The following is a 288,358-nucleotide window of genomic DNA, read 5'->3' as shown; positions in this document are numbered from 1 at the left end:
TAGGGAGCACAGGTGGTGCGGCTAGCACCATGAAGGACATATTATGCTGCCGCAGGGGGTGCGACCAGTGCTGAGGTGTATAGGGAGCACAGGTGATGTGGCTAGCACCATGAAGGGCATATTGTGTGCTGCCGCAGGGGGTGTGACCAGTGCTCTGGGTGTATAGGGAGCACAGGTGGTGTGGCTAGCACCATGAAAGGCATATTGTGTGCCACCGCAGGGGGTGTGAACAGTGCTGTGGGTATATAGGGAGCACAGGTGGTGTGGCTAGCACCATGAAAGGAATATTGTGCCGCCGCAAGGGGTGTGACCAGTGCTGAGGTGTATAGGGAGCACAGGTGGTGTGGCTAGCAAAATTAAGGGCTTATTGTGTGCTGCCGCAGGGGGTGTGGCAAGTGCTGTGGGTGTATAGGGAGCACAAGTGGTGTGGCTAGCACCATGAAGAGCATATTGAGCCACCGCAGGGGGTGTGACCAGTGCTGTGGGTGTATAGGGAGCACAGGTGGTGTGGCTAGCACCATGAAAGGAATATTGTGCCGCCGAAGGGGGTGTGACCAGTGCTGTGGTGTATAGGGAGCACAGGTGGTGTGGCTAGCAAAATTAAGGGCTTATTGTGTGCTGCTGCAGGGGGTGTGGCCAGTGCTGTGGGTGTATAGGTAGCACAGGTGGGGTGGCTAGCACCATGAAGAGCATATTGTGCCGCCGCAGGGGGTGTGACCAGTGCTGTGGGTGTATAGGGAGCACAGGTGGTGTGGTTAGCACCATGAAGGGCATATTGTGCCGCCGCAGGGGGTGTGACCAGTGCTGTGGGTGTATAGGGAGCACAGGTGGTGTGGCTAGCACCATGAAGGGCATATTGTGCCACCGCAGGGGGTGTGACCAGTGTTGTGGGTGTATAGGGAGCACGGGTGGTGTGGCTAGAGCCATGAAAGGCATATTGTGCCGCCGCAAGGGGTGTGACCAGTGCTGAGGTGTATAGAGAGCAGAGGTGGTGTGGCTAGCACCATGAAAGTCATATTGTGCCGCCGCAGGGGGTGTGACCAGTGCTGTGGGTGTATAGGGAGCACAGGTGGTGTGGTTAGCACCATGAAGGGCATATTGTGCCGCCGCAGGGGGTGTGACCAGTGCTGTGGGTGTATAGGGAGCACAGGTGGTGAGGCTAGCACCATGAAGGGCATATTGTGCCGCCACAGGGGGTGTGGCCAGTGCGGTGGTGTATAAGGAGCACAGGTGGTGTGGCTAGCACCATGAAGGGCATATTGTGCTGCCGCAGGGGGTATGACCAGTGCTGAGGTGTATAGGGAGCACGGGTGGTGTGGCTAGCAAAATGAAGGGCTTATTGTGTGCTGCCGCAGGGGGTGTGGCCAGTGCTGTGGGTGGGTGTACAGGGAGCACAGGTGGTGTGGCTAGCACCACGAAGGGCACATTGTGCCGCCGCAGGGGGTGTGACCAGTGCTGTGGTGTATAAGGAGCACAGGTCGTGTGGCTAGCACCATGAAGGGCATATTGTGCCGCCACTGGGGGTGTGGCCAGTGCGGAGGTGTATAGGGAGCACGGGTGGTGTGGCTAGCACCATGAAGGGCATATTGTGCCGGCGCAGGGGGTGTGACCAGTGCTGTGGTGTATAAGGAGCACAGGTGGTGTGGCTAGCACCATGAAGGGCATATTGTGCCGCCACAGGGGGTGTGGCCAGTGCGGTGGTGTATAAGGAGCACAGGTGGTGTGGCTAGCACCATGAAGGGCATATTGTGCTGCCGCAGGGGGTATGACCAGTGCTGAGGTGTATAGGGAGCACGGGTGGTGTGGCTAGCACCATAAACAGCACATTGTGCCGCCGCAGGGGGTGTGACCAGTGCTGCGGTGTATAGGGAGCACGGGTGGTGTGGCTAGCACCATGAAGGCCATATTGTGTCACCGCAGGGGGTGTGACCAGTGCTGTGGAGTATAGGGAGCACAGGTGGTGTGGCTAGCACCTTGAAAGGCATATTGTGTGCCACCACAGGGGGGTTATCAGTGCTGTGGTGTATAGGGAGCACAGGTGGTGTGGCTAGCAAAATTAAGGGCTTATTGTGTGCTGCCGCATGGGGTGTGGCCAGTGCTGTGGGTGTATAGGGAGCACAGGTGGTGTGGCTAGCACCATGAAGAGCATATTGTGCCGCCGCAGGGGGAGTGACCAGTGCTGTGGGTGTATAGGGAGCACAGGTGGGGTGGCTAGCACCATGAAGAGCATATTGTGCCGCCGCAGGGGGTGTGACCAGTGCTGTGGGTGTATAGGGAGCACAGGTGGTGTGGTTAGCACCATGAAGGGCATATTGTGCCGCCGCAGGGGGTGTGACCAGTGCTGTGGGTGTATAGGGAGCACAGGTGGTGTGGCTAGCAAAATGAAGGGCTTATTGTGTGCTGCCGCAGGGGGTGTGACCAGTGTTGTGGGTGTATAGGGAGCACGGGTGGTGTGGCTAGAGCCATGAAAGGCATATTGTGCCGCCGCAAGGGGTGTGACCAGTGCTGAGGTGTATAGAGAGCAGAGGTGGTGTGGCTAGCAAAATGAAGGGCTTATTGTGTGCTGCCGCAGGGGGTGTGGCCAGTGCTGTGGGTGGGTGTATAGGGAGCACAGGTGGTGTGGCTAGGACCACGAAGGGCATATTGTGCCGCCGCAGGGGGTGTGACCAGTGCTGTGGTGTATAGGGAGCACAGGTGGTGCGGCTAGCACCATGAAGGACATATTATGCTGCCGCAGGGGGTGCGACCAGTGCTGAGGTGTATAGGGAGCACAGGTGATGTGGCTAGCACCATGAAGGGCATATTGTGTGCTGCCGCAGGGGGTGTGACCAGTGCTCTGGGTGTATAGGGAGCACAGGTGGTGTGGCTAGCACCATGAAAGGCATATTGTGTGCCACCGCAGGGGGTGTGAACAGTGCTGTGGGTATATAGGGAGCACAGGTGGTGTGGCTAGCACCATGAAAGGAATATTGTGCCGCCGCAAGGGGTGTGACCAGTGCTGAGGTGTATAGGGAGCACAGGTGGTGTGGCTAGCAAAATTAAGGGCTTATTGTGTGCTGCCGCAGGGGGTGTGGCAAGTGCTGTGGGTGTATAGGGAGCACAAGTGGTGTGGCTAGCACCATGAAGAGCATATTGAGCCACCGCAGGGGGTGTGACCAGTGCTGTGGGTGTATAGGGAGCACAGGTGGTGTGGCTAGCACCATGAAAGGAATATTGTGCCGCCGAAGGGGGTGTGACCAGTGCTGTGGTGTATAGGGAGCACAGGTGGTGTGGCTAGCAAAATTAAGGGCTTATTGTGTGCTGCTGCAGGGGGTGTGGCCAGTGCTGTGGGTGTATAGGTAGCACAGGTGGGGTGGCTAGCACCATGAAGAGCATATTGTGCCGCCGCAGGGGGTGTGACCAGTGCTGTGGGTGTATAGGGAGCACAGGTGGTGTGGTTAGCACCATGAAGGGCATATTGTGCCGCCGCAGGGGGTGTGACCAGTGCTGTGGGTGTATAGGGAGCACAGGTGGTGTGGCTAGCACCATGAAGGGCATATTGTGCCACCGCAGGGGGTGTGACCAGTGTTGTGGGTGTATAGGGAGCACGGGTGGTGTGGCTAGAGCCATGAAAGGCATATTGTGCCGCCGCAAGGGGTGTGACCAGTGCTGAGGTGTATAGAGAGCAGAGGTGGTGTGGCTAGCACCATGAAAGTCATATTGTGCCGCCGCAGGGGGTGTGACCAGTGCTGTGGGTGTATAGGGAGCACAGGTGGTGTGGTTAGCACCATGAAGGGCATATTGTGCCGCCGCAGGGGGTGTGACCAGTGCTGTGGGTGTATAGGGAGCACAGGTGGTGAGGCTAGCACCATGAAGGGCATATTGTGCCGCCACAGGGGGTGTGGCCAGTGCGGTGGTGTATAAGGAGCACAGGTGGTGTGGCTAGCACCATGAAGGGCATATTGTGCTGCCGCAGGGGGTATGACCAGTGCTGAGGTGTATAGGGAGCACGGGTGGTGTGGCTAGCAAAATGAAGGGCTTATTGTGTGCTGCCGCAGGGGGTGTGGCCAGTGCTGTGGGTGGGTGTACAGGGAGCACAGGTGGTGTGGCTAGCACCACGAAGGGCACATTGTGCCGCCGCAGGGGGTGTGACCAGTGCTGTGGTGTATAAGGAGCACAGGTCGTGTGGCTAGCACCATGAAGGGCATATTGTGCCGCCACTGGGGGTGTGGCCAGTGCGGAGGTGTATAGGGAGCACGGGTGGTGTGGCTAGCACCACGAAGGGCATATTGTGCCGGCGCAGGGGGTGTGACCAGTGCTGTGGTGTATAAGGAGCACAGGTGGTGTGGCTAGCACCATGAAGGGCATATTGTGCCGCCACAGGGGGTGTGGCCAGTGCGGTGGTGTATAAGGAGCACAGGTGGTGTGGCTAGCACCATGAAGGGCATATTGTGCTGCCGCAGGGGGTATGACCAGTGCTGAGGTGTATAGGGAGCACGGGTGGTGTGGCTAGCACCATAAACAGCACATTGTGCCGCCGCAGGGGGTGTGACCAGTGCTGCGGTGTATAGGGAGCACGGGTGGTGTGGCTAGCACCATGAAGGCCATATTGTGTCGCCGCAGGGGGTGTGACCAGTGCTGTGGAGTATAGGGAGCACAGGTGGTGTGGCTAGCACCTTGAAAGGCATATTGTGTGCCACCACAGGGGGGTTATCAGTGCTGTGGTGTATAGGGAGCACAGGTGGTGTGGCTAGCAAAATTAAGGGCTTATTGTGTGCTGCCGCATGGGGTGTGGCCAGTGCTGTGGGTGTATAGGGAGCACAGGTGGTGTGGCTAGCACCATGAAGAGCATATTGTGCCGCCGCAGGGGGAGTGACCAGTGCTGTGGGTGTATAGGGAGCACAGGTGGGGTGGCTAGCACCATGAAGAGCATATTGTGCCGCCGCAGGGGGTGTGACCAGTGCTGTGGGTGTATAGGGAGCACAGGTGGTGTGGTTAGCACCATGAAGGGCATATTGTGCCGCCGCAGGGGGTGTGACCAGTGCTGTGGGTGTATAGGGAGCACAGGTGGTGTGGCTAGCAAAATGAAGGGCTTATTGTGTGCTGCCGCAGGGGGTGTGACCAGTGTTGTGGGTGTATAGGGAGCACGGGTGGTGTGGCTAGAGCCATGAAAGGCATATTGTGCCGCCGCAAGGGGTGTGACCAGTGCTGAGGTGTATAGAGAGCAGAGGTGGTGTGGCTAGCAAAATGAAGGGCTTATTGTGTGCTGCCGCAGGGGGTGTGGCCAGTGCTGTGGGTGGGTGTATAGGGAGCACAGGTGGTGTGGCTAGGACCACGAAGGGCATATTGTGCCGCCGCAGGGGGTGTGACCAGTGCTGTGGTGTATAGGGAGCACAGGTGGTGCGGCTAGCACCATGAAGGACATATTATGCTGCCGCAGGGGGTGCGACCAGTGCTGAGGTGTATAGGGAGCACAGGTGATGTGGCTAGCACCATGAAGGGCATATTGTGTGCTGCCGCAGGGGGTGTGACCAGTGCTCTGGGTGTATAGGGAGCACAGGTGGTGTAGCTAGCACCATGAAAGGCATATTGTGTGCCACCGCAGGGGGTGTGAACAGTGCTGTGGGTATATAGGGAGCACAGGTGGTGTGGCTAGCACCATGAAAGGAATATTGTGCCGCCGCAAGGGGTGTGACCAGTGCTGAGGTGTATAGGGAGCACAGGTGGTGTGGCTAGCAAAATTAAGGGCTTATTGTGTGCTGCCGCAGGGGGTGTGGCAAGTGCTGTGGGTGTATAGGGAGCACAAGTGGTGTGGCTAGCACCATGAAGAGCATATTGAGCCACCGCAGGGGGTGTGACCAGTGCTGTGGGTGTATAGGGAGCACAGGTGGTGTGGCTAGCACCATGAAGGGCATATTGTGCCGCCGCAGGGGGTGTGACCAGTGCTGTGGGTGTATAGGGAGCACAGGTGGTGTGGCTAGAGCCATGAAAGGCATATTGTGCCGCCGCAGGGGGTGTGACCAGTGCTGTGGGTGTATAGGGAGCACAGGTGGTGTGGCTAGCAAAATGAAGGGCTTATTGTGTGCTGCCGCAGGGGGTGTGGCCAGTGCTGTGGGTGGGTGTATTGGGAGCACTGGTGGTGTGGCTAGCACCATGAAGGGCATATTGTGCTGCCGCAGGGGGTGTGACCAGTGCTCTGGGTGTATAGGGAGCACAGGTGGTGTGGCTAGCACCATGAAGGGCAAATTGTGTGCCACCGCAGGGGGTGTGACCAGTGCTCTGGGTGTATAGGGAGCACAGGTGGTGTGGCTAGCACCATGAAGGGCATATTGTGTGCCGCCGCAGGGGGTGTGACCTGTGCTGTGGGTGTGTAGGGAGCACAGGTGGTGTGGCTAGCACCATGAAGGGCATATTGTGTAGCACCGCAGGGGGTGTGACCAGTGCTGTGGTGTATAGGGAGCACAGGTGGTGTGACTAGCACCATGAAGGGCATATTGTGCCGCCATAGGGGGTGTGACCAGTGCTGTGGGTGTATAGGGACTACAAGTGGTGTGGCTGGCACCAGGAAGGGCATATTGTGTGCCGCCGCAGGGGGTGTGACCAGTGCTGTGGGTGTATAGGGAGCACAGGTGGTGTGGCTAGCACCATGAAAGGCATATTGTGCTGCCGCAGGGGGTGTGGCCAGTGCTCTGGGTGTATAGGGAGCACAGGTGGTGTGGCTAGCACCATGAAGGTCATATTGTGTGCCGCTGCAGGGGGTGTGGCCAGTGCTGTGGGTGGGTGCATAGGGAGCACAGGTGGTGTGGCTAGCAAAATGAAGGGCATATTGTGTGCCGCTGCAGGGGGTGTGGCCTGTGCTCTGGGTGTATAGGGAACACAGGTGGTGTGGCTAGCACCATGAACGGCATATTTTGTGCCGCCGAAGGGGGTGTGACCAGTGCTGTGGGTGCATAGGGAGCACAGGTGGTAAGGCTAGCAACATGAAGGGCATATTGTGCCGCCGCAGGGGGTGTGACCAGTGCTCTGGGTGCATAGGGAGCACAGGTGGTGTGGCTAGCACCATGAAGGGCATAATGTGCCGCCGCAGGGGCTGTGACCAATGCTGTGGGTGTATAGGGAGCATAGGTGGTGTGGCTAGCACCATGAAGGGCATATTGTGCCGCCACAGGGTGTGTGGCCAGTGCTGTGATGTATAGGGAGCACGGGTGGTGTGGCTAGCACCATGAAAGGCACATTGTGCCGCCACAGGGGGTATGACCAGTGCTGAGGTGTATAGGGAGCACGGGTGGTGTGGCTAGCACCATGAACGGCACACTGTACCGCCGCAGGGGGTGTGACCAGTGCTGTGGTGTATAGGGAGCACGGGTGGTGTGGCTAGCACCATGAAGGGCATATTGTGTGCCGCCGCAGGGGGTGTGACCAGTGCTCTGGGTGTATAGGGAGCACAGGTGATGTGGCTAGCACCATGAATGGCATATTTTGTGCCGCCGCAGGGGGTGTGACCAGTGCTGTGGGTGTATAGGGAGCACAGGTGGTGTGGCTAACACCATGAATGGCATATTGTGCTGCCGCAGGGGGTGTGACCAGTGCTATGGGTTTATAGGGAGCACAGGTGGTGTGGCTAGCACCATTAAGGTCATATTGTGCCACCACAGGGGGTGTGACCAGTGCTGTGGTGTATAGGGAGCACAGGTGGTGTGGCTAGCACCATGAAGGGCATATTGTGCCGCCGCAGGGGGTGTGACCAGTACTGTGTGTGTACAGGGAGCACAGGTAGTGTGGCTAGCACCATGAAGGGCATAATGTGCCACCGCAGGGGGTGTGACCAGTGCTGTGCGTGTATAGGGAGCACAGGTGGTGTGGCTAGCACCATGAAGGGCATATTGTGCCGCCACAGTGGTTGTGTCCAGTACTATGTGTATAGGGAGCACAGGTGGTGTGGCTAGCACCATGAAGGGCATATTGTACCGCCACAGGGTGTGTGGCCAGTGCTGTGCATGTATAGGGAGCACAGGTGGTGTGGCTAGCACCATGAAGGGCATATTGTGCCGCCACAGTGGTTGTGTCCAGTGCTGTGGTGTATAGGGAGCACAGGTGGTGTGGCTAGCACCATGAAGGGCATATTGTGTGCCACCACAGGGGGTGTGAACAGTGCTGTGGTGTATAGGGAGCACGGGTGGTGTGGTTAGCACCATGAAGGGCATATTGTGCCGCCACAGTGGTTGTGTCCAGTACTATGTGTATAGGGAGCACAGGTGGTGTGGCTAGCACCATAAAGGGCATATTGTGCCGCCACAGGGTGTGTTGCCAGTGCTGTGCATGTATAGGGAGCACAGGTGGTGTGGCTAGCACCATGAAGGGCATATTGTGTGCCGCCGCAGGGGGTGTGGCCAGTGCTCTGGGCATATAGGGAGCACAGGTGGTGTGGCTAGCACCATGAAGAGCATATTGTGCCGCCGCAGGGGGTGTGACCACTGCTGTGGGTGTATAGAGAGCACAGGTGGTGTGGTTAGCACCATGAAGGGCATATTGTTCCGCCGCAGGGGGTGTGACCACTGCTGTGGGTGTATAGGGAGCACAGGTGGTGTGGCTAGCACCATGAAGGACATATTGTGCCGCCGCAGGGGGTGTGACCAGTGCTGTGGGTGTATAGGGAGCAGAGATGTTGTGGCAAGCACCATGAAGGGCATATTGTGTGCCGCCGCAGGGGGTGTGACCAGTGCTGTGGGTGTATAGGGAGCACAGGTGGTGTGGCTAGCACCATGAAGGGCATATTGTGCTGCCGCAGGGGGTGTGACTAGTGCTGTGGGTGTATAGGGAGCACAGGTGGTGTGGCTAGCACCATGAAGGGCATATTGTGTGTTTCCGCAGGGTTGTGACCAGTGCTGTGGGTGTATAGGGAGCACAGGTGGTGTGGCTAGCACCATGAAGGGCATATTGTGCCGCCACAGTGGTTGTGTCCAGTGCTGTGGTGTATAGGGAGCACAGGTGGTGTGGCTAGCACCATGAAGGGCATATTGTGCCGCCACAGTGGTTGTGTCCAGTGCTGTGGTGTATACGGAGCACAGGTGGTGTGGCTAGCAAAATTAAGGGCTTATTGTGTGCAGCCGCAGGGGGTGTGGCCAGTGCTCTGGGCGTATAGGGAGCACAGGTGGTGTGGCTAGCACCATGAAGAGCATATTGTGCCGCCGCAGGGGGTGTGACCACTGCTGTGGGTGTATAGGGAGCACAGGTGGTGTGGTTAGCACCATGAAGGGCATATTGTGCCGCCGCAGGGGGTGTGTCCAGTGCTGTGGGTGTATAGGGAGCACAGGTGGTGTGGCTAGCACCATGAAGGGCATATTGTGCCGCCGCAGGGGGTGTGACCAGTGCTGTGGGTGTATAGGGAGCAGAGATGTTGTGGCTAGCACCATGAAGGGCATATTGTGTGCCGCCGCAGGGGGTGTGACCAGTGCTGTGGGTGTATAGGGAGCACAGGTGGTGTGGCTAGCACCATGAAGGGATTATTGTGTGCCGCTGCAGGGGGTGTGACCAGTGCTGTGGGTGTATAGGGAGCACAGGTGGTGTGGCTCGCACCATGAAGGGCATATTGTGTGTTGCCGCAGGGTTGTGACCAGTGCTGTGGGTGGGTGTAAAGGGAGCACAGGTGGTGTGGCTAGCAAAATGAAGGGCTTATTGTGTGCTGCCGCAGGGGGTGTGGCCAGTGCTGTGGGTGGGTGTATAGGGAGCACAGGTGGTGTGGCTAGCACCATGAAAGGAATATTGTGCCGCCGCAGGGGGTGTTATCAGTGCTGTGGTGTATAGGGAGCACAGGTGGTGTGGCTAGCTAAATTAAGGGCTTATTGTGTGCTGCCGCAGGGGGTGTGGCCAGTGCTGTGGGTGTATAGGGAGCACAGGTGGTGTGGCTAGCACCATGAAGGTCATATTGTGCCACCACAGGGGGTGTGACCAGTGCTGTGGGTGTATAGGGAGCACAGGTGGTGTGGCTAGCACCATGAAGGGCATATTGTGCCGCCACAGGGGGTTCGACCAGTACTGTGTGTATAGGGAGCACAGGTGGTGTGGCTAGCACCATGAAGAGCATATTGAGCCACCGCAGGGGGTGTGACCAGTGCTGTGGGTGTATAGGGAGCACAGGTGGTGTGGCTAGCACCATGAAGGGCATATTGTGCCGCCGCAGGGGGTGTGACCAGTGCTGTGGGTGTATAGGGAGCACAGGTGGTGTGGCTAGAGCCATGAAAGGCATATTGTGCCGACGCAGGGGGTGTGACCAGTGCTGTGGGTGTATAGGGAGCACAGGTGGTGTAGCTAGCAAAATGAAGGGCTTATTGTGTGCCGCCGCAGGGGGTGTGACCAGTGCTGTGGGTGTATAGGGAGCACAGGTGGTGTGGCTAGCACCATGAAGGGCATATTGTGTGCCGCTGCAGGGGGTGTGACCAGTGCTGTGGGTGTATAGGGAGCACAGGTGGTGTGGCTAGCAAAATGAAGGGCTTATTGTGTGCTGCCGCAGGGGGTGTGGCCAGTGCTGTGGGTGGGTGTATAGGGAGCACTGGTGGTGTGACTAGCACCATGAAGGGCATATTGTGTGCCGCTGCAGGGGGTGTGGCCAGTGCTCTGGGTGTATAGGAAGCATAGGTGGTGTGGCTAGCACCATGAAGGGCATATAGTGTGCCGCCGCAGGGGGTGTGAGCAGTGCTCTGGGTATATAGGGAACACAGGTGGTGTGGCTAGCACCATGAACGGCATATTTTGTGCCGCCGAAGGGGGTGTGACCAGTGCTGTGGGTGCATAGGGAGCACAGGTGGTATGGCTAGCACCATGAAGGGCATATTGTGCCGCCGCAGGGGGTGTGACCAATGCTGTGGGTGTATAGGGAGCATAGGTGGTGTGGCTAGCACCATGAAGGGCATATTGTACCGCCGCAGGGGCTGTGGCAAGTGCTGTGCATGTATAGGGAGCACAGGTGGTGTGGCTAGCACCATGAAGGGCATATTGTGCCGCCACAGGGTGTGTGGCCAGTGCTGTGGTGTATAGGGAGCACGGGTGGTGTGGCTAGCACCATGAAAGGCACATTGTGCCGCCGCAGGGGGTATGACCAGTGCTGAGGTGTATAGGGAGCACAGGTGGTGTGGCTAGCACCATGAACGGCACACTGTGCCGCCGCAGGGGGTGTGACCAGTGCTGTGGTGTATAGGGAGCACGGTGGTGTGGCTAGCACCATGAAGGGCATATTGTGTGCCGCCGCAGGGGGAGTGACCAGTGCTCTGGGTGTATACGGAGAACAGGTGATGTGGCTAGCACCATGAACGGCATATTTTGTGCCGCCGCAGGGGGTGTGACCAGTGCTGTGGGTGTATAGGGAGCACAGGTGGTGTGGCTAGCACCATGAATGGCATATTGTGCCGCCGCAGGGGGTGTGACCAGTGCTATGGGTGTATAGGGAGCACAGGTGGTGTGGCTAGCACCATGAAGGGCATATTGTGCCGCCGCAGGGGGTATGACCAGTGCTGAGGTGTATAGGGAGCACGGGTGGTGTGGCTAGCACCATGAACGGCACATTGTGCCGCCGCAGGGGGTGTGACCAGTGCTGCGGTGTTTAGGGAGCATGGGTGGTGTGCCTAGCACCATGAAGGGCATATTGTGTCGCCGCAGGGGGTGTGACCAGTGCTGTGGTGTATAGGGAGCACAGGTGGTGTGGCTAGCACCTTGAAAGGCATATTGTGTGCGACCACAGGGGGTGTGAACAGTGCTGTGGTGTATAGGGAGCACAGGTGGTGTGGCTAGCACCATGAAAGGAATATTGTGCCGCCGCAGGGGGTGTGACCAGTGCTGTGGTGTATAGGGAGCACAGGTGGTGTGGCAAGCAAAATTAAGGGCTTATTGTGTGCTGCCGCATGGGGTGTGGCCAGTGCTGTGGGTGTATAGGGAGCACAGGTGGTGTGGCTAGCACCATGAAGAGCATATTGTGCCGCCGCAGGCGGTGTGACCAGTGCTGTGGGTGTATAGGGAGCACAGGTGGTGTGGTTAGCACCATGAAGGGCATATTGTGCCGCCGCAGGGTGTGTGACCAGTGCTGTGGGTGTATAGGGAGCACAGGTGGTGTGGCTAGCACCATGAAGGGCATATTGTGCCGCCGCAGAGTGTGTGACCAGTGCTGTGGGTGTATAGGGAGCAGAGATGGTGTGGCTAGCACCATGAAGGGCATATTGTGTGCCGCCGCAGGAGGTGTGACCAGTGCTGTGGGTGTATAGGGAGCACAGGTGGTGTGGCTAGCACCATGAAGGGCATATTGTGCTGCTGCAGGGGGTGTGACCAGTGCTGTGGGTGTATAGGGAGCACAGGTGGTGTGGCTAGCACCATGAAGGGATTATTGTGTGCCGCTGCAGGGGGTGTCACCAGTGCTGTGGGTGTATAGGGAGCACAGGTGGTGTGGCTAGCACCATGAAGGGCATATTGTGCCGCCACAGGGGGTGTGACCAGTGCTGTGGGTGTATAGGGAGCACAGGTGGTGTGGCTAGCACCATGAAGGGCATATTGTGTGCTGCCGCAGGGGGTGTGACCAGTGATGTGGGTGGGTGTATAGGGATCACAGGTGGTGTGGCTAGCAAAATGAAGGGCTTATTGTGTGCTGCCGCAGGGGGTGTGGCCAGAGCTGTGGGTGGGTGTATAGGGAGCACAGGTGGTGTGGCTAGCACCACGAAGGGCACATTGTGCCGCCGCAGGGGGTGTGACCAGTGCTGTGGTGTATAAGGAGCACAGGTCGTGTGGCTAGCACCATGAAGGGCATATTGTGCCGCCACAGGGGGTGTGGCCAGTGCGGTGGTGTATAGGGAGCACGGGTGGTGTGGTTAGCACCACGAAGGGCATATTGTGCCGCCGCAGGGGGTGTGACCAGTGCTGTGGTGTATAAGGAGCACAGGTGGTGTGGCTAGCACCATGAAGGGCATATTGTGCCGCCACAGGGGGTGTGGCCAGTGCGGTGGTGTATAAGGAGCACAGGTGGTGTGGCTAGCACCATGAAGGGCATATTGTGCTGCCGCAGGGGGTATGACCAGTGCTGAGGTGTATAGGGAGCACGGGTGGTGTGGCTAGCACCATGAACGGCACATTGTGCCGCCGCAGGGGGTGTGACCAGTGCTGCGGTGTATAGGGAGCACGGGTGGTGTGGCTAGCACCATGAAGGGCATATTGTGTCGCCGCAGGGGGTGTGACCAGTGCTGCGGTGTATAGGGAGCACGGGTGGTGTGGCTAGCACCATGAAGGGCATATTGTGTCGCCGCAGGGGGTGTGACCAGTGCTGTGGTGTATAGGGAGCACAATTGGTGTGGCTAGCACCTTGAAAGGCATATTGTGTGCCACCACAGGGGGTGTGAACAGTGCTGTGGTGTATAGGGAGCACAGGTGGTGTGGCTAGCACCATGAAAGGAATATTGTGCCGCCGCAGGGGGTGTGACCAGTGCTGTGGTGTATAGGGAGCACAGGTGGTGTGGCTAGCAAAATTAAGGGCTTATTGTGTGCTGCTGCAGGGGTTGTGGCCAGTGCTGTGGGTGTATAGGGAGCACAGGTGGGGTGGTTAGCACCATGAAGGGCATATTGTGCCGCCGCAGGGGGTGTGACCAGTGCTGTGGGTGTATAGGGAGCACGGGTGGTGTGGCTAGCGCCATGAAAGGCATATTGTGCCGCTGCAGGGGGTGTGACCAATGCTGTGGGTGTATAGGGAGTACAGGTGGTGTGGCTAGCACCATGAAGGAAATATTGTGCCACTGCAGGGGGTGTGACCAGTGCTGTGGGTGTATAGGGAGCACAGGTGGTGTGGCTAGCACCATGAAGGTCATATTGTGCCACCACAGGGGGTGTGACCAGTGCTGTGGGTGTATAGGGAGCACAGGTGGTGTGGCTAGCACCATGAAGGGCATATTGTGCCGCCGCAGGGGGTGTGACAAGTACTGTGTGTGTATAGGGAGCACAGGTAGTGTGGCTAGCACCATGAAGGGCATAATGTGCCACCGCAGGGGGTGTGACCAGTGCTGTGCGTGTATAGGGAGCACAGGTGGTGTGGCTAGCACCATGAAGGGCATATTGTGCCGCCACAGTGGTTGTGTCCAGTACTGTGTGTATAGGGAGCACAGGTGGTGTGGCTAGCACCATGAAGGGCATATTGTGCCGCCACAGGGTGTGTGGCCAGTGCTGTGCATGTATAGGGAGCACAGGTGGTGTGGCTAGCACCATGAAGAGCATATTGTGCCGCCGCAGGGGGTGTGACCACTGCTGTGGGTGTATAGGGAGCACAGGTGGTGTGGCTAGCACCATGAAGGGCATATTGTGCCGCCGCAGGGGGTGTGAAGAGTGCTGTGGGTGTATAGGGAGCAGAGATGTTGTGGCTAGCACCATGAAGGGCATATTGTGTGCCGCCGCAGGGGGTGTGACCAGTGCTGTGGGTGTATAGGGAGCACAGGTGGTGTGGCTAGCACCATGAAGGGCATATTGTGTTGCCGCAGTGGGTGTGACCAGTGCTGTGGGTGTATAGGGAGCACAGGTGGTGTGGCTAGCACCATGAAGGGATTATTGTGTGCCGCTGCAGGGGGTGTGACCAGTGCTTAGGTGTATAGGGAGCACAGGTGGTGTGGCTAGCACCATGAAGGGCATATTGCGTGTTGCCGCAGGGTTGTGACCAGTGCTGTGGGTGGGTGTAAAGGGAGCACAGGTGGTGTGGCTAGCACCACGAAGGGCATATTGTGCCGCCGCAGGGGGTGTGACCACTGCTGTGGTGTATAGGGAGAACAGGTGGTGTGGCTAGCACCATGAAGGGCATATTGTGCTGCCGCAGGGGGTGTGACCAGTGCTCTGGGTGTATAGGGAGCAAAGGTGGTGTGGCTAGCACCATGAAGGGCATATTGTGTGCCGCCGCAGCGGGTGTGACCCGTGCTGTGGGTGTGTAGGGAGCACAGGTGGTGTGGCTAGCACCATGAAGGGCATATTGTGTAGCACCGCAGGGGGTGTGACCAGTGCTGTGGGTGTATAAGGAGCACAGGTGGTGTGGCTAGCACCATGAAGGGCATATTGTGCCGCCATAGGGGGTGTGACCAGTGTTGTGTGTGTATAGGGAGCACAAGTGGTGTGGCTAGCACCATGAAGGGCATATTCTGCTGCCGCAGGGGTTGTGACCAGTGCTGTGGGTGTATAGGGACTACAGGTGGTGTGGCTGGCACCAGGAAGGGCTTATTGTGTGCCTCCGCAGGGGGTGTGACCAGTGCTGTGGGTGTATAGGGAGCACAGGTGGTGTGGCTAACACCATGAAAGGCATATTGTGCTGCCGCAGGGGGTGTGGCCAGTGCTCTGGGTGTATAGGGAGCACAGGTGGTGTGGCTAGCAAAATGAAGGGCTTATTGTGTGCTGCAGCAGGGGATGTGGCCAGTGCTGTGGGTGGGTGCATAGGGAGCACTGGTGGTGTGACTAGCACCATGAAGGGCATATTGTGTGCCGCTGCAGGGGGTGTGGCCAGTGCTCTGGGTGTATAGGAAGCATAGGTGGTGTGGCTAGCACCATGAAGGGCATATTGTGTGCCGCAGCAGGGGGTGGGAGCAGTGCTCTGGGTGTATAGGGAACACAGGTGGTGTGGCTAGCTCCATGAACGCCATATTTTGTGCCGCCGAAGGGGGTGTGACCAGTGCTGTGGGTGCATAGGGAGCACAGGTGGTATGGCTAGCACCATGAAGGGCATATTGTGCCGCCGCAGGGGGTGTGACCAGTGCTCTGGGTGCATAGGGAGCACAGGTGATGTGGCTAGCACCATGAAGGGCATAATGTGCCGCCGCAGGGGGTGTGACCAATGCTGTGGGTGTATAGGGAGCATAGGTGGTGTGGCTAGCACCATGAAGGGCATATTGTACCGCCGCAGGGGCTGTGGCCAGTGCTGTGCATGTATAGGGAGCACAGGTGGTGTGGCTGGCACCAGGAAGGGCTTATTGTGTGCCTCCGCAGGGGGTGTGACCAGTGCTGTGGGTGTGTAGGGAGCACAGGTGGTGTGGCTAGCACCATGAAGGGCATATTGTGTAGCACCGTAGGGGGTGTGACCAGTGCTGTGGGTGTATAAGGAGCACAGGTGGTGTGGCTAGCACCATGAAGGGCATATTGTGCCGCCATAGGGGGTGTGACCAGTGTTGTGTGTGTATAGAGAGCACAAGTGGTGTGGCTAGCACCATGAAGGGCATATTCTGCTGCCGCAGGGGTTGTGACCAGTGCTGTGGGTGTATAGGGACTACAGGTGGTGTGGCTGGCACCAGGAAGGGCTTATTGTGTGCCTCCGCAGGGGGTGTGACCAGTGCTGTGGGTGTATAGGGAGCACAGGTGGTGTGGCTAGCACCATGAAAGGCATATTGTGCTGCCGCAGGGGGTGTGGCCAGTGCTCTGGGTGTATAGGGAGCACAGGTGGTGTGGCTAGCAAAATGAAGGGCTTATTGTGTGCTGCAGCAGGGGATGTGGCCAGTGCTGTGGGTGGGTGCATAGGGAGCACTGGTGGTGTGACTAGCACCATGAAGGGCATATTGTGTGCCGCTGCAGGGGGTGTGGCCAGTGCTCTGGGTGTATAGGAAGCATAGGTGGTGTGGCTAGCACCATGAAGGGCATATTGTGTGCCGCAGCAGGGGGTGGTAGCAGTGCTCTGGGTGTATAGGGAACACAGGTGGTGTGGCTAGCTCCATGAACGCCATATTTTGTGCCGCCGAAGGGGGTGTGACCAGTGCTGTGGGTGCATAGGGAGCACAGGTGGTATGGCTAGCACCATGAAGGGCATATTGTGCCGCCGCAGGGGGTGTGACCAGTGCTCTGGGTGCATAGGGAGCACAGGTGATGTGGCTAGCACCATGAAGGGCATAATGTGCCGCCGCAGGGGGTGTGACCAATGCTGTGGGTGTATAGGGAGCATAGGTGGTGTGGCTAGCACCATGAAGGGCATATTGTGCCGCCACAGGGTGTGTGGCCAGTGCTGTGGTGTATAGAGAGCACGGGTGGTGTGGCTAGCACCATGAAAGGCACATTGTGCCGCCGCAGGGGGTATGACCAGTGCTGAGGTGTATAGGGAGCACGGGTGGTGTGGCTAGCACCATGAACGGCACATTGTGCCGCCGCAGGGGGTGTGACCAGTGCTGCGGTGTTTAGGGAGCACGGGTGGTGTGGCTAGCACCATGAAGGGCATATTGTGTCGCCGCAGGGGGTGTGACCAGTGCTGTGGTGTATAGGGAGCACAGGTGGTGTGGCTAGCACCTTGAAAGGCATATTGTGTGCCACCACAGGGGGTGTGAACAGTGCTGTGGTGTATAGGGAACACAGGTGGTGTGGCTAGCACCATGAAAGGAATATTGTGCCGCCGCATGGGGTGTGACCAGTGCTGTGGTGTATAGGGAGCACAGGTGGTGTGGCTAGCAAAATTAAGGGCTTATTGTGTGCTGCCGCAGGGGGTGTGGCCAGTGCTGTGGGTGGGTGTATAGGGAGCACAGGTGGTGTGGCTAGCACCACGAAGGGCATATTGTGCCGCCGCAGGGGGTGTGGCCAGTGCTGTGGGTGTATAGGGAGCACAGGTGGTGTGGCTAGCACCATGAAGAGCATATTGTGCCGCCGCAGGGGGTGTGACCAGTGCTGTGGGTGTATAGGGAGCACAGGTGGTGTGGTTAGCACCATGAAGGGCATATTGTGCCGCCGCAGGGTTTGTGACCAGTGCTGTGGGTGTATAGGGAGCACAGGTGGTGTGGCTAGCACCATGAAGGGCATATTGTGCCGCCGCAGAGGGTGTGACCAGTGCTGTGGGTGTATAGGGAGCAGAGATGGTGTGGCTAGCACCATGAAGGGCATATTGTGGTGCTGCAGCGGGTGTGACCAGTGCTGTGGGTGTATAGGGAGCACAGGTGGTGTGGCTAGCACCATGAAGGGCATATTGTGCCGCCGCAGGGGGTGTGACCTGTGCTGTGGGTGTATAGGGAGCACTGGTGTTGTGGCTAGCACCATGAAGGGCATATTGTGTGCTGCCGCAGGGGGTGTGGCCAGTGCTGTGGGTGGGTGTACAGGGAGCACAGGTGGTGTGGCTAGCACCACGAAGGGCACATTGTGCCGCCGTAGGGGGTGTGACCAGTGCTGTGGTGTATAAGGAGCACAGGTCGTGTGGCTAGCACCATGAAGGGCATATTGTGCCGCCACAGGGGGTGTGGCCAGTGCGGTGGTGTATAGGGAGCACGGGTGGTGTGGCTAGCACCACGAAGGGCATATTGTGCCGGCGCAGGGGGTGTGACCAGTGCTGTGGTGTATAAGGAGCACAGGTGGTGTGGCTAGCACCATGAAGGGCATATTGTGCCGCCACAGGGGGTGTGGCCAGTGCGGTGGTGTATAAGGAGCACAGGTGGTGTGGCTAGCACCATGAAGGGCATATTGTGCTGCCGCAGGGGGTATGACCAGTGCTGAGGTGTATAGGGAGCATGGGTGGTGTGGCTAGCAAAATGAAGGGTTTATTGTGTGCTGCCGCAGGGGGTGTGGCCAGTGCTGTGGGTGGGTGTACAGGGAGCACAGGTGGTGTGGCTAGCACCACGAAGGGCACATTGTGCCGCCGCAGGGGGTGTGACCAGTGCTGTGGTGTATAAGGAGCACAGGTCGTGTGGCTAGCACCATGAAGGGCATATTGTGCCGCCACAGGGGGTGTGGCCAGTGCGGTGGTGTATAGGGAGCACGGGTGGTGTGGCTAGCACCACGAAGGGCATATTGTGCCGGCGCAGGGGGTGTGACCAGTGCTGTGGTGTATAAGGAGCACAGGTGGTGTGGCTAGCACCATGAAGGGCATATTGTGCCGCCACAGGGGGAGTGGCCAGTGCGGTGGTGTATAAGGAGCACAGGTGGTGTGGCTAGCACCATGAAGGGCATATTGTGCTGCCGCAGGGGGTATTACCAGTGCTGAGGTGTATAGGGAGCACGGGTGGTGTGGCTAGCACCATAAACGGCACATTGTGCCGCCTCAGGGGGTGTGACCAGTGCTGCGGTGTATAGGGAGCACGGGTGGTGTGGCTAGCACCATGAAGGCCATATTGTGTCGCCGCAGGGGGTGTGACCAGTGCTGTGGAGTATAGGGAGCACAGGTGGTGTGGCTAGCACCTTGAAAGGCATATTGTGTGCCATCACAGGGGGTGTGAACAGTGCTGTGGTGTATAGGGAGCACAGGTGGTGTGGCTAGCACCATGAAAGGAATATTGTGCCGCCGCAGGGGGTGTGACCAGTGCTGTGGGTGTATAGGGAGCACAGGTGGTGTGGTTAGCACCATGAAGGGCATATTGTGCTGCCGCAGGGGGTGTGACCAGTGCTGTGGGTGTATAGGGAGCACAGGTGGTGTGGCTAGCACCATGAAGGGCATATTGTGCCACCGCAGGGGGTGTGACCAGTGTTGTGGGTGTATAGGGAGCACGGGTGGTGTGGCTAGAGCCATGAAAGGCATATTGTGCCGCCGCAAGGGGTGTGACCAGTGCTGAGGTGTATAGAGAGCAGAGGTGGTGTGGCTAGCACCATGAAAGGCATATTGTGCCGCCGCAGGGGGTGTGACCAGTGCTGTGGGTGTATAGGGAGCACAGGTGGTGTGGTTAGCACCATGAAGGGCATATTGTGCCGCCGCAGGGGGTGTGACCAGTGCTGTGGGTGTATAGGGAGCACAGGTGGTGTGGCTAGCACCATGAAGGGCATATTGTGCCGCCGCAGGGGGTGTGACCAGTGCTGAGGTGTATAGGGAGCACAGGTGGTGTGGCTAGCACCATGAAGGGCATATTGTGCTGCCGCAGGGGGTATGACCAGTGCTGAGGTGTATAGGGAGCACGGGTGGTGTGGCTAGCAAAATGAAGGGCTTATTGTGTGCTGCAGCAGGGGGTGTGGCCAATGCTGTGGGTGGGTGTACAGGGAGCACAGGTGGTGTGGCTAGCACCACGAAGGGCACATTGTGCCGCCGCAGGGGGTGTGACCAGTGCTGTGGTGTATAAGGAGCACAGGTCGTGTGGCTAGCACCATGAAGGTCATATTGTGCCACCACAGGCGGTGTGACCAGTGCTGTGGGTGTATACGGAGCACAGGTGGTGTGGATAGTACCATGAAGGGCATATTGTACCGCCGCAGGGGTTGTGGCCAGTGCTGTGCGTGTATAGGGAGCACAGGTGGCGTGGCTAGCACCATGAAGGGCATATTGTGCCGCCACAGTGGTTGTGTCCAGTACTGTGTGTATACGGAGCACAGGTGGTGTGGCTAGCACCATGAAGGGCATATTGTGCCGCCACAGGGTGTGTGGCCAGTGCTGTGCATGTATAGGGAGCACAGGTGGTGTGGCTAGCACCATGAAGGGCATATTGTGCCGCCACAGTGGTTGTGTCCAGTGCTGTGGTGTATAGGGAGCACAGGTGGTGTGGCTAGCAAAATTAAGGGCTTATTGTGTGCAGCCGCAGGGGGTGTGGCCAGTGCTCTGGGCGTATAGGGAGCACAGGTGGTGTGGCTAGCACCATGAAGAGCATATTGTGCTGCCGCAGGGGGTGTGACCACTGCTGTGGGTGTATAGGGAGCACAGGTGGTGTGGTTAGCACCATGAAGGGCATATTGTGCCGCCGCAGGGGGTGTGTCCAGTGCTGTGGGTGTATAGGGAGCACAGGTGGTGTGGCTAGCACCATGAAGGGCATAGTGTGCCGCCGCAGGGGGTGTGACCAGTGCTGTGGGTGTATAGGGAGCAGAGATGTTGTGGCTAGCACCATGAAGGGCATATTGTGTGCCGCCGCAGGGGGTGTGACCAGTGCTGTGGGTGTATAGGGAGCACAGGTGGTGTGGCTAGCACCATGAAGGGATTATTGTGTGCCGCTGCAGGGGGTGTGACCATTGCTGTGGGTGTATAGGGAGCACAGGTGGTGTGGCTAGCACCACGAAGGGCATATTGTGTGCTGCCGCAGGGGGTGTGGGCAGTGCTGTGGGTGGGTGTATAGGGAGCACAGGTGGTGTGGCTAGCACCACGAAGGGCATATTGTGCCGCCGCAGGGGGTGTGACCAGTGCTGTGGTGTATAAGGAGCACAGGTGGTGTGGCTAGCACCATGAAGGGCATATTGTGCCGCTACAGGGGGTGTGGCCAGTGCGGTGGCGTATAGGGAGCACGTGTGGTGTGGCTAGCACCACGAAGGGCATGTTGTGCCGCCGCAGGGGGTGTGACCAGTGCTGTGGTGTATAAGGAGCACAGGTGGTGTGGCTACCACCATGAAGGGCATATTGTGCGGCCGCAGGGGGTATGACCAGTGCTGAGGTGTATAGGGAGCACGGGTGGTGTGGCTAGCACCATGAACGGCATATTGTGTCGCCGCAGGGGGTGTGACCAGTGCTGTGGTGTATAGGGAGCACAGGTGGTGTGACTAGCACCTTGAAAGGCATAATGTGTGCCACCACAGGGGGTGTGAACAGTGCTGTGGTGTATAGGGAGCAGAGGTGGTGTGGCTAGCACCATGAAAGGCATATTGTGCTGCCGCAGGGGGTGTGACCAGTGCTGTGGGTGTGTAGGGAGCACAGGTGGTATGGCTAGCACCATGAAGGGCATATTGTGCCGCCGCAGGGGGTGTGACCAGTGCTCTGGGTGCATAGGGAGCACAGGTGGTGTGGCTAGCACCATGAAGGGCATAATGTGCCGCCGCAGGGGGTGTGGCCAATGCTGTGGGTGTATAGGGAGCATAGGTGGTGTGGCTAGCACCATGAAGGGCATATTGTGCCGCCACAGTGGTTGTGTCCAGTACTGTGTGTATAGGGAGCACAGGTGGTGTGGCAAGCACCATGAAGGGCATATTGTGCCGCCACAGGGTGTGTGGCCAGTGCTGTGGTGTATAGGGAGCAGGGGTGGTGTGGCTAGCACCATGAAAGGCACATTGTGCCGCCGCAGGGGGTATGACCAGTGCTGAGGTGTATAGGGAGCACGGGTGGTGTGGTTAGCACCATGAACGGCACATTGTGCCGCCGCAGGGGGTATGACCAGTGCTGAGGTGTATAGGGAGCATGGGTGGTGTGGTTAGCACCATGAACGGCACATTGTGCCGCCGCAGGGGGTGTGACCAGTGCTGTGGTGTATAGGGAGCACGGGTGGTGTGGCTAGCACCATGAAGGGCATTTTGTGTGCCGCCGCAGGGGGTGTGACCAGTGCTCTGGGTGTATAGGGAGCACAGGTGGTGTGGCTAGCACCATGAACGGCATATTTTGTGCCGCCGCAGGGGGTGTGACCAGTGCTGTGGGTGTATAGGGAGCACAGGTGGTGTGGCTAGCACCATGAAGGGCATATTGTGCCGCCGCAGGGGGTGTGACCAGTGCTGTGGGTGTATAGGGAGCACAGGTGGTGTGGCTAGCACCATGAAGGGCATATTGTGCCGCCACAGGGGGTGTGACCAGTACTGTGTGTATAGGGAGCACAGGTGGTGTGGCTAGCACCATGTAGGTCATATTGTGCCACCACAGGGGGTGTGACCAGTGCTGTGGGTGTATAGGGAGCACAGGTGGTGTGGATAGCACCATGAAGGGCATATTGTACCGCCGCAGGGGCTGTGGCCAGTGCTGTGCGTGTATAGGGAGCACAGGTGGTGTGGCTAGCACCATGAAGGGCATATTGTGCCGCCACAGTGGTTGTGTCCAGTACTGTGTGTATAGGGAGCACAGGTGGTGTGGCTAGCACCATGAAGGGCATATTGTGCCGCCACAGGGTGTGTGGCCAGTGCTGTGCATGTATAGGGAGCACAGGTGGTGTGGCTAGCACCATGAAGGGCATATTGTGCCGCCACAGAGGTTGTGTCCAGTGCTGTGGTGTATAGGGAGCACAGGTGGTGTGGCTAGCACCTTGAAAGGCATATTGTGTGCCACCACAGGGGGTGTGAACTGTGCTGTGGTGTATAGGGAGCACAAGTGGTGTGGCTAGCAAGATTAAGGGCTTATTGTGTGCAGCCGCAGGGGGTGTGGCCAGTGCTGTGGGTGTATAGGGAGCACAGGTGGTGTGGTTAGCACCATGAAGGGCATATTGTGCCGCCACAGTGGTTGTGTCCAGTACTCTGTGTATAGGGAGCACAGGTGGTGTGGCTAGCACCATGAAGGGCATATTGTGCCGCCACAGGTTGTGTGGCCAGTGCTGTGGTGCATAGGGAGCATGGGTAGTGTGGCTAGCACTATGAAAGGCACATTGTGCCGCCGCAGGGGGTATGACCAGTGCTGAGGTGTATAGGGAGCACAGGTGGTGTGGCTAGCACCATGAACGGCATATTTTGTGCCGCCGCAGGGGGTGTGACCAGTGCTGTGGGTGTATAGGGAGCACAGGTGGTGTGGCTAGTACCATGAAGGGAATATTGTGCCGCCGCAGGGGGTGTGACCAGTGCTCTGGGTGTATAGGGAGCACAGGTGGTGTGGCTAGCACCATTACGGAAATATTGTGCCACCACAGGGGGTGTGACCAGTGCTGTGGGTGTATAGGGAGCACAGGTGGTGTGGCTAGCACCATGAAGGGCATATTGTGCCGCCGCAGGGGGTGTGACCAGTACTGTGTGTGTATAGAGAGCACAGGTAGTGTGGCTAGGACCATGAAGGGCATATTGTGCCGCCACAGGGGGTGTGACCAGTACTGTGTGTGTATAGGGAGCACAGGTGGTGTGGCTAGCACCATGAAGGAAATATTGTGCCACCGCAGGGGGTGTGACCAGTGCTGTGGGTGTATAGGGAGCACAGTTGGTGTGGCTAGCACCATGAAGGTCATATTGTGCCACCACAGGGGGTGTGACCAGTGCTGTGGGGGTATAGGGAGCACAGGTGGTGTGGCTAGTACCATGAAGTACATATTGTGCCGCCACAGGGGGTGTGACCAGTACTGTGTGTATAGGGAGCACAGGTGGTGTGGCTAGCACCATGAAGGGCATATTGTGTGCCGCCGCAGGGGATATGACCAGTGCTGTGGATGTATAGGGAGCACAGGTGGTGTGGCTAGCACCATGAAGGGCATATTGTGTGCCACCGCAGGGGGTGTGACCAGTGCTGTGGGTGTATAGGGAGCACAGATGGTGTGGCTAGCACCATGAAGGACATATTGTGTCGCCACAGGGGGTGTGTCCAGTACTGTGTGTGTATAGGGAGCACAGGTGGTGTGGCTAGCACCATGAAGGAAATATTGTGCCACCGCAAGGGGTGTGACCAGGGCTCTTGGTGTATAGGGAGCACAGGTGGTGTGGCTAGCACCATGAAGGGCATATTGTGTGCACCGCAGGGGGTGTGACCAGGGCTCTTGGTGTATAGGGAGCACAGGTGGTGTGGCTAGCACCATGAAGGGCATATTGTGTGCCACCGCAGGGGGTGTGACCAGTGCTCTGGGTGTATATGGAGCAAAGGTGGTGTGGGTCGCACAATGAAGGGCTTATTGTGTACCGCCGCAGGGGGTGTGACCAGTGCTAAGGTGTATAGGGAGCACAGTTGGTGTGACCAGCACCATGAAGAGCATATTGTGTGCCGCTGCAGTGGGTGTGACCAGTGCTAAGGTGTATAGGGAGCACTGGTGATGTGGCTAGCACCATGAAGGGCATATTCGTACGGGGTGTGACCAGTGCTGTGGGTGTATAGGGAGCACAGGTGGTGTGGCTAGCACCATGAAAGGCATATTGTGCCGCCGCAGGGCGTGTGACCAGTACTGTGTGTGTATAGGGAGCACAGGTGGTGTGGCTAGCACCATGAAGGGCATACTGTGCCACCGCAGGGTGTGTGACCAGTGCTGTGGGTGTATAGGGAGCACAGGTGGTGTGGCTAGCACCATGAAGGGCATATTGTGCCGCCACAGGGGGTGTGACCAGTACTGTGTGTGTATAGGGAGCACAGGTGGTGTGGCTAGCACCATGAAGGAAATATTGTGCCACCGCAGGGGGTGTGACCAGTGCTGTGGGTGTATAGGGAGCACAGGTGGTGTGGCTAGCAACATGAAGGTCATATTGTGCCACCACAGGGGGTGTGACCAGTGCTGTGGGTGTATAGGGAGCACAGGTGGTGTGGCTAGCACCATGAAGGGCATATTGTGCCATCACAGGGGGTGTGACCAGTGCTGTGGGTGTATAGGGAGCACAGGTGGTGTGGCTAGCACCATGAAGGTCATATTGTGCCACCACAGGGGGTGTGACGAGTGCTGTGGGTGTATAGGGAGCACAGGTGGTGTGGCTAGCACCATGAAGGCATATTGTGTGCCACCGCAAGGGGTGTGACCAGTGCTCTGGTTGTATAGGGAGCACAGTTGGTGTGGCTAGCACAATTAAGGGCATATTGTGCCACTGCAGAGGGTGTGACCAGTGCTGTGGGTGTATAGGGAGCACAGGTGGTGTGGCTAGCACCATGAAGGGCATATTGTGCCACCGCAGGGGGTGTGACCAGTGCTGAGGTGTATAGGGAGCACAGGTGGTGTGGCTAGCACCATGAAGGGCATATTGTGTGCCACCGCAGGGGGTGTGACCAGTGCTGAGGTGTATAGGGAGCACAGGTGGTGTGGCTAGCACCATGAAGGGCATATTGTGCAGCCGCAGGTGGTGTGGCCTGTGCTGTGGGTGTATAGCGAGCACAGGTGCTGTGGCTAGCACCATGAAGGGCATATAGTGTGCCGCCACAGGTGGTGTGACCAGTGCTGTGGATGTATAGCGAGCACAGGTGCTGTGGCTAGCACCATGAAGGGCATATTTTGTGCCGCCGCAGGGGGTGTGACCAGTGCTGTGGGTGTATAGGGAGCACAGGTGGTGTGGCTAGCACCATGAAGGGCATATTGTGTGCCGCCGCAGGGGGTGTGACCAGTGCTGAGGTGTATAGGGAGCACAGCTGATGTGGCTAGCACCATGAAGGGCATATTGTGTGCCACCGCAGGGGGTGTGACCAGGGTTGAGGTGTATAGGGAGCACAGGTGGTGTGGCTAGCACCATGAAAGGCATATTCTGCAGCCGCAGGGGTTGTGGCCAGTGCTGTGGGTGTATAGGGAGCACAGGTGGTGTGGCTAGTACCATGAAGGGCATATTGTTCCGCCACAGGGGGTGTGACCAGTACTGTGTGTGTATAGGGAGCAGAGGTGGTGTGGCTAGCACCATGAAGGGCATATTGTGTCGCCGCAGGATGTGTGACCAGTGCTGAGGTGTATAGGGAGCACTGGTGGTGTGGCTAGCACCATGAAGGGAATATTGTGCCACCGCAGGGGGTGTGACCAGTGCTCTGGGTGTATAGGGAGCACAGGTGGTGTGGCTAGCACCATGAAGGGCATATTGTGCCGCCGCAGGGGGTGTGACCAGTGCTGAGGTGTATAGGGAGCACAGGTGGTGTGGCTAACACCATGAAAGGCATATTGTGCAGCTGCAGGGGGTGTGACCAGTGCTATGGGTGTATTGGGAGCACAGGTGGTGTGGCTAATCATCATGAAGGGCATACTGTGCCGCCGCAGGGGGTGTGACCAGTGCTGTGGTGTATAGGGAGCACGGGTGGTGTGGCTAGCACGATGAAGGGCATATTGTGCCGCCGCAGGGGGTGTGACCAGTGCTGTGGGTGTATAGGGAGCACAGTTGGTGTGGCTAACACCATGAATGGCGGGGTGTGACCAGTGCTGTGGTGTATAGGCAGCACAGGTGGTGTGGCTAGCCAAATTAAGGGCTTATTGTGTGCTGCCGCAGGGGGTGTGGCCAGTGCTGTGGGTGTATAGGGAGCACAGGTGGTCTGGCTAATCATCATGAAGGGCATACTGTGCAGCCGCAGGGGGTGTGACCAGTGCTGTGGTGTATAGGGAGCATGGGTGGTGTGGCTAGCACCATAAAGGGCATATTGTGCAACCGCAGGGGGTGTGACCAGTGCTCTGGGTGTATAGGGAGCACGGGTGGTGTGGCTAGCACCATGAAGGGCATATTGTGCCACTGCAGGAGGTGTGACCAGTGCTGTGGTGTATAGGGAGCACGGGTCGTGTGGCTAGCACCATGAAGGGCATATTGTGCCGCCGCAGGGGGTGTGACCAGTGCTGTGGTGTATAGGGAGCACAGGTGGTGTGGCTAGCACCATGAAGGTAATATCGTGCCACCACAGCGGGTGTGACCAGTGCTGTGTGTGTATAGGGAGCACAGGTGGTGTGGCTAGCACCATGAAGGGCATATTGTGTGCCCCTGCAGAGGGCGTGACCAGTGCTGAGGTGTATAGGGAGCACAGGTGGTGTGGCTAGCACCATGAAGGGCATTTTCTGCCGCCACAGGGGGTGTGACCAGTACTGTGTGTGTATAGGGAGCACAGGTGGTGTGGCTAGCACCATGAAGGAAATATTGTGCCACCGCAGGAGGTGTGACCAGTGCTGTGGGTGTATAGGGAGCACAGGTGGTGTGGCTAGCACCATGAAGGTCATATTGTGCCACCATAGGGGGTGTGACCAGTGCTGTGGGTGTATAGGGAGCACAGGTGGTGTGGCTAGCACCATGAAGGGCTTATTGTGTGCCGCCGCAGTGGGTGTGACCAGTGCTGTGGGTGTATAGGGAGCACAGTTGGTGTGGCTAGCACCATGAAGGGCTTATTGTGTGCCGCCGCAGTGGGTGTGACCAGTGCTGAGGTGTATAGGGAGCACTGGTGATGTGGCTAGCACCATGAAGGGCATATTGTGCCACCGTAGGGGGTGTGACCAGTGCTGTGGGTGCATAGGGAGCACAGGTGGTGTGGCTAGCACCATGAAGGGCATATTGTGCCGCCACAGGGGGTGTGACCAGTACTGTGTGTGTATAGGGAGCACAGGTGGTGTGGCTAGCACCATGAAGGAAATATTGTGCCACCGCAGGGGGTGTGACCAGTGCTGTGGGTGTATAGGGAGCACAGGTGGTGTGACTAGCACCATGAAGGTCATATTGTGCCACCACAGGGGGTGTGACTAGTGCTGTGTGTATACAGGGAGCACAGGTGGTGTGCCTAGCACCATGAAGAGCATACTGTGTGCCGCCACAGGGGGTGTGGCCAGTGCTGTGGGTGTATAGGGAGCACAGGTGCTGTGGCTAGCACCATGAAGGGAATATTGTGTGCCGCCACAGGTGGTGTGACCAGTGCTGAGGATGTATAGGGAGCACAGGTGGTGTGGCTAGCACCATGAAGGGCATATTGTGCCGCCGCAGGGGGTGTGACCAGTGCTGAGCTGTTTAGGGAGCACAGGTGGTGTGGCTAGCACCATGAAGGGCATATTGTGCCACCGCAGGGGGTGTGACCAGTGCTGTGGATGTATTGGGAGCACAGGTGGTGTGGCTAGCATCCTGAATGGCATACTGTGCCGCCGCAGGGGGTGTGACCAGTGCTGTGGTGTATAGGGAGCACGGGTGGTGTGGCTAGCACCATGAAGGGCATATTGTGCCACCGCAGGGGGTGTGACCAGTGCTCTGGGTGTATAGGGAGCACAGGTGGTGTGGCTAGCACCATGAAGGGCATATTGTGCCGCCGCAGGGTGTGTGACCAGTGCTGAGGTGTATAGGGAGCACAGGTGGTGTGGCTAGCACCATGAAGGGCATACTGTGCCGCCACAGGGGGTGTTACCAGTGCTGAGGTGTATAGGGAGCACAGGTGGTGTGGCTAGCACCATGAAGGGCAGATTGTGCCACCACAGGGGGTGTGACCAGTGCTCTGGGTGTATAGGGAGCACAGGTGGTGTGGCCAGCACCATGAAGGGCATACTGTGCCGCCACAGGGGGTGTGACCAGTGCTGAGGTGTATAGGGAGCACAGGTGGTGTGGCTAGCACCATGAAGGGCAGATTGTGTTGCCGCAGGGGGTGTGACTAGTGCAGTGGGTGTATAGGGAGCACAGGTGGTGTGGCTAGCACCATGAAGGTCATATTGTGCCACCACAGGGGGTGTGACCAGTGCTGTGGGTGCATAGGGAGCACAGGTGGTGTGGCTATCACCATGAAGGGCATATTGTGCCGCCACAGGGGGTGTGACCAGTACTGTGTGTGTATAGGGAGCACAGGTGGTGTGGCTAGCACCATGAAGGAAATATTGTGCCACCGCAGGGGGTGTGACCAGTGCTGTGGGTGTATAGGGAGCACAGGTGGTGTGGCTAGCACCATGAAGGTCATATTGTGCCACCACAGGGGGTGTGACCAGTGCTGTGGGTGTATAGGGAGCACAGGTGGTGTGGCTAGCACCAATAAGGGCATATTGTGCCACCACAGGGGGTGTGACCAGTGGTGTGGGTGTATAGGGAGTACAGGTGGCGTGGCTAGCACCATGAAGGGCATATTGTGTGCCGCTGCAGGGGGTGTGACCAGTGCTGTGGGTGTATAGGGAGCACAGGTGGTGTGGCTAGCACCATGAAGGGCATATTGTGCCGCCGCAGGGTGTGTGACGAGTGCTGAGGTGTATAGGGAGCACTGGTGGTGTGGCTAGCACCATGAAGGGCATATTGTGCCACCGCAGGGGGTGTGACAAGTGCTGTGTGTGTATAGGGAGCACAGTTGGTGTGGCTAGCTCCATGAAGGGCATATTGTGCCACCACAGGGGGTGTGACCAGTGCTCTGGGTGTATAGAGAGCACAGGTGGTGTGGCCAGCACCATGAAGGGCATACTGTGCCGCCACAGGGGGTGTGACCAGTGCTGAGGTGTATAGGGAGCACAGGTGGTGTGGCTAGCACCATGAAGGGCAGATTGTGCTGCCGCAGAGGGTGTGACCAGTGCTGTGGGTGTATAGGGAGCACAGGTGGTGTGGCTAGCACCATGAAGGGCATATTGTGCCGCCACAGGGGGTGTGACCAGTACTGTGTGTGTATAGGGAGCACAGGTGGTGTGGCTAGCACCATGAAGGAAATATTGTCCCACCGCAGGGGGTGTGACCAGTGCAGTGGGTGTATAGGGAGCACAGGTGGTGTGGCTAGCACCATGAAGGTCATATTGTGCCACCACAGGGGGTGTGACCAGTGCTGTAGGTGCATAGGGAGCACAGGTGGTGTGGCTATCACCATGAAGGGCATATTGTGCCGCCACAGGGGTTGAGACCAGTACTTTGTGTGTATAGGGAGCACAGGTGGTGTGGCTAGCACTATGAAGGAAATATTGTGCCACCGCAGGGGGTGTGACCAGTGCTGTGGGTGTATAGGGAGCACAGGTAGTGTGCCTAGCACCATGAAGGGCATATTGTTTGCCGCCACGGGGTGTGTGGCCAGTGCTGTGGGTGTATAGGGAGCACAGGTGCTGTGGCTAGCACCATGAAGGGAATATTGTGTGCCGCCACAGGTGGTGTGACCAGTGCTGTGGATGTATAGGGAGCACAGGTGGTGTGGCTAGCACCATGAAGGGCATATTATGCCGCCGCAGGGGGAGTGACCAGTGCTCTGGGTGTATAGGGAGCACAGGTAGTGTGGCTAGCAACTTGAAGGGCATACTGTGCCGCCGCAGGGGGTGTGATCAGTGCTGAGGTGTATAGGGAGCACAGGTGGTGTGGCTAGCACCATGAAGGGCATATTGTGCTGCTGCAGGGGGTGTGACCAGTGCTGTGGGTGTATAGGGAGCACAGGTGGAGTGGCTAGCACCATGAAGGGAATATGGTGCTGCCGCAGGGGGTGTGACCAGTGCTGTGGGTGTGTAGGGAGCACAGATGGTGTGGCTAGCATCATGAAGGGCATATTGTGCCACTGCAGGGGGTGTGACCAGTGCTGTGGGTGCATAGGGAGCACGGGTCGTGTGGCTAGCACCATGAAGGGCATATTGTGCAGCCGCAGGGGGTGTGACCAGTGCTCTCGGTGTATAGGGAGCACAGGTGGTGTGGCTAGCACCATGAAGGGCATATTGTGTGCCGCCACAGGGGGTGTGACAAGAGCTGTGGGTGTATAGGCAGCACAGGTGGTGTGGCCAGCACCATGAAGGGCTTATTGTGTGCCACCGCAGGGGGTGTGACCAGTGCTGAGGTGTATAGGGAGCACAGGTGGTGTGGCTAGCACCATGAAGGGCATATTGTGCTACCGCAGGGGGTGTGACCAGTGCTGTGGGTGTATAGGGAGCACAGGTGGTGTGGCTAGCACCATGAAGGGCATATTGTGCCGCCGCAGGGGGTGTGACCAGTGCTGTGGGTGTATTGGGAGTACAGGTGGTGTGGCTAACATCATGAAGGGCATACTGTGCTGCCGCAGGGGGTGTGACCAGTGCTGTGGTGTATAGGGAGCACGGGTGGTGTGGCTAGCACAATGAAGGGCATATTGTGCCGCCACAGGGGGTGTGACCAGTGCTCTGGGTGTATAGGGAGCACAGGTGGTGTGGCTAGCACCATGAAGGGCATATTGTGCCGCCGCAGGGTGTGTGACCAGTGCTGAGGTGTATAGGGAGCACATGTGGTGTGTCTAGCACCATGAAGGGCATATTGTGTGCCACCGCAGGGGGTGCGACCAGTGCTGTGGGTGTATAGGGAGCACAGGTAGTGTGGCTAGCACCATGAAGGGCATATTGTGTGCCACCGCAGGGGGTGTGACCAGTGCTGTGGCTGTATAGGGAGCACAGGTGGTGTGGCTAGCACCATTAAGGTCATATTGTGCCACCACAGGGGGTGTGGCCAGTGCTGTGGGTGCATAGGGAGCACAGGTGGTGTGGCTATCACCATGAAGGGCATATTGTGCCGCCACAGGGGGTGTGACCAGTACTGTGTGTGTATAGGGAGCACAGGTGGTGTGGCTAGCACCATGAAGGAAATATTGTGCCACCGCAGGGGGTGTGACCAGTGCTGTGGGTGTATAGGGAGCACAGGTGGTGTGGCTAGCACCATGAAGGTCATATTGTGCCACCACAGGGGGTGTGACCAGTGCTGTGGGTGTATAGGGTACACAGGTGGTGTGGCTAGCACCAATAAGGGCATATTGTGCCACCACAGGGGGTGTGACCAGTACTGTGTGTGTATAGGGAGCACAGGTGGTGTGGCTAGCACCATGAAGGAAATATTGTGCCACCGCAGGGGGTGTGACCAGTGCTGTGGGTGTATAGGGAGCACAGGTGGTGTGGCTAGCACCATGAAGGTCATATTGTGCCACCACAGGGGGTGTGACCAGTGGTGTGGGTGTATAGGGAGTACAGGTGGTGTGGCTAGCACCATGAAGGGCATATTGTGTGCCGCTGCAGGGGGTATGACCAGTGCTGAGGTGTATAGGGAGCACAGGTAGTGTGGCTAGCACCATGAAGGGCATACTGTGCCGCCACAGGGGGTGTGACCAGTGCTGTGGGTATATAGGGAACACAGGTGGTGTGCCTAGCACCATGAAGGGCATATTGTGTGCCGCCACGGGGGGTGTGGCCAGTGCTGTGGGTGTATAGGGAGCACAGGTGCTGTGGCTAGCACCATGAAGGGAATATTATGCCACCGCAGGGGGTGTGACCAGTGCTCTGGGTGTATAGGGAGCACAGGTGGTGTGGCTAGCACCATGAAGGGCATATTATGCCACCGCAGGGGGTGTGACCAGTGCTCTGGGTGTATAGGGAGCACAGGTAGTGTAGCTAGCACCATGAAGGGCATTCTGTGCCGCCGCAGGGGGTGTGACCAGTGCTGAGGTGTATAGGGAGCACTGGTGATGTGGCTAGCACCATGAAGGAAATATTGTGCCACCGCAGGGGGTGTGACCAGTGCTCTCGGTGTATAGGGAGCACAGGTGGTGTGGCTAGCACCACGAAGGGCACATTGTGCCGCCGTAGGGGGTGTGACCAGTGCTGTGGTGTATAAGGAGCACAGGTCGTGTGGCTAGCACCATGAAGGGCATATTGTGCCGCCACAGGGGGTGTGGCCAGTGCGGTGGTGTATAGGGAGCACGGGTGGTGTGGCTAGCACCACGAAGGGCATATTGTGCCGGCGCAGGGGGTGTGACCAGTGCTGTGGTGTATAAGGAGCACAGGTGGTGTGGCTAGCACCATGAAGGGCATATTGTGCCGCCACAGGGGGTGTGGCCAGTGCGGTGGTGTATAAGGAGCACAGGTGGTGTGGCTAGCACCATGAAGGGCATATTGTGCTGCCGCAGGGGGTATGACCAGTGCTGAGGTGTATAGGGAGCATGGGTGGTGTGGCTAGCAAAATGAAGGGCTTATTGTGTGCTGCCGCAGGGGGTGTGGCCAGTGCTGTGGGTGGGTGTACAGGGAGCACAGGTGGTGTGGCTAGCACCACGAAGGGCACATTGTGCCGCCGCAGGGGGTGTGACCAGTGCTGTGGTGTATAAGGAGCACAGGTCGTGTGGCTAGCACCATGAAGGGCATATTGTGCCGCCACAGGGGGTGTGGCCAGTGCGGTGGTGTATAAGGAGCACAGGTGGTGTGGCTAGCACCATGAAGGGCATATTGTGCTGCCGCAGGGGGTATGACCAGTGCTGAGGTGTATAGGGAGCATGGGTGGTGTGGCTAGCAAAATGAAGGGCTTATTGTGTGCTGCCGCAGGGGGTGTGGCCAGTGCTGTGGGTGGGTGTACAGGGAGCACAGGTGGTGTGGCTAGCACCACGAAGGGCACATTGTGCCGCCGCAGGGGGTGTGACCAGTGCTGTGGTGTATAAGGAGCACAGGTCGTGTGGCTAGCACCATGAAGGGCATATTGTGCCGCCACAGGGGGTGTGGCCAGTGCGGTGGTGTATAGGGAGCACGGGTGGTGTGGCTAGCACCACGAAGGGCATATTGTGCCGGCGCAGGGGGTGTGACCAGTGCTGTGGTGTATAAGGAGCACAGGTGGTGTGGCTAGCACCATGAAGGGCATATTGTGCCGCCACAGGGGGAGTGGCCAGTGCGGTGGTGTATAAGGAGCACAGGTGGTGTGGCTAGCACCATGAAGGGCATATTGTGCTGCCGCAGGGGGTATTACCAGTGCTTAGGTGTATAGGGAGCACGGGTGGTGTGGCTAGCACCATAAACGGCACATTGTGCCGCCTCAGGGGGTGTGACCAGTGCTGCGGTGTATAGGGAGCACGGGTGGTGTGGCTAGCACCATGAAGGCCATATTGTGTCGCCGCAGGGGGCGTGACCAGTGCTGTGGAGTATAGGGAGCACAGGTGGTGTGGCTAGCACCTTGATAGGCATATTGTGTGCCATCACAGGGGGTGTGAACAGTGCTGTGGTGTATAGGGAGCACAGGTGGTGTGGCTAGCACCATGAAAGGAATATTGTGCCGCCGCAGGGGGTGTGACCAGTGCTGTGGGTGTATAGGGAGCACAGGTGGTGTGGTTAGCACCATGAAGGGCATATTGTGCTGCCGCAGGGGGTGTGACCAGTGCTGTGGGTGTATAGGGAGCACAGGTGGTGTGGCTAGCACCATGAAGGGCATATTGTGCCACCGCAGGGGGTGTGACCAGTGTTGTGGGTGTATAGGGAGCACGGGTGGTGTGGCTAGAGCCATGAAAGGCATATTGTGCCGCCGCAAGGGGTGTGACCAGTGCTGAGGTGTATAGAGAGCAGAGGTGGTGTGGCTAGCACCATGAAAGGCATATTGTGCCGCCGCAGGGGGTGTGACCAGTGCTGTGGGTGTATAGGGAGCACAGGTGGTGTGGTTAGCACCATGAAGGGCATATTGTGCCGCCGCAGGGGGTGTGACCAGTGCTGTGGGTGTATAGGGAGCACAGGTGGTGTGGCTAGCACCATGAAGGGCATATTGTGCCGCCGCAGGGGGTGTGACCAGTGCTGAGGTGTATAGGGAGCACAGGTGGTGTGGCTAGCACCATGAAGGGCATATTGTGCTGCCGCAGGGGGTATGACCAGTGCTGAGGTGTATAGGGAGCACGGGTGGTGTGGCTAGCAAAATGAAGGGCTTATTGTGTGCTGCCGTAGGGGGTGTGGCCAATGCTGTGGGTGGGTGTACAGGGAGCACAGGTGGTGTGGCTAGCACCACGAAGGGCACATTGTGCCGCCGCAGGGGGTGTGACCAGTGCTGTGGTGTATAAGGAGCACAGGTCGTGTGGCTAGCACCATGAAGGTCATATTGTGCCACCACAGGCGGTGTGACCAGTGCTGTGGGTGTATACGGAGCACAGGTGGTGTGGATAGTACCATGAAGGGCATATTGTACCGCCGCAGGGGCTGTGGCCAGTGCTGTGCGTGTATAGGGAGCACAGGTGGCGTGGCAAGCACCATGAAGGGCATATTGTGCCGCCACAGTGGTTGTGTCCAGTACTGTGTGTATACGGAGCACAGGTGGTGTGGCTAGCACCATGAAGGGCATATTGTGCCGCCACAGGGTGTGTGGCCAGTGCTGTGCATGTATAGGGAGCACAGGTGGTGTGGCTAGCACCATGAAGGGCATATTGTGCCGCCACAGTGGTTGTGTCCAGTGCTGTGGTGTATAGGGAGCACAGGTGGTGTGGCTAGCACCATGAAGGGCATATTGTGCTGCCGCAGGGGGTGTGACCACTGCTGTGGGTGTATAGGGAGCACAGGTGGTGTGGTTAGCACCATGAAGGGCATATTGTGCCGCCGCAGGGGGTGTGTCCAGTGCTGTGGGTGTATAGGGAGCACAGGTGGTGTGGCTAGCACCATGAAGGGCATAGTGTGCCGCCGCAGGGGGTGTGACCAGTGCTGTGGGTGTATAGGGAGCAGAGATGTTGTGGCTAGCACCATGAAGGGCATATTGTGTGCCGCCGCAGGGGGTGTGACCAGTGCTGTGGGTGTATAGGGAGCACAGGTGGTGTGGCTAGCACCATGAAGGGATTATTGTGTGCCGCTGCAGGGGGTGTGACCATTGCTGTGGGTGTATAGGGAGCACAGGTGGTGTGGCTAGCACCACGAAGGGCATATTGTGTGCTGCCGCAGGGGGTGTGGCCAGTGCTGTGGGTGGGTGTATAGGGAGCACAGGTGGTGTGGCTAGCACCACGAAGGGCATATTGTGCCGCCGCAGGGGGTGTGACCAGTGCTGTGGTGTATAAGGAGCACAGGTGGTGTGGCTAGCACCATGAAGGGCATATTGTGCCGCTACAGGGGGTGTGGCCAGTGCGGTGGCGTATAGGGAGCACGGGTGGTGTGGCTAGCACCACGAAGGGCATGTTGTGCCGCCGCAGGGGGTGTGACCAGTGCTGTGGTGTATAAGGAGCACAGGTGGTGTGGCTACCACCATGAAGGGCATATTGTGCCGCCACAGGGGGTGTGGCCAGTGCGGTGGTGTATAAGGAGCACAGGTGGTGTGGCTAACACCATGAAGGGCATATTGTGCGGCCGCAGGGGGTATGACCAGTGCTGAGGTGTATAAGGAGCACGGGTGGTGTGGCTAGCACCATGAACGGCACATTGTGCCGCCGCAGGGGGTGTGACCAGTGCTGCGGTGTATAGGGAGCACGGGTGGTGTGGCTAGCACCATGAAGGGCATATTGTGTCGCCGCAGGGGGTGTGACCAGTGCTGTGGTGTATAGGGAGCACAGGTGGTGTGACTAGCACCTTGAAAGGCATAATGTGTGCCACCACAGGGGGTGTGAACAGTGCTGTGGTGTATAGGGAGCAGAGGTGGTGTGGCTAGCACCATGAAAGGCATATTGTGCTGCCGCAGGGGGTGTGACCAGTGCTGTGGGTGTGTAGGGAGCACAGGTGGTATGGCTAGCACCATGAAGGGCATATTGTGCCGCCGCAGGGGGTGTGACCAGTGCTCTGGGTGCATAGGGAGCACAGGTGGTGTGGCTAGCACCATGAAGGGCATAATGTGCCGCCGCAGGGGGTGTGGCCAATGCTGTGGGTGTATAGGGAGCATAGGTGGTGTGGCTAGCACCATGAAGGGCATATTGTGCCGCCACAGTGGTTGTGTCCAGTACTGTGTGTATAGGGAGCACAGGTGGTGTGGCAAGCACCATGAAGGGCATATTGTACCGCCACAGGGTGTGTGGCCAGTGCTGTGGTGTATAGGGAGCAGGGGTGGTGTGGCTAGCACCATGAAAGGCACATTGTGCCGCCGCAGGGGGTATGACCAGTGCTGAGGTGTATAGGGAGCACGGGTGGTGTGGTTAGCACCATGAACGGCACATTGTGCCGCCGCAGGGGGTATGACCAGTGCTGAGGTGTATAGGGAGCATGGGTGGTGTGGTTAGCACCATGAACGGCACATTGTGCCGCCGCAGGGGGTGTGACCAGTGCTGTGGTGTATAGGGAGCACGGGTGGTGTGGCTAGCACCATGAAGGGCATTTTGTGTGCCGCCGCAGGGGGTGTGACCAGTGCTCTGGGTGTATAGGGAGCACAGGTGGTGTGGCTAGCACCATGAACGGCATATTTTGTGCCGCCGCAGGGGGTGTGACCAGTGCTGTGGGTGTATAGGGAGCACAGGTGGTGTGGCTAGCACCATGAAGGGCATATTGTGCCGCCGCAGGGGGTGTGACCAGTGCTGTGGGTGTATAGGGAGCACAGGTGGTGTGGCTAGCACCATGAAGGGCATATTGTGCCGCCACAGGGGGTGTGACCAGTACTGTGTGTATAGGGAGCACAGGTGGTGTGGCTAGCACCATGTAGGTCATATTGTGCCACCACAGGGGGTGTGACCAGTGCTGTGGGTGTATAGGGAGCACAGGTGGTGTGGATAGCACCATGAAGGGCATATTGTTCCGCCGCAGGGGCTGTGGCCAGTGCTGTGCGTGTATAGGGAGCACAGGTGGTGTGGCTAGCACCATGAAGGGCATATTGTGCCGCCACAGTGGTTGTGTCCAGTACTGTGTGTATAGGGAGCACAGGTGGTGTGGCTAGCACCATGAAGGGCATATTGTGCCGCCACAGGGTGTGTGGCCAGTGCTGTGCATGTATAGGGAGCACAGGTGGTGTGGCTAGCACCATGAAGGGCATATTGTGCCGCCACAGAGGTTGTGTCCAGTGCTGTGGTGTATAGGGAGCACAGGTGGTGTGGCTAGCACCTTGAAAGGCATATTGTGTGCCACCACAGGGGGTGTGAACTGTGCTGTGGTGTATAGGGAGCACAAGTGGTGTGGCTAGCAAGATTAAGGGCTTATTGTGTGCAGCCGCAGGGGGTGTGGCCAGTGCTGTGGGTGTATAGGGAGCACAGGTGGTGTGGTTAGCACCATGAAGGGCATATTGTGCCGCCACAGTGGTTGTGTCCAGTACTCTGTGTATAGGGAGCACAGGTGGTGTGGCTAGCACCATGAAGGGCATATTGTGCCGCCACAGGTTGTGTGGCCAGTGCTGTGGTGCATAGGGAGCATGGGTGGTGTGGCTAGCACTATGAAAGGCACATTGTGCCGCCGCAGGGGGTATGACCAGTGCTGAGGTGTATAGGGAGCACAGGTGGTGTGGCTAGCACCATGAACGGCATATTTTGTGCCGCCGCAGGGGGTGTGACCAGTGCTGTGGGTGTATAGGGAGCACAGGTGGTGTGGCTAGTACCATGAAGGGAATATTGTGCCGCCGCAGGGGGTGTGACCAGTGCTCTGGGTGTATAGGGAGCACAGGTGGTGTGGCTAGCACCATTACGGAAATATTGTGCCACCACAGGGGGTGTGACCAGTGCTGTGGGTGTATAGGGAGCACAGGTGGTGTGGCTAGCACCATGAAGGGCATATTGTGCCGCCGCAGGGGGTGTGACCAGTACTGTGTGTGTATAGAGAGCACAGGTAGTGTGGCTAGGACCATGAAGGGCATATTGTGCCGCCACAGGGGGTGTGACCAGTACTGTGTGTGTATAGGGAGCACAGGTGGTGTGGCTAGCACCATGAAGGAAATATTGTGCCACCGCAGGGGGTGTGACCAGTGCTGTGGGTGTATAGGGAGCACAGTTGGTGTGGCTAGCACCATGAAGGTCATATTGTGCCACCACAGGGGGTGTGACCAGTGCTGTGGGGGTATAGGGAGCACAGGTGGTGTGGCTAGTACCATGAAGTACATATTGTGCCGCCACAGGGGGTGTGACCAGTACTGTGTGTATAGGGAGCACAGGTGGTGTGGCTAGCACCATGAAGGGCATATTGTGTGCCGCCGCAGGGGATATGACCAGTGCTGTGGATGTATAGGGAGCACAGGTGGTGTGGCTAGCACCATGAAGGGCATATTGTGTGCCACCGCAGGGGGTGTGACCAGTGCTGTGGGTGTATAGGGAGCACAGATGGTGTGGCTAGCACCATGAAGGGCATATTGTGTCGCCACAGGGGGTGTGTCCAGTACTGTGTGTGTATAGGGAGCACAGGTGGTGTGGCTAGCACCATGAAGGAAATATTGTGCCACCGCAAGGGGTGTGACCAGGGCTCTTGGTGTATAGGGAGCACAGGTGGTGTGGCTAGCACCATGAAGGGCATATTGTGTGCACCGCAGGGGGTGTGACCAGGGCTCTTGGTGTATAGGGAGCACAGGTGGTGTGGCTAGCACCATGAAGGGCATATTGTGTGCCACCGCAGGGGGTGTGACCAGTGCTCTGGGTGTATATGGAGCAAAGGTGGTGTGGGTCGCACAATGAAGGGCTTATTGTGTACCGCCGCAGGGGGTGTGACCAGTGTTAAGGTGTATAGGGAGCACAGTTGGTGTGACCAGCACCATGAAGAGCATATTGTGTGCCGCTGCAGTGGGTGTGACCAGTGCTAAGGTGTATAGGGAGCACTGGTGATGTGGCTAGCACCATGAAGGGCATATTCGTACGGGGTGTGACCAGTGCTGTGGGTGTATAGGGAGCACAGGTGGTGTGGCTAGCACCATGAAAGGCATATTGTGCCGCCGCAGGGCGTGTGACCAGTACTGTGTGTGTATAGGGAGCACAGGTGGTGTGGCTAGCACCATGAAGGGCATACTGTGCCACCGCAGGGTGTGTGACCAGTGCTGTGGGTGTATAGGGAGCACAGGTGGTGTGGCTAGCACCATGAAGGGCATATTGTGCCGCCACAGGGGGTGTGACCAGTACTGTGTGTGTATAGGGAGCACAGGTGGTGTGGCTAGCACCATGAAGGAAAAATTGTGCCACCGCAGGGGGTGTGACCAGTGCTGTGGGTGTATAGGGAGCACAGGTGGTGTGGCTAGCAACATGAAGGTCATATTGTGCCACCACAGGGGGTGTGACCAGTGCTGTGGGTGTATAGGGAGCACAGGTGGTGTGGCTAGCACCATGAAGGGCATATTGTGCCATCACAGGGGGTGTGACCAGTGCTGTGGGTGTATAGGGAGCACAGGTGGTGTGGCTAGCACCATGAAGGTCATATTGTGCCACCACAGGGGGTGTGACGAGTGCTGTGGGTGTATAGGGAGCACAGGTGGTGTGGCTAGCACCATGAAGGCATATTGTGTGCCACCGTAAGGGGTGTGACCAGTGCTCTGGTTGTATAGGGAGCACAGTTGGTGTGGCTAGCACAATTAAGGGCATATTGTGCCACTGCAGAGGGTGTGACCAGTGCTGTGGGTGTATAGGGAGCACAGGTGGTGTGGCTAGCACCATGAAGGGCATATTGTGCCACCGCAGGGGGTGTGACCAGTGCTGAGGTGTATAGGGAGCACAGGTGGTGTGGCTAGCACCATGAAGGGCATATTGTGTGCCACCGCAGGGGGTGTGACCAGTGCTGAGGTGTATAGGGAGCACAGGTGGTGTGGCTAGCACCATGAAGGGCATATTGTGCAGCCGCAGGTGGTGTGGCCTGTGCTGTGGGTGTATAGCGAGCACAGGTGCTGTGGCTAGCACCATGAAGGGCATATAGTGTGCCGCCACAGGTGGTGTGACCAGTGCTGTGGATGTATAGCGAGCACAGGTGCTGTGGCTAGCACCATGAAGGGCATATTTTGTGCCGCCGCAGGGGGTGTGACCAGTGCTGTGGGTGTATAGGGAGCACAGGTGGTGTGGCTAGCACCATGAAGGGCATATTGTGTGCCGCCGCAGGGGGTGTGACCAGTGCTGAGGTGTATAGGGAGCACAGCTGATGTGGCTAGCACCATGAAGGGCATATTGTGTGCCACCGCAGGGGGTGTGACCAGGGTTGAGGTGTATAGGGAGCACAGGTGGTGTGGCTAGCACCATGAAAGGCATATTCTGCAGCCGCAGGGGTTGTGGCCAGTGCTGTGGGTGTATAGGGAGCACAGGTGGTGTGGCTAGTACCATGAAGGGCATATTGTTCCGCCACAGGGGGTGTGACCAGTACTGTGTGTGTATAGGGAGCAGAGGTGGTGTGGCTAGCACCATGAAGGGCATATTGTGTCGCCGCAGGATGTGTGACCAGTGCTGAGGTGTATAGGGAGCACTGGTGGTGTGGCTAGCACCATGAAGGGAATATTGTGCCACCGCAGGGGGTGTGACCAGTGCTCTGGGTGTATAGGGAGCACAGGTGGTGTGGCTAGCACCATGAAGGGCATATTGTGCCGCCGCAGGGGGTGTGACCAGTGCTGAGGTGTATAGGGAGCACAGGTGGTGTGGCTAACACCATGAAAGGCATATTGTGCAGCTGCAGGGGGTGTGACCAGTGCTATGGGTGTATTGGGAGCACAGGTGGTGTGGCTAATCATCATGAAGGGCATACTGTGCCGCCGCAGGGGGTGTGACCAGTGCTGTGGTGTATAGGGAGCACGGGTGGTGTGGCTAGCACGATGAAGGGCATATTGTGCCGCCGCAGGGGGTGTGACCAGTGCTGTGGGTGTATAGGGAGCACAGTTGGTGTGGCTAACACCATGAAGGGCGGGGTGTGACCAGTGCTGTGGTGTATAGGCAGCACAGGTGGTGTGGCTAGCCAAATTAAGGGCTTATTGTGTACTGCCGCAGGGGGTGTGGCCAGTGCTGTGGGTGTATAGGGAGCACAGGTGGTCTGGCTAATCATCATGAAGGGCATACTGTGCAGCCGCAGGGGGTGTGACCAGTGCTGTGGTGTATAGGGAGCATGGGTGGTGTGGCTAGCACCATAAAGGGCATATTGTGCAACCGCAGGGGGTGTGACCAGTGCTCTGGGTGTATAGGGAGCACGGGTGGTGTGGCTAGCACCATGAAGGGCATATTGTGCCACTGCAGGAGGTGTGACCAGTGCTGTGGTGTATAGGGAGCACGGGTCGTGTGGCTAGCACCATGAAGGGCATATTGTGCCGCCGCAGGGGGTGTGACCAGTGCTGTGGGTGTATAGGGAGCACAGGTGGTGTGGCTAGCACCATGAAGGTAATATCGTGCCACCACAGCGGGTGTGACCAGTGCTGTGTGTGTATAGGGAGCACAGGTGGTGTGGCTAGCACCATGAAGGGCATATTGTGTGCCGCTGCAGAGGGCGTGACCAGTGCTGAGGTGTATAGGGAGCACAGGTGGTGTGGCTAGCACCATGAAGGGCATTTTCTGCCGCCACAGGGGGTGTGACCAGTACTGTGTGTGTATAGGGAGCACAGGTGGTGTGGCTAGCACCATGAAGGAAATATTGTGCCACCGCAGGAGGTGTGACCAGTGCTGTGGGTGTATAGGGAGCACAGGTGGTGTGGCTAGCACCATGAAGGTCATATTGTGCCACCATAGGGGGTGTGACCAGTGCTGTGGGTGTATAGGGAGCACAGGTGGTGTGGCTAGCACCATGAAGGGCTTATTGTGTGCCGCCGCAGTGGGTGTGACCAGTGCTGTGGGTGTATAGGGAGCACAGTTGGTGTGACTAGCACCATGAAGAGCATATTGTGTGCCGCCGCAGTGGGTGTGACCAGTGCTGAGGTGTATAGGGAGCACTGGTGATGTGGCTAGCACCATGAAGGGCATATTGTGCCACCGTAGGGGGTGTGACCAGTGCTGTGGGTGCATAGGGAGCACAGGTGGTGTGGCTAGCACCATGAAGGGCATATTGTGCCGCCACAGGGGGTGTGACCAGTACTGTGTGTGTATAGGGAGCACAGGTGGTGTGGCTAGCACCATGAAGGAAATATTGTGCCACCGCAGGGGGTGTGACCAGTGCTGTGGGTGTATAGGGAGCACAGGTGGTGTGACTAGCACCATGAAGGTCATATTGTGCCACCACAGGGGGTGTGACTAGTGCTGTGTGTATACAGGGAGCACAGGTGGTGTGCCTAGCACCATGAAGAGCATACTGTGTGCCGCCACAGGGGGTGTGGCCAGTGCTGTGGGTGTATAGGGAGCACAGGTGCTGTGGCTAGCACCATGAAGGGAATATTGTGTGCCGCCACAGGTGGTGTGACCAGTGCTGAGGATGTATAGGGAGCACAGGTGGTGTGGCTAGCACCATGAAGGGCATATTGTGCCGCCGCAGGGGGTGTGACCAGTGCTGAGCTGTTTAGGGAGCACAGGTGGTGTGGCTAGCACCATGAAGGGCATATTGTGCCACCGCAGGGGGTGTGACCAGTGCTGTGGATGTATTGGGAGCACAGGTGGTGTGGCTAGCATCCTGAAGGGCATACTGTGCCGCCGCAGGGGGTGTGACCAGTGCTGTGGTGTATAGGGAGCACGGGTGGTGTGGCTAGCACCATGAAGGGCATATTGTGCCACCGCAGGGGGTGTGACCAGTGCTCTGGGTGTATAGGGAGCACAGGTGGTGTGGCTAGCACCATGAAGGGCATATTGTGCCGCCGCAGGGTGTGTGACCAGTGCTGAGGTGTATAGGGAGCACAGGTGGTGTGGCTAGCACCATGAAGGGCATACTGTGCCGCCACAGGGGGTGTGACCAGTGCTGAGGTGTATAGGGAGCACAGGTGGTGTGGCTAGCACCATGAAGGGCAGATTGTGCCACCACAGGGGGTGTGACCAGTGCTCTGGGTGTATAGGGAGCACAGGTGGTGTGGCCAGCACCATGAAGGGCATACTGTGCCGCCACAGGGGGTGTGACCAGTGCTGAGGTGTATAGGGAGCACAGGTGGTGTGGCTAGCACCATGAAGGGCAGATTGTGCTGCCGCAGGGGGTGTGACCAGTGCAGTGGGTGTATAGGGAGCACAGGTGGTGTGGCTAGCACCATGAAGGTCATATTGTGCCACCACAGGGGGTGTGACCAGTGCTGTGGGTGCATAGGGAGCACAGGTGGTGTGGCTATCACCATGAAGGGCATATTGTGCCGCCACAGGGGGTGTGACCAGTACTGTGTGTGTATAGGGAGCACAGGTGGTGTGGCTAGCACCATGAAGGAAATATTGTGCCACCGCAGAGGGTGTGACCAGTGCTGTGGGTGTATAGGGAGCACAGGTGGTGTGGCTAGCACCATGAAGGTCATATTGTGCCACCACAGGGGGTGTGACCAGTGCTGTGGGTGTATAGGGAGCACAGGTGGTGTGGCTAGCACCAATAAGGGCATATTGTGCCACCACAGGGGGTGTGACCAGTGGTGTGGGTGTATAGGGAGTACAGGTGGCGTGGCTAGCACCATGAAGGGCATATTGTGTGCCGCTGCAGGGGGTGTGACCAGTGCTGTGGGTGTATAGGGAGCACAGGTGGTGTGGCTAGCACCATGAAGGGCATATTGTGCCGCCGCAGGGTGTGTGACCAGTGCTGAGGTGTATAGGGAGCACTGGTGGTGTGGCTAGCACCATGAAGGGCATATTGTGCCACCGCAGGGGGTGTGACAAGTGCTGTGTGTGTATAGGGAGCACAGTTGGTGTGGCTAGCTCCATGAAGGGCATATTGTGCCACCACAGGGGGTGTGACCAGTGCTCTGGGTGTATAGAGAGCACAGGTGGTGTGGCCAGCACCATGAAGGGCATACTGTGCCGCCACAGGGGGTGTGACCAGTGCTGAGGTGTATAGGGAGCACAGGTGGTGTGGCTAGCACCATGAAGGGCAGATTGTGCTGCCGCAGGGGGTGTGACCAGTGCTGTGGGTGTATAGGGAGCACAGGTGGTGTGGCTAGCACCATGAAGGGCATATTGTGCCGCCACAGGGGGTGTGACCAGTACTGTGTGTGTATAGGGAGCACAGGTGGTGTGGCTAGCACCATGAAGGAAATATTGTCCCACCGCAGGGGGTGTGACCAGTGCAGTGGGTGTATAGGGAGCACAGGTGGTGTGGCTAGCACCATGAAGGTCATATTGTGCCACCACAGGGGGTGTGACCAGTGCTGTAGGTGCATAGGGAGCACAGGTGGTGTGGCTATCACCATGAAGGGCATATTGTGCCGCCACAGGGGTTGAGACCAGTACTTTGTGTGTATAGGGAGCACAGGTGGTGTGGCTAGCACTATGAAGGAAATATTGTGCCACCGCAGGGGGTGTGACCAGTGCTGTGGGTGTATAGGGAGCACAGGTAGTGTGCCTAGCACCATGAAGGGCATATTGTTTGCCGCCACGGGGTGTGTGGCCAGTGCTGTGGGTGTATAGGGAGCACAGGTGCTGTGGCTAGCACCATGAAGGGAATATTGTGTGCCGCCACAGGTGGTGTGACCAGTGCTGTGGATGTATAGGGAGCACAGGTGGTGTGGCTAGCACCATGAAGGGCATATTATGCCGCCGCAGGGGGAGTGACCAGTGCTCTGGGTGTATAGGGAGCACAGGTAGTGTGGCTAGCACCATGAAGGGCATACTGTGCCGCCGCAGGGGGTGTGATCAGTGCTGAGGTGTATAGGGAGCACAGGTGGTGTGGCTAGCACCATGAAGGGCATATTGTGCTGCCGCAGGGGGTGTGACCAGTGCTGTGGGTGTATAGGGAGCACAGGTGGAGTGGCTAGCACCATGAAGGGAATATGGTGCTGCCGCAGGGGGTGTGACCAGTGCTGTGGGTGTGTAGGGAGCACAGATGGTGTGGCTAGCATCATGAAGGGCATATTGTGCCACTGCAGGGGGTGTGACCAGTGCTGTGGGTGCATAGGGAGCACGGGTCGTGTGGCTAGCACCATGAAGGGCATATTGTGCAGCCGCAGGGGGTGTGACCAGTGCTCTCGGTGTATAGGGAGCACAGGTGGTGTGGCTAGCACCATGAAGGGCATATTGTGTGCCGCCACAGGGGGTGTGACAAGAGCTGTGGGTGTATAGGCAGCACAGGTGGTGTGGCCAGCACCATGAAGGGCTTATTGTGTGCCACCGCAGGGGGTGTGACCAGTGCTGAGGTGTATAGGGAGCACAGGTGGTGTGGCTAGCACCATGAAGGGCATATTGTGCTACCGCAGGGGGTGTGACCAGTGCTGTGGGTGTATAGGGAGCACAGGTGGTGTGGCTAGCACCATGAAGGGCATATTGTGCCGCCGCAGGGGGTGTGACCAGTGCTGTGGGTGTATTGGGAGCACAGGTGGTGTGGCTAGCATCATGAAGGGCATACTGTGCCGCCGCAGGGGGTGTGACCAGTGCTGTGGTGTATAGGGAGCACGGGTGGTGTGGCTAGCACAATGAAGGGCATATTGTGCCGCCGCAGGGGGTGTGACCAGTGCTCTGGGTGTATAGGGAGCACAGGTGGTGTGGCTAGCACCATGAAGGGCATATTGTGCCGCCGCAGGGTGTGTGACCAGTGCTGAGGTGTATAGGGAGCACATGTGGTGTGGCTAGCACCATGAAGGGCATATTGTGTGCCACCGCAGGGGGTGCGACCAGTGCTGTGGGTGTATAGGGAGCACAGGTGGTGTGGCTAGCACCATGAAGGGCATATTGTGTGCCACCGCAGGGGGTGTGACCAGTGCTGTGGCTGTATAGGGAGCACAGGTGGTGTGGCTAGCACCATTAAGGTCATATTGTGCCACCACAGGGGGTGTGGCCAGTGCTGTGGGTGCATAGGGAGCACAGGTGGTGTGGCTATCACCATGAAGGGCATATTGTGCCGCCACAGGGGGTGTGACCAGTACTGTGTGTGTATAGGGAGCACAGGTGGTGTGGCTAGCACCATGAAGGAAATATTGTGCCACCGCAGGGGGTGTGACCAGTGCTGTGGGTGTATAGGGAGCACAGGTGGTGTGGCTAGCACCATGAAGGTCATATTGTGCCACCACAGGGGGTGTGACCAGTGCTGTGGGTGTATAGGGTACACAGGTGGTGTGGCTAGCACCAATAAGGGCATATTGTGCCACCACAGGGGGTGTGACCAGTACTGTGTGTGTATAGGGAGCACAGGTGGTGTGGCTAGCACCATGAAGGAAATATTGTGCCACCGCAGGGGGTGTGACCAGTGCTGAGGTGTATAGGGAGCACTGGTGATGTGGCTAGCACCATGAAGGAAATATTGTGCCGCCGCAGGGGGTGTGACCAGTGCTCTGGGTGTATAGGGAGCACAGGTGGTGTGGCTAGCACCATGAAGGGCATATTGTGCCGCCGCAGGGTGTGTGACCAGTGCTGAGGTGTATAGGGAGCACATGTGGTGTGGCTAGCACCATGAAGGGCATATTGTGTGCCACCGCAGGGGGTGCGACCAGTGCTGTGGATGTATAGGGAGCACAGGTGGTGTGGCTAGCACCATGAAGGGCATATTGTGTGCCACCGTAGGGGGTTTGTCCAGTGCTGTGGCTGTATAGGGAGCACAGGTGGTGTGGCTAGCACCATGAAGGTCATACTGTGCCGCCGCAGGGGGTGTGACCAGTGCTGTGGGTGCATAGGGAGCACAGGTGGTGTGGCTAGCACCATGAAGGGCATATTGTGCCGCCACAGGGGGTGTGACCAGTGCTGTGTGTGTATAGGGAGCACAGGTGGTGTGGCTAGCACCATGAAGGAAATATTGTGCCACCGCAGGGGGTGTGACCAGTGCTGTGGGTGTATAGGGAGCACAGTTAGTGTGGCTAGCACCATGAAGGTCATATTGTGCCACCACAGGGGGTGTGACTAGTGCTGTGTGTATACAGGGAGCACAGGTGGTGTGGCTAGCACCATGAAGGGCATATTGTGCCACCGCAGGGGGTGTGACCAGTGCTCTGGGTGTATAGGGAACACAGGTGGTTTGGCTAGCACCATGAAGGGCATACTGTGCCGCCGCAGGGGGTGTGACCAGTGCTGTGGTGTATAGGGAGCACTGGTGGTGTGGCTAGCACCATGAAGGGCATATTGTGCCACCGCAGGGGGTGTGACCAGTGCTCTGGGTGTATAGGGAACACAGGTGGTTTGGCTAGCACCATGAAGGGCATACTGTGCCGCCGCAGGGGGTGTGACCAGTGCTGAGCTGTTTAGGGAGCACAGGTGGTGTGGCTAGCACCATGAAGGGCATATTGTGCTACCGCAGGGGGTGTGACCAGTGCTGTGGGTGTATAGGGAGAACAGGTGGTGTGGTTTGAACTATGAAGGGCATATTGTGCCACCGCAGGGGGTATGACCAGTGCTGTGGATGTATTGGGAGCACAGGTGGTGTGGCTAGCATCCTGAAGGGCATACTGTGCCGCCGCAGGGGGTGTGACCAGTGCTGTGGTGTATAGGGAGCATGGGTGGTGTGGCTAGCACCATGAAGGGCATATTGTGCCGCCGCAGGGGGTGTGACCAGTGCTCTGGGTGTATAGGGAGCACAGGTGGTGTGGCTAGCACTATGAAGGGCATATTGTGCCGCCGCAGGGTGTGTGACCAGTGCTGAGGTGTATAGGGTGCACTGGTGGTGTGGCTAGCACCATGAAGGGCATATTGTGCCACCGCAGGGGGTGTGACCAGTGCTGTGTGTGTATTGGGAGCACAGGTGGTGTGGCTAGCTCCATGAAGGGCATATTGTGCCACCGCAGGGGGTGTGACCAGTGCTCTGGGTGTATAGGGAGCACAGGTGGTGTGGCTATCACCATGAAGGGCATATTGTGCCGCCACAGGGGGTGTGACCAGTGCTGTGTGTGTATTGGGAGCACAGGTGGTGTGGCTAGCTCCATGAAGGGCAGATTGTGCTGCCGCAGGGGGTGTGACCAGTGCTGTTGGTGTATAGGGAGCACAGGTGGTGTGGCTATCACCATGAAGGGCATATTGTGCCGCCACAGGGGGTGTGACCAGTACTGTGTGTGTATAGGGAGCACAGGTGGTGTGGCTAGCACCATGAAGGGCAGATTGTGCTGCCGCAGAGGGTGTGACCAGTGCAGTGGGTGTATAGGGAGCACAGGTGGTGTGGCTAGCACCATGAAGGTCATATTGTGCCACCACAGGGGGTGTGACCAGTGCTGTGGGTGCATAGGGAGCACAGGTGGTGTGGCTATCACCATGAAGGGCATATTGTGCCGCCACAGGAGGTGTGACCAGTACTGTGTGTGTATAGGGAGCACAGGTGGTGTGGCTAGCACCATGAAGGAAATATTGTGCCACCGCAGGGGGTGTGACCAGTGCTGTGGGTGTATAGGGAGCACAGGTGGTGTGGCTAGCACCATGAAGGTCATCTTGTGCCACCACAGGGGGTGTGACCAGTGCTTTGGGTGTATAGGGAGCACAGGTGGTGTGGCTAGCACCAATAAGGGCATATTGTGCCACCACAGGGGGTGTGACCAGTGGTGTGGGTGTATAGGGAGTACAGGTGGCGTGGCTAGCACCATGAAGGGCATATTGTGTGCCGCTGCAGGGGGTGTGACCAGTGCTGAGGTGTATAGGGTGCACAGGTAGTGTGGCTAGCACCATGAAGGGCATACTGTGCCGCCACAGGGGGTGTGACCAGTGCTGTGGGTATATAGGAAACACAGGTGGTGTGCCTAGCACCATGAAGGGCATATTGTGTGCCGCCACTGGGGGTGTGGCCAGTGCTGTGGGTGTATAGGGAGCACAGGTGCTGTGGCTAGCACCATGAAGGGAATATTGTGTGCCGCCACAGGTGGTGTGACCAGTGCTGTGGGTGTATAGGGAGCACAGGTAGTGTGGCTAGCACCATGAAGGGCATACTGTGCCGCCGCAGGGGGTGTGACCAGTGCTGAGGTGTATAGGGAGCACAGGTGGTGTGGCTAGCACCATGAAGGGCATATTGTGCTGCCGCAGGGGGTGTGACCAGTGCTGTGGGTGTATAGGGAGCACAGGTGGTGTGGCTAGTACTATGAAGGGCATATTGTGCTGCCGCAGGGGGTGTGACCAGTGCTCTCGGTGTATAGGGAGCACAGGTGGTGTGGCTAGCACAATGAAGGGCATATTGTGTGCCACCACAGGGGGTGTGACCAGTGCTGTGGGTGTATAGGGAGCACAGGTGGTGTGGCTAGCACCATGAAGGGCATATTGTGCCGCCACAGGGGGTGTGACCAGTACTGTGTGTGTATAGGGAGCACAGGTGGTGTGGCTAGCACCATGAAGGAAATATTGTCCCACCGCAGGGGGTGTGACCAGTGCAGTGGGTGTATAGGGAGCACAGGTGGTGTGGCTAGCACCATGAAGGTCATATTGTGCCACCACAGGGGGTGTGACCAGTGCTGTAGGTGCATAGGGAGCACAGGTGGTGTGGCTATCACCATGAAGGGCATATTGTGCCGCCACAGGGGTTGAGACCAGTACTTTGTGTGTATAGGGAGCACAGGTGGTGTGGCTAGCACTATGAAGGAAATATTGTGCCACCGCAGGGGGTGTGACCAGTGCTGTGGGTGTATAGGGAGCACAGGTAGTGTGCCTAGCACCATGAAGGGCATATTGTTTGCCGCCACGGGGTGTGTGGCCAGTGCTGTGGGTGTATAGGGAGCACAGGTGCTGTGGCTAGCACCATGAAGGGAATATTGTGTGCCGCCACAGGTGGTGTGACCAGTGCTGTGGATGTATAGGGAGCACAGGTGGTGTGGCTAGCACCATGAAGGGCATATTATGCCGCCGCAGGGGGAGTGACCAGTGCTCTGGGTGTATAGGGAGCACAGGTAGTGTGGCTAGCACCATGAAGGGCATACTGTGCCGCCGCAGGGGGTGTGATCAGTGCTGAGGTGTATAGGGAGCACAGGTGGTGTGGCTAGCACCATGAAGGGCATATTGTGCTGCCGCAGGGGGTGTGACCAGTGCTGTGGGTGTATAGGGAGCACAGGTGGAGTGGCTAGCACCATGAAGGGAATATGGTGCTGCCGCAGGGGGTGTGACCAGTGCTGTGGGTGTGTAGGGAGCACAGATGGTGTGGCTAGCATCATGAAGGGCATATTGTGCCACTGCAGGGGGTGTGACCAGTGCTGTGGGTGCATAGGGAGCACGGGTCGTGTGGCTAGCACCATGAAGGGCATATTGTGCAGCCGCAGGGGGTGTGACCAGTGCTCTCGGTGTATAGGGAGCACAGGTGGTGTGGCTAGCACCATGAAGGGCATATTGTGTGCCGCCACAGGGGGTGTGACAAGAGCTGTGGGTGTATAGGCAGCACAGGTGGTGTGGCCAGCACCATGAAGGGCTTATTGTGTGCCACCGCAGGGGGTGTGACCAGTGCTGAGGTGTATAGGGAGCACAGGTGGTGTGGCTAGCACCATGAAGGGCATATTGTGCTACCGCAGGGGGTGTGACCAGTGCTGTGGGTGTATAGGGAGCACAGGTGGTGTGGCTAGCACCATGAAGGGCATATTGTGCCGCCGCAGGGGGTGTGACCAGTGCTGTGGGTGTATTGGGAGCACAGGTGGTGTGGCTAGCATCATGAAGGGCATACTGTGCCGCCGCAGGGGGTGTGACCAGTGCTGTGGTGTATAGGGAGCACGGGTGGTGTGGCTAGCACAATGAAGGGCATATTGTGCCGCCGCAGGGGGTGTGACCAGTGCTCTGGGTGTATAGGGAGCACAGGTGGTGTGGCTAGCACCATGAAGGGCATATTGTGCCGCCGCAGGGTGTGACCAGTGCTGAGGTGTATAGGGAGCACATGTGGTGTGGCTAGCACCATGAAGGGCATATTGTGTGCCACCGCAGGGGGTGCGACCAGTGCTGTGGGTGTATAGGGAGCACAGGTGGTGTGGCTAGCACCATGAAGGGCATATTGTGTGCCACCGCAGGGGGTGTGACCAGTGCTGTGGCTGTATAGGGAGCACAGGTGGTGTGGCTAGCACCATTAAGGTCATATTGTGCCACCACAGGGGGTGTGGCCAGTGCTGTGGGTGCATAGGGAGCACAGGTGGTGTGGCTATCACCATGAAGGGCATATTGTGCCGCCACAGGGGGTGTGACCAGTACTGTGTGTGTATAGGGAGCACAGGTGGTGTGGCTAGCACCATGAAGGAAATATTGTGCCACCGCAGGGGGTGTGACCAGTGCTGTGGGTGTATAGGGAGCACAGGTGGTGTGGCTAGCACCATGAAGGTCATATTGTGCCACCACAGGGGGTGTGACCAGTGCTGTGGGTGTATAGGGTACACAGGTGGTGTGGCTAGCACCAATAAGGGCATATTGTGCCACCACAGGGGGTGTGACCAGTACTGTGTGTGTATAGGGAGCACAGGTGGTGTGGCTAGCACCATGAAGGAAATATTGTGCCACCGCAGGGGGTGTGACCAGTGCTGAGGTGTATAGGGAGCACTGGTGATGTGGCTAGCACCATGAAGGAAATATTGTGCCGCCGCAGGGGGTGTGACCAGTGCTCTGGGTGTATAGGGAGCACAGGTGGTGTGGCTAGCACCATGAAGGGCATATTGTGCCGCCGCAGGGTGTGTGACCAGTGCTGAGGTGTATAGGGAGCACATGTGGTGTGGCTAGCACCATGAAGGGCATATTGTGTGCCACCGCAGGGGGTGCGACCAGTGCTGTGGGTGTATAGGGAGCACAGGTGGTGTGGCTAGCACCATGAAGGGCATATTGTGTGCCACCGTAGGGGGTTTGTCCAGTGCTGTGGCTGTATAGGGAGCACAGGTGGTGTGGCTAGCACCATGAAGGTCATACTGTGCCGCCGCAGGGGGTGTGACCAGTGCTGTGGGTGCATAGGGAGCACAGGTGGTGTGGCTAGCACCATGAAGGGCATATTGTGCCGCCACAGGGGGTGTGACCAGTGCTGTGTGTGTATAGGGAGCACAGGTGGTGTGGCTAGCACCATGAAGGAAATATTGTGCCACCGCAGGGGGTGTGACCAGTGCTGTGGGTGTATAGGGAGCACAGTTAGTGTGGCTAGCACCATGAAGGTCATATTGTGCCACCACAGGGGGTGTGACTAGTGCTGTGTGTATACAGGGAGCACAGGTGGTGTGGCTAGCACCATGAAGGGCATATTGTGCCACCGCAGGGGGTGTGACCAGTGCTCTGGGTGTATAGGGAACACAGGTGGTTTGGCTAGCACCATGAAGGGCATACTGTGCCGCCGCAGGGGGTGTGACCAGTGCTGTGGTGTATAGGGAGCACTGGTGGTGTGGCTAGCACCATGAAGGGCATATTGTGCCACCGCAGGGGGTGTGACCAGTGCTCTGGGTGTATAGGGAACACAGGTGGTTTGGCTAGCACCATGAAGGGCATACTGTGCCGCCGCAGGGGGTGTGACCAGTGCTGAGCTGTTTAGGGAGCACAGGTGGTGTGGCTAGCACCATGAAGGGCATATTGTGCTACCGCAGGGGGTGTGACCAGTGCTGTGGGTGCATAGGGAGAACAGGTGGTGTGGTTTGAACTATGAAGGGCATATTGTGCCACCGCAGGGGGTATGACCAGTGCTGTGGATGTATTGGGAGCACAGGTGGTGTGGCTAGCATCCTGAAGGGCATACTGTGCCGCCGCAGGGGGTGTGACCAGTGCTGTGGTGTATAGGGAGCATGGGTGGTGTGGCTAGCACCATGAAGGGCATATTGTGCCGCCGCAGGGGGTGTGACCAGTGCTCTGGGTGTATAGGGAGCACAGGTGGTGTGGCTAGCACTATGAAGGGCATATTGTGCCGCCGCAGGGTGTGTGACCAGTGCTGAGGTGTATAGGGTGCACTGGTGGTGTGGCTAGCACCATGAAGGGCATATTGTGCCACCGCAGGGGGTGTGACCAGTGCTGTGTGTGTATTGGGAGCACAGGTGGTGTGGCTAGCTCCATGAAGGGCATATTGTGCCACCGCAGGGGGTGTGACCAGTGCTCTGGGTGTATAGGGAGCACAGGTGGTGTGGCTATCACCATGAAGGGCATATTGTGCCGCCACAGGGGGTGTGACCAGTGCTGTGTGTGTATTGGGAGCACAGGTGGTGTGGCTAGCTCCATGAAGGGCAGATTGTGCTGCCGCAGGGGGTGTGACCAGTGCTGTTGGTGTATAGGGAGCACAGGTGGTGTGGCTATCACCATGAAGGGCATATTGTGCCGCCACAGGGGGTGTGACCAGTACTGTGTGTGTATAGGGAGCACAGGTGGTGTGGCTAGCACCATGAAGGGCAGATTGTGCTGCCGCAGAGGGTGTGACCAGTGCAGTGGGTGTATAGGGAGCACAGGTGGTGTGGCTAGCACCATGAAGGTCATATTGTGCCACCACAGGGGGTGTGACCAGTGCTGTGGGTGCATAGGGAGCACAGGTGGTGTGGCTATCACCATGAAGGGCATATTGTGCCGCCACAGGAGGTGTGACCAGTACTGTGTGTGTATAGGGAGCACAGGTGGTGTGGCTAGCACCATGAAGGAAATATTGTGCCACCGCAGGGGGTGTGACCAGTGCTGTGGGTGTATAGGGAGCACAGGTGGTGTGGCTAGCACCATGAAGGTCATCTTGTGCCACCACAGGGGGTGTGACCAGTGCTTTGGGTGTATAGGGAGCACAGGTGGTGTGGCTAGCACCAATAAGGGCATATTGTGCCACCACAGGGGGTGTGACCAGTGGTGTGGGTGTATAGGGAGTACAGGTGGCGTGGCTAGCACCATGAAGGGCATATTGTGTGCCGCTGCAGGGGGTGTGACCAGTGCTGAGGTGTATAGGGTGCACAGGTAGTGTGGCTAGCACCATGAAGGGCATACTGTGCCGCCACAGGGGGTGTGACCAGTGCTGTGGGTATATAGGAAACACAGGTGGTGTGCCTAGCACCATGAAGGGCATATTGTGTGCCGCCACTGGGGGTGTGGCCAGTGCTGTGGGTGTATAGGGAGCACAGGTGCTGTGGCTAGCACCATGAAGGGAATATTGTGTGCCGCCACAGGTGGTGTGACCAGTGCTGTGGGTGTATAGGGAGCACAGGTAGTGTGGCTAGCACCATGAAGGGCATACTGTGCCGCCGCAGGGGGTGTGACCAGTGCTGAGGTGTATAGGGAGCACAGGTGGTGTGGCTAGCACCATGAAGGGCATATTGTGCTGCCGCAGGGGGTGTGACCAGTGCTGTGGGTGTATAGGGAGCACAGGTGGTGTGGCTAGTACTATGAAGGGCATATTGTGCTGCCGCAGGGGGTGTGACCAGTGCTCTCGGTGTATAGGGAGCACAGGTGGTGTGGCTAGCACAATGAAGGGCATATTGTGTGCCACCACAGGGGGTGTGACCAGTGCTGTGGGTGTATAGGGAGCACAGGTGGTGTGGCTAGCACCATGAAGGGCATATTGTGCTACCACAGGGGGTGTGACCAGTGGTGTGGGTGTATAGGGAGTACAGGTGGTGTGGCTAGCACCATGAAGGGCATATTGTGCCGCCGCAGGATGTGTGACCAGTGCTGTGGTGTATAGGGAGCAATGGTGGTGTGGCTAGCACCATGAAGGGCATATTGTGCCACCGCAGGAGGTGTGACCAGTGCTCTGGGTGTATAGGGAGTTCAGGTGGTGTGGCTAGCACCATGAAGGGCATATTGTGCCGCCGCCGCAGGGGGTGTGACCAGTGCTGAGGTGTATAGGGAGCACAGGTGGTGTGGCTAGAACCATGAAAGGCATATTGTGCCGCTGCAGGGGGTGTGACCAGTGCTGTGGTGTATAGGGAGCACAGGTGGTGTGGCTAGCACCATGAAGGGCGGGGTGTGACCAGTGCTGTGGTGTATAGGGAGCACATGTGGTGTGGCTAGCAAAATTAAGGGCTTATTGTGTGCTGCCGCAGGGGGTGTGGCCAGTGCTTTGGGTGTATAGGGAGCACAGGTGGTGTGGCTAGCACCATGAAGGTCATATTGTGCCACCACAGGGGGTGTGACCAGTGCTGTGGGTGCATAGGGAGCACAGGTGGTGTGGCTATCACCATGAAGGGCATATTGTGCCGCCACAGGGGTTGTGACCAGTACTGTGTGTGTATAGGGAGCACAGGTGGTGTGGCTAGCACCATGAAGGGCATATTATGCCGCCGCAGGGGGAGTGACCAGTGCTCTGGGTGTATAGGGAGCACAGGTAGTGTGGCTAGCACCATGAAGGGCATACTGTGCCGCCGCAGGGGGTGTGATCAGTGCTGAGGTGTATAGGGAGCACAGGTGGTGTGGCTAGCACCATGAAGGGCATATTGTGCTGCCGCAGGGGGTGTGACCAGTGCTGTGGGTGTATAGGAAGCACAGGTGGTGTGGCTTGCACCATGAAGGGAATATGGTGCTGCCGCAGGGGGTGTGACCAGTGCTGTGGGTGTATAGGGAGCACAGGTGGTGTGGCTAGTACCATGAAGGGCATATTGTGCTGCCGCAGGGGGTGTGACCAGTGCTCTCGGTGTATAGGGAGCACAGGTGGTGTGGCTAGCACAATGAAGGGCATATTGTGTGCCACCGCAGGGGGTGTGACCAGTGCTGTGGGTGTGTAGGGAGCACAGATGGTGTGGCTAGCATCATGAAGGGCATATTGTGCCACTGCAGGGGGTGTGACCAGTGCTGTGGGTGCATAGGGAGCACGGGTCGTGTGGCTAGCACCATGAAGGGCATATTGTGCAGCCGCAGGGGGTGTGACCAGTGCTCTCGGTGTATAGGGAGCACAGGTGGTGTGGCTAGCACCATGAAGGGCATATTGTGTGCCGCCACAGGGGGTGTGACCAGTGCTGAGGTGTATAGGGAGCACTGGTGGTGTGGCTAGCACCATGACGGGCATATTGTGCCACCGCAGGGGGTGTGACCAGTGCTCTGGGTGTATAGGGAGCACAGGTGGTGTGGCCTGCACCATGAAGGGCATACTGTGCCGCCACAGGGGGTGTGACCAGTGCTGAGGTGTATAGGGAGCACAGGTGGTGTGGCTAGCACCATGAAGGGCAGATTGTGCTGCCGCAGGGGGTGTGACCAGTGCTGTGGGTGTATAGGGAGCACAGGTGGTGTGGCTAGCACCATGAAGGGCGTATTGGGCCGCCACAAGGGGTGTGACCAGTACTGTGTGTGTATAGGGAGCACAGGTGGTGTGGCTAGCACCATGAAGGAAATATTGTCCCACCGCAGGGGGTGTGACCAGTGCTGTGGCTGTATAGGGAGCACAGGTGGTGTGGCTAGCACCATGAAGGTCATATTGTGCCACCACAGGGGGTGTGACCAGTGCTGTGGGTGTATAGGGAGCACAGGTGGTGTGGCTAGCACCAATAAGGGCATATTGTGCCACCACAGAGGGTGTGACCAGTGGTGTGAGTGTATAGGGAGTACAGGTGGTGTGGCTAGTACTATGAAGGGCATATTGTATGCCGCTGCAGGGGGTGTGACCAGTGCTGAGGTGTATAGGGAGCACAGGTAGTGTGGCTAGCACCATGAAGGGCATACTGTGCCGCCACAGGGGGTGTGACCAGTGCTCTGGGTGTATAGGGAGCACAGGTGGTGTGGCCAGCACCATGAAGGGCATACTGTGCCGCCACCGGGGGTGTGACCAGTGCTGAGGTGTATAGGGAGCACAGGTGGTGTGGCTAGCACCATGAAGGGCAGATTGTGCTGCCGCAGGGGGTGTGACCAGTGCTGTGGGTGTATAGGGAGCACAGGTGGTGTGGCTAGCACCATGAAGGGCATATTGTGCCGCCACAGGGGGTGTGACCAGTACTGTGTGTGTATAGGGAGCACAGGTGGTGTGGCTAGCACCATGAAGGAAATATTGTCCCACCGCAGGGGGTGTGACCAGTGCTGTGGCTGTATAGGGAGCACAGGTGGTGTGGCTAGCACCATGAAGGTCATATTGTGCCACCACAGGGGGTGTGACCAGTGCTGTGGGTGTATAGGGAGCACAGGTGGTGTGGCTAGCACCAATAAGGGCATATTGTGCCACCACAGAGGGTGTGACCAGTGCTGTGGCTGTATAGGGAGCACAGGTGGTGTGGCTAGCACCATGAAGGTCATATTGTGCCACCACAGGGGGTGTGACCAGTGCTGAGGTGTATAGGGAGCACAGGTAGTGTGGCTAGCACCATGAAGGGCATACTGTGCCGCCACAGGGGGTGTGACCAGTGCTGTGGGTATATAGGGAACACAGGTGGTGTGCCTAGCACCATGAAGGGCATATTGTGTGCCGCCACGGGGGGTGTGGCCAGTGCTGTGGGTGTATAGGGAGCACAGGTACTGTGGCTAGCACCATGAAGAGAATATTGTGTGCCGCCACAGGTGGTGTGACCAGTGCTGTGGATGTATAGGGAGCACAGGTGGTGTGGCTAGCACCATGAAAGGCATATTATGCCACCGCAGGGGGTGTGACCAGTGCTCTGGGTGTATAGGGAGCACAGGTAGTGTGGCTAGTACCATGAAGGGCATTCTGTGCCGCCGCAGGGGGTGTGACCAGTGCTGAGGTGTATAGGGAGCACAGGTGGTGTGGCTAGCACCATGAAGGGCATATTGTGTGCCTCCGCAGGGGGTGTGAAAAGTGCTGTGGGTGTATAGGGAGCACATGTGGTGTGGCTAGCACCATGAAGGGCATATTGTGTGCCACCGCAGGGGGTGTGACCAGTGCTGTGGGTGTATAGGGAGCACAGGTGGTGTGGCTAGCACCATGAAGGGCATATTGTGTGCCACCGCAGGGGGTGTGACCAGTGCTGTGGCTGTATAGGGAGCACAGGTGGTGTGGCTAGCACCATGAAGGTCATATTGTGCCACCACAGGGGGTGTGGCCAGTGCTGTGGGTGCATAGGGAGCACAGGTGGTGTGGCTATCACCATGAAGGGCATATTGTGCCGCCACAGGGGGTGTGACCAGTACTGTGTGTGTATAGGGAGCACAGGTGGTGTGGCTAGCACCATGAAGGGCATACTGTGCCGCCACAGGGGGTGTGACCAGTGCTGTGGGTATATAGGGAACACAGGTGGTGTGGCTAGCACCATGAAGGGCATATTATGCCACCGCAGGGGGTGTGACCAGTGCTCTGGGTGTATAGGGAGCACAGGTAGTGTAGCTAGCACCATGAAGGGCATTCTGTGCCGCCGCAGGGGGTGTGACCAGTGCTGAGGTGTATAGGGAGCACAGGTGGTGTGGCTAGCACCATGAAGGGCATATTGTGCTGCCGCAGGGGGTGTGACCAGTGCTCTCGGTGTATAGGGAGCACAGGTGGTGTGGCTAGCACCATGAAGGGCATATTGTGCCACTGCAGGGGGTGTGACCAGTGCTGTGGTGTATAGGGAGCACGGGTCGTGTGGCTAGCACCATGAAGGGCATATTGTGCCGCCGCAGGGGGTGTGACCAGTGCTCTCGGTGTATAGGGAGTACAGGTGGTGTGGCTAGCACCATGAAGGGCATATTGTGTGCCGCCACAGGGGGTGTGACCAGTGCTGTGGGTGTATAGGCAGCACAGGTGGTGTGGCTAGCACCATGAAGGGCTTATTGTGTGCCACCGCAGGGGGTGTGACCAGTGCTCTCGGTGTATAGGGAGCACGGGTGGTGTGGCTAGCACCATGAAGGGCATATTGTGCTGCCGCAGGGGGTGTGACCAGTGCTGTGGGTGTATAGGGAGCACAGGTGGTGTGGCTAGTACCATGAAGGGCATATTGTGCTGCCGCAGGGGGTGTGACCAGTGCTCTCGGTGTATAGGGAGCACAGGTGGTGTGGCTAGCACCATGAAGGGCATATTGTGTGCCGCCACAGGGGGTGTGACCAGTGCTGTGGGTGTATAGGCAGCACAGGTGGTGTGGCTAGCACCATGAAGGGCTTATTGTGTGTCACCGCAGGGGGTGTGACCAGTGCTGAGGTGTATAGGGAGCACGGGTGGTGTGGCTAGCATCATGAAGGGCATATTGTACTGCCGCAGGGGGTGTGACCAGTGCTGTGGGTGTATAGGGAGCACAGGTGGTGTGGCTAGTACCATGAAAGGCATATTGTGCTGCCGCAGGGGGTGTGACCAGTGCTCTCGGTGTATAGGGAGCACAGGTGGTGTGGCTAGCACCATGAAGGGCATATTGTGTGCCACCGCAGGGGGTGTGACCAGTGCTGAGGTGTATAGGGAGCACGGGTGGTGTGGCTAGCACCATGAAGGGCATATTGTGTGCCTCCGCAGGGGGTGTGAAAAGTGCTGTGGGAGTATAGGGAGCACAGGTGGTGTGGCTAGCATGGCAAGCCGATGGTCACCTATGCTGGTATTGCTGCCTGAACATCATCCACCACCCATCAAAATACATCTCCCCCATCAATCAATGGTGTATAGTGCCTATAACCAACTACTACTCACAGATACTGTATCATCCCCTCAGCCACAGAAATATCGGTAGTGTCTAGATGCCCTTCACTGAGCGGGCCCTGACATACTCAATTACTGTCCAATGTCACTTCCTTACTAGCCACGTAGACATAGAGGGTGAACATAAACCTGTGGCGAGCGAAGAGTCTGCGAGGGGAGAAATGTATTTTTCTGGGGGCCTTTTTGAGCATGGAACCGTACTTCTACCCTCACTCCACGTCACTTCCAGGTCCTTAGGATGAAAGGGTAATAAGTTCTACCCTGAAATACCCCTCACTCCCAACCCCAGCCTCAGCTACTGAAATACCCCTCACTCCCGTCCCCATACCTCAGCTACTGAAATACCCCTCACTCCCGTCCCCATACCTCAGCTACTGAAATACCCCTCACTCCCGTCCCCATACCTCAGCTACTGAAATACCCCTCACTCCCGTCCCCATACCTCAGCTACTGAAATACCCCTCACTCCAAAACCCCATACCTCAGCTACTGAAATACCCCTCACTCCAAAACCCCATACCTCAGCTACTGAAATACCCCTCACTCCAAAACCCCATACCTCAGCTACTGAAATACCCCTCACTCCAAAACCCCATACCTCAGCTACTGAAATACCCCTCACTCCAAAACCCCATACCTCAGCTACTGAAATACCCCTCACTCCAAAACCCCATACCTCAGCTACTGAAATACCCCTCACTCCAAAACCCCATACCTCAGCTACTGAAATACCCCTCACTCCCAACCCCATACCTCAGCCACTGAAATACCCCTCACTCCCAACCCCATACCTCAGCCACTGAAATACCCCTCACTCCCAACCCCATACCTCAGCCACTGAAATACCCCTCACTCCCGACCAAATACCTCAGCCACTGAAATACCCCTCATTCCCGACCAAAAATACCTCAGCCACTGAAATACCCCACTCCCGACCCCATACCTCTGCCACTGAAATACCCCTCATTCCGACCCCATACCTCTGCCACTGAAATACCCCTCATTCCGACCCCATACCTCAGCCACTGAAATACCCCTCACTCCCGACCAAATACCTCAGCCACTGAAATACCCCACTCCCGACCAAATACCTCAGCCACTGAAATACCCCTCATTCCCGACCCCATACCTCAGCCACTGAAATACCCCTCACTCCCGACCCCATACCTCAGCCACTGAAATACCCCTCACTCCCGACCAAATACCTCAGCCACTGAAATACCCCTCACTCCCGTCCCCATACCTCAGCTACTGAAATACCCCTCACTCCAGTCCCCATACCTCAGCTACTGAAATACCCCTCACTCCCGTCCCCATACCTCAGCTACTGAAATACCCCTCACTCCCGTCCCCATACCTCAGCTACTGAAATACCCCTCACTCCCGTCCCCATACCTCAGCTACTGAAATACCCCTCACTCCCGTCCCCATACCTCAGCTACTGAAATACCCCTCACTCCAAAACCCCATACCTCAGCTACTGAAATACCCCTCACTCCAAAACCCCATACCTCAGCTACTGAAATACCCCTCACTCCAAAACCCCATACCTCAGCTACTGAAATACCCCTCACTCCAAAACCCCATACCTCAGCTACTGAAATACCCCTCACTCCCAACCCCATACCTCAGCCACTGAAATACCCCTCACTCCCAACCCCATACCTCAGCCACTGAAATACCCCTCACTCCCAACCCCATACATCAGCCACTGAAATACCCCTCACTCCCGACCAAATACCTCAGCCACTGAAATACCCCTCATTCCCGACCAAAAATACCTCAGCCACTGAAATACCCCTCACTCCCGACCCCATACCTCAGCCACTGAAATACCCCTCACTTCCGACCCCATACCTCAGCTACTGAAATACCCCACTCCCGTCCCCATTCCTCAGCTACAGAAATACCCCTCACTCCAAAACCCCATACCTCAGCCACTGAAATACCCCTCACTCCCGACCAAATACCTCAGCCACTGAAATACCCCTCATTCCCGACCAAAAATACCTCAGCCACTGAAATACCCCACTCCCGACCCCATACCTCAGCCACTGAAATACCCCTCACTCCCGACCCCATACCTCAGCCACTGAAATACCCCTCACTCCCGACCCCATACCTCAGCTACTGAAATGCCCCTCACTCCCGACCAAATACCTCAGCCACTGAAATGCCCCTCACTCCCGACCCCATACCTCAGCCACTGAAATACCCCTCACTCCCGACCCCATACCTCAGCCACTGAAATACCCCTCACTCCCGACCCCATACCTCAGCCACTGAAATACCCCTCACTCCCGACCCCATACCTCAGCCACTGAAATACCCCTCATTCCGACCCCATACCTCTGCCACTGAAATACCCCTCATTCCGACCCCATACCTCTGCCACTGAAATACCCCTCATTCCGACCCCATACCTCAGCCACTGAAATACCCCTCACTCCCGACCAAATACCTCAGCCACTGAAATACCCCTCACTCCCGACCAAATACCTCAGCCACTGAAATACCCCTCACTCCCGACCCCATACCTCAGCCACTGAAATACCCCTCACTCCCGACCAAATACCTCAGCCACTGAAATACCCCTCACTCCCGACCCCATACCTCAGCCACTGAAATACCCCTCACTCCCAACCCCATACCTCAGCCACTGAAATACCCCTCACTCCCGACCAAATACCTCAGCCACTGAAATACCCCTCACTCCCGACCCCATACCTCAGCCACTGAAATACCCCTCACTCCCAACCCCATACCTCAGCTACTGAAATAGCCCTCACTCCCAAACCCCATAGCTCAGCCACTGAAATACCCCTCACTCCTGTCCCCATACCTCTGCCACTGAAATACCCCTCACTCCCAACCCCATACCTCTGCCACTGAAATACCCCTCATTCCGACCCCATACCTCAGCCACTGAAATACCCCTCACTCCCGACCAAATACCTCAGCCACTGAAATACCCCTCACTCCCGACCCCATACCTCAGCCACTGAAATACCCCTCACTCCCGACCAAATACCTCAGCCACTGAAATACCCCTCACTCCCGACCCCATACCTCAGCCACTGAAATACCCCTCACTCCCGACCCCATACCTCAGCCACTGAAATACCCCTCACTCCCGACCAAATACCTCAGCCACTGAAATACCCCTCACTCCCGACCCCATACCTCAGCCACTGAAATACCCCTCACTCCCAACCCCATACCTCAGCTACTGAAATAGCCCTCACTCCAAAACCCCATAGCTCAGCCACTGAAATACCCCTCACTCCTGTCCCCATACCTCTGCCACTGAAATACCCCACTCCCGTCCCCATTCCTCAGCTACAGAAATACCCCTCACTCCAAAACCCCATACCTCAGCCACTGAAATACCCCTCACTCCCGACCCCATACCTCAGCCACTGAAATACCCCTCACTCCCGACCCCATACCTCAGCCACTGAAATACCCCTCACTCCCGACCCCATACCTCAGCTACTGAAATGCCCCTCACTCCCGACCAAATACCTCAGCCACTGAAATGCCCCTCACTCCCGACCCCATACCTCAGCCACTGAAATACCCCTCACTCCCGACCCCATACCTCAGCCACTGAAATACCCCTCACTCCCGACCCCATACCTCAGCCACTGAAATACCCCTCACTCCTAACCCCATACCTCAGCTACTGAAATACCCCTCACTCCCAACCCCATACCTCAGCCACTGAAATACCCCTCACTCCCAACCCCATACCTCAGCCACTGAAATACCCCTCACTCCTGTCCCCATACCTCTGCCACTGAAATACCCCTCACTCCCAACCCCATACCTCAGCTACTGAAATAGCCCTCACTCCCAAACCCCATAGCTCAGCCACTGAAATACCCCTCACTCCTGTCCCCATACCTCAGCTACTGAAATACCCCTCACTCCTGTCCCCATACCTCAGCTACTGAAATAGCCCCTCACTCCCGTCCCCATACCTCAGCCACTGAAATACCCCCCACTCCCGACCCCATACCTCAGCTACTGAAATACCCCTCACTCCCAACCCCATACCTCAGCCACTGAAATACCCCTCACTCCCAACCCCATACCTCAGCCACTGAAATACCCCTCACTCCCAACCCCATACCTCAGCCACTGAAATACCCCTCACTCCCAACCCCATACCTCAGCTACTGAAATACCCCTCACTCCCAACCCCATACCTCAGCCACTGAAATACCCCTCACTCCCAACCCCATACCTCAGCCACTGAAATACCCCTCACTCCTGTCCCCATTCCTCAGACACTGAAATACCCCTCACTCCCAACCCCATGCCTCAGCTACTGAAAGACCTATGTGCAAAGGAGGGGATGAGAGGGGTCTGTGAAGCCTTCCTGCTCCGAAGTTTGAATGTATTCCCGGGATTCAGGGGATGGTGAGGGTTTTTGGGTGGGGGTGCATGGGTGGAGAGTTGGGTGAATGGGTGGGCCTTACAGTTAACACCGTCTCCAGCTGATCCTTGTGGTGTGGGCCAATTTTCATGGGGGGGCTGGAGCTGTAGCTCCAGGTGCCCCATTGTTAATCTGGCCCGATGTCAGGTGTATATGATGAGTATAAGGGTAAATGATGCTGTATTGCCAACGTGAGTTCCCAACTATGGGCCTGATTAATGTAGTCCGTCACCATCATAAGTTCCATATTAAAATCTATATAATTTATTTCCGGTTTCCAAATTTTGACCAGTGAAACCTGCGAGCAGCCATGGTGCTTGTGTTGTATACAGTAATAAAGAAATATATACAGGTGTATTATAACCTTAAATTGTACAGTAACAACACAGAAGATGTGATAATGGGGGAGATGTATCAAGAAGCTGATTGGTTGCTATGGGTAACTTCTCCACTCCTTGATACATTTCCCCCTATATTCCTAATCCCCAACAGCAGGGCTGTCTCTTCTGCAAAACAGGAAGTCTTGTGTGCGCAGAATAATGTATCCCCCCCTCCATAAACAATGATTATTACAGATATTACTGTTCTCGGGCTTTAGCTATCCAGGAAACGGCTTTATAATTAAACAAGAATAAATTAATGACAAAATGTTGAACAAGTTTATTACCATGGATAAAAAAGCTACAGTAGGATGTCTGTCCTGCCTATTGCAGCGTGTAGGTCTGGGTCACGTCCTGCAGAGTAAGGGTCACAATGAGAGAGCGCGGGTCCTTCCGGTTCTTACACACCGTTATCTTGCCATCCAGGGTCTGACCTGCACGGAGGAGAGACAATGATTGGTAACGCGATACTATGTAGCACAGGTCTAACGCTGATTACACGCTGGTATATGGGCAGTGCCATTGCAGCATCTGTGGCTCTAACACCTCTGTGACACCCAATAATACAGCTCGTTATTGGCACGTTGGTAAATGAGGTTGGAAGGAGATTGGTCTGTAGTGAACGCACTGACAGCCTCAGAAACGATAGCGTCATCTGGTCCAAGTTGTGGTCAATTTGGTCACATCCATTTATGGCCAAGCTGGACGTTAATACTGGCAGATAGGTCAGTGTGGTGGGGTCAGATGTACAGACAATGCTGTATGACCCAGAGACGGGAGCCATGTGTCTGTGTGTGGGTCCATGGCGCACACAGTGTACTGGCTTATACAGTCATTATGTACATCATATACTAAACACCTAAATGCATTAATTCATGTAAGAAGAGCTTAATACGTTTTATATACATTTTATTCCTGTGTAGCCAGAAGTAACCTGGGTCACCCCCAGATTAGCGCTGAGGTAGAGTCACCCCCAGATTAGCGCTGAGGTAGAGTCACCCCCAGATTAGCGCTGAGGTAGAGTCACCCCCAGATTAGCGCTGAGGTAGAGTCACCCCCAGATTAGCGCTGAGGTAGAGTCACCCCCATTAGCGCAGAGGAAGAGTCACCCCCATTAGCGCAGAGGTAGAGTCACCCCCATTAGCGCAGAGGTAGAGTCACCCCCATTAGCGCAGAGGTAGAGTCACCCCCATTAGCGCAGAGGTAGAGTCACCCCCATTAGCGCAGAGGTAGAGTCACCGCCATTAGCGCTGAGGTAGAGTCACCCCCATTAGCGCTGAGGTAGAGTCACCCCCATTAGCGCTGAGGTAGAGTCACCGCCATTAGCGCTGAGGTAGAGTCACTCCCATTAGCGCTGAGGTAGAGTCACCCCCATTAGCGCTGAGGTAGAGTCATCCCCATTAGCGCTGAGGTAGAGTCACCCCCATTAGCGCTGAGGTAGAGTCACCCCCATTAGCGCTGAGGTAGAGTCACCCCCATTAGCGCTGAGGTAGAGTCACCCCCATTAGCGCTGAGGTAGAGTCACCCCCATTAGCGCTGAGGTAGAGTCACCCCCATTAGCGCTGAGGTAGAGTCACCCCCATTAGCGCTGAGGTAGAGTCACCCCCATTAGCGCTGAGGTAGAGTCACCCCCATTAGCGCTGAGGTAGAGTCACCCCCATTAGCGCTGAGGTAGAGTCACCCCCATTAGCGCTGAGGTAGAGTCACCCCCATTAGCGCTGAGGCAGAGTCACCCACATTAGCGCTGAGGTAGAGTCACCCACATTAGCGCTGAGGTAGAGTCACCCACATTAGCGCTGAGGCAGAGTCACCCAGAATAGGACTGAGGTTCAGGCACCCTACGACCAATGAGGTGCCACAGAGACTCACCCAAATATAAAAATGTAGTGGAGGCAGCCATTTTGTGGGCTGTAACCAAACAGACTAACACTAATGTCTGGTCAAAAAAGAAAATTACAGGTTTTAAACAACATTAAAGCTTCTCATTTTGTTTTTATACTCACTGAAACAGAACAGCCAAATTAGAAAGAAAAAGATAAAAATAGAACAATGTACTCGCTGAGGAACCGCAAAATATTTACTAGATGTGAAAAATAAAAAGTAATAGATTTTAAAAAATTACAAAAAACATATCTGTAAGTATTTATTCACACATTACATTTCTGCCTTCACACGATTAGGGCTCAGCTGTATATTATAACTGTATGTATGTATGTATGTATATGTATATATATATATATATATATATATATATATATATATATATATATTGCGCCACAAGTGTTCCGCAGCGCCTTACACAGTACATAAACAAATAAGTGACCAGTGACATACATGTACAATACAGGACAAGGACATGGATAATATACATTCCTACACTGGTGACAATAACACCCAGATATGCAACAGAACATAAGCAGCCAAGTGTTCGTTGCCCTGGTGGGGGGTAAGAAGTAGATGAAAGTAAAGTTAGGAGAAGCACAAGAGGGGAGAGTGTGAGAGTTATTTACCAACATTGGCTAAAGAGTGTAATTACCCGCTAATCTGTAACCAATAATCAGAGATTTGCTTTCATTGTCTTGCACTAGACAGATATAAGCTGCTTACTGATTGGATGCTAGAGGACACATTTGTACCACTGACTAAATATCACCGTTTGCTCTAATGGAGATAGAAGGAAATGATAAGATCACATGAAGACGTAGGATACACGCTAGAATTTAGCGGTGGGCAATCAACTGTTGTACTACTACACATCCCAGCATGCTTTGCCTCAGTTTTGCTATTTGGCCATGCTAAAACTGTGGCAAGGCATGCTGGGATGTGTAGTTCAACAACAGCTGGGGGGGGCCACTTACTGCTCACACCTGCTGCTAGATACACTTATTTTAGATAAAGCTGTGATCATGGTGGGGGGTGTTCATTTGACAATGCACAATGTACGTCTTGCCAGTATAACTATAAAAGGACAATGGGAGCCGTTCCTTGTACACCTGGGAATATTATACCGTCCTTTACATATTGGATCAGCCTATGCTCTATATGTGAGGGCTCTTTAAATCTCTGCCCTGAAAGCCAGTGTAGTAATACAGAGTACAGGGGGCCGGGGTGGTAATCAATGTATAAAGAAGCAGCAGCTAAATCCTCAATCTGCTTTGTGCAGTTTTATCCTCACAGCTGAAGTGAGCCGGGCGCTTCCTAACACCTCGCTCCATCGCAACAATTAATCAGTGTCATGTAGATATCAAATGACTGATGTTTTCAACCACTCGACTAGCCCCTGAGCTGGGGAGAGAGCCTGTGTGTGTGAGAGCTACTTCACCTTGCTCCCATCAGCCCCCTTCCCTGGCTGCCAGAACAGTGCTCCGCGGCACCGCCGGGAGATTAGGACAGAATTCATTTCATTATTACCCCATTATGCACTTTTATTTATCCCTTTGAGACTATTTAAGTCAGCTAACAAACAAACTTACAGTGAGTCGTGTGCCATCTGCTTACTGATTACCCCAAATAAACACATGTACACAGATAAGAGCTGTAAGACTACCGCTAAGGGCAGGCCAGGCACACTGTAACTGCACGGGGGGACTAGTTAATATCTTAGCACAATTATGAGAAAAAAAAAATGAAGTTCTAGGACATAATAAATACATCTTAGGAGCACAGGACGGGCAGAGTGGGTACAGTTTGTCTTCTGTTTCCTCCTGCTGTTACTAGCTCCCATATATCATATATCTCACACCCCCCTTTCCTTCTCCTCTCCTTACACGTTCCGTTTGTTTCTACTTTTATCAGTAATTTTTTATATTAGATTCCTCCTAAACCTTTAGCTTTTTTTTTTTTTTTTTTTTTTTTAAATCTTCCACCATATAATTTTCTAATCAATTTTATTTTTGGAAATAAAGACTAACAATACAGCACTGTGCAAAGTCATTCTCTCTCCTCATCAACTCCCTCTTCTCCATTACTCCTGGTTCTCTTCCATGAACTCTCCCATATTATCATCTCCCTCCTCCACCACCATCAACTCTCCCATTTTATCATCTCCCTCCTCCACCACCACCAACTCTCCCATATTATCATCGCCCTCCTCCACCAACTCTCCCATATGATCATCGCCCTCCTCCACCAACTCTCCCATATTATCATCTCCCTCCTCCACCAACTCTCCCATATTATCATCGCCCTCCTCCACCAACTCTCCCATATTATCATCTCCCTCCACCAACATCAACTCTCCCATATTATCATCTCCCTCCACCAACATCAACTCTCCCATATTATCATCTCCCTCCTCCACTAACATCAACTCTCCCATATTATCATCTCCCTCCTCCACCAACTCTCCCATATTATCATCTCCCTCCTCCACCAACTCTCCCATATTATCATCTCCCTCCTCCACCAACTCTCCCATATTATCATCTCCCTCCTCCACCAACTCTCCCATATTATCATCTCCCTCCTCCACCAACTCTCCCATATTATCATCTCCCTCCTCCACCAACTCTCCCATATTATCATCTCCCTCCTCCACCAACTCTCCCATATTATCATCTCCCTCCTCCACCATCACCAACTCTCCCATATTATCATCTCTCTCCACCAACATCAACTCTCCCATATTATCATCTCCTTCCTCCACCAACTCTCCCATATTATCATCTCCCTCCACAAACATCAACTCTCCCATATTATCATCTCCCTCCTCCACCACCAACTCTCCCATATGATCATCTCCCTCCTCCACCAACTCTCCCATATTATCATCTCCCTCCTCCACCAACTCTCCCATATTATCATCTCCCTTCACCAACAACTCTCCCATATCATCATCTTCCTCCTCCACCAACTCTCCCATATCATCTCCCTCCTCCACCAACTTTCCCATACATATGATCAACTCCCTCCTCCACCAATTCTCCCCTATTATCATCTCCCTCCTCCACCAACTCTCCCGTATTAGCATCTCCCTCCTCCACCAAATCTCCCATATTAGCATCTCCCTCCTCCACCAACTCTCCCGTATTATCATCTCCCTCCTCCACCAACTCTCCCGTATTATCATCTCCCTCCTTCACAACTCTCCCCTATTAGCATCTCTTTCTACCACCAACTCTCCCATATGATCATCTCCCTCCTCCACCAACTCTCCCATATTATCATCTCCCTCCACCATCAACTCTCCCATATGATCATCTCCCTCCTCCAGCAACTCTCCCCTATCATCTCCCTCCTCCAGCAACTCTCCCCTATCATCTCCCTCCTCCACCAACTCTCCCATATCATCTCTCTCCTCCAACTCTCCCATATTATCATCTCCCTCCACCACCAACTCTCCCATATTATCATCTCCCTCCACCAACTCTCAAATACATATGATCATCTCCCTCCTCCACCAACTCTCCCCTATTATCATCTCTCTCCTCCACCAACTCTCCCATATTATCATCTCCCTCCTCCACCACCACCTCTCCCATATTATCATCGCCCTCCACCAACATCAACTCTCCCATATGATCATCGCCCTCCACCAACATCAACTCTCCCATATGATCATCTCCCTCCACCAACATCAACTCTCCCATATGATCATCTCCCTCCACCACCACCAACTCTCCCGTATTATCATCTCCCTCCACCAACATCAACTCTCCCGTATTATCATCTCCCTCCACCAACTCTCCCATATTATCATCTCCCTCCTCCACCAACTCTCCCATATCATCATCTCCCTCCTCCACCAACTTTCCCCTATTATCATCTCCCTCCTCCACCAATTCTCCCCTATTATCATCTCCCTCCTCCACCAACTCTCCCGTATTAGCATCTCCCTCCTCCACCAACTCTCCCCTATTATCATCTCCCTCCTCCACCAACTCTCCCCTATTAGCATCTCCCTCCTTCACAACTCTCCTATATTATCATCTCTTTCTACCGCCAACTCTCCCATATTATCATCTCCCTCCACCACCAACTCTCCCATATTATCATCTCTCTCCACCACCAACTCTCCCATATTATCATCTCCCTCCACCAACTCTCAAATACATATGATCATCTCCCTCCTCCACCAACTTTCCCCTATTATCATCTCTCTCCTCCAACTCTCCCATATTATCATCTCCCTCCTCCACCACCACCTCTCCCATATTATCATCGCCCTCCACCAACATCCACCATATTATCATCGCCCTCCACCAACATCAACTCTCCCATATTATCATCTCCCTCCTCCACCAACTCTCCCATATTATCATCTCCCTCCACCAACTCTCCCATACATAGGATCATCTCCCTCCTCCACCAACTCTCCCCTATTATCATCTCTCTCCTCCACCAACTCTCCCATATTATCATCTCCCTCCTCCACCACCACCAACTCTCCCATATTATCATCTCCCTCCTTCATCAACATTATGTTCTCCCTTTTTATAATTTCCCTTCTACCATTATCAAATGTTATCAGCTCACTCTCCATCATCTGAATTCCCCTCATAATGAGATCTAATTTTCTTCTATTTCCCCTTATAATCAGCTTAGGACAGGTTCACAGGGAGTAGACGATATGTAGAGCCCTGAATAGATCCTAGCTTTATGCGAGTGGTGTTATTTTGTTGGAATAGGTAACTGGCTCCCACAGTGGTCTCACAAGTGCGGTTTACATGAATAAAAACAACATTTCGGATGATCTATGGTATACACACAAATCACACTATGAGGCAGGAGTAACGTGAGGCGGACTGTGCTATTATACTGTAATAGTGAAAAACTGGAAAGTCTGCGTCTATAGCCATACAAGCTGCCATTTAGTGGCCAATGACTGCAACGTCTGCACCAATTTACACTTCAGCACAGTATGCCTGGCCAGGCTAGCACATAATCCCGTGTCTGCACTATAATAAATGTCAGTGAGCAGGATTATTATCTGTGAGATAATGGTAGAACTCTGATCTGGCATTTGCTACCTAGGTGGCGCCATTATTACAGCCTTTCACTGCTGCTTCAGGATACCTGACATTTACCTTGTACAGGATGAGTCTCCCATATCCAAAATGCTTGGGACCAGTGGTATTTTGGATATCTGAATATTCCGTGTTTTGGAATATTTGCATACAATAATGAAATATCTCGGGAATGGGACCCCAATATACACACAGAATGCATTTATGTTATATACACAGCCTGCAGATGTTACACAATATTTTTAATCTTTTTGTGCATCAAAAAAAGTTTGTGTACATAAATGAAATTCATTTATGTTTCATATACACCTTATACACAGAGCCTGAAGGTTGTTTTATAGTATATTTTTAATAATTTTGTGCCTTAAAGTTTGTGTACATTGAACCATCAGAAAGCAAAGGTGTCACTATCTCAGTCATGCTTACAAAATTCCCTATTTCGGATAATTTGGATATGACTCAACCTGTACCATTTGTATCACACACATATACAGAGAGGCAATTTACCCTCTCAGTGCAGGACAAGTACCCAATACAGCAACAGCTATATGACAAATGGTAACTGATGCCCCCTATACAGTGCCGAATTACCAAATAGGCAGAGTAGGCACTGCAAGAAAATATTTACCAAGGTAAAAGATTAGGCGCACTGGCCCATGGGCCCCGTAGCCTTCAGGGACCCCGCGACAACGGATCAAAATAATATTGATTTGATCTTGAAAGAAAATTACAACCAAGCTTTCTGATCCAAAAGATTGAAAATGAATCAACTCAAAGAAACGAAAACTTTACATTAAAGATTCTATAGAGAAATGACATTAATACACTAATGTTCCCATTAACAACGCAAAGTACATAACCCACAGACATCACATTACAGTTGGTCTCTTATATGCTCATCCACTGTCAGCTATCAGTCTGTAACCTACGTACGGTTTATTAATATTGTTGGTTGGTAAAATTAAAAACGTATAATTTTATTTATTTATTAACAGTTTCTTATATGACGCAGCATATTCCGTTGCGCTTTACAATTGTAAGCATTAATAGAACAAAACTGGGTAATAACAGACAGATATATAGGTAGGAAGGCCCTGCTCGCAAGCTTACAATCTATAGGGAAATAGGCATTGATACACAAGGATAGGTGCTATATATTGCATTTTGGTCAAAGCCAGAATGCAGAGTTTCTTGGTTGGCTGCATGATCCAGTCACACCGGAATGTCGACCAAATGCCATGAGGATGTGAGAGAAAGACAATGTGTGAGATTGTGTGTGGACTGTAAAAGGGGATTTAATTAGATATGGAAGCTATGAAGGTTATGTGGGAGGTTCTGGAATCTCATAAGCTTGCCTGAAGAGGTGAGTTTTCAGGGAACGCTTGAAGGATTGGAGACTAGAGGAAAGTCTTATTGTGCGAGGTAGGTCATTCCATAGAGTGGGTGCAGCGCGAAGAAAGTCCTGTAACCGTGAATGGGAGCAAGTAATGCATGGGGATGAGAGACGCAGTTCTTGTGCTGAGCGGAGAGGTCGGGTTGGGAGATATTTTGAGATGAGTGAAGAGATATATGTTGGTGTGGTTTGGTTAATGGCCTTATGTGTAAGTAACAGTATTTTGTATTGAATACGGTAGAAAACCGGCAACCAATGGAGGGACTGACAGAGCGGAGCAGCAGATGATGAACGTTTCGCAAGGAAGATACGCCTTGCAGCTACATTCATAATGGATTGTAATGGTGATAGCCTCCTTACTGGTCTTCCCAAAAACAGCCTATCGCAATAGTCAATGCGGGAAATAGTAAGTGCATGGATTAGAGTTTTTGCAGTGTCTTGTGTGAGATATGGTCGAATTTTGGATATGTTTTTTACATGTATGTAACATGATTTTGAGAGTTCAGAGTCAAGGATGACACCAAGGCAGCGAGCTTGTGGGGCGGGGCGGATGGTCGAGGTATCAACAGTGATAGAGAGATCAGGTTGGTAACTGTTATTGGCCGGTGGAAATATAATTAATTCTGTTTTAGAAATATTAAGTTTCAGGTAGCGAGATGACATCCAAGATGAAATAGCAGAAATACATTCAGTGACACGGACCAGTAACAGATGGTGATAAATCTGGAGAGGATAGGTAGATTTGAGTATCATCCGCATACAGATGGTACTGAAATCCAAAAGAGCTAATTAGTTTGCCAAGAGAGGTGGTATAGATTGAGAATAACAGAGGCCCTAAGACAGAGCCTTGCGGTACTCCAACTGATAGAGGTAGCGAAGAGGAGGCAGAATCAGAAAAACGAACAGAAAAAGAGCGATCAGATAGGTAGGAAGAGAACCAAGAAAGAGCTGTGTCCTTAAGACCTGGGGATTGCAGTGTTTGTATGAGAAGAGAGTGGTCAACAGTGTCAAAAGCAGCAGAGAGATCTAGAAGAATTAGGAGTGAGTAATGGCCTTTAGCCTTGGCAGTGACCAGATCATTTACTACCTTAGTCAGTGCTGTCTCTGTGGAGTGTTGGGAACGAAAGCCAGCCTGAAGTGGGTCCAATAAGTTGTGTGAGTTAAGAAAGTGTGTGAGGCGAGTGTAGACAAGTCTCTCCAGTAGCTTGGAGGGGCATGGGAGCTGGGAGATAGGACGGTAATTTGAGAGAGTATTAGGGTCAGAATTTTTTTTTTTCAGAATGGGAGTAATCACTGCGTGCTTGAACAGTGATGGAAAGATACCAGTACAGAGAGAGAGAGAGATTACAGATTTTAGTTAGGGTTGGGATGAGCACAGGAGACAGTGCTTTACTGATTTGTGAGGGTATAGGATCTAGAGGAGAGGTAATAGAGTAGGAGGATGAGAAGAGTGTAGATACTTCATCTTCATTTGTGAGATCAAATGAAGAGAATGTGCCAGAGGGTTCAGGTAGGGAATTGAGTAGGTCACTAGCTGAGGAAGAGCATACCTTTTCATTTCGGATCTTATCAATCTTGTCCCTAAAATAGGAAGCAAGATCTTGTGCACAGATAGTAGCAGGTGGTTTGGGTGATGGAGGGGTAAGAAGCAGTTTAAATGTATTAAAAAGTCGCTTGGGGTAGAAGCTTGAGCAGAGATAAGAGATTGGAAATATGTTTGTTTGGCAGTGTCCAGAGCAGTACGATAAGAGTTGTAGATAGACTTATATGTGAGGAAGTCACTTGGAGTACGAGACTTTCGCCACTGACGTTCTACTTTACCTGAGAGTTTTTGTAGATGCCTTGTTAAGCAAGAATGCCACGGTTGACGTCTAACTCTACGTGGTGTGTGATGGGTAGCTGGAGCTACTTCATCGAGGGCTTTTTATTAGGTATTAGGAGATCATTTGTGAGAGGGTCCCCGAGATTTCTACTGCATAGGAGCCTCCACAGGGTTTAATCCGGCACTGCTCCTATATGTCAGCTATGTAGGTAAGACAAGGAGTGCAGGGGTTACAAGCATGAACACAATGAGGAATAAAAGAGGCTGTGCTGAGGGTTAGGGTAAAGCTGCCTGGGGGCTGGGGCGCCCCTGTATTCAATTACTCTGGGATGCTGCAGAGGTTAGAATTCCTCTCATAGGCATCTTACTGTATACATAGGCATGTCACTGTACACACAGGCATGTCACTGTACACAGATACCTGGCCACTGACATCATCGTAAGCTTGAAGGAAAATTACACACTCGGCTAGAATGGGCGTAAAATGACTGGTACAGTATATCCCCACATATGCTGTGCAGTACACATTGGCAGCAATGTACCTGATTTACACCAGTCATTAGCATCAGCCTTCTCTGTAGTTGGTGCGACCCTTAGCAGGTGTACATCCGTGCGCCTGCCGGTCAGGTGTACATCCGTGCGCCTGCCGGTCAGGTGTACATCCGTGCGCCTGCCGGTCAGGTGTACATCCGTGCGCCTGCCGGTCAGGTGTACATCCGTGCGCCTGCAACCACAGCTGCGTGTACACACACACACACACACACACCTTACTCTGCCTATGTTAGGTCACTTCCTTCCTGTAATACCCAGCACAGATGTGCATGACAGAAGTGCGCAAACCTGGACAGGCGCACATACGTGACTTCCACTTTCCAGACATGAGCAGAAGGATTTGACACAAGACGTGTTAGCACACTAGCATGTAACCTGCCCTGCGTCAGGCCTATTGTCATTTGTTTATCTTTGTTAAGAAATTACAATCCCCTCACACAATAGTCTTCTACAGCAAAGTGACCCGGATTCAGCTTCATTTCCTAATGCTAATGTTATAACAGTCGTTAAAAACTTTCCACCCAGACACATACGTTCCTTCTTTCCTTTCTGATAATGTATTTAACAACGTGAATTAGACAGAACAGAGCCGTGTGATGAAGAGCTGACTCCGACATGTAACCTGGGTCTCCCAATATAAAACTACAAAGAAGGACAAACACTACAGTAATGTGATTAGCACTGGGTGCTGCCTTGTTATATTCCGTCTGTGTCAGAATAGGAGGAGCAGAAGGGGGCATTGGTGATCCCTAATTACAGCATCTTTGCACAACGCTGGACGGATATGAGTGTGAGATAAAGTAAACGGACATTTATTTTCCTTATCGTCCATGTTTATCCTGTGCTACGTGATAGTACATGTGCACAGACAGATGTGTTTTAGATAGGGATCACGAATCCCTACATCAGATGGGTAAATCTTCCACGTACTGGTAGAATGGAGGGACGCAGCGCAGGCAGAATACGAGGGTGGTTCAATAAGTAAGGTAACAAGACCTCTGGTGTGTAATGTTCCCCCCAGGCCAGCGCAGATAGACCACAGCTCCCCCTCACGGCCATTGCACTGCGCCTCATATCGGTCATACTGTCCTAGCATCAGCTGTAAGATGGCGCGGCGGGCGGAAACATTGAGCTGCGTAGTGTGATCAGATCTCTGCGTCTAAAGGGCACATCCGCAGCTGAAACTCATCGGCAACTTGTAGAGGTGTACGGTGATAGCGTCATGCCATAAAACAGCTCGCTACCGAAACCTTGCGGCGTGCTACAGAAAACAGTTAGTGTTACAGATGCTGGAAAGAAATGAAGTGATGTGAATGACAAATATTCGCTGTACAGCGCCGCGTTACTGGTGGTGCCATATAAACAATAACTATCACCTAGCTAAGCAATATGTGCGTCCCACTCTACTTCTACAGGGAACGGGGGAGGTGCCCGCCGTCACAGGGAACGGGGGAGGTGCCCGCCGTCACAGGGAACGGGGGAGGTGCCCGCCGTCACAGGGAATGGGGGAGGTGCCCGCTGTCACAGTTAGTGCCGACCAAAAGGACATATGCGCCGTTCAGGCGGTGTATCACTTGTGGCTGCTCGCCTCTGGTGCAAGATGACGACCATCGACAGCTGCTTCTGATTGGATGAGAGTGTCTTGATCCCTCACGCTGATAATATACAAGTTATTAGTGCGGCAGGAAAGATGATTCCCATTTCATTTTGGATGTTTATATTTAATTGAATTTCATTATTGGTTTAATTTTGTTCTCGTCTCTTTATTGAAATGCATATTACATGGTAAATGCAAGTTAGTATTTGGGCCACCCCACAACATGTAACATACATAACAGATACAAAATGACGTGTAATCTGCTGCAGCATTTACTATAAAGCAATAGGACAGTATTGTTGGTATAATGCAGTGCTTCCCAACTCCAGTCCTTAGGGACACCTAGCAGTGCATGTTTTCCTGATTTCCTAGTTGGTGCACAGGTGTTCTCATTACCAACTGACACATTTTAAAAATATCCACAGGTGGAGCTAATTATTTCACTAGGTGATGTGTAGAACATGCACTGTGAGGGGTCCCTGAGGATTGGAGTTAGGAAACACTGGTGTAATGGTTAGAATTACCTCCTTATAGCATTGAGGTCTTGGGTTCAATTCCCAACCACGGCCCTATCTGTGTGGTGTTTATATGTTCTCCCTGTGTGTGTGTGGGTTTCCTCTGAAAATCCAAAAATATACTGGTAGTTTAATTGGCTCTTGACAAAATAAACCCTAATGCATGTGTGTGTACATGTGGTCAGGAATATCATTTGTAAGCCGGACATTCTCTGTACAGGCCTGTGGAATGTGTGCGCACTATATAATAACTGCTGATATATACAGTGTGCAGTGTAATATGAGGCTGCATGACAAGTTTCTATTTAGAGCATAATCAAATGAAGGATGTTATTTTTTTCTGAGTGTCACATCCATAATCATGGCTCACTTCTCACTAATAACGCCTAGATGTGCACTGACTGTCTTATGTATGTAACACATCATTACAATACTGTGGGCCCCATCCCAGTTGTACCCAACACCGATGTTTTACGAATGGAGCGATTGTTTGCCACTGCGCATATTACCGTGTCTGATCCTGCGATCCCGTATGCTACTGTGCAAGCTGCTGGCCATTGCTATCGGTCACTGAGGCTGCATGCAGGCTACTAGAAGATGCTTACAGGCAGGAAGTATGGTCTGCAGAATCAAAGCTTCCTGCCGGATATATATGACATTATATATGTATTTATGAGCCCACGACGCTCTGTAGTATACAGCAGCCTGTATTTTAGGTTTAGGTGTCTCCTAAGGACACGCTGGCCGGGGGTAAAGCTCAGCACACTGAGATGACAAAGTATATTTGCAGGAGGGTAATTTGTTAGAGGAGATGTGTGAGAAGCCAGGCCCGGTATCTGCCTGCAGACTGATAGGATCTATAGGATGAAGGAGAGAGTTGGGGGCAGTCTGTACTGAGCTTTACTACTGCAATGCGGAATCGCTATGTGCAATGAACACATTGCGCTTCCCCGGCATACTCCATAAACTTCTACATCACATCACTCCTCTCTTACTGTGACAGGCAGACGCCACTGAAGCACTGTATCTAAGACTGGGCTCCCCCATAGTGTAATAGACAGGGCAGGAATTGTCAGGCATCTTACAGAGGGACACTCAGATTGATGAAAAGAGACAAGCTGGGCTTATGTTCCTGGCACCGGCAATGATGACAGGTAGTAAGGAGAGCGGTACGGGGGCAGGAGGAGGATGGGGGGAGAGCAAGAAGAAATAAAATAAAAATGTCAAGATAGGAGGGGGAGAGAGAGGGGGTAGTGGGACAGATGGGGGGGAAAGGCAGGGGTGGGAGGGGGGGGGGAAAGGCAGGGGTGGGAGGGGGGGGGGAAAGGCAGGGGTGGGAGGGGGGGGGGAAAGGCAGGGGTGGGAGGGGGGGGGGAAAGGCAGGGGTGGGAGGGGGGGGGGAAAGGCAGGGGTGGGAGGGGGGGGGAGAGGCAGGGGTGGGAGGGGGGGGGAAAGGCAGGGGTGGGAGGGGGGGGGAGTGGCAGGGGTGGGAGGGGAAGGCAGGGGTGGGAGGGGAAGGCAGGGGTGGGAGGGGAAGGCAGGGGTGGCAGGGGAAGGCAGGGGTGGGAGGGGTGGCAGGGGAAGGCAGGGGTGGGAGGGGAAGGCAGGGGTGGGAGGGGTGGGAGGGGAAGGCAGGGGTGGGAGGGGAAGGGCAGGGGTGGGAGGGGGGGGGGAAGGGCAGGGGTGGGAGGGGGGGGGGAAGGGCAGGGGTGGGAAGGGCAGGGGTGGGAGGGGGGGGGGGGGAAGGGCAGGGGTGGGAGGGGGGGGGGGAAGGGCAGGGGTGGGAGGGGGGGGGGGGAAGGGCAGGGGTGGGAGGGGGGGGGGGGAAGGGCAGGGGTGGGAGGGGGGGAAGGGCAGGGGTGGGAGGGGGGGGAAGGGCAGGGGTGGGAGGGGGGGGAAGGGCAGGGGTGGGAGAGGGGAAGGGCAGGGGTGGGAGAGGGGAAGGGCAGGGGTGGGAGGGGGGAAGGGCAGGGGTGGGAGAGGGGAAGGGCAGGGGTGGGAGGGGGGAAGGGCAGGGGAGGGAGGGGGGAAGGGCGCGGGAGGGAGGGGGGAAGGGCGCGGGAGGGAGGGGGGAAGGGCGCGGGAGGGAGGGGGGAAGGGCGCGGGAGGGAGGGGGGAAGGGCGCGGGAGGGAGGGGGGAAGGGCGCGGGAGGGAGGGGGGAAGGGCGCGGGAGGGAGGGGGGAAGGGCGCGGGAGGGAGGGGGGAAGGGCGCGGGAGGGAGGGGGGAAGGGCGCGGGAGGGAGGGGGGAAGGGCGCGGGAGGGAGGGGGGAAGGGCGCGGGAGGGAGGGGGGAAGGGCGCGGGAGGGAGGGGGGAAGGGCGCGGGAGGGAGGGGGGAAGGGCGCGGGAGGGAGGGGGGAAGGGCGCGGGAGGGAGGGGGGAAGGGCGCGGGAGGGAGGGGGGAAGGGCGCGGGAGGGAGGGGGGAAGGGCGCGGGAGGGAGGGGGGAAGGGCGCGGGAGGGAGGGGGGAAGGGCGCGGGAGGGAGGGGGGAAGGGCGCGGGAGGGAGGGGGGAAGGGCGCGGGAGGGAGGGGGGAAGGGCGCGGGAGGGAGGGGGGAAGGGCGCGGGAGGGAGGGGGGAAGGGCGCGGGAGGGAGGGGGGAAGGGCGCGGGAGGGAGGGGGGAAGGGCGCGGGAGGGAGGGGGGAAGGGCGCGGGAGGGAGGGGGGAAGGGCGCGGGAGGGAGGGGGGAAGGGCGCGGGAGGGAGGGGGGAAGGGCGCGGGAGGGAGGGGGGAAGGGCGCGGGAGGGAGGGGGGAAGGGCGCGGGAGGGAGGGGGGAAGGGCGCGGGAGGGAGGGGGGAAGGGCGCGGGAGGGAGGGGGGAAGGGCGCGGGAGGGAGGGGGGAAGGGCGCGGGAGGGAGGGGGGAAGGGCGCGGGAGGGAGGGGGGAAGGGCGCGGGAGGGAGGGGGGAAGGGCGCGGGAGGGAGGGGGGAAGGGCGCGGGAGGGAGGGGGGGAAGGGCATGGGAGGAGTAAAAGCCCCCATACATCAGCAATTGATTGCAGCAATTCTGCAATTTGCAATCGATTGTGTATAAAAATCTTTCCCTTTTTAATTGATCGAAGAATTGCCACAATCGATTGAAAATGGGAAAAAAATGTATACACAATCGATTGCAAATTGCAGAATTACTGCAATCAATTGCTGACGTATGGGGGCCGTAAGGTTGTAAAGAAATAGTGGGGGAAGGAGGGGGGAAGTTAATTTAGGAAGAAAGGTATGAATGGGAAGGTTGAATGGAGCATTGTAGAAACAAGAAATAAAACATAGGGAAAGAGAAGATTTAATTGTGATATAAATTCCAAAGGATTGCTTGAAAGTAGAGAGGCAATATAGAGACGGCCGAGGAATGGACAAGAACAAGATGACACATTTAGCAGAGCAAATAATGGTGCAAACAGGGTGCAAGTATCAGGGGGTGCGGGATAGAAGGAACATTAAATGACACTGTTCATTTTCCAAAACACGAAATGTAAAATCCCTGTACTATTACCTGCGCTAACCACAATGGGCTTCTCCAGAAGGAACACAGTCTGCTTCCAGTGGGTTTGGGCGCACGTGGGGCTGGTGGAGAATGAGACCTATTGACACAGATGGAGAGCAATATTTGTAATATCACGCTACATTACTTTATTACATGAAATACACGCACTTTAAATGCTTACAACAACAAAAAAACACTGCATTCCCTAACACCCCAGGGCACAGAACACAAAACAATTTCTCCCATAATTAATTTGGACTGTGTCTGAATGTACTTACTGGTGTATGACAACCATTCTCGAATAACACGTCAAAATAACCAGCTACAGCCTAGAAAAGGCAACAAGAAGATAATCAGTCACTGACGGGTTCTATGGATGAGACAGAATAAAAATAGAACATATTCTATACACATATATATATATATAATCAACAGAACGGAGATACATGGCAAGGCTTTTACTCCTCACACTCAGTGCTTGGCATTTCAGTTTTGAAACAAATAAATTTGACCCTTCACTAATCCCCCCCATCCCCTTTCAGGTTAAATGGATCTGGTTAAAGGACGATGACAAAACATGACAAATATTTCAAGTAAATAGTTCAAAAGTAGCTGTAACCTCTCCTGATGCAGGTACTATATATGAAGGAACAGACTTCGGGGGTACAGAAAGTCTCTGTATTGGTTACACAGGCAAGAATTACATTTTCCCTAATAGCAGCCTATGTATGCAAGATGCCGTCATTCGTCTGTGCCAATAACCAACAGGACCTAACCCAGTACCGCAGCGCAGCGCCCAAATGATGGTCCGATTGTGCCGTTCTAGTCATGTGACACAGGATGACATTTGGTGGGTCGTTCGTAGCCACACATGGCGATGTCATAAACAACCAAATTACCAAACTGCACCATAAGTGACCAACACTGGCCTGGGAGACCCTCCCCAATGTGCCCACAGACAATGCAATACTGCGGGCCAACTTGGTTGTTTTACAACTGCCTGGTTGCAAACTGTGGCATCTAAAGCTGGGGACACACCATACAATATATCGCCCCCATGCGGATGGGAGCGATATATCGGACATATTGTACAGTGTGTACATCTGATCCGCTGTTACTTGCATCAGCCCATCTGCTGTCCTGTACGTCAGATAGGACGAAGCAATGAACGGCGTGGTGCTGTTACATGCAGTTATGTTAACGATACATCGCACCATCGTACAGGGGATTGTGCAGTGTGTGCGGCGCACGCAGTGAATCCTGCGTCGCTGAGTTTCACTATCGAATTTACCCAGCTTAAACCAAAAGAACTGGTGGAGGAGACTCCAATTGTAAAGTAGGATTACACCACAAACAAAATCATTCCAAGGGCACGAGCGGAACGGCGGCCATCATTACTCTTCAGCGTAGACAACCTCACCACGTTCTCTTTCTGTAGTAATGACCATGTCACTTGGGCGACCTCCTCTCACACAGAGGGCTTCTCGTGGCAAGTTTGCCATACTCAGCCTAGAACTAAACATTTTTTGAATGTCCCTTTAAATCTGCATGTGTGACACAAATCTCCTGTATATGTACATTTGGCAATGAAAGCTGAGAGCTCATTAGGCTCCAGAGTGCATTATTTGTTCCACATTACAAACGGCGCATACAAGGAACTCTCAGCATCGCTTTGGAGGTTAAACGAGAGCTTGAGAAAAAAAACAAACTGAGTCTGCAAATCCCAAAATCATTTCTTCCCCTGCCAAGTAATTATTGCAGCTTGTAGAAGCTTTTTCTTTTCTGCGCGGTTATAGAGACCCAGAGAGAAGAATTTAATGTCGGCGTGTTCGGAACGTATTGTCTCCAAGTATTGCATCAAGGTTTATTTAAAACAAGACGACAGAGAGTATGTGATCAAACACTGTGCAGGTAAAAGAGGAAATTGTGTTTTTTTTTCTTTATCCCTCAGCGTATTATTCTCTAACCCGATTCTCCATTACCAGCGTCCTGGCAGTTGTAAAATCATTGACTCGTTAAAGGCGTTGGACTGGAACTAATTACTTTTACTCTAGAAATTGTATGCGTCCACGAAAAGGGGGGAAAAAAAAAATCCAGATGCAACAAAAATCCACAGTCTGGTCCAAGATAAGAGCATCTAACAAACACAAAATATAAAGCACTGAGAAACCATTTCCAAGGCGGCCGCCGGTACTGACTGCAGGGTATATACCCCGCACTGCATTCTGACCACCAATGGTTAATAAATTCAATTAGAACAACACAATAAAAGGGATTTGTTTTTAATTGCACATTACAGGCAGATACATAGCGATATATTTATTTTATCCTCTTCCCCCATTTACTTTGAACTATTTATAACATATGAAAAATGATACATTTCCGCATATCAATGTTCTGAAAAATGTCATTGAAATTTGCAGATAATATGAAGGATTTTATTAATTATTCTATAAATGTTCAATAAGGCATGGTGCTAAATCATTGTTATTAACAGTTGGGAGCTGTCTTATGTGGGGTATATACATGTACTTGTACAATAGAGTTAACGACGGCCGATGCAATTACACATCTTTGCTGCCATTGCGCTAAAAAGCCCCTCGGGGCGTCAGGTCCAGTGGCTCTCTGCCAGCACCGGACGTCTATTTATGCAGAAAAATGCGTCAAAGTCGCAATACAATGTGACTAGTACGCGCCAGCAGACTGGGCTGATTAATTTGACATGTCATCCCGTGTCACATGTCTGTGTGCATCGCATTGCGACTTATGGTGCCTACACACACACACATAGCGATGTGCTCACGATCAGCCGATGTGTACGATTTCCCCTGAAACTCTCCCCGGAAGCTCTGCACACGACCTGGTGTCCAATCTTCATACGATCTCTCCTGCATCCAGACTATCACAGTGCATCGCGTCCTAGAATGTCAGATCTGCCCTACAGCACGGCAGATCTGACGATGCGATGTACGACCAACGGGGACGCGCATCGTATCGTGAGTGGGGACTCACGATTTGGGCATTTTTTACACGAACTGTCGTTACGATGCGCCGAAATCGGCCAGATCAGGTAAAGAAAATCGGTGTGTGTGTAGGCACCTTTAGACTCATCGTCTGCAAAAAAAGACGCCACACGCCAGCAGAGTAGCACGGGATCTGGCAGCTCGCTCACTCCAGGTAAGTCGCGCAGTGTGGTGTATTCAGGCTAGATGTATCTGTGTATCTGTGAAAGACGTATATTGAGTGTAAACACGACCAGATCGTGGTCACAATAGATCGTTCATCTGCTGTATGAATGATATATCATCTGATGTGTACCCAGCATTACTCATACTGCCTACCCAGCCAATGTAGAATGTAATGCCCATCTGAGGGGAGTTTGTATGTTCTCCACATGTTTCCATGGGTTTTCTGTGGTTGCCTCTTACAATCCAAAAACATATCAGTAGGTTAATTCAATTCTGGCAAAAAAATTTTTTTACGTAACCCTAGTGTGTGTGTGTGTATGTGGTAGGGAACACAGAGGCCACAGGGGCAGGGACTGGTGTAAATGACTATTCTCTGTAAACGCTGCAGAATAGGTGTGCGCATATAAATGGACGTATGCTGAGTTATGCGCATACGGTCGGTGCCCCCAGGTTTCTCTAGGAGACCTTATCTTGGTGATAATGTACTGGCAATACTAACATTACCACGCAGACTGACAAGCAATGTAATATCATCTATACATTGTGTGCATGAGGCTACCATGCTAGGGATAACATCACCGCTCAGACTGACCAGCGATGTAATATCATCTAAACATTGTGTGCATGAGGCTACCATGCTAGGGATAACATCACCGCTCAGACTGACCAGCAATGTAATATCATCTATACATTGTGTGCATGAGGCTACCATGCTAGGGATAATATCACCGCTCAGACTGACCAGCAATGTAATATCATCTATACATTGTGTGCATAAGGCTACCATGCTAGGGATAACATCACCGCTCAGACTGACCAGCAATGTAATATCATCTATACATTGTGTGCATAAGGCTACCATGCTAGGGATAACATCACCGCTCAGACTGACCAGCAATGTAATATCATCTATACATTGTGTGCATAAGGCTACCATGCTAGGGATAACATCACCGCTCAGACTGACCAGCGATGTAATATCATCTAAACATTGTGTGCATGAGGCTACCATGCTAGGGATAACATCACCGCTCAGACTGACCAGCAATGTAATATCATCTATACATTGTGTGCATGAGGCTACCATGCTAGGGATAATATCACCGCTCAGACTGACCAGCAATGTAATATCATCTATACATTGTGTGCATAAGGCTACCATGCTAGGGATAACATCACCACTCAGACTGACCAGCAATGTAATATCATCTATACATTCTGTGCATGAGGCTACCATGCTAGGGATAACATCACCGCTCAGCCTGACCAGCGATGTAATATCATCTATACATTGTGTGCATGAGGCTACCGTGCTAGGGATAACATCACCACTCAGACTGACCAGCAATGTAATATCATCTATACATTGTGTGCATGAGGCTACCATGCTAGGGATAACATCACCGCTCAGACTGACCAGCGATGTAATATCATCTATACATTGTGTGCATGAGGCTACCATGCTAGGGATAACATCACCACTCAGACTGACCAGCAATGTAATATCATCTATACATTGTGTGCATGAGGCTACCATGCTAGGGATAACATCACCGCTCAGACTGACCAGCAGTGTAATATCATCTATACATTGTGTGCATGAGGCTACCATGCTAGGGATAACATCACCGCTCAGACTGACCAGCAATGTAATATCATCTATACATTGTGTGCATGAGGCTACCGTGCTAGGGATAACATCACCACTCAGACTGACCAGCAATGTAATATCATCTATACATTGTGTGCATGAGGCTACCATGCTAGGGATAACATCACCGCTCAGACTGACCAGCAGTGTAATATCATCTATACATTGTGTGCATGAGGCTACCATGCTAGGGATAACATCACCGCTCAGACTGACCAGCAATGTAATATCATCTATACATTGTGTGCATGAGGCTACCGTGCTAGGGATAACATCACCGCTCAGACTGACCAGCGATGTAATATCATCTATACATTGTGTGCATGAGGCTACCGTGCTAGGGATAACATCACCACTCAGACTGACCAGCAATGTAATATCATCTATACATTGTGTGCATGAGGCTACCATGCTAGGGATAACATCACCGCTCAGACTGACCAGCAATGTAATATCATCTTTACATTGTGTGCTTGAGGCTACCATGCTAGGGATAACATCACCGCTCAGCCTGACCAGCGATGTAATATCATCTATACATTGTGTGCATGAGCCTACCATGCTAGGTATAACATCACCGCTCAGACTGACCAGCAATGTAATATCATCTATACATTGTGTGCATGAGGCTACCATGCTAGGGATAACATCACCACTCAGACTGACCAGCAATGTAATATCATCTATACATTGTGTGCATGAGGCTACCATGCTAGGGATAACATCACCGCTCAGACTGACCAGCAGTGTAATATCATCTATATATTGTGTACATGAGGCTACCATGCTAGGGATAACATCACCGCTCAGACTGACCAGCAGTGTAATATCATCTATACATTGTGTACATGAGGCTACCATGCTAGGGATAACATCACCGCTCAGACTGACGAGCGATGTAATATCATCTATACATTGTGTGCATGAGGCTACCATGCTAGGGATAACATTACCGCTCAGACTGACCAGCAATGTAATATCATCTATACGCTACCATGCTAGGGATAACATTAATGGGTTGGTAATATTGTTGTGTACTGTAGCTCTGTGTGTATTCTGGGCATAACCCTGAGGACATCACAATGTGTAAGTAGTATAGTACCTGAAGGCACCTTTGCTCCAGGTGTTGCGCAGTACAGCCGAGCCCCATAGAGGACAGATCTGAGCATGGATAAAGGAAGAAGCTATGAGCAGGTAACAGGACATTGTCCCAGCACTAGTAATGGAATACGCTCGGCTCAGCTATGGCTGACTTACTATATTGATTTTCAGTCACCCACAAGTGCAGCTTCTCACCAGCATAAAACACATCAAGGTCTATCAAGACTGACTGTCATACATAATCAATTCATAGCCCTTATTTATTCCTACAGAAGGCATTCTGCAAGATGGACGACAATCCTCTTTGAGGTGCTGAGGAATTTTGGGGAAATAGAGATAAACAAAACACTGAAACCAACTGGACCGAGCTTTGGGCAGAACTGACATCAATACTGTGCGAGTGTTAAAGGCAAATTAAGAAAAAGCCGCTCCAGTCGTCTTTACATCTGAATCTGCACAAATATAAAGCTAGCTGTCACTCATTTAGAGGTTTAGCCAATATTAATGATTATATATATATATATATATATACATTTATTTTTCTAATAACTAAACGGTTCCACATGACAACTGAGGGGACCCTTCATCCTGAAATCAGCATTATGGAACACTAGTTGGGATACCCGGCATTGCCCGGGTTGAAGAATGGACCTTGAAGTAGCAGCCTTCATTGTTTACATTGCAGACCAACACTGGAGACCATGGCATATGACAATGTGCTTGGAGGACAATAGTAACTGTCAGTGCAGGTGCAGTGTGACAGTTGATCCTCCGACTCACTGTTCTTCCGTTGGAGCTCTGCCTGCCCCCCTACTGGTACAAATCAGCCTGCGCCTTCAAATTGGTGCAATCTTGCTTAAAGCAAAATTTTAAATCAGGGACTCCACGGCCTACTTGGTGGGCACCATGTAGACCACCATGGCCCTGACAAGCTTCAAACATAGACAAAAAACACACACTGGTCAAACTACACCACCATGCCAAATCTGGTGGGTACAAAACTACGGCTGTGCAAAAATTTAGGAGCTGATTGGCTGGTACTTTATCACTCTCCAAGGCTTAGTACATCTAGCCCAGAGCACTTTATTACACAAACTGTGAAAAACAGAGCGAGGGACACACATATATGAAATTACGTTTCGGGGTACAGACTCATAGGGCGGTATTCAATTGATTATTCCCCCCTTCGCACCCGACGGAGCTATTCTATTGTTGCTCCTGTCGGGTGCGATCAGCTGCTAGCGCTCAATTTCAGCTCGCAGCCCCAGAGGGGTGCGGGCTGAAATCGGCGAAAAGTGTCTTGTTTGGGCGCCCAAACGGCACTTTTCGCGATCGCGCCCAGCACTTTGGTCGGGGTTAGCCGTTTTACGCGGCTAAACCCGACCACTTTGGGTGCGATCAGCGTGAAACGCTGGCACAATTGAATAGTGGCCCGCGATCTCCTGTCACTTTAGACGGGAGATGCGGGCCGCGAAATCAATTGAATTCCGCCCATAGTGTTGCTGTGATTCTACTGTCTATAGCAAATAATGTATACATGTAAATCCTATGTACAGACAGCAGTTCTGGGAGTTTTAGTTCCTGCCCTTATACCAAAGGTTCCCCAACTGTTCGCCGTGGCAGCCTGAGGTGCCTCGGGACACTTGCAGGGGTTCCTCAGGGTCAATGTAATGTAAATATGTGGACAAAAAGCAGCACAAACCTGTCCCCACCACATACTTGAGCCTAGGGATGACAGGGGAGCACAATTTACTTCACTTTACTTCATTTTTTCAATAACAAACTTTTGGCCTAGGGGTGCCCTGAAGACCAATGCTGATATTCTAGTGCGCCGTGATTCAAAACGGTTTGGGAACCACTGCCTTACACAGATCTGTAACACTGGCCAGGAATTGTTCTCCCCCAGAAGCCATTAGGGACACCGATAGCAATGATTATTTCTGCTGCTTTCCTTTGACGGAATGGCATTCTCCGAGACACGCGTTTAGCAGTCCCGGTGGGGAGGAGGGGGGACTTGTTCTCCTGCTCTATGGGACCCCTTTATTCAGAGACAATCAACTTTTACAAGCGGCTCCCGGGAGCAGCACAGAACAGCCGGCAGAATCATCAGTTCTATGGGAAGAAAGGAAATTAAAAATGATGGTTGTGGCTTTTATCAGAGGGAGTAATTTGTCATTGTGATAGTCCCGCTCTCCTGTGTTCTGCTGGAGATACAATGAAGCAGTTGGCCACACAAAGTAGGAGGATAATGTACTCATGATGGGGTTTAGCCAAGCATGAAGGATCAGTGATTATAAACCCTGCAGCGGCTTTAGCGCTTCCCTGTAATCCACCAGCAAATCCTATGGACAAACTGTCACAAAATATCACACAAAATGTAGAAGCAGCGCTACAAGGAGGTATCCGGTCCCCAGATATTATACAATGGATTTTACAATCATTTGTTTCAGATTCTACCAGCGCCAAGAGATCGTTTCCCATTATCGCAGACAGCGCTGTCTGTGTGCTGGGAATCCAACTAACAAACTGATCTACTGAGCTACATTCAGGCGATGGCTTGGCCCTGCTTATTCACTCTGCCAGGAGATGAAAGTTTAAGGAGTAAATCTAAGCACAACAATAATATAGCCATTTTGTAAATAACTTACTAAAACAATGTACGTTACACAATGCATCTACTGCAATAATTGCTGATATTCCCCCGTGTGACTATCCCAATGTACTGTCAGTGCACTCAGTGCTCATAATCTCCATTCATTGTCATTGTCAGTGGCGGTGGATTAATAAAGTTCGATTTATCCACCTCCCAGAATTTCACTGGCTCAAACTTCTCCCCGTGTTTCAGGTTAGAAGGATCCAGGCGATACATTTCTTCTATATTAATACATAGCGTTATAGATCCTGGGTCCTGGCATGAGATGAGATGTCCGTTACAAATATACAGAAGAATTTTGGTTGATATGCCTGGATACCTCTTAAGATGGGAACATGCAGCAATCCTGAAGCAAAGTGCAACCCCGCATCTGATATTTTCAGATATGTGGAGGTAAGATACTGAGATTGCAGTGATTTGAGCTGCTGTGACATCACTGTATGGACAAATCCTATATATATATATATATATATATATATATATCTCTAGCTGAAGTATCCGGCGTTGCCTTGGTTTAAATCTTCAAGTTATTGAGTTTTATTATGTGATGTCATCCAAATCCCTTCAATGGAAGACCCAGAACAGGCTCCTTGGATCAAAGTTCTGCCCGGCGCCCTCCTCTGTGAGGTCTGACCGGGACCCTAACCACTCCATTAAAAATCCCAGGCCGATTGCCATCCCTCTGTGAGGTTTTCATCCAAATCCATCCAGTGGAAGACCCAGACAGGCTCCCCGGGTCACAGTTCTGCCCAGCGTACACCAACAGTAGGTCAGACCGGGACCTCAACCCCCTAGTATGTCTTCTGGGATCAAATGATACCACTCTGTGAGGTTTTCATCCAAATCCATCTACTGGAAGGCCCAGAACAGGCTCCCCGGGTCACAGTTCTGCCCAGCGTACACCAACTGGAGGTCCGACCGGGACCCTAACCCCCCCCCCCCACTGAAAACCTGGCCAGGATCCAACTGGACATCCTCGCATTGGTTTCATCACAATCGGAGCAGGGGTGTCCGGATGCATAACCAATTAATTTTATACACAAGATACAGGTCAGCATTTCAAATATACTAAAGGCAAATGTTGTCTTTACTGGCTCTATAAAGAGAGGGATGATGCATATATTGCAGCACATAATGCAAAGAGTATACACAATAACTTCCCATAGGCAAACATACTGTAAGTCATTAGCAGGCTTAATAGCCTCATAAAATAAAATCAGCACACATGGCACTGAATTTCCAATACTGACCATGAAAAGAAAGGTTACAGGTTGTGACCGAGGGGGCCTTTGTTACTATGCGGACAGTCATTTTCACGTCTAGTGAAGAACCATTACAAAGTAATTCAGCTGGACTGGGGCTCAGTGTCCCGTCATTGGTCCTGATGTGTCCGTATAGGAACAGATAAGATTCTCCTGCAATGCAGCGGGGAAGCTAATCACAGCGTACGTACAATGAGATCCTCTTATTACTCCTGACACTTCATGCAGAGAAGCAGATAAGACTCTTCTCTAGCGCAGCAAGGAACCTAATCGCTGCATCGCAAGGACTACAAATAGAATCCTGGTTGCGGACATAGAACAAGTCACTATCACATGGAGGGTTGTATAACAATAAAAAAGGGGTGAGCTAGATTTGTTAGTGGGTCATACCCCAAGACGGGCAAGTTTTATGTCCAGCGAGTCTGCGATACATAGAGCCCCGGATTCACAATACGTTATTTTATAATAGTGAAAGAACACTGACGTCCATTGGCCTTGTACAGAGCATGCGGAAAGTATTCACAGCGCTTCACTTTTTCCACATTTTGTTGTTACAGCCTTATTCCATGGTTTGGCCTGGTGATGAGCGGTGCCTGGTTTCCTCCAAACAGAACGCCTGGTATTGTCTCATCGGACCAGAGAATTTTGTTTCTCATGGTCTGAGAGTCCTTCAGGTGCATTTTGGCAAACTCCAGGTGGGCTGCCATGTGCTTTTTACTAAGGAGTGGCTTCCGTCTGGTCACTCTACCATACAGGCCTGATTGGTGGATTGCTGCAGAGATGGTTGTCTTTCTGGAAGGTTCTCCTCTCTCCACAGAGGAATGCTGTAGCTTTGACAGAGTGACCATCGGGTTCTTGGTCACCTCCCTGACTAGGGCCCTTCTCCCACGATCGCTGAGTTTAGAGGGCCGGCCAACTCTAGGAAGAGTCCTGGTGGTTCCAAACTTCTTCCATTTACGGATGATGGAGGCCACTGTGCTCATTGAGACCTTCAAAGCAGCAGATATTTTTCTGTACCCTTCCCCAGATTTGTGCCTCGAGACAATCCTGTCTCGGAGGTCTACAGACAATTCCTTGGACTTCATGCTTGGTTTGTGCTCTGATATGCACTGTCAAATGTGGGACCTTATATTATAGACAGGTGTTTGCCTTTCAAAATCATGTCCAAACAACTGAATTTACCACAGGTAGACTCTAATTAAGCTGTAGGAACATCTCAAGGATGATCAGTGGAAACAGGATGCACCTGAGCTCAATTTTGAGCTTCATGGGAAAAGCTGTGAATACTTATGTACATGTGATTTCTTTGTTTTTGTTTTTTGTTTATTAAATTTGCAAAAATCTAAAAAAAAAAACGATGTAATTATGGGGTATTTTGTGTAGAATTTTGAGGACAAAAATTAATTTATTCCATTTTGGAATAAGGCTGTAACATAACAAAATGTGGAAAAAGTGAAGCGCTGTGAATACTTTCCGGATGCACTGTAGTTAGGGAGAATAGACCGACACGGTATAGGAAGGTGAGAGGGGCCTATGAATTATATAGAAGATTCTACAAGAGTAGATAAAACTAAATGATGAAGGAAGAGCTAGAAGAAGAGAAAATAAGATCAGCATGAAGGAGAAATGGTCAGACCTAGAACTCACAGGGGGGGGGGGGGGGGGGACTGGATATAGGATCTACACGTAGGATGAATGAACGTCATAGAAAGCGGGAGCGATGAATAATAGGCGTCTAATATGATCCCACAAAGGCCAATGCTGGACCCTCCCTGCTCAGACGCCTGCTGTCTCCTGAGCCAATGTCTCTGGGATGTAGGTAATATGTCGACGCTCAGTGATGACACGGTCAATGCGGACAAGGGAATGATTTCGCAGAAATCTGCTGCAGAAGGCTAATTACCTCTGCATATCGCAGTCCCCATTTTATTAATAGGGACCCCTGTGTTTGGCCCCGTTAGTTATGGTGTAAGCCGCTTTAAGGCTACGGACGCTTTACTCGCCGGAGAGAGGTCTTACACCCCCTCTTCCGCAGCCACTGGCCGGTAGCGGGATCTGACAGTGTGCGCTTGCGCCGTGCCAGATTCCCCCGGAGAGTCTTTCACAAACATGAAAGACTCCTCCAAAATGCCGGGGTAGTAACTCACGTGGACGGCGGTTATCGCTAGCGCTGTCTCCTACAGGTTCAGTTTAGTACAAAACAAGAATCATTTTCATTCAAAATTAAAATATCCGCCGCGATACAGATTTTGAATAATCCGGACAGTGCTGTGATTAATACATAGGCTCCCAGAGCTAAATAATAATTTCCTCTCCCTATAGAAGCTAGCTGCCTGGTAACACAACAGTAAACGGTGCCTCGGTATCATCCATGGCTCAGAGATGTATCATCTTCTCTACGTCCCATCTATATCCTGTTACATACATTTACCATATCTCACATAAAGACAAAAACATAATAAACGCACAATCTTCCCCACTGACTACAGCAATTTCCAGCTTTCTGGTCTTCCCCTAACCCGTCTTCCTCCGGTACAATCAATGCTGAATGCAGTAGTTACACAAATTTCATGCACAAACCGTTCTACTGCTGCCCCCTCTCTGACATTTTATACATCGGTGCCTATATTCCAGTATAAAATACTTACACTCTTAACCAACTTGCGTGGCACAAACGCATGAGATGCATCTGCAGCCAGGAGCAGTTCACCTAACACGGCCACACCCCATGCGTTCCCCATCTGCATGGAGGAAGTCTTAAGGGATGCTCTGCGCTACCGAGTTACGCCACGGCATGGCACGGCTAGAAAGGTTGTTTAACGCGCAAGGAGGCTAGATGTATGTGGCCACATCTGTAGGACTCTTATGCTGGGTACAATCTAGACCAAAAAATATCTGTGGTCAAGTTGAAGAGCCGATAGCTGTCACAAGGCCACGTCCCATTTCTGTGCGCACGCCTTTGGTATGACATTCGCAGGAGCATGACCTTGTGCAACCCCCCGTTTTTAGTCACGCTAGCGGTGAGCCCAGCACATTGAAAACACTCAATTTACATAAAGTTCCCAATATAATTTTTTCACTGTTGAAGTGAAAGAAAAAGCCAGAACAATATAGAAAACATTGACACGTTCACATAAACTACACAGAAACAAGCCACATCCACATAAACTACACAGAAACAAGCCACATCCACATAAACTACACAGAAACAAGCCACATCCACAAACTACACAGAAGCAAGTCAGATCCACATAAACTACACAGAAACAAGCCACATCCACAGAAACTACACAGAAACAAGCCAGATCCACATAAACTACACAGAAACAAGTCAGATCCACATAAAATAAATAGAAACAAGCCAGATCCACATAAACTACACAGAAACAAGTCAGATCCACATAAACTACACAGAAACAAGCCGAATCCACATAAACTACACAGAAACAAGCCACATCCACATAATTTACACAGAAACAAGTCAGATCCACAGAAAATACACAGAAACAAGCCAGATCCACAGAAACTACACAGAAACAAGTCAGATCCACAGAAACTACACAGAAACAAGCCAGATCCACAGAAAATACACAGAAACAAGCCAGATCCACATAAACTAGAGAGTAACAAGCCAGATCCACATAAACTAGAGAGTAACAAGCCAGATCCACGTAAAATACACAGAAACAAGCCAGATCCACATAAACTACACATAAACAAGCCAGATCCACATAATTTACACAGAAACAAGCCACATCCACATAATGTACACAGAAACAAGCCAGATCCACATAAACTACACAGAAACAAGCCAGATCCACATAAACTACACATAAACAAGCCAGATCCACATAAACTACACAGAAACAAGCCAGATCCACAGAAACTACACAGAAACAAGCCACATCCACATAAACTACACAGAAACAAGCCACATCCACATAATTTACACAGAAACAAGCCACATCCACATAATTTACACAGAAACAAGTCAGATCCACAGAAAATACACAGAAACAAGCCAGATCCACAGAAAATACACAGAAACAAGCCAGATCCACAGAAACTACACAGAAACAAGCCAGATCCACAGAAAATACACAGAAACAAGCCAGATCCACAGAAAATACACAGAAACAAGCCAGATCCACATAAACTACATAGAATCAAGCCAGATCCACATAAACTACATAGAATCAAGCCAGATCCACATAAAATACATTTAAAATACACATACAAATAAAATACTTATTGAAATCCAGAACCACATAAAATACATTGAGAAAGCCAGTGACTATTATGCTGTGCCCCCCTGTAGTTGTGCCCATTAAGCAATGCCCCCTGTAGCTGTGCCCATTATGCAATGTCCCCCAGTAGTTGTGCCACTTCTGCAATGCTCCCTGTAGTCGTGCCCCCTAAGGAAGTGCCCAGAGTTCTAGCTCCCCCTCCCCGCCCACACCCCTATGAAGAAACTTACCTGTCTTCATGCTGGCAACGCTCCACGCAGTCAGGGCTCCAGAGTCCCGTCTTCGCTGCTGCTGCTGCCACTACCTGCTAGATCCAGCAGGCGTGCAGGCTGGCCTCTGAAGTGATCAGAGGCTTCTTTAGTCTCTGATCGCTTCAGAGACCAACATTCTCAATACAAGTGGGGGTCTGATGCGCTGCGTGCCGCATTGGAAACTCAAAAGAGCTACATGCGGCTCGAGAGCCGCATGTTGGCCACCCCTGCACTAGATGATATCTCGTCCGGCGGAATAGAGCGACATAGCAGGCACATCGTCTAGGGTGTACCTGCTATGTCGCTGACGATGCAAGCTCCTGCGTGTTGTCAGTGACATCCCCGTCGATCCTACATGCAGGGCCGACAGGGGATGTCGTTAGCGAGGGCCATGCTGCCGAATGCAGAATGGCCGTCGTTCCCGGCATCAGAAGGATATCAGGCTGGGTACACATAGTCTAGTGTGTACCCAGCCTTACCTGTGAATGCACAGTCTTGTTTAATAACAGTGTCTGTGCCCAACTGCAAAGTGCTGATGCTACAGAAATAGATACTAATAAATAAAATAAGAGGTAATAATACAGCAATTGTTTTGAAATCATGGAAAATAAAAGCAGAAACACAAACGTCGGATCTATTACATTTATTTCCGTACAAGTTCTCTGCAGCAAATTAATGCAGATTATTCTGTAGTGAGACAGTAATGTCTCCTCAGATTTGTATTTTGTACTAAATATCTACGGGACCGAGGTTTTCTCCCAAGATACAAAAACATAACGGTAAGTGAATTGGCTTCTGACAAAAATGAACCATAGTGTGTGTTTCTCTCTCCATGGGGTATGGAATATAGATTGTAAGCTCCACTGGGACGGAGACTGATGTGACTGACTAAATAGGTCTCTGTAAAGGGCTGCGGCATATTTCTGAGCTATATAAATAACGCTTAATAAACAAATCCGCACAATATGCAGCAAGCCATTGGCTGGAACCAGCTTTTGCGGTTACCAGAAATATTTGCCTAAGCCATGTTTTATTTTATTACAGGAACGCCTCCTTTATCAGACAGCTCCTACTTCCCCATTCTTGGGTCTAATAGGAGTAGTAGTACTTCCCGGAGTGTGCTCTGCCTATTAAAATATCCCGGAGTCATTATACCTATTAAGGAGAGAATTACATTTCAGCCAATGGCGTTGCAGTATTTCATTTCAAGGTATCACTTATCATCCATCTGCCAGGAAGTAATTTTAGGGCCGGTTAGTTTACTGGATTGAATTTGCAGGGTCAAAATCAGGGCAATGCGACAAAAAAAAAAAACCCTGGGAGAGGGATGTGACTGGCGCATAATATACCCCGGCTCTGCGCCGTACGTTCTGTTTAATTCCATTCACAGAAAGAACACAGTGATGTTCCTGTGAGAAGAACTTCTGTGGGTAATGAGAACAGCGGGATAATGGAAGATGGGAAAAGTCTGAACACACGACCGGAATGCAGAATAGGCGATGGGCCGCGCTCAGGATCTCGTCAGCCCTGAGTCTTGTACTGCTAAATTGTATCAGTCGCCTAAACACCACGGAGACAGCCATGGGCTCCTCTGACACATGATATTTTCTTGGAATGATACTGTTGTCATCCAATTTATAAAAGTACAATTCCGCCAAACCCAGGTTTAAATGTTTTACTACCGTACGCCATGTCTGTCACATCTCCGCGCCCCTGTCTTCATTCCCAAGAGCTAACGCCCCCCCCCCCCCCATAGACCATGAGAAAAACAAATGAATAAATGCATCGTACCAGTAATAAAACAACAAACAGGTGACACAACAAGATGCTGACTGCCGCCCTGCGCAATTTCGCTGTCTATCACCATGCCGACCGTACCAGCGCCAGTCTGGGACAATACATATCAACTTTCTACACACCCGGGCCTTCTGACTGCCAAACAACGTCCCATCTTCTGACAGGTAATTTATCTGACGAATGAGAAGAACTTCGGAACCTCCGTTAACTCAACTGCGATTTACTTTAAGGACTAAGACCCTGAAGGCTACAAATCTGTCAGGAGGACAAATGTTTCTTCCGGGAGACTTGACATCTGATGACTGAAACTGGCAGCTCACCGCGCGCGTCACACGTCAGAACTAAACATCGCTCAGATGATGATCTTTCAATATTACACCAGATCAGGCTGCAATAGCGCTAATGACATTGGTTATGTTCGTCTTTTAAAGCAGAAATTGCAGACTGCCGATTGTTTTACACCTTCAACATCCTTTGGGTCGTCAGGATTAAAATTGGATCAATTAACTCTTGTTCTGCCAGGCTCCACTGATCCATACATACGCCACACGGGAGAAACATGCTAAACATCCCGCACTGACATGGCACAACATGCGATTGTTACCACTACGGGGACTGATGTGTAAGTACAGACAGGTCTGAGCCAGAAGTAATACTGAGGCCAATGACTGGGAGAACGACTTGCAGTCTCCCTGTGTATTGACCCTTACAGACAGTGGTTCTGAGCTGTACGCAGTTTGCGCTACACCTGGCCCTATACATACGCTTGGTTTGATAATCATCATATCAAGCGCACTTACACCAGCCCTGCATGAAGAGCAAATGACACCAGTTATTTATATAGCGCACACATATTCCGCAGCGCTTTTACAGAGAATAGTTGGCCATTCACATCAGTCCCTGCCACAGAAGAGCTTACAATCTATATTCCCTACCACATGCTCACACACAAATTAGGGTTAAATTTGTCTGGAGCCAATTAACCGACCAGCATATTTTTGGATTGTGGGAGGAAACTGGCGTACCCCACACAAGCACAGGGAGAATATACAAACTCCACACAGTTACGGGCGAAGTGGGAATTGAACCCACGAACCTCAGTGCTGTGAAGCAGTAATGCTAACCATTACACCATCTGTGCTGCCAAATGCTAACCATTACACAGTCTGTGCTGCCCAATGCTAACCATTACACCGTCTGTGCTGCCCAATGCTAACCATTACACCGTCTGTGCTGCCCAGTGCTAACCATTACACCGTCTGTGCTGCCCAATGCTAACCATTACACCCTCTGTGCTGCCCAATGCTAACCATTACACCGTCTGTGCTGCCCAATGCTAACCATTACACAGTCTGTGCTGCCCAATGCTAACCATTACACCCTCTGTGCTGCCCAATGCTAACCATTACACCGTCTGTGCTGCCCAATGCTAACCATTACACCGTCTGTGCTGCCCAGTGCTAACCATTACACCCTCTGTGCTGCCCAATGCTAACCATTACACCCTCTGTGCTGCCCAATGCTAACCATTACACCCTCTGTGCTGCCCAATGCTAACCATTACACAGTCTGTGCTGCCCAATGCTAACCATTACACCCTCTGTGCTGCCCAATGCTAACCATTACACCCTCTGTGCTGCCCAATACTAACCATTACACCCTCTGTGCTGCCCAATGCTAACCATTACACCCTCTGTGCTGCCCAATGCTAACCATTACACCGTCTGTGCTGCCCAATGCTAACCATTACACCGTCTGTGCTGCCCAATGCTAACCATTACACCGTCTGTGCTGCCCAGTGCTAACCATTACACCCTCTGTGCTGCCCAATGCTAACCATTACACCCTCTGTGCTGCCCAATGCTAACCATTACACCGTCTGTGCTGCCCAATGCTAACCATTACACAGTCTGTGCTGCCCAATGCTAACCATTACACAGTCTGTGCTGCCCAATGCTAACCATTACACCCTCTGTGCTGCCCAATGCTAACCATTACACTGTCTGTGTTGCCCAATGCTAACCATTACACCCCCATAACACCGTCTGTGCTGCCCAATGCTAACCATTACACCGTCTGTGCTGCCCAATGCTAACCATTACACCGTCTGTGCTGCCCAATGCTAACCATTATACCCTCTGTGCTGCCTAATGCTAACCATTACACCGTCTGTGCTGCCCAATGCTAACCATTACACCGTCTGTGCTGCCCAATGCTAACCATTACACCATCTGTGCTGCCCAATGCTAACCATTACACTGTCTGTGCTGCCCAATGCTAACCATTACACCCCCATAACACCGTCTGTGCTGCCCAATGCTAACCATTACACCCTCTGTGCTGCACAACGCTAACCATTACACCCTCTGTGCTGCCCAATGCTAACCATTACACCCTCTGTGCTGCCCAATGCTAACCATTACACCCTCTGTGCTGCCCAATGCTAACCATTACACCCTCTGTGCTGCCCAATGCTAACCATTACACCCTCTGTGCTGCCCAATGCTAACCATTACACCGTCTGTGCTGCCCAATGCTAACCATTACACCCCCATAACACCGTCTGTGCTGCCCAATGCTAACCATTACACCCTCTGTGCTGCCCAATGCTAACCATTACACCCTCTGTGCTGCCCAATGCTAACCATTACACCCTCTCTGCTGCCCAATGCTAACCATTACACCGTCTGTGCTGCCCAATGCTAACCATTACACCGTCTGTGCTGCCCAATGCTAACCATTACACCCTCTGTGCTGCCCAATGCTAACCATTACACCCTCTCTGCTGCCCAATGCTAACCATTACACCGTCTGTGCTGCCCAATGCTAACCATTACACCGTCTGTGCTGCCCAATGCTAACCATTACACCCTCTCTGCTGCCCAATGCTAACCATTACACAGCACAGAGGGTGTAATGGTTAGCATTGGGCAGCACAGAGGGTGTAATGGTTAGCATTGGGCAGCACAGAGGGTGCTGCCCAATGCTAACCATTACACCCTCTGTGCTGCCCAATGCTAACCATTACACCCTCTGTGCTGCCCAATGCTAACCATTACACCCTCTGTGCTGCCCAATGCTAACCATTACACCGTCTGTGCTGCCCAATGCTAACCATTACACCCTCTGTGCTGCCCAATGCTAACCATTACACCCTCTGTGCTGCCCAATGCTAACCATTACACCCTCTGTGCTGCCCAATGCTAACCATTACACCCTCTGTGCTGCCCAATGCTAACCATTACACCCTCTGTGCTGCCCAATGCTAACCATTACACCCTCTGTGCTGCCCAATGCTAACCATTACACCCTCTGTGCTGCCCAATGCTAACCATTACACCGTCTGTGCTGCCCAATGCTAACCATTACACCCTCTGTGCTGCCCAATGCTAACCATTACACCTTCTGTGCTGCCCAATGCTAACCATTACACCCTCTGTGCTGCCCTGTTACTCCTCCTCACTCTTAAGTGTAAATGCAATCAAAATGAGCCCCCTGTACAGGCATGTGCACAGTTACAGATCATGCGCAGTGTACACGAGCATCGGCCTAAGCGTCAGTCTGCGCAGCTTTCACATCATATGTCGCTATTGTCTGTCATACTGTGACCCTAATCCCAATGACCCCCCAGGAATCTATATGCCATAGCCCCTATTCATGCCGTACTAGCTCTGACAGATCAGTGATGAGCAATTGAACCTCTCATCTGGCGATTACTGTGGCCTCCTGGGGAGCGACAGCTGCCGCCATAACCTCCAATTTCATGCCTCAATTCTCCACTGTCCATCACCATTCCAACGGTAGCACAAGAGCGGAAGCTGTGCACACACCGGGGGCTGGGAATGTTCCTGCGTTACAGTAGCAGCACACACTTCCCCCCCACTTACAGCTACGGCGGTCATTCCGCTACGTTACGCATCACCTTTTCCGCACATCTCGAAGACTATATGATCATTTGGGCAAGACCGTCGGTCGTCTAATGTTACATGGCGCTGAGCAGGTGTGCGGCCACAGGTCGGCCATGCTCTGAATGATCTGGTAGTAGAGTGGGGATCACTGATCCCTATGTGATTATAGTCCATTCACGTGAGATTTCTGAGAAAATTCAGCAAAGGTTCTATTTTATGGTCTCGGGGGGGATGTAGGAAAACGCGCCAATATGGATGGTGCCAGGAGACTGTGTAGGGAAATGGATATTGTTCCTCATCAGTATGTAAATATTAAACGTTCCTTGTTGGACTTTCAACGGTCGTGGAAGACTAAAAACTAGTAGAAAGAATTGATTACAGAGCTTCCTATAATTAGTAAATATAATATGGATATATAGGTAAATATCCAAATTCTCCAAATCTATAAGCCACAACTTTTCCTAATGAAATGACGACATCAGAAACCACTACTTACATGTGTGTGCTATGCTGTATGTAACAATTAATAACCTAAGATTTCAGCATTCAAATATCAATGGAAGCCTCTCTTTTTCTCCCATAAATCTGTCCAATTCAGATAAACAGGTCGTATTATGACTTTTACGCCACATTACACAGGTGCCGCTATATACAGAGAGGAGAGAGGCGCTGGCTTGCAAGGAACAGAGCGAATTAATAGATTTAAAGTGCACATAAGTAATAAAATGTTCTTTTTATGTACTTATCAGTCCTGTCATTCATTCCATTATACATGACAAGTGGGGACGTAGACAGCACTGACCTAAAAACTGTTGCAATAGGCACCTGAACCTCTATATAAAGCACTTTAACAAAAAAGAAAGTGTTCATTTGGCTATTAATAAAGCAGAGAACATAGACTGCAGGGTTACACAATACATGCATGTTTCCAGCAGGGATTAATCATTCCCTCTGACTTACATGTAATGACAGTTTGATTTTCACCGAATCGCTCGGGCATCCCGCCATCACTCCCATTAATATAAATCTATTACTGCCCTGGAATTACATATCACCAGATCAATTTTCATTCCATCGGCTTCCCGGCAAGATCACTAAAGCCGGGTAATGACAAGATAGGAACAGCACAGAGGAATTTCACACATTATAGGCGGACGGAGAGAAAACTGCGCCATTATTATAAGAGGGCGCCAGAACGCCACCAATTTTAGAAACATGTGTACAAAATAAACAGAAATCTATCCGTCATTTCTTCTTACAATATCTCCAGTTGTTATTGGCACAGAGAGAAACGTGCCCCCCTTTCCGGTGATGGAGTGGATCTGTTTAGTTAGTGTCTGACAGTTCATTTATCATCTCCCGCTGCCCAACCTTGCAGTAAATGAACAATAAACCACATCATCCCCGTTGAACAGTTTTTTTTTTTCTTTGCACGAGCCCAAGAATTGTACCATGTGTGCAGATAGACATGCAAATGTAGCACATCCCTGCAGCGAATACAGGGGCAGCGGTAACAGCCTGTGCTTTTCATTTGTACAGGAGATGTCCTAGGGAGCGATGCGTGCAGCCTGGGGAATAGCCATGTTTAGTTTACATCCCGGAGGAGGAGGTTTATTTTGGCTTTGCTGGGATCAGGGACGATTTACATTTGTGGGCCTGGGGCTAAGGTAACATCATTGGGCTCAACTCCAATTTCCAGAAGACGTAGGGGGTAAATTGCAACTGATCCCGGGAGCAGAGTGTATACAGCGTTCCTGAGAGCAGCACATAGAAATATATTGATTTCCTTACATTTTCCCACTGGTACAAATGACGCTGTGAGGGGGCTTATTGCGGTATTACCACTGTAACATCACAGCGCAGGTTTGGATCTGGCACTAGATGTGTGGCTAGAATTGAGCTTGGGGTAATCCTATATCTGGAATCATAACGAAGGGTCATTTCAGATTTGGGACGCTGCAATGTTTAAGATCAAGGCCCCTTTCCACTGTATAATGCCACCTCAAATAACCGCGAATATACTCTGTACAATAGCGCAATAAAATGTCTGCACCCCACCGCCACCGCCTATAACGCCAGCTCTGGCCTGTCAGGTCACCCCCAGATCTCCTTTCCCACCCTTCATCCATTCATTATATTATTAAAATAGGGTTACATTGTACTACCATAGAGTCTCCCTGTCACACTTTACCACCGCTGTCTGTATCTTTTATTAACCACACCAGACCTTGGGGTCTATGTACTAAGCCTTGGATGGAGATGAAGTGAATGAAGTTAAAGTATCAACCAATCAGCTCCTGTCATTTTTTCAAACCCAGCCTGTGACATGGCAGTTAGGAGCCGATTGGCTGGTACTTTCTCTTCTTAACTTTAACTCCATCCAAGGCTTAGTAAATAGACCCCCTAGTGCTCCAAATTCTGTGCCACGTACTGTACTTAATGCCTAAATGTCACACCGGCTGGTCAGGAATCTACCGGCTACCAGTGAACTCGACCGTTTCCTCAGCGACATCCTGCATTCCCGCCTTTTATCCTTCTTCTCTGAGACAATGTTCTTTTAATATCCTATTTAGTTTGTTTGATATAGCTTATAATACCACAACCATATTGTATTTGTTCAGCTGGAGCCTCGTATCACTACTATGCTGCTGGGGACCCTGCTCCTCCCACTATATAACGCTCAGTCTGTGACTTCCTGCTGTCCCTATTCCCCTCCTCACATCATGTCACTGCCCCTGTCACATGCAGCCCTGTCTTCACTAACACATCACTCATCTCCTGATATACTCTGTGCTGCTGGGGACCCTGATCCTCCCACTATATAACTTTCAGTCTGTGGCTTCCTGCTGCCTCCATTCCCCTCCTCACATCATGTCACTGCCCCTGTCACATGCAGCCCTGTCCTCACTAACACATCACTCATCTCCTGATATACTCTGTGCTGCTGGGGACCCTGATCCTCCCACTATATAACTTTCAGTCTGTGGCTTCCTGCTGCCTCCATTCCCCTCCTCACATCATGTCACTGTCCCTGTCACATGCAGCCTTGTCCTCACTAACACATCACTCATCTCCTGATATACTCTGTGCTGCTGGGGATCCTGCTCCTCCCACTATATAACTCTCAGTCTGTGGCTTCCTGCTGTCTCCATTCCCCTCCTCACATCCCGTCACTGCCCCTGTCACATGCAGCCCTGTCCTCACTAATACCCCTTTTACACCAGAGCAAAAACCTGGGTTTTTGCTGGGTCTACCCGGGTTGCAGCTCAGTGTAAAAGGGTCCCTGAAAAATAACCTGGGTCAAGTGACCCTGCAATCCAACCCAGGTAGCTACCAGGGTTGGACCCAGGATGGACCCAGGTAATGGTGCAGTGTAAACGGTGCAACCCGGGTTATCTGACCTGGATCATGCCTAAAATGAGCGGATTGGTGGTTGTGGAGCATTCACCTCCCACTTTTTATGACCTCACAGGTTTAGCAGGGCAGACCTGAGTTCAGTGTGAACAGGGCTGACCTGGGAGTAACCCAGATCAAAGGTGCAGTGTAAATGGGTCTGACCAGGATTAGAACCATATCCAAAAACCCAGGTCGGACCTGGGTTTTTGGTGGAAAAGAGGTATAATACATCACTCATCTCCTGATATACTCTGTGCTGCTGGGAGACCCTGCTCCTCCCACTATATCTCTCAGCCTGTGGCTTCCTGCTGCCTCCATTCCCCTCCTCACATCCTGTCACTGCCCCTGTCACATGCAGCCCTGTCCTCACTAATACATCACTCATCTCCTGATATACTCTGTGCTGCTGGGGATCCTGCTCCTCCCACTATATAGCTCTCAGTCTGTGACTTCCTGCTGTCTCCATTTCCCTCCTCACATCATGTCACTGCCCCTGTCACATGCAGCCCTGTCCTCACTAATACATCACTCATCTCCTGATATACTCTGTGCTGCTGGGTGACATTACTGCTCACACACAGAAACTTCTGAGTACTCGGGACTCTTGCCACTGGCACCAGTTAGGTGACCGCAGATATACATTGCACTGGTTACACAATATACTGTATTAAGATGTCACTTCCATAACGGACAAACACTATACATATAGCACCTTCCATATACATCACACTGCAGCCTGGTCATTCGTTCTCCCTGACTGATGCTATGGCCTCATATACTGTACATTAACCTTCTCTCTGCTGGAAGTTCCCAGCTGATCAGGCTTCCTACCTGTTTTGACCAGGATGAGGTTAATGTATGAAAACGAGGTGATTGTGGAGCACAAATATCATATAATGATGCTTAATACTTACCGTACAGAGACATTCCCTTGTTACTGACAGCGAGAAACCCGAGGAAAAATCCAAGTCCTTAATGGTTGTTGTCTGACAATTAATATCCTGCAATAGATGAAGAAGGGACTTTAGTGCAGTGTGTGAGGGGGGACTTTAGTGCAGTGTGTGAGGGGGGACTTTAGTGCAGTGTGTGAGGGGGGACTTTAGTGCAGTGTGTGAGGGGGGACTTTAGTGCAGTGTGTGAGGGGGGACTTTAGTGCAGTGTGTGAGGGGGGACTTTAGTGCAGTGTGTGAGGGGGGACTTTAGTGCAGTGTGTGAGGGGGGACTTTAGTGCAGTGTGTGAGGGGGGACTTTAGTGCAGTGTGTGAGAGGGGACAATAGTGCAGTGTGAGAGGGGACATTAGGGCAGTGTGTGAGAGGGGACATTAGGGCAGTGTGTGAGAGGGGACATTAGGGCAGTGTGTGAGAGGGGACATTAGGGCAGTGTGTGAGAGGGGACATTAGTGCAGTGTGTGAGAGGGGACATTAGGGCAGTGTGTGAGAGGGGACATTAGGGCAGTGTGTGAGAGGGGACATTAGTGCAGTGTGTGAGAGGGGACATTAGTGCAGTGTGTGAGAGGGGACATTAGTGCAGTGTGTGAGAGGGGACATTAGTGCAGTGTGTGAGAGGGGACATTAGTGCAGTGTGTGAGAGGGGACATTAGTGCAGTGTGTGAGAGGGGACATTAGTGCAGTGTGTGAGAGGGGACATTAGTGCAGTGTGTGAGAGGGGACATTAGTGCAGTGTGTGAGAGGGGACATTAGTGCAGTGTGTGAGAGGGGACATTAGTGCAGTGTGTGAGAGGGGACATTAGTGCAGTGTGTGAGAGGGGACATTAGTGCAGTGTGTGAGAGGGGACATTAGTGCAGTGTGTGAGAGGGGACATTAGTGCAGTGTGTGAGAGGGGACATTAGTGCAGTGTGTGAGAGGGGACATTAGTGCAGTGTGTGAGAGGGGACATTAGTGCAGTGTGTGAGAGGGGACATTAGTGCAGTGTGTGAGAGGGGACATTAGTGCAGGGTGTGAGAGGGGACATTAGTGCAGGGTGTGAGAGGGGACATTAGTGCAGGGTGTGAGAGGGGACATTAGTGCAGTGTGTGAGAGGGGACATTAGTGCAGTGTGTGAGAGGGGACATTAGTGCAGTGTGTGAGAGGGGACATTAGTGCAGTGTGTGAGAGGGGACATTAGTGCAGGGTGTGAGAGGGGACATTAGTGCAGTGTGTGAGAGGGGACATTAGTGCAGTGTGTGAGAGGGGACATTAGTGCAGGGTGTGAGAGGGGACATTAGTGCAGGGTGTGAGAGGGGACATTAGTGCAGTGTGTGAGAGGGGACATTAGTGCAGTGTGTGAGAGGGGACATTAGTGCAGGGTGTGAGAGGGGACATTAGTGCAGTGTGTGAGAGGGGACATTAGTGCAGGGTGTGAGAGGGGACATTAGTGCAGTGTGTGAGAGGGGACATTAGTGCAGGGTGTGAGAGGGGACATTAGTGCAGTGTGTGAGAGGGGACATTAGTGCAGTGTGTGAGAGGGGACATTAGTGCAGTGTGTGAGAGGGGACATTAGTGCAGTGTGTGAGAGGGGACATTAGTGCAGTGTGTGAGAGGGGACATTAGTGCAGTGTGTGAGAGGGGACATTAGTGCAGTGTGTGAGAGGGGACATTAGTGCAGTGTGTGAGAGGGGACATTAGTGCACATCACAGTTCTCTTTGACATCACTTTGTACTGCATCACTGATGGCAACATTATACTCACACTCTCCTAAACATCTCAGTATCCTTACCTGAGAAACCAATTCACACTCAAATGAGGTATTTATTTACCTCTTGTAGTTTTAATATGTACATAACCTGGATGTCTTCCTGTACGTACTTTACCTTTTCATCTCGTGTCTGACCAATTAACTGTGAACATAATTTTTACTGGTAAAATTCTAGCCAAGTAAATAACAGTATTTACCTAGTCCCAACCTAGATGCTCCCCCATAATGCCACCTGACCTCCACCCCATGTCACACCCTGTCACCTGGTCCCTCCCCATACTGTATCTGGTCACCTGACCCCTCCCCATACTGTATTTGGTCACCTGGTCCCTCCCCATACTGTATCTGGTCACCTGACCCCTCCCCATACTGTATTTGGTCACATGGCCCCTCCCCGATACTGTATTGTCACCAGACTGCTCCCCTATATTGTATTTCAACATCTGACCCCTCCCCATACTCTACTGTCACTTGACCTCTTCCCCATGCCACAATCTGTCACCTAGCCCCTCCCCCATGCTGTATTCCATCATTCGTATCCCATGCCATATCCGGTCACTCGCCCCACTCTCCCAATCTGCACCCTAAACACCCAAACCCTCCCACAGAGAAGAGACAGAGAAAGCCAGGGAAAGGGGGTAGTAGAGAGACCCTGGACAGAGAAAGACAAACTCTGCAGAGGGGAAAAACATAAAAGCTAAGGAACAAAAGAGAAACAAAAACCCCGTCTGGGCCCAAAACTAGTAATATTATACTAATGCCCATCGTATATGATGCCTGTCGGAATCAGTATGTAATACCGCCGGCCGCATAGCCGGCAGTTCTATTCCCGGCAGCGTTAGGCCGACAGAGGAGCAGATCCCGGAGGTGGCAGTCCGACAGCGCTGGAGATCCCGATCGTCCCCAGGTAAGTATGAACTAACCTAACCTACCCCCCCAACCCTCCCTTAGGCGTGCCTAACCCTAACCTCCCCCCCAAGTGCCTAGCCCTAATCCCCCCACTAAGTGCCTAAAAACTTAACCCCCCCCTTCCCCGCTGCCTGCCTACACCTAAGTCCCCCGGGGGGGTGCCTAACCCTAACCCTCCCTCCCCTAGCCCTCACCTCCCGGGGGGGGCCCAACCCTAAGTCCCCCCGGGAGCCCTAAACCTAACCCTCCCCCCCCCCGCGGCTGTCCGCTCGCGGCATCCGGCGTCAGTGAAATGAGCATCGTCTACATCTAGACGCCGGTCATTTCACCCTCGCCGGGATATGACAGTCTGGAAGCCGGCTGTCGGTATAATGTCAGCCGGCTGTCGGTATAATGTCAGCCGGCTTCCCGATTGCATCCCTGCCTGTCACAGAGGGACGGTCACCTATAATGCACTGGGCGGGTAAGTGTTCTTGTTACGCTACAAATATGGCGCCAATAGCTCCTTCCGCTCATCTGCCACATGCGCTGTAATGTGCACCAGCTCTGGCCAATCCCCAGCTAGAGCACTGGTAATCCGGATTTGGGACTGGTGCTAGAGAATAGAGACAGGAATCGGGGACGGAGGGTAGGGGTCCGAATGTATGATTCATAAATGGGCAGAGCCTAAACGATGCAAACATACATTTAATAGACCTACACTGGAACACAAACAATATATTTTAGATCATATGTAAGAAGCCGTGACTATGGCGCATATATATATATATATATATATATATATATATATATATATATATAAAATACACCTGAAATCATAGGCGGCACTCGGAGACTGGTGAAATACGTGATACCCTCTGCCGAGGGACTTTTAATCAATCAGTCAACGTTTCGGGGTCTTCCACCCCTTCCTCAGGACAACTGTTGTCATTTTATTTATTAACCTGAAATAAAATGAAGACTCGTACAATGTAACAATAATTAAAAGGCCTATCTGTCCAATAATATGGAAGTGTAACAGGAGGTACTGCTCAGGTCCCGCTGTGGTCTCTGGGGACTTCTTCAGGAGTGGATATAGCGATAAAGGTAGTATTTCTCCTCCTGTTGCGGGCAGCACGCAGCGTGGCCCTCCCGGGGTAGACTCACTGACCCAGGCCGGCCTATAGCATCACCTCACCAACCGCAGCAACAGCACCCCAAGTGAGCGTGGGAGGAAATACTGTGAGCACTTCCAACAGGAAGTATTTCCTCCCACGCTCACTTGGGGCGCTGTTGCTGCGGTTGGTGAGGTGATGCTATAGGCTTTTAATTATTGATACATTGTACGAGTCTTCACTTTATTTTCATTAAAGTGTATGTGTTATTTAAACGTACTACACTATTGGAGGCCTTTTTCTTGTTGTATCTTTATTTGGACCCGGTCCCTGGTTCTGGAAAGAGGAAAAAAGGAGAGATCCTATAGATAGTGACATATGAGAGGCTATCGCTGGTGCCAGGCTATTTCTTACTCTGGGTGCTGGAGTTTGAACACGAGTGGAGTGCTTCCAACACACGTTTGTGTGTCTTTCCCCCATCCATGCATGCTAGCACTTTAATTATTTATATATATTGTTTCAGACTACACTATGTTTGTTTTTGTTTCTTTTGAGATTTGCATTGTGGGGACCACATGAAGATTTTTGCAAAGACTCATCTATAGACTCATTGGGACTTGGTCTAAAGATCTCTGCTATATAGAGCACTGATCAGCACTGGTACACTGAAGGCACCGAACCTTCACCTTTTGTAATCAATTTCTTTTTGTGATTTGTTTGAATAGATCAGGTGTTGGAAGGTCTGGCAGCCACCTAACATAGGGAGCGTTTACAAATAGTATTGCACAAGTTACGTGTTCTATGCTCTTTTGTTTTTACACATGTATTATTTATGAAATTTGTATCATATATAGATATATATACATACACACCCACAAACTGTATATATATATATATATATATATATATATATATGGTTTACCGATTTTGAACAGCCTCCAGAGTGCCGCCTGTTTCCCTGTGTTGTGTATATGTGTGTATATATATATATACATACATATACACAACACAGGGAAACAGGCGGCACTCTGGAGGCTGTTCAAAATCGGTAAACCACCAACGTGTTTATTCAAAATTTCACAGTACAGCGACCCCTTCTTTAGGAACACATATAATTAAGAAGAGGTCACTGTACTCTGAAACATTGAATAAACACGTTGGTGGTTTACCGATTTTGAATAGCCTCCGGAGTGCCACCTGTTTTCTTTCTATATTTGGTATGGCATTGTCTTATGAGGAGGGCATCTGGAGCAAGGTAATGGCCCGCTGAGGCCAGCAGAGTGCCAGACACAAGTTTGTATATATGTATACATGTGTGTTATACATATATATATATATATACACACACACACACACACACACACACACGTGCATGTACGTGTGTGTGTGCATGTATATTTATATAATACACACTTATAATATTGATAAATGTGTGTTAAAGCCATTACAATCTTGTCTGCAAAATAAAAAAAATAAAAAAAAACGCAAAACGCTTCCCCATAAATGACATATTTGTTGAAACTAAAATCTATACAGGATGTTTTGATGATTAATTTTATTGAATGGAGGGAAAATGTTCAGCATGGACAATTTCTAAATAAATTCAATAACTATTTTTTTCCTATGAAAAACATGATTAGATTAACGCTTTGTTGCATCGCCCCAGGAGCTAAGATGCTGGTAATAGACGACATTATAAAGTGAGAACAGGACAATTAATGGATATACTGCTAATGAACAAAATCAGTTGGGAAAGGACAGTTCACATCTACAATGAGATCCCCGGTAACTGCACTCAGTGAGTGTCCGCTAATTCCCTCACATCATGAGAGCTTTGTGTTGTCTTTTAGCATGTGAGCTCATATGGACCAGGATTTGCTGGTGCCTATGAATCTGCAGGGTTTTAAAGCACAGTGGAGTATGATAGTGCCAGGAAACAATAACTACATGAATTTAATTTGTTTGAAATTAACTGCAAAATGGCATGGCACTATATACTTAGCCTGTACTGTAAGGCACTATATACTTAGCCTGTACTGTAAGGCACTATATACTTAGCCTGTACTGTAAGGCACTATATACTTAGCCTGTACTGTAAGGCACTATATACTTAGCCTGTACTGTAAGGCACTATATACTTAGCCTGTACTGTAAGGCACTATATACTTAGCCTGTACTGTAAGGCACTATATACTTAGCCTGTACTGTAAGGCACTATATACTTAGCCTGTACTGTAAGGCACTATATACTTAGCCTGTACTGTAAGGCACTATATACTTAGCCTGTACTGTAAGGCACTATATACTTAGCCTGTACTGTAAGGCACTATATACTTAGCCTGTACTGTAACAGAGGACCCTGTAACGGCATGGCACTATATACTTAGCCTGTACTGTAACAGAGGACCCTGTAACGGCATGGCACTATATACTTAGCCTGTACTGTAACAGAGGACCCTGTAACGGCATGGCACTATATACTTAGCCTGTACTGTAACAGAGGACCCTGTAACGGCATGGCACTATATACTTAGCCTGTACTGTAACAGATGACCCTGGTAACTGCATGGCACTATATACTTAGCCTGTACTGTAACAGAGGACCCTGGTAACTGCATGGCACTATATACTTAGCCTGTACTGTAACAGAGGACCCTGGTAACTGCATGGCACTATATACTTAGCCTGTACTGTAAGGCACTATATACTTAGCCTGTACTGTAACAGAGGACCCTGGTAACGGCATGGCACTATATACTTAGCCTGTACTGTAACAGAGGACCCTGTAACGGCATGGCACTATATACTTAGCCTGTACTGTAACAGAGGACCCTGGTAACTGCATGGCACTATATACTTAGCCTGTACTGTAACAGAGGACCCTGTAACGGCATGGCACTATATACTTAGCCTGTACTGTAACAGAGGACCCTGGTAACTGCATGGCACTATATACTTAGCCTGTACTGTAACAGAGGACCCTGGTAACTGCATGGCACTATATACTTAGCCTGTACTGTAACAGAGGACCCTGGTAACTGCATGGCACTATATACTTAGCCTGTACTGTAACAGAGGACCCTGGTAACTGCATGGCACTATATACTTAGCCTGTACTGTAAGGCACTATATACTTAGCCTGTACTGTAACAGAGGACCCTGGTAACTGCATGGCACTATATACTTAGCCTGTACTGTAACAGAGGACCCTGGTAACGGCATGGCACTATATACTTAGCCTGTACTGTAACAGAGGACCCTGTAACGGCATGGCACTATTACTTAGCCTGTACTGTAACAGAGGACCCTGGTAACTGCATGGTACTATATACTTAGCCTGTACTGTAACAGAGGACCCTGGTAACGGCATGGCACTATATACTTAGCCTGTACTGTAACAGAGGACCCTGTAACGGCATGGCACTATATACTTAGCCTGTACTGTAAGGCACTATATACTTAGCCTGTACTGTAACAGAGGACCCTGGTAACAGCATGGCACTATATACTTAGCCTGTACTGTAAGGCACTATATACTTAGCCTGTACTGTAACAGAGGACCCTGGTAACGGCATGGCACTATATACTTAGCCTGTACTGTAACAGAGGACCCTGTAACGGCATGGCACTATATACTTAGCCTGTACTGTAACAGAGGACCCTGGTAACTGCATGGCACTATATACTTAGCCTGTACTGTAACAGAGGACCCTGATAACGGCATGGCACTATATACTTAGCCTGTACTGTAACAGAGGACCCTGGTAACGGCATGGCACTATATACTTAGCCTGTACTGTAAGGCACTATATACTTAGCCTGTACTGTAACAGAGGACACTGGTAACGGCATGGCACTATATACTTAGCCTGTACTGTAACAGAGGACCCTGGTAACGGCATGGCACTATATACTTAGCCTGTACTGTAACAGAGGATCCTGGTAACTGCATGGCACTATATACTTAGCCTGTACTGTAACAGAGGACCCTGGTAACGGCATGGCACTATATACTTAGCCTGTACTGTAACAGAGGACCCTGTAACGGCATGGCACTATATACTTAGCCTGTACTGTAACAGAGGACCCTGGTAACTGCATGGCACTATATACTTAGCCTGTAATGTAACAGAGGACCCTGGTAACGGCATGGCACTATATACTTAGCCTGTACTGTAACAGAGGACCCTGTAACGGCATGGCACTATATACTTAGCCTGTACTGTAAGGCACTATATACTTAGCCTGTACTGTAACAGAGGACACTGGTAACGGCATGGCACTATATACTTAGCCTGTACTGTAACAGAGGACCCTGGTAACGGCATGGCACTATATACTTAGCCTGTACTGTAACAGATGACCCCGGTCGAGGCATGGCACTATATACTTAGCCTGTACTGTAACAGATGACCCCGGTCGAGGCATGGCACTATATGCTGAGCCTGTACTGTAACAGATGACCCTGGTAGAGGCATGGCACTATATGCTGAGCCTGTACTGTAACAGATGACCCTGGTAGAGGCATGGCACTATATGCTGAGCGAGCCTGTACTGTAACAGATGACCCTGGTAGAGCCATGGCACTATAGTATAATCAGAAATATCACCTTTATAATGAAAGGACTGGAAATGATGGTGTCTTGATTCACAAACTCCACTAAGGCTTCGGGTAGGACTGCCTTCTTCATACATGACATATTAAAGCCATAAACATTGTCCCAGAACGCCAGCTTTCCCGCGTGCTTGTCCGGATCGCACAGGGCCACGATGCTGATGTTACACCTGTCCGGGTAAACTGGAAGACAGAGTGGGTCAATGTTGATAAAGAACATATAGAAGCTGCGGTACGTTCATGGACTGGTGAACAGTCACGTCATACTTCCGCTCTGCTATAACATACAGACGCTTCATGGGATCTCCCAGGTCTGCGAGACCATGCAGCAAATGTGGGCTAGACCATACAGTGCGAGAGCGCAGCATATATGTGCCAGACCATGCAGTGACAGTGTGAGAGTGCAGCGCACGTGTACCTGACCATGCAGTGACAGTGAGAGTGCAGCGCACGTGTACCTGACCATGCAGTGAGAGTGTGAGAGTGCAGCGCACGTGTGCCATAACATGCAGTGAGTGTGAGAGTGCAGCGCACGTGTACCAGACCATGCAGTGAGTGTGAGAGTGCAGCGCATGTGTACCATAACATGCAGTGAGTGTGAGAGTGCAGCGCACGTGTACCAGACCATGCAGTGAGAGTGAGAGTGCAGCGCACGTGTACCTGGCCATGCAGTGACAGTGTGAGAGTGCAGCGCACGTGTACCTGACCATGCAGTGACAGTGTGAGAGTGCAGCGCACGTATGCCAGACCATGCAGTGAGAGTGCAGCGCACGTGTGCCAGACCATGCAGTGAGAGTGTGAGTGCAGCGCACGTGTGCCTGACCATGCAGTGACAGTGAGTGCAGCGCACGTGTAGCAGACCATGCAGTGACAGTGTGAGAGTGCAGCGCACGTGTAGCAGACCATGCAGTGACAGTGTGAGAGTGCAGCGCACGTGTACCTGACCATGCAGTGATAGGGAGAGAGTGCAGCGCACGTGTACCTGACCATGCAGTGATAGGGAGAGAGTGCAGCGCACGTGTACCTGACCATGCAGTGACAGTGAGAGAGCAGCGCACGTGTACCTGACCATGCAGTGACAGTGTGAGAGTGCAGCGCACGTGTACCTGACCATGCAGTGATAGGGAGAGAGTGCAGCGCACGTGTACCTGACCATGCAGTGATAGGGAGAGAGTGCAGCGCACGTGTACCTGACCATGCAGTGACAGTGAGAGAGCAGCGCACGTGTACCTGACCATGCAGTGACAGTGTGAGAGTGCAGCGCACGTGTACCTGACCATGCAGTGACAGTGTGAGAGTGCAGCGCACGTGTACCTGACCATGCAGTGACAGTGAGAGTGCAGAGCACGTGTACCTGACCATGCAGTGACAGTGAGAGTGCAGAGCACGTGTACCTGACCATGCAGTGACAGTGTGAGAGTGCAGCGCACGTGTACCTGACCATGCAGTGACAGTGTGAGAGTGCAGTGCACGTGTACCTGACCATGCAGTGACAGTGTGAGAGTGCAGTGCACGTGTACCTGACCATGCAGTGACAGTGTGAGAGTGCAGCGCACGTGTACCTGACCATGCAGTGACAGTGTGAGAGTGCAGCGCACGTGTACCTGACCATGCAGTGACAGTGTGAGAGTGCAGCGCACGTGTACCTGACCATGCAGTGACAGTGTGAGAGTGCAGCGCACGTGTACCTGACCATGCAGTGACAGTGTGAGAGTGCAGCGCACGTGTACCTGACCATGCAGTGACAGTGTGAGAGTGCAGCGAACGTGTACCTGACCATGCAGTGACAGTGTGAGAGTGCAGCGAACGTGTACCTGACCATGCAGTGACAGTGTGAGAGTGCAGCGCACGTGTACCTGACCATGCAGTGACAGTGCAGCGCACGTGTACCTGACCATGCAGTGACAGTGCGAGAGTGCAGTGGATGTTGGTACTAGACAGAGTAAAATTAGCGATTGCTATGAGCACAGTAAAATAGCGGATGTACCTGTGGGTACAGGTAGGTAACAATCGTGTACAGAGGAAAGGGAACATACAAGGGCAGTTACACACAGTCATGTCTCCTACATATACAGAGGCGCTGACAGCTGTTGTCCGATGCTGCGCAGGGAAGAGACTGCGCTTTCTATAGGTCGCACCACGATATTTGCTATTTTCTGCATCGTAAACACTTTATCATCATCTCACCTGCTGAAATGAATGATCGGAAATGTACAGGAAAGAGCCAGGAAAAACCCAAACAGACTTGTTATCATGCTGAATGTAAATGTCGGGACTGGGATGAATTCAGAACGTGTGTGTGCGAGGACGGAGGCTGGACGGACTCCCATATAACAGCATAGAACAACTTCTCAGTGTAGCATTTCACTGACTTTTACATATTTAGCATTATCTGGAGGTAAATTCTGGCATTGGGGCATTATGGACTAAAACGGAATCCTTAATAATAAAAACCTTATTTCACAACATAAAGGGAGTTTAGAAGACACACTGTGCGCTTTATGTCCTGATGATGACAGAACGTGGCGTGACAGAATTCGGGAGTCTCCTAATAAACCTGGGGCACACTGGAGCCTTCCAGCACTAGGCGAGCATTTCAGCAGACATCTGCAGTCTACAATTAGTTATTCGGGTGCCCTCCTGAACACCTTTCCTTCCGCTCTTTCATTATTAAGACATTTTAGAGTCCTAAAACTAGGTCACGGAACACGTCGCCGCGCTGATGTACAGCTCTTTGCTGCGAACCAGTACTGGACGTCGCGGCCTGCTGATTGCAGCTGGCATCTGTTATTTAATTACAACGTCAGCCCAAACCGAGGGGACAAAAACGAATCCTTCTCCCTCGCAGGTAAAATTAACAAAGTGCTGATTGGACAGAAATCGCCCCACGTCGTCCATTTAGAGATTCATAGCTTTGACATCTGTGTCCTTCTCGGTTCGTTGCCCCAGAATCATTTGTCACCGGTAACAACTCACGTGGAGGAAGCCCCAAGACAAGGGGCCTTTTATTCTCCAGAAACACATTACAACTCCAGGGCCATAAACGGACCAAAAGGACAAGAAGATAAATGCCATCCTGAGCGCCAACCTGGGGTTTTCATCTTATCGGATCTTTCCTGCAAACACGTCATAAGGAAACCAGACCTCGGCGCTCAAGTGTCTGATTTCATGCAAAGACAAAATATTCCAGCCATTCTTTATGGGGTAGCGGGAGTCTTAGGCACCACCAAATACAGCAAAGGGGTACAAGCGTTACCTGACCTCCTGCCCCTGTATAGTAACTAACCATTACCTTTTCTTAAAAGTCCTTTCACAGAATTAGAATTGTGGATACGATGACCAATCAGAAAGCTCTGCACACATTAACCCCTTCATTTCTGCTCTAACAATTACAGATTCAGCTACTAAACTCACAAGAGGTTGTCAAAATGTTGCCAGCTAACACACTGCCATACATGATACATTTGTGTTACTCATTCACACGTTCAGCCACAACACATGTGATTATTTTGAACCCTAAAGCTGCATACACACACGCAACGATTTTGTTACCAACGATTTTATGAACGATTTTCTGTCAGATAATGGTGCATACACACGGTCAGATTTTTCTTCAGATCTGAATGATAACGATTTAAAAAATCGTTCAATCGTTCATATCTGAAGGAAAATCTGACATATCTGACATGTTTGAACGATGAACGTTCTCGATGGTCAGATAACTATATCTGACATCTGATGTGTTTGCAGTCAGATTTGGACGATTCTGTTCATTTTAATGCAGTCAAAAATCGTTCGTTGGTCAAATCGTTCATCAAATCGTTCATCTGACCGTGTGTATGCACCTGTCAGATTTTTTTAAGTGTAATGAACGATTTTTTGAACTACAAACGATTTTTGTAACTTCCCTTAATGAAAATCGTTCAGTTGGTCAGACAGAATGAACTACAATCCGGAACGCGCATAAACGATAATCGTTCATCGTTAAAACTGAACGATGTTTTCAACGATTGAACGATAACGACGTCGTTATAGTTAAATCGTTCAAAAAATCGTTACGTGTGTATAAACCTTAACCCTAAAGGTGCATACAAACAGCGATTTTTTGAACGATTATGGATAACGATATCGTTTAATCGTTGAAAAAAATCGTTCACTTTCTGAGTTAAGACTGACCAACTGAACGATTTTCATTAAGGGAATATGCAAAAATCGTTTGCACTTCACTTTAAAAAATCTGACATTAAATCTGACAGATAATATGACAGAAAATCGTTCATAAAATCGTTGGCAACAAAATCGTTGTGTGTGTATGCAGCTTTATATTTAAGGTTTTTCAGAAACTCCTTTCCGGTTAATGATTTGCTTCCGCTAAGGAGTAATATGTGCTTATCACTACTGTACACTATAGCGGAGAATAAAATCTACATCCCAAACCAAGGTCATTGTACTGGGCCAACAGAAGAATACTGAGCATTGCACACAGGGGACAGAGAGAAATACTATTCATAGCAGCACACGGGATAAGTGGCCACATAAAGGATAATAACCAGATAAGGAACATTTGCTAAGACTTAGATTGTTCTGTGCACAATAAGACTCTGCATATGTATAAATACACAACGTGATGAATTATCTGGTATTTAGCAATAACCCTACGTAATTCCAGCATGGAAACAGGCTGAACGGAGATTCAGTTTGGTGCTTTTGCTCACTGAGCTACACCGCCGTTTACGTATCTGTTTCATAAATCTGCGCAATAAGTCATTCGTGCCGGCATTGTCTATTTATTCTGACACAAAGCACCGGTGACTGTGCGCTGCCGGCTCAGATGCGGCAAGGCACGCGTCTGCACCATTACACGTCTCCCACATGGCGCTGACTGATAGATATGAGAAACACAATGGCCAATTATGAGCTTCTGCGTAATGTTCGAGTGTTTAATTGAATCTCTCGCATAATTCCAGCCGGCTGCCTTTGTTCTGCGGCTGCCTGAGAGCCCTTTATAGCACAATGGCACTGCAGTGACGAGCGTGCGCAGAGAATCATTAAACCTGTGCAGTGAGACATGGCAGGAGAGCAGGGAAACCGTGCTGGGGGAATGGAATAACTGCATTGAGACGTGTCAGCATTAAGTGAAACACAGCCAGCCCCACCGTCATCCCAGAGACACGGAACCAGCAGAGATCTGACACATAGCACACTCCACCAGCGGGGAAAGGGGGGGGGGGTGCAATATATCGGGGGTGCAATATGTCTGCTCCATTCATAATAAATATAATCTTCCAGCATACCCAGGAATATCTCTCTACAGTGACATCATTGCAGATAGAGGACAGCGGTATAGAGTGTGGAGAGTGTAAGGAGAAGACACACACTGTGTATAGCACGCTGACATGACATAGAATCACCACGCATGTGATAATGGGCCCTCATATCTCTAGTAACGGGTTGATAATGAACGTTTGATTGCACATTATAGTCATTATAGTAGTGGAAGATTTCTTCAAAGTAAATGTGGATCCCCAGATTCTTTTTTTTCCGGCTTCCTGAACTATTTGGCGTCTCCAAAACTCAACCTGCGCAACTGACATAAATCAGGCGTGAAGTGGATTCTGGGAGCTGGATCTAGGCAGCCAAGCACCACTGTGAACCACGGCTCAGTCACTAATGGTTACATTATATAACTTCATTATCTCGCTGACTAAGAAAATATAGCGCAATATACCTGGACTGAAATTGGGAAAGTATTTAAAACGATGTTAATGTGATTATAAAGCGCATCGATTGTAAATGGCTGTACAGTGAAACGGCAAGCTCCGCTACAGATGTTACGCGTGCGCGCCATGTGGCTCGGTACCGCCGAGGGTCTTTTTCCCTTCAAATGAGTCTTATTCGCACAGCGATGGTTTCTGCTGAGTAAAATGATATGCGGCATGGCTATATTCTGTGTGCCGCTGTGGCTGTATCTGCATGCGAAACGCTACGTTACACTGTCACAGCCGCAGATACCCTCGCAGTCACAGCCGCTGACAACGCAACGTAGCATTCTACAAGCAGATACAGCCGCAGTATAAGATGCATTTGAAGGGATAAAGTCGCACGGAAAAACGCTCGCTACTGGCAAGTCACGCCACGGCATGGCGCGACTAGCAGGGCTGTTTAACGCACAAGGAGACTAGATGCATGAGGACACATCTGTGTATAAGAAACTGATCATAAATAAGAAAATGTAGGGACTGTGAAGCCCGTATGTACTTATTTACTGCAGAACAGTCTTTTCAACCCAAAAGATTTTTTTTCGTGTATTATCGACAAATTTAAATTCTTCACACTTTGTAAATGGCTTAGGTACTTATTTTCTATCTTTTCTCCTCATGCAATGTACTGTTGTGTTATAAATATGCAAAAATAAAATAAATAATACACAGATCATTTCCACCCCAAATAAAACGGTCGCCCGTCTGACTCCCGGATACCCAGAGCTAAAGGTGGACGTAAGAAGGTCATGTATTTATATACAGGTTATGTAAATGTGAGGGGGTTTGATTAATAGCTTGCCAGCCGTAGCACTTTATCCTAACACTGTACATCAGGAAGCAGAGGTATACGAAATAATGTAACTTGCCGAAATGGCAACTTTAATGGAAACTGTGAGTGCAGAATAAATTGAGTTCTGCGAGTATTTCTGCCTTGCAAGAGAGACAATACAGAGAACTCGTATATCAATATATAATATAAACGTCTGTAGAGAATATTTGTATAAACAGTAACTCTGATACCATTTGCTTGTGTTCTATATAAGGAATAATGTGACCACTACTGTAAATTATTACAGCTATTCGGAGACGCCTCAAATTTCTGTGACCTGTATAAAAGTACTCGACGTACAAGCTGACACTCTAATATAGTCACTGTGCTCCCCGGTGCCTCCAAATAGCCATGTATTTTACAGTAGGGAACGCATTAGCACCTATTTGCAAAGGTACATATGAGACACGATAATGTTTTGCAGTATCTCTAGAGCGGACGGTGATCTGCAAAATGTTGGAAAAATGAATGAACTGAATGCTCTGCACAAGGACAGACGGCTCTAAATGCTACAAAATATGTTTCTGGGATTCTGTCGTGAGGTTCAAAATAGGACATGTTTTCTGGAATTCTTTAATTATGTACAGGTACTGTAAGTTCATTTATTTTGCTGGGTCACTATTAATCACACCTGTGTCCACAGACAGAAATCCTGAAAACATAACCTGTTGGGGTTTACTTCAGGCACTGAAGCCATTAACCATAATATACTTTCAGATATTAATCATACACCTTGAAAGTGTGTAGACGTCAGCAATAATCCTGGCTCAGGGGCAGGAAGCCTTCAAGTCAATGTCCTGGAAGTTTGTGTGGGACAGAGGTTATGTCCTTGAAGTCGGTGGAGAGAACAGTCAGTACACTAGAAGTAGACAGGGCAGGAGAACAGTTCCCTGGAAGAGAGTTGGGTGTAGCAGTGGTTATTGCCATGTAGGTCAGTGGGGCAGGTGGTGAGTGACCAGCACGTTAGTGGGTACATGGTGACCTAGAAGTAGGCAGGGCAGGAGAACAGTTCCCTGGTAGAGAGTGGTGTGTAGCAGTGGTTATTGCCATGTAGGTCAGTGGGGCAGGAGGTGATAGTGGGTACATGATGACCTAGAAGTAGGCAGGGCAGGAGAACAGTTCCCTGGAAGAGAGTGGGGTGTAGCAGTAGTTATTGCCATGTAGGTCAGTGGGGCAGGAGGTGAGTGACCAGCACGTTAGTGGCTACATGATGACGTAGAAGTAGGCAGGGCAGGAGAACAGTTCCCTGGAAGAGAGTGGGGTGTAGCAGTAGTTATTGCCATGTAGGTCAGTAGGGCAGGTGGTGAGTGACCAGCACGTTAGTGGGTACATGAAGACCTAGAAGTAGGCAGGGCAGGAGAACAGTTCCCTGGAAGAGAGTGGGGTGTAGCAGTAGTTATTGCCATGTAGGTCAGTGAGGCAGGAAGTGAGTGACCAGCACGTTAGTGGGTACATGATGACCTAGAAGTAGGAAGGGCAGGAGAACAGTTCCCTGGAAGCGAGTGGGGTGTAGCAGTAGTTATTGCCATGTAGGTCAATGGGGCAGGTGGTGAGTGACCAGCACGTTAGTGGGTACATGGTCACGTAGAAGTAGGCAGGAGAACAGTTCCCTGGTAGAGAGTTGGGTGTAGCAGTAGTTATTGCCATGTAGGTCAGTGAGGCAGGAAGTGAGTGACCAGCACATTAGTGGGTACATGATGACCTAGAAGTAGGCAGGGCAGGAGAACAGTTCCCTGGAAGCGAGTGGGGTGTAGCAGTAGTTATTGCCATGTAGGTCAATGGGGCAGGTGGTGAGTGACCAGCACGTTAGTGGGTACATGGTCACGTAGAAGTAGGCAGGAGAACAGTTCCCTGGTAGAGAGTTGGGTGTAGCAGTGGTTATTGCCATGTAGGTCAGTGGGGCAGGAGGTGAGTGACCAGCACATTAGTGGGAACATGGTGACCTAGAAGTAGGCAGGGCAGGAGAACAGTTCCCTGGAAACGAGTGGGTTGTAGCAGTGGTTATTGCCATGTAGGTCAGTGGGGCAGGAGGTGAGTGACCAGCACATTAGTGGGAACATGGTGACCTAGAAGTAGGCAGGGCAGGAGAACAGTTCCCTGGAAGAGAGTGGGGTGTAGCAGTAGTTATTGCCATGTAGGTCAGTGAGGCAGGAAGTGAGTGACCAGCACGTTAGTGGGTACATGGTGACCTAGACGTAGGCAGGGCAGGAGAACAGTTCCCTGGAAGAGAGTGGGGTGTAGCAGTAGTTATTGCCATGTAGGTCAATGGGGCAGGTGGTGAGTGACCAGCACATTAATGGGTACATGGTGACCTAGAAGTCGTCAGAATATGACCTTGCTGTCATTAGAGGCACAAATGCTGATGACCTAGAAATGAGTGAGACATTCTGTCATGTTAGCTGTAAATCTCTTTGGAGTGAAGGGAAAGGACATAAACGGGACATTGGCACATAGGGGGCACAGTGTCCAGGGCTGAATACAAAGACTTAGGAGCTGCTAAAATCACAGGCACACAAAGCATAAGTTACCAGGGCGCTGCAGATTCAAGGGTCTGAAAGGGTTACTCCCAAAATTTAAATACCTCATTTAATGCCACCCGACTAGAAGTGTTTTAAATGAATGCCTTAAAGCAAGCACTAATAGCACCATCGCTCATCTGTAGAAGGAACAATCTCAACCACGCGGAACGCGCTCTAAAGCACAGAGTTCATGTGGGCTCTGCAATGTTCTGTTATAGGAAGGAAATTTCCATACAAACCTGCTCCTCCAGCCGTTAGGTACTTGTCCTTCGCATAAATAACGGAATCCAGCATAGACTCAAACAGGAGGAAGTAGCCCTGCGGGAGGAGACGTAACCTGGTTAGGAAAGGTGCATCAATTTCATGCAGTACAATGGCTTCAGGATACAGCACAAGAGCGGAGGCTGCCTATGGACACACAAGTGACACTAATTCTAGACACATCGTCATAAAAGGAACTTCAGAAAACTCTCCTGAGTGTTACTGTATATGAGCAAATGTCTGTATAAACAGGGAAAGCAAAAGTAGTTAAATAGCTAATATTTGCAGGCTCCTGTTGTCAGTTATGTATCTGTGATACCCCAATAAAGTCTCCATAAAACATCTGCTTTCAGAAGCACTGCCGCCTGCTACACACGATGGTGCCAGCCAAATTGTAAGCGGAATACAGCCTATTACCCAGGAATTAGTGACACCACTGCGGCGCTCCATGAAAGCTTAAGCTGGGTACACATTACACAGCCTCTGTACCCAGCCCACGCATGATGCGATGAACGACATACCGCGCGGTCTGTACAAACCACACTGCCTGGTAAATGACCGCACGATAGGTCGTTCACCCACCGCATCCAAATGCATGGGGTCGTCAGTCACATCCTCAGATTGAGCAGCATGTGCGGCAGATCTGATGACGCGATGAACGACACCGCGGGGGCTCATATAGTGCATACACAATGGGTGATTTGAACATTCCAATCCTTTGGAAAATGACAAATCGTTTCAAAAATTGTCTAGTGTGTACCAGGCTTTAGACTGCATTGCAGAGATCAGATTGCTTGGCAATGCAATTGTACAACCTTGTGGCCAGGCGCTAATATCTGCAACCACTCAGAAATGCAAGTACCACTAAGACACGCCACGTACTGGGCACTGAGATACGTACTCCATCATAAAGCAACACTCAAAACTGCAAATACCACTAAGACACGCCACGCATTGGGCACTGAGATACGTACTCCATCATAAAGCAACACTCCGAACTGCAAATACCACTAAGACACGCCACGTACTGGGCACTGAGATACGTACTCCATCATAAAGCAACACTCCGAACTGCAAGTACCACTAAGACACACCACGTACTGGGCACTGAGATACGTACTCCATCATAAAGCAACACTCAGAACTGCAAGTACCACTAAGACACACCACGTACTGGGCACTGAGATACGTACTCCACCATAAAGCAACACTCAGAACTGCAAGTACCACTAAGACACACCACGTACTGGGCACTGAGATACATATTCCATCATAAAGCAACACTCCGAACTGCAAATACCACTAAGACACGCCACGTACTGGGCACTGAGATACGTACTCCATCATAAAGCAACACTCAGAACTGCAAGTACCACTAAGACACACCACGTACTGGGCACTGAGATACATATTCCATCATAAAGCAACACTCCGAACTGCAAATACCACTAAGACACGCCACGTACTGGGCACTGAGATACGTACTCCATCATAAAGCAACACTCCGAACTGCAAGTACCACTAAGACACACCACGTACTGAGCACTGAGATATGTACTCTATTGCTCACACACACAAACACAGATCTATATTCTATGGTCTTGTGCTGTAATTTATGTATTGATTTACGGGACAATGAAAATAAGCTCAGGTACCAGATTGTGGATAACCAGAATGCTAAATCAATATTAGATATAGGTTTTCTTACTGGTATAGTTTACATATTGTACATACATACACACATACATACATACACACATACATACATACATGCTTCATTCATCAGCAGAGGCGAGGCGTTAGTATAACAAATACAGAACTAAAATGCAGTGAAACAAATATCTTAAATCACTTATACTGGAATTAACCCATTTACACAGTGAATGTATAGGGGCTCATCCTCATATACACGTGTGTTTTGCCTGTGATAATTTAATGCATTGCACTGTGGATCACAATTGAAATGAGTATCATTTCTTGCATCACAAGTTTGCGGATACATTTGCAATGTGGATGTGATAAATTATTGATTGCTTATGAGAAATGGAAGTAAAGTTTTCTGTACATTCGGACAGATGAACAAAGCCGGCGAGAGCAAGGTTTCGGGTTTTTACATTTGTTTTGTTTGCTGAAAGTTCTGCAACAGAAGTTTGTAGTTATGTCAAGGAAAGAGGTTATAAAGTACGGGCTGTCAGGGAGAGAAATATTCCTCTGTGGTCATTAAACTTCGTAATGAAGTGAAGAGCAAGTTACGCAGCCGTACTCCATCTCCCCAAACCCCCTATTCTTCCCTCAGACCACAATCATCACACATTTCCCATCCGGCCTTAGTACAAGCTGCGCAGTGCGGGAACATGGGACGAGAACGGCGGAGGTGATATATGTGCCCAATATGCAGCAGCGCTAATCACCTCCAGTGCCAGAAAATACACAGCAAGGACCTCGACAAAAAGACGCTCAGGTCTGTGGTCATCAAGTATTTATAGATGAATTTTATTTGCAGAGATCATTAAATAAGGAAAACAGTATACACAGGGACCTTGCTGAGCTTATAGTGCGTCCTCCATTGTGTCTCATTGAGCACCTATAGCCAGACTCAGAGACCCCCGACTTGTGTCACACAGTGCAATATTGTAAGACATACACTTGTTATAATATTAATAGGCTTCATTATTATTTAACCCATAAAAAGGTAGGAAATTGGTGTCTATAGCACATCTCATTTAAAACTTGTATCCCAAAAAGGAACTGAAGGCGTCTGTATAAACTGGGGTGGATTCTGTTGTGATACCCTGACTCTAATAGAGCCAGTTACTGTGCCCCTGGGTAACACCATGCTGCACTGCAGGGGGCAGATGTACAATGTGCAGAGAGTTAGATGTGGGAGGGACGTATCCTAGCTCAGAGCTACATTACAGTGTAAGGATAAAACAAAAGATATGGTAATAACTTACCTTTGTTATCTCTGTTTCTACGAAGTCCATAGGGTCCAGAGGGTTGACCTTGGGGGTATAGCTGGATCTGGATCCACGGGCACCACGCAGTTAAAGCTTTGCTGCTCCCAGGATGCACTTGGGTCCATCCTCCTCTATACCCCGCCCCCGGCCACAGGCACCTCAGTTGGTAAGCAGCTAAGGCCGGAGGAGGAGATTAAACAGAGAGAAGGAAGACTGGAACACACAAGAAACCATACTCACAGAAATGGGAGATGGAAAACCGGTGACCAGCCACACAGCCCATTTGAAGCCAGGTGCGTCAGGGCGGGCGCCCTGTGGACCCTATGGACTTCGTAGAAACCGAGATAATAAAGGTAAGTTCTTACCATATCTCTTGTTTTCTACTTCAGGGTCCATAGGGGGTCCACAGGGTTGACCTTGGGGATGTCCCAAAGCAGTTCAACTAAGGGCGGGGACGCTCCTGTGCTGAAAGGAGTACCCGGCGCCCAAAGGATGCATCCTGAGAGGCGAAGGTGTCAAACGCATAGAACCTCAAAAACGTTTGAATTGAAGACCAAGTGGCCGCCTTACACAGCTGAACAGCGGAGGCGCCACGTCTAGCAGCCAAAGAGGGACCCACAGAACGAGTGGAATGAGCCTTAACAGAGGCTGGCACAGGTAAACCCTCCTGTGCATAAGCCTCACAAATAATGGAACGAAGCCAACGGGCTAACGTTTGCTTGTTGGCAGGCCAACCCCTCTTGTGAAAACCGAAGAGGACAAACAAAGAATCCGACTTCCTAACCGAAGCAGTCCGATCCACATAGATTCTAAGTGCCCGGACTACATCTAAGGAAGCCTCACCAGCTGAAAGATCAGGCGACTGAAAAGCTGGCACAACAAGTTCCTGATTAATGTGGAACTTTGAGACCATTTTGGGCAAAAACTCAGGACGAGTGCGGAGCACCGGTCTGTCCTGATGAAAAATCAGAAAAGGGGAGCGACAGGAAAGCGCCCCCAACTCTGACACCCTCCTGGCAGAAGCAATTGCTAGGAGAAAAACGGTCTTGAACGTCAGCCACTTGAGGTCCACCACCCCAAGAGGCTCAAAAGGAGGACCCTGCAAGACCCGTAGCACCACCGCCAAGTCCCAAGGAGCCACAGGAGGCACGAAGGGTGGCTGGATCCTGAGAACACCCTGGAAAAAGGTGTGAACATCCGGTAGTGTAGCAATCCGTCGCTGAAACCACACGGACAAAGCAGACACATGAACCTTCAGAGAGGCCAGGCGTAAGCCGAGGTCCAAACCTGATTGAAGGAACTCCAAGATTCTGGAAACCCGGAACACCTGAGGATCATAGTTTCTGGATTCACACCACTGAAAGTAAGTGCGCCACATCCTGTGGTAAATCCGTGCGGAGGCAGGCTTGCGTGCCCTAAGCATGGTACCAATGACCGAACTGGAGAAACCCCTAGACCTCAAGACGGCTGTCTCAAGAGCAGCCGACCCAGATCCGGGTAAAGGCAGGGCCCTTGAGACAACAGGTCCCGACGCTGAGGAAGAAGGTACGGAGCGTCGATGGAGAGACACCTCAGATCGGAGTACCAAGGACGTCTGGGCCACGCCGGAGCAACCAGCACGAGCGTGCCGCCGTCCTGCTTGAATTTCCGCAGAATCCGAGGAAGTAAGGATATCGGAGGAAACAGATACGCCAGGTGAAACGTCCATTTCACCGACAGCGCGTCTACCAGACTGGCGCCTGCGTCTCTTGTCCTTGACCCGTAAACGGGCAACTTGTGATTGTGACGGGAGGCCATCAAGTCCAGCTCCGGCAGCCCCCACCTGTCTACGAGTAGCTGAAACACCTCTGGGTGAAGCGACCATTCCCCGGGATGCACGTCGTGACGGCTGAGGAAGTCCGCCTCCCAATTGAGGACTCCTGGAATGAAGACTGCCGAGATCGCTGGAATGTGACACTCCGCCCAAGCAAGGATGCGAGACACCTCCGACATCGCTGCCCGACTGCGAGTTCCTCCTTGGTGGTTGATATACGCCACCGTGGTGGCGTTGTCAGACTGCACCTGAACCGCCCTTCCGTGAAGAGCGGGACCGGACGACTGCAGGGCCCGATAAACTGCCCGCAGTTCCAGAATGTTGATGGGAAGAAGAGCTTCTTCCGCAGACCAACGACCCTGAAGTGACAACAAGCCGGTCACTGCCCCCCAACCCCGAAGACTGGCATCCGTCGTGAGCAGGACCCAGTCCGGGATCCAAAAGGGGCGCCCCTCGACCAGATGAGCTGTCTGAAGCCACCAAGCCAAAGACTGCCGAACCTCCGGGGACAACACCAGCAACTGAGAGCAGATCCGGTGAGGTAACCCGTTCCATTCCGATAGAATCAGCCCCTGCAGGGGCCGGGAATGGAACTGGGCAAATTCCACCATGTCGAATGTTGACACCATGGAGCCCAAAACCCTCATAGCCGAATGGACCGACAAGCGGCAACTGCTCAGGCAACTGTGTATCCTCAGCTGCAGAGAGGAGACCTTCTCCGGGGTCAGGAAGATCCTTTGCTGACGAGAATCCAGCAGGGCTCCCAAATGAACCATCCGCTGAGATGGAATCAGGGAGGACTTTTTCCAATTTATCAGCCACCCATGCGCTTGCAGGCAAGCGACCGTCAAGTGGAGATGTTGAAGCAGTACCTCCGGGGAACTCGCCAGCAACAGGAGGTCGTCCAGATACGGTAGTAGCCGTACATTCTGGTTCCGAAGATGTGCGGCCATGACCGCCATAATCTTCGTGAACACCCTCGGTGCCGTGGAGAGACCAAAGGGTAGCGCCCGGAACTGGTAATGGTGTTGAAGGATAGCGAACCTCAGATACCGCTGGTGCGAAGGTGCTATCGGAACATGGAGGTAGGCGTCCTGGATATCCAGGGACACCATGTAATCCCCCGGTTCCATCGCCAGAATGATGGAACGTAACGTTTCCATCCTGAACTTGGGAACTCTGAGGAATTTGTTCAGAGACTTCAAGTTGAGGATAGGGCGATGAGAACCATTGGGTTTCCGCACCAGAAACAGAGAAGAATAGTACCCCGTCCCTCGTTGTAATTGAGGAATGGGAACAATGACACCTGCTGTCAGCAAGGACTGTATAGCTTCCTGAATCTGTAAAGACTTGGTCGTATCCTGAGAAGGACTCGTGCAGAAAAACTGGTGGGGCGGTCTGTGCCGGAAAGACAGGGCGTACCCCTGGGAGACCACTTCTCGAACCCAGGCATCCGTGGTGGTATTGTGCCAGCACTGGGCAAATAAAAGAAGTCGGCCTCCCACTCTGGGGTCCCCCAGAGGGAGGCCCGTCCCATCAGGCAGAAGGTTTATCCTCCTGTTTGGAAGAAGGACACCTGGCACTCCAGGCCTGCTTCTTGGGCTTAGAAGCGGCCTTGGACGTCGACTGCCTCGGGAAGGACTGACCTTTGGCCTTGCCCTGAACCCGAAAGGACCGAAAGGCAGAGCTCCGTACCTTGGTAGGTGCAGAAGCCGAAGGGAGAAAGGCTGACTTAGACTTAGCCAGAGTGTCTACAATTTTGTCCAAGTCTGGACCAAAAAGCAACTCCCCATTAAAAGGTAAGGCCTCCAGTCCCTTCTTGGAATCAGCGTCAGCTCTCCAAGATCTCAGCCACAAGGACCGACGTGCCGACACCGCTGCAGCCGACACCCGAGAGGTCAGCAGGCTTGCATCTAACGATGCTTCTCCAATGTAGGAAGTCGCATCCCTCATTTGGCCTATCAACGCTCTCTGGATCTCCGGAGAATCCTCCGGAAAGGTATCCTCCAAAGCATTGGCCCAGCTCTCGATGGCCTTAGCCACCCAAGAGATGGCCATGGACGGACGGGCCACTGCCCCCGAGAGTAGATAGACTTTAAACAAGTCTCCACTTTCCTGTCCGTGGGATCTTTCAGGGAGGAGATCGACGGCAAAGGCAGAGTAGCGCTTTTAATCAAGCGGGTAACGTGGGAATCCACCGCAGGCGGAGTTTCCCACTTCCTGCAATGAGCCTCCGGAAACGGATAGTTGGAAGGCAATCGCTTCTGCGGTTGGAACCTCTTGCTGGGCAACTGCCAGGCCCCTGCCATATGATCAGTTAACTGGTCAGACAGGGGAAAAACCGTCGAAGTCACCTTGGCCTTCTTAAAGTTAGGGTACTTCGACCTGGGAGCCGGCACATCCTCCTCAATATGAAGGATGGCCCGCACTGCCCGAACCAACGCCGGCACATTGATGGAGGACTTAGCCTCCACCTCCTGGGCCCCGGCATCCGAGTCAGAGTCTTCATGGATCTCCCCGTCATCCGAAGACACGTCCGTGTCCGTGAACTGAGTCGCCAGTGAAGCCGGAACGGGTCGCTTGGACGCCCGTGGGGGCAAATCACTGTGCAACATAGATTGAAAGGCCGATGACGAAGCCGCCAGACTCTGAACAGAGCTGGAGAGAACGTCCACCCAAGGAGGGGGTACTGCCTGAGGATACCCCTGAAAAGGTACCATCGACTGCTGCGGCACCATGGGGGATTGCACGTATACAGGCAAACCCGCATAAGGAACCACAGTCTGAGACCCGGGAGGAGACTGCACCAGACGCGTCACACCCGGGGAACGGGGGATGGTAGGCAACGCCCTAGAAGGGGCCGCAGCCAGGACCGCAAGCCGGTCCGCGATCGACGCCAGGACTTGCGTAAACATCGCCCACGGAGGATCCTGCGCCACCGGGGGTTTAGAGGGACCAGGTACCAGCTGGCACCGCCCGCACAGACCGTCTTGAGACAAATCTGCCCCTGTCAACCCCTGCCGAACAGCGTCGGCAGGAAAAAAGCACAGGAGCCTCGGAGCGCACATTCATCAGACATGACACAAACTTCTCGCAATAAAAGCGTATCACCGAAACGAGGTAAGGCGTATAACACCCACGCACTCCCACGTATGCAACACAAACAGCCCACAATATGGTACTGAGGAGCACACCGCAGTATGTGACGGACCTCACAAATACGTAGATTTTTATAAGTGAGGTACACAGAAAGAACACCCCTTCCCCACGCACCTGCGGGCCGTAGGAGAAGGAAAGGGATAGGTAAAAAGCTGACAGTAAGTAGAAAAAGCACAGACAGCAGCACTAGCAAAAGTCACATACCATGCAGAGAAGTTATACTCACTGCACCTTCCGCTACAATCAACCTCCCAGATTCAGTGTCTGGGAGGGCTATAGCGCTGCGAACACTGTCCTGTTCAGGGGAGAGGTACGCAGGGGGACTGGTCCACTGTAAGCCTGCCTGGGAGCTCTGCGATGCTGCATGAAGATGGCCGCCGGAGAGCACAGAGGAGGAGTGGCCAGGAGAGCACAGCCCAGCGACGCCAGCACACATGAGAGAAGGCGCGCTGGGCTGAGGAGAGGAGCGCTGAAGCAGGGAAGGCTGCCTCCCCTGCTAGTATGAAACCCCCAGGGAAGCCGGTTCCCCGCCGGTCTTACACCCTGGAGGTCAGCAGACACGCGGGGTATTCCACAGAGGGGGGAGCCCACCGCCGGTCTGTCCCCAGAGACCGGCGGCTACAAGACTGCATAATCCCCGCGCACAGCGCAAAGCGCTGCACGCGGCTTACCTGGCCCCTTCAGTCCGGCAGCAGTCCTTGGGAGGTCCCGGAGCCACGCTAGTACTGACTCCGGGGTCCCGCTGCGATCCCCGGATCAGTACCAGAGTCGCAGCGCCAGCGGGGCTTGGTGGAGCGGCAGCGTGGACGTCCAGATGGACAGTCCCTTGCTGCCGCTCTGAAGAGTAAAAAATAAAATAATAAATCTTCTATCTTCTTTTTTTTTTTTTTAAATAAATAAATAAAGCTTAGGGGCTGCTTATGCAGCCCCAATGCGCAGGGTGACCCGACTCCGGCCGGGCACCAACTTAAACTGAGGTGCCTGTGGCCGGGGGCGGGGTATAGAGGAGGACGGACCCAAGTGCATCCTGGGAGCAGCAAAGCTTTAACTGCGTGGTGCCCGCGGATCCAGATCCAGCTATACCCCCAAGGTCAACCCTGTGGACCCCCTATGGACCCTGAAGTAGAAAGCTGCCCAGCATGTGTGATACCCTGACTCTGATAGTGCCAGTAACTGTGCCCCTGGGTAACACTATGCTGCACTGCAGGGGGCAGATGTACAATGTGCAGAGAGTTAGATGTGGGAGGGACGTGTCCTAGCTCAGAGCTACATTACAGTGTAAGGATAAAGCTGCCCAGCATGTGTGATACCCTGACTCTGATAGAGCCAGTAACTGTGCCCCTGGGTAACACCGTGCTGCACTGCAGGGGGCAGATGTACAATGTGCAGAGAGTTAGATGTGGGAGGGACGTGTCCTAGCTCAGAGCTACATTACAGTGTAAGGATAAAGCTGCCCAGCATGTGTGATACCCTGACTCTGATAGAGCCAGTAACTGTGCCCCTGGGTAACACCATGCTGCACCGCAGGGGGCAGATGTACAGTGTGCAGAGAGTTAGATGTGGGAGGGACGTGTCCTAGCTCAGAGCTACATTACAGTGTAAGGATAAAGCTGCCCAGCATGTGTGATACCCTGACTCTGATAGAGCCAGTTACTGTGCCCCTGGGTAACACCATGCTGTACTGCAGGGGGCAGATGTACAATGTGCAGAGAGTTAGATGTGGGAGGGACGTGTCCTAGCTCAGAGCTACATTACAGTGTAAGGATAAAGCTGCCCAGCATGTGTGATACCCTGACTCTGATAGAGCCAGTAACTGTGCCCCTGGGTAACACCATGCTGCACCGCAGGGGGCAGATGTACAGTGTGCAGAGAGTTAGATGTGGGAGGGACGTGTCCTAGCTCAGAGCTACATTACAGTGTAAGGATAAAGCTGCCCAGCATGTGTGATACCCTGACTCTGATAGTGCCAGTAACTGTGCCTCTGGGTAACACTATGCTGCACTGCAGGGGGCAGATGTACAATGTGCAAAGAGTTAGATGTGGGAGGGACGTGTCCTAGCTCAGAGCTACATTACAGTGTAAGGATAAAGCTGCCCAGCATGTGTGATACCCTGACTCTGATAGAGCCAGTAACTGTGCCCCTGGGTAACACCATGCTGCACCGCAGGGGGCAGATGTACAGTGTGCAGAGAGTTAGATGTGGGAGGGACGTGTCCTAGCTCAGAGCTACATTACAGTGTAAGGATAAAGCTGCCCAGCATGTGTGATACCCTGACTCTGATAGTGCCAGTAACTGTGCCCCTGGGTAACACTATGCTGCACTGCAGGGGGCAGATGTACAATGTGCAAAGAGTTAGATGTGGGAGGGACGTGTCCTAGCTCAGAGCTACATTACAGTGTAAGTATAAAGCTGCCCAGCATGTGTGATACCCTGACTCTGATAGTGCCAGTTACTGTGCCCCTGGGTAACACCATGCTGCACTGCAGGGGGCAGATGTAACATGTGCAGGGAGAGTTAGATGTGGGAGGGACGTGTCCTAGCTCAGAGCTACATTACAGTGTAAGGATAAAGCTGCCCAGCATGTGTGATACCCTGACTCTGATAGTGCCAGTAACTGTGCCCCTGGGTAACACTATGCTGCACTGCAGGGGGCAGATGTACAATGTGCAAAGAGTTAGATGTGGGAGGGACGTGTCCTAGCTCAGAGCTACATTACAGTGTAAGTATAAAGCTGCCCAGCATGTGTGATACCCTGACTCTGATAGTGCCAGTTACTGTGCCCCTGGGTAACACCATGCTGCACTGCAGGGGGCAGATGTAACATGTGCAGGGAGAGTTAGATGTGGGAGGGACGTGTCCTAGCTCAGAGCTACATTACAGTGTAAGGATAAAGCTGCCCAGCATGTGTGATACCCCGACTCTGATAGTGCCAGTAACTGTGCCCCTGGGTAACACTATGCTGCACTGCAGGGGGCAGATGTACAATGTGCAAAGAGTTAGATGTGGGAGGGACGTGTCCTAGCTCAGAGCTACATTACAGTGTAAGGATAAAGCTGCCCAGCATGTGTGATACCCTGACTCTGATAGTGCCAGTAACTGTGCCCCTGGGTAACACTATGCTGCACTGCAGGGGGCAGATGTACAATGTGCAAAGAGTTAGATGTGGGAGGGACGTGTCCTAGCTCAGAGCTACATTACAGTGTAAGGATAAAGCTGCCCAGCATGTGTGATACCCCGACTCTGATAGTGCCAGTAACTGTGCCCCTGGGTAACACTATGCTGCACTGCAGGGGGCAGATGTACAATGTGCAAAGAGTTAGATGTGGGAGGGACGTGTCCTAGCTCAGAGCTACATTACAGTGTAAGGATAAAGCTGCCCAGCATGTGTGATACCCTGACTCTGATAGTGCCAGTAACTGTGCCCCTGGGTAACACTATGCTGCACTGCAGGGGGCAGATGTACAATGTGCAAAGAGTTAGATGTGGGAGGGACGTGTCCTAGCTCAGAGCTACATTACAGTGTAAGGATAAAGCTGCCCAGCATGTGTGATACCCTGACTCTGATAGAGCCAGTAACTGTGCCCCTGGGTAACACCGTGCTGCACTGCAGGGGGCAGATGTAACATGTGCAGGGAGAGTTAGATTTGAGAGTGGAGTGTCCTTGTCCAAATCTAAATTGCAGTGTAAGGATAAAGCTGTTCAGCGTCTGAGGGCTACATGCAGAATCAACTGGTATTTACCCTGCATGCAAATATAGTTACTGTACTTGCTTTTTTTTTGCTTTGCTCTCAACTTGGAATCAGTCCCATTATGTGCAACAGAAGAGCCATACAATACAGAGCAGACCCCTATTAATTGTATTACTATGTTTCACAAATTAGTCAATAAGAAAATCTCCAACATAACTAAATCCTGCTCAACTTGCTACATAACTCGGTCTGTGATTACCTGCTGCCTCCATTCCCCTCATCACATCATGTCACTGCCCCTGTCACATGCAGCCCTGTCCTCACTGACACATCACTCATCTCCTGATATACTCTGTGCTGCTGGGGACCCTGCTCCTCCCACTATATAACTCTCAGTCTGTGGCTTCCTGCTGCCTCCATTCCCCTCCTCACATCATGTCACTGCCCCTGTCACATGAAGCTCTGTCCTCACTGACACATCACTCATCTCCTGATATACTCTGTGCTGATTTGTACGGCTTTTCTAACCCCATCACAAGCCTCACAGAGGAACAGGGGAGAGGACAATACCCCTAAACCAAATTCATCCCAAAATAACATGAAATCCTGTTGCTGGTCTCTCCGTGTCAGACGCAGTGAGACGCTCCCTTGGCACAATGTTAGGTAAGTGACGCTGTTCGTGGTGCTGAATTGAGCCGACTTCTCCCACATGTGGCGTCAAACAGAATGTGATTTCACAGGCTACTACCCCAACCTGTAGGGGGTGCCAGCTCAGATGTGAATTATACCTGACTGTTTCCCAAAATGCTTAGGGGCATCATCCCACTCCCCAAATAAAGAGCAGTATACAGATTTCAAAATTAATTACTGCAAATATTGTGCTCTAGCCAGGTATGCGAGGAATGGTAATAGGCAGGGAAAGGCCGGAGCGTTATCAGGTTCCTGCAACATCAAAGTACACTAATTACAGAGCGACGTGATAAGTTACACTACACAGGAAGATTACGGTGCATGGGCCGGTATAGCGCTGAGACACACGTACACATATCTCTATGTTATACATGTGACATATTCTCTATCACCATCACGCTATCTGGTGGGTCCCCGATGGCATTTTACTCTCCTGACAGGAATGAATAAAGCTACGAAGCTGATAGCGAACAGCTGCCGGCACATAAACACGAGCGCTAATTCCACCAATGGTCCTAAAAGCAGCATCAAACAGACCGCCTGCGCAGGGAAAAACAGCCGTATATCACCGTAGTGACCGCAATTTACAATATGGCAGCTCGAAAACAAAGCAATCGTGAAAGTTTAATAGGTAAAATAATTTTCTTTTTATTTCTTTATTTAAATGCTTCAGTTTGGGATGAAAATACAAGTTCTGCTGCTTTAATATCAGTAATGCAAAAGCTCTCAGGGCATGCTGGGACCTGTAGTGCCAAAGCAAAAGGACAGCCTTATTCAGTGTACAACAGGGATTGTGCAGGATCCGTATTGCGCATGTGCAAGTCTCCCTCTGCGAGATCGCTCGCAGTTTCCCCAAGCCAAACTTCGAGGGACAGGCTGCGGGCTTGGCCTCCGTTCCAGGAAATGGGGGAGTCTTCCGGGTACTGAGCTGCGAGGGTATGCAATCGGGAAGCCGACTGCCTAAATACCGGCAGCCGGCTTCTCAACTGTCATATCCCGGTAAAGGTGAAATGCCGGGCGTCTAGATGTAGATGCCCGCATTTCCCCGACGCCGGGAGACCGGGGCCCGGCATCCCGATCGAAGAGATGCCGGGCGCCGCAGGCGGACAGCTGCGGGGGGGGGAGGGTTAGGTTTAGGGCTCCCGTGGGGTACTTAAGGTTAGGCACCCCCTCGGGAGGGTTAGGCTAGGGGGAGGGAGGGTTAGGCACCCCCGGGGGGATTTAGGATTAGGCACCCCCCCGGGGGACTTAGGTTTAGGCAGCGGGGAAGGGGGTGATTAGGGTTAGGCATGCCCCCGGGGGACTTAGGTTTAGGTAGCAGGGAAGGGGGTGGTTAGGGTTAGGCACAGAGGGGGGATTAGGGTTAGGCAGTTGGGGGGGAAGTTAGGGTTAGGCACCCGTAAGGAGGGTTAGGGTTAGGGGGGTTAGGTTAGGTTAGTAGATACTCACCTATCCACGATCGGGATTTCCAGCGCTGTCGGGCTTCCGCTGCTTCGAACTCTGCTCATGTCGGGTTGCCGCTGTATTTCATACCCATTCCAGCTGCGAGGCCTGAGGGCTACTCAGATGGCCGATGGTCTCTGAAAGATCCGATGCTACATTTTAGGATGCAGCACTCGGATCTGCGATGAAGTCGGGATGCGTCTATTTGCAGAAGATATTAGTTGTATGTGCAATACCGTTCAATCTGAATCACAACCTATAATCCCAAAATAATTTTGTCATTCCGAAATTTGGGGATTACCGGGCTCCAATCTCGGGATTCCGAGATGCATGTTAGGATTGAGATCAAGGGAAAATAGGATAATAAACTAATTCTATTTATACATCCTCTCTGCCGTCCCTCTCCCCCCTCCTGTCCTCTCTGCCCTCCCTCACCCCCCTCCTGTCCTCTCTGCCCTCCCTCTCCCCCTCCTGTCCTCTCTGCCCTCCCTCTCCCCCTCCTGTCCTCCCTCTCCCCCTCCTGTCCTCTCTGCCCTCCCTCTCCCCCTCCTGTCCACTCTGCCGTCCCTCTCCCCCTCCTGTCCCCTCTGCCGTCCCTCTCCCCCTCCTGTCCCCTCTGCCGTCCCTCTCCCCCTCCTGTCCCCTCTGCCGTCCCTCTCCCCCTCCTGTCCCCTCTGCCGTCCTTCTCCCCCTCCTGTCCCCTCTGCCGTCCCTCTCCCCCTCCTGTCCCCTCTGCCGTCCCTCTCCCCCTCCTGTCCCCTCTGCCGTCCCTCTCCCCCTCCTGTCCCCTCTGCCGTCCCTCTGCCGTCCCTCTCCTGTCTTCTCTGCCGTCCCTCTCCCCCTCCTGACATCTCTGCCGTCCCTCTCCCCCTCCTGTCCTCTCTGCCCTCCCTCTCCCCCTCCTGTCCTCTCTGCCCTCCCTCTCCCCCTCCTGTCCTCCCTCTCCCCCTCCTGTCCTCTCTGCCCTCCCTCTCCCCCTCCTGACATCTCTGCCCTCCCTCTCCCCCTCCTGTCCTCTCTGCCGTCCCTCTACCCCCTCCTGTCCTCTCTGCCGTCCCTCTACCCCCTCCTGTCCTCTCTGCCGTCCCTCTACCCCCTCCTGTCCTCTCTGCCGTCCCTCTACCCCCTCCTGTCCTCTCTGCCGTCCCTCTACCCCCTCCTGTCCTCTCTGCCGTCCCTCTACCCCCTCCTGTCCTCTCTGCCGTCCCTCTACCCCCTCCTGTCCTCTCTGCCGTCCCTCTACCCCCTCCTGTCCTCTCTGCCGTCCCTCTACCCCCTCCTGTCCTCTCTGCCGTCCCTCTACCCCCTCCTGTCCTCTCTGCCGTCCCTCTACCCCCTCCTGTCCTCTCTGCCCTCCCTCTCCCCCTCCTGCCCTCTCTGCCGTCCCTCTCCCCCTCCTGCCCTCTCTGCCGTCTCCCCCCCCCCTCCTGCCCTCTCTGCCGTCCCTCTCCCTCTCCTGTCCTCTCTGCCCCCAAATACTGTCACTTAATTTACCCCTGTACAGCGCTGCAGATATCCTGTGGTGTCATTTAATAATATCATGATTGGACACGTGTCGTGTTTATCGCCAATACCGATGCGAGTGCTGTCATTGTGGACAGATTTGCGCTAAGGTCTGGGTACAAATATAGCAACAAAGCAGAACAGTTATTGCACAAGAACTATACAAATAAGCAAATGCACTCGGAAGCTAAAGCTGCCTGAGGATGAGCTCCCCCAAATCTCCATTTTTACCAGCAGAGTACACCGTGCGCAGGATTTTGTGGACTGAAGTAATATACCTGAGAATACAGCCTAACAATGCAGCAGGAGACCGGGATGCCAAAGAGAAATTTAGTACCCGACGCGGAGCTGAACGCAGATCGGACGTATATTCTCCCACGTTGCGTGCGTGGAAATGAATCCGCGTATTCGCCGCCTGTCTGCAGCGCTGTAAGGATCCGTGCGGAGCAACTAACCACAATCCGTACACTTGGCTACATCAGGATCGGGTGCACTTACACCAAGCAATAGTTATGTAGCTGGAGACATACCTGTGCTTAAACCCAGCTCCGCACAGGCCGCTGTTCCGTCACCACATCCGCGCTGAGAACGCCCCAACATGCCCCGCCATCACAGGCAGAGATGCGACACTACATCACTCACGCTTGTGTGCACTCAGCTCTGGAGAATATTATGTGTGAGGACACGATATATACAAGTGAGAGTACCTTCAACTCAGCATCAGGCCCTTAATTGGATCGGCGGCCACTGATTCCTAGAAGTTCCTAGGGGTATATTTACTAAAGTGCTGGTTTATAGAAGTGGAGATGTTGCCCATAGCAACCACTCAGGTTTTACTTAACATTTAACTAGCACCTTATAGACGATAATAGCTAGAATTTGATTGGTTGCTATGGGCAACATCTTCACTTCTAAAAACTCTCACTATAGTAAATATACTCCCTAGTCTCTATCGGTGCGACAGATCCCCCCAATGCTGCTGAATTCACACGAGCAAGACACTAAGGTACCAATAGTGAGCTTAGACAACTCTGTGATGAGTGTGACCAGTTTTATGTCCATAATGGTGCGTGGAAGTTTTACACCCATCTAAAAACAATACAAAATAAACCCTGCAGTACGAATTCTGACAAGTAATGATGTAAAGAAGCTTTTTCCTAAGAATTCGGTATCGGGACAGGAACTCGCAGCGCAGACAACAATACTGCGAGTAGTCGGTAACCTGTACAAAAATCAGGCGCCGATATCACAGCTACCTGAGCTCTGACACTAGAGAACCACGTGGGTCTCGTAGCGGAGATAAAATGTGCAGAATAATGCAGATGTATTCCGCAGCTAGTACAGACCCTGACACAACACCCAATATTCACATTGATATTCAGAAGATAAGAAGATTAATGGACCCTGCGAAAAGGCTCATTGCAGAACAGACGTACGCCAGGGATAACAGCTCGCCGAGGAGACGACAAGACAATGTTCTGTAAGCTCAGGAAAGGAATATTAAACAGACTCAATATCAATATACTTCGCATTCACCATATGTTTTAAAGGGGTTTATCACCTCTTTTGGGGGTTATACCAATGTCCTATCACCCGTTAAGCACATTGGTGGAGTAGCTTCCCTGGGACCACCATCATTTACCCCCAACATTCGCACATCAGGTACCAAGGTAAAGAAAGCCCTAGCTCTGATCTGCTGAAATCAGACCCCCAACTTCCCATTTCTGGCCAAAGCTCTGCACATTGCCATGTGCGTGAAGCCCCTTTTTCCAGGTCCGATGTTTGGGACACTTGGGAGGTCTATGTCTGTGACCTGGAAACTCTCCTGGGGAGTTTTATTTAACGGAGCAAACTAACAAGTGGTTCCCGATTGCGCAGCCATGGCACACCTCCAATCATGCGCCAGCTGGCATTATGACATATGGCTCCATCTACGGATTCACAAATGCCATCCGACAAAGGGCGCCGCAGCGCTGTAAGTACAGGACCCTGTTCCATTGAGCAAACGGTATCCCAGAGATGTCCACATCACCTCCCGCACTAACATCAGATTTCACTATAATCTGCCTGGGAGAAGCCACTATCCCCAGTCTCATCACGCTGCACAGCACAGAGGCGAATAGACGGACACAGAAAACTTACCATGACGTTGCGCAGTAACCTGACTGCAACAAATGCTATCGAGTTGTGGTACTACCAGTCTCAGCAAATGCTACCACAAATTGTAGTGCCAAAACATCTTGAGAGCCACAAGTCGCCTAACCCCATACTTGCCAACTTCAGAGAAACCGCATTGATCGGCAGGACTTGAATAGAGCGTAGCTTGCAGCGCAATGGGTGGGGCTTTGTTCAATGAGTGGGTGTATAAGTTAATACTTGTATAACATTTTATAGACAACTACGGAATGTACAGATTGCGCAGTATAAACCTGTGCTCAAAATACACAATTCGTTACCTCTAATTCCCATTTTTAATAATCCAGGTCTCGGTTTGTGGATTCAGCTAGAATAATGTGAAAATTCCCTGTACAATCCGACTTACCATCCATTCAGATATAATTATATCCACGTTCTCAACCGGCAGAACAATCTCTTCTATTCTTCCTTTAATCAGCAAGATTCTATCTTCCAACTTATTCAACCTGAAAGCAACAATCAAACATTGCACAGTGTTAGTTTCAGACAGCGAGTACATTTATGCAGTATGGCTTTCCACTGACAGGGGAGATATAGGTTATTGTAAAGAATTACTAAACCTGAAATATTACTTACCTTACATTAAACTGATATTAATAACATTCAGCACTGTAGGGATCTTAGTGGATTCTCAGAAGCGGAGCAGTTTCCATGTAGACATTTATTAGACTTTAATACATAGCACAGTCATACTCCTCAATGCAATGTTAGTGGACATCAGTTGGGTAGGGGTATTCACACGGCCATAGCCTCTAACCTCAAATCCAATGTTTCACATATGCTTCCCAGCCTCCATGCCCATAAGGGAGATGACTCAGTCTCCTAGTGATTTCTTTTTGACCTTGACTTCAAGGTTATACAATGTTTAATGACGTGTCCTCTACATTATTGTTGATCAACGGAACCCATACTGACCCTACTGTGACACTCATCATGGACATTTCTCCGTTGCGGTTTAACATCTCCCTAGATCCTCTGTACAGGGCGCTACAAAACTGGTCCGCATAGGAGACGCACAAGTTATCCTTATGGCGGTTGCATATGATGCTAATTTGTCTCTATAATGCTAAATCTTTTTTACGACCACTTATGGATAGATTGGTATATTATGCCCATATCTCATTAGTTTCAATAAACCAGGGGTCCTATATCAAAGAAAAAAAAAAGACCATACTGGCGCACCAGGTCCTGTGAGACGCTATCAGCGATGAGCGTCTTTTTTTGTGAAAAATGAACCAAAGTCGCAATGCACTGCGACTAGGGCACAGCAGCAGACTGCGCTGAGTAATGTGATATGTGACACCTGTATATCTGTGTGCTCCTGAGTCTGTACATAGGAGACTGTGCTGAGTAATGTGATATGTGACACCTGTATATCTGTGTGCTCCTGAGTCTGTACATAGGAGACTGTGCTGAGTAATGTGATATGTGACACCTGTATATCTGTGTGCTCCTCAGTCTGTACATAGGAGACTGTGCTGAGTAATGTGATATGTGACACCTGTATATCTGTGTGCTCCTGAGTCTGTATATGGGAGACTGTGCTGAGTAATGTGATATGTGACACCTGTATATCTGTGTGCTCCTCAGTCTGTATATGGGAGACTGCGCTGAGTAATGTGATATGTGACACCTGTATATCTGTGCTCCTGAGTCTGTATATGGGAGACTGCTCTGAGTAATGTGATATGTGACACCTGTATATCTGTGTGCTCATGAGTCTGTATATAGGAGACTGCGCTGAGTAATGTGATAGGTGACACCTGTATATCTGTGTGCTCCTGAGTCTGTATATGGGAGACTGCGCTGAGTAATGTGATATGTGACACCTGTATATCTGTGTGCTCCTGAGTCTGTATATGGGAGACTGCGCTGAGTAATGTGATATGTGACACCTGTATATCTGTGTGCTCTCCTGAGTCTGTATATAGGAGACAGCGCTGAGTAATGTGATATGTGACACCTGTATATCTGTGTGCTCCTGAGTCTGTATATGGGAGACTGCGCTGAGTAATGTGATATGTGACACCTGTATATCTGTGTGCTCTCCTGAGTCTGTATATAGGAGACTACGCTGAGTAATGTGATATGTGACACCTGTATATCTGTGTGCTCCTGAGTCTGTATATGGGAGACTGCGCTGAGTAATGTGATATGTGACACCTGTATATCTGTGCTCCTGAGTCTGTATATAGGAGACTGCGCTGAGTAATGTGATATGTGACACCTGTATATCTGTGTGCTCCTGAGTCTGTATATGGGAGACTGCGCTGAGTAATGTGATATGTGACACCTGTATATCTGTGCTCCTCAGTCTGTATATGGGAGACTGTGCTGAGTAATGTGATATGTGACACCTGTATATCTGTGCTCCTCAGTCTGTATATGGGAGACTGCGCTGAGTAATGTGATATGTGACACCTGTATATCTGTGCTCCTGAGTCTGTATATGGGAGACTGCTCTGAGTAATGTGATATGTGACACCTGTATATCTGTGTGCTCATGAGTCTGTATATAGGAGACTGCGCTGAGTAATGTGATAGGTGACACCTGTATATCTGTGTGCTCCTGAGTCTGTATATGGGAGACTGCGCTGAGTAATGTGATATGTGACACCTGTATATCTGTGTGCTCCTGAGTCTGTATATGGGAGACTGCGCTGAGTAATGTGATATGTGACACCTGTATATCTGTGTGCTCTCCTGAGTCTGTATATAGGAGACAGCGCTGAGTAATGTGATATGTGACACCTGTATATCTGTGTGCTCCTGAGTCTGTATATGGGAGACTGCGCTGAGTAATGTGATATGTGACACCTGTATATCTGTGTGCTCTCCTGAGTCTGTATATAGGAGACTACGCTGAGTAATGTGATATGTGACACCTGTATATCTGTGTGCTCCTGAGTCTGTATATGGGAGACTGCGCTGAGTAATGTGATATGTGACACCTGTATATCTGTGCTCCTGAGTCTGTATATAGGAGACTGCGCTGAGTAATGTGATATGTGACACCTGTATATCTGTGTGCTCCTGAGTCTGTATATGGGAGACTGCGCTGAGTAAAGTGATATGTGACACCTGTATATCTGTGTGCTCCTGAGTCTGTATATAGGAGACAGCGCTGAGTAATGTGATATGTGACACCTGTATATCTGTGTGCTCCTGAGTCTGTATATGGGAGACTGCGCTGAGTAATGTGATATGTGACACCTGTATATCTGTGCTCCTGAGTCTGTATATAGGAGACTGCGCTGAGTAATGTGATATGTGACACCTGTATATCTGTGTGCTCCTGAGTCTGTATATGGGAGACTGCGCTGAGTAATGTGATATGTGACACCTGTATATCTGTGTGCTCCTGAGTCTGTATATAGGAGACTGCGCTGAGTAATGTGATATGTGACACCTGTATATCTGTGTGCTCCTGAGTCTGTATATGGGAGACTGCGCTGAGTAATGTGATATGTGACACCAGTATATCTGTGTGCTCCTGAGTCTGTATATAGGAGACTACGCTGAGTAATGTGATAGGTGACACCTGTATATCTGTGTGCTCCTGAGTCTGTATATGGGAGACTACGCTGAGTAATGTGATATGTGACACCTGTATATCTGTGTGCTCCTGAGTCTGTATATAGGAGACTACGCTGAGTAATGTGATATGTGACACCTGTATATCTGTGTGCTCCTGAGTCTGTATATAAGAGACTGCTCTGAGTAATGTGATATGTGACACCTGTATATCTGTGTGCTCCTGAGTCTGTATATGGGAGACTGCGCTGAGTAATGTGATATGTGACACCTGTATATATGTGTGCTCCTGAGTCTGTATATAGGAGACTGCGCTGAGTAATGTGATATGTGACACCTGTATATCTGTGTGCTCCTGAGTCTGCATATAGGAGACTGTGCTGAGTAATGTGATATGTGACACCTGTATATGTGTGTGCTCCTGAGTCTGTATATGGGAGACTGCGCTGAGTAATGTGATAGGTGACACCTGTATATGTGTGTGCTCCTGAGTCTGTATATGGGAGACTGCGCTGAGTAATGTGATATGTGACACCTGTATATCTGTGTGCTCCTGAGTCTGTATATGGGAGACTGCGCTGAGTAATGTGATATGTGACACCTGTATATCTGTGTGCTCCTGAGTCTGTATATGGGAGACTGCGCTGAGTAATGTGAAATGTGACACCTGTATATCTATGTGCTCCTGAGTCTGTATATGGGAGACTGCGCTGAGTAATGTGATATGTGACACCTGTATATCTGTGTGCTCCTGAGTCTGTATATAGGAGACTGCGCTGAGTAATGTGATATGTGACACCTGTATATCTGTGTGCTCCTGAGTCTGTATATGGGAGACTGCGCTGAGTAATGTGATATGTGACACCTGTATATCTGTGCTCCTCAGTCTGTATATGGGAGACTGTGCTGAGTAATGTGATATGTGACACCTGTATATCTGTGCTCCTCAGTCTGTATATGGGAGACTGCGCTGAGTAATGTGATATGTGACACCTGTATATCTGTGCTCCTGAGTCTGTATATGGGAGACTGCTCTGAGTAATGTGATATGTGACACCTGTATATCTGTGTGCTCATGAGTCTGTATATAGGAGACTGCGCTGAGTAATGTGATAGGTGACACCTGTATATCTGTGTGCTCCTGAGTCTGTATATGGGAGACTGCGCTGAGTAATGTGATATGTGACACCTGTATATCTGTGTGCTCCTGAGTCTGTATATGGGAGACTGCGCTGAGTAATGTGATATGTGACACCTGTATATCTGTGTGCTCTCCTGAGTCTGTATATAGGAGACAGCGCTGAGTAATGTGATATGTGACACCTGTATATCTGTGTGCTCCTGAGTCTGTATATGGGAGACTGCGCTGAGTAATGTGATATGTGACACCTGTATATCTGTGTGCTCTCCTGAGTCTGTATATAGGAGACTACGCTGAGTAATGTGATATGTGACACCTGTATATCTGTGTGCTCCTGAGTCTGTATATGGGAGACTGCGCTGAGTAATGTGATATGTGACACCTGTATATCTGTGCTCCTGAGTCTGTATATAGGAGACTGCGCTGAGTAATGTGATATGTGACACCTGTATATCTGTGTGCTCCTGAGTCTGTATATGGGAGACTGCGCTGAGTAAAGTGATATGTGACACCTGTATATCTGTGTGCTCCTGAGTCTGTATATAGGAGACAGCGCTGAGTAATGTGATATGTGACACCTGTATATCTGTGTGCTCCTGAGTCTGTATATGGGAGACTGCGCTGAGTAATGTGATATGTGACACCTGTATATCTGTGCTCCTGAGTCTGTATATAGGAGACTGCGCTGAGTAATGTGATATGTGACACCTGTATATCTGTGTGCTCCTGAGTCTGTATATGGGAGACTGCGCTGAGTAATGTGATATGTGACACCTGTATATCTGTGTGCTCCTGAGTCTGTATATAGGAGACTGCGCTGAGTAATGTGATATGTGACACCTGTATATCTGTGTGCTCCTGAGTCTGTATATGGGAGACTGCGCTGAGTAATGTGATATGTGACACCAGTATATCTGTGTGCTCCTGAGTCTGTATATAGGAGACTACGCTGAGTAATGTGATAGGTGACACCTGTATATCTGTGTGCTCCTGAGTCTGTATATGGGAGACTACGCTGAGTAATGTGATATGTGACACCTGTATATCTGTGTGCTCCTGAGTCTGTATATAGGAGACTACGCTGAGTAATGTGATATGTGACACCTGTATATCTGTGTGCTCCTGAGTCTGTATATAAGAGACTGCTCTGAGTAATGTGATATGTGACACCTGTATATCTGTGTGCTCCTGAGTCTGTATATGGGAGACTGCGCTGAGTAATGTGATATGTGACACCTGTATATATGTGTGCTCCTGAGTCTGTATATAGGAGACTGCGCTGAGTAATGTGATATGTGACACCTGTATATCTGTGTGCTCCTGAGTCTGCATATAGGAGACTGTGCTGAGTAATGTGATATGTGACACCTGTATATGTGTGTGCTCCTGAGTCTGTATATGGGAGACTGCGCTGAGTAATGTGATAGGTGACACCTGTATATGTGTGTGCTCCTGAGTCTGTATATGGGAGACTGCGCTGAGTAATGTGATATGTGACACCTGTATATCTGTGTGCTCCTGAGTCTGTATATGGGAGACTGCGCTGTGTAATGTGATATGTGACACCTGTATATCTGTGTGCTCCTGAGTCTGTATATGGGAGACTGCGCTGAGTAATGTGAAATGTGACACCTGTATATCTATGTGCTCCTGAGTCTGTATATGGGAGACTGCGCTGAGTAATGTGATATGTGACACCTGTATATCTGTGTGCTCCTGAGTCTGTATATAGGAGACTGCGCTGAGTAATGTGATATGTGACACCTGTATATCTGTGTGCTCCTGAGTCTGTATATGGGAGACTGCGCTGAGTAATGTGAAATGTGACACCTGTATATCTATGTGCTCCTGAGTCTGTATATGGGAGACTGCGCTGAGTAATGTGATATGTGACACCTGTATATCTGTGTGCTCCTGAGTCTGTATATAGGAGACTGCGCTGAGTAATGTGATATGTGACACCTGTATATCTGTGTGCTCCTGAGTCTGTATATGGGAGACTGTGCAGGATCGGTTAAATTTCACCGATCTGCCAATCACGATAATTTTTTGATCGTGATCGGCAAATCAGTGAAATCCAGCATGTTTGTCTTCAATATTGACCTTTCACCGCTTACCATCTAGGAAAATCATGACGCTTTTGCCCCCAAATAGGGAAACAGGACGTCTACCCCTCTCTTTCAGACTTCTTAAAGCTCTAAACAGAACTGAAAAAGGGCATACTAGATAGTAACATAGGACCGCTTGGACTATGTTAAATGTACCACCAATAAATTCTCTAAACACTGTAACAACGAAAATAAAAAATACAAGAAAAGTCAGCAAATATCTGTAATTTAATGCGCACAAGAAAAGACGACTAAAAAAATGATAAGAGGTGAGAGAAGATTATATTTTTCACTTCTTGCACTGAAGAGGATCCATCTCCTATATACTAACAACATGACAGTTAATGTTACTGGCGACAGTGTAATTATTCACTGCGGGGGAATGTGCTGGGAGCACTGGTGTCCTTATCTGGGTGCTTCTCTGCTATCTCTCCCCGCGCCATCCTCTGCACCCTGGGAATCTCATTAAAGCCGTAATTGAAAAACACGACCCCATGAAACAAAGGGATGGAAAGATGTTAAGGGTGAGCGGCGATCTGACCTCGCCCTCGCCTTAGCAGGGGACCAGGGATTATTATATATTTATAAAGCTTGCTGCTATAACTGTATAAGAGTGGGCACTGGGTCATATAGTTATAGTAGATACTAAATAAATTTGACCACTAATTTAAGGCCTTGCATAACACAGTTATAGGTGACATTGCTGGTAAACATGGCATTAGCTGTAGATATTATTCTAGCACAGGGCTGCCGCTGTATTCAGAGATGAACAGCTATGTATCAAATTGTACAGTATATTAAACAGTGATTATGCAAAAACACTTATTAAAAACAAAATAGGAAGCACACACAGCAATATTCAACCATGGCATCAGATTATATTATACACCATGCATCTACGACGGTCTTTCAAAATGAGCCATAATAATTCAGACAGCAATATATATACATATATACAGTTATATGGATGGACTCCGCTTTCCTTTATGTTACATTAGTAAACGAAGTGGAATCTATATAATGGACTCTGTACATGGGAATATTAATTAATGGGCCATAAGTTGCAACAGTGTATCGATCAAAAAAAAAAAAACTTCCAGTACAACATTGATGGCTACAGCGTGTCAGCCAATAAGCGATGATGGCTACAGCGTGTCAGCCAATAAGTGATGATGGATACAGGGTGTCAGCCAATAAGCGATGATGGCTACAGGGTGTCAGCCAATAAGCGATGATGGCTACAGCGTGTCAGCCAATAAGTGATGATGGCTACAGGGTGTCAGCCAATAAGCGATGATGGCTACAATGTGTCAGCCAATAAGCGATGATGGCTACAGAGTGTCAGCCAATAAGCAATGATGGATACAGTGTGTCAGCCAATAAGCGATGATGGCTACAGCGTGTCAGCCAATAAGCGATGGTGGCTACAGCGTGTCAGCCAATAAGCGATGATGGCTACAATGTGTCAGCCAATAAGCAATGATGGATACAGTGTGTCAGCCAATAAGCGATGATGGATACAGTGTGTCAGCCAATAAGCGATGATGGCTACAATGTGTCAGCCAATAAGCAATGATGGATACAGTGTGTCAGCCAATAAGCGATGATGGCTACAGCGTGTCAGTCAATAAGCGATGGTGGCTACAGCGTGTCAGCCAATAAGCGATGATGGATACAGCGTGTCAGCCAATAAGCGATGGTGGCTACAGCGTGTCAGCCAATAAGCGATGGTGGCTACAGCGTGTCAGCCAATAAGCGATGATGGCTACAGCGTGTCAGCCAATAAGCGATGATGGCTACAGCGTGTCAGCCAATAAGCGATGGTGGCTGCACGTTGGTACATTCAGTGACACCTGTATCGAATATGGATGACCCTATAATGCTTCTCTGTTTCAGTTTCTCTCCCTAGCACAAGAAACAAAATAATATTTATATTCTGTAACACTGTCAGCGATATATCCAGCTTTTAAATGACAATTTCTGGGCAAACATACTGTGAATATTTATACATACAGATCCTGGTATTACTGTTAGGTGCCCAGAAAGTTTGATGCGATTGGGCTGGAATTATTCAATATGCAAATGCATATCGAATGAAACATTCAATTTATCCAGAATGGATTAAGAAACAAACTGCATCATCAAAAGAAAAGTCTAAAAAACCCTGGGAGAAAGAACTGAGCACGACAGACAATAAAACAGATGGCGCAGACCCTCCAGACCTGACAACAAACATTTATTTTGTTTTGTGCCGTTTTAGCTCACACTTACGTTCTACTGCCTGTGCTATGCTCCGGAACAGCGGCAGAGGGCAGGGCGCAGGGCTCCGCCAGCTCAGCTGAAACCATCAAGCATGACCGGGGTCTGTTCCAAGTCAGGACGTCGGCCAAATAGGTCTGCACAAAACCCAGCAAAGTGTTCTGCCTGCCATCCAAAATCAATATCGTGCTGCCTCTCGAGTCAGCCCAGGACACCTGGTAGACCCCTGCAATGAGGCTTAGAGAGGAAACCTCTACGGAACCAGTTTCTAGAGACATAACAAATGGATGTCACTGCCGCTCCAGATGGCCAGACAAGAAACGATGTAACCGTGGCTTCCAAACAATGGCGAGAAACACAGGAGAACGGTGACATTTCTAACATAAAGATGTAATTGTGACATAAATATATCATTCCAAAAGGTGCCGACAACCCGAGCACACAATGAGACCGGAACGCAGGTCACCAGAACAACCGACATGTAGGGGCTCAATTTAATTAGGAGCAAGTTTCCGAAAGAGAGTTTGTATCATGAAACTCGCACACATTGTGTGAATGCACCGCTGCTTCCAGGCCCCCCTCCCCACCCCGGAAAATGCGAGATTCAATTAGAAATGCCAATATGTCGTATATGAGGTGAAGTTGCGCGACTTTTCTACAAAAAGCGACCCGGAGAAGTGTATGAAAAAGTGGGAAAAACATCCTGCCCCTAGGTATATATTTTTTTAAATATATTTTATAGAGTACTTTTTAAATTTAATTACATTTACACAAAAAAATAAAAATATATATTTCTGTGCTGTTTGGACGGAAAAAAATTGTCAGTTAAGTGGTTAAAAGGTGTCAGAAATTGTTTTTGTAGTTTTTACACCCTCAAATAGCTGTCCCCCATCATTTACACCTCCACATACCTGTCCCCCATCATTTACACCTCCACATACCTGTCCATCATTTACACCTCCACATACCTGTCCCCCATCATTTACACCTCCACATACCTGTCCCCCATCATTTACACCTCCACATACCTGTAACCCATCATTTACACCTCCACATACCTGTCCCCCATCATTTACACCTTCACGTACCTGTCCCCCATCATTTACACCTTCACGTACCTGTCTCCCATCATTTACACCTCCACACACCTGTCTCCCATCATTTACACCTGCACATACCTACACCTCCACATACCTGTCCCCCATCATTTACACCTCCACATACTTGTCCCCATCATTTACACCTCCGCATACCTGCCCTACATCATTTACACCTCCACATATCTGACCTACATCATTTACACCTCCACATACCTGTCCCACATCATTTACACCTCCACATACCTGTCCCCCATCATTTACACCTCCACCTACCTGTCCCACATCATTTATACCTCCACATACCTGCCCCACATCATTTACACCTCCACATACATGTCCTACATCATTTACACCCCCACATACCTGTCCCCCATCATTTACACCTCCACATACCTGTCCCACATCATTTACACCTCCACATACCTGTCCCACATCATTTACACCTCCACATACCTGTCCCACATCATGTACACCTCCACATACCTGTCCCACATCATGTACACCTCCACATACCTGCCCTACATCATTTACTCCTCCACAAACCGGTGTTACATTATTTAATACCTCCACGTACCTGTCCAACATCATTTACACCTCCACGTACCTGTCCAACATCATTTACACCTCCACTTACCTGTCCCCCATCATTTACTGCTCCACAAACCGGTGTTACATCATTTAATACCTCCACGTACCTGTCCAACATCATTTACACCTCCACATACCTGCCCTACATCATTTACACCTCCACATACCTGTCCTACATCATGTACACCTCCACATACCTGCCCTACATCATTTACACCTCCACATACCTGTCCTACATCATTTACACCTCCACTTACCTGTCCCCCATCATTTACTCCTCCACAAACCGGTGTTACATCATTTAATACCTCCACGTACCTGTCCAACATCATTTACACCTCCACGTACCTGTCCAACATAATTTACACCTCCACATACCTGTCCTACATCATTTACACCTCCACATACCTGTCCTACATCATTTACTCCTCCACTTACCTGTCCCCCATCATTTACTCCTCCACAAACCGGTGTTACATTATTTAATACCTCCACGTACCTGTCCAACATCATTTACACCTCCACGTACCTGTCCAACATCATTTACACCTCCACTTACCTGTCCCCCATCATTTACTGCTCCACAAACCGGTGTTACATCATTTAATACCTCCACGTACCTGTCCAACATCATTTACACCTCCACATACCTGCCCTACATCATTTACACCTCCACATACCTGTCCTACATCATTTACACCTTCACATACCTGTCCTACATCATTTACACCTCCACATAGCTGTCCCACATCATTTATACCTCCACATACCTGTCTCCCATCATTTACACCTGCACATACCTACACCTCCACAGACCTGTCCCCCATCATTTACACCTCCACATACCTGTCCCCCATCGTTTACACCTCCACATACCTGTCCCATATCATTTACACCTCCACATACCTGTCCCATATCATTTACACCACCACATACCTGTCCTACATCATTTACACCTCCACATCCATGTCTGCACATACCTGTCCTACATCATTTACACCACCACATACCTGTCCTACATAATTTACACCTGCACATACCTGTCCCACATCAGTTACACATCCACATACCTGTCCCCCATCATTTACACCTTCACGTACCTGTCCCCCATCATTTACACCTTCACGTACCTGTCTCCCATCATTTACACCTCCACACACCTGTCTCCCATCATTTACACCTGCACATACCTACACCTCCACATACCTGTCCCCCATCATTTACACCTCCACATACCTGTCCCCCATCGTTTACACCTTCACGTACCTGTCCCCCATCATTTACACCTTCACGTACCTGTCTCCCATCATTTACACCTCCACACACCTGTCTCCCATCATTTACACCTGCACATACCTACACCTCCACATACCTGTCCCACATCAGTTACACATCCACATACCTGTCCCCCATCATTTACACCTTCACGTACCTGTCCCCCATCATTTACACCTTCACGTACCTGTCTCCCATCATTTACACCTCCACACACCTGTCTCCCATCATTTACACCTGCACATACCTACACCTCCACAGACCTGTCCCCCATCATTTACACCTCCACATACCTGTCCCCCATCGTTTACACCTCCACATACCTGTCCCATATCATTTACACCTCCACATACCTGTCCCATATCATTTACACCACCACATACCTGTCCTACATCATTTACACCTCCACATCCATGTCTGCACATACCTGTCCTACATCATTTACACCACCACATACCTGTCCTACATAATTTACACCTGCACATACCTGTCCCACATCAGTTACACATCCACATACCTGTCCTACATCACTTACACCTCCACGTACCTGTCCCCCATCATTTACTTCTCCACATACCTGTCTCACATCATTTACTTCTCCACGTACCTGTCCCCATCATTTACACCTGCACATACCTGTCCTACATCATTTACACCTGCACATATCTGTTCCCCATCATTTACTTCTCCACGTACCTGTCTCACATAATTTGTGTGTGGGGGGGTGGCAGGTCTTATGTAAATGCTTTATTCTTTTTGTGGAAAATACACATTTTGTACTGGGCAATGATCTTACAATATTAGTATATGAGTAATTTATTCCAATTTTTAATTGCCTTCTCAACCACTGGTTAGCGCTGTGCTGCTGCTCCGCTCTCTGTCACTTTGTCTATTCCTATTGGCCAGTATATTGCTAAATAAGTTTGCAGAGTTACAAAGAAATAAGGAAACAGGCTGTGAGCAACTTCCAAACAGCATTTGTTTAAGTAGAGATGACACAAAACCAATGCTATCTGCTAGTCTTACTGACGGCTTTCTTCATAAATAGGGTGAACTACGACACAGAACCTTCACGGTGGTTATTATTATTGTCCTTTATTTATAAGGCGCCACAAGGGTTCTGCAGCGCCTCACACAGTACATAGAAAAATGAGTGAAGAAGCCAGTGACTTACAGTACAATACAATGCAGGACAAGGACATGGATTACATACATTGCTGCATTAGCAGTTCTGAGAGGCATGAAAGGAGTCAGCATTGGGAGGATGTGCTGGTCCGTATAGTGCCTTTTGGAGGTTTTTGGGGTACCTCCTAGGTGAGTCAGCTCTCAGCTTATACATGTGCGGTTATCATGCAGTACATTCATTGTAATTACATGACCCAGAGTGGGTGCTACTATTTTGTAGCAATAATTATTTTGAAGTGAGCGTTTGGGCGTGGGGCTGCCGGAGTGGCACTGGCTGGGCCTTTTTCAGGGCTTCACCACTTAATTCACATAGATATTTTTTCATCACCTTTCCATTTGTTTGTTTATTACTTATGTAATTTTAATTCTTTCTTATTATATTAACGCTTATTGATTATCTGGACACATCTATAATTTACACTTCACTATCACCTTTCTTCCATTTTTGTGTGATGCCCTGGGGACGGTCCTTGGCTGGGTTCTTTTGGGCTGCTCTGCGCCTCGGACGTGAACCCCTTAATGTTAGGGACGCCGGTATAGAGGAGCCTTGACGCTGGCCTGGCGCTTAATCATATATTTTCAAATGTATGCAACCAATACCTCTGAATTTCTATTATCATGTAGGATTGAAGTATTTTTGCTAATATCGCTGCAGTGTGCTGTGCTGGAGGGAATCTTCTTTTTTCTGTGGAACAATATCAGGCTCCCTGATTTCAAACAGCATAAAGTTAATAAACAGATTTATCCCTGAAGGGTCCATAATTCCAGACAAGGAAGGAGAACAAAGAGTTAAATAATGTTATGTTAAAGACAAAGCAGCCTAGAGTGTCAGCTCTGCTCTTCATCGTCTGCAGGCACAGTCAGGACCGCGCTCTAGGCCAAATTATTTGGCTATTTCCTGTAATATAAATAAACACGGATGTATGTGGTATAGGAAGGTCTGTGGTCTCTGGGGTAACCCGGTCTGCACTGATAGAGAAGACTTCAGGTCACACAGATCGCCTCTTATAATTACTGGGACTATTTCCAAATTAATTTCAGAGAAGACGCCGCAATGGAACCCGGACTCCTCCCCGTGAAAGATACAGCCTGACGGCTGACAAACACCGCAGAGCGCCATCTCAGCTACTTACCGGATAATGTCCATTGCGTTGTAGACGATTTCTGACTGGTCGACACCAATCACTTTTCTGGCACCAGCCTTCGCCGCAAACATCGAAAGAATTCCTGTGCCGCAGCCCACGTCCAGGACTACCTGTGTGACAGACGGACATATTTCATTATCATACACACTCCTATCTGGGGCTCTTACACACTGAGCCAAAGGGGACACGATGGAAAAACTCACATCTGAGGGTTCTGTCCAAATATAAACCCCAATATTAGGACGTAGCAAAACAGATTAAACATGTTGTAATTCAGATGGGTGGTAATAGAAACATTACATACACACCTAAAGCAGCATATCTAACAATACTCCCCCCCGAGCTGCCTTACAGCACAAACGCTTCTCATTATAAAGGTCATTTACTAAACACGGTGCGGAAGCAACAGGGAGTAAATGGTATTTGTGAGCCAAGGAGCCCGCGCTCTGCTTAGTAAATGACCCTGAACGTTTCATTACAGAAAAACCAACTGACTTCTGAGCGTTTGTTACATGCTGTAACTCACGTAATACGCCTGGCAGAATGGCTGGTGGGCGAATGCTGTGCTTATTATTAATGGTTTTTTGTTTCAAATGCAAAATAAAACAAAATCGGTGACAAAAATAGATCCTGCCAGGGGAGAGGGGACAGAGCACCGGGGGGGGAGAGGGGACAGAGCGCCGGGGGGGGAGAGGGGACAGAGCGCCGGGGGGGGGGGAGAGGGGGTGAGGGGACAGAGCGCCGGGGGGGGGGGGGGACAGAGCGCCGGGGGGGGGGAGAGGGGACAGAGCGCCAGGGGGGGGGGGGGGGAGGGGACAGAGTGCCGCGGGGAGAGGGGACAGAGTGCCGCGGGGAGAGGGGACAGAGTGCCGGGGGGAGAGGGGACAGAGTGCCGGGGGGAGAGGGGACACAGTGCCGGGGGGAGAGGGGGGACAGTGCCGGGGGGGAGAGGGGGGACAGTGCCGGGGGGAGAGGGGGGACAGTGCCGGGGGGAGAGGGGGGACAGTGCCGGGGGGAGAGGGGACAGTGCCGGGGGGAGAGGGGACACAGTGCCAGGGGAGAGGGGAGGATACAGGCTTTTGGGGTTGAGTAGATTGTTTCAAGGAACTGTGTGCCAGGGGAGAGCGTCATGGGACTGGGCACCAGGAGCAAAGTGCGTGCCAATAGAAAGCTATTTTATGTATCTGACTCACTGTGCCCACCATAAGTAATGTGGGGATAGAGAAAAGTGAAGAGGATAAATGGGGGAGACAGAGGTTGGAAGAGAGGAACGGAGGGGGGTTACTGTGTAATATACTGCCAACTATCTCCATTAATTCCCAATGTAATGGCGAGGGGGCACCTCTGTATTGATAAACAGCCAGTGCTACTAATCTGTGTCCCCTCTCAGCATTGGGAAACCCTCCTGATATTATAGCAATGTCCTAACCTCCCGCTACCTTCTCCAATACAGGATCAGCCAATCAACTTCACGTTTCACCATGGCCACTAACTGCGGAGGTATAGAGTTTGATGAATCCCCGGCGATTTCCCTGACACGGACGCGCTCCTCCCTGTACGGCATCGGGCTCTATATAAGAGTGGAGCAGAGGTGATGGTGAGATGTGCGGATGGAATGGGAACCTGTTACTGTGCCGCTGGTCCCTGGGCGCAGTGTGGACAACGGGCAGCAATAAGATTCGGGGCTTTTCCGGTTATGAAATACGTGTTTGAATTTCATGCAAAAAAAAATTATTTTAGGAGGTGACCCTTAGGCGGTAACTATACAATCCAGCACGTAACACGTTCACACGGAGCCACGGGACACAAGTGTCATCACAGGAGCTTTTACAAAATACTCACCTCAGTATTAAATACAATGTAAATTAAAGTCGCCGACCGTATGTAAAAACTCAGACGCATACAGTATGTGATGACAATACTCAAAGCAGAAAGCTATTCTCTAATTTCAAATGTGAAAGGAAGTTGCTGGCGTTCTATAAATACACAATGATCATTATAACTAGATCTTCTTGCGAATGTTCCTATCTGCGTAACCACAAATCTGTCATCTGCAGATATGGTCTGCCTGGCACTGGAGGGGTTAATGAAGGAGCCACAAGGCTTGTCTTTTACATGCGGCTGATCACCACCCACAGGGTCCTTATCCATGAGAGAAGCCGTCATCCCCCCTGTAATTGAGGCTGTTATCATGGAAGCAGATGACGGCACAGCTAGGCCTGGCGCGGTGCGCTCTCCGCTTCATGCGTTGGACCAGTGACCGTTATTTAAAACTAAATTCACACAAAAAAAAAAAAAGGAGGAAAAATCAAGTCTTAGGGGCTGGAAAGGATCACAATTAAATATAAAAATCAAACAATAATGCGCGAGTCAAAAAATTCAAAGATTCTCTCAGCTTATCAATTCGCCGATTAACTGGTAATATATTAGTGAGCAGTAGTTATAGCAATGGTTGCAAACCAATACACATACAAAAGAATACAGAAAACAATAACCGCACTATATTGAGTTAAAAAAACAGCAGCACCATGTAACAATTAATGTCAAATATATATATATATTTAATGTAAATATAAACAAATAAATTAATACATGTGTTCTCTCTATTTGCTTAAAACATGTATACAATGTATAAACCTAAATATCAAAATAAAATGTTACTAATCACACATTAATACATTGTATCAGCTGGTTGCTAAAGACCCTTTTGTTAAGGGTCACAATAAAAGTTCAACTACAACAATAACAGAACCAATTCCAAGAGAACTTTTATTGTGACCCTTAACCAGCTGATACAATGTATTAATGTGTGATTATTAATATTTTAATAACTTGTTTATATTTACATTAAATATATATATATATACAGTCAGGTGCATAAATACTGGGACATTGACAGAATTTTCATTTTTTGGCCTCTATTCACCACCACAATGGCTTTGAAATGAAACAAACAAGATGTGCTTTACCTGCAGACTTTCAGATTTAATTTGAGGGTAATTACATCCAAATCAGGTGAACGGTGTAGGAATTACAACGGTTTCTATATGTGCCTCCCACTTTTTAAGGGGTCAAAAGTAATGGGACAAACTAAACAATCCTAAATCTAACTTTCACTTTTTAATACTTTGTTGCAAATCCTTTGCAGGCAATTACAGCCTGAAGTCTGGAACGCATAGACATCACCAGACCCTGGGTTTCATCCCTGGTGATGCTCTGCCAGGCCTCTACTGCAAATGTCTTCAGTTCCTGCTTGTTCTTGGGGCATTTTCCCTTCAGTTTTGTCTTCATCAAGTGAAATGCATGCTCAATCGGATTCAGGTCAGGGGATTGACTTGGCCATTGCATAACATTCCACTTTTTAGCCTTAAAAAACTCTTGGGTTGCTTTTGCAGTATGCTTCGGGTCATTGTCCATCTGCACTGTGAAGTGCTGTCCAATGAGTTCTGAAGCATTTGACTGAATATGAGCATATAATAATGCCCGAAACACTTCAGAATTCATTCTGCTGCTTTTGTCAGCAGTCACATCATCAATAAATACAAGGGAACCAGTTCCATTGGCAGCCATACATGCCCACGCCATGACACTACCACCACCATGCTTCACTGATGAGGTGAATTCTGTCAATGTCCCAATATTTATGGACCAGACTGTATGTATATATATAACATTAATTGTTACATGGTGCTGCTGTTTTTGAACACAATAGAGCGCGGTAATTGTTTTCTTTATTCTTAAAACTAAATTCACCACTGAGCAGAACTGGGAGAATTAGAGCAGAGAACGGCAGCTTTGTGTTCATCCTCTCTACTAATCAGTCACACAAAGGAGGGGCATTTGCCCCAGGTCATCAGTTAGGCTACCTAGAAATGGAGCTTGGATAGGAGAGGCCGCAAAAAAAAGCTTCTATCCAAGCGGACGTTGCTTTCAGTCTGCGAATGAATCTCAATCGCATTGCGCAGCAGCCCCGATGGTTAGGGCCAGGGGACGCAGAACGAATTGGGATGCAAAGAGAGAATTTTAGTAGGCGTACCTGGGTGGTAACAGGGGACTGGCCAAATAGTTGTGGGGGTGTCGCGGCCAGCGACTGTTTTTTTTCGCAGTTACGCTGGCACCAGTGGTCATGTTCTGAGCAACCATAAAGCTCTATACACTGTAGTTGGATGGTGAAACCGATGGTGCGACTTATTACGCAAAGTGGCGAATTTGTATGAATCCCATCGGCTGCAGCAATAGCATAAAGACACACTGTGTAAGGCGACTCAGTCACGGCTTCCATCCACCTCTGCATCACGTCCTAAGTCTCCGAGACTAAGACAACAGGGAAAGACAGCAGGGACTACTTGTTAACCTGAACGTAAAGATTTGTACTTTGAGCACAAGGCCGACTGCATTGTGTCCTAATGTGCTCTTTAGCCTTCATCGTGATAAATATTGTCTCAGCCCACAAAACTGCAGCTCCACTGTCCCTTTTGTGCCTCAGTAATATCCCCGATTGCTGGCTAAACGGACGGCTGGACGCTCATGAACACTGACTCAATACACAACATGGCTGACCTACAGCTTTGGACCTACCGGAGTGCATAGGTTTGTGGTGCAAGATAGCTGGGCACAGAGAAAGTGTCCCCAGGATAGAACAGAGTAGGCGCAGCCCTCTGACACTGGTTGCTTGTGGCCCGCCGACCGGCTGGTAAGAAAACGTGTGATTGAGTAAAAGACTCCTCTAAGCGACCAATTAAAGTGTTAAAGTGTATAAAACATTTCATTATTTTATATATGACCATAAGATTCCTGCTTTTATACAGGGGAGTACTGGTTAGTAAATATATATATATATCTATATATATATATATATCTCCAAAATTCTACACACGATACCCCATAATGACAACGTGTAAAAAGTTTTTTTTGCAATTTTGAAAAAAAAAAAAAAAAAAACTAAGAAATCACATGTACAGAAGTGTCACAGCCTTTGCTCAATACATTGTTGATGCACCTTTGGTAGCAATTACAGCCTCAAGTCTTTTTGAATATGATGCCACAAGCTTGGCACACCTATCTTTGGGCAGTTTCATCCATTCCTCTTTGCAGCACCTCTCAGGCTCCATCATGTTGGATGGGAAGCGTCGGTGCGCAGCCATTTTCAGATGTCTCCAGAGATGTTCAATTGGATTCAAGTCTGGGCTCTGGCTGGGCCACTCAAGGACATTCACAGAGTTGTCCTGAAGCCACTGCTTTCATATCTTGGCTGTGTGCTTAGGGTCGTTGTCCTGCTGAAAGATGAACCGTCGCCCCAGTCTGAGGTCAAGAGCGCTCTGGAGCAGGTTTTCATCTAGGATGTCTCTGTACATTGCTGCATTCATCTTTCCCTCTATCCTGACTAATCTCCCAGATCCTTCCACTGAAAAACATCCTCATAGTATGATGCTGCCACCACCATGCTTCACTATAGAAGATGGTATTGGCCTGGTGATGAGCGGTGCCTGGTTTGCTCCAAACATAACGCCTGGCATTCACGCCAAAGAGTACAATCTTTGTCTCATCAGACCAGACAGTCCTTCAGGTGCATTATGGCAAACTCCAGGTGGGCTGCCATGTGCTTTTTACTAAGGAGTGGCTTCCATCTGGCCACTCTAATATACAGGACTGATTGGTGGATTGCTGCAGAGATGGTTGTCCTTCTGGAAGGTTCTCCTCTCTCCACAGAGGAATGTGTAGCTCTGACAGAGTGACCATTGGGTTCTTGGTCACCTCCCTGACTAGGGCCCTTCTCCCCCGATCGCTCAGTTTAGACGGCCGGCCAACTCTTGGAAGAGTCCTGGTGATTCCGAACTATTTCCATTTACGGATGATGGAGGCCACTGTGCTCATTGTGACCTTCAAAGTAGCAGATATTTTTCAATACCCTTCCCCAGATTTGTGCCTCGAGACAATCCTGTCTCGGAGGTCTACAGACAATTCCTTGGACTTCATGCTTGGTTTGTGCTCTGACATGCACTGTCAAGTGTGGGACCTTATATAGACAGGTGTATGCCTTTCAAAATCAGGTCCAATCAACTGAATTTACCACAGGTGGACTCCAATTAAGCTGTAGGAACATCTCAAGGATGATCAGTGGAAACAGGATGCACCTGAGCTCAATTTTGAGCTTCATGGCAAAGGCTGTGAATACTGATGTACATGTGATTTCTAAGGTGCATACACACACAATTTTTTGAACGATTATCGTTAACAATATTGTGTATCGTTCAATCGTTGAAAAAATCGTTCACTTTGAGTTAAAACGATGAACAATTATCGTTCATGCGCGTTCACGTTTGTAGTTCAGTCAGACTGACCAACTCAACGATTTTCATTAAGGGAATATGCAAAAATCATTTGTAGTTAAAAAAAAAATCGTTCACTACATTTAGTAAATTAACGATTTTAGTAAACGATTTTCGTTCATTTTTCCCTTGAAAAAAATGAACGAAAATAGTTTACTAAAATCGTTCATTTACTAAATCATTGTGTGTGTATACAGCTTTAGTGTTTTTTTTTTTGTTTGTTTGTTTTTTTATTAAATTTACAAAAATATCTCAAAAAAAACTTTTCACATGTTGTCATTATGGGGTATTGTGTATTTTGAGGACAAAAAAGAATTTAATCCATTTTGGAATAAGGCTGTAACATAACAAAATGTGGAAAAAGTGAAGCGCTGTGAAGACTTTCCGGATGCACTGTAATTGAAAAAGTTCAGCTGATCATCAGTACCAGAGGGAAAATTAATTACCTGCAGGTAAGCTACAAGTCCCAGCATGCCCTAGCAGTATCTCTCTGCCAGAGCACGTAGTGTACCCAGAATGACTTTGGTCCTTTCACATGCTCATTAAAAACGCAGATTTCGCCTGGTTCTGCTTTTACAAATTACGCGTAAAGAATGTGGGAATGGGGCAATGTAAGGGTTTCCTTATACTGCTATTACGTAAAGAATGTGGGAATGGGGCAATGTAAGGGTTTCCTTATACTGCTATTACATAGAGAATGTGGGAATGGGGCAATGTAAGGGTTTCCTGATACTGCTATTACGTAAAGAATGTGGGAATGGGGCAATGTAAGGGTTTCCTTATACTGCTATTACATAGAGAATGTGGGAATGGGGCAATGTAAGGGTTTCCTTATACTGCTATTACCTAGAGAATGTGGGAATGGGGCAATGTAAGGGTTTCCTGATACTGCTATTACATAGAGAATGTGGGAATGGGGCAATGTAAGGGTTTCCTGATACTGCTATTACCTAGAGAATGTGGGAATGGGGCAATGTAAGGGTTTCCTGATACTGCTATTACCTAGAGAATGTGGGAATGGGGCAATGTAAGGGTTTCCTTATACTGCTATTACATAGAGAATGTGGGAATGGGGCAATGTAAGGGTTTCCTTATACTGCTATTACATAGAGAATGTGGGAATGGGGCAATGTAAGGGTTTCCTTATACTGCTATTACATAGAGAATGTGGGACTGGGGTAATGTAAGGGTTTCCTGATACTGCTATTACCTAGAGCATATGGGACTGGGGCAATGTAAGGGTTTCCTGATACTGCTATTACATAGAGAATGTGGGAATGGGGCAATGTAAGGGTTTCCTTATACTGCTATTACATAGAGAATGTGGGAATGGGGCAATGTAAATCTTTATGTACTTTTTTTTTTCTTCATTCGAAATAGCAACTGCTGAAGTGACACGTATACAAGGTCTGTGTGTTATAAACCCCTTTTAATATTACACAGCAGTTTCAGAGGCAAATTTAGCTTAATGCGGGAACGTTTGCCGGTTAGAGTGAAATATGCATAGTGTGCAATGCGCTTTATGGGAAAGAAACGTGTGCTTAGGCGTGTGTCAGAGGTCTCCTAGATAATATCACAAGAATATATATATATATATTTATAATAAAAGCGTATAGCACAACAGTACGCCATCCATCTCCGCACAGGATTTACGTGCAGGTTCCCGTTAATAAATAAAGAGGAGGAATAAAACGGTTTTGCCGTTATCTGTACTCTGCACCCTCCGGCACTAGACTCACACCCCCAGGAGTGAAACCCATCCTGCATATAAAAGCATCGTCTGTCAGCGTCGTACTGCGCTGTAACCCAAGGCCACTCTGTCACCGAGTCCCCTCTCCGTGACAAATCCGCTGGCTGGATAGAGGAAGACAGCTGCGTTCTCTCACCTTGTCCTTGAAGATCTCAGGATTCTGGTACATGAAGTTTCTATAGCTCTCGGTCCGCACTGCGTCCTACAAAAGGTGGAAAAAAAAAAAAACAGTCTGTAAATAGAACAAAGATTAAATCTGCTGCTGTGTCGCGCTATCCTCTGCTACAAACCCTTTGAAACGAAACATTTATAAAGATCTCGATCTTTATCTGCGCTACAGTTTCTATAATGGCCGACATTTCTATTTTCTATACCTTACGTCTTATATTTGATCTCAAAGCAAAACAAATTGGCATTTTATTTAAAAAAAAATTTTAAACATGCATATATACTAACCAAAAATACAAATAGTACATTTAGTTAACATTTTCTAAATCGCACAGATTAGAAAAGTTAATTGTTATTTTTCCCGCATAGAATTAGACATTATTTGAACAGAGAAAAACTCTGAATCGCACTGAACAATTCCCAATCATTCGGATACATTGGAACGCGGCTCCTGTCCTCTTTATTGTCAGGTTTTCCTTCCTTCAGCGAGTAATCTCCAGCGGTAATTACAGCTAATACAATGCAAATTGGTTTTGCTATCTCAAGCGTGAACCACTGCAACGGTGATCAATTAAAGTGACAAGGGAACGCGTGAAATCATTTCTTCCAAGAAAGCAGCATTTTTGAGAGGTTTGTCTCTGACGATCTGCGTAAATACATGAAAGTGCGTGTATTTTATAAAGGCTGCCTCTGTACTACGTGTCCCCGCTGCAGAGCGCTGCGGAGCATGGGAGGGTTGTTCTCTTGTTGAAGGTGCCAGAACATCGGTGATAGAGGGACGGCTGTCAAATCACCGGCTGATTTCAGAACAAGTGCATTAACTACATCACTGTCCAAAGACACCAGGAACAGGAATGACACAAGTCCTATTCATAATTGGGACCGTTATATGTTTGATTTTGTCAATTAAAAATATTTTATAGAACATCCTGCCGTGGGGTCATTTGCACCGAGAGCTGACCTCTTTCTTGTTCTAAGCTGACATATAATCCGCGCCTAAAGAATAATGACGCAAGAGGAGGCCGACATACACCAAACAGACGTCATGCCGCAGGGAGAACCCTGTGCTCCATCACAAATAGATGAAGCCAAACCCAGTGTCCGCAATCTTATTCCGTGGGTGTGAATGAATGCAACGTAGGTAGTCACAGGCTGGCTGAGACTTCTGGTTCCACGACAGCTGGAAAAACTAGGAGGAGCCGTTTACTCACTAAGTGGCGATAAATGTGCGCCCGCCTGCGTAGCGTATATTGCGTATTTTCACACTGCGCAGAAAGGAGCATGTTAATGTAAAGTCAAAGCAATAATATCGCACCCACACTTACGATCAAAGAAGTAGAAATGGGCTGTGAAGGGGCAACCTCACATGGGCAGGGTTTTGCACCTAACATTGGGCATGTGCCAGCACTGATGATGGCTACTGGCATGTTACCCACGCGGAGGGGGATGCACCTCAGAATACGCAATATTTCCGTGTTTGTTTCTTGTAATATAAGCCCATTTTACTGACTACTCTGCATCAGCCCCTAAATGCGCAAGGTGGAATGATCGCCATTGTGTGGTGTGACTGAGCCCCAGCACCGGGTGAGGGTGACTGGTGGTAATGTAGTTTGTGCAGGGGGGGGCACAGGTTAGATATTGCATGTGCCATCACATCACCAGACACAGGAAGACACTGACTAAATGCCTAAGAAGAAGCTTTGGGGGGAGGCGAACGCACAGTCTACAGCTCCCTAAACAGGGAATAAGCCCCACAATACACCAGCTATAAGATGTACAGATGTGTCCTCACACATCCAGCCTCCATGCGCGTTAAACAGCCCTTCTAATCGCGCCATGTGGCGTCGTGACTCAATAGTGCCGAGCGTCTTTTTGTGCGACTTTTTACCTTCAAATGCGTTTTATTCACACAGTGATGCGAATAGCTAGCACAAGCACAAAGTCGCACGAGAGATGCTGGGCGCTACCGAGGCACGCGGAGCTCCCGCATTACGTATGGTGCGACTTGTAGCGCATGGAGGATAGATGTGTGTGTGGACACATCTGTATATACGCTATCCACAGTCATCCAGACACACGGCACAGCCAGATATTACTTTGGGGCTGAAATCACATGAGACAGTTTGCAGCCTGGCAAGGCATGCTGAAACTTGTAGTTCCTTTATAGTGGGAGTACTACTGGCAGAGGGAGAGTGGAGAATAATCATTGGATGGGAGACCAGTGCACATATCTCTGTCTCTGTTTCCAGGGGGGACAAATTGATAGACAGAGGGTAGAAAATGAATTGCCACAACCTGAGCAGTCGCGTGTGCAGGATCGGAGAGCTGAACCGCGAGCTGTTAATTGATTTTGTGAGGGTAACAGCGCAGTTCATGAAGAAAGAGGGATATTTTCCACTCTGGTGCATTCTCGATTGACGGCAAAACCTTTGACTTTCGTGGCGTCAGCAAATCGCTCAGATTTGCAGAACAGTCTTTAACCAGTGCTGGGAAATTAAAATCCCTGACCTGGTAATGACGAAAAAAGCAACGCAGTCCTAAAATCCTAAAACCTCCCCCTACACACAATCCTGCGTCACGTTTCTCCCTCAAGGTCAATGTAATGGGACGTGTTTAGCAAATGCTTTTCATTTAAAGTGTCTACATTTTTAGGATGTACGGTGCTTTCATATTCTAAATGTACTACTAAGATCTCAACGATCAAAACGATGAGAGAGAGAGAGAGAGAGACAGAGTGAGAGACAGAGAGACAGAGTGAGAGAGAGAGACAGAGAGACAGAGTGAGAGAGAGAGACAGAGAGACAGAGTGAGAGAGAGAGACAGAGAGACAGAGAGAGAGAGACAGAGAGACAGAGAGAGAGAGACAGAGAGACAGAGTGAGAGAGAGAGACAGAGAGACAGAGTGAGAGAGAGAGACAGAGTGAGAGACAGAGACAGAGAGAGACAGAGAGACAGAGAGAGAGACAGAGAGAGAGACAGAGAGAGAGACAGAGAGAGAGACAGAGAGAGAGACAGAGAGAGAGACAGAGAGACAGAGAGACAGAGAGAGAGAGACAGAGAGAGAGAGAGAGACAGAGAGAGAGAGAGACAGAGAGACAGAGAGACAGAGAGAGAGACAGAGAGACAGAGAGAGAGACAGAGAGACAGAGAGAGAGACAGAGAGACAGAGAGAGAGACAGAGAGACAGAGAGAGAGACAGAGAGACAGAGAGAGAGACAGAGAGACAGAGAGAGAGAGACAGAGAGAGAGAGAGAGAGACAGAGAGACAGAGAGACAGAGAGAGAGACAGAGAGACAGAGAGACAGAGAGAGAGACAGAGAGACAGAGAGAGAGACAGAGAGACAGAGAGAGAGACAGAGAGACAGAGAGAGAGACAGAGAGACAGAGAGAGAGACAGAGAGACAGAGACAGAGAGACAGAGTGAGAGAGACAGAGTGAGAGAGACAGAGTGAGAGAGACAGAGTGAGAGAGACAGAGTGAGAGAGACAGAGTGAGAGAGACAGAGTGAGAGAGACAGAGTGAGAGAGACAGAGTGAGAGAGACAGAGTGAGAGAGACAGAGTGAGAGAGACAGAGTGAGAGAGACAGAGTGAGAGAGACAGAGTGAGAGAGACAGAGTGAGAGAGACAGAGTGAGAGAGACAGAGTGAGAGAGACAGAGTGAGAGAGACAGAGTGAGAGAGACAGAGTGAGAGAGACAGAGTGAGAGAGACAGAGTGAGAGAGACAGAGTGAGAGAGACAGAGTGAGAGAGACAGAGTGAGAGAGACAGAGTGAGAGAGACAGAGTGAGAGAGAGAGAGAGACAGAGTGAGAGAGAGAGAGAGACAGAGTGAGAGAGAGAGAGACAGAGTGAGAGAGAGAGAGACAGAGTGAGAGAGAGAGAGACAGAGTGAGAGAGAGAGAGACAGAGTGAGAGAGAGAGAGACAGAGTGAGAGAGAGAGAGACAGAGTGAGAGAGAGAGAGAGAGAGAGAGAGACAGAGTGAGAGAGAGAGAGAGACAGAGTGAGAGAGAGAGAGAGACAGAGTGAGAGAGAGAGAGAGACAGAGTGAGAGAGACAGAGAGTGAGAGAGACAGAGAGTGAGAGAGACAGAGAGTGAGAGAGACAGAGAGAGAGAGAGAGAGAGTGAGAGAGACAGAGTGAGAGAGAGAGAGAGACAGAGTGAGAGAGAGAGAGACAGAGTGAGAGAGAGAGTGAGAGAGAGAGAGAGAGAGAGAGTGAGAGAGAGAGAGAGACAGAGTGAGAGAGAGAGAGTGAGAGAGACAGAGTGAGAGAGAGAGAGAGACAGAGTGAGAGAGAGAGAGAGAGACAGAGTGAGAGAGAGAGAGAGACAGAGTGAGAGAGAGAGAGAGACAGAGTGAGAGAGAGAGAGAGAGAGACAGAGTGAGAGAGAGAGAGAGACAGAGTGAGAGAGACAGAGTGAGAGAGAGAGACAGAGTGAGAGTGAGAGAGACAGAGTGAGAGTGAGAGAGACAGAGTGAGAGAGAGAGAGAGAGTGAGAGAGAGAGAGAGAGTGAGAGAGACAGAGTGAGAGAGAGAGAGACAGAGTGAGAGAGAGAGAGACAGAGTGAGAGAGAGAGAGACAGAGTGAGAGAGAGAGAGACAGAGTGAGAGAGAGACAGAGTGAGAGAGAGAGAGAGACAGAGTGAGAGAGAGAGAGAGACAGAGTGAGAGAGAGAGAGAGAGAGAGAGACAGAGTGAGAGAGAGAGAGAGAGAGAGAGAGAGACAGAGTGAGAGAGAGAGAGAGAGAGACAGAGTGAGAGAGAGAGAGAGAGAGACAGAGTGAGAGAGAGAGAGAGAGAGACAGAGTGAGAGAGAGAGAGAGAGACAGAGTGAGAGAGAGAGAGAGACAGAGTGAGAGAGAGAGAGACAGAGTGAGAGAGAGAGAGACAGAGTGAGAGAGAGAGAGACAGAGTGAGAGAGAGAGAGACAGAGTGAGAGAGAGAGAGACAGAGTGAGAGAGAGAGAGACAGAGTGAGAGAGAGAGAGACAGAGTGAGAGAGAGAGAGACAGAGTGAGAGAGAGAGAGACAGAGTGAGAGAGAGAGAGACAGAGTGAGAGAGACAGAGTGAGAGAGAGAGAGACCGAGTGAGAGAGAGAGAGACAGAGTGAGAGAGAGAGAGTGAGAGAGAGAGACAGAGTGAGAGAGAGAGAGACAGAGTGAGAGAGAGAGAGACAGAGTGAGAGAGAGAGAGACAGAGTGAGAGAGAGAGAGAGAGACAGAGTGAGAGAGAGAGAGACAGAGTGAGAGAGAGAGAGACAGAGTGAGAGAGAAGGTGCATACACACTAGACTATATGCTCCCTGAGCGATATCGTCTAGTGTGTCCCCGGCAGGCTGTGCTCAATGTCGTTCATGACATTGAGCACAGACGCTGAACGATATCATTAGCGATATCGTTCAGCGCCGGGCTCTCTCACCCATTCCCTGACATGCAGCAACCTGACGAGGTCGTCAGGTTGGCCTGCATGTCAGCCCGATGAACGAGGATGACGAACGACCCGCGGGAACGCGCGTCGTCGTCATCGTTCATCTTTTTTGTGTTAAAAATGGACGATAAAGTGGACGACTGAACGATAACGATATCGTTATCGTTCAGTCGTCCACTTTAATCGCCCAGTGTGTACGCACCAAGAGAGAGACAGAGTGAGAGAGAGAGAGACAGAGAGAGAGAGAGAGACAGAGTGAGAGAGAGAGACAGAGTGAGAGAGAGAGAGACAGAGTGAGAGAGAGAGAGACAGAGTGAGAGAGAGAGAGAGAGACAGAGAGAGAATGAATATATAGCCCCGCAGTTACAGGCACTCAGCAGAATTGTCAAAGCGTCGCCACCTAGACAACGTACACGCCATGGTAACGTAGGACCGTACTGATTATACACAACTAGTAACGGCAAAAGACGTCTCACTCATGCATACCAATATATTAGCCGAGCAACCAGCCCATACACTATATGTGGGGGTGCGTGGTAAAACGGACGGATGCCACTTCTCCCACCGTGGTTATCCATAATGTGCCAGAACACCATCAAAAATCCCCTAGCGACATACGTCATATAATCCTGTGTTTTGGGTCTGTAAAAGACAGGAACAAAGTAAGAGACTAAAGCTGCGTATCCGCGGTATCGTGTAGTGTGTCTGCGGCAGTGGTGCGCTCCATGTCCTTAACGACACTGAGCACCCACACTGAGCGATATATCGTTCAGAGACGTCACCCTCCCTCGTCCCCGCACTTGCAGAACCTGACAACATAGCCAGGTAGCCCTGCAAGTACGGGCGATGAGCGACGTCGTCAACGATCAGACGGAGCGCGCATCCACTGCACGATATAATGAACGATTATGATATAGTTATCGTTCATTATATCGTCTAGTGGATAAGCGGCATAATAATCCTTTATTTACTCAGTGAAAAAACTCAGAAACGCCACTGGGGCCAGACGCAGCTTCCAAGAAAACTCACGTGCCGCCATTAGCACTCAGGGCTGCACATGCACACAAAGATTTATACACAGTGTAAAAGTGCAGCGACAAAATTAATAACACGCGCGTGTTGGCACTAAACCTCTATCCGGGCTGCTATGAATGATATGATGATCCGGCTCACTAGTCCTAACAAATAGGATTATACAGAGTAATTCCTACGCACGTCACTCCCCCAGTGGACCGCGTCTCTAACACGTATATGCAGGAACCGGTCTGCACATAATAATTTAGGTACAGAAGAATAAAGGAAGCAATCACATTACCCGGACGACAAATCTGCACAATAGACTCTTCACACACCATCTATACACCTGCACTTATCAATGTATATAAATATTATAACAAGAGATAAGCGTAACTACGTACAGCGTACAGCAAACACCCATCTATTATGTTATTTACATAGCCAAGCAGCGCTAAGGAGCTGGGTAAGGGGGGAGCTATACAGGGTAAGGGGGGAGCTGCACAGGATAAGGGGGGAGCTGCACAGGGTAAGGTGTGAGCTGTACAGGGTAAGGTGTGAGCTGTACAGGGTAAGGTGTGAGCTGTACAGGGTAAGGAGGGAGCTGTACAGGGTAAGGAGGGAGCTGTACAGGGTAAGGAGGGAGCTGTACAGGGTAAGGAGGGAGCTTTACAGGGTAAGGAGGGAGCTGTACAGGGTAAGGGGTGAGCTGTACAGGGTAAGGTGTGAGCTGTACAGGGTAAGGTGTGAGCTGTACAGGGTAAGGTGTGAGCTGTACAGGGTAAGGTGTGAGCTCCCCATGGTAAGATGTGTATATTACTGTGTCTGTAGCAGCACTGTATAGAAGCCAGGTACAAGATAAAGGCTTGGAGAGGATTCCTGCCGGCAGAGGACATTGCTGAAGGTTCCCCTGATTAATGTCGCGTCATCAGCCTATTATCTGCTTCCATAGCTCATATATTTTTGTTATTTATGGGTCCCGGGACGGGAAACAAAACTCAATCTGCAGCAATGAGGGCCTGATACAGAGATGGACGCTAAGGAAACCGCTGAAGCAAAGTTCTACGTAGCGGCCATGCGGAAATATGCAAATGTCGCAGCCGCCGGCATTTGTATCGAGACGCCCACCGGCAGTTTCCAAATCTAAATTATTGCGTACAGAGACGCAGCATCGGTCAAATGCCAGTCCCCAGACACACAGAGGGCTCTCCTGCTGCCACACACACAGCCGGTCACCAGACACACAGAGGGCTCTCCTGCTGCCACACACACAGCCGGTCACCAGACACACAGAGGCCTCTCCTGCTGCCACACACACACACAGCCGGTCCCCAGATACACAGAGGGCTCTCCTGCTGCCACACACACAGCCGGTCACCAGACACACAGAGGGATCTCCTGCTGCCACACACAGCCGGTCACCAGACACACAGAGGGCTCTCCTGCTGCCACACACACAGCCGGTCACCAGACACACAGAGGCCTCTCCTGCTGCCGCACACACAGCCGGTCCTCAGACACACAGAGGGCTCTCCTGCTGCCGCACACACAGCCGGTCACCAGACACACAGAGGGCTCTCCTGCTGCCACACACACAGCCGGTCACCAGACACACAGAAGGATCTCCTGCTACCACACACACAGCCGGTCACCAGACACACAGAGGGATCTCCTGCTACCACACACAGAGCCAGTCACCAGACACACGGAGGGCTCTCCTGCTACCACACACACAGCCGGTCACCAGACACACAGAGGGCTCTCCTGCTGCCGCAGACACAGCCGGTCCCCAGACACACAGAGGCCTCTCCTGCTGCCACACACACAGCCGGTCACCAGACACACAGAGGGCTCTCCTGCTGCCACACACACAGCCGGTCACCAGACACACAGAGCCGGTCACCAGACACACACAGCCGGTCACCAGACACACAGAGAGCTCTCCTGCTGCCACACACACAGCCGGTCACCATACACACGGAGAGCTCTCCTGCTGCCGCACACACAGCCGGTCACCAGACACACGGAGGGCTCTCCTGCTGCCACATACACAGCCGGTCACCAGACACACAGAGGGCTCTCCTGCTGCCACACACACAGCCGGTCACAAGACACACGGAGTGCTCTCCTGCTGCCGCACACACAGCCGGTCACCAGACACACAGAGGGCTCTCCTGCTGCCGCACACACAGCCGGTCACCAGACACACAGAGGGCTCTCCTGCTGCCACACACACAGCCGGTCACCAGACACACAGAGGCCTCTCCTGCTGCCACACACACAGCCGGTCCCCAGACACACAGAGGGTTCTCCTGCTGCCACACACACAGCGGTCACCAGACACACAGAGGGCTCTCCTGCTGCCACACACACAGCCGGTCACCAGACACACAGAGGGCTCTCCTGCTGCCACACACACACACAGCCGGTCACTAGACACACAGAGGCCTCTCCTGCTGCCACACACACAGCCGGTCCCCAGACACACAGAGGCCTCTCCTGCTGCCACACACACACACAGCCGGTCCCCAGACACACAGAGGGCTCTCCTGCTGCCACACACACAGCCGGTCACCAGACACACAGAGGGATCGCCTGCTGCCACACACAGCCGGTCACCAGACACACAGAGGGCTCTCCTGCTGCCACACACAGCCGGTCACCAGACACACAGAGGGCTCTCGTGCTGCCACACACACAGCCGGTCCCCAGACACACAGAGGGCTCTCCTGCTGCCACACACACAGCCGGTCCCCAGACACACAGAGGGCTCTCCTGCTGCCACACACACAGCGGTCCTCAGACACACAGAGGGATCTCCTGCTGCCACACACACAGCCGGTCACCAGACACACAGAGGGATCTCCTGCTGCCACACACACAGCCGGTCACCAGACACACAGAGGGCTCTCCTGCTGCCACACACACAGCGGTCACCAGACACACAGAGGCCTCTCCTGCTGCCACACACACAGCCGGTCACCAGACACACAGAGGGCTCTCCTGCTACCACACACACAGCCGGTCACCAGACACACAGAGGGCTCTTCTTCTGCCGCACACACAGCCGGTCACCAGACACACGGAGGGCTCTCCTGCTACCACACACAGAGCCAGTCACCAGACACACGGAGGGCTCTCCTGCTGCCACACACACAGCCGGTCACCATACACACAGAGAGCTCTCCTGCTGCCGCACACACAGCCGGTCACCAGACACACGGAGGGCTCTCCTGCTGCCACATACACAGCCGGTCACCAGACACACAGAGGGCTCTCCTGCTGCCACACACACAGCCGGTCACCAGACACACGGAGGGCTCTCCTGCTGCCACACACACAGCCGGTCACCAGACACACAGAGGCCTCTCCTGCTGCCGCACACACAGCCGGTCACCAGACACACAGAGGGCTCTCCTGCTGCCGCACACACAGCCGGTCACCAGACACACAGAGGGCTCTCCTGCTGCCACACACACAGCCGGTCACCAGACACACGGAGGGCTCTCCTGCAGCCACACACACAGCGGTCACCAGACACACAGAGGGCTCTCCTGCTGCCACACACACAGCCGGTCACCAGACACACAGAGGGCTCTCCTGCTGCCACACACACACACACAGCCGGTCACTAGACACACAGAGGCCTCTCCTGCTGCCACACACACAGCCGGTCCCCAGACACACAGAGGCCTCTCCTGCTGCCACACACACACACAGCCGGTCCCCAGACACACAGAGGGCTCTCCTGCTGCCACACACACAGCCGGTCACCAGACACACAGAGGGATCTCCTGCTGCCACACACAGCCGGTCACCAGACACACAGAGGGCTCTCCTGCTGCCACACACAGCCGGTCACCAGACACACAGAGGGCTCTCGTGCTGCCACACACACAGCCGGTCCCCAGACACACAGAGGGCTCTCCTGCTGCCACACACACAGCCGGTCCCCAGACACACAGAGGGCTCTCCTGCTGCCACACACACAGCGGTCCTCAGACACACAGAGGGATCTCCTGCTGCCACACACACAGCCGGTCACCAGACACACAGAGGGCTCTCCTGCTGCCACACACACAGCGGTCACCAGACACACAGAGGGCTCTCCTGCTGCCACACACACAGCCGGTCACCAGACACACAGAGGGCTCTCCTGCTACCACACACACAGCCGGTCACCAGACACACAGAGGGCTCTCCTGCTACCGCACACACAGCCGGTCACCAGACACACGGAGGGCTCTCCTGCTACCACACACAGAGCCAGTCACCAGACACACGGAGGGCTCTCCTGCTACCACACACACAGCCGGTCACCAGACACACAGAGGGCTCTCCTGCTGCCGCAGACACAGCCGGTCCCCAGACACACAGAGGCCTCTCCTGCTGCCACATACACAGCCGGTCCCCAGACACACAGAGGCCTCTCCTGCTGCCGCACACACAGCCGGTCACCATACACACAGAGAGCTCTCCTGCTGCCGCACACACAGCCGGTCACCAGACACACGGAGGGCTCTCCTGCTGCCGCAAACACAGCCGGTCACCAGACACACGGAGGGCTCTCCTGCTGCCACACACAGAGCCGGTCCCCAGACACACAGCTCTCCTGCTGCCACATACACAGCCGGTCCCCAGACACACAGAGGCCTCTCCTGCTGCCACACACACACACAGCCGGTCCCCAGACACACAGAGGGTTCTCCTGCTGCCACACACACAGCGGTCACCAGACACACAGAGGGCTCTCCTGCTGCCACACACACAGCCGGTCACCAGACACACAGAGGGATCTCCTGCTGCCACACACAGCCGGTCACCAGACACACAGAGGGATCTCCTGCTGCCACACACAGCCGGTCACCAGACACACAGAGGGCTCTCGTGCTGCCACACACACAGCCGGTCCCCAGACACACAGAGGGCTCTCCTGCTGCCACACACACAGCCGGTCCCCAGACACACAGAGGGCTCTCCTGCTGCCACACACACAGCGGTCCTCAGACACACAGAGGGATCTCCTGCTGCCACACACAGCCGGTCCCCAGACACACAGAGGGCTCTCCTGCTACCACACACACAGCCGGTCACCAGACACACAGAGGGCTCTCCTGCTGCCACACACACAGCCGGTCCCCAGACACACAGAGGGCTCTCCTGCTGCCACACACACAGCGGTCCTCAGACACACAGAGGGATCTCCTGCTGCCACACACAGCCGGTCCCCAGACACACGGAGGGCTCTCCTGCTACCACACACAGAGCCGGTCACCAGACACACACAGCCGGTCACCAGACACACAGAGAGCTCTCCTGCTGCCACACACACAGCCGGTCACCATACACACAGAGAGCTCTCCTGCTGCCGCACACACAGCCGGTGACCAGACACACGGAGGGCTCTCCTGCTGCCACATACACAACCGGTCACCAGACACACGGAGGGCTCTCCTGCTGCCACACACACAGCCGGTCACCAGACACACGGAGGGCTCTCCTGCTGCCACACACACAGCCGGTCACCAGACACACAGAGGCCTCTCCTGCTGCCACACACACAGCCGGTCCCCAGACACACAGAGGGCTCTCCTGCTGCCACACACACAGCGGTCCTCAGACACACAGAGGGATCTCCTGCTGCCACACACACAGCCGGTCACCAGACACACAGAGGGCTCTCCTGCTGCCACACACACAGCGGTCACCAGACACACAGAGGGCTCTCCTGCTGCCACACACACAGCCGGTCACCAGACACACAGAGGGCTCTCCTGCTACCACACACACAGCCGGTCACCAGACACACAGAGGGCTCTCCTGCTACCGCACACACAGCCGGTCACCAGACACACGGAGGGCTCTCCTGCTACCACACACAGAGCCAGTCACCAGACACACGGAGGGCTCTCCTGCTACCACACACACAGCCGGTCACCAGACACACAGAGGGCTCTCCTGCTGCCGCAGACACAGCTGGTCCCCAGACACACAGAGGCCTCTCCTGCTGCCACATACACAGCCGGTCCCCAGACACACAGAGGCCTCTCCTGCTGCCGCACACACAGCCGGTCACCATACACACAGAGAGCTCTCCTGCTGCCGCACACACAGCCGGTCACCAGACACACGGAGGGCTCTCCTGCTGCCGCACACACAGCCGGTCACCAGACACACGGAGGGCTCTCCTGCTGCCACACACAGAGCCGGTCCCCAGACACACAGCTCTCCTGCTGCCACATACACAGCCGGTCCCCAGACACACAGAGGCCTCTCCTGCTGCCACACACACACACAGCCGGTCCCCAGACACACAGAGGGTTCTCCTGCTGCCACACACACAGCGGTCACCAGACACAGAGAGGGCTCTCCTGCTGCCACACACACAGCCGGTCACCAGACACACAGAGGGATCTCCTGCTGCCACACACAGCCGGTCACCAGACACACAGAGGGATCTCCTGCTGCCACACACAGCCGGTCACCAGACACACAGAGGGCTCTCGTGCTGCCACACACACAGCCGGTCCCCAGACACACAGAGGGCTCTCCTGCTGCCACACACACAGCCGGTCCCCAGACACACAGAGGGCTCTCCTGCTGCCACACACACAGCGGTCCTCAGACACACAGAGGGATCTCCTGCTGCCACACACAGCCGGTCCCCAGACACACAGAGGGCTCTCCTGCTACCACACACACAGCCGGTCACCAGACACACAGAGGGCTCTCCTGCTGCCACACACACAGCCGGTCCCCAGACACACAGAGGGCTCTCCTGCTGCCACACACACAGCGGTCCTCAGACACACAGAGGGATCTCCTGCTGCCACACACAGCCGGTCCCCAGACACACGGAGGGCTCTCCTGCTACCACACACAGAGCCGGTCACCAGACACACACAGCCGGTCACCAGACACACAGAGAGCTCTCCTGCTGCCACACACACAGCCGGTCACCATACACACAGAGAGCTCTCCTGCTGCCGCACACACAGCCGGTGACCAGACACACGGAGGGCTCTCCTGCTGCCACATACACAGCCGGTCACCAGACACACAGAGGGCTCTCCTGCTGCCACACACACAGCCGGTCACCAGACACACGGAGGGCTCTCCTGCTGCCACACACACAGCCGGTCACCAGACACACAGAGGCCTCTCCTGCTGCCGCACACACAGCCGGTCACCAGACACACAGAGGGCTCTCCTGCTGCCGCACACACAGCCGGTCACCAGACACACAGAGGGCTCTCCTGCTGCCACACACACAGCCGGTCACCAGACACACAGAGGCCTCTCCTGCTGCCACACACACAGCCGGTCCCCAGACACACAGAGGGTTCTCCTGCTGCCACACACACAGCGGTCACCAGACACACAGAGGGCTCTCCTGCTGCCACACACACAGCCGGTCACCAGACACACAGAGGGCTCTCCTGCTGCCACACACACACACAGCCGGTCACTAGACACACAGAGGCCTCTCCTGCTGCCACACACACAGCCGGTCCCCAGACACACAGAGGCCTCTCCTGCTGCAACACACACACACAGCCGGTCCCCAGACACACAGAGGGCTCTCCTGCTGCCACACACACAGCTGGTCACCAGACACACAGAGGGATCTCCTGCTGCCACACACAGCCGGTCACCAGACACACAGAGGGCTCTCCTGCTGCCACACACAGCCGGTCACCAGACACACAGAGGGCTCTCGTGCTGCCACACACACAGCCGGTCCCCAGACACACAGAGGGCTCTCCTGCTGCCACACACACAGCGGTCCTCAGACACACAGAGGGATCTCCTGCTGCCACACACACAGCCGGTCACCAGACACACAGAGGGCTCTCCTGCTGCCACACACACAGCGGTCACCAGACACACAGAGGGCTCTCCTGCTACCACACACACAGCCGGTCACCAGACACACAGAGGGCTCTTCTTCTGCCGCACACACAGCCGGTCACCAGACACACGGAGGGCTCTCCTGCTACCACACACAGAGCCAGTCACCAGACACACGGAGGGCTCTCCTGCTACCACACACACACAGCCGGTCACCAGACACACAGAGGGCTCTCCTGCTGCCGCAGACACAGCCGGTCCCCAGACACACAGAGGCCTCTCCTGCTGCCACATACACAGCCGGTCCCCAGACACACAGAGGCCTCTCCTGCTGCCGCACACACAGCCGGTCACCATACACACAGAGAGCTCTCCTGCTGCCGCACACACAGCCGGTCACCAGACACACGGAGGGCTCTCCTGCTGCCACACACACAGCGGTCACCAGACACACAGAGGGCTCTCCTGCTACCACACACACAGCCGGTCACCAGACACACAGAGGGCTCTTCTTCTGCCGCACACACAGCCGGTCACCAGACACACGGAGGGCTCTCCTGCTACCACACACAGAGCCAGTCACCAGACACACGGAGGGCTCTCCTGCTACCACACACACAGCCGGTCACCAGACACACAGAGGGCTCTCCTGCTGCCGCAGACACAGCCGGTCCCCAGACACACAGAGGCCTCTCCTGCTGCCACATACACAGCCGGTCCCCAGACACACAGAGGCCTCTCCTGCTGCCGCACACACAGCCGGTCACCATACACACAGAGAGCTCTCCTGCTGCCGCACACACAGCCGGTCACCAGACACACGGAGGGCTCTCCTGCTGCCACACACACAGCGGTCACCAGACACACAGAGGGCTCTCCTGCTACCACACACACAGCCGGTCACCAGACACACAGAGGGCTCTTCTTCTGCCGCACACACAGCCGGTCACCAGACACACGGAGGGCTCTCCTGCTACCACACACAGAGCCAGTCACCAGACACACGGAGGGCTCTCCTGCTACCACACACACAGCCGGTCACCAGACACACAGAGGGCTCTCCTGCTGCCGCAGACACAGCCGGTCCCCAGACACACAGAGGCCTCTCCTGCTGCCACATACACAGCCGGTCCCCAGACACACAGAGGCCTCTCCTGCTGCCGCACACACAGCCGGTCACCATACACACAGAGAGCTCTCCTGCTGCCGCACACACAGCCGGTCACCAGACACACGGAGGGCTCTCCTGCTGCCGCACACACAGCCGGTCACCAGACACACGGAGGGCTCTCCTGCTGCCACACACAGAGCCGGTCCCCAGACACACAGAGGGCTCTCCTGCTGCCACATACACAGCCGGTCCCCAGACACACAGAGGCCTCTCCTGCTGCCACACACACACACACAGCCGGTCCCCAGACACACAGAGGGCTCTCCTGCTGCCACACACACAGCCGGTCACCAGACACACAGAGGGATCTCCTGCTGCCACACACAGCCGGTCACCAGACACACAGAGGGATCTCCTGCTGCCACACACAGCCGGTCACCAGACACACAGAGGGCTCTCGTGCTGCCACACACACAGCCGGTCCCCAGACACACAGAGGGCTCTCCTGCTGCCACACACACAGCCGGTCCCCAGACACACAGAGGGCTCTCCTGCTGCCACACACACAGCGGTCCTCAGACACACAGAGGGATCTCCTGCTGCCACACACAGCCGGTCCCCAGACACACAGAGGGCTCTCCTGCTACCACACACACAGCCGGTCACCAGACACACAGAGGGCTCTTCTTCTGCCGCACACACAGCCGGTCACCAGACACACGGAGGGCTCTCCTGCTACCACACACAGAGCCGGTCACCAGACACACACAGCCGGTCACCAGACACACAGAGAGCTCTCCTGCTGCCACACACACAGCCGGTCACCATACACACAGAGAGCTCTCCTGCTGCCGCACACACAGCCGGTGACCAGACACACGGAGGGCTCTCCTGCTGCCACATACACAGCCGGTCACCAGACACACAGAGGGCTCTCCTGCTGCCACACACACAGCCGGTCACCAGACACACGGAGGGCTCTCCTGCTGCCACACACACAGCCGGTCACCAGACACACAGAGGCCTCTCCTGCTGCCGCACACACAGCCGGTCACCAGACACACAGAGGGCTCTCCTGCTGCCACACACACAGCCGGTCACCAGACACACAGAGGCCTCTCCTGCTGCCACACACACAGCCGGTCCCCAGACACACAGAGGGTTCTCCTGCTGCCACACACACAGCGGTCACCAGACACACAGAGGGCTCTCCTGCTGCCACACACACAGCCGGTCACCAGACACACAGAGGGCTCTCCTGCTGCCACACACACACACAGCCGGTCACTAGACACACAGAGGCCTCTCCTGCTGCCACACACACAGCCGGTCCCCAGACACACAGAGGCATCTCCTGCTGCCACACACACACACAGCCAGTCCCCAGACACACAGAGGGCTCTCCTGCTGCCACACACACAGCCGGTCACCAGACACACAGAGGGATCTCCTGCTGCCACACACAGCCGGTCACCAGACACACAGAGGGCTCTCGTGCTGCCACACACACAGCCGGTCCCCAGACACACAGAGGGCTCTCCTGCTGCCACACACACAGCGGTCCTCAGACACACAGAGGGATCTCCTGCTGCCACACACACAGCCGGTCACCAGACACACAGAGGGCTCTCCTGCTGCCACACACACAGCGGTCACCAGACACACAGAGGGTCTCCTGCTACCACACACACAGCCGGTCACCAGACACACAGAGGGCTCTTCTTCTGCCGCACACACAGCCGGTCACCAGACACACGGAGGGCTCTCCTGCTACCACACACAGAGCCAGTCACCAGACACACGGAGGGCTCTCCTGCTACCACACACACAGCCGGTCACCAGACACACAGAGGGCTCTCCTGCTGCCGCAGACACAGCCGGTCCCCAGACACACAGAGGCCTCTCCTGCTGCCACATACACAGCCGGTCCCCAGACACACAGAGGCCTCTCCTGCTGCCGCACACACAGCCGGTCACCATACACACAGAGAGCTCTCCTGCTGCCGCACACACAGCCGGTCACCAGACACACGGAGGGCTCTCCTGCTGCCACACACACAGCCGGTCACCAGACACACGGAGGGCTCTCCTGCTGCCACACACAGAGCCGGTCCCCAGACACACAGAGGCCTCTCCTGCTGCCACATACACAGCCGGTCCCCAGACACACAGAGGGCTCTCCTGCTGCCACATACACAGCGGTCACCAGACACACAGAGGCCTCTCCTGCTACCGCACACACAGCCGGTCACTAGACACACAGAGGGCTCTCCTGCTACCGCACACACAGCCGGTCCCCAGACACACAGAGGCCTCTCCTGCTGCCACACACACAGCCGGTCCCCAGACACACAGAGGGTTCTCCTGCTGCCACACACACAGCGGTCACCAGACACACAGAGGGCTCTCCTGCTGCCACACACACAGCCGGTCACCAGACACACAGAGGGATCTCCTGCTGCCACACACACAGCCGGTCCCCAGACACACAGAGGGCTCTCCTGCTGCCACACACACAGCCGGTCCCCAGACACACAGAGGCCTCTCCTGCTGCCACACACACAGTGGTCCTCAGACACACAGAGGGATCTCCTGCTGCCACACACACAGCCGGTCCCCAGACACACAGAGGGCTCTCCTGCTACCACACACACCACGGGTCACCAGACACACAGAGGGCTCTTCTTCTGCCGCACACACAGCCGGTCACCAGACACACGGAGGGCTCTCCTGCTACCACACACAGAGCCAGTCACCAGACACACGGAGGGCTCTCCTGCTACCACACACACAGCCGGTCACCAGACACAAAGAGGGCTCTCCTGCTGCCGCAGACACAGCCGGTCCCCAGACACACAGAGGCCTCTCCTGCTGCCACATACACAGCCGGTCCCGAGACACACAGAGGCCTCTCCTGCTGCCGCACACACAGCCGGTCACCATACACACAGAGAGCTCTCCTGCTGCCGCACACACAGCCGGTCACCAGACACACGGAGGGCTCTCCTGCTGCCACACACACAGCCGGTCACCAGACACACGGAGGGCTCTCCTGCTGCCACACACACAGCCGGTCACCAGACACACGGAGGGCTCTCCTGCTGCCACACACACAGCCGGTCACCAGACACACAGAGGGATCTCCTGCTACCGCACACACAGCGGTCACCAGACACACAGAGGGCTCTCCTGCTACCGCACACACAGCGGTCACCAGACACACAGAGGCCTCTCCTGCTACCGCACACACAGCCGGTCACCAGACACACAGAGGCCTCTCCTGCTGCCACACACACAGCCGGTCCCCAGACACACAGAGGGCTCTCCTGCTGCCACACACACAGCTGGTCACCAGACACACAGAGGGCTCTCCTGCTGCCGCACACACAGCCGGTCACCAGACACACAGAGGCCTCTCCTGCTGCCACACACACAGCCGGTCCCCAGACACACAGAGGGCTCTCCTGCTGCCACACACACAGCTGGTCACCAGACACACAGAGGGCTCTCCTGCTGCCGCACACACAGCCGGTCACCAGACACACAGAGGCCTCTCCTGCTGCCACACACACAGCCGGTCCCCAGACACACAGAGGGCTCTCCTGCTGCCACATACCCAGCCGGTCACCAGACACACAGAGGGCTCTCCTGCTGCCACACACACAGCTGGTCACCAGACACACAGAGGGCTCTCCTGCTACCGCACACACAGCTGGTCACCAGACACACAGAGGGCTCTCCTGCTGCCGCACACACAGCCGGTCACCAAACACACAGAGGCCTCTCCTGCTGTCACACACACAGCCGGTCCCCAGACACACAGAGGGCTCTCCTGCTGCCACACACACAGCTGGTCACCAGACACACAGAGGGCTCTCCTGCTGCCACATACCCAGCCGGTCACCAGACACACAGAGGGCTCTCCTGCTGCCACACACACAGCTGGTCACCAGACACACAGAGGGCTCTCCTGCTACCGCACACACAGCTGGTCACCAGACACACAGAGGGCTCTCCTGCTGCCGCACACACAGCCGGTCACCAAACACACAGAGGCCTCTCCTGCTGTCACACACACAGCCGGTCCCCAGACACACAGAGGGCTCTCCTGCTGCCACACACACAGCCGGTCACCAGACACACAGAGGGCTCTCCTGCTGTCACACACACAGCCGGTCACCAGACACACAGAGGCCTCTCCTGCTACCACACACAGAGCCAGTCACCAGACACACGGAGGGCTCTCCTGCTACCACACACACAGCCGGTCACCAGACACACAGAGGGCTCTCCTGCTGCCGCAGACACAGCCGGTCCCCAGACACACAGAGGCCTCTCCTGCTGCCACATACACAGCCGGTCCCCAGACACACAGAGGCCTCTCCTGCTGCCGCACACACAGCCGGTCACCATACACACAGAGAGCTCTCCTGCTGCCGCACACACAGCCGGTCACCAGACACACGGAGGGCTCTCCTGCTGCCACACACACAGCCGGTCACCAGACACACGGAGGGCTCTCCTGCTGCCACACACACAGCGGTCACCAGACACACAGAGGGCTCTCCTGCTGCCACACACACAGCCGGTCACCAGACACACAGAGGGCTCTCCTGCTGCCGCAGACACAGCCGGTCCCCAGACACACAGAGGCCTCTCCTGCTGCCACATACACAGCCGGTCCCCAGACACACAGAGGCCTCTCCTGCTGCCGCACACACAGCCGGTCACCATACACACAGAGAGCTCTCCTGCTGCCGCACACACAGCCGGTCACCAGACACACGGAGGGCTCTCCTGCTGCCACACACACAGCGGTCACCAGACACACAGAGGGCTCTCCTGCTACCACACACACAGCCGGTCACCAGACACACAGAGGGCTCTTCTTCTGCCGCACACACAGCCGGTCACCAGACACACGGAGGGCTCTCCTGCTACCACACACAGAGCCAGTCACCAGACACACGGAGGGCTCTCCTGCTACCACACACACAGCCGGTCACCAGACACACAGAGGGCTCTCCTGCTGCCGCAGACACAGCCGGTCCCCAGACACACAGAGGCCTCTCCTGCTGCCACATACACAGCCGGTCCCCAGACACACAGAGGCCTCTCCTGCTGCCGCACACACAGCCGGTCACCATACACACAGAGAGCTCTCCTGCTGCCGCACACACAGCCGGTCACCAGACACACGGAGGGCTCTCCTGCTGCCGCACACACAGCCGGTCACCAGACACACGGAGGGCTCTCCTGCTGCCACACACAGAGCCGGTCCCCAGACACACAGAGGGCTCTCCTGCTGCCACATACACAGCCGGTCCCCAGACACACAGAGGCCTCTCCTGCTGCCACACACACACACACAGCCGGTCCCCAGACACACAGAGGGCTCTCCTGCTGCCACACACACAGCCGGTCACCAGACACACAGAGGGATCTCCTGCTGCCACACACAGCCGGTCACCAGACACACAGAGGGATCTCCTGCTGCCACACACAGCCGGTCACCAGACACACAGAGGGCTCTCGTGCTGCCACACACACAGCCGGTCCCCAGACACACAGAGGGCTCTCCTGCTGCCACACACACAGCCGGTCCCCAGACACACAGAGGGCTCTCCTGCTGCCACACACACAGCGGTCCTCAGACACACAGAGGGATCTCCTGCTGCCACACACAGCCGGTCCCCAGACACACAGAGGGCTCTCCTGCTACCACACACACAGCCGGTCACCAGACACACAGAGGGCTCTTCTTCTGCCGCACACACAGCCGGTCACCAGACACACGGAGGGCTCTCCTGCTACCACACACAGAGCCGGTCACCAGACACACACAGCCGGTCACCAGACACACAGAGAGCTCTCCTGCTGCCACACACACAGCCGGTCACCATACACACAGAGAGCTCTCCTGCTGCCGCACACACAGCCGGTGACCAGACACACGGAGGGCTCTCCTGCTGCCACATACACAGCCGGTCACCAGACACACAGAGGGCTCTCCTGCTGCCACACACACAGCCGGTCACCAGACACACGGAGGGCTCTCCTGCTGCCACACACACAGCCGGTCACCAGACACACAGAGGCCTCTCCTGCTGCCGCACACACAGCCGGTCACCAGACACACAGAGGGCTCTCCTGCTGCCACACACACAGCCGGTCACCAGACACACAGAGGCCTCTCCTGCTGCCACACACACAGCCGGTCCCCAGACACACAGAGGGTTCTCCTGCTGCCACACACACAGCGGTCACCAGACACACAGAGGGCTCTCCTGCTGCCACACACACAGCCGGTCACCAGACACACAGAGGGCTCTCCTGCTGCCACACACACACACAGCCGGTCACTAGACACACAGAGGCCTCTCCTGCTGCCACACACACAGCCGGTCCCCAGACACACAGAGGCATCTCCTGCTGCCACACACACACACAGCCAGTCCCCAGACACACAGAGGGCTCTCCTGCTGCCACACACACAGCCGGTCACCAGACACACAGAGGGATCTCCTGCTGCCACACACAGCCGGTCACCAGACACACAGAGGGCTCTCGTGCTGCCACACACACAGCCGGTCCCCAGACACACAGAGGGCTCTCCTGCTGCCACACACACAGCGGTCCTCAGACACACAGAGGGATCTCCTGCTGCCACACACACAGCCGGTCACCAGACACACAGAGGGCTCTCCTGCTGCCACACACACAGCGGTCACCAGACACACAGAGGGTCTCCTGCTACCACACACACAGCCGGTCACCAGACACACAGAGGGCTCTTCTTCTGCCGCACACACAGCCGGTCACCAGACACACGGAGGGCTCTCCTGCTACCACACACAGAGCCAGTCACCAGACACACGGAGGGCTCTCCTGCTACCACACACACAGCCGGTCACCAGACACACAGAGGGCTCTCCTGCTGCCGCAGACACAGCCGGTCCCCAGACACACAGAGGCCTCTCCTGCTGCCACATACACAGCCGGTCCCCAGACACACAGAGGCCTCTCCTGCTGCCGCACACACAGCCGGTCACCATACACACAGAGAGCTCTCCTGCTGCCGCACACACAGCCGGTCACCAGACACACGGAGGGCTCTCCTGCTGCCACACACACAGCCGGTCACCAGACACACGGAGGGCTCTCCTGCTGCCACACACAGAGCCGGTCCCCAGACACACAGAGGCCTCTCCTGCTGCCACATACACAGCCGGTCCCCAGACACACAGAGGGCTCTCCTGCTGCCACATACACAGCGGTCACCAGACACACAGAGGCCTCTCCTGCTACCGCACACACAGCCGGTCACTAGACACACAGAGGGCTCTCCTGCTACCGCACACACAGCCGGTCCCCAGACACACAGAGGCCTCTCCTGCTGCCACACACACAGCCGGTCCCCAGACACACAGAGGGTTCTCCTGCTGCCACACACACAGCGGTCACCAGACACACAGAGGGCTCTCCTGCTGCCACACACACAGCCGGTCACCAGACACACAGAGGGATCTCCTGCTGCCACACACACAGCCGGTCCCCAGACACACAGAGGGCTCTCCTGCTGCCACACACACAGCCGGTCCCCAGACACACAGAGGCCTCTCCTGCTGCCACACACACAGTGGTCCTCAGACACACAGAGGGATCTCCTGCTGCCACACACACAGCCGGTCCCCAGACACACAGAGGGCTCTCCTGCTACCACACACACCACGGGTCACCAGACACACAGAGGGCTCTTCTTCTGCCGCACACACAGCCGGTCACCAGACACACGGAGGGCTCTCCTGCTACCACACACAGAGCCAGTCACCAGACACACGGAGGGCTCTCCTGCTACCACACACACAGCCGGTCACCAGACACAAAGAGGGCTCTCCTGCTGCCGCAGACACAGCCGGTCCCCAGACACACAGAGGCCTCTCCTGCTGCCACATACACAGCCGGTCCCGAGACACACAGAGGCCTCTCCTGCTGCCGCACACACAGCCGGTCACCATACACACAGAGAGCTCTCCTGCTGCCGCACACACAGCCGGTCACCAGACACACGGAGGGCTCTCCTGCTGCCACACACACAGCCGGTCACCAGACACACGGAGGGCTCTCCTGCTGCCACACACACAGCCGGTCACCAGACACACGGAGGGCTCTCCTGCTGCCACACACACAGCCGGTCACCAGACACACAGAGGGATCTCCTGCTACCGCACACACAGCGGTCACCAGACACACAGAGGGCTCTCCTGCTACCGCACACACAGCGGTCACCAGACACACAGAGGCCTCTCCTGCTACCGCACACACAGCCGGTCACCAGACACACAGAGGCCTCTCCTGCTGCCACACACACAGCCGGTCCCCAGACACACAGAGGGCTCTCCTGCTGCCACACACACAGCTGGTCACCAGACACACAGAGGGCTCTCCTGCTGCCGCACACACAGCCGGTCACCAGACACACAGAGGCCTCTCCTGCTGCCACACACACAGCCGGTCCCCAGACACACAGAGGGCTCTCCTGCTGCCACACACACAGCTGGTCACCAGACACACAGAGGGCTCTCCTGCTGCCGCACACACAGCCGGTCACCAGACACACAGAGGCCTCTCCTGCTGCCACACACACAGCCGGTCCCCAGACACACAGAGGGCTCTCCTGCTGCCACATACCCAGCCGGTCACCAGACACACAGAGGGCTCTCCTGCTGCCACACACACAGCTGGTCACCAGACACACAGAGGGCTCTCCTGCTACCGCACACACAGCTGGTCACCAGACACACAGAGGGCTCTCCTGCTGCCGCACACACAGCCGGTCACCAAACACACAGAGGCCTCTCCTGCTGTCACACACACAGCCGGTCCCCAGACACACAGAGGGCTCTCCTGCTGCCACACACACAGCTGGTCACCAGACACACAGAGGGCTCTCCTGCTGCCACATACCCAGCCGGTCACCAGACACACAGAGGGCTCTCCTGCTGCCACACACACAGCTGGTCACCAGACACACAGAGGGCTCTCCTGCTACCGCACACACAGCTGGTCACCAGACACACAGAGGGCTCTCCTGCTGCCGCACACACAGCCGGTCACCAAACACACAGAGGCCTCTCCTGCTGTCACACACACAGCCGGTCCCCAGACACACAGAGGGCTCTCCTGCTGCCACACACACAGCCGGTCACCAGACACACAGAGGGCTCTCCTGCTGTCACACACACAGCCGGTCACCAGACACACAGAGGCCTCTCCTGCTACCACACACAGAGCCAGTCACCAGACACACGGAGGGCTCTCCTGCTACCACACACACAGCCGGTCACCAGACACACAGAGGGCTCTCCTGCTGCCGCAGACACAGCCGGTCCCCAGACACACAGAGGCCTCTCCTGCTGCCACATACACAGCCGGTCCCCAGACACACAGAGGCCTCTCCTGCTGCCGCACACACAGCCGGTCACCATACACACAGAGAGCTCTCCTGCTGCCGCACACACAGCCGGTCACCAGACACACGGAGGGCTCTCCTGCTGCCACACACACAGCCGGTCACCAGACACACGGAGGGCTCTCCTGCTGCCACACACAGAGCCGGTCCCCAGACACACAGAGGCCTCTCCTGCTGCCACATACACAGCCGGTCCCCAGACACACAGAGGGCTCTCCTGCTGCCACATACACAGCGGTCACCAGACACACAGAGGCCTCTCCTGCTACCGCACACACAGCCGGTCACTAGACACACAGAGGGCTCTCCTGCTACCGCACACACAGCCGGTCCCCAGACACACAGAGGCCTCTCCTGCTGCCACACACACAGCCGGTCCCCAGACACACAGAGGGTTCTCCTGCTGCCACACACACAGCGGTCACCAGACACACAGAGGGCTCTCCTGCTGCCACACACACAGCCGGTCACCAGACACACAGAGGGATCTCCTGCTGCCACACACACAGCCGGTCCCCAGACACACAGAGGGCTCTCCTGCTGCCACACACACAGCCGGTCCCCAGACACACAGAGGCCTCTCCTGCTGCCACACACACAGTGGTCCTCAGACACACAGAGGGATCTCCTGCTGCCACACACACAGCCGGTCCCCAGACACACAGAGGGCTCTCCTGCTACCACACACACCACGGGTCACCAGACACACAGAGGGCTCTTCTTCTGCCGCACACACAGCCGGTCACCAGACACACGGAGGGCTCTCCTGCTACCACACACAGAGCCAGTCACCAGACACACGGAGGGCTCTCCTGCTACCACACACACAGCCGGTCACCAGACACAAAGAGGGCTCTCCTGCTGCCGCAGACACAGCCGGTCCCCAGACACACAGAGGCCTCTCCTGCTGCCACATACACAGCCGGTCCCGAGACACACAGAGGCCTCTCCTGCTGCCGCACACACAGCCGGTCACCATACACACAGAGAGCTCTCCTGCTGCCGCACACACAGCCGGTCACCAGACACACGGAGGGCTCTCCTGCTGCCACACACACAGCCGGTCACCAGACACACGGAGGGCTCTCCTGCTGCCACACACACAGCCGGTCACCAGACACACGGAGGGCTCTCCTGCTGCCACACACACAGCCGGTCACCAGACACACAGAGGGATCTCCTGCTACCGCACACACAGCGGTCACCAGACACACAGAGGGCTCTCCTGCTACCGCACACACAGCGGTCACCAGACACACAGAGGCCTCTCCTGCTACCGCACACACAGCCGGTCACCAGACACACAGAGGCCTCTCCTGCTGCCACACACACAGCCGGTCCCCAGACACACAGAGGGCTCTCCTGCTGCCACACACACAGCTGGTCACCAGACACACAGAGGGCTCTCCTGCTGCCGCACACACAGCCGGTCACCAGACACACAGAGGCCTCTCCTGCTGCCACACACACAGCCGGTCCCCAGACACACAGAGGGCTCTCCTGCTGCCACACACACAGCTGGTCACCAGACACACAGAGGGCTCTCCTGCTGCCGCACACACAGCCGGTCACCAGACACACAGAGGCCTCTCCTGCTGCCACACACACAGCCGGTCCCCAGACACACAGAGGGCTCTCCTGCTGCCACATACCCAGCCGGTCACCAGACACACAGAGGGCTCTCCTGCTGCCACACACACAGCTGGTCACCAGACACACAGAGGGCTCTCCTGCTGCCACACACACACAGCCGGTCACCAGACACACAGAGGCCTCTCCTGCTACCGCACACACAGCTGGTCACCAGACACACAGAGGGCTCTCCTGCTGCCGCACACACAGCCGGTCACCAAACACACAGAGGCCTCTCCTGCTGTCACACACACAGCCGGTCCCCAGACACACAGAGGGCTCTCCTGCTGCCACACACACAGCTGGTCACCAGACACACAGAGGGCTCTCCTGCTGCCGCAGACACAGCCGGTCCCCAGACACACAGAGGGTTCTCCTGCTGCCGCACACACAGCCGGTCACCAGACACACAGAGGGCTCTCCTGCTGTCACACACACAGCCGGTCACCAGACACACAGAGGCCTCTCCTGCTGCCACACACACAGCCGGTCACCAGACATACGGAGGGCTCTCCTGCTGCCACACACACAGCCGGTCACCAGACACACGGAGGGCTCTCCTGCTGCCACACACACAGAGGGCTCTCCTGCTTCCAGCACAGATGCAGTAACTAATTTATTCACACCCAGAAAACAGCGTTTAAACAGTCAGACACGTCTGCATTTTTCTAACCACTCCCCTCTCTCTGTGCCAGCATAATCGCAAAACAATTGCCGCAGAGCGGCTTACACGCATGCGCAATGGCTAACAATCTCTCATTCTGCGCAAATATCGGCCCTGCGTACATCTCTGAATCAGGCCCACAGCGCAAAACAGGCAATTCGCTGCGCCAACGCTGCAGGATAACAAGAGATATGGTAAGAACTTACCTTTATTATCTTTGTTTCTACGAAGTCCATAGGGTCCACAGGGTTGACCTTGGGGTATAGCTGGATCTGGATCCACGGGCACCACGCAGTTAAAGCTGTTGCTGCTCCCCGGATGCACTTGGGTCCGTCCTCCTCTATACCCTGCCCCCGAGCCACAGCACCTCAGTTGGTAAGCAGCCAAGGCCGGAGGAGGAGACTAAACAGAGAAGGAAGACTGGAACACACAAGAAACCATAGAAATGGGAGACGGAAAACCACACAGCCCATATGAAGCCAGGTGCGCCCTGTGGACCCTATGGACTTCGTAGAAACAGAGATAACAAAGGTAAGTTCTTACCATATCTCGTTTTCTACTTCAGAGTCCATAGGGGGTCCACAGGGTTGACCTTGGGGATGTCCCAAAGCAGCTCAACTAAGGGCTTGGACGTTCCTGTGCAGAAAGGAGAACCCGGCGCCCGAAGGATGCATCCTGAGAGGCAAAGGTGTCAAACGCATAGAACCTCAAAAACGTCTGAATGGAAGACCAGGTGGCCGCCTTATATAGCTGAACAGCAGAGGCGCCACGTCTAGCAGCCCAAGAGGGACCCACAGAACGAGTGGAATGAGCCTTAACAGAGGCTGGAACAGGTAAACCCTCCTGCCCGCCGAAATTGCTGGAATAGGGCACTCCACCCAAGCAAGGATGCGAGACACCTCCGACATCACAGCCCGACTGCGAGTTCCTCCCTGGTGGTTGATGTACGCCACCGTGGTGGCGTCGTCGGACTGCACTTGAACCGCCCTTCCTTGAAGAACAGTGCCGGACGACTGCAGGGCCCTGTACACCGCCCGCAGTTCCAGGATGTTGATGGGGAGAAGTGCTTCTTCTGCAGTCCAACGTCCCTGAAGTGACAACGAGCCTGTCACTGCCCCCCAACCCCGGAGACTGGCATTTGTTGTGAGCAGGACCCAGTCCGGGATCCAAAAGGGGCGCCCCTCGTCCAGATGAGCTGTCTGAAGCCACCAAGCCAAAGACTGCCGAACCTCCGGAGACAACACCAGCATCTGGGAGCGGATCCGGTGAGGTAAACCGTTCCATTCTGATAGAATCAGCCCCTGCAGGGGCCGTGAATGGAACTGGGCAAATTCCACCATGTCGAATGCCGACACCATGGACCCCAGAACTCTCATTGCCGAATGGACCGACAGACGGCAACTGCTCAGGCAACTGTGTATCCGCAGCTGCAGGGAGGAGACCTTTTCCGGAGTCAGGAAGATCCTTTGCTGACGGGAATCTAGCAGGGATCCCAAATGAACCATCCGCTGTGATGGAATTAGGGAGGACTTTCTCCAATTTATTAACCACCCATGCGCTTGCAGACAAGCGATCGTCAGGTGGAGATGTTGAAGCAGTACCTCCGGAGAGCTCGCCAGCAAAAGTAGGTCGTCTAGATATCGCCATCACTTTGGTGAATACCCTTGGTGCCGTGGAGAGGCCAAAGGGTAGCGCCCGAAACTGATAGTGATGCTGCAGGATAGCAAACCTCAGATACCGCTGGTGGGAAGGTGCTATCGGAACATGGAGGTAGGCGTCCTGGATATCCAGGGACACCATGTAATCCCCAGGTTCCATCACCAGAATGATGGAACGTAACGTTTAAATCCTGAATTTGGGAACTCTGAGGAATTTGTTCAGAGACTTCAAATTGAGGATAGGGTGATGAGAACCATTGGGTTTCTGCACCAGAAACAGAGTAGAGTAGTACCCCATCCCTCGTTGTGATTGAGGAACGGGAACAATGACCCCTGCTTTCAGCAAGGACTCTATAGCTTCCTGGATCTGCAAAGCCTTGGTTTTGTCCTGAGAAGGACTCATGCAGAAAAACTGGTGGGGCTGTCTGTGCGGAAAAGACAGGGCATACCCCTGGGAGACCACTTCTCAAACCCAGGCTTCCGTGGTGGTATTGTGCCAGCACTGAGCAAATTGAAGAAGTCGGCCTCCCACTCTGGGGTCTCCCAGAGGGAGGCCCGTCCCATCAGGCAGAAGGTTTATCTTCCTGCTTGGAAGAAGGGCGCCTGGCACTCCAGGGCTGCTTCTTGGGCTTAGAGGCGGTCTTGGTCGCCCACTGCCTCGTGAAGGACTGACTCTTGGCCTTACCCTGAACCCGAAAGGACCGAAAAGCGGAGCTCGAGACCTTAGCAGGTGCTGAAGCCGAAGGGAGGAAGGTTGACTTGGATTAAGCCAGAGTATCCACTATTTTGTCCAAGTCTGGACCAAATAGCAACACCGCATTAAAAGGTAAGAACTCCAGGCCCTTTTTAGAGTCTGCGTCAGCTCTCCATGACCGCAGTCACAAGGACCGACACGCCGACACAGCTGCAGCCGACACCCGAGAGGTCAGCAGGCTTGCATCTAACGATGCTTCCCCAATGTAGGAAGCCGCATCTCTCATCTGTCCTATTAACGCTCTCTGGATGCTCTCCAGAGAATCATCTGGAAAAGTATCCTCTAAAGCGTTTGCTCAGCTCTCAACGGCTTTGGCCAGCCAAGAAATGGCCATGGACGGACGGGCCACTGCCCCGGAGAGAGAGTAGATAGACTTTAAAAGTCTCCACTTTCCTGTCCGTGGGATCCTTCAGAGAAGAAATAGACGGCAAGGGCAATGTAGCACTTTTAATTAATCGGGTGACATGGGAATCCACTGCAGGCGGAGTTTCCCATTTCCTGCAATGAGCCTCAGAAAAAGGATAATTGGATGCCAACCGTTTCTATGGTCGGAATCTCTTATTGGGCGACTGCCAGGCCCCCGCCATATGATCCGTCAGCTGGTCAGACGGGGAAAAACATTCAAAGTTACCTTAGCCTTTTTAAAATTAGGATACTTCGACCTAGGAGCCGGTGCATCCTCCTCTATGTGAAGGATGGCCCGCACCGCCCTAACCAATGCCGGCACATTAATGGAGGACTTAGTCTCCACCTCCTGGGCCATGGCATCCGAGTCAGTGTCCTCATGTACTTCTCCGCCATCTGCAGACATGTCCGTGTCCGTTAACTGCGCAGCCAGTGAAGCCGTATCGGCTTGGACGCCTTGGAGGGCATGTCACTTTGTAACATCGACTGAAAAGCCGAAGATGAGGTCGCCAGACTCTGTACAGAGCTGGAGAGAACATCCACCCAGGGTGGAGGAGCCGCCTGAGGAAAACTCTGAAAAGGCACCACAGACTGCTGCGTCACAGGGGGAGACTGGACATACACAGGCAGACCCGAATAAGGACCCACAGTCTGAGACCCGGGGGGAGACTGCAATAACTGCGGAACACCCGGGGAATGGGGGATGGTATGCTGGGACAACGCCCTAGAAGGGACCGTTGTTGGGACCGCTAAACGGTCCGCAATTGACGCCAGCATCTGGGAAAACATCGCCCATGGAGGATCCTGCGACATAGGGGGTTTAGATGGGCAAGGTACCAGCTGGCACCGCCCACACAGACCATCCTGAGATAAATCCTCCCTATCCACTCCCGCAGAACAGCGTCTGCAAGAAAACAACACAGGAGCCACTGAGAGCTCAATCTCCTCATCAGACATGATACCGTAAATACTTATTGAATACGTATCACTAGAGGAAATATGGTGTTAACACCCGCGCACTCACCAGTATGCAACACAAACAGCCCACAATATGGCACTGAGTAGCACACAACTGTATGTGACTGACCTCACAAATACTTTTTTTTATACAAGTGAGGTCCACCGAAAACGACCTTCCCCCACACACCTGCGGGCCGTAGAAGGAAAGGGATAGGTATAAGCTGACAGTAAGTAGAAATAAGTCACAGACAGGCAGCACTAGCAATAGTCACATACAATGCAGAAAAGTTATACTCACTGCACCTTCCGCTACAATCACCCTCCCAGATTCAGTGTCTGGGAGGGCTATAGCGCTGTGTACACTGTCCTTTAGCAGGGGAGAGGTACGCAGGGGGACCGGTCCACTTGTAACGCCTGGGAGATCTGCGATGCTTGCCAAAAGAAGATGGCTGCCGGAGACCTCAGAGGAGGAGAGGCCGTGAGATAAGAGCAGCTCAGCGACGCCAGACCAGAGTAGAAAGGCGCGCTGAGCTGAGGGGAGGAGCCGATAGACAGGGAAGGCTGCCTCCCCTGGCTAGCAATTAACCCCCGGGTTGCCGGATACCGCAGCCAGCCTGTCACCCTGGTGGTCTAGCGGTCACGCGGGGTATGCCTCTTAGAGGGGGAGCCCGCCGCCGCTAGCGCCTCCGGTCTGTCCCCAGAGACCGGAGGCATCCAACTGCATTTATAGTACCCACGGGCTGCCGCACGCGGCGACCCGCAGCTTACCTTATCCCCGTCGCTTCCGGCAGCAGTCGAAGGGAGTCCCCAGAGCCCGGCTAGTACAGACTCTGGGGTCCGGCCACAATCCCCTGATCTGTACTGGCATCGCGGCGCAAGCGGGGAATAGGAGCGGCAGCGTAGACGTCCTAAAGGACAGTCTGATGCTGCCGCTCTGATAGTGTAAATCAAGAAAAAATAAAAAAACTTTTCTTCTTTAATAATAAGCTTAGGGGCTGCTCCAGCAGCCCCACTGCGACAGGGTGACCCGACTCCGGCCGGGCACCAACTAAAACTGAGGTGCCTGTGGCTCGGGGGTGGGGTATAGAAGAGGATGGAACCAAGTGCATCCTGGGAGCAGCAAAAGCTTTAACTGCGTGGTGCCCGTGGGTACAGATCCAGCTATACCCCAAGGTCAACCCTGTGGACCCTGAAGTAGAAATGAGAATATACTCACACGTGATCGGAGGGAAAGGGGGGCTACCTGCTACTGCTCCAAAAATTCCAGGAACCCCAAATAATTAGAATAATTTCTGTCTGTTGGGTGGAAATATCATAGACACTGGTATGATCACATGATTGTGAGACTGTGCGCAGCTGGACATCGCGGTATTGGCCATTAGTACATCACTGAGACGGTGCCCCCAGTGTACACACCATGGGAGGTCACAACATATGCGCTGCGCAATTATACACTTGGGTCCTGGCGCAGAGCTGTCCGTAGATTTGTTGGCAGAGCTTATCTTGCATGTTTTTGCTCTGCGCACGCTCTGGAGCAAAGTAGATGGGTGATGCGAAGTCGTACACATTTCAGTTGTATCTATACTTACAACTGAACCGGCAGAACAGGGCTATAGCGGGGCGATCTCACATGGGCAATGGTCAGCGAGGGTGTACGCTGCGCAAACGCAATGCAGGTGTAAATACGCCTGGTGCAAGTTTTCTTACGGACGATGATCACTAGTAGTGCACCTAACGTATACACAGGGAGATGTATACAGTAAGAAGCATATGGGAGAATATGCACACTTTTACCGTGCACGCAGTGCGCCCGATTTCCGCCCAGCTCTGCATCAATCCCTGAGAAATTTGGGAGCCTTTCCTTAGCAGTCACCTGCAGTGATGTGCTTCTACGGGCACCGTAGGGACTGGCGCTATTAGACTGGCGATTAACCCCCCTGGAATAGAAGTCCCGGCGCCCGTGTTCTGTTCTAACCTTTAACATCTTTTCATGTATCCCGAAGTGTCCGTATGAGCTGAAGTAGGCTCCATCCTCATTCTCATCCAGGTCTGCGATGGCCCCAGCGGAAGATGGACCACATCTGACATCTGCGTTCATCACAAAATCCTGCGCAAGTTGTCTGTAATCAATTTCAAACATACCCCTGAGACAGACTCGATGAACCGTGGAAATGAAGAGATGAGGAGAGAACAGGATGTACAGATGGGATATTAGATGCTTAGACTGTGGTGGCGCTGCCAGCAAGCAATGCCTCCCTCTAGTGGTCACATGACGAATTACTACTACCAGACGACGTGGATGTTAAAGAAATCACTGGCTGGTGAACTCACAGAAGTAAAAATATTCATTATACTTAGGGGTCTACTCAATTAGATGCGAGGTGGGCGCGCCTTGCCCTTGTAACAGCGAGAAAAAACACCAATGGCCCCGCAGCTCTTGGCCCGATCTCGCCCCAGACTCGTGGAATTTTGGTACGCAGCCCTATGGGGCTGTGAAAAAAAATTCTGTGGGTTCGTCAGTACAATTGCTGCGGCATAAAGCCGCACTTACTTGCGGACACGACTATGTCGCACCTAATTGAAATGACCCCTAAGATTTTTTTTCTAATAAAATTTAACCGTATTTACATTTTGTAGCATATTACGTCCTTTGATCCAGATATATTACTTTTCTTTCATTTTATTAATGTCAGAAGGCGCTGTAATAGCGTAATAATAATTATAGCTTCGGCCACTAAAGCTTAATGGAGAGAAATAACTAAATAAAACACATAAAAAATCATTTTACATCATGTGAGGGGTTAAAAAAGGTGAAAGAAAATAGTTAACAACTTGCTATACTGTATGTCACAAATGTAAGTTTAGGATAGAATTTCCCCCAAACCTTCTCCCCTCCCTGATAACACCATGCTATCTACCTTCATCTATGCCTTGGGAAAACAAATGGACAATAACCACACACTACTGAGTGCGCCTGGTATAAAGAGTCACCATATAATAATGTTCTTACTGACTTAGGGCCTGATTCAGCTTAGGACGGAATTACAAAGCTGCCCGCAGGCTATAGATATATGATGTATGCACGCAGGCTATAGATATATGATTTATGCACGCAGGCTATAGATATATGATATATGCACGCAGGCTATAAGATATGATATATGCACGCAGGCTATAAGATATGATATATGCACGCAGGCTATAAGATATGATATATGCACGCAGGCTATAAGATATGATATATGCACGCAGGCTATAGATAGGATATATGCACGCAGGCTATAGATATGATGTATGCACGCAGGCTATAGATATGATATATGCACGCAGCAATTTCGTCCTTTCAATTATGGTAATGCAGCAGGAGGCACCACGGAACATTGGCTGGCTAAGTGACCCGTGGGGTCGCTCAAGCCGCCCGCCGCAAATGACAGAGGCCAGGAAACATCCATCGGCCAACGGAGATCCTGGCCTCTTCTCTCCCCACCAACGGCGGCGAAACAGAGGCCATTGCCGCCGCCTTCCACCCACAAACGGCAGCAGACTTTCAATCACTGACAGTCTGCGACCACACAGGACCCAAGCAGCACAAGTCAGGCGCCTGCGTAGATTGCCGACCATCGAGAATCTGCGTTCAGCAGTGTACTATTATGCACTGCTGAATCAGGGCCTCAGTTTCTGTGACAGTGCTAATAAGTCAGCTTCCAGAGATCACCATTCAGTAGAGTTTCATTGTTTTCCTTCTCTTCCCTATAACCCCTTTATCTCTCCTGTCAATCTAATAAACGGTGTGATGATTTTTTCACAATACTAATTAGTGGGGCATGGTCTAAATGGCAATGTTTGAAGCTACAGTCCCATAAAACAATGTTGGTACTGTCTTAGTCGCACGTGGAAAGTAGTTTCTATGGCTGTGCGGCTCGTGAATGCTTGGCCATCTTAGTGTAGGTACGTCCGCCATACTGCTACTCTGGGCAGAAGGGGGAACAGGCCCTGGTGCTTACTATTATAGTGATAGGTGAGAGCTGAGTCACCACATACCTCATTCTGTGAAGTTCTTGAAGAGCGTTAGATAATTTTTCCTCTGCGGCCTGTGCTCGGCGTTCCGCTTCCTGCCACCGATCTTCCAGCGAGGGCTCATTTGGCGTCTCTCTGTGGGGCACTTTACCATCGTGTTCCATATCTTCAACATCTAATAATAAGAAGCGAGTAACGTAACGGTGACAATGTAATAACAGATAGACACAACATAATATTACATGAGCAAACATTGCTTTCCTATGCTAGGTACACACTAGGCGATGTGTACCCAGCCCGATATCGGCAGCGACGGAACCCGGCATCGGCAAGTGCATACACACTTGCTGATGCGGGCAGCGACGGAGTGATGGCGGGGGCCATGCTGCATTCGTCAGCATGGCCCTCGCTAACAACATCCCCCGTTGACCCTGCATGTAGGTCCAACGGAGGATGACGCTGACGAACCAAGGGAGCGCACGCATCGTCAGCGACATAGCAGGTACACACTAGACGATGTGCCAGATATGTGGGACGACATATTGTCTAGTGTGTACCCGGCATAGGGGTTAGTCCACTTGCTGAATAGCTGCATCACATTTGAAAACGCATCTCAAGAAAACGATTGTGTGGCTAAGCCCTAAATGATTTATCGACACCTTCGCTCTGTCCAAAAATATTCATGTCATATCCCGCTCATGGCGCTTACCGTACTGAAGCAGCAAATCGTCTGCGATCACCGGTTTGAAATAATCCTCCTTATCCCAAGGTTTAGGGCTGGTTACATTGCGGAGACTGTCTGCGGTACAATTCTGACAATGGCGACAAGTGAATCCGTGTGAAATGATCCAGCAGACAATACACAGTACATGGATAAAAGATACTGATGTGTCCTCACTCACTTGTGCTGTAGTCCAGCCAAACAGCCTCTAATGGCGCGCCTGGTCCCCTGCGACTCTGCTAGCGCCAGGCGTCATTTTTGGTGAACATGCGCCTAGGTTGCAATGCGATGCGACTAGGACGCACCAGGAGACTGTGCTGATTAATTGGACATGCGACACTTGTAGATTTATGTGCGACACAGTCTCTCAATCAGCATGAGAATCGCTACCACGCAGCAGCCACGCCAAGTTTCTTTTTCAGTCTCAGTTTCGCACAGATATACAAGTGTCATCGCAGTGCGACCAAGATGCATGTTCGGCACAAGAAGACGCCCAACTCTAGCAGAGTTGCACGGGACATGGCAGCTCACTCGCGCCAGGCAAATCGCGCTGCATGGCGTATTGAGACTGGGGGGTAAGTTTACTAGGATGGGAGTTCTATTTAAGAAGTGATGTTGCTCATATCAACCAATCAGATTCTACTTCTAATTTATCTATCACCTTTTAGAAGTTAATACCTGGAATCTGACTGGTTGCTATGGGCGACATCACTTCTTAACAAAACTCCCATCTTAGTAAATTTACCCCTAGATGAGAAAGGGCACATCTGTAATAACTAGTAATAAATCGTCCTGCGGCATAGAAAGGACGTTGTGATTCCCATATGGAAAATCTCACCGGTAAGTTTAATCATGGAATGAAACGGAAATCTGAAAAGAACCATCGCCTTATCTATCTCGTCCCAAGAGCACTGCGGTGGCCGCAATCTATATTATTACAGTATTAGAATGCTGCTTAGTCTGCCTCCTCCTCAATTTCACATATTTAATCCACGGGTGATTAATGTAACAGGTTAATAATGAAACAAAGAGACAAATGCGCTCGCCCGCTGTGTTTGAAAAGAATTCTAACATGCCAAATGCAATCCTCCTAATATAAACTATACTGCAATAAAGCAAACCCTGAGAACATGAGGCAGATGGAAATATTATTTGGCATTTGCAACAATTTTAGAACATTTTCAGTAAGAAATCTCTAGTCCTACTGTGGAATTAGGGAACGGGGCGTACTAGATACAGATACGCTGTCACGATTAGAAGGCGGTACACACAATGGGGGATATGTATGAGAACAGTTACTGGGGGAAATGTGCACCACTAATAATAACGTGTACTTACCGAGGACCTGATGAAATTAATAAGTTTAATGTATCCATAGAAATCAAGACCTGAGACAAAAAGCAAATAATTATTTTAGGATTCGATTCTATTATGACTTTAGCACATATGAAAATAAAAGATTTTCACTTTAGGCTGAAGCATAAAAAAAAACCTCACGAAATTCCACATAGGAGCCATGACGTTCCCACCAGCGAGAGAGAGAACATTACATGTCCTCATACTGAGGTGAGAGTAAAGCAGGGTACATACTGGCTGCACAGCTTCATCTTTACATTGCAATTTAGGTCTGAGTTTGGACACACCCCTCCAAAATCTAACACTGGGTACACACTTGTCGATATATCGTGCGATCAGCGAATGATATATCGCCAGTGCATGGATGAGTGTACACCTGATAAGTCTGTGAGCGACACTGGTCACAGACATATCAGGTTGGCCCTGCAGCACAGGTGATGCTGATATTTCTGACAGGTATATGAGAGCATCTGCATGTGTGTACGGGTGACCTGATATGTCTGTGACCATGACATCACAACTGGACGGGCACATTTAAATTACCATTCGGCGGACTGGTCTGCTTACCAATCAGTCTTCTCAGTGTGTACCCAGCATAACTCTCTCTGCACAAGTTACATCTGCCCCCCTGCAGTGCAGCATGGTTTTGCCAAGGTGCAGTACCTGGACCTTTTTTTCTTTTGCTCCCAACTAATGGTGCGTACACACGTAGCAATCAGCCAGCGATACGATATCGCTCATTCAGCACACCATCTACTCACAGACGACTATAGCAACCCGCGATCAATGATCGCGGGTCCCTATAGCAACCTGCTCGATATCGAGTAACTTAACCGGCATGCATGGCCGATGGATGACATCGCTATCGTCCATAGGTGGCCGCGCATCACTTTTCGATGGCGAGTTGGTAGGGACCATTTAAATGACCGATTTGAACGATAAAGGTGAACGATAACATTATCGTTCAAATCGATCATTTAAATCGCTACGTGTGTACGCACCATTAGAATCAGCTCCTGCTGATTGCAGGATAACACGACAAGTTATGTCTGTACTGTGCTGTATATATACGGACATGGAACAATCTATGACAATGGACAAGTTCCGCTCTCTTCATTTGGATACAATGAGATATAAATTGGAAGTAAATCATTTTTTTGCTGCAAACTCAGCAGCTGCGAGAACGAGCCAGTGACCCTGGACAGACGATGAGCAGGAATCACACCATAGACCTATAGTATAGTATATACAGTACCAGCCATGCAGGAGCAGGAATCACACCGTAGACCTATAGTATAGTATATACAGTACCAGCCATGCAGGAATAACACCGCAGACCAATAGTATAGTATATACAGTACCAGCCATGCAGGAGCAGGAATCACACCGTAGACCTATAGTATAGTATATACAGTACAGTACCAGCCATGCAGGAATCACACCGCAGACCTATAGTATAGTATATACAGTACCAGTCATGCAGGAATCACACTGCAGACCTATAGTATAGTATATACAGTACAGTACCAGCCATGCAGGAATCACACCGCAGACCTATAGTATAGTATATACAGTACCAGCCATGCAGGAGCAGGAATCACACCGCAGACGTATAGTATAGTATATACAGTACCAGCCATGCAGGAATCACACCGTAGACCTATAGTATAGTATATACAGTACCAGCCATGCAGGAATCACACCGCAGACCTATAGTATAGTGTATACAGTACCAGTCATGCAGGAGCAGGAATCACACCGCAGACCTATAGTATATACAGTACCAGCCATGCAGGAATCACACCGCAGACCTATAGTATATACAGTACCAGCCATGCAGGAATCACACCGCAGACCTATAGTATAGTATATACAGTACCAGTCATGCAGGAGCATGAATCACACCGCAGACGTATAGTATAGTATATACAGTACCAGCCATTCAGGAATCACACCGCAGACCTATAGTATAGTATATACAGTACCAGCCATGCAGGAGCAGGAATCACACCATAGACCTATAGTATAGTATATACAGTACCAGCCATTCAGGAATCACACCGCAGACCTATAGTATAGTATATACAGTACCAGCCATGCAGGAGCAGGAATCACACCGCAGACGTATAGTATAGTATATACAGTACCAGCCATGCAGGAATCACACCGCAGACCTATAGTATAGTATATACAGTACCAGTCATGCAGGAGCAGGAATCACACCGCAGACGTATAGTATAGTATATACAGTACCAGCCATGCAGGAATCACACCGCAGACCTATAGTATAGTATATACAGTACCAGCCATGCAGGAATCACACCGCAGACCTATAGTATAGTATATACAGTACCAGTCATGCAGGAATCACACCGCAGACCTATAGTATAGTATATACAGTACCAGCCATGCAGGAATCACACCGCAGACCTATAGTATAGTATATACAGTACCAGCCATGCAGGAGCAGGAATCACACCATAGACCTATAGTATAGTATATACAGTACCAGCCATTCAGGAATCACACCGCAGACCTATAGTATAGTATATACAGTACCAGCCATGCAGGAGCAGGAATCACACCGCAGACGTATAGTATAGTATATACAGTACCAGCCATGCAGGAATCACACCGCAGACCTATAGTATAGTATATACAGTACCAGTCATGCAGGAGCAGGAATCACACCGCAGACGTATAGTATAGTATATACAGTACCAGCCATGCAGGAATCACACCGCAGACCTATTTTATAGTATATACAGTACCAGCCATGCAGGAATCACACCGCAGACCTATAGTATAGTATATACAGTACCAGTCATGCAGGAATCACACCGCAGACCTATAGTATAGTATATACAGTACCAGCCATGCAGGAATCACACCGCAGACGTATAGTATATACCAACCATGCAGGAGCAGGAATCACACCGCAGACCTATAGTATAGTATATACAGTACCAGTCATGCAGGAATCACACTGCAGACCTATAGTATAGTATATACAGTACAGTACCAGCCATGCAGGAATCACACCGCAGACCTATAGTATAGTATATACAGTACCAGCCATGCAGGAGCAGGAATCACACCGCAGACGTATAGTATAGTATATACAGTACCAGCCATGCAGGAATCACACCGCAGACCTATAGTATATACAGTACCAGCCATGCAGGAATCACACCGCAGACCTATAGTATAGTATATACAGTACCAGCCATTCAGGAATCACACCGTAGACCTATAGTATAGTGTATACAGTACCAGTCATGCAGGAGCAGGAATCACACCGCAGACCTATAGTATATACAGTACCAGCCATGCAGGAATCACACCGCAGACCTATAGTATATACAGTACCAGCCATGCAGGAATCACACCGCAGACCTATAGTATAGTATATACAGTACCAGTCATGCAGGAGCATGAATCACACCGCAGACGTATAGTATATACAGTACCAGCCATTCAGGAATCACAACGCAGACCTATAGTATAGTATATACAGTACCAGCCATGCAGGAGCAGGAATCACACCATAGACCTATAGTATAGTATATACAGTACCAGCCATTCAGGAATCACACCGCAGACCTATAGTATAGTATATACAGTACCAGCCATGCAGGAGCAGGAATCACACCGCAGACGTATAGTATATACAGTACCAGCCATGCAGGAATCACACCGCAGACCTATAGTATAGTATATACAGTACCAGTCATGCAGGAGCAGGAATCACACCGCAGACGTATAGTATAGTATATACAGTACCAGCCATGCAGGAATCACACCGCAGACCTATAGTATAGTATATACAGTACCAGCCATGCAGGAATCACACCGCAGACCTATAGTATAGTATATACAGTACCAGCCATGCAGGAATCACACCGCAGACCTATAGTATAGTATATACAGTACCAGCCATGCAGGAATCACACCGCAGACGTATAGTATAGTATATACCAACCATGCAGGAGCAGGAATCACACCGTAGACCTATAGTATAGTATATACAGTACCAGCCATGCAGGAATCACACCGTAGACCTATAGTATAGTATATACAGTACCAGTCATGCAGGAATCACACCGCAGACCTATAGTATAGTATATACAGTACCAGCCATGCAGGAATCACACCGCAGACGTATAGTATAGTATATACCAACCATGCAGGAGCAGGAATCACACCGTAGACCTATAGTATATACAGTACCAGCCATGCAGGAATCACACCGTAGACCTATAGTATAGTATATACAGTACCAGCCATGCAGGAATCACACCGTAGACCTATAGTATATACAGTACCAGCCATGCAGGAGCAGGATTCACACCGCAGACCTATAGTATAGTATATACAGTACCAGCCATGCAGGAGCAGGATTCACACCGCAGACCTATAGTATAGTATATACAGTACCCGCCATGCAGGAGCAGGATTCACACCGCAGACGTATAGTATAGTATATACAGTACCAGCCATGCAGGAATCACACCGCAGACCTATAGTATAGTATATACAGTACAGTACCAGCCATGCAGGAGCAGGAATCACCCCACAGACCTATAGTATAGTATATACAGTACCAGCCATGCAGGAGCAGGAATTACACCGCAGACCTATAGTATAGTATATACAGTACCAGCCATGCAGGAATCACACCGTAGACCTATAGTATAGTATATACAGTACAGTACCAGCCATGCAGGAGCAGGAATCACACCGCAGACCTATAGTATAGTATATACAGTACCAGCCATGCAGGAGCAGGATTCACACCGCAGACCTATAGTATAGTATATACAGTACCAGCCATGCAGGAGCAGGAATCACACCGCAGACCTATAGTATAGTATATACAGTACCAGCCATGCAGGAATCACACCGTAGACCTATAGTATAGTATATACAGTACCAGCCATGCAGGAATCACACCGTAGACCTATAGTATATACAGTACCAGCCATGCAGGAGCAGGATTCACACCGCAGACCTATAGTATAGTATATACAGTACCAGCCATGCAGGAGCAGGAATCACATCGCAGACCTATAGTATAGTATATACAGTACCAGCCATGCAGGAGCAGGATTCACACCGCAGACCTATAGTATAGTATATACAGTACCAGCCATGCAGGAGCAGGAATCACACCGCAGACCTATAGTATAGTATATACAGTACCAGCCATGCAGGAATCACACCGTAGACCTATAGTATAGTATATACAGTACCAGCCATGCAGGAATCACACCGTAGACCTATAGTATATACAGTACCAGCCATGTAGGAGCAGGATTCACACCGCAGACCTATAGTATAGTATATACAGTACCAGCCATGCAGGATTCACACCGCAGACCTATAGTATAGTATATACAGTACCCGCCATGCAGGAGCAGGATTCACACCGCAGACGTATAGTATAGTATATACAGTACCACCCATGCAGGAATCACACCGTAGACCTATAGTATAGTATATACAGTACCAGCCATGCAGGAATCACACCGCAGACCTATAGTATATACAGTACCAGCCATGCAGGAGCAGGAATCACACCGCAGACCTATATTATATACAGTACCAGCCATGCAGGAATCACACCGCAGACCTATAGTATATACAGTACAGTACCAGCCATGCAGGAGCAGGAATCACACCGCAGACCTATAGTATAGTATATACAGTACCACCCATGCAGGAATCACACCGCAGACCTATAGTATATACAGTACCAGCCATGCAGGAGCAGGAATCACACCGCAGACCTATAGTATAGTATATACAGTACCCGCCATGCAGGAGCAGGAATCACACCGTAGACCTATAGTATAGTATATACAGTACCAACCATGCAGGAGCAGGAATCACACCGCAGACCTATAGTATAGTATATACAGTACCCGCCATGCAGGAGCAGGAATCACACCGTAGACCTATAGTATAGTATATACAGTACCAACCATGCAGGAGCAGGAATCACACCGCAGACCTATAGTATAGTATATACAGTACCAGCCATGCAGGAATCACACCGTAGACCTATAGTATAGTATATACAGTACCAACCATGCAGGAGCAGGAATCACACCGCAGACCTATAGTATAGTATATACAGTACCAGCCATGCAGGAATCACACCGTAGACCTATAGTATAGTATATACAGTACCAGCCATGCAGGAATCACACCGTAGACCTATAGTATATACAGTACCAGCCATGCAGGAATCACACCGCAGACCTATACCAGCCATGCAGGAATCACACCGCAGACCTATAGTATATACAGTACCAGCCATGCAGGAGCAGCAATCACACCGCAGACCTATAGTATAGTATATACAGTACCAGCCATGCAGGAACAGGAATCACACCGCAGACCTATAGTATATACAGTACCAGCCATGCAGGAATCACACCGTAGACCTATAGTATATACAGTACCAGCCATGCAGGAGCAGCAATCACACCGCAGACCTATAGTATAGTATATACAGTACCAACCACGCAGGAGCAGGAATCACACCGCAGACCTATAGTATATACAGTACCAGCCATGCAGGAGCAGCAATCACACCGCAGACCTATAGTATAGTATATACAGTACCACCCATGCAGGAGTCACACCGCAGACCTATAGTATAGTATATACAGTACCAGCCATGCAGGAGCAGGAATCACACCGCAGACCTTTAGTATAGTATATACAGTACCAGTCATGCAGGAGCAGGAATCACACCGCAGACGTATAGTATAGTATAGTATATACAGTACCAGCCATGCAGGAATCACACTGCAGACCTATAGTATAGTATATACAGTACCAGCCATGCAGGAATCACACCGCAGACCTATAGTATATACAGTACCAGCCATGCAGGAGCAGGAATCACCCCACAGACCTATAGTATAGTATATACAGTACCAGCCATGCAGGAATCACACCATAGACCTATAGTATAGTATATACAGTACCAGTCATGCAGGAGCAGGAATCACACCGCAGACGTATAGTATAGTATATACAGTACCAGCCATGCAGGAATCACACTGCAGACCTATAGTATAGTATATACAGTACCAGCCATGCAGGAACAGGAATCACACCGCAGACCAATAGTATAGTATATACAGTACCAGCCATGCAGGAATCACACCGCAGACCTATAGTATAGTATATACAGTACCAGTCATGCAGGAGCAGGAATCACACCGCAGACGTATAGTATAGTATATACAGTACCAGCCATGCAGGAATCACACCGCAGACCTATAGTATAGTATATACAGTACCAGCCATGCAGGAATCACACCGCAGACCTATAGTATAGTATATACAGTACCAGCCATGCAGGAATCACACCGCAGACCTATAGTATAGTATATACAGTACCAGCCATGCAGGAATCACACCGCAGACGTATAGTATAGTATATACCAACCATGCAGGAGCAGGAATCACACCGTAGACCTATAGTATAGTATATACAGTACCAGCCATGCAGGAATCACACCGTAGACCTATAGTATAGTATATACAGTACCAGTCATGCAGGAATCACACCGCAGACCTATAGTATAGTATATACAGTACCAGCCATGCAGGAATCACACCGCAGACGTATAGTATAGTATATACCAACCATGCAGGAGCAGGAATCACACCGTAGACCTATAGTATATACAGTACCAGCCATGCAGGAATCACACCGTAGACCTATAGTATAGTATATACAGTACCAGCCATGCAGGAATCACACCGTAGACCTATAGTATATACAGTACCAGCCATGCAGGAGCAGGATTCACACCGCAGACCTATAGTATAGTATATACAGTACCAGCCATGCAGGAGCAGGATTCACACCGCAGACCTATAGTATAGTATATACAGTACCCGCCATGCAGGAGCAGGATTCACACCACAGACGTATAGTATAGTATATACAGTACCAGCCATGCAGGAATCACACCGCAGACCTATAGTATAGTATATACAGTACAGTACCAGCCATGCAGGAGCAGGAATCACCCCACAGACCTATAGTATAGTATATACAGTACCAGCCATGCAGGAGCAGGAATTACACCGCAGACCTATAGTATAGTATATACAGTACCAGCCATGCAGGAATCACACCGTAGACCTATAGTATAGTATATACAGTACAGTACCAGCCATGCAGGAGCAGGAATCACACCGCAGACCTATAGTATAGTATATACAGTACCAGCCATGCAGGAGCAGGATTCACACCGCAGACCTATAGTATAGTATATACAGTACCAGCCATGCAGGAGCAGGAATCACACCGCAGACCTATAGTATAGTATATACAGTACCAGCCATGCAGGAATCACACCGTAGACCTATAGTATAGTATATACAGTACCAGCCATGCAGGAATCACACCGTAGACCTATAGTATATACAGTACCAGCCATGCAGGAGCAGGATTCACACCGCAGACCTATAGTATAGTATATACAGTACCAGCCATGCAGGAATCACATCGCAGACCTATAGTATAGTATATACAGTACCAGCCATGCAGGAGCAGGATTCACACCGCAGACCTATAGTATAGTATATACAGTACCAGCCATGCAGGAGCAGGAATCACACCGCAGACCTATAGTATAGTATATACAGTACCAGCCATGCAGGAATCACACCGTAGACCTATAGTATAGTATATACAGTACCAGCCATGCAGGAATCACACCGTAGACCTATAGTATATACAGTACCAGCCATGTAGGAGCAGGATTCACACCGCAGACCTATAGTATAGTATATACAGTACCAGCCATGCAGGATTCACACCGCAGACCTATAGTATAGTATATACAGTACCCGCCATGCAGGAGCAGGATTCACACCGCAGACGTATAGTATAGTATATACAGTACCACCCATGCAGGAATCACACCGTAGACCTATAGTATAGTATATACAGTACCAGCCATGCAGGAATCACACCGCAGACCTATAGTATATACAGTACCAGCCATGCAGGAGCAGGAATCACACCGCAGACCTATATTATATACAGTACCAGCCATGCAGGAATCACACCGCAGACCTATAGTATATACAGTACAGTACCAGCCATGCAGGAGCAGGAATCACACCGCAGACCTATAGTATAGTATATACAGTACCACCCATGCAGGAATCACACCGCAGACCTATAGTATATACAGTACCAGCCATGCAGGAGCAGGAATCACACCGCAGACCTATAGTATAGTATATACAGTACCCGCCATGCAGGAGCAGGAATCACACCGTAGACCTATAGTATAGTATATACAGTACCAACCATGCAGGAGCAGGAATCACACCGCAGACCTATAGTATAGTATATACAGTACCCGCCATGCAGGAGCAGGAATCACACCGTAGACCTATAGTATAGTATATACAGTACCAACCATGCAGGAGCAGGAATCACACCGCAGACCTATAGTATAGTATATACAGTACCAGCCATGCAGGAATCACACCGTAGACCTATAGTATAGTATATACAGTACCAACCATGCAGGAGCAGGAATCACACCGCAGACCTATAGTATAGTATATACAGTACCAGCCATGCAGGAATCACACCGTAGACCTATAGTATAGTATATACAGTACCAGCCATGCAGGAATCACACCGTAGACCTATAGTATATACAGTACCAGCCATGCAGGAATCACACCGCAGACCTATACCAGCCATGCAGGAATCACACCGCAGACCTATAGTATATACAGTACCAGCCATGCAGGAGCAGCAATCACACCGCAGACCTATAGTATAGTATATACAGTACCAGCCATGCAGGAACAGGAATCACACCGCAGACCTATAGTATATACAGTACCAGCCATGCAGGAATCACACCGTAGACCTATAGTATATACAGTACCAGCCATGCAGGAGCAGCAATCACACCGCAGACCTATAGTATAGTATATACAGTACCAACCACGCAGGAGCAGGAATCACACCGCAGACCTATAGTATATACAGTACCAGCCATGCAGGAGCAGCAATCACACCGCAGACCTATAGTATAGTATATACAGTACCACCCATGCAGGAGTCACACCGCAGACCTATAGTATAGTATATACAGTACCAGCCATGCAGGAGCAGGAATCACACCGCAGACCTTTAGTATAGTATATACAGTACCAGTCATGCAGGAGCAGGAATCACACCGCAGACGTATAGTATAGTATAGTATATACAGTACCAGCCATGCAGGAATCACACTGCAGACCTATAGTATAGTATATACAGTACCAGCCATGCAGGAATCACACCGCAGACCTATAGTATATACAGTACCAGCCATGCAGGAGCAGGAATCACCCCACAGACCTATAGTATAGTATATACAGTACCAGCCATGCAGGAATCACACCATAGACCTATAGTATAGTATATACAGTACCAGTCATGCAGGAGCAGGAATCACACCGCAGACGTATAGTATAGTATATACAGTACCAGCCATGCAGGAATCACACTGCAGACCTATAGTATAGTATATACAGTACCAGCCATGCAGGAACAGGAATCACACCGCAGACCAATAGTATAGTATATACAGTACCAGCCATGCAGGAATCACACCGCAGACCTATAGTATGGTATATACAGTACCAAGCATGCAGGAATCACACCGCAGACCTATAGTATAGTATATACAGTACCAGCCATGCAGGAATCACACCGCAGACCTATAGTATATACAGTACCAGCCATGCAGGAGCAGGTTACATAGGCTTCTATACACACACCTCGGGGGCCTATTAACCAGAAAAACCCAATCTCCAACTGTTTCCTTATATAGTCACTGTGGCGGGGCAGCCGTGTAATCCACAGAAGGGAATGGTGACATTTTATAGGCTAGTATTTATGATATGGTAAATGACAGAACCCCCCCTTCCCCTTATGCCCACATACAACACATAACACAGCGTACCGTGATCTGCAATGACCTTGTTGATGTGAAACTGATGCTGGGAACTGCAGTGATTATAAGTCGCTTCTGCAGAGCTGTATACCCTTAAACAGACACAGATGATTGGTGTTATTCAGTAATAGACAATACAGTATATAGGTTACATGAAGCTGATGATACCAGGACAAATACCTCTCACAAAACAGGCAGCAAACTTCTCTTTTACCATCATCATCCTCCCAAGCACCATCATCATCCTCGCTGTCTATCAATTCCGGAACATCATCAAGATCTTCATCCCAGAGAGCTGACAAAACAAAACTCTGTCTGTTTAACACCTGTGTGACATGGCGGGAGACAGTCTATGTATAACACCTGTGTGACATGGCGGGAGACAGTCTATGTATAACACCTGTGTGACAGGGGGGGGGAGATGGTCTCTCCGTACAACACCTGTGTGACAGGGGGGGGGGAGATGGTCTCTCCGTACAACACCTGTGTGACAGGGGGGGGGAGATGGTCTCTCCGTACAACACCTGTGTGACAGGGGGGAGATGGTCTCTCCGTACAACACCTGTGTGACAGGGGGGAGATGGTCTCTCCGTACAACACCTGTGTGACAGGGGGAGATGGTCTCTCCGTATAACACCTGTGTGACAGGGGGAGATGGACTCTCCGTATAACACCTGTGTGACAGTGGGAGATGGTCTCTCCGTATAACACCTGTGTGACAGAGGGAGATGGTCTCTCCGTATAACACCTGTGTGACAGGGGGGAGATGGTCTCTCCGTATAACACCTGTGTGACAGAGGGAGATGGTCTCTCTGTATAACACCTGTGTGACAGGGGGAGATGGTCTCTCCGTATAACACCTGTGTGACAGGGGGGAGATGGTCTCTCCGTACAACACCTGTGTGACAGGGGGGAGATGGTCTCTCCGTTTAACACCTGTGTGACAGAGGGAGATGGTCTCTCCGTATAACACCTGTGTGACAGGGGGAGATGGTCTCTCCGTATAACACCTGTGTGACAGGGGGGAGATGGTCTCTCCGTACAACACCTGTGTGACAGGGGGGAGATGGTCTCTCCGTATAACCAGAAGGGGGAGATGGTCTTTCCATATAACACCTGTGTGACAGGGGGGAGATGGACTCTCCGTATAACACCTGTGTGACAGAGGGAGATGGTCTCTCCGTACAACACCTGTGTGACAGGGGGGAGATGGACTCTCCATATAACACCTGTGTGACAGTGGGGAGATGGTCTCTCCGTATAACACCTGTGTGACAGGGGGAGATGGTCTCTCCGTATAACACCTGTGTGACAGGGGGAGATGGTCTCTCCGTATAACACCTGTGTGACAGGGAGGGGGAGATGGTCTCTCCGTATAACACCTGTGTGACAGGGGGGAGATGGTCTCTCCGTATAACACCTGTGTGACAGAGGGAGATGGTCTCTCCGTATAACCAGAAGGGGGAGATGGTCTCTCCATATAACACCTGTGTGACAGGGGGAGATGGTCTCTCCGTATAACACCTGTGTGACAGGGGGAGATGGTCTCTCCGTATAACCAGAAGGGGGAGATGGTCTCTCCATATAACACCTGTGTGACAGGGGGGAGATGGACTCTCCATATAACACCTGTGTGACAGAGGGAGATGGTCTCTCCGTATAACACCTGTGTGACAGGGGGTGATGGTCTCTCCGTATAACACCTGTGTGACAGGGGGGAGATGGTCTCTCCGTATAACACCTGTGTGACAGGGGGGAGATGGACTCTCCTTATAACACCTGTGTGACAGAGGGAGATGGTCTCTCCGTATAACACCTGTGTGACAGGGGGAGATGGTCTCTCCGTATAACACCTGTGTGACAGGGGGAGATGGTCTCTCCGTATAACCAGAAGGGGGAGATGGTCTCTCCATATAACACCTGTGTGACAGAGGGAGATGGTCTCTCCGTACAACACCTGTGTGACAGGGGGAGATGGTCTCTCCGTATAACCAGAAGGGGGAGATGGTCTCTCCATATAACACCTGTGTGACAGGGGGGAGATGGACTCTCCATATAACACCTGTGTGACAGAGGGAGATGGTCTCTCCGTATAACACCTGTGTGACAGGGGGTGATGGTCTCTCCGTATAACACCTGTGTGACAGGGGGGAGACGGACTCTCCGTACAACACCTGTGTGACAGGGGGGAGACGGACTCTCCGTATAACACCTGTGTGACAGAGGGAGATGGTCTCTCCGTATAACACCTGTGTGACAGGGAGGGGGTGGTCTCTCCGTATAACACCTGTGTGACAGGGGGAGATGGTCTCTCCGTATAACACCTGTGTGACAGGGGGAGATGGTCTCTCCGTATAACACCTGTGTGACAGAGGGAGATGGTCTCTCCGTATAACACCTGTGTGACAGAGGGAGATGGTCTCTCCGTATAACACCTGTGTGACAGGGGGGAGATGGACTCTCCGTATAACACCTGTGTGACAGGGGGAGATGGTCTCTCCGTACAACACCTGTGTGACAGAGGGAGATGGTCTCTCCGTATAACACCTGTGTGACAGGGGGAGATGGTCTCTCCGTATAACACCTGTGTGACAGAGGGAGATGGTCTCTCCGTATAACACCTGTGTGACAGAGGGAGATGGTCTCTCCGTATAACACCTGTGTGACAGAGGGAGATGGTCTCTCCGTATAACACCTGTGTGACAGGGGGAGATGGTCTCTCCGTATAACACCTGTGTGACAGAGGGAGATGGTCTCTCCGTACAACACCTGTGTGACAGAGGGAGATGGTCTCTCCGTACAACACCTGTGTGACAGAGGGAGATGGTCTCTCCGTATAACACCTGTGTGACAGGGGGAGATGGTCTCTCCGTATAACACCTGTGTGACAGGGGGAGATGGTCTCTCCGTATAACACCTGTGTGACAGAGGGAGATGGTCTCTCCGTATAACACCTGTGTGACAGGGGGGAGATGGTCTCTCCGTATAACACCTGTGTGACAGGGGGAGATGGTCTCTCCGTATAACACCTGTGTGACAGAGGGAGATGGTCTCTCCGTATAACACCTGTGTGACAGGGGGAGATGGTCTCTCCGTATAACACCTGTGTGACAGAGGGAGATGGTCTCTCCGTATAACACCTGTGTGACAGGGGGAGATGGTCTCTCCGTACAACACCTGTGTGACAGAGGGAGATGGTCTCTCCGTATAACACCTGTGTGACAGGGGGAGATGGTCTCTCCGTATAACACCTGTGTGACAGAGGGAGATGGTCTCTCCGTATAACACCTGTGTGACAGGGAGGGGGAGATGGTCTCTCCGTATAACACCTGTGTGACAGAGGGAGATGGTCTCTCCGTATAACACCTGTGTGACAGGGGGAGATGGTCTCTCCGTATAACACCTGTGTGACAGAGGGAGATGGTCTCTCCGTATAACACCTGTGTGACAGGGAGGGGGAGATGGTCTCTCCGTATAACACCTGTGTGACAGAGGGAGATGGTCTCTCCGTATAACCAGAAGGGGGAGATGGTCTCTCCGTATAACACCTGTGTGACAGAGGGAGATGGTCTCTCCGTATAACCAGAAGGGGGAGATGGTCTCCGTATAACACATGGATGAGACCAGATGTAATCACCGCTGAGTCTACTGCTGTTGTGGCACTATAAGTCCCAGCTTGTCTATGTGCTGGAGAGACACAGCCTGTCTGTCCTCTGCACCCTAATAACCCGAATGACGAGTATCAGAGCCCCACGGCCCCGTACACCCCAAACCCATGCATAGGCCAACACCCCATAGCCCCAGCCCCAGCCCCAGCCCCGCACCCCCGGCATCATCACTTCACTCACATGGGTCCGTGCACTGCGCCATTATCACTGTGACACTCACTGACTCCGCCCATCAACATCCGGGACCTACTCAGCCTGCTCAGCCAGTGTATTCACTCTCGTTTCCTGAGCAGCGGACACGCCCCCGAGTGAGGGATTATGGGAGAGCGCTGGGTGTGTTGTCATGGAGATCAGTGCTGCTGCTTAATATACTACATGTTATTATATCACACCCCCAGTGTCCTCCCTCTATAGCCAATACCCCCCATGTGCCTTCCTGCCCCTCAGCTGCTGTCAGTCCTCTCCTGCTGTATATTACCCATATTATACTACATGTTATTATATCACACCCCCAGTGTCCTCCCTCTATAGCCAATACCCCCCATGTGCCTTCCTGCCCCTCAGCTGCTGTCAGTCCTCTCCTGCTGTATATTACCCATATTATACTACATGTTATTATATCACACCCCCAGTGTCCTCCCTCTATAGCCAATACCCCCCATGTGCCTTCCTGCCCCTCAGCTGCTGTCAGTCCTCTCCTGCTGTATATTACCCATATTATACTACATGTTATTATATCACACCCCCAGTGTCCTCCCTCTATAGCCAATACCCCCCATGTGCCTTCCTGCCCCTCAGCTGCTGTCAGTCCTCTCCTGCTGTATATTACCCATATTATACTACATGTTATTATATCACACCCCCAGTGTCCTCCCTCTATAGCCAATACCCCCCATGTGCCTTCCTGCCCCTCAGCTGCTGTCAGTCCTCTCCTGCTGTATATTACCCATATTATACTACATGTTATTATATCACACCCCCAGTGTCCTCCCTCTATAGCCAATACCCCCCATGTGCCTTCCTGCCCCTCAGCTGCTGTCAGTCCTCCCCTGCTGTATATTATCCATATTATACTACATGTTATTATATCACACCCCCAGTGTCCTCCCTCTATAGCCAATACCCCCCATGTGCCTTCCTGCCCCTCAGCTGCTGTCAGTCCTCTCCTGCTGTATATTACCCATATTATACTACATGTTATTATATCACACCCCCAGTGTCCTCCCTCTATAGCCAATACCCCCCATGTGCCTTCCTGCCCCTCAGCTGCTGTCAGTCCTCTCCTGCTGTATATTACCCATATTATACTACATGTTATTATATCACACCCCCAGTGTCCTCCCTCTATAGCCAATACCCCCCATGTGCCTTCCTGCCCCTCAGCTGCTGTCAGTCCTCTCCTGCTGTATATTACCCATATTATACTACATGTTATTATATCACACCCCCAGTGTCCTCCCTCTATAGCCAATACCCCCCATGTGCCTTCCTGCCCCTCAGCTGCGGTCAGTCCTCTCCTGCTGTATATTACCCATATTATATTACATGTTATTATATCACGCCCCCAGTGTCCTCCCTCTATAGCCAATACCCCCCATGTGCCTTCCTGCCCCTCAGCTGCTGTCAGTCCTCCCCTGCTGTATATTATCCATATTATACTATATGTTATTATATCACACCCCCAGTGTCCTCCCTCTGTAGCCAATACCCCCCATGTGCCTTCCTGCCCCTCAGCTGCTGTCAGTCCTCTCCTGCTGTATATTATCCATATTATACTACATGTTATTATATCACACCCCCAGTGTCCTCCCTCTATAGCCAATACCCCCCATGTGCCTTCCTGCCCCTCAGCTGCTGTCAGTCCTCTCCTGCTGTATATTATCCATATTATACTACATGTTATTATATCACACCCCCAGTGTCCTCCCTCTATAGCCAATACCCCCCATGTGCCTTCCTGCCCCTCAGCTGCTGTCAGTCCTCCCCTGCTGTATATTATCCATATTATACTACATGTTATTATATCACACCCCCAGTGTCCTCCCTCTATAGCCAATACCCCCCATGTGCCTTCCTGCCCCTCAGCTGCTGTCAGTCCTCTCCTGCTGTATATTATCCATATTATATTACATGTTATTATATCACCCCCAGTGCCCTCCCTCTATAGCCAATACCCCCCATGTGCCTTCCTGCCCCTCAGCTGCTGTCAGTCCTCTCCTGCTGTATATTATCCATATTATACTACATGTTATTATATCACACCCCCAGTGTCCTCCCTCTATAGCCAATACCCCCCATGTGCCTTCCTGCCCCTCAGCTGCTGTCAGTCCTCTCCTGCTGTATATTATCCATATTATATTACATGTTATTATATCACCCCCAGTGCCCTCCCTCTATAGCCAATACCCCCCATGTGCCTTCCTGCCCCTCAGCTGCTGTCAGTCCTCCCCTGCTGTATATTATCCATATTATACTACATGTTATTATATGACACTCCCAGTGTCCTCCCTCTATAGCCAATACCGCCATGTGCCTTCCTGCCCCTCAGCTGCTGTCAGTCCTCTCCTGCTGTATATTATCCATATTATACTACATGTTATTATATCACACCCCCAGTGTCCTCCCTCTATAGCCAATACCCCCCATGTGCCTTCCTGCCCCTCAGCTGCTGTCAGTCCTCTCCTGCTGTATATTATCCATATTATACTATATGTTATTATATCACACCCCCAGTGTCCTCCCTCTGTAGCCAATACCCCCCATGTGCCTTCCTGCCCCTCAGCTGCTGTCAGTCCTCCCCTGCTGTATATTATCCATATTATACTACATGTTATTATATCACACCCCCAGTGTCCTCCCTCTATAGCCAATACCCCCCATGTGCCTTCCTGCCCCTCAGCTGCTGTCAGTCCTCTCCTGCTGTATATTATCCATATTATACTACATGTTATTATATCACACCCCCAGTGTCCTCCCTCTATAGCCAATACCCCCCATGTGCCTTCCTGCCCCTCAGCTGCTGTCAGTCCTCTCCTGCTGTATATTACCCATATTATACTACATGTTATTATATCACACCCCCAGTGTCCTCCCTCTATAGCCAATACCCCCCATGTGCCTTCCTGCCCCTCAGCTGCTGTCAGTCCTCCCCTGCTGTATATTACCCATATTATACTACATGTTATTATATCACGCCCCCAGTGTCCTCCCTCTATAGCCAATACCGCCATGTGCCTTCCTGCCCCTCAGCTGCTGTCAGTCCTCTCCTGCTGTATATTATCCATATTATACTACATGTTATTATATCACACCCCCAGTGTCCTCCCTCTATAGCCAATACCCCCCATGTGCCTTCCTGCCCCTCAGCTGCTGTCAGTCCTCCCCTGCTGTATATTATCCATATTATACTACATGTTATTATATCACACCCCCAGTGTCCTCCCTCTATAGCCAATACCCCCCATGTGCCTTCCTGCCCCTCAGCTGCTGTCAGTCCTCTCCTGCTGTATATTACCCATATTATACTACATGTTATTATATCACACCCCCAGTGTCCTCCCTCTATAGCCAATACCCCCCATGTGCCTTCCTGCCCCTCAGCTGCTGTCAGTCCTCTCCTGCTGTATATTACCCATATTATACTACATGTTATTATATCACACCCCCAGTGTCCTCCCTCTATAGCCAATACCCCCCATGTGCCTTCCTGCCCCTCAGCTGCGGTCAGTCCTCTCCTGCTGTATATTACCCATATTATATTACATGTTATTATATCACGCCCCCAGTGTCCTCCCTCTATAGCCAATACCCCCCATGTGCCTTCCTGCCCCTCAGCTGCTGTCAGTCCTCCCCTGCTGTATATTATCCATATTATACTATATGTTATTATATCACACCCCCAGTGTCCTCCCTCTGTAGCCAATACCCCCCATGTGCCTTCCTGCCCCTCAGCTGCTGTCAGTCCTCTCCTGCTGTATATTATCCATATTATACTACATGTTATTATATCACACCCCCAGTGTCCTCCCTCTATAGCCAATACCCCCCATGTGCCTTCCTGCCCCTCAGCTGCTGTCAGTCCTCTCCTGCTGTATATTACCCATATTATACTACATGTTATTATATCACACCCCCAGTGTCCTCCCTCTATAGCCAATACCCCCCATGTGCCTTCCTGCCCCTCAGCTGCTGTCAGTCCTCCCCTGCTGTATATTACCCATATTATACTACATGTTATTATATCACGCCCCCAGTGTCCTCCCTCTATAGCCAATACCGCCATGTGCCTTCCTGCCCCTCAGCTGCTGTCAGTCCTCTCCTGCTGTATATTATCCATATTATACTACATGTTATTATATCACACCCCCAGTGTCCTCCCTCTATAGCCAATACCCCCCATGTGCCTTCCTGCCCCTCAGCTGCTGTCAGTCCTCCCCTGCTGTATATTATCCATATTATACTACATGTTATTATATCACACCCCCAGTGTCCTCCCTCTATAGCCAATACCCCCCATGTGCCTTCCTGCCCCTCAGCTGCTGTCAGTCCTCTCCTGCTGTATATTACCCATATTATACTACATGTTATTATATCACACCCCCAGTGTCCTCCCTCTATAGCCAATACCCCCCATGTGCCTTCCTGCCCCTCAGCTGCTGTCAGTCCTCTCCTGCTGTATATTACCCATATTATACTACATGTTATTATATCACACCCCCAGTGTCCTCCCTCTATAGCCAATACCCCCCATGTGCCTTCCTGCCCCTCAGCTGCGGTCAGTCCTCTCCTGCTGTATATTACCCATATTATATTACATGTTATTATATCATGCCCCCAGTGTCCTCCCTCTATAGCCAATACCCCCCATGTGCCTTCCTGCCCCTCAGCTGCTGTCAGTCCTCCCCTGCTGTATATTACCCATATTATACTACATGTTATTATATCACACCCCCAGTGTCCTCCCTCTATAGCCAATAGCCCCATGTGCCTTCCTGCCCCTCAGCTGCTGTCAGTCCTCTCCTGCTGTATATTACCCATATTATATTACATGTTATTATATCACGCCCCCAGTGTCCTCCCTCTATAGCCAATACCCCCATGTGCCTTCCTGCCCCTCAGCTGCAGTCAGTCCTCTCCTGCTGTATATTACCCATATTATATTACATGTTATTATATCACGCCCCCAGTGTCCTCCCTCTATAGCCAATACCCCCCATGTGCCTTCCTGCCCCTCAGCTGCTGTCAGTCCTCTCCTGCTGTATATTATCCATATTATATTACATGTTATTATATCACCCCCAGTGCCCTCCCTCTATAGCCAATACCCCCCATGTGCCTTCCTGCCCCTCAGCTGCTGTCAGTCCTCTCCTGCTGTATATTATCCATATTATACTACATGTTATTATATGACACTCCCAGTGTCCTCCCTCTATAGCCAATACCGCCATGTGCCTTCCTGCCCCTCAGCTGCTGTCAGTCCTCTCCTGCTGTATATTATCCATATTATACTACATGTTATTATATCACACCCCCAGTGTCCTCCCTCTATAGCCAATACCCCCATGTGCCTTCCTGCCCCTCAGCTGCTGTCAGTCCTCCCCTGCTGCCTATAATAATACATGTTATTATATCACACCCCCAGTGTCCTCCCATTGTTCACTTCAATTAACCTTGGAGTTACATCATTGGCTACAATGTAACAGTTCCCACCTTAAACTTCAATGGAATTTTTCCACCATTGAAGTCTACGGGGGAGACAGGCTGACCACGCACAGCCAATCAGTGGGCAGCTGCTATGGAGGCGCCTGCTGATTGGCTGTCGGCTCCTGCAATGACTGGGCACACGTACAGTAGGTCCCGGTCATTCGCGCAGAGGAAGGGTATGTTTAAACACATACCCTTCCTCCTGTCCGAGCTGGATCGGGACTTTGCATTTTTTTTGTTTTAACCCCCTGGATGCCTACATGAACCGAAGAGGACATGATCAACGCATAGGAAGAGGTGAGTATTGTTTTTTTTTTTTCAGGTATCCATTGATGCTACATGGACAAGTGGACGCGAATGGCTTCAGGGATACTAGGTGAGTATGTGTGATAGTGAGTATGAGTGTGTATGTATATTTAAATAAAATTCTACTGTCACGGTGTGTGTGTCTTGTCTTTATTTTAATATTTATTTTGCAGGTGAACTACAGGTACCAGCGGGCCCTTTATGACCCGCATGCTGTTACTTGTGGTTCCCCAAGTACTAGCATGTGGGGGAGGCTTGCTGGGACCTGTAGTTTGCCAACAAAAGACAATATTAGTTTGTCACGTATTAACACTACACTATACATAATCAACCCGGCAGCTCCCAGCCAGGGGTGCCAGACAAAGCCCTGGGGCTATCAACTCAGGCCTGGGGTGCCCTCGAGAGGGGACTCCTCTATTAGGGTGGTTCCCTGGCCTAGGCTAACTAGTGGTCAGGGGTAATGCTTTGGCCGGGGGCTGTGGCATTACTCCCCTGCTAGAAAGAGTCCAGTGCTGGTTATGGAAAATACAGGGGACCCCTACTCATTTGGTCCCCTGTATTTCCATAACCAGGACCGGTTCAGAAAAGCCCTGTGCTGGTAGTTAAAATACAGGGGACACCTATGCATTTTGTCCCGTATTTTTAGAACCAGCACAGGCTTTACATAGCCCGGTGCTGTTTCTTATAATACAGGGGACCCCTACGCATTTTGTCCCCTGTATTTAAAAAAACAGCAGAGGCTGTACAGAACCCGGAGCTGGTTATGCTTCTGGGGGAGGGGGCACGTTTCATTTTTTATTCTTTAAATGTTAGTGTCACTTATTTTTTTTAACAGAAGCCTTCACGGATCTCACTGATCTGTGAAAGCTTCTGTATAACTCGCACCTTTCAATGCTAGTCGCATTAAGGTGTGAGTATACATAGGAAATACTCGCACACATTTGCATAGTGTAGTAGCCTTGAGCTCAAAAGTTTGCAGGATATTACATTTGCGAGTCCCGGCACCAACTCGCACCTAAAAAAAATGCACCCTGTTACATTTGGCCCAAACACTGCACTGGTGAGCCCGGCAACTGGACGTCCCTGGAAGGGAATCAGTATGATTTACCGCCGGCCGCATGGTAGGTAGGTAAAATGACAGGCGGCGGGATTTCGACACCTGTCATTTAGACCCTTGCCGGGATTAGACAGTCGGGATGCCGACGGTCGGCATTCAGACCGTCGGCATCCTGACTGCATACCCCCGGAAGACAACAGTGGGGGATGATCGCAGTATCCTTTTCATGGTAAAGGTGCAGGACCCTCTCCAGGAGGGAGGATATCATTATCCAAGTCTACTATACAAAGATTTTGTGGTCCTCTGTGTCACCTGTAGGTCTAGATATGGCCTCCACTGTCCTCTTGGCTCACTAGCCTTCAGGCACACTGGACTCCTGACTGCAATAGTCCCATCTGGACTCTGGGCCTGATTCAGAGCCGCTCATAAGCGGCCGCTCGTTCGCTCTGAGTGATGCGCGCACAACTGCGCAAGCATATGGGTCGTAATGCGCATGCGCAAAACAGTCATTGCGGTCGGAAATCGTGCACTCGTAAAACAGTGAGTGGCTGCTAATTTGATTGACAGAATGTACCGTTTGCGGGTGGTAACGGGGGAAGGTGCTTGAAAACGGGGGAGTGGAAATCCGAATACAGGCGTGCCTAACGGTCAAAAGGGCGTTTAATGGGAGTGCATAATTAGTAAAGGAGCGTCATCGACCACGTTACTTGGTTGTCTTTTAGCCTGAACTGCTCGCAGTGATAGCGGGAAGAAAATCCTACCACAAGCACTGTGAGCAGTTCAGATGCCTTTCGATGTTCCCGATGAATCTAATAAATACCGGAGATGACGTGTGATGCGAACGGCAAAGGGGCGTCTTTACAAAATAGCGAGCGCATTTTTCGTTCACTCGCTCAGACATAGAGGCGTCAACAAACCGCAAAGAGCGAGCGCTCAATTTAAATAGCGGGCCCCTTTTTTGGAACGACCGTCCGCAAATAGCGTCCGGCTCTGAATCAGGCCCTCTGTACATTTGGCAGCACTTCTCTTGACTGCCCAGTCCTCCTTGGATTGATGCCAAAGGGCAGCCCTTGGGTGTGGCCACACCTCCTTTTTTGTTCCCTCTGTAGGCGCATCCCTCCAGCCCCACACAGAATCCATGGCTCACTATCGCCATCTAGCTTGATAATGCCACAATTAAATTTGACATCAGATTAGGATCTGTATATTAGACTGGGCACCAGATATAGGTCTGCAGATTAGAGTTGGCACCAGATCTGGTCTATATTTTATTCTATTATAGGTTTGACACCTCACGTCAACTCGGGTCACTTTATCCCATGCCCGCCTACAATATTTATTCTGATGCCTCCCCCTCCTGTGGAATGCTTTCCTTTGGAAAATCCAAATGTCTTCCATTGTCTCTAACTTCGGACATTCCCTGAAGACACATCTCTTCACTATAGCCTACCAGCCCCCCTGTTACCTCCTGTCTCACTCCTTTCTCCTACCAATCTCGTCTTCCTCCCAGCTCACCCTCCAACGGTTTATCCCACCTTTAGAATGTCAGACAGGACCCTCTTCCCTCTCGGGCCTTCCCCTGCACTATCCTTACCACCAGTGATCCTTATCTGTTGTCTCCTCCTCTTCAGTGACTCTGTCTGCTCACCAATACGCTGGGTACAGTATCACTGAGAGTTAATGTGCCGTCCCCTGCACTATCCTTACCCCCAGTGCTCCTTATCTGTTGTCTCCTCCTCTTCAGTGACTCTGTCTGCTCACCCATACGCTGGGTACAGTATCACTGAGAGTTAATGTGCCTTCCCCTGCACTATCCTTACCACCAGTGCTCTCTATCTGTTGTCTCCTCCTCTTCAGTGACTCTGTCTGCTCACCCATACGCTGGGTACAGTATCACTGAGAGTTAATGTGCCTTCCCCTGCACTATCCTTACCACCAGTGCCCCCTATCTGTTGTCTCCTCCTCTTCAGTGACTCTGTCTGCTCACCCATACGCTGGGTACAGTATCACTGAGAGTTAATGTGCCTTCCCCTGCACTATCCTTACCACCAGTGCTCCCCTATCTGTTGTCTTCTCCTCTTCAGTGACTGTCTGCTCACCAATACACTGGGTACAGTATCACTGAGATTTAATGTGCCTTCCCCTGCACTATCCTTACCACCAGTGCCCCCTATCTGTTGTCTCCTCCTCTTCAGTGACTGCTCACCCATACGCTGGGTACAGTATCACTGAGAGTTAATGTGCCTTCCCCTACACTATCCTTACCACCAGTGCCCCCTATCTGTTGTCTCCTCCTCTTCAGTGACTGCTCACCCATAGGCTGGGTACAGTATCACTGAGGGTTAATGTGCCTTCCCCTGCACTATCCTTACCACCAGTGCCCCTATATCTGTTGTCTCCTCCTCTTTAGTGACTGTCTGCTCACCAATACGCTGGGTACAGTATCACTGAGAGTTAATGTGCCTTCCCTTGCACTATCCTTACCACCAGTGTTCCCCTATCTGTTGTCTCCTCTTCAGTGACTCTGTCTGCTCACCAATACGCTGGGTACAGTATCACTGATAGTTAATGTGCCTTCCCCTGCACTATCCTTACTCCCAGTGCTCCCCTATCTGTTGTCTCCTCCTCTTCAGTGACTGCTCACCCATACGCTGGGTACAGTGTCACTGAGAGTTAATGTGCCTTCCCTTGCACTATCCTTACCACCAGTGCTCCCTATCTGTTGTCTCCTCCTCTTCAGTGACTCTGTCTGCTCACCCATACGCTGGGTACAGTATCACTGAGAGTTAATGTGCCTTCCCCTACACTATCCTTACCACCAGTGCTCCCTATCTGTTGTCTCCTCCTCTTCAGTGACTGTCTGCTCACCAATACGCTGGGTACAGTATCACTGAGAGTTAATGTGCCTTCCCCTGTACTATCCTTACCACCAGTGCTCCCTATCTGTTGTCTCCTCCTCTTCAGGGACTCTGTCTGCTCACCAATACGCTGGGTACAGTATCACTGATAGTTAATGTGCCTTCCCCTGCACTATCCTTACCCCCAGTGCTCCCCTATCTGTTGTCTCCTCCTCTTCAGTGACTGCTCACCCATACGCTGGGTACAGTATCACTGAGAGTTATTGTGCCTTCCCCTGCACTATCCTTACCCCCAGGGCTCCCCTATCTGTTGTCTCCTCCTCTTCAGTGACTCTGTCTGCTCACCCATACGCTGGGTACAGTATCACTGAGAGTTATTGTGCCTTCCCCTGCACTATCCTTACCACCAGTGCCCCCTGTCTGTTGTCTCCTCCTCTTCAGTGACTCTGTCTGCTCACCCATACGCTGGGTACAGTATCACTGAGAGTTAATGTGCCTTCCCCTGCACTATCCTTACCACCAGTGCTCCCCTATTTGTTGTCTTCTCCTCTTCAGTGACTGTCGGCTCACCAATACACTGGGTACAGTATCACTGAGATTTAATGTGCCTTCCCCTGCACTATCCTTACCACCAGTGCCCCCTATCTGTTGTCTCCTCCTCTTCAGTGACTGCTCACCCATACGCTGGGTACAGTATCACTGAGAGTTAATGTGCCTTCCCCTACACTATCCTTACCACCAGTGCCCCCTATCTGTTGTCTCCTCCTCTTCAGTGACTGCTCACCCATACGCTGGGTACAGTATCACTGAGAGTTAATGTGCCGTCCCCTGCACTATCCTTACCCCCAGTGCTCCCCTATCTGTTGTCTCCTCCTCTTCAGTGACTCTGTCTGCTCACCCATACGCTGGGTACAGTATCACTGAGAGTTAATGTGCCTTCCCCTACACTATCCTTACCCCCAGTGCTCCCCTATCTGTTGTCTCCTCCTCTTCAGTGACTGCTCACCCATACGCTGGGTACAGTACCACTGAGAGTTAATGTGCCTTCCCCTACACTATCCTTACCCCCAGTGCTACCTATCTGTTGTCTCCTCCTCTTCAGTGACTGCTCACCCATACGCTGGGTACAGTATCACTGAGAGGTAATGTGCCTTCCCCTGCACTATCCTTACCACCAATGCTCCCTATCTGTTGTCTCCTCCTATTCAGTGACTGTCTGCTCACCCATACACTGGGTACAGTATCACTGAGAGGTAATGTGCCTTCCCCTGCACTATCCTTACCACCAGTGCTCCCTATCTGTTGTCTCCTCCTCTTCAGTGGCTCTGTCTGCTCACCCATACGCTGGGTACAGTATCACTGAGAGTTAATGTGCCTTCCCCTGCACTATCCTTACCACCAGTGCTCCCCTGTCTTTTGTCTCCTCCTCTTCAGTGACTCTGTCTGCTCACCCCTACGCTGGGTACAGTATCATGAGAGTTAATGTTCCTTCCCCTGCACTATCCTTACCCCAAGGGCTCCCCTATCTGTTGTCTCCTCCTCTTCAGTGGCTCTGTCTGCTCACCCATACGCTGGGTACAGTATTACTGAGAGGTAATGTGCCTTCCCCTGCACTATCCTTACCCCCAGGGCTCCCCTATCTGTTGTCTCCTCCTCTTCAGTGGCTCTGTCTGCTCACCCATACGCTGGGTACAGTATCACTGAGAGGTAATGTGCCTTCCCCTGCACTATCCTTACCACCAGTGCTCCCCTATCTGTTGTCTCCTCTTCAGTGACTCTGTCTGCTCACCCCTATGCTGGGTACAGTATCACTGAGAGTTAATGTGCCTTCCCCTGCGCTATACTTACCACCAGTTCTCCGCCTATCTGCTGTCTCCTCCTCTTCAGTGACTCTGTCTGCTCACCCCTACGCTGGGTACAGTATCACTGAGAGTTAATGTGCCTTCCCCTGCACTATCCTTACCACCAGTGCTCCCCTATCTGCTGTCTCCTCCTCTTCAGTGACTGTCTGCTCACCCATACGCTGGGTACAGTATCACTGAGAGTTAATGTGCCTTCCCTTGCACTATCCTTACCACCAGTGCTCCCCTATCTGTTGGCTCCTCTTCAGTGACTCTGTCTGCTCACCCTTACGCTGGGTACAGTATCACTGAGAGTTAATGTGCCTTCCCCTGCACTATCCTTACCACCAGTGCCCCCTATCTGTTGTCTTCTCTTCAGTGACTCTGTCTGCTCACCCATAGGCTGGGTATAGTATCACTGAGAGTTAATGTGACTTCCCCTGCACTATCCTTACCACCAGTGCTCCTTATCTGTTGTCTCCTCCTCTTCAGTGACTGTCTGCTCACCCATACGCTGGGCACAGTATCACTGAGAGTTAATGTGCCTTCCCCTGCACTATCCTTACCCCCAGTGCTCCCCTATCTGTTGTCTCCTCCTCTTCAGTGACTGTCTGCTCACCCATACGCTGGGCACAGTATCACTGAGAGTTAATGTACCTTCCCCTGCACTATCCTTACCACCAGTGCTCCCCTATCTGTTGTCTCCTCCTCTTCAGTGACTGCTCACCCATACGCTGGGTACAGTATCACTGAGGGTTAATGTGCCTTCCCCTGCACTATCCTTACCACCAGTGCTCCCTATCTGTTGTCTCCTCCTATTCAGTGACTCTGTCTGCTCACCCATAGGCTGGGTACAGTATCACTGAGAGTTAATGTGCCTTCCCCTGCACTATCCTTACCCCCAGGGCTCCCCTATCTGTTGTCTCCTCCTCTTCAGTGGCTCTGCCTGCTCACCCATACGCTGGGTACAGTATCACTGAGAGTTAATGTGCCTTCCCCTGCACTATCCTTACCACCAGTGCTCCCCTCTCTGTTGTCTCCTCCTCTTCAGTGACTCTGTCTGCTCACCCATACGCTGGGTACAGTATCACTGAGAGTTAATGTGCCTTCCCCTGCACTATCCTTACCCCCAGTGCTCCCCTATCTGTTGTCTCCTCCTCTTCAGTGACTGCTCACCCATACGCTGGGTACAGTATCACTGAGAGGTAATGTGCCTTCCCCTGCACTATCCTTACCCCCAGTGCTCCCTTATCTGTTGTCTCCTCTTCAGTGACTCTGTCTGCTCACCCCTACGCTGGGTACAGTATCATGAGAGTTAATGTTCCTTCCCCTGCACTATCCTTACCACCAGTGCCCCCTATCTGTTGTCTTCTCCTCTTCAGTGACTCTGTCTGCTCACCCATAGGCTGGGTACAGTATCACTGAGAGTTAATGTGCTTTCCCCTGCACTATCCTTACCACCAGTGCTCCCTATCTGTTGTCTCCTCCTCTTCAGTGACTCTGTTTGCTCACCCATAGGCTGGGTACAGTATCACTGAGAGTTAATGTGCCTTCCCCTGCACTATCCTTACCACCAGTGCTCCCCTATCTGTTGTCTCCTCTTCAGTGACTCTGTCTGCTCACCCCTACGCTGGGTACAGTATCACTGAGAGTTAATGTGCCTTCCCCTGCACTATCCTTACCACCAGTTCTCCCCTATCTGCTGTCTCCTCCTCTTCAGTGACTCTGTCTGCTCACCCATACGCTGGGTACAGTATCACTGAGGGTTAATGTGCCTTCCCCTGCACTATCCTTACCACCAATGCTCCTTATCTGTTGTCTCCTCCTCTTCAGTGACTCTGTCTGCTCACCCCTACGCTGGATACAGTATCACTGAGAGGTAATGTGCCTTCCCCTGCACTATCCTTACCACCAGTGCTCCCTATCTGTTGTCTCCTCTTCAGTGACTCTGTCTGCTCACCCCTACGCTGGGTACAGTATCACTGAGAGTTAATGTGCCTTCCCTTGCACTATCCTTACCACCAGTGCTCCCCTATCTGTTGTCTCCTCCTCTTCAGTGACTCTGTCTGCTCACCCATACGCTGGGTACAGTATCACTGAGAGTTAATGTGCCTTCACCTGCACTATCCTTACCACCAGTGCCCCCTATCTGTTGTCTTCTCCTCTTCAGTGACTCTGTCTGCTCACCCATACGCTGGGTACAGTATCACTGAGAGTTAATGTGCCTTCCCCTGCACTATCCTTACCACCAATGCTCCTTATCTGTTGTCTCCTCTTCAGTAACTCTGTCTGCTCACCCATACGCTGGGTACAGTATCACTGAGAGTTAATGTGCCTTCCCCTGCACTATCCTTACCCCCAGTGCTCCCTATCTGTTGTCTCCTCTTCAGTAACTCTGTCTGCTCACCCATACGCTGGGTACAGTATCACTGAGAGTTAATGTGCCTTCCCCTGCACTATCCTTACCCCCAGTGCTCCCTATCTGTTGTCTCCTCCTCTTCAGTGACTCTATCTGCTCACCCATACGCTGGGTACAGTATCACTGAGAGGTAATGTGCCTTCCCCTGCACTATCCTTACCACCAGTGCTCCCTATCTGTTGTCTCCTCCTCTTTAGTGTCTGTCTGCTCACCCATACGCTGGGTACAGTATCACTGAGAGTTAATATGCCTTCCCCTGCTACTCACCATCGCATGCTGACTCCAGCTACATCTAGTTGTTCTACCTATCCCCCCGTACTTGTCGCTCCTCGTCTGTGGTGTTATTGCACCTCTTGTATTTGTGTTTTGTACTCACTGTTGTGCAATGTATTTGTGCTGTGTACTGTATTGGTTATTACGTTACCTCTTGTACCTTGTGGTGTAATGCCTGCTGTAATCCTATAGAGGGCAGACTCTGTGAGGCACGCAGGAGATTTGCTGTTATGGAGCCGAAGCTGCTGGTCACATTAATTCACCTCCTCTCCACCCACAGCAGAGAAGTAATGATGAGACAGTGGGTGTCAGGCAGTATGGCCGGCAATGAGATGACAATGACTTCTGCCCCGGGCCCCATTTGGTTTATGACTGCTGGGTGTAGGTCTCATAGTCTGGGGGGGATATTTACTAAAGTGAGAGTTTTTAGAAGTGGGGATGTTGCCCATAGCAACCAATCAGATTCTACTTATCATTTATCTAGCACCTTCTAGAAGATAATAGCTAGAATCTGATTGGTTGCTATGGGCAACGCCTCCACGTCTATAAACCTGCACCTTAATAAATATAGGCCTAGCTGTGTATGTATGGAGGATTGCAGAACATGGAACGACATTGCTGCACCTCCCACTGTTTTCCCGTCCACGGCCGCAGCCATCGCCATCAGCACGTGCACCTGACCTATAATAGAGGCGAGAGATCCATCAGCCATAGGCATCCCTTCTCCGTACCCACGTCTCACAATGGCGTGGACATCCAGCTACACTATCACTCTTGCCACCCAGGAAACGCCTATTTCACGCCAAGTGCCACGATCCGTCCGACTCAGAATCGCCTGCAGATACGCATGCGCAGTTTGCTGAAGCTCACTATTTGCTGCTGTATAACGAGCTGCGTCAGATCCAGGCCCATAGTGTTTTCTTACCGCCCCGGGGGGTCTGCTAAAACCTGACCATGAAGACCATTAGCTGTAAGCACAGTAATACAGAGGTATGGATGATATCACCTGTGCCGCTGGACCTGCAGACCTCAGCTTATACAGGGGCCGTTTCTGAGTCGCACACTATGCCGATGTTGTAAGTACCGCGCATCCGAGTCGCACTGCGTATGCATTTTGGTTGTCACCGCACGGAGACGCAGAACGAATTTGGACGCAGGGGGTGTGGATTTTAGTGGGCACTTAGTGGGATTTGCACCACCGCAAGAAGCTGCAAGTGGGCGCTTCGCTATACACAGATTTGGCCGCGGCATTAGCATAAAAACGCACATGCGGCAATCAGGACCATAGTCTTTATTAAAGGGACTTTGCAACAAAAAGGATTTATTTAAAAAACAAAACTTATTTCATGTCACTTCCTGCGACATCAGATGAAAGAACTTTGTGACCGAGAGATACTTTGTTGCAAATTTTATTGCTTAGTAAAACTAATGCTGGGCATACACGGCAAGATAAAATGCCTGTCAGACCGACAGACATTTTATCTGGCCGGCTGCCAGCCGCAGAAGTCGCCGGCATACACTGTGAGAGAAATCTCACAGTGTATAGCCCGACATCCGCGCTCCGCCCCCGGGGGAGGAGACAATGTCTGTCTGTCGGCCGCGCTGGGCATACACTGCCCGATGCGGCCGACAGTTACCGGGTAAATATCGCATCGGACGGGCATGCTGGACAATCCAGCATGCTCGACCGAGCAATATTTAACCCTCGGTCGCCTCCCCCCACGCTACAATTATCGCGGCGATCCGCCGATATCGGGCGGATCATCCCGATAATTGCAGCGTGTATGGCCAGCATAAGTGTGATCCTATTATTACTTGTATATTAATATCACCATTGAGGGCATTGCTCTATTGGAGTCTATGAAAGATATTTTGTTTGCCCTCAATGAAGCAATCATCACGGCCGATTCTCCTTACACAGATAAAGAAAGTGTTTTCCACATAACACCTACAATCAATCCATAGATCACATTTATTCACATGTTGTAAATACAATACAGTAAAATGAATGTATTAGCATATTTCTGCATTGTTTATTTGCTCCTTACAGTCACTTTATTTAAGAATTTTTTTTTTTTTAAAAATGAATATCAGCAAAAGGCACTTATTCCATATGAAAGGACCAGTGAATGTGATACATAAGCATTATACAAGTCTCCGCACTGGCATTCATTACAGGGTCTCCATGCAATAGCCTGCGCGATACGAAACGTGACGAGATTTCGTAGGACTTAGCCACAATATTTAAAGCGCTGTCTTATGGTAATCGATGCAGCTTTGCCACACACACAATAATTATTATTTAGAAATGTACTAATAGGCGAATACATTTCCTTTGTTGACTGTTGAAATAATCTATTTCCTGAGATTTCGCTTTTCCATGTTTCTATGTGTGTTATCGTCGCTGCTTTAAGGAACCTGGAAGCCTATAGACAGCGCTAATTGTAACCATGCACAGAATAGTGTAATGTGACCTTTTAGTGTGTATATGAATGTCATTAATTGCACAAATATATTTCCCTTTATGGTAATACCCTAAAATAATATTCAAATAAGATTTGGTATTGTACATTCAGCATCACACGGACTTGGTTTGTGCCTACGGGCTCCCACAATGGCTAGGGTCATGGCTACTTGCCCTCCTGTTTGCCCAGTGCCCCCAGTGTATGTATGGCTTTATTTTCTAGTAGATTCACCTTCTTGTCACTCTGCAGCACGGCGTTGTTCAGCATGGCTCGTACTAATGTAGTCATAGGCACTGAGTGGGCAGTAGGGAACATGTAAGCTATTGGGCTCATCATCTTCCTTAGAAACCATTCTGATGGACGGGACTCCTGCCGGTCTACCATGAGAACTCTGCAATAAAAGCAGAATATCAGGTCAGAGTTATCCCGTAAGTTACAGATGACTGTGGAATACTTGCTGCCAATTTGTAGACTGACTTACAGTAGAGAAACCCTCCAATACATTGATGATATACAGTCAGGTGCATAAATATTGGGACATTGACAGAATTTTCATATTTTGGCCTCTATTCACCACCACAATGGCTTTGAAATGAAACAAACAAGATGAGCTTTACCTGCAGACTTTCAGATTTAATTTGAGGGTAATTATATCCAAATCAGGTGAACGGTGTAGGAATTACAACAGTTTCTATATGTGCCTCCCACTTTTTAAGGGGCCAAAAGTAATGGGACAAATTAAACAATCCTAAATCTAACTTTCACTTTTTAATACTTTGTTGCAAATCCTTTGCAGGCAATTACAGCCTGAAGTCTGGAACGCATAGACATCACCAGACGCTGGGTTTCATCCCTGGTGATGCTCTGCCAGGCCTCTACTGCAAATGTCTTCAGTTCCTGCTTGTTCTTGGGGCATTTTCCCTTCAGTTTTGTCTTCATCAAGTGAAATGCATGCTCAATCGGATTCAGGTCAGGGGAATGACTTGGCCATTGCATAACATTCCACTTTTTATCCTTACAAAACTCTTTGGTTCCTTTTGCAGTATGCTTCGGGTCATTGTCCATCTGCACTGTGAAGCGCTGTCCAATGAGTTCTGAAGCATTTGACTGAATATGAGCATATAATATTTCCGGAAACACTTCAGAATTCATTCTGCAGCTTTTGACAGCAGTCACATCATCAATAAATACAAGGGAACCATCTCCATTGGCAGAATTACATGCCCACGCCATGACACTACCACCACCATGCTTCACTGATGAGGTGGTATGTTTTGGATCATGAGCAGTTCCTTTCCTTCTCTTCCCATCACTCTGGTACAAGTTGATCTTTGCCTCATCTGTCCATAGGATGTTGTTCCAGAACTGTAATGGCTTTTTTAGATGTTCTTTGGCAAACTCTAATCTGGTCTTCCTGTTTTTGTGGCTCACCAATGGTTTGCATCTTGTGGTGAACCCTCTATATTCACTCTTGTGAAGTCTTCTCTTGATTGTTGACTTTGACACATATACATCTACCTCCTGGAGAGTGTTCTTGATTTGGCCAACTGTTGTGAAGGGGTTTTTCTTCACCAGGGAAATTATTCTTCTGTCATCCACCACAGTTGTTTTCCGTGGTCTTCCGGGTCTTTTGGTGTTGCTGAGCTCTTCGGTGCGTTCTTTCTTTTTAAGAATGTTCCAAACAGTTGATTTGGCCACACCTAATGTTTTTGCTATCTCTCTGATAGGTTTGTTTTGATTTTTCAGCCTAATGATGGCTTCGCTGATAGTGACAGCTCTTTGGATCTCATATTGAGAGTCGACAGCAACTGATTCCAAATGCAAATGTCACACCTAGAATCAACTCAGACCTTTTACCTGCTTAATTGATAATGAAATAACAAGGGAATAGCCCACACCTGTCCATGAAATAGCTTTTGAGTTGATAGTCCCATTACTTTTGGCCCCTTAAAAAGTGGGAGGCACATATTGAAACTGTTGTAATTCCTACACCGTTCACCCGATTTGGATGTAATTACCCTCAAATTAAATCTGAAAGTCTGCAGGTAAAGCTCATCTTGTTTGTTTCATTTCAAAACCATTGTGGTGGTGAATAGAGGCCAAAATCTGAAAATTCTGTGAATGTCCCAATATTTATGGACCTGACTGTATGAGCTGGAAAGGTTTTACATTAGCAGCCTTACAGCAATAATTATCCAGCATGTAATCCACTTGTGTGAATTGGTTATATCTGGTGCTTACTAAGCATGAATATGAGTAGTATCATATAGATAAAATGATAACTAGATAATCTGTGCAGTGTGGTAAAACATATATATATATACTGCAGATACACCCTCATATGTTCCCACATACCACACTATAGCATCACCAGCCTTCACATACCCGTGTATAGCTCATATACCCCCAATACAGCCTGCCATCGTATAGCATCACCAGCCTTCACATACCCGTGTATAGCTCATATACCTCCCAATACAGCCTGCCATCATATAGCATCACCAGCCTCCACATACCCGTGTATAGCTCATATACCCCCCAATACAGCCTGCCATCGTATAGCATCACCAGCCTCCACATACCCGTGTATAGCTCATATACCTCCCAATACAGCCTGCCATCGTATAGCATCACCAGCCTCCACATATCCGTGTATAGCTCATATACCCCCAATACAGCCTGCCATCATATAGCATCACCAGCCTCCACATACCCGTGTATAGCTCATATACCCCCCAATACAGCCTGCCATCGTATAGCATCACCAGCCTCCACATACCTGTGTATAGCTCATATACCCCCCAATACAGCCTGCCATCGTATAGCATCACCAGCCTCCACATATCCGTGTATAGCTCATATACCCCCAATACAGCCTGCCATCATATAGCATCACCAGCCTCCACATACCCCCAATACAGCCTGCCATCATATAGCATCACCAGCCTCCACATACCCGTGTATAGCTCATATACCCCCCAATACAGCCTGCCATTATATAGCATCACCAACCTCCACATACCCGTGTATAGCTCATATACCCCCAATACAGCCTGCCATCCTATGGGCACAGTATCACTGAGAGTTAATGTGCCTTCCCCTGCACTATCCTTACCCCCAGTGCTCCCCTATCTGTTGTCTCCTCCTCTTCAGTGACTCTGTCTGCTCACCCCTACGCTGGGCACAGTATCACTGAGAGTTAATGTGCCTTCCCAGGAGATTTGCTGTTATAGAGCCGAAGATGCTGGTCACATTAATTCACCTCCTCTCCACCCACAGCAGAGAAGTAATGATGAGACAGTGGGTGTCAGGCAGTATGGCCGGCAATGAGACATGAGAAAAAGTGCATGTAGCCACAGGGGCGGCGAGACGCGGGGGAGCGGGTACTACTGATCCCGGCCCACACTGATCACTCCTCATCCTGGATCTGCCCCCTGCTCAAAGGGGAGGGGGGGGTTCACTACTCTCGATGGCCCTGCTTAGACACCCAGGATTTACCATGTAGAACCCAGACAATGACTTCTGCCCCGGGCCCCATTTGGTTTATGACTGCTGGGTGTAGGTCTCATAGTCTGGGGGTGTATATTTACTAAAGGGAGAGTTTTTAGAAGTGGAGATGTTGCCCATAGCAACCAATCAGATTCTACTTATCATTTATCTAGCACCTTCTAGAAGATAATAGCTAGAATCTGATTGGTTGCTATGGGCAACGTCTCCACATCTATAAACATGCACCTTAGTAAATATAGGCCTAGCTGTGTATGTATGGAGGATTGCAGAACATGGAACCACATTGCTGCACCTCCCACTGTTTTCCCGTCCACGGCCGCAGCCATCGCCATCAGCACGTGCACCCTGACCTATAATAGAGGCGAGAGATCCATCAGCCATAGACATCCAGCTACACTATCACTCTTGCCGCCCAGGAAACGCCTATTTCACGCCAAGTGCCACAATCCGTCCGACTCAGAATCGCCTGCAGATACGCATGCGCAGTTTGCTAAAGCTCACTATTTGCTGCTGTATAACGAGCTGCGTCAGAACCAGGCCCATAGTGTTTTTTTACCGCCCCGGGGGGGTCTGCTAAAACCTGACCCATGAAGACCATTAGCTGTTAGCGCAGTAATACAGAGGTATGGATGATATCACCTGTGCCGCTGGACCTGCAGACCTCAGCTTATACAGGGGCCGTTTCTGAGTCGCACGCTATGCCGATGTTATAAGTACTGCGCATCCGAGTCGCACTATGTATGCATTTTGGTTGTCACCGCACGGAGACGCAGAACGAATTTGGACGCAGGGGGTGTGGATTTTAGTGGGCACTTAGTGGGATTTGCACCACCGCAAGAAGCTGCAAGTGGGCGCTTCGCTATACACAGAATTGGCCACGGCATTAGCATAAAAACGCACATGCGGCAATCAGGACCATAGTCTTTATTAAAGGGACTTTGCAACAAAAAGGATTTAAAAAACAAAACTTATTTCATGTCACTTCCTGCGACATCAGATGAAAGAACTTTGTGACCGAGAGATACTTTGTTGCAAATTTTATTGCTTAGTAAATCTAAAGGTACACAAACAACGATTTTTTGAACGATTTAACTATAACGACGTCATTATCGTTCAATTGTTTAAAAAAAATCGTTGTATTTTTTAGCCTAAACGATGAAGGATTATCGTTCATGCGCGTTCACGTTTGTAGTTTGTTGTTTATCGTCCATTCTAACTGAACAACTTAACGATTTTCATTAAGGGAAAGTAAAAAAAAAAAATCGTTCATTACATTTTGTAAATGAACGATTTTAGTAAACGATTTTCGTTAATTTTTCCCTTGAAAAAATGAACGAAAATTGTTTACTAAAATCGTTCATTTACTAAATCGTTGTGTGTGTATCCAGCTTTAGTGTGATCCTATTATTACTTGTATATTAATATCACCATTGAGGGCACTGCTCTATTGGAGTCTATGAAAGATATTTTGTTTGCCCTCAATGAAGCAATCATCACGGCCGATTCTCCTTACACAGATAAAGAAAGTGTTTTCCACATAACACCTACAATCAATCCATAGATCACATTTATTCACATGTTGTAAATACAATACAGTAAAATGAATGTATTAGCATATTTCTGCATTGTTTATTTGCTCCTTACAGTCACTTTATTTAAAAAAAAAAAACATTTTAAAAATTAATATCAGCAAAAGGCACTTATTCAATATGAAAGGACCAGTGAATGTGATACATAAGCATTATACAAGTCTCCGCACTGGCATTCATTACAGGGTCTCCATGCAATAGCCTGCGCGATGCGGAACGTGACGAGATTTCGTAGAACTTAGCCACAATATTTAAAGCGCTGTCTTATGGTAATCGATGCAGCTTTGCCACACATACAATAATTATTATTTAGAAATGTACTAATAGGCGAATACATTTCCCTTGTGAGCTGTTGAAATAATCTATTTCCTGAGATTTCGCTTTTCCATGTTTCTATGTGTGTTATCGTCGCTGCTTTAAAGAACCTGGAAGCCTATAGACAGCGCTAATTGTAACCATGCACAGAATAGTGTAATGTGACCTTTTAGTGTGTATATGAATGTCATTAATTGCACAAATATATTTCCCTTTATGGTAATACCCTAAAATAATATTCAAATAAGATTTGGTATTGTACATTCAGCATCACACGGACTTGGTTTGTGCCTACGGGCTCCCACAAAGGCTAGGGTCATGGCTACTTGCCCTCCTGTTTGCCCAGTGCCCCCAGTGTATGTATGGCTTTGTTTTCTAGTAGATCCACCTTCTTGTCGCTCTGCAGCACGGCGTTGTTCAGCATGGCTCGTACTAATGTAGTCATAGGCACTGAGAGTGCAGTAGGGAACATGTAGGCTATTGGGCTCATCATCTTCCTTGCAAACCATTCTGATGGACGGGACTCCTGCCGGTCTACCATGAGAACTCTGCGATAAAAGCAGAATATCATGTCAGCGTTATCCCATAAGTTACAGATGACTGTGGAATACTTGCTGCCAATTTGTAGACTGACTTACAGTACAAAACCCCCCAATACATTGATGATATATGAGCTGGAAAGGTTTTACATTAGCAGTCAGGTGCATAAATATTGGGACATTGACAGAATTTTCATATTTTGGCCTCTATTCACCACCACAATGGCTTTGAAATGAAACAAACAAGATGTGCTTTACCTGCAGACTTTCAGATTTAATTTGAGGGTAATTACATCCAAATCAGGTGAACGGTGTAGGAATTACAACGGTTTCTATATGTGCCTCCCACTTTTTAAGGGACCAAAAGTAATGGGACAAACTAAACAATCCTAAATCTAACTTTCACTTTTTAATACTTTGTTGCAAATCCTTTGCAGGCAATTACAGCCTGAAGTCTGGAACGCATAGACATCACCAGACGCTGGGTTTCATCCCTGGTGATGCTCTGCCAGGCCTCTACTGCAAATGTCTTCAGTTCCTGCTTGTTCTTGGGTCATTTTCCCTTCAGTTTTGTCTTCATCAAGTGAAATGCATGCTCAATCGGATTCAAGTCAGGGGATTGATTTGGCCATTGCATAACATTCCACTCTTTAGCCTTAAATAACTCTTTGGTTGCTTTTGCAGTATGCTTCGGGTCATTGTCCATCTGCACTGAGAAGCGCAGTCGAATGAGTTCTGAAGCATTTGACTGAATATGAGCATATAATATTGCCCTAAATACTTCAGAATTAATTCTGCTGCTTTTGTCAGCAGTCACATCATCAATAAATACAAGGGAACCAGTTCCATTGGCAGCCATACATGCCCACGCCATGACACTACCACCACCATGCTTCACTGATGAGGTGGTATGTTTTGGATCATGAGCAGTTCCTTTCCTTCTCCATACTCTTCTCTTCCCATCACTCTGGTACAAGTTGATCTTTGTCTCATCTGTCCATAGGATGTTGTTCCAGAACTGTAATGGCTTTTTTAGATGTTGTTTTCTGGTCTTCCTGTTTTTGAGGCTCACCAATGGTTTACATCTTGTGGTGAACCCTCTATATTCACTTGTGAAGTCTTCTCTTGATTGTTGATTTTGACACATATACATCTACCTCCTGGAGAGTGTTCTTGATTTGGCCAACTGTTGTGAAGGGGTTTTTTTCACCAGGGAAATTATTCTTCTGTCATCCACCACAGTTGTTTTCCGTGGTCTTCCGGGTCTTTTGGTGTTGCTGAGCTCTCCGATGCGTTTTTTCTTTTTAAGAATGTTCCAAACAGTTGATTTGGCCACACCTAATGTTTTTGCTATCTCTCTGATGGGTTTGTTTTGATTTTTCAGCCTAATGATGGCTTGCTTCACTGATAGTGACAGCTCTTTGGATCTCATATTGAGAGTCAACAGCAACTGATTCCAAATGCAAATGTCACACCTAGAATCAACTCCAGACCTTTTACCTGCTTAATTGATAATGAAATAACGAGGGAATAGCCCACACCTGTCCATGAAATAGCTTTTGAGTTGACAGTCCCATTACTTTTGGCCCCTTAAAAAGTGGGAGGCACATATAGAAACCGTTGTAATTCCACCACCGTTCACCTGATTTGGATGTAATTACCCTCAAATTAAATCTGAAAGTCTGTAGGTAAATCACATCTTGTTTGTTTCATTTCAAAACCATTGTGGTGGTGAACAGAGGCCAAAATATGAAAATTCTGTCAATGTCCCAATATTTATGCACCTGACTGTATGTGGTGCTTACTAAGCATGAATATGAGCAGTATCACACAGATAAAATGATAACTAGATAATCTGCGCAGTGTGGCAAAACATATATATATATATATATATATATATATATATATACTGCAGATAGAACCCTCATACCAGATACCACACTATAGCATCACCAGCCTCCACATACCCGTGTATAGCTCATATACCCCCAAATACAGCCTGCCATCATATAGCATCACCAGCCTCCACATACCCGTGTATAGCTCATATACCCCCAATACAGCCTGCCATCATATAGCATCACCAGCCTCCACATACCCGTGTATAGCTCATATACCCCCAATACAGCCTGCCATCATATAGCATCACCAGCCTCCACATACCCGTGTATAGCTCATATACTCCCCAATACAGCCTGCCATCGTATAGCATCACCAGCCTCCACATACCCGTGTATAGCTCATATACCCCCAATACAGCCTGCCATCATATAGCATCACCAGCCTCCGCATACCCGTGTATAGCTCATATACCCCCCAAATACAGCCTGCCATCATATAGCATCACCAGCCTCCACATACCCGTGTATAGCTCATATACCCCCCAAATACAGCCTGCCATCGTATAGCATCACCAGCCTCCACATACCTGTGTATAGCTCATATACCCCTAATATAGCCTGCCATCATATAGCATCACCAGCCTCCACATACCTGTGTATAGCTCATATACCCCTAATATAGCCTGCCATCATATAGCATCACCAGCCTCCGCATACCCGTGTATAGCTCATATACCCCTAATACAGCCTGCCATCATATAGCATCACCAGCCTCCACATACCCGTATATAGCTCATATACCCCCAATACAGCCTGCCATCGTATAGCATCACCAGCCTCCACATACCCGTGTATAGCTCATATACCCCCCAAATACAGCCTGCCATCGTATAGCATCACCAGCCTCCACATACCCGTGTATAGCTCATATACCCCCAAATACAGCCTGCCATCATATAGCATCACCAGCCTCCACATACCCGTGTATAGCTCATATACCCCCAAATACAGCCTGCCATCGTATAGCCTCACCAGCCTCCACATACCCGTGTATAGCTCATATACCCCCAATACAGCCTGCCATCGTATAGCATCACCAGCCTCCACATACCCGTGTATAGCTCATATACCCCCCAAATACAGCCTGCCATCATATAGCATCACCAGCCTCCACATACCCGTGTATAGCTCATATACCCCCAATACAGCCTGCCATCGTATAGCAACACCAGCCTCCACATACCCGTATATAGCTCATATACCCCCAATACAGCCTGCCATCATATAGCATCACCAGCCTCCACATACCTGTGTATAGCTCATATACCCCTAATACAGCCTGCCATCATATAGCATCACCAGCCTCCACATACCTGTGTATAGCTCATATACCCCCAATACAGCCTGCCATCATATAGCATCACCAGCCTCCACATACCCGTGTATAGCTCATATACCCCCAATACAGCCTGCCATCGTATAGCATCACCAGCCTCCACATACCCGTGTATAGCTGATATACCCCCCAAATACAGCCTGCCATCGTATAGCCTCACCAGCCTCCACATACCCGTGTATAGCTCATATACCCCCAATACAGCCTGCCATCGTATAGCAACACCAGCCTCCGCATACCCGTGTATAGCTCATATACCCCCAAATACAGCCTGCCATCCTATAGCAACACCAGCCTCCACATACCCGTGTATAGCTCATATACCCCAATACAGCCTGCCATCGTATAGCAACACCAGCCTCCGCATACCCGTGTATAGCTCATATACCCCCAAATACAGCCTGCCATCGTATAGCCTCACATGCCCTACAGCACTTCAAACGGAAGGCGCCGGGCCTCCGGCCAGCCAAGCCTCAGCTTACTTAGGCTGGCCGATTTGCGAGCCCAGGACACTGTGTGATCAACGCACATCCTGGGCTGTCCACTCCCGGAAAACGGGGCGGACATGCCCCGTTTCCGGGAACGCCGGCAGCTCCCGCCCCCGCAACGCCCCTTAAATGCCTCTGCCTGTCAATCAGGCAGAGGCATTCAAAGGTCTGCGTGCGACTACGCAGGACCCATTCTGCACACTCGCAGAATGGGTCCTGCACACGCGCAGATTCCCGATAATCGATCAGCAGTCCCCTTGCGAGCTGAATTAGGCCCAATGTCCGTGATTCACTGCCCCACGAGCATCAGTCACTAGTGTGGTGCTGGGACGTGGTCCTATATCATGTGTAATACCATTACACGTGATGGTCACTGTTCTAGGCTACATATTCATGGCAAATGGTTTTTAATGATGTGTAACAGGCTGAACATTCATGAACTGAATTAATTAGTGTGTAAAATAGTTGTATAGGTCATGCAATAAAATCCCCACGTATTTATACTTTCTTACATATTACATCTCTAGTAGACTAATATATAAATATAAAAAATTGTCAGGTAACGTTAAGGAAGGATATAACACACACCTTAAGTGTTCATTATAAAGAGACTTCAAAGCATCTAGAGTTCCATGCCTTGTATAATGTGCTCAGTCTGGCCTAGTCCCGTCATCCAGTCACCAAGCTTTTCAGTGGATTTTAGTACCCTTATAACTGACACTAGTGAATGTATTATTACATGTATTGACTGCAAAAATAATCCAACAACATGCTCTACCAACACAGGTATTAAGTTGACACTGTTGCTCAGTGGTTAGCATTGTTGCCTCACAAGGCTACGGTTATGCGTTCTCCAGAACTCCAAAACCATATCGCTAAGCTACGATTAGAGGGCCTGATTCAGCTTTGGGAATAGAGTAAGATAGAGCAAGTAACTGCAAACATGTAAACGCAGGCGTGTCAGTGCGTTTGAACGCCGAGAAAAGGGGCGTGCATAAACAATCCACTGCGATGCCCTAAGCAGCCTGAAGTCTCATAGCGTGCGTGGATGTCAGCAATTCCCGAGTAAGGTCAGACCTTGTGCAAGTGTGTGTGTGCGGCTGCGATGGTACTCCACTGTACCGATGGTTTCGCAGTCTTGATAAACATTACGGAAGTGTGTAAAATAAGGTGGGCGTCCTTATGTAGTGTTGCGGCGACAGATCGATCGCAATGAGTTAGCATACTATCGCAGCTACGATCGCAAAAGCGAATGAGGCCCTCTATTCCCAGCCCTGAATTAGGCCTAAGTGTATACTCAGTACATCACATAGACTGTACGCTCGTCTTGCGCAGGGACGAAAGTGCTGCATAATATGATAACACTATATAAAGGGTGATAGTAATAAGTAAAATAAAAGGAATAATATAACCCCATAATGTTGAATATAAGACTATTAGAAGTCACTGGGACCTGAATAAAAGCACTGACTATGTAGCCCAATGATGTCATACAATTAGTGAGCACAGTGACCTCATATATATAGATTGGGAGATTAATGCATACAGTGCCGCCTCTGTAAATCACAGGACCATGGCACGCTGGATCTCCCATTGCTCACTGCCGGCTCCCATGTACATGCAAAGCAGAAAAACAGCGCTGGATGCTGAGAACATATTATGAAAAACAAGTGGAACGGATTGTGTTAAAATATATAAGAAAAAACAGTTTATTAAAACAGCTGATATTAAAATCATGCAGATATTACATTTATCGTTTGATAAAGCTGTGGACACACGGGGAAACGCGTCACCTTTTTTTTGTATTGAACAATTCTTGAACTATTGGGATTTCTCCATACCATCGTCACACACCTGGACCGAGCCTCTCTCAGCTCCCCTGGAACACTCTGCTCCACTCGCAGTGAATCAACCTTCAGCCTGAACGCAGCCGGCGTATCCACAAAGCGCTTCCGTTATAAGGGGCTACCATCTTGCAGAAGTTACCTCTGCTACTAATCCCCTTGGTTGGACTTAAGTGGTAACAATACGAGACTGTGTCATAGTTCACTACACTAAAGTGTTTCTGCCGTACAATTGAGGCTAAAACTAGGAAAAGGTGTTTGTTGAATTACGAGAATTTCATCCTGATGTTACTATTACAGCACTAAACCTGTGTTGTCCAATTTTGTTGCTATAGAGAATTATCTACAATTTAATCTTAGTAATTGCTTATGTAATATCAGCTGTTTTAATAAACTGTTTTTCTTATATATTTTAACACAATCCGTTCCACTTGTTTTTCATAATATGTTCTCAACATCCAGCGCTGTTTTTCTGTTTTGCCTCTTATTATACAGCTGCTCCAGAATGGCTATCCTTTGCAGCGCCCGTATAGATTTACTGGACAGTTTTTCTATCTGGCTCCCATGTACAATCATTTTCCATGTGCTGTTATATGGGGTATGAGAGTCTGCGGCTATAAATGTGATTTGTTAATAAACACATCAATAATAGTAGCAATTACCATAAGCCATGGCTGTACAGTAAAGATAGCCTCTGAATGAATGGGCAATTGTAAAAGATAATTGCCTATATGTAGTGGCATAATATTTCTACTTACCCAGGTCTATAGATGGAATAACGCTCAAAGTCCAATTCTTCTATTTCAGCTTCAACTTCTCCCTAAACAAAGACAGAACACAGCGCATCCCCTGGTTACCATTACCTGCGTACCATGATACTCATACACTCGCTGTACACCATATTATCACTGAGGCTAAAGACAGAACACAGCGCATCCCCTGGTTACCATTACCTGCGTACCATGGCACTCATACACTCGCTGTACACCATATTATCACTGAGGCTAAAGACAGAACACAGCGCATCCCCTGGTTACCATTACCTGCGTACCATGGCACTCATACACTCGCTGTACACCATATTATCACTGAGGCTAAAGACAGAACACAGCGCATCCCCTGGTTACCATTACCTGCGTACCATGATACTCATACACTCGCTGTACACCATATTATCACTGAGGCTAAAGACAGAACACAGCGCATCCCCTGGTTACCATTACCTGCGTACCATGACACTCATACACTCGCTGTACATCATATTCTCACTGAGGCTAAAGACAGAACACAGCGCATCCCCTGGTTACCATTACCTGCGTACCATGACACTCATACACTCGCTGTACATCATATTCTCACTGAGGCTAAAGACAGAACACAGCGCATCCCCTGGTTACCATTACCTGCGTACCATGATACTCATACACTCGCTGTACATCATATTCTCACTGAGGCTAAAGACAGAACACAGCGCATCCTCTGGTTACCATTACCTGCGTACCATGGCACTCATACACTCGCTGTACACCATATTATCACTGAGGCTAAAGACAGAACACAGCGCATCCCCTGGTTACCATTACCTGCGTACCATGGCACTCATACACTCGCTGTACACCATATTATCACTGAGGCTAAAGACAGAACACAGCGCATCCCCTGGTTACCATTACCTGCGTACCATGGCACTCATACACTCGCTGTACACCATATTATCACTGAGGCTAAAGACAGAACACAGCGCATCCCCTGGTTACCATTACCTGCGTACCATGATACTCATACACTCGCTGTACACCATATTATCACTGAGGCTAAAGACAGAACACAGCGCATCCCCTGGTTACCATTACCTGCGTACCATGACACTCATACACTCGCTGTACATCATATTCTCACTGAGGCTAAAGACAGAACACAGCGCATCCTCTGGTTACCATTACCTGCGTACCATGGCACTCATACACTCGCTGTACACCATATTATCACTGAGGCTAAAGACAGAACACAGCGCATCCCCTGGTTACCATTACCTGCGTACCATGGCACTCATACACTCGCTGTACACCATATTATCACTCAGGCTAAAGACAGAACACAGCGCATCCCCTGGTTACCATTACCTGCGTACCATGGCACTCATACACTCGCTGTACACCATATTATCACTGAGGCTAAAGACAGAACACAGCGCATCCCCTGGTTACCATTACCTGCGTACCATGATACTCATACACTCGCTGTACACCATATTATCACTGAGGCTAAAGACAGAACACAGCGCATCCCCTGGTTACCATTACCTGCGTACCATGATACTCATACACTCGCTGTACACCATATTATCACTGAGGCTAAAGACAGAACACAGCGCATCCCCTGGTTACCATTACCTGCGTACCATGACACTCATACACTCGCTGTACATCATATTCTCACTGAGGCTAAAGACAGAACACAGCGCATCCTCTGGTTACCATTACCTGCGTACCATGATACTCATACACTCGCTGTACATCATATTCTCACTGAGGCTAAAGACAGAACACAGCGCATCCTCTGGTTACCATTACCTGCGTACCATGGCACTCATACACTCGCTGTACACCATATTATCACTGAGGCTAAAGACAGAACACAGCGCATCCTCTGGTTACCATTACCTGCGTACCATGGCACTCATACACTCGCTGTACACCATATTATCACTGAGGCTAAAGACAGAACACAGCGCATCCCCTGGTTACCATTACCTGCGTACCATGGCACTCATACACTCGCTGTACATCATATTCTCACTGAGGCTAAAGACAGAACACAGCGCATCCCCTGGTTACCATTACCTGTGTACCATGGCACTCATAAACTCGCTGTACACCATATTATCACTGAGGCTAAAGACAGAACACAGCGCATCCCCTGGTTACCATTACCTGCGTACCATGACACTCATACACTCGCTGTACATCATATTCTCACTGAGGCTAAAGACAGAACACAGCGCATCCCCTGGTTACCATTACCTGCGTACCATGGCACTCATACACTCGCTGTACACCATATTATCACTGAGGCTAAAGACAGAACACAGCGCATCCTCTGGTTACCATTAACTGCGTACCATGGCACTCATACACTCGCTGTACACCATTATATCACTGAAGCTAAAGACAGAACACAGCGCATCCTCTGGTTACCATTACCTGCGTACCATGGCACTCATACACTCGCTGTACATCATATTCTCACTGAGGCTAAAGACAGAACACAGCGCATCCTCTGGTTACCATTACCTGCGTACCATGGCACTCATACACTCGCTGTACATCATATTATCACTGAGGCTAAAGACAGAACACAGAGCATCCTCTGGTTACCATTACCTGCGTACCATGACACTCATACACTCGCTGTACACCATATTATCACTGAGACTAAAGACAGAACACAGCGCATCCTCTGGTTACCATTACCTGCGTACCATGGCACTCATACACTCGCTGTATACCATATTATCATTGAGGCTAAAGACAGAACACAGCGCATCCTCTTGTTACCATTACCTGCGCACCATGGCACTCATACACCAGCAGTCACACACACAGAATATAGGCATGCAGATACACCCGCAGTCACACACACAGAATATAGGCATGCAGATACACCCGAAGTCACACACACAGAATATAGGCATGCAGATACACCCGCAGTCACACACACAGAATATAGGCATGCAGATACACCCGCAGTCACACACACAGAATATAGACATGCAGATACACCCGCAGTCACACACACAGAATATAGGCATGCAGATACACCCGAAGTCACACAAACAGAATATAGGCATGCAGATACACCTGCAGTCACACACACAGAATATAGGCATGCAGATACACCCGCAGTCATACACACAGAATATAGGCATGCAGATAAACCCGCAGTCTCACACACACAGAATATAGGCATGCAGAAACACCCGCATTCACACACACAGAATATAGGCATGCAAATACACCCGCAGTCACACACACAGAATATAGACATGCAGATACACCCACAGTCACACAAACAGAATATAGGCATGCAGATACACCCGCAGTCACACACAAAGAATATAGGCATGCAGATACACCCGCAGTCACACACACAGAATATAGGCATGCAGATACACCCACAGTCACACACACAGAATATAGGCATGCAGATACACCCGCATTCACACAGACAGAATATAGGCATGCAGATACAGCCGCAGTCACACACACAAAATATAGACATGCAGATACACCCGCAATCAAACACTCAGAATATAGGCATGCAGATACAGCCGCAGTCACACACACAGAATATAGACATGCAGATACACCCGCAGTCACACACACAGAATATAGGCATGCAGGTACACCCGCATTCAAACACAGAATATAGCCATGCAGATACACCCGCAGTCACACACAGAATATGGCATGCAGATACACCCGCAGTCACACACAGTATATAGGCATGCAGATACACCTGTCACACACAGAATATAGGCATGCAGATACACCCGCAGTCACACACACAGAATATAGGCATGCAGATACACCCGCAGTCACACACAGAATATACGCATGCAAATACACCCGCAGTCACACACACAGAATATAGGCATGCAGATATACCCGCAGTCACACACAGTATATAGGCATGCAGATACACCTGTCACACACAGAATATAGGCATGCAGATACACCCACAGTCACACACACAGAATATAGGCATGCAGATACACCCGCAGTCACACACAGAATATACGCATGCAAATACACCCGCAGTCACACACACAGAATATAGGCATGCAGATATACCCGCCGTCACACACACAGAATATAGGCATGCAGATATACCCGCAGTCACACACACAGAATATAGGCATGCAGATACACCCGCAGTCACACACAGAATATGGGCATGCAGATACACCCGCAGTCACACACACAGAATATAGGCATGCAGATACACCCGCAGTCACACACACAGAATATAGGCATGCAGATACACCCGCAGTCACACACACAGAATATAGGCATGCAGATACACCCGCAGTCACACACACAGAATATAGGCATGCAGATACACCCGCAGTCACACACACAGAATATAGGCATGCAGATACACCCGCAGTCACACACAGAATATAGGCATGCAGATACACCCGCAGTCACACACACAGAATATAGGCATGCAGATACACCCGCAGTAACACACACAGAATATAGGCATGCAGATACACCCGCAGTCACACACAGAATATAGGCATGCAGATACACCCGCAGTCACACACACAGAATATAGGCATGCAGATACACCCGCAGTCACACACACAGAATATAGGCATGCAGATACATCCGCAGTCACACACACAGAATATAGGCATGCAGATACACCCACAGTCACACACACAGAATATAGGCATGCAGATACAGCCGCAGTCACACACACAAAATATAGACATGCAGATACACCCGCAATCAAACACTCAGAATATAGGCATGCAGATACAGCCGCAGTCACACACACAGAATATAGACATGCAGATACACCCGCAGTCACACACACAGAATATAGGCATGCAGGTACACCCGCATTCAAACACAGAATATAGCCATGCAGATACACCCGCAGTCACACACAGAATATGGCATGCAGATACACCCGCAGTCACACACAGTATATAGGCATGCAGATACACCTGTCACACACAGAATATAGGCATGCAGATACACCCGCAGTCACACACACAGAATATAGGCATGCAGATATACCCGCAGTCGCACACAGAATATAGGCATACAGATACACCCGCAGTCACACACAGAATATAGGCATGTAGATACACCCGCAGTCACACACAGAATATAGGCATGCAGATACACCCGCAGTCACACACACAGAATATAGGCATGCAGATACACCCGCAGTCACACACACAGAATATAGGCATGCAGATACATCCGCAGTCACACACACAGAATATAGGCATGCAGATACACCCACAGTCACACACACAGAATATAGGCATGCAGATACACCCACAGTCACACACACAATATAGGCATGCAGATACACCCGCAGTCACACACACAGAATATAGGCATGCAGATACACCCGCAGTCACACACACAGAATATAGGCATGCAGATACATCCGCAGTCACACACACAGAATATAGGCATACAGATACACCCGCAGTCACACACAGAATATAGGCATGCAGATACACCCGCAGTCACACACAGAATATAGGCATGCAGATACAACCGCAGTCACACACAGAATATAGGCATGCAGATACAGCCGCAGTCACACACACAGAATACAGGCATGCAGATACACCCGCAGTCACACACACAGAATATAGACATGCAGATACACCGCAGTCACACACACAGAATATAGGCATGCAGATACACCCGCAGTCACACACAGAATATAGGCATGCAGATACACCCGCAGTCATACACACAGAATATAGGCATGCAGATAAACCCGCAGTCACACACACAGAATATAGGCATGCAGAAACACCCGCATTCACACACACAGAATATAGGCATGCAGATACACCCGCAGTCACACACACAGAATATAGACATGCAGATACACCCACAGTCACACAAACAGAATATAGGCATGCAGATAGACCCGCAGTCACACACACAGAATATAGGCATGCAGATACACCCGCATTCACACACACAGAATATAGGCATGCAGATACACCCGCATTCACACAGACAGAATATAGGCATGCAGATACAGCCGCAGTCACACACACAAAATATAGACATGCAGATACACCCGCAATCAAACACTCAGAATATAGGCATGCAGATACAGCCGCAGTCACACACAGAATAAAGGCATGCAGATACAGCCGCAGTCACACACACAGAATATAGACATGCAGATACACCCGCAGTCACACACACAGAATATAGGCATGCAGGTACACCCGCATTCAAACACAGAATATAGCCATGCAGATACACCCGCAGTCACACACAGAATATGGCATGCAGATACACCCGCAGTCACACACACAGTATATAGGCATGCAGATACACCTGTCACACACAGAATATAGGCATGCAGATACACCCGCAGTCACACATACAGAATATAGGCATGCAGATATACCCGCAGTCGCACACAGAATATAGGCATACAGATACACCCGCAGTCACACACAGAATATAGGCATGTAGATACACCCGCAGTCACACACAGAATATAGGCATGCAGATACACCCGCAGTCACACACACAGAATATAGGCATGCAGATACACCCGCAGTCACACACACAGAATATAGGCATGCAGATACATCCGCAGTCACACACACAGAATATAGGCATGCAGATACACCCACAGTCACACACACAGAATATAGGCATGCAGATACACCCGCAGTCACACACACAATATAGGCATGCAGATACACCCGCAGTCACACACACAGAATATAGGCATGCAGATACACCCGCAGTCACACACACAGAATATAGGCATGCAGATACACCCGCAGTCACACACACACAATATAGGCATGCAGATACACCCGCATTCACACAGACAAAATATAGACATGCAGATACACCCGCAATCAAACACTCAGAATATAGGCATGCAGATACAGCCGCAGTCACACACAGAATAAAGGCATGCAGATACAGCCGCAGTCACACACACAGAATATAGACATGCAGATACACCCGCAGTCACACACACAGAATATAGGCATGCAGGTACACCCGCATTCAAACACAGAATATAGCCATGCAGATACACCCGCAGTCACACACAGAATATGGCATGCAGATACACCCGCAGTCACACACACAGTATATAGGCATGCAGATACACCTGTCACACACAGAATATAGGCATGCAGATACACCCGCAGTCACACACACAGAATATAGGCATGCAGATATACCCGAAGTCGCACACAGAATATAGGCATACAGATACACCCGTAGTCACACACAGAATATAGGCATGCAGATATACCCGCAGTCACACACACAGAATATAGGCATGCAGATACACCCGCAGTCACACACACAGAATATAGGCATGCAGATACACCCGCAGTCACACACACAGAATATAGGCATGCAGATACACCAGCAGTCACACACACAGAATATAGGCATACAGATACACCCGCAGTCACACACAGAATATAGGCATGCAGATACACCCGCAGTCACACACACACAGAATATAGGCATGCAGATACACCCGCAGTCACACACAGAATATAGGCATGCAGATACACCCGCAGTCACACACACACAGAATATAGGCATGCAGATACACCCGCAGTCACACACAGAATATAGGCATGCAGATACACCCGCAGTCACACACACAGAATATAGGCATGCAGATACACCCGCAGTCACACACACAGAATATAGGCATGCAGATACACCCGCAGTCACACACACAGAATATAGGCATGCAGATACACCCACAGTCACACACACAGAATATAGGCATGCAGATACACCCGCAGTCACACACAGAATATAGGCATGCAGATACACCCGCAGTCACACACAGAATATAGGCATGCAGATACACCCACAGTCACACACACAGAATATAGGCATGCAGATACACCCGCAGTCACACACAGAATATAGGCATGCAGATACACCCGCAGTCACACACACAGAATATAGGCATGCAGATATACCCGCAGTCACACACACAGAATATAGGCATGCAGATATACCCGCAGTCACACACACAGAATATAGGCATGCAGATACACCCGCAGTCACACCCAGAATATAGGCATGCAGATACACCCACAGTCACACACACAGAATATAGGCATGCAGATACACCCGCAGTCACACACAGAATATACGCATGCAAATACACCCGCAGTCACACACACAGAATATAGGCATGCAGATATACCCGCCGTCACACACACAGAATATAGGCATGCAGATATACCCGCAGTCACACACACAGAATATAGGCATGCAGATACACCCGCAGTCACACACAGAATATGGGCATGCAGATACACCCGCAGTCACACACACAGAATATAGGCATGCAGATACACCCGCAGTCACACACACAGAATATAGGCATGCAGATACACCCGCAGTCACACACACAGAATATAGGCATGCAGATACACCCGCAGTCACACACACAGAATATAGGCATGCAGATACACCCGCAGTCACACACACAGAATATAGGCATGCAGATACACCCGCAGTCACACACAGAATATAGGCATGCAGATACACCCGCAGTCACACACACAGAATATAGGCATGCAGATACACCCGCAGTAACACACACAGAATATAGGCATGCAGATACACCCGCAGTCACACACAGAATATAGGCATGCAGATACACCCGCAGTCACACACACAGAATATAGGCATGCAGATACACCCGCAGTCACACACACAGAATATAGGCATGCAGATACATCCGCAGTCACACACACAGAATATAGGCATGCAGATACACCCACAGTCACACACACAGAATATAGGCATGCAGATACACCCGCAGTCACACACAGAATATACGCATGCAAATACACCCGCAGTCACACACACAGAATATAGGCATGCAGATATACCCGCAGTCACACACACAGAATATAGGCATGCAGATATACCCGCAGTCACACACACAGAATATAGGCATGCAGATACACCCGCAGTCACACACAGAATATGGGCATGCAGATACACCCGCAGTCACACACACAGAATATAGGCATGCAGATACACCCGCAGTCACACACACAGAATATAGGCATGCAGATACACCCGCAGTCACACACACAGAATATAGGCATGCAGATACACCCGCAGTCACACACAGAATATAGGCATGCAGATACACCCGCAGTCACACACAGAATATAGGCATGCAGATACACCCACAGTCACACACACAGAATATAGGCATGCAGATACACCCGCAGTCACACACAGAATATAGGCATGCAGATACACCCGCAGTCACACACACAGAATATAGGCATGCAGATATACCCGCAGTCACACACACAGAATATAGGCATGCAGATATACCCGCAGTCACACACACAGAATATAGGCATGCAAATACACCCGCAGTCACACACACAGAATATAGGCATGCAGATATACCCGCAGTCACACACACAGAATATAGGCATGCAGATATACCCGCAGTCACACACACAGAATATAGGCATGCAGATACACCCGCAGTCACACACAGAATATGGGCATGCAGATACACCCGCAGTCACACACACAGAATATAGGCATGCAGATACACCCGCAGTCACACACACAGAATATAGGCATGCAGATACACCCGCAGTCACACACACAGAATATAGGCATGCAGATACACCCGCAGTCACACACAGAATATAGGCATGCAGATACACCCGCAGTCACACACAGAATATAGGCATGCAGATACACCCACAGTCACACACACAGAATATAGGCATGCAGATACACCCGCAGTCACACACAGAATATAGGCATGCAGATACACCCGCAGTCACACACACAGAATATAGGCATGCAGATATACCCGCAGTCACACACACAGAATATAGGCATGCAGATATACCCGCAGTCACACACACAGAATATAGGCATGCAGATACACCCGCAGTCACACACAGAATATAGGCATGCAGATACACCCGCAGTCACACACAGAATATAGGCATGCAGATACACCCACAGTCACACACACAGAATATAGGCATGCAGATACACCCGCAGTCACACACAGAATATAGGCATGCAGATACACCCGCAGTCACACACACAGAATATAGGCATGCAGATATACCCGCAGTCACACACACAGAATATAGGCATGCAGATATACCCGCAGTCACACACACAGAATATAGGCATGCAGATACACCCGCAGTCACACCCAGAATATAGGCATGCAGATACACCCACAGTCACACACACAGAATATAGGCATGCAGATACACCCGCAGTCACACACAGAATATACGCATGCAAATACACCCGCAGTCACACACACAGAATATAGGCATGCAGATATACCCGCAGTCACACACACAGAATATAGGCATGCAGATATACCCGCAGTCACACACACAGAATATAGGCATGCACATACACCCGCAGTCACACACAGAATATGGGCATGCAGATACACCCGCAGTCACACACACAGAATATAGGCATGCAGATACACCCGCAGTCACACACACAGAATATAGGCATGCAGATACACCCGCAGTCACACACACAGAATATAGGCATGCAGATACACCCGCAGTCACACACACAGAATATAGGCATGCAGATACACCCGCAGTCACACACACAGAATATAGGCATGCAGATACACCCGCAGTCACACACACAGAATATAGGCATGCAGATACACCCGCAGTCACACACAGAATATAGGAATGCAGATACACCTGCAGTCACACACACAGAATATAGGCATGCAGATACACCCGCAGTCACACACACAGAATATAGGCACGCAGATACACCCGCAGTCACACACACAGAATATAGACATGCAGATACACCCGCAGTCACACACACAGAATATAGCATATAATTTTATGCAGCAGAGGCTGCTTGTGCGTCCTATTTGCATCGCTGTGTGAACAAGACGCATTTGAAGGTAAAGAGTTGCACAAAAAGCAGCTCTGCGCAACCGTCACGCCACAGCATGGCGTGATTAGAAGGGCTGTTTAACACGCAAAGAGGCTGGATGTATGAGGACCCATGTGTATGTGTGCTGTGTGACACCAGCAAAGACAGGTGATGGAGGCTGCCCCGATATCGCCACAGAGCTGACGCCTCGTGTGCTGTGATTGGATAGAGGCTGGTGTCCGGTCTTATTCATGGCAACACAAGAAGGAAATAGGCGCTCACACCCAATGGGCACTCGCCTGAATACACAAAAGCCGCACTCTATGCTAATTATTCCGATATTTACTGACCTTAACCCTCAGATAGAGGAAGCTGCTCGCCTTGTTGGCCCCTTTAGAGGATTCTAGATTGAAGTGTTTGCAGCCGCCGGACTTTGCCAGCTGCGCGGACTTCAGAACATAATCGTGATCCACGCGGATGAAGCCGGCCTGGAAAGCACAAAGTATGATATACTGTATAACATATACTATGCAGGTGACATACATACATAGAATAGTCTGTAACATGTTTCCTTATATTTGGTGAGCAGCGATGTCAAAAACTCCTCTGGAAAAAGCAGCTGGAGGGGAGAATTTTTCTCTCTCTCTTTTGGGACCAGGGGGTAAATTTACTAAGAATCGAGATAGGTAGAGTTTGTTTTGTTTTTTAATCTCGATTTGCATCGCCTAAACTCGGGCTCGTTTTTTTGGGGGGGGTTTTGGAAAATTACTAAGAAGCGAGTTTAGCTGAAAATGAGTTTTCCGATGGTGAAGCAAATCGAGATTTGTCTCCCGAGTTACAAGTGAAGATGTGATTACTGACCCGAGATTGCAGTGTTTTCTCACTCCGAGCTAGCAGGCTGCACATATCAGTGAGATACATCAGTGAGATATGTGCTGGCTGCTTGTCTTGTACCTGTAAAAAAACTTTTTTTTTTTTTTTTTTTTTTATTAGCGGCCGTTCATTGGCTGGGACCCACGTGGAGGAGCCGCTCATTGGCTAAGTCCACGTGGGTCCCAGCCAATGAACGGCCTGTAATGGAAGTCGCCGCTGATTGGCTGGCGGCCGGGAGACTGAACTCATTAGCAACACTGTAACAATATGGTGATACATGCTGTTACAGTGTGTCCGCCCACAGAATTGGATATCTGCGGAGAACGTCGCGGGACATAAGGGTGAGTGATGGCTTTTTCTTTCAGGTTTGTCCCTCGGATACTTTACGTTGACAAGGGGACTTGAAACATCTGGCAGCAGGTAAGTCTGTGTGTGTATGCATGTGTGTAATAAAACTTTAATTTCACGGTGTGTGTAGTGTTTTTTTACTCATGATCTTCACAGGTGAACTACAAGTGCCAGCAGGCCCTTAATGCCCCGCATGCTGGTACTTGTGGTTCTCCAAGTACCAGCATGCGGGGGAGGCTTGCTGGCACCTGTAGTTCAACTGGAAAGACAATGTTGATTTTTCAAATTTTACACAACACCAACACTATCAACCCGCCACCCACCGCCCAGGGGAGGCGGGGATAGCCCCGGGCTATCAGCCTAGGCCAGGGGTGCCCTGGAGAGGGGTACCCCTTGATTGGAGGGGTAGTCAACTCCCCAGGGATCCCTGGCCTGGGCTGACTAGCGGTCAGGACTGATGCTGCGGCTGGGGGTCCCGGTGAAAGGGCTCCCCTGGCTGTGGTATCAGCCCCCTGCTAGTAAGGGTCCAGGGCTGGTTTTAAATATAGGGGTACCCCTACATTTTTTTTGCCCCTATAATTAAAACCAGCTCTGTCCCTGCTGCCTGGTGCTGGTACCTAATTTACGGACGAACCATATTCATTTTGTTCCCCATAATTTTAGGTACCAGGGCAGGCTGGCAAGTCCGGGGCTGGTTAGTGTTTTGGGGGGGGGGGGGAGACCCAAGTCATTTTTTCAACAAAATTAGAAAAAAAAACTAACAAGAGAAAAAAAAAAAAAGATTTCGGCATGTTTCAGCAAAACTCGCTGATCAGGAGGTGAGTGTTTAAAACGTCAATTTGGCAGCGAGTTTGCAGGCATCTCTCCCGAAATTGTAACCTCGATTCTTGGTAAACTTGCGTGATGTATTTTTTTGGTGAAAAGTACTTCTGAGTTTGGCCGATGGTGAGAAGATTCGAGTTTGCAAACTCGCCCGAGTTTTAAGAGTGAGATTAAGAACTCTCTCACAAACTCGAGTTTGCCTTTAGTAAATTTGCGAGATGAAAAACATGCCTAAAAACACCCGAGATTGTCATCTCGACCAAACTCGATTCTTAGTAAATTTACCCCCAGGTGTCACTGAGGGACGTTCCAGGAGACTTCGGCTATCTCTGGTTATCTCCCAGAGGATACCCCTGATGTTCTGTGATATCGCTTGTGCCTCCTCCAGGGGAGACTCTACGTGAAGTACAGAGATGCCGATGATTATAGTTACCCATCAGAGGAGGTTGCTATTGATAACCTGTATATAATTAGCATATTGGTTTTTTATTTAATTTGGAACACGCGGTGTCAGGTCCCCATCAGACGGGAAGCCCTCCCTTGTGAAGTGCTAGTGGGTAATATTCTACACAAGGTTTGGAATATTAGGGGAACGGAAAGGAGATGGATGAAAGTTACTAAATTTATTCCTAATCTTAATCTCTCCCGCTGGCAAGCATGTGGCCTACGGTCCTCAGGCGACCTCTAATCTAGGTGGTAATGTTTTGCTTCCTTTTTCCCTACTTCAGGAACGATACTCTCTTCCCCATTCTGAATTAATCCATTATTTTCAAATTCAATATTGGTTTAATAGTTTACCTCATCCTCGGGAACCTCCTTCTCCCCTCGCCTCTATAGTCGCGGCTCGTATGCATTCAATCGTCACTAAAAGCGACATCACTTTCTGGTATCAAATTCTTTTACAGTACAACGACTCCCTAATACCAAATCTGATGCCCAGAAACGCTGGGAGGCTGATCTTGGCCTCTCACTCTCTGATAGTCAATGGGGTAAAATATATTCTGCATCTTATTGTATGTCTCCGAAATGCATGTAAAATTGTTAAATAGGTTATACCTCACTCCTGATGGATTACAATTTGGGCTTCTTGCTCTAAACACTGCTGGGGACAGTGCGGTGGCGTGGGCCATGTATTTTGCATTTTCTGGTCCTGTCCTCTCCTCCAGGCTTTTTGGGTAGAGGTTTTTCAGTTGACTAACAAAGTATTGAACCTATCTTTCATCCCATCTCCAGCTTTAGGCTTATTACACATAGGGCCTGATTCAGACCTGGTCACAAGCGCTGAGCGCTCGCAATCGGGTCGATGGTGGCCCAGAGCGCATGCGCACGACAGAGCAGGCTCCGTCGTGCGCATGCACGAGACCCGGATAGCGACGGGCACTCTGTCGCTCCGGGTCTCGCAACAAAGCGGGGCGAGCTGTCGATGTTGAGTAACAGCTCGCCCCCTTTGGTGGGCGGGCCGGGGGTGTGGCTGCCTAGCCGGAGGCGTTCCCATGAGAACGCCTGACATTTGGGGGCGGCCCACTGACATCACAAGTGATGTCAGTGGAGAGATTCCGGCTCTGTTAGAGCCGAAAGCTCTCTGGGGCTTGCGGCCACGAGACCCTACCACAAGGGTCTCGTCACAAACCCGATGGTAGCGATGGTCTTGACCATCGCGACCATAATCATGGCCGCTCGCTATAGCTGTGGATGGTCACCCACAGCTATGCGAGCGGCCAGGAGGCAGTTCTAAAAAAAAAAAAAAGCCCGGCCCTGATTCAGAGCGAGCGCTCTGAATCAGGGCCATATTTCCTGCGGCCGTTCAGTCTCGTCACCGCTATGTGCTAGGTCATACCTGTTTAGCAGCACGTGCCGCTTTAGCCCAGTTTTGGAAACAGCCTCGATCACCCCCCCCACCTCCCCCCATCTTAAAAGTCTTTCATAAAGTACATTTTAATTTTAGTATGGAACCAGAGTTTATGGCGTATTCACCCTCAGCATCTTCTCCATGTGTGAGGTGGATGCCGTGGCGTGAATATGTGACAGACTGTGAGGACGCCCAGTTACTAACGCAGACACGCCAGGCCCCCTGATGTTACTTGATGTCCTGTTATATTTTATTGATGATGTTTATTTCTTTACTGTAAGATTTGTCATTACATATGTTCATCGTACACATTTTATGTAGTATGTTCTAAATTTCTTTCAATAAACATTATTGATGTTAAAAAAATTATTCCAGCACTTTAGCGGCAGCGGGACGGTGCCTCAGATGCAGGTGTGTTGCGACAGTTTTCGGGGTGTGTCTTAGCCTGCGGCCCCGTACGCAGTGAAAATGGCTCCTGCGTCTCAGTTCCGGCGGCAATTCTGTGCGACCATTGGGTTACTCTGAAGTCTGATAATCGACTGAGCTGCGTCGCTTGGGTTTCCGTAGCAGCCAGTAAGGACATTTGCATATTTTCGCAAAGCCGACACGTACAAATTGACAGCTTCGGCAGCGGCGTTAGCGTCTGACTCTGAATCAGGCCCTTAGTTGCCTGTAAAAATCTTTTTTTGTTATGTTTTACTCCTTTAACATCAGTGTAAATAGGAGAGAATGTAGTAACCTCACGTTCTGCCCTCAGTAACACCCATTAAAACGCACCGATTATTTTATTGGATTAGATATATTAGAAGCGCGGAACTAACCTTTAAATAAGGTCTGTGACTGTTGTCAGCCCCGATTCTCACGTGTAGAATTCCTCTGGAGCTTTGTGAATTCGGCCAATCCCGAGCGCTGAGACCCACGCTGCCGCCTGACAAGCCTTTGGCTGGCTAAAGTGCAATTAGATTAAAGTGAGCCTGTAATTTCCCTGGCTTTGCCTCTGCAATAAACACTACTTAATAGAGTCCTGCCATCTTCCATTGTCTGCGGGAAATTAGAGTGACACAAATACCGTCAGCTTTCTTTTTTTTTTTCCCTCTCCCCCCAATCTGATTAGCCAGTCTTCTCATTTCAATGCTAGCCCAGCCATCACGAGTCAGCGTCCCGGCATTCATTGTCCTTACTTACAACTGAGACCTTCTCATTGAAGAACGTCCGGAGAGATGCTTGAGAGCCCCCCCCCCCCCACGCCCCCTGCCCAGCCTTAGCCCATCATTCCTCCTCAATGGACACCGCTTGACAAAACGTCCGCACCTTTGTTCCTGCAGTTTCTTTGCTAAAGTTGAAATATTGATGTGTGCGCAATCAGCGTCTCCCTAATCCCAAACACTTTCACAAATCCGCGGAGACCTCAAGCCGATGGTAAGCCCCCTATTATCTTCCATTTAACCTATAATTACAGCATGCAAAATTTCCATGGAGGAGAGAGCAGAACAGGAGAGCCCCACATCAAACACGGCTATGACATCCGAGGCATATCCCGTAACATGGTGCGGATAGGCAGCGTATTGTAACCCGTAGCAACCAGTGCAAGTTAAAGTAATTATAGCTCACTTCCATTTTAATTTTTAAAGATAAATCAAGACAATTACTACAAACAGGGAAATGTGCAACATCCCGACGTTCCCCAATTCTCACAAAGTTATTTATCTTTCCGCTGGCACGGGGCGTGATCATTGGGCAGGGATGGCTCTGCATGGCTAGGAATGCACCCTCTCTCCCAGATTAGAACTCTGGGGCCGTACAAGGTACATGGTTCCCACCAAATTACTGTCCATATATGCAAAATCCTCCACTTTGTGATGGGGAAACTCCGGCCAGAGAGGAACTCTGGGAATCTATTCTAGATATGATTGCTGGAATTACCGACTTAGACATTCCTAAAGACCCTTTGTTTTTTCTCCTATCCCCCCCCCACACCAGGATTCGGTGTGACTTACTACAGAGTTCCTCCCGTAGCTTCAATTCTTCTGCCTGTTCTGTGATCACGGTTAGATACACTCACATGATTACTATTATATTATTGTTTTTCTTAGCCACGGGGAGCTCACCACCCGTCACCTCATACCTACACCTCGCCACCCACTCCCTACCCCTGTCATTTTCCCATACGCCCCGCATCATCTAATTATTTACCAGCCATGCGGTGAGACCGGTCACCTCCCTCATACCCTCCTTTTGGTTGGCTGTGCAGCACAGCTAATGACGATGTATCCTGCAGATGTAACGGTACATCTGGCTGTCTGTATAGCCGGTCGGTGGCCCAGGAATCACCAACAGGGACGTCACTACCGGTTCCATTGGCCAGACATGTCGGGCGACGTATTGGTAAGTGGGTATGCCCAAAATCATTGTGCATAGCACTTACCACATCATTGGATCAGACGGCCCATCACTCAGGTGTGTACCCAGCATTATAAGTATTTTTTTTCCCTTTCTCTCTCTACGTTTAAGAGCTGTATTCAATTTGAGCCGAGCCGCGATACTTTTTCATGTCCAGGACTTTTCACCTACTTCGCCTGTTTTGTAGGTGGAAAAGTATCGCGCGCGTGCACGCTTTACAAAGTACTTAATTTGAAAGTATGCAAAAACGGGACCCGGCGAAACTTGAACAGGCGGAAAGTACTGTCAGATTTGGGGAAATCAGCCTGAGAACCCCCCAAAAGATGCTCTGACATGGGGGTTCCCTATGGTACCCCCGATTTGGCTTGCTGAAGGTATTTGGTGTTTTTAAATGGGCTCAATAGCTGCTAAATAGCGTTTTTGTATAAGTGGTGCAGAATACTATTCAGGAGTGCTTTTTGCGGAAAATAAGTTATGCCAGCAAATTTGGGGTACATGAAAATGGGGGCCAGCATATTTAAAAGTTGCTAAAGTGAAGTTGAAAAAATCGTGAAAAATCCACCTGGCGCAAGCACCTGCAATCAAAAAAACACCAGGGGCATACTTGGGGACCCCCCCCCCCCCAGAGTCAAGTTCGCTAGTTTTTAACTTTGTTCCCCAACATTTTTTTTTTCGCCCCCTTTTTCAAAGTCATTTTTTGGGGTGTCCTTAAGTGTTTTTTTTTTTTAAATTTGACAGAGTTTACCTTTGTTGGACTGTCTGAAGGCTGCATGGGGGTTCCCGCAACGTTGCACCCCAAATCCCCAATTCTGCACTTTGTTCTGCCTGCTATTCATAGGCGAAACTTTTCCGCCTAGTACATTGCATTGACATTCTGCCTAGGCGGAAAGTCTTTCAAATTGAATACGGGGTAAAAGCAAAACAGGTGAAAATTACGTCATCGGCGAAAAAGTATCGCGGATCCGGACTTTTCGCTTCAAATTGAATACGGGTCCAATTATTCCCCAATTGCTGATTTAGGGCCTCACTTATCAACAAGTCTCATCATACACAACGGGTGATAAAACTCGCTATGTATGATAACGGTGCTCCAGGCAATCAGCTCCCAACTGTCATCTGTTTGAAAGATGACAGTTGGGAGCTGATTGGCTGGAGCATCATTTATCATATGCAGCGAGTTTTAGAACTCATTGATAAATGGGCCCTTACTTGTTTATAACCTATGCGTATCTCATATGCTCTGTTCTGTATATTATCTCTGTCTCTTGCTCGGCCGACCAAATGCCGTTATAAATAAACAGATATTAAAGATAACAGGAGGCAAAATGGGATCTTGTTTAATTGATTGGCACTAGTACGTCCACGCCATAATCTGCCCCTCCTCCCAACTCCACCCCATCGCAAAGCATTAAACCTTACTCCACAAACTTGTTCTCCTTGGCGGAAATTTAAGTGCACACACACACAGATGTATCGGGTACCAAGCCTACAGATTCGCCATTTTGAACTTCCCAACAGCCTGTCGCTGTAACGCCATCATTTTACATTATCGCGTTGTATTGGTCTGATGGAAATATATAAATGTAAATGTGAATGGCTGTGAGTGGCTTCCCATAGCCCCTAGCAGCACGTGGACGAGCAGTCACCCTGTATTTGTGTCACAGATAACGGAGCGATTCGCTCAAGATCAAGGGTCACTATTTAGATAAGTCAGCGCTTTGCTCTCTAACTGGGATCAAACTCTAAGTGATACCGGTCACATAGGAATGTATTGTAGGGCAAAGGCACCCGTTCGGGAAATTAGGTTTATTTCAAATGTATGTTCCTATAACGTATCATACATGGGAATAATTCATTCTACACCATAACCAGATCCATCTATTTGTACTATAGGATGCCCAGCAATAGGGACAGAGGAGACTGTCTGACGGCTTATTAACAGCAACACTAATCGTCTAATACTAACAGCATTAGAGGAAAAGTATTCTCATATACCTGGCCAGGACATTTCAAATTACATCGAGGGGTAAATTTACTAAAGTGAGAGTTTTTAGAAGTGAGTTTTAAAAGTGATGTTGCCCATAGCAACCAATCAGATTCTACTTAACATTTAACTAGCACCTTCTAGAAGATAATAGCTAGAATCTGATTGGTTGCTATGAGCAACATCACTTTTAAAACTCACCTCTAAAAACTCACTTTAATAAATTTACCCCCTAGTTTGGAAAGTTCTGGGCACTGGTCGAAACAATTACATTTATTACTATTTCATATATTTGCAATTGTTGCTGTATGTGTAACACCTATGTGGCTACATTAATGTCGCGCCATTCATTGCATGCATGTACGGTACAGTCATGGTTTTTACAAAGTTTGCTGCTTCAGTATTATTAGACCTGTTTGTCAGATGTTACTACGGTATACTGAGGTAACATTACAGTATTACATAAGTGTCAGATGTTACTATGGTATACTGAAGTAACATTACAGCATTACATAAGTGTCAGATGTTACTACGGTATACTGAGGTAACATTACAGTATTACATAAGTGTCAGATGTTACTACGGTATACTGAGGTAATATTACAGCATTACATAAGTGTCAGATGTTACTATGGTATACTGAGGTAACATTACAGCATTACATAAGTGTCAGATGTTACTATGGTATACTGAGGTAACATTACAGCATTACATAAGTGTCAGATGTTACTATGGTATACTGAGGTAATATTACAGCATTACATAAGTGTCAGATGTTACTATGGTATACTGAAGTAACATTACAGCATTACATATGTGTCAGATGTTACCATGGTATACTGAGGTAACATTACAGCATTACATAAGTGTCAGATGTTACCATGGTATACTGAGGTAACATTACAGCATTACATAAGTGTCAGATGTTACTATGGTATACTGAGGTAACATTACAGCATTACATAAGTGTCAAAGGCTTTTATTGACAATTACATGAAGTTTATGCAGAGAGTGAATATTTGCAGTGTTGACCCTTCTTTTTCAAGACCTCTGCAATTCGCCCTGGCATGCTGTCACTCACCTTCTGGGCCACATACTGACTGATGGCCACCCATTCTTGCCTAATCAATGCTTGGAGTTTGTCAGAATTTGTGGGATTTTGTTTGTACACCCTCCTCTTGAGAATTGACCACAAGGTCTCAATGGGATTAAGGTCTGGGGAGTTTCCTGTCCATGGACCCAAAATTTCCATGTTTTGTTCCCTGAGCCACTTAGTGATCACTTTTGCCTTATGGCAAGGTGCTCCATCATGCTGGAAAAGGCATTGTTCATCACCAAACTGTTCCTGGATGGTTGGGAGAAGTTGCTCTTGGAGGAGTTTATGGTACCATTCTTTATTTATGGCTGTGCTCTTAGGCAAAATTGTTAGTGAGCCCACTCCCTTGGCTGAGAAGCCACCCCACACATGAATGGTCTCAGGATGCTTTACTGTTGGCATGACCCAGGACTAATGGTAGCGCTCACCTTTCCTTCTCCGGACAAGCGTTTTTCCAGATGCCCCAAACAATCTGAAAGGGGAGTCTTCAGAGAAAATAACTTTACCCCAGTCTTCGGCAGTCCAATCCCTGTACCTTTTGCAGACTATCAGTCTGTACCTGATGTGTTCCTGGAGAGAAGTGACTTCTTTGCTGCCCTTCTTGACACCAGACAATCCTCCAAAAGTCTTCGTCCTGTGTCATGCCAACAGTGAAGCACCCTGAGACCATTCATGAGCGGGGTTGCTTCTAAGCCAAGGGAGTGGGATCACTGAAGCATCAAACTTTGTGAAAACCAATACTTGTGCCATTCTCAAAACTTTTGCCCATGGCTGTACCAATATCTCAGATGCATCTTCTGAGGCTATTATACATATGACCAACATATATATTTTTTTTGGTAATTGGATTTTTAGTGTATTAACCAGCAGCGGCTCCTGCCCTGTTACCTGAGGGGGCTGTCGCTGCTGATGGCTGGTCAGGTTCCTGGCACCTGCGCAATAGATCTGGCAGGCGCCGGGACTAGAGCATGAGTGGCAGTGGCGCTGCACATAACACTGGCATTGACTGCAGCCCCCAGAAGCCGTGTAGGGCTGCCCGAAAGGCAGAGCAGCGGCTTCCACTGATCACAGCCCGGACTGACAGTCCCAGAGGGAGGAGACACTTCATCCTGTCCAGTCACGGACAGCACTGGTCACTGAAGTGCCTGAATTTACTGGGGAGGGCTGCAGCCCCACAGCCCCTAGGTAACATCCGCCTTTGGTACCCATCATATTGTGATTCCTAATTAGGAGGCTCTAACTGTTATTTATATATCGGCTGATATCTGAGTCATGTACAATAATAATATATTGTGAGTCTGCTCCTTTGTGTTTATCGTGTACAGTTTGTGGGTTTCAGCGTTCTCACTATAGGAGTCTGTTATATAATTTTATTGTTATCTATCAAGCACCTCATTTTGTATTTGTATTTTATCATCTGTATATTTGTGGCTATACCTGGAGCAAAAGCCACTTATTCTCTTGTTTGTCTACAAAGATCGGTCAGTCAAAGGCAAACTGAGCCCCCAGAGATAAATCCCCGGGGATGTTGCTGATTATCCGGTAACTTTTAAGCAACAGGCATGTACCTGTTTTTAATCTATTTACCAACAGCACCATCATTATTACAATTAGCATATATGTATAAGATGTCACAAATGTCCCCAGCACCAGTACGATGTAGACGTACAAAACAGGGTTAACAAGGCAACAAAGTAACATATTTACATAAATATAAGTGTAGGTATAGATGTAGCGTATAGGCTGAGCTAGTGGGCTTACCGGGAAGGATGAAACAGGAGGAGAGAGGGCCCTGCCCACAAGAGCTTACATTCTAAAAGGGCGGGAAGAGTAGAGGGGGTATTGGGGAGATACAAGGAAAGGAAAGGTAAGAAGAGATCAAGCAGAGACTTGTTAGGGAAGGGTGAATACCGTATATACTCGAGTATAAGCCGAGTTTTTCAGCACATTTTTTGTGCTGAAAAAGTACCCCCTCGGCTTATACTCGAGTGAAGTGTGTAGCGCTGACCGGACGGAGTTCGGTCAGCGCTACACAGCACAAACACACAGCCGCCGGAGCAGGCAGCTGTGTGTTTGCTGTAATCAGCAGCCGCTGAGAGTCTGTCAGACTCTCATCGGCTGCTGCTGCTCCCACTGCGGGAGCCATCTTCCGGCTCCAGCAGTGGGTAAGGAGCTGTTAGCGGCGGGACCAGGAGTGGGAGTTTCAGGTAAGTGAATTTTTGTTTTTTATTCTTATTACGTCTCTCTCTACTGGGGGTGGGGGTGGGGGGGTGGACTACTGGGGGCACTACCAGGGGGGCGATTACTACAGGGGGCACTACCAGGGGGCAATTACTACAGGGGGCAATTACTATAGGGGGTGCTAAAAGGAGGTATTACCACTGGGGGTACTACCAGGGGGGGATTACTACAGGGGGCACTAAAAGTGGGGATTACCACTGGGGGTACTACCAGGTGGGGATTACTACTGGGGGCACTAAAAGGGGGGGATTACCACTGGAGGCACTACCAGGAGGGATTACTACTGGGGGCACTACCAGGAGGGATTACTACTGGGGGCACTACCAGGGGGAATTACTACTGGGGGCACAACCAGCTGCTGCCATTTCCCACCCTAGGCTTATACTCGAGTCAATAGGTTTTCCCAGTTTTTTGTGGTAAAAGTAGGTACCTCGGCTTATATTCGGGTCGACTAATACTCGCGTATATACGGTAAATGGGTTTTGAGGGAGCGCTTGAAGCAATCGATGTTGGTTGAGAGTCTGAAAAATGTACGATGCTGGGGTACTGTACCTCTCAGTTATATGCCGCACAGTGCCGAGTACTGACTTGCCTCCTATGAAAGTACAGTTGGAGTAACAAAACTGCGCACATTACACAGAGACGCTGCGCACTCACCTCCCCAGATTTTGCTTTTGTGGTCCCAAGGCAGCAGAACCCAACATCATGTCCTTGGAAAGCCGCAGTGTACTCATCTAACTTCTCAAAATCAACCACCTCCTGGTTCTAGACAGGTAGAAGATGAGAGGTGAGTACGTAATCCTAGCAATGCCTGCACAGGTATGTAGTGCATTGTACGTGTTCATTTTCTAGATAGGTAGTAGGTAGGTAGGTAGGTAAATAGGTAGGTAGATAGGTAGATATCGGTAAGTAGATAGGTAGCAGTAGGTAGATAGGTAGCGGTAAGTAGATTGGTAGCAGTAGGTAGATAGGTAGCGGTAAGTAGATAGGTAAATAGGTAGGTAGATAGATAGGTAGGTAGCGGTAGGTAGATAGGTAGGTAGCAGTAGGTAGATAGGTAGCGGTAAGTAGATAGGTAAATAGGTAGGTAGATAGATAGGTAGGTAGCGGTAGGTAGATAGGTAGGTAGCAGTAGGTAGATAGGTAGCGGTAAGTAGATAGATAGGTAGATAGGTAGGTAGATAGGTAGGTAGATAGGTAGCGGTAGGTAGATAGGTAGGTAGCAGTAGGTAGATAGATAGCGGTAAGTAGATAGGTAGGTAGATAGATAGGTAGATAGATAGGTAGATAGATAGGTAGCGGTAGGTAGATAGGTAGGTAGCAGTAGGTAGATAGGTAGCGGTAAGTAGATAGGTAGGTAGATAGGTAGATAGATAGGTAGGTAGCCGGTTGCAGCAGACAAATAAAAACAAAAACTAAATGGAGTATAGTTTGGAAATATACAACCCTAATAATAAGACACATACATCATATAATAAGTATTACTAACACCTACCACAGTATTATACGCCTCGTCTTCAAAAGTTAACTGCCGCCGCCCAATCAGAGTTATTTTACTGAACAGCTGACTCTGCACGATCTGCTTCAGTAGTTCTTTCCCCGTCTCACCGGTCGCCCCGAGGATAAAGCAGGATCTGTTCATCTGTCTGTATTCCTCCTGCAGAGTCTTCAGGTCTTTATCCATCCTGCGCTCGGTGAGGAAATGACAAGTGGTTAGGACGCTTGGCGATAATCCCGGCCCCATATTGCTCTCGCCATAGTAACAAATTGCAGACTAATGGAGACACATTTAAGGGAAGGAACACTGAACACATTAGTGGTAGCACTTTCAGGTGATAAATAATGACAGAAATAAATAGGATATTGCCGGCACTTTGCAGACCTCAGGTAAGTGCTTTCTTCTTGTTTTGGGAAAGTGATTGTTCAGACTGATGCAGCGAAGGCAGTAAACCGTAACCATCGTCTGACCCCGGATTATATTTGGGAAAAGTATCGCACAGCAACAGGGAAAGGTGATTACAGGGACATTAAACCCCCAAACTGAGATTTTCAGATATACACATACAGGTAACATACACTGTTTATTATTACTATAAACATAAACCATTATAAGTAATGTATTGCCCATCCCACAGCCTCCAACATATATCCTGACAAAATAATCCCCCACCGACCCACACCCCAATTCACACAGAACCTTCCCTGATCCACCCACTCCATCTTTCTGACGGATCACGCGGGGGTCAGATTGGATTATTCTCAGGCATTGCGGCAATTCTGGGGCGACACATTTATTAGGGCAATTTGTCATTACTGGAGGCACAGTAGATAGCACTGCTGGCTGTGCGGGATGGAGCGATCAGGGTACCAAGTCATTATTGCCCCAGTACAGGTTTAGGGTTAGGCTGCGATTAGGGCTCTAATATTAGACAGATTGTATGTCAACATGCCGAATGTTAGCGTGAACAGTGTCGCCATAACGACCATGTCGACATTCAGACCATGACCACATTCTGTGTGTTGCCGTGACATACCAGACCTGTATATACACTATGCTCTGTTTGTGGGATTTGCGCACGTCCTTTTCTGACGCTGTCCAAAGAAAGACAGGTATGGTAACAAGTGTATGATTAGTTGGTCCTGGTTTGTTTGTGGTAAGGAAAGTAGATTGTAAGCTCCTCTGGGACAGGGACTGATCGGCCTGAATTAAATTATTTTATTGCCAGAGTGTATTAAATGATTAACAAGAGAGTGGCCCCGGGTAGGAGTAATACAGAGTGTGCATGGCACATTACAGAGGTATTACAGGGCCCCGGGTAGGAGTAATACAGAGTGCGCATGGCACATTACAGAGGTATTACAGGGCCCCGTGTAGGAGTAATACAGAGTGTGCATGGCACATTACAGAGGTATTACAGGGCCCCGGGTAGGAGTAATACAGAGTGCGCATGGCACATTACAGCGGTATTACAGGGCCCCGGGTAGGAGTAATACAGAGTGTGCATGGCACATTACAGAGGTATTACAGGGCCCCGGGTAGGAGTAATACAGAGTGCGCATGGCACATTACAGAGGTATTACAGGGCCCCGTGTAGGAGTAATACAGAGTGTGCATGGCACATTACAGAGGTATTACAGGGCCCCGGGTAGGAGTAATACAGAGTGCGCATGGCACATTACAGAGGTATTACAGGGCCCCTGTGGTGATGTAATAAGTGAGAAGATGGCAGAAGAGCATGGCATACGGGGACCCATGGCTGTGGAAGATAAAGGCAGCTCACACTGCGTGCCGGGTTACTGCACCCCGATACATTCACTATATTATTAGGGAATAAAACCAAAAGAGACACTCACCTAAAGAACTGCTGGACAAACAGGTAAATTGAAGGCAGCCACTATTCACAGACACACACACACACACACAGACACACACACACACACACACACAGAGACACACACAGACAAGACACATATACACACACACACAGACAGACACACACACAGACAAGACACATACAGACACACAGACAGACAGACACAGACACAGACAGACACACACACAGACAGACACACACACAGACAATCACCACAGCAGTGGGATCAGTGACCATGCTGGATGACCCTGCCCCACTCCAGCCAATCACCACAGCAGTGGGATCAGTGACCATGCTGGATGACCCTGCCCCACTCCAGCCAATCACCACAGCAGTGGGATCAGTGACCATGCTGGATGACCCTGCCTCATTCCAGCCAATCACCACACCAGTGGGATCAGTGACCATGCTGGATGACACTGCCTCACTCCAGCCAATCACCACACCAGTGGGATCAGTGACCATGCTGGATGACACTGCCTCACTCCAGCCAATCACCACAGCAGTGGGATCAGTGACCATGCTGGATGACACTGCCTCACTCCAGCCAATCACCACACCAGTGGGATCAGTGACCATGCTGGATGACCCTGCCCCAATCCAGCCAATCACCACAGCAGTGGGATCAGTGACCATGCTGGATGACCCTGCCTCACTCCAGCCAATCACCACAGCAGTGGGATCAGTGACCATTCTGGATGACCCTGCATTACTCCAGCCAATCACCACAGCAGTGGGATCAGTGACCATGCTGGATGACCCTGCATTACTCCAGCCAATCACCACAGCAGTGGGATCAGTGACCATGCTGGATGACCCTGCCTCACTCCAGCCAATCACCACAGCAGTGGGATCAGTGACCATGCTGGATGACCCTGCCCCAATCCAGCCAATCACCACAGCAGTGGGATCAGTGACCATGCTGGATGACCCTGCATCACTCCAGCCAATCACCACAGGAGTGGGATCAGTGACCATGCTGGATGACACTGCATCACTCCAGCCAATCACCACAGCAGTGGGATCAGTGACCATGCTGGATGACCCTGCCCCACTCCAGCCAATCACCACAGCAGTGGGATCAGTGACCATGCTGGATGACCCAGCCCCACTCCAGCCAATCACCACAGCAGTGGGATCAGTGACCATGCTGGATGACCCTGCCCCACTCCAGCCAATCACCACAGCAGTGGGATCAGTGACCATGCTGGATGACCCTGCATCACTCCAGCCAATCACCACAGCAGTGGGATCAGTGACCATGCTGGATGACCCTGCATTACTCCAGCCAATCACCACAGCAGTGGGATCAGTGACCATGCTGGATGACCCTGCCCCACTCCAGCCAATCACCACAGCAGTGGGATCAGTGACCATGCTGGATGACCCTGCCCCACTCCAGCCAATCACCACAGCAGTGGGATCAGTGACCATGCTGGATGACCCTGCCCCACTACAGCCAATCACCACAGCAGTGGGATCAGTGACCATGCTGGATGACCCTGCCCCAATCCAGCCAATCACCACAGCAGTGGGATCAGTGACCATGCTGGATGACCCTGCCCCACTCCAGCCAATCACCACAGGAGTGGGATCAGTGACCATGCTGGATGACACTGCATCACTCCAGCCAATCACCACAGCAGTGGGATCAGTGACCATGCTGGATGACCCTGCCCCACTCCAGCCAATCACCACAGCAGTGGGATCAGTGACCATGCTGGATGACCCTGCCCCACTCCAGCCAATCACCACAGCAGTGGGATCAGTGACCATGCTGGATGACCCTGCCCCACTCCAGCCAATCACCACAGCAGTGGGATCAGTGACCATGCTGGATGACCCTGCATCACTCCAGCCAATCACCACAGCAGTGGGATCAGTGACCATGCTGGATGACCCTGCCCCACTCCAGCCAATCACCACAGCAGTGGGATCAGTGACCATGCTGGATGACCCTGCCCCACTCCAGCCAATCACCACAGCAGTGGGATCAGTGACCATGCTGGATGACCCTGCCCCACTCCAGCCAATCACCACAGCAGTGGGATCAGTGACCATGCTGGATGACCCTGCCTCACTCCAGCCAATCACAGCAGTGGGAACAGTGACCATGCTGGATGACCCTGCCTCACTCCAGCCAATCACCACAGCAGTGGGATCAGTGACCATGCTGGATGACCCTGCCTCACTCCAGCCAATCACCACAGCAGTGGGATCAGTGACCATGCTGGATGACACTGCCTCACTCCAGCCAATCACCACAGCAGTGGGATCAGTGACCATGCTGGATGACCCTGCATCACTCCAGCCAATCACCACAGCAGTGGGATCAGTGACCATGCTGGATGACCCTGCATTACTCCAGCCAATCACCACAGCAGTGGGATCAGTGACCATGCTGGATGACCCTGCCTCACTCCAGCCAATCACAGCAGTGGGATCAGTGACCATGCTGGATGACCCTGCCCCACTCCAGCCAATCACCACAGCAGTGGGATCAGTGACCATGCTGGATGACCCTGCCTCACTCCAGCCAATCACCACAGCAGTGGGATCAGTGACCATGCTGGATGACACTGCCTCACTCCAGCCAATCACCACAGCAGTGGGATCAGTGACCATGCTGGATGACCCTGCATTACTCCAGCCAATCACCACAGCAGTGGGATCAGTGACCATGCTGGATGACCCTGCCCCACTCCAGCCAATCACCACAGCAGTGGGATCAGTGACCATGCTGGATGACCCTGCCCCACTCCAGCCAATCACCACAGCAGTGGGATCAGTGACCATGCTGGATGATCCTGCCCCACTCCAGCCAATCACCACAGCAGTGGGATCAGTGACCATGCTGGATGACCCTGCCTCATTAAAGCCAATCACCACAGCAGTGGGATCAGTGACCATGCTGGATGACCCTGCCTCACTCCAGCCAATCACCACAGCAGTGGGATCAGTGACCATGCTGGATGACCCTGCCCCAATCCAGCCAATCACCACAGCAGTGGGATCAGTGACCATGCTGGATGACCCTGCCCCAATCCAGCCAATCACCACAGCAGTGGGATCAGTGACCATGCTGGATGACCCTGCCCCACTCCAGCCAATCACCACAGGAGTGGGATCAGTGACCATGCTGGATGACACTGCATCACTCCAGCCAATCACCACAGCAGTGGGATCAGTGACCATGCTGGATGACCCTGCCCCACTCCAGCCAATCACCACAGCAGTGGGATCAGTGACCATGCTGGATGACCCTGCCCCACTCCAGCCAATCACCACAGCAGTGGGATCAGTGACCATGCTGGATGACCCTGCCCCACTCCAGCCAATCACCACAGCAGTGGGATCAGTGACCATGCTGGATGACCCTGCCTCACTCCAGCCAATCACCACAGCAGTGGGATCAGTGACCATGCTGGATGACCCTGCCTCACTCCAGCCAATCACCACAGCAGTGGGATCAGTGACCATGCTGGATGACCCTGCCGGCATTACTCAGATGTGTGCAGATAGGCTGACAATCTACTGACTGCATTTACCAAGGTTATTCAGCTGTATTTATATGGCGCCAGCCTATGTATACACGGCATTTTGCCCAAATGTTTCATCATTCAGATCAGTCTCTGCCACAGTGGAGCTTACAGTATAAATCTCTACCACACACACTAACAGTGATCTTCTATTATGTTTCCAGACTGTGGGAGAAAACCTACACAAAATTGGAAGAACATACAAACTATACACAGAGAGGGCCCTGGCAGCAACAGAACAGTGATGAGGCAGCTAAGCTAACCACCGTGCCCTGCATGATGCAAAGCAATCTAATGTAAATTAATTGCAGCATTATCAGACGCTGCGGCCATTTTGGGCCCAAACACAATGAGATACCGGGACAATATTTTTAATATTGGCTGTAATACTGCAGAGTGTGTTTTATCCAACCCGCAGGAACATATGTGATTACTAACGTGTGGTACAGAGATTACTTAAACTCCATGGGAGGATTAGAATACTGAGCAATGTGCCGCCGTATATAATTGCGATGTTCGGCTGCGCACATTAGCGTTCAATGCCTCTTCTGGCGCAGCTGTATGTGATGCGAAGGAAACTGCGTGCATAAATTGGTAGCAGAGAGTCTTCCCCCGACCGTCCCGGTGACACTCCGCGCACACACTCAGAACTGGGCGCTCCCCTATAAAATGCAGTTTTGACAAATGTAACATTAGCAGTACAGCCTAAGAAAAACCCAAATTCAATGCTTACCTCCCACCTGCCCCAATTAGGGTGGGACAGTCTCAATTTGCAGACCTTTAAAAAGGTGCAGATCACACATAGGGAAGCATGGAGCACGTAGACAAGCTATCATGCTTAGAATGATGTAAAAGTGATTGGAATGAACTACCCATAATGAGCCATAAATATACAGAATAGCGTAGAAAAAGAAAAACACTGTCTGCGAGCCAACATTTCCACGACAGATCGTCGTCATTTGATCTGCAAATATGAGGGGGATAGGGGAGGGGAGAAAAGAGGGTGTGGGAGAGAGTGAGGAGGGGGGAGCACGTTAAGGGAGGGGGTCACCCGATGGAAGAGCATCATATCTCATGTAGTTCCAGTATTATAGAAGGAGCACCAGCGACCCCATACCCTATAAGTGACTGATTGGTTTGGAGGCTAGTCATGTACTTCATCTTAGATGTCCTCAACTATGTCTAGTTTGTATCCATTTGTGTGGGAAGAGCAGTGTTTTTCCAGTTACAAACATTTTACTTGGCTTATACTATATGTAGTATAAGTGTAAAACTTGCCAATGCTTGAAGTGACGGCATCCAGCCAGCAGCCGGCACTAGCCAAATAGCTGGTGAGCAGAAAGGGAGGGAGGATGTGAAGGAACATCTGGTGTGCAGAGGTAAAAATGATAGAAAGGCATGTAGCCAGAGGGTGGCATATGTGAGGGAAAAGCTGGTGAGCAGGTGGCATGTGAGGGAAATGCTGGTGAGCAGGGCGCATGTGAGGGAAAAGCTGGTGAGCAGGGCGCATGTGAGGGAAAAGCTGGTGAGCAGGGGGCATGTGAGGGAAAACCTGTTATGCAATAGGTTACATGTAATGGAAAAACTGTTGAGTATGGGGCGACATGACAAGGAAAAACTGGTAAGGACAACATGTGAGGGAACAGCTGGTGAGGTGACGACATGTGAGGAAAAAGCTGGTGAGCAGGCAGCGACATGTGAAGGAAAAGCCGGTGAGCAGACAGCAACATGTGAGGGAAAATCTGGTGATCAGGGGGCGACGTGTGAGGGAAAAGCTGGTGATCAGGTGGGGGGGGTCACTTGTGAGGAAATAGCTGCTGAGCAGGGGGCGACATGTGAGGGAAAAGCTGGTGATCAAGGGGGGTCACATGTGAGGAAATAGCTGGTGAGCAGGTGGCGACATATGAGGGACAAGCTGGTGATCAAGGGGGGGTCACTTGTGAGGAAATAGCGGCTGAGCAGGGGGCAACGTGAGGGAAAAGCTGGTGATCAAGGGGGGGGTCACATGTGAGAAAATAGCTGGTGAGCAGGGGGCGACATGTGAGGAAATAGCTGGTGAGCAGGGGGCGACATGTGAGGGGAAAGCATCAGGGGGTCACCTGTGAGGGAAAAGCTGGTGAGCAGGTGGTTACATGTGAGGGAAAGGCTGGTGAGCAGGTGGTTACATGTGAGGGAAAATCTGGTGAGCAGGTGGTTACATGTGAGGGAAAAGTTGGTGAGCAGGTGGTTACATGTGAGGGAAAAGCTGGTGAGCAGGTGGTTACATGTGAGGGAAAAGCATCGGGGGGGTCACATGTGACAAAATAGAATAGTTGGCGGCCAATGGGTGGCATTTCAGTATATACCTGATGTGTCATGATTATAATGATCAGTTTATAGGGTAAGTAGAATGACTTAGACAGATAAACCCTAACCAGTATTACTCTGGCTCTGAGTACTGTCCACATGAACACAGTACAGGTAGTAATAGAACAGAATCAGCCCAGGAAGGGAACAAACATAACAAGAAGTTGGGACTGGTGCAGTCTTGCTCCCTGACACGCCCAGTCCTGAGTTACATAACTCTAACCTAACAGGATGGCGTTAGCATGACTGAGCACATCCAACCTGTGACAGTTACCGAATCTACACATACACACGCAGCACACATGCTTATAGTACAGTGCTAACGCCTGTGCATGTTACATATGTGTGCATGTTATATTCATACGTACAATCCTGCAATCCATCTGGTGGCACGACTACCTGATATACATTCTCTCAGAGTCCATGGCTCCGTGTTGGGAAGATCGGTTACTACCCCTCTCCCCCCCTTTGCAGCACGGCAACATAAACTCTTTGCAGCACGGCAACATAAACTCCTCCAAATCAGTGCTGAAGGTTTATACCCATCATGTACATGAATCTGCGATTTGTCTTCTTACTAAAATTATTCACATTAATTCTCTTCTGTGCCATGGCCCATGGTATACAGTCCGGTGTGCTGCTGAAAGGGGTCACAGAGAGCTGGCAAATCACCTAGTGCTCAGTGGTACATCGAGGAGGCAATACCTGGCACTCTGGGCGGAGTACAGAGGACAACACCTGGCACTCTGGGATGGGCACAGAGAGGACAACACCTGGCACTCTGGGATGGGCACAGAGAGGACAACACCTGGCACTCTGGGATGGGCACAGAGAGGACAACACCTGGCACTCTGGGATGGGCACAGAGAGGGCAACACCTGGCCAAGTGTGGGGCAGAGAGGGGTAACACCTGGCACTCTGGATGGGACACAGAGAGGGCAACACCTGGCACTCTGGATGGGACACAGAGAGAGCAATGCCTGGTACTTTGGGTGAGGCAAAGATGCGGTAACACCTGACACTGTGTGGGGCAGAGAAGGGTAACACCTGGCACTCTGGGTGGGGCAGAGAGGGCTAACACCTGGCACGCTGGGTGGGACAGCGGGGGGTAACACCTGGCACTCTGGGTGGGACAGCGGGGGGGTAACACCTGGCACTCCGGGTGGGACAGCGGGGGGGTAACACCTGGCACTCTGGGTGGGACAGCGGGGGGGTAACACCTGGCACTCTGGGTGGGACAGCGGGGGGGGTAACACCTGGCACTCTGGGTGGGACAGCGGGGGGGTAACACCTGGCACTCTGGGTGGGACAGCGGGGGGGTAACACCTGGCACTGTGTGGTGTGGTGCATAAAGGGTTAATACCTGGGTAGCTCCCCGGGATCAGAGTACTCCTGGTGAATGGAGATGGCAGCGAGTAGAATGAGCAATGATCCTGCAGCCCAACAGCCCGTGCCCAGAGCCGCCACACCCGGCATAGGTACACAGAGCTGCCCTGCTGCAACAACTCTTCCTGGCAGCCCTCCTGCGCATGCGTACAGCACCAGCCGCTGCTGACTGTATACACTGTATCTATACAGATGTACGAGGAGACAACACTGCCATATATATACATGTACAGGAGCACTCTCCCACCTTACCGTCTATATACACATACAGGAGCACTCACTTAGTCATCCACTGTATTTATATAGAAGCATGAGGAGACAACACTGCCGTATATATACATGTACAGGAGCACTCTCCCACCTTACCGTCTATATACACATACAGGAGCACTCACTTAGTCATCCACTGTATTTATATAGAAGCATGAGGGGACAGTATGGCCGTATATATATAGGTACAGGAGCACCCTCCCCCCTTACCATCTATATATACATACAGGAGCACTCACATATTATATACATTTAGGGGTATTCAATATGGGGCGAAAATTCTTTTTTTTTTACGTCATTTTTGCTGGTTTTGGTTTTATACCGTATTCAATTTCAAAAACTTTTCGCAGGTTCGAAAAGTCTTTGAAAAAAAACGGGGATAACTTTTCACCACTGAATAGGTGGCGAAAAAAAGTGCAGAATGGGGGTTTAGGGGTGCAGGCTTAAAAAAAATAGCCTGCACCCCTGGGAATAACATTTTAAAAATAACTGTGTCAAAAAAAGTAAAAAAAAAAAATAGGGACACCCCAAAAAATATTATAAAAATTGGGGTAAAAAAAATGGGAAAAATGTGTTTAAAAATAGGGAAATAGGCTCAGGGCTATTCTGCAAGTATGCGGCAGGTGTATTCTAGAATAGGCTATTAGCGGCAGGTGTATTCTAGAATAGGCTATTAGCGGCAGGTGTATTCTAGAATAGGCTATTAGCGGCAGGTGTATTCTAGAATAGGCTATTAGCGGCAGGTGTATTCTAGAATAGATTTATAGCGGCAGGTGTATTCTATAATAGGCTATTAGCGGCAGGTGTATTCTAGAATAGGCTATTAGCGGCAGGTGTATTCTAGAATAGATTTATAGCGGCAGGTGTATTCTATAATAGGCTATTAGCGGCAGGTGTATTCTAGAATAGGATATTAGCTGCAGGTGTATTCTAGAATTGGCTATTAGCGGCAGGTGTATTCTAGAATAGGCTATTAGCGGCAGGTGTAGTCTAGAATTGGCTATTAGCAGCAGGTGTTTCTAGAATAGGCTATTAGCGGCAGGTGTTTCTAGAATAGGCTATTAGCGGCAGGTGTATTCTAGAATTGGCTATTAGCGGCAGGTGTAGTCTAGAATAGGCTATTAGCGGCAGGTGTAGTCTAGAATTGGCTATAAGCGGCAGGTGTAGTCTAGAATAGGCTATTAGCGGCAGGTGTATTCTAGAATAGGCTATTAGCGGCAGGTGTAGTCTAGAATTGGCTATAAGCGGCAGGTGAATTCTAGAATAGGCTATTAGCGGCAGGTGTATTCTAGAATAGGCTATTAGCGGCAGGTGTATTCTAGAATAGGCTATTAGCGGCAGGTGAATTCTAGAATAGGCTGTTAGCGGCAGGTGCATAGTTGCAGAATTTTTTAAAACTTACTTTAGGGACATAAAAATATGCTAGTACCCATTTTCATGTACCCCAAATTTGATGGGACCACTTAAAAAAACGAAAAAAATTACCTAAGTGCTCTTCTGCAACACTTCTTCAATGTCAGGAAAAAACACCTGCTGCAGCTATTTAAATCCCGACTTTCATTTACAGACTAAAACAGGGGTACCCATAGTGATCCCCCATGTTTTTACAACTTTAGGGGGTCCTACAATTTATTCAAGGAAAAATTCATTTTTTTACGCAGATCCCACTTCGCACCTTCCCGTTTTCGTAAATTTCATATTGAATACGGGGATAAAGCGGGCGCGCGCCCGATACTTTATCCCAGGAAAATCTCCAATGTGGAGCGAAAATTCTAGCACGGACTTTTCACTCCCATATTGAATACCCCTCACTGTATCCATACAGATGTACGAGAAGACAACACTGCCGTATATATACATGTACAGGAGCACCCTCCCACCTTACCGTCTATATACACATACAGGAGCACTCACATAATCACACACTGTATTTATATAGAAGCATGAGGGGACAGTTCAGCCATATATATATATATATATATATATATATATATATATATATATATATGTACAGGAGCACTCTCCCACCTCACAGTGTATACATATACAGGAGCACTGAGCACTGACATATTATCTACTGCAACAGTACATGTTTTCCAGGTCTCCTCACAGAACCACAATCTGAATAATTAGCTCCACCTGTGGATCTTTTAAAATGTGTCAGTGAGTAATGAATACACCTGTGCATCTGCTGAGTGACCTGGAAAACATGAACTATGTGGGGTCCTGAGGACCGAGTTTGAGAACCACTGATCTACTGTATGTACCCTGTATAACATCATTGACTCCTCCGATTTAACCGGTTTTTAATACACCCTCCCGCTCCCTCACAAACATTATTTGAACTCCCGGTTTCTTCAACCCTTTGGATTGCGCATGCGCAATACCGAACTGTCGGGGGGCGGAGTCTGTAAGGGAGAACGTCATGATGTCACAATGCGTGACACCATGATACTTAAATGGACGGCCACCGCGGGGATGAGGCCTGGGTTGCGGTGGCCGGCTAGTCAGCAGCCACTGCGCACACAGAGTGTGCTTCGGTGCGGCGGCGATGGGCAGATTGGTGCCGAGCCAGCAGCGCTGCACTGTACAGGGACATCAGCGCAGGATAGGTGTGGTGGCCATTTCTCCCCCAAGGGTGGGCCCAATGTAATTATAAGCGGCCAAATGAGACCTGTCAACTGCGTCATATAGAGTGTCACAGGCATTATTAACTGAACTTTGAAAGGGCACGCACTGACAGCCAATACATGGATGACTGTAATAAATGGATGGCCGTCAGTGAGTAGACAATAAATGGATGGCCGTCAGTGAGTAGACAATAAATGGATGGCTGTCAGTGAGCAGACAATAAATGGACGGCTGTCAGTGAGCAGACAATAAATGGACGGCTGTCAGTGAGTAGTAATAAATGGACGGCTGTCAGTGAGCAGAAAATAAATGGACGGCTGTCAGTGAGCAGAAAATAAATGGACGGCTGTCAGTGAGCAGACAATAAATGGACGGCTGTCAGTGAGCAGACAATAAATGGATGGCTGTCAGTGATAGACAATAAATGGACGGCTGTCAGTGAGCAGACAATAAATGGACGGCTGTCAGTGAGTAGACAATAAATGGACGGCTGTCAGTGAGCAGACAATAAATGGACGGCTGTCAGTGAATAAATGGATGGCTGTCAGTGAGCAGACAATAAATGGACGGCTGTCAGTGAGCAGACAATAAATGGACGGCTGTCAGTGAGCAGACAATAAATGGACGGCTGTCAGTGAGCAGACAATAAATGGACGGCTGTCAGTGAGCAGACAATAAATGGATAGCTGTCAGTGAGCAGACAATAAATGGACGGCTGTCAGTGAGCAGACAATAAATGGACGGCTGTCAGTGAGCAGACAATAAATGGACGGCTGTCAGTGAGCAGACAATAAATGGATGGCTGTCAGTGAGCAGACAATAAATGGACGGCTGTCAGTGAGCAGACAATAAATGGATGGCTGTCAGTGAGCAGACAATAAATGGACGGCTGTCAGTGAGTAGACAATAAATGGATGGCTGTCAGTGAGTAGACAATAAATGGACGGCTGTCAGTGAGTAGACAATAAATGGATGGCTGTCAGTGAGCAGACAATAAATGGACGGCTGTCAGTGAGTAGACAATAAATGGACGGCTGTCAGTGAGCAGACAATAAATGGACGGCTGTCAGTGAATAAATGGATGGCTGTCAGTGAGCAGACAATAAATGGACGGCTGTCAGTGAGCAGACAATAAATGGACGGCTGTCAGTGAGCAAACAATAAATGGACGGCCGTCAGTGAGTAGACAATAAATGGACGGCTGTCAGTGAGTAGACAATAAATGGATGGCTGTCAGTGAGTAGACAATAAATGGACGGCTGTCAGTGAGTAGACAATAAATGGACGGCTGTCAGTGAGTAGACAATAAATGGACGGCTGTCAGTGAGTAGACAATAAATGGACGGCTGTCAGTGAGCAGACAATAAATGGACGGCTGTCAGTGAGTAGACAATAAATGGATGGCTGTCAGTGAGCAGACAATAAATGGACGGCTGTTAGTGAGTAGACAATAAATGGATGGCTGTCAGTGAGCAGACAATAAATGGACGGCTGTCAGTGAGCAGACAATAAATGCATGGCTGTCAGTGATAGACAATAAATGGACGGCTGTCAGTGAGCAGACAATAAATGGACGGCTGTCAGTGAGTAGACAATAAATGGACGGCTGTCAGTGAGCAGACAATAAATGGACGGCTGTCAGTGAATAAATGGATGGCTGTCAGTGAGCAGACAATAAATGGACGGCTGTCAGTGAGCAGACAATAAATGGACGGCTGTCAGTGAGCAGACAATAAATGGACGGCTGTCAGTGAGCAGACAATAAATGGACGGCTGTCAGTGAGCAGACAATAAATGGACGGCTGTCAGTGAGCAGACAATAAATGGACGGCTGTCAGTGAGCAGACAATAAATGGACGGCTGTCAGTGAGCAGACAATAAATGGACGGCTGTCAGTGAGCAGACAATAAATGGACGGCTGTCAGTGGACGGCTGTCAGTGAGCAGACAATAAATGGACGGCTGTCAGTGAGCAGACAATAAATGGACGGCTGTCAGTGAGCAGGCAATAAATGGACGGCTGTCAGTGAGCAGACAATAAATGGACGGCTGTCAGTGAGTAGACAATAAATGGATGGCTGTCAGTGATATACAATAAATGGATGGTTGTCAGTGAGCAGACAATAAATGGATGGCTGTCAGTGAGCAGACAATAAATGGACGGCTGTCAGTGAGTAGACAATAAATGGATGGCTGTCAGTGAGCAGACAATAAATGGACGGCTGTCAGTGAGCAGACAATAAATGGACGGCTGTCAGTGAGTAGACAATAAATGGATGGCTGTCAGTGAGCAGACAATAAATGGACGGCTGTCAGTGAGCAGACAATAAATGGATGGCTGTCAGTGAGCAGGCAATAAATGGACGGCTGTCAGTGAGCAGACAATAAATGGATGGCTGTCAGTGAGCAGACAATAAATGGATGGCTGTCAGTGAGCAGACAATAAATGGACGGCTGTCAGTGAGTAGACAATAAATGGATGGCTGTCAGTGAGCAGACAATAAATGGACGGCTGTCAGTGAGCAGACAATAAATGGACGGCTGTCAGTGAGCAGACAATAAATGGACGGCTGTCAGTGAGCAGACAATAAATGGACGGCTGTCAGTGAGCAGACAATAAATGGACGGCTGTCAGTGAGCAGACAATAAATGGACGGCTGTCAGTGAGCAGACAATAAATGGATAGCTGTCAGTGATATACAATAAATGGACGGCTGTCAGTGAGCAAACAATAAATGGATGGCCGTCAGTGAGCAGACAATAAATGGATGGCCGTCAGTGAGCAGACAATAAATGGACGGCTGTCAGTGAGCAAACAATAAATGGACGGCCGTCAGTGAGTAGACAATAAATGGACGGCTGTCAGTGAGTAGACAATAAATGGATGGCTGTCAGTGAGTAGACAATAAATGGATGGCTGTCAGTGAGTAGACAATAAATGGACGGCTGTCAGTGAGTAGACAATAAATGGACGGCTGTCAGTGAGTAGACAATAAATGGATGGCCGTCAGTGAGTGACCTTTCAGTGTGCACTTAATGCCTGTGACTGGTCACTGCATATATATCACAATGAGGGAGCTCTAACTAAAAATACAGCAGCCCCTAATCATTGGAAACTATTGTCTGAGGTTAACAATAGTCAATATTTGATTTATATTAGGGGTGAGCAGGTTCGGATTTCTGAAATCCGAACCCCCCCGAGCCACCCCGATCCGAGTCCGATCCGAGTCAGGCTCGACTTTTCCCGCCTGACTCGGATTCTGAAATCGAGGCAAAACGTCATCATCCCGCCTTCCGAGTCTCGCAAGTTTTGGATCCTATATAAGGTACCCGCGTCGGCGCCATTTTCTCACTTGGCTGTGGACAGTGAAGAGGGAGGGTGGGAGTTAGGGCTGGCTGGGCTGTGTAGTGTAGTGCAGTGTAGTGCAGAGTAGTGTTGTGCTGTGCTGCGCTGTGCTGCTGTTGTCCATAGGGGCTGTGTCCACTACTTCAAAGTCCATAGGGGCTGGCTGTGTTGTGCTGTGCTGCTGTTGTTAATAGGGGCTGTGTCCACTACTTCAAAGTCCATAGGGGCTGGCTGGACTGTGTTGTGCAGTCAGTTCTCCATAGGGGCTGCGTCCACTCCAAAGTCCTGTGCAGTGTCCCAGTCCTAAAGGGGTGCTGTAGTGTTGTCCAGGGGGTGCTCTGTCCATCAGGGGTGCTCCCCCCAAGTGCTAAAAAAATAATATTTTTTCTGTGTTTGTGAATTGTGTGCGCAGTAGCCGCACGTGCATCAACAAAGTAGTGCCAAGCGTGCGCCTGTGTCATAAGTAAAGGGCCAGCTGGCTTGACCGTTAAAGGGTGCTGTAACCCCCAAAGTACACTCCAAACCAAATAAAAAAAATTTTTCTGTGTTTGTGAATTGTGTGCGCAGTAGCCGCACGTGCATCAACAAAGTAGTGCCAAGCGTGCGCCTGTGTCATAAGTAAAGGGCCGGCTGGCTTGACCGTTAAAGGGTGCTGTAACCCCCAAAGTACACTCCAAACCAAATAAAATATTTTTTTCTGTGTTTGTGAATTGTGTGCGCAGTAGCCGCACGTGCATCATTAAAGTAGTGCCAAGCGTGCGCGTGTGTCATAAGTAAAGGGCCGGCTGTCTTGACCGTTAAAGGGTGCTGTAACCCCCAAAGTACACTCCAAACCAAATAAAAAAATATTTTCTGTATTTGTGAATTGTGTGCGCAGTAGCCGCACGTGCATCAACAAAGTAGTGCCAAGCGTGCGCCTGTGTCATAAGTAAAGGGCCGCCTGGCTTGACCGTTAAAGGGTGCTGTAACCCCCAAAGTACACTCCAGTCCAAACCAAATAAAAAAATATTTTCTGTGTTTGTGAATTGTGTGCGCAGTAGCCGCACGTGCATCAACAAAGTAGTGCCAAGCGTGCGCCTGTGTCCCATAAGTAAAGGGCCGGCTGGCTCATTTCTTAAAGGGTGGTGTAACCCACAAAGTGCACTAGTCTCCAACAAAAATAAAAAAATATTTTCTGTGTTTGTGTGCGCCTTAGCCGCACGTATATATCAATATAACATAAATGGAGGACCAGACTTTCTCCGATAAAAATAAAATAGGGAAAGATCAAGAACCACTTCCTCCTAGTGCTGAAGCTGCTGCCACTAGTCATGACATAGACGATAACATGCCATCAACGTCGTCTGCCAAGGCCGATGCCCAATGTCATAGTAGAGGGCACATACAATCCCAAATGACAAAGTTCAGGAAAATGACCTTGAAAAAACATTTAAATCATCTGAAGAGAAACGTAAACTTGCCAATATGCCATTTACGACACGGAGTGGCAAGGAACGGCTAAGGTCTTTCCCTATGTTCATGACTAGTGGTTCAGCTTCACATGACGATGGAAGCCCTCCTCCCACTAAAAAAATCAAACGAGTTAAGCTGGCAAAAGCACAGCGAAGAACTGTGCGTTCTAAGAAGATATCACAAATCCCCAAGGAGAGTCCAAGTGTGGTGGCGGTTGCGATGCCTGACCTTCCCAGCACTGGACGGGAAGAGGTGGCTCTTTCCACCATTTGCACGCCCCCTGCAAGTGCTGAAAGGAGCACCCACAGTCCACTTGCTGATATGCAAATTGAAGATGTCACTGTTGAAGTACAACAGGATGAGGATACTGGTGTAGCTGGCGCTGAGGAGGAAGTTGGCGAGGAGGATTCTGATGGTGATGTGGTTTGTTTAAATCAGGCTCCGGGGGAGACAGTTGTTGTCTGTGGGATGAAAAAGCCCATCACGGTCATGCCTGGGCAGAAGACCAAACATTCCACCTCTTTGGTCTGGCAATATTTCTATCCAAATCCGGACAACAACTGTCTTGCCATATGTACCATATGTAAAGGTGAAATAAGTAGGGGTAGGGACGTTAACCACCTAGGAACATCCTCCCTTATACGGCACCTGCAGCGCGTTCATAAAAAGTTACTGTCAAGTTCAGAAACTTTGGCTCAGACCGTAAGCAGTCCAGGGTCACCTAAATCCCTTTTTCCTGTTTTATCCAAGGAATCGGTGGATGAGGAGGATGAGGACGACATCTTGCCTCCGTAGAACCAGTTTGTGCAGGGACACATTAATTGCCAGCTTGTTTTGTGGGGGCCCAAACGAACCAATCATTTCAGCCACAGTCATGTGGCAGACCCTGGCGCTGAAATGATTGGTTTGTTAAGTGTGCATGTCCTATTTATACAACATAAGGGTGGGTGGGAGGGCCCAAGGACAATTCCATCTTGCACCTCTTTTTTTTCTTTGCATTATGTACTGTTTGGGGCCTAGTTTTTCAAACTGCCATCCTGTCTGCCACTGCAGTGTCACTCCTAGATGGGCCACGTGATTGTGCCGCCCACTCGTGTCGCTTAGCATAGTCATCCAGCTACCTCGGTGCAACCTTTTGGCCATAAAAACAATATTGTGAGGTGTGAGGTGTTCAGAATAGACTGGAAATGAGTGGAAATGAAGGTTATTGAGGTTAATAATAGCATAGGAGCAGAAAAACCCACAAATTATGTGATTTTAGCTGTTTTTATGCTTTTTTAAAAAAAAATACAGATCCAAAACACAAAACCCAGAACCCAAAACACGGAAGGGTGGTTTTGGCAAAACCCATCCAGATCCAAAACACGAAGAAAGATCCAGATCCAAAACCAAAACACAAAACACGAAAAGTGGCCGGTGCACACCCCTAATTTATATATTTATTTATTTAAACAGGAAGCTGTACTTTCAGGAGCCTCCTGCTAAAATTGTGAGGGTAGGCAATCCTGATATTAACCAAAAAATGTCCTCAAACTGCCTCCGTACAGTATATGGCTGCACTACATCACTGACCCCTCTATACCCAGCACTGCCTCCGTACAGCATATAGCTGCACTACATCACTGACCCCTCTATACAAAGCACTACCTCCGTATAGTATATGACTGCCCTACATCACTGACCCCTCTATACCCAGCACAGCCTCCGTACAGTGTATGGCTGCACTACATCCCTGACCTCTCTATACCCAGCACTTCCTACATACAGTATATTGCTGCACTACATCCCTGATCCCTCTATACCCAGCACTGCCTCCGTACAGTATATGGCTGCACTGCATCCCTGACCCCTCTATACCCAGCACTACCTCCATACAGTATATGGCTGCACTGCATCACTGACTCCTCTATACCCAGCCCTGCCTCCGTACAGTTTATGGCTGTACTACATCCCTGACCACTCTGTACCCTGCACTACCTCCGTACAGTATATGGCTGCACTACATCCATGACCCCCTTATACCCAGCACTGCCTCCGTACAGTATATGGCTGCACTACATCACTGACCCCTCTATTCCCAGCACTGCCTCCGTACAGTATCTAGCTGCACTACATCCCTAACCCCTCTATAACCAGCACTGCCTCCTTACAGTATATGGCTGCACTACATCACTGACCCCTCTATACCCAGCACTGCCTCCGTACAGTATCTAGCTGCACTACATCCCTGACCCCCCTATACCCAGCACTGCCTCCGTACAGTATATGGCTCCACTACATCACTGACCCCCCTATACCCAGCACTGCCTCCGTACAGTATATGACTGCACTACATCACTGACCCCTCTATACCCAGCACTACCTCCATACAGTACATGGCTGCACTACATCACTGACCCCTCTATACCCAGCACTGCCTCCGTACAGTACATGGCTGCTCTACATCACTGACCCCTCTATATCCAGCACAGCCTCTCTACAGTATATATCTGCACTACTTCCCTGACCCCTCTATACCCAGCACTGCCTCCGTACAGTGTATGGCTGCGCTACATCACTTGCCCCTCTATACCCAGCACTACCTCTGTACATTATATGGCTGCGCTACATCACTTACCCTGCTATACCCAGCACTGCCTACGTACAGTATATGGCTGCACTACATCACTGACCCCTCTATACCCAGCAATGCCTCCGTACAGTATATGGCTGCGCTACATCACTGACCCCTCTATAGCCAGCACTGCCTCCGTACAGTATATGGCTGCGCTACATCACTGACCCCTCTATAGCCAGCACTGCCTCCGTACATTATATGGCTGCGCTACATCACTGACCCCTCTATAACCAGCACTGCCTCCGTACATTATATGGCTGCGCTACATCCCTGACCCCTCTATACCCAGCACTGCCTCCGTACAGTATATGGCTGCGCTACATCACTGACCCCTCTATACCCAGCACTGCCTCCGTACAGTATATGGCTGCAGCTACATCACTGACTCCTCTATACCCAGCACTACCTCCTTACAGTATATGGCTGCGCTACATCACTGACCCCTCTATACACAGCACTACCTCCGTACAGTATATGGCTGCACTACATCACTGACCCCTCTATACCCAGCACTGCCTCCGTACAGTGTATGGC

At 50.6% G+C, this 288,358-nt stretch overlaps 2 protein-coding genes across 3 annotated transcripts; both read right to left on the bottom strand.

Moving 5' to 3' along the window:
* Positions 1–65,148: 65,148 nt before the first annotated feature.
* PRMT3 (protein arginine methyltransferase 3) lies at positions 65,149–215,398 on the bottom strand. Its single transcript, XM_088458938.1, has 16 exons — positions 215,283–215,398; positions 211,615–211,729; positions 211,444–211,526; positions 200,417–200,466; positions 199,067–199,169; positions 198,382–198,532; positions 196,316–196,460; positions 163,360–163,425; positions 155,133–155,254; positions 141,156–141,255; positions 123,337–123,415; positions 113,983–114,170; positions 105,587–105,673; positions 81,497–81,547; positions 81,228–81,315; positions 65,149–65,326 (listed from the first exon to the last, which is right to left on the bottom strand). Exons 1-16 carry the CDS (start codon positions 215,302–215,304, stop codon positions 65,217–65,219), a joined length of 1,560 nt encoding a protein of 519 aa, XP_088315064.1. The 5' UTR covers positions 215,305–215,398; the 3' UTR covers positions 65,149–65,216.
* A 16,780-nt stretch (positions 215,399–232,178) lies between these two features.
* On the bottom strand, positions 232,179–277,680 carry HTATIP2 (HIV-1 Tat interactive protein 2). 2 transcript variants are annotated; one of them, XM_088458939.1, is made up of 7 exons: positions 277,487–277,680; positions 268,360–268,549; positions 267,522–267,629; positions 255,602–255,739; positions 244,305–244,366; positions 237,827–237,986; positions 232,179–232,415 (listed from the first exon to the last, which is right to left on the bottom strand). In XM_088458939.1, exons 1-7 carry the CDS (start codon positions 277,597–277,599, stop codon positions 232,263–232,265), a joined length of 924 nt encoding a protein of 307 aa, XP_088315065.1. In that variant the 5' UTR covers positions 277,600–277,680; the 3' UTR covers positions 232,179–232,262. The 2 variants fall into 2 exon arrangements, with proteins under 2 accessions (XP_088315065.1, XP_088315066.1); XM_088458940.1 differs by lacking the exon at positions 232,179–232,415 and having other exon boundaries at positions 237,084–237,986.
* Positions 277,681–288,358: the final 10,678 nt, after the last annotated feature.

The sequence above is a fragment of the Taudactylus pleione genome, unplaced genomic scaffold (genome assembly GCF_031769625.1).
Source record: "Taudactylus pleione unplaced genomic scaffold, aTauple2 ptg000875l, whole genome shotgun sequence".
Taxonomy (NCBI): Eukaryota; Metazoa; Chordata; class Amphibia; order Anura; family Myobatrachidae; genus Taudactylus; species Taudactylus pleione.
This window is presented reverse-complemented; position numbering and strand designations above follow the sequence as displayed.

What these genes read in the sequence shown, in the direction of transcription:
- PRMT3 (XM_088458938.1), bottom strand. Translation starts at nt 215,304, where the DNA reads ATGGCGCAGTGCACGGACCCAT. An exon ending in CTGAGATCTTCAAGGACAAG is followed by an intron (nt 155,255 to 163,359) that starts GTGAGAGAACGC and finishes TCTGTCACACAG; the next exon opens with GTAGTCCTGGACGTGGGCTG. An exon ending in CCAGTCCTTTCATTATAAAG is followed by an intron (nt 105,674 to 113,982) that starts GTGATATTTCTG and finishes CATCTATTGCAG; the next exon opens with GATATTAATTGTCAGACAAC.
- HTATIP2 (XM_088458939.1), bottom strand. Translation starts at nt 277,599, where the DNA reads ATGCCGGGTGTGGCGGCTCTGGGCACGGGCTGTTGGGCTGCAGGATCA. An exon ending in CAAAAGCAAAATCTGGGGAG is followed by an intron (nt 255,740 to 267,521) that starts GTGAGTGCGCAG and finishes TGTGCTTTCCAG; the next exon opens with GCCGGCTTCATCCGCGTGGA. An exon ending in TCCTCTATCTGAGGGTTAAG is followed by an intron (nt 244,367 to 255,601) that starts GTCAGTAAATAT and finishes GTCTTTGTTTAG; the next exon opens with GGAGAAGTTGAAGCTGAAAT.